This window comes from Barbus barbus (genome assembly GCF_936440315.1).
Source record: "Barbus barbus genome assembly, chromosome: 47".
Classification (NCBI taxonomy): Eukaryota; Metazoa; Chordata; class Actinopteri; order Cypriniformes; family Cyprinidae; genus Barbus; species Barbus barbus.
The window spans coordinates 11,588,647-11,877,004 of record NC_136725.1 but is presented as its reverse complement, the minus strand read 5'-3'; the positions used below and the strand labels follow the sequence as shown (position 1 = coordinate 11,877,004).

At 37.3% G+C, this 288,358-nt stretch overlaps 20 protein-coding genes across 28 annotated transcripts in view; 8 read left to right on the top strand and 12 right to left on the bottom strand.

Annotated features, from left to right (window-relative positions):
• LOC306865663 (large neutral amino acids transporter small subunit 4-like) overlaps nt 1-4,262 on the bottom strand; it is a 10,704-nt gene extending 6,442 nt beyond the window's left edge. Inside the window, exons 1-2 of the mRNA XM_079410405.1 lie at nt 4,146-4,262; nt 3,268-3,505 (exon numbers count right to left, since the gene is read on the bottom strand). Of these exons, the coding sequence (XP_079266531.1) occupies nt 3,268-3,427 (160 nt within the window). The 5' untranslated portion in view covers nt 3,428-3,505; nt 4,146-4,262. The remainder of the gene's footprint in view (nt 1-3,267; nt 3,506-4,145) is intronic.
• Nucleotides 4,263-6,880: 2,618 nt separating this feature from the next.
• On the bottom strand, nt 6,881-15,175 carry LOC306865844 (ferroxidase HEPHL1-like; the record flags this gene model as incomplete). Its single annotated transcript, XM_079410672.1, has 19 exons — nt 6,881-6,957; nt 7,042-7,204; nt 7,327-7,466; nt 7,691-7,910; nt 8,478-8,584; nt 8,770-8,895; nt 8,983-9,122; nt 9,197-9,404; nt 9,490-9,702; nt 10,238-10,382; nt 10,546-10,751; nt 10,843-10,974; nt 11,090-11,229; nt 11,333-11,504; nt 11,843-12,097; nt 12,244-12,432; nt 13,089-13,301; nt 13,378-13,622; nt 15,009-15,175. The coding sequence occupies 19 exons, from the start codon at nt 15,173-15,175 to the stop codon at nt 6,881-6,883; spliced, it is 3,258 nt and encodes a 1,085-aa protein (XP_079266798.1).
• A 1,794-nt stretch (nt 15,176-16,969) lies between these two features.
• On the top strand, nt 16,970-22,108 carry LOC306865588 (tripartite motif-containing protein 16-like). Its single transcript, XM_079410290.1, has 6 exons — nt 16,970-17,650; nt 18,323-18,418; nt 18,529-18,762; nt 18,989-19,142; nt 19,299-19,358; nt 20,715-22,108. The coding sequence occupies exons 1-6, from the start codon at nt 17,072-17,074 to the stop codon at nt 21,242-21,244; spliced, it is 1,653 nt and encodes a 550-aa protein (XP_079266416.1). The 5' UTR covers nt 16,970-17,071; the 3' UTR covers nt 21,245-22,108.
• Nucleotides 22,109-22,442: 334 nt separating this feature from the next.
• On the top strand, nt 22,443-37,265 carry LOC306865542 (PAX3- and PAX7-binding protein 1-like). The gene is made up of 18 exons (XM_079410224.1): nt 22,443-22,846; nt 23,139-23,267; nt 23,805-23,978; nt 24,254-24,472; nt 24,728-24,828; nt 25,193-25,416; nt 26,043-26,232; nt 29,804-29,927; nt 30,701-30,803; nt 32,014-32,129; nt 32,220-32,419; nt 32,513-32,663; nt 32,774-32,895; nt 33,599-33,675; nt 33,821-33,887; nt 34,011-34,157; nt 34,265-34,419; nt 36,076-37,265. The coding sequence occupies exons 1-18, from the start codon at nt 22,567-22,569 to the stop codon at nt 36,191-36,193; spliced, it is 2,697 nt and encodes an 898-aa protein (XP_079266350.1). The 5' UTR covers nt 22,443-22,566; the 3' UTR covers nt 36,194-37,265.
• Nucleotides 37,266-39,736: 2,471 nt separating this feature from the next.
• LOC306865902 (high affinity cationic amino acid transporter 1-like) lies at nt 39,737-59,642 on the top strand. 3 transcript variants are annotated; one of them, XM_079410737.1, is made up of 14 exons: nt 39,844-39,926; nt 44,699-44,735; nt 45,206-45,263; nt 46,854-47,356; nt 47,608-47,766; nt 47,984-48,152; nt 48,811-48,944; nt 50,609-50,831; nt 53,480-53,616; nt 54,909-55,011; nt 55,095-55,300; nt 55,391-55,542; nt 56,575-56,683; nt 56,897-59,642. In XM_079410737.1, exons 4-14 carry the CDS (start codon nt 46,984-46,986, stop codon nt 57,079-57,081), a joined length of 1,950 nt encoding a protein of 649 aa, XP_079266863.1. In that variant the 5' UTR covers nt 39,844-39,926; nt 44,699-44,735; nt 45,206-45,263; nt 46,854-46,983; the 3' UTR covers nt 57,082-59,642. The 3 variants fall into 3 exon arrangements, with proteins under 3 accessions (XP_079266862.1, XP_079266861.1, XP_079266863.1); XM_079410736.1 differs by lacking the exons at nt 44,699-44,735; nt 45,206-45,263 and having other exon boundaries at nt 39,737-39,926; XM_079410735.1 differs by lacking the exons at nt 44,699-44,735; nt 45,206-45,263; nt 53,480-53,616 and adding an exon at nt 53,037-53,176 and having other exon boundaries at nt 39,737-39,926.
• A 28,616-nt stretch (nt 59,643-88,258) lies between these two features.
• mtus2a (microtubule associated tumor suppressor candidate 2a) lies at nt 88,259-130,678 on the top strand (the record flags this gene model as incomplete). Its single annotated transcript, XM_079410005.1, has 14 exons — nt 88,259-90,043; nt 90,296-90,563; nt 94,025-94,231; nt 112,955-113,116; nt 120,053-120,151; nt 123,791-124,065; nt 127,380-127,446; nt 127,544-127,758; nt 127,841-127,946; nt 128,034-128,107; nt 128,189-128,287; nt 128,373-128,492; nt 129,416-129,516; nt 130,330-130,678. The coding sequence occupies 14 exons, from the start codon at nt 88,259-88,261 to the stop codon at nt 130,676-130,678; spliced, it is 3,927 nt and encodes a 1,308-aa protein (XP_079266131.1).
• Nucleotides 130,679-135,328: 4,650 nt separating this feature from the next.
• slc46a3 (solute carrier family 46 member 3) lies at nt 135,329-141,885 on the top strand. The gene is made up of 7 exons (XM_079410472.1): nt 135,329-135,569; nt 135,664-135,859; nt 137,085-137,744; nt 139,133-139,379; nt 139,474-139,557; nt 139,751-139,907; nt 141,064-141,885. The coding sequence occupies exons 2-7, from the start codon at nt 135,677-135,679 to the stop codon at nt 141,161-141,163; spliced, it is 1,431 nt and encodes a 476-aa protein (XP_079266598.1). The 5' UTR covers nt 135,329-135,569; nt 135,664-135,676; the 3' UTR covers nt 141,164-141,885.
• Nucleotides 141,611-147,907, bottom strand: LOC306865843 (stomatin-like; the record flags this gene model as incomplete). Its single annotated transcript, XM_079410671.1, has 7 exons — nt 141,611-141,799; nt 141,921-142,055; nt 142,167-142,370; nt 143,965-144,047; nt 145,666-145,738; nt 146,206-146,309; nt 147,853-147,907. 7 exons carry the CDS (start codon nt 147,905-147,907, stop codon nt 141,611-141,613), a joined length of 843 nt encoding a protein of 280 aa, XP_079266797.1.
• A 1,128-nt stretch (nt 147,908-149,035) lies between these two features.
• On the bottom strand, nt 149,036-155,827 carry LOC306865906 (proline and serine-rich protein 1-like). The gene is made up of 12 exons (XM_079410747.1): nt 155,534-155,827; nt 155,330-155,395; nt 155,183-155,251; nt 154,997-155,091; nt 154,809-154,902; nt 154,589-154,699; nt 154,404-154,487; nt 154,178-154,256; nt 153,900-153,992; nt 151,533-152,973; nt 150,146-150,290; nt 149,036-149,984 (listed from the first exon to the last, which is right to left on the bottom strand). Exons 1-12 carry the CDS (start codon nt 155,576-155,578, stop codon nt 149,859-149,861), a joined length of 2,448 nt encoding a protein of 815 aa, XP_079266873.1. The 5' UTR covers nt 155,579-155,827; the 3' UTR covers nt 149,036-149,858.
• A 223-nt stretch (nt 155,828-156,050) lies between these two features.
• On the top strand, nt 156,051-165,969 carry LOC306865907 (vacuolar protein-sorting-associated protein 36-like). Its single transcript, XM_079410748.1, has 14 exons — nt 156,051-156,624; nt 156,845-156,913; nt 157,060-157,130; nt 157,266-157,380; nt 157,591-157,680; nt 159,388-159,474; nt 159,803-159,835; nt 159,940-160,017; nt 161,370-161,504; nt 162,235-162,300; nt 163,186-163,250; nt 163,535-163,619; nt 164,899-164,975; nt 165,064-165,969. The coding sequence occupies exons 1-14, from the start codon at nt 156,529-156,531 to the stop codon at nt 165,143-165,145; spliced, it is 1,149 nt and encodes a 382-aa protein (XP_079266874.1). The 5' UTR covers nt 156,051-156,528; the 3' UTR covers nt 165,146-165,969.
• A 246-nt stretch (nt 165,970-166,215) lies between these two features.
• LOC306865391 (thrombospondin type-1 domain-containing protein 1-like) lies at nt 166,216-173,784 on the top strand. 3 transcript variants are annotated; one of them, XM_079409961.1, is made up of 5 exons: nt 166,216-166,383; nt 167,123-167,247; nt 168,519-169,478; nt 170,118-170,276; nt 170,358-173,784. In XM_079409961.1, the coding sequence occupies exons 2-5, from the start codon at nt 167,190-167,192 to the stop codon at nt 171,794-171,796; spliced, it is 2,616 nt and encodes an 871-aa protein (XP_079266087.1). In that variant the 5' UTR covers nt 166,216-166,383; nt 167,123-167,189; the 3' UTR covers nt 171,797-173,784. The 3 variants fall into 3 exon arrangements, with proteins under 3 accessions (XP_079266087.1, XP_079266089.1, XP_079266088.1); XM_079409962.1 differs by having other exon boundaries at nt 166,252-166,383; nt 167,128-167,247; XM_079409963.1 differs by lacking the exon at nt 167,123-167,247 and having other exon boundaries at nt 166,247-166,383.
• LOC306865392 (fibrinogen-like protein 1) lies at nt 172,538-174,318 on the bottom strand (the record flags this gene model as incomplete). The annotated part of the gene is made up of 7 exons (XM_079409964.1): nt 172,538-172,721; nt 172,810-173,000; nt 173,074-173,162; nt 173,233-173,330; nt 173,433-173,592; nt 173,926-174,160; nt 174,262-174,318. The coding sequence occupies 7 exons, from the start codon at nt 174,316-174,318 to the stop codon at nt 172,538-172,540; spliced, it is 1,014 nt and encodes a 337-aa protein (XP_079266090.1).
• Nucleotides 174,319-175,657: 1,339 nt separating this feature from the next.
• LOC306866175 (phosphatidylinositol 3,4,5-trisphosphate 3-phosphatase TPTE2-like) lies at nt 175,658-182,338 on the top strand. Of its 2 annotated transcripts, XM_079411250.1 has the most exons (20): nt 175,681-175,917; nt 176,021-176,149; nt 176,367-176,443; nt 176,607-176,684; nt 176,770-176,817; nt 176,942-177,103; nt 177,494-177,613; nt 177,706-177,805; nt 178,704-178,767; nt 178,925-178,989; nt 179,081-179,141; nt 179,255-179,336; nt 179,432-179,520; nt 179,607-179,668; nt 179,751-179,831; nt 179,940-180,045; nt 180,961-181,058; nt 181,218-181,313; nt 181,426-181,496; nt 181,589-182,338. In XM_079411250.1, exons 3-20 carry the CDS (start codon nt 176,394-176,396, stop codon nt 181,689-181,691), a joined length of 1,536 nt encoding a protein of 511 aa, XP_079267376.1. In that variant the 5' UTR covers nt 175,681-175,917; nt 176,021-176,149; nt 176,367-176,393; the 3' UTR covers nt 181,692-182,338. The 2 variants fall into 2 exon arrangements, with proteins under 2 accessions (XP_079267375.1, XP_079267376.1); XM_079411249.1 differs by having other exon boundaries at nt 175,658-176,149.
• LOC306866174 (sphingomyelin phosphodiesterase-like) lies at nt 182,186-187,401 on the bottom strand. The gene is made up of 6 exons (XM_079411248.1): nt 186,931-187,401; nt 185,441-186,216; nt 184,873-185,044; nt 184,398-184,474; nt 183,932-184,077; nt 182,186-183,446 (listed from the first exon to the last, which is right to left on the bottom strand). The coding sequence occupies exons 1-6, from the start codon at nt 187,153-187,155 to the stop codon at nt 183,049-183,051; spliced, it is 1,794 nt and encodes a 597-aa protein (XP_079267374.1). The 5' UTR covers nt 187,156-187,401; the 3' UTR covers nt 182,186-183,048.
• A 1,213-nt stretch (nt 187,402-188,614) lies between these two features.
• Nucleotides 188,615-208,614, bottom strand: LOC306866087 (scaffold protein ILK). The gene is made up of 13 exons (XM_079411095.1): nt 208,438-208,614; nt 205,112-205,392; nt 196,129-196,294; nt 195,773-195,868; nt 194,836-194,932; nt 194,613-194,696; nt 194,359-194,444; nt 194,164-194,273; nt 192,797-192,924; nt 192,483-192,604; nt 191,655-191,754; nt 191,136-191,266; nt 188,615-190,249 (listed from the first exon to the last, which is right to left on the bottom strand). The coding sequence occupies exons 2-13, from the start codon at nt 205,198-205,200 to the stop codon at nt 190,100-190,102; spliced, it is 1,359 nt and encodes a 452-aa protein (XP_079267221.1). The 5' UTR covers nt 205,201-205,392; nt 208,438-208,614; the 3' UTR covers nt 188,615-190,099.
• A 747-nt stretch (nt 208,615-209,361) lies between these two features.
• LOC306865722 (mitochondrial import inner membrane translocase subunit Tim10 B-like) lies at nt 209,362-212,606 on the bottom strand. 2 transcript variants are annotated; one of them, XM_079410483.1, is made up of 4 exons: nt 212,433-212,602; nt 212,235-212,330; nt 211,403-211,427; nt 209,369-210,100 (listed from the first exon to the last, which is right to left on the bottom strand). In XM_079410483.1, exons 2-4 carry the CDS (start codon nt 212,237-212,239, stop codon nt 209,570-209,572), a joined length of 561 nt encoding a protein of 186 aa, XP_079266609.1. In that variant the 5' UTR covers nt 212,240-212,330; nt 212,433-212,602; the 3' UTR covers nt 209,369-209,569. The 2 variants fall into 2 exon arrangements, with proteins under 2 accessions (XP_079266608.1, XP_079266609.1); XM_079410482.1 differs by lacking the exon at nt 211,403-211,427 and having other exon boundaries at nt 209,362-210,100; nt 212,433-212,606.
• Nucleotides 212,607-212,931: 325 nt separating this feature from the next.
• Nucleotides 212,932-217,382, bottom strand: LOC306865721 (uncharacterized protein). Of its 2 annotated transcripts, none has more exons than XM_079410480.1 (6): nt 217,286-217,382; nt 216,451-216,570; nt 216,290-216,353; nt 216,121-216,185; nt 215,953-216,026; nt 212,932-213,805 (listed from the first exon to the last, which is right to left on the bottom strand). In XM_079410480.1, exons 1-6 carry the CDS (start codon nt 217,293-217,295, stop codon nt 213,386-213,388), a joined length of 753 nt encoding a protein of 250 aa, XP_079266606.1. In that variant the 5' UTR covers nt 217,296-217,382; the 3' UTR covers nt 212,932-213,385. The 2 variants fall into 2 exon arrangements, with proteins under 2 accessions (XP_079266606.1, XP_079266607.1); XM_079410481.1 differs by having other exon boundaries at nt 216,451-216,470; nt 217,286-217,379.
• A 1,786-nt stretch (nt 217,383-219,168) lies between these two features.
• LOC306865589 (nectin-4-like) lies at nt 219,169-223,428 on the bottom strand. Of its 2 annotated transcripts, XM_079410291.1 has the most exons (9): nt 223,256-223,428; nt 222,455-222,820; nt 222,253-222,371; nt 222,020-222,173; nt 221,763-221,878; nt 221,510-221,663; nt 221,110-221,187; nt 219,840-219,934; nt 219,169-219,760 (listed from the first exon to the last, which is right to left on the bottom strand). In XM_079410291.1, exons 1-9 carry the CDS (start codon nt 223,353-223,355, stop codon nt 219,710-219,712), a joined length of 1,233 nt encoding a protein of 410 aa, XP_079266417.1. In that variant the 5' UTR covers nt 223,356-223,428; the 3' UTR covers nt 219,169-219,709. The 2 variants fall into 2 exon arrangements, with proteins under 2 accessions (XP_079266417.1, XP_079266418.1); XM_079410292.1 differs by lacking the exon at nt 221,110-221,187 and having other exon boundaries at nt 223,256-223,423.
• Nucleotides 223,429-226,571: 3,143 nt separating this feature from the next.
• Nucleotides 226,572-238,457, bottom strand: LOC306865931 (nectin-4-like). The gene is made up of 9 exons (XM_079410789.1): nt 238,022-238,457; nt 236,620-236,985; nt 236,418-236,536; nt 236,185-236,338; nt 235,928-236,043; nt 235,648-235,801; nt 234,041-234,400; nt 227,171-227,264; nt 226,572-227,070 (listed from the first exon to the last, which is right to left on the bottom strand). The coding sequence occupies exons 1-9, from the start codon at nt 238,080-238,082 to the stop codon at nt 226,974-226,976; spliced, it is 1,521 nt and encodes a 506-aa protein (XP_079266915.1). The 5' UTR covers nt 238,083-238,457; the 3' UTR covers nt 226,572-226,973.
• Nucleotides 238,458-273,388: 34,931 nt separating this feature from the next.
• Nucleotides 273,389-275,565, bottom strand: LOC306865425 (uncharacterized protein). Its single transcript, XM_079410009.1, has 5 exons — nt 275,352-275,565; nt 274,635-274,955; nt 274,386-274,513; nt 274,203-274,309; nt 273,389-274,096 (listed from the first exon to the last, which is right to left on the bottom strand). The coding sequence occupies exons 1-5, from the start codon at nt 275,497-275,499 to the stop codon at nt 273,970-273,972; spliced, it is 831 nt and encodes a 276-aa protein (XP_079266135.1). The 5' UTR covers nt 275,500-275,565; the 3' UTR covers nt 273,389-273,969.
• Between the last annotated feature and the right edge of the window lie 12,793 nt (nt 275,566-288,358).

Genomic DNA, 288,358 nt, shown 5'->3' with positions numbered 1-288,358 from the left:
AAGAATGAGAGTGAGAAAATTCAGATGTTGGTGTAAAAACCTGTCACGTGTGCCCCTGCTTTGAGCCCTATACTGTTACGTAAGCATCAGTTACTTGTAATTCTGGTTGCTGTCCAATCATGCAGATGCAACACGTGTGGACTCCAACACCTCATGATAGTTCTTTGAAGTTCCTGACTGGGGTTTCTCAAAACATGCACTCTACGGCCTTGTCAACACACCATGGGTGGAACGGTCAGTGGATTAAGGTAAGGACATTCCAACATTGCTTCAAGAGTTTGCAATTGTCTGAGCATTTCATAAAAACAAGGAAACTTGAGAAGGTCATCACTCACTCACCTTCATGTCGTTCCAAACCTGTATGACTTTTTTTTCTTCTGTGGAACATAAAAGATGATATTTGCAGAACTTTGGGGTCCAAGCCACATTGACTATTGATGTATGGAAACTGAGACAATTCTTCAAAATATCTTCTTTGTGTTCCACAGAAGAAACAAAGTCGTGAGCTACCCCTTGTAGCGATGGTGTCCATACAGACAAAATGTACACTTGAACTTGCAAATGACTTGATACTTGAACTTCCAAGTGACTAACCAAGTTTCACTTCTGAACAGCATGGTATAAACCAGCCTGGAATGAATTCTGGTTTAAGCTAGTCTTCTCAGCAGTTCTCCAAAGTGTCTGAAATCAACCTTCACCCAGCGGTAAAATGCTTGGAATGAGGAATCATCATTATGTGGTCTCAATAAAACCTGAGATAAGGGCTGGGAATGATAGAAAGAAGAAAGCTGAACATTTGCTCTTCCTTTATCTTGTTCTGCTGTAGGAACAATGTTTATAATCATCCTTTTGGACTATTGTACTGTCCTGTTCCACATTATCTCTCCACGCACATACATACACGCTGCTACCAAACCAGATGACACTCCATTAATAGCTGCTGTCTCACTGGAACGGAGACATATAAACTAGATAATTAGACCTGACCTTAAACTAATCTGGATGTTTTTCCATCTTAAATGCTGATGGGTGACAAAAGTATGATGTTTCTCTGAAAAATGCAAAATATGGTTAAAAATAACCCTTTTCTCAAGAAGTGTGAGTGAATTACACCAATTTTTTTCTTTTCAAACCTCAAGATACCACCCATTATTGGTGTGGAAACAGTGACTTTGCTGTAATTATCCACTGTGCCAGTCTCATCCTGATGATACACGTGTCTTCCTTCCACAACAAAGAGAATGTTTCCAACTCCAAGTGTGTTTTAGAACTGAGTGCAGAATGTTCTGACGTGTTTGGCACCCAGTCGTGAACTTTCTATTGCTACACATGAAGGGTTGGGTTTTACTTTCGACTGTTAGCAAACTAGCAGGGCTTGCTCTGGCTTCTTTCCTAAACCATGCTGATGTGTGAACGGTGTTCCTGCTGTAAACCCTATTAAAGATGCACCAGAGAGGGTGTGCGTAGGCGACACTGATGTGCAAGACACACCCGGAGAGATAGCAGTCACCTGGTCTCAGCAAAAAAAAAAAAAAAAAAAAGGTCGGGAGTGTGTGCGTTTGATAGAAGGGTGATAGAGGAGCATACATGAAACTATTGAACCTCGTTTGAGGGGTTTATTACTTAACCTCACTGTAATAAACTATCTTCACTGTAACAATTAAGTAATTAATATTGCTTTTCATCTAATCTTTCACCTATTTTCTGATGGGCCGACTGCCACGTGATGCCTTTCTGAGTACGAGTGTCACATGGAAATTAAAATTCTTAAAATTATCTTAAAATTTTGAAATGGTGAAGAACTAACAATAAATTCACATTCCTAAAGGAAACTGTAAATATATTAACATATTAATACGAAGATTTGGGAACAGATATTAGGGCAAAAGTGGGAGTGAAAACAAGGAGGGGTTGTTCTTTTCATTCACAGCCATTAGTTTGGTGGCCAGATCTGATAAAATGTAAAGAACAGATAGTGAATGAGACACACACACACACAATACAAAGCGTCCCTAACCTCATTTCTGAGAAAGCTTGAATGTGAAACTCTTATCATGACGACTTCAGTGATTGCATGACGGGAAATCTCAACTAGTGTACTAAACCACAAGAGTCCTCACATGCTTCGCATCATTTAAAATGGTCAAAGACGAAAAATTTGAATGCTGACTAATGTCTCATGACATTGTCCTTTGAGACTTATATGTGGACCTTATTACGTCACAATAATGTGACTGACCGAAAGGACAGTCAAATCAGCTGAGTACTGTAAAAAAAAAGGGAACTATGACAGCAGCAAAAAGGAACGATAAGCACTTTCCAATGCAAAAAATGCCAGACAGACACGTGAGATGCCCACCACTCCACCCAGAAGAAGTGGTATTCCTAGATCTACCCAAACGATAAGCCTCCTACAATTTCCTTCACAAACAACTCTTTTTCTCGTCTTCTACCCCTCCTCTACCCCTTTTTTTTCTTGTCTGCCTGGGAATTTCAATCCAGCTTTTGTGGTTAAATAGGTCTCAATGTCCTCATCTTTTATTAAATGAAGCCCAAAGTGCCCAAGAAAGAACAGGACAGTGATAAAAGGGCATCACCAGCCATAAGACCAAAACATGTTCTTATGTGGTGCTAATCAATACCAAAGACAGTACAATCAATTAAATATGAGATAATCAGCAGGTCTGAGATTCTATCTGAGATGATAAACATCTTAACTTACATCTGACAGGGTGTAAGCCTCTCAATTTAAATATGCACTTGATTAGGTCAGGGTCCCTGTGGAAAGCCCTTTAACATTCTTGTGTTTAACTGTGACTACTAGCTGATTTAATGGAAGTCTGTGGTAGTGTCTATGGTTGTGAGGCTGCTGAGGGAAGACATCATTCCTCCTCCTTAGAGAAGGTAAGCACAAAAGTGTTTTGCTGCAGAGCGCAATCAGTTACACAACATAAAACGCTACTGTCAGTGGTGCATTACTATACAATACACATGTGACTTTAAAAGCAGGGTCTTTCGAGTACTATCAGATGCAGTATTTGTTTCAAGATCAGGTTGGAATGAAGGAATGGATGGAATTTGCCAATATCCGTAGTGACAAATAAAACACAATCATGCGTTAAATAAATTTTTTTTTTCAAGATCACAAGCTTGACTTGCACACCATGTAACCTAAATGTTCCTCAATGCCTCTTCTAATTTGCTAGTTTTCTTGAGTTCTTGGTGTTACATTATATACGAATGTATGTATTTCAGAAGGATTCATACCTGGATCTGTGCAGAGGTATGAATAGAAACCCTCAGACTTCAGCATGATGAGTAAGGAGCCCCAACCCAGCAGAACGGCAGAGAACAGCAGATTTTCAATGATGGCTGTTATTGCCATCCACCAGCGGCGGGCAAATGCGGTGGCTAGAGTGGGTGCCATAGCTTCAAGGAGTAGGATAGCAGACAGAGAAGAGGAAAAGGGTAGTTGACCGTGTCTGGTGGATTCAGACCTCAATATCTGTGGATAAAGAAGAAAGAGGTGTGTTGAAGTCATTTGAATGTAATGACCAAGTTAAACATTTCTGCACGTGATGATATAGAAACATACTGTAGATAGACTAAAACTAAAATAAAGATAGTTCTAAAAATTGAGCATGCACGTTTTTTTCTTGAACTCTTAATTATTAAGATGTGTGAATGAGCCACTAAAGCCACTTCAAAGACTCACACCTTCTATGTTATGCATATCACTTTCAGAGTCGGTTCTTTCAAAGTCATTCAGGCTGTTTTGCAATATAGTGTAACAATAGCGAATGGGAGGGGTCCCAAAACTAAAATTCACATTACAACAGACTTCATACATTGTTTTAGATGCAAAATATCATAAAAATAGCTTTTTTAAGCTATAGAACACAAAAAAGTCGAATTATGACATTATCTTAGGCTTATCTTGGTGTGACTTGTATACCCAACACACATGCCTTATTATTCTTATTTATCACTTGTAATGTAACTTTAATATAAAAACGGTCAGTGTGTGAAAGAATAATATTCTTTGTTTTGTTTTTTTATCAAACCAACTGGTCATATAATGCACAAACATTTGTTTAAAATAGTATATAGTTATAAAAATTTTTAAAAAAAGTAAAGACACATACCTTTGAGCGGCAGGCAAACAAGTTCTGTAGCCTTTTAGTGTAGCGTGGTCTTCCCCTTGATGCCTTTGCTCTCCCTCTTCCCCTCTCTCTGTGCCTCCTGCAGTTACCGTCACTTACTGAGAATTTGTTTCAGGGCAGCTGACGAATTTATTATAGCGGTTTCATGTGGGAAAGTATCGAAACGTTTCTATTGGCTGCATCGGGAGGCTGAGTACACCTGCCAGCCAATCAGCTGCGAGTCTGCCGCTGCACTGAAAAATCACGGGCCGTCAATAGGTGAGCTATTTTATCTGCATTTGAAGGTATTTCTTCAAATATCAAATATATTGATATTCATCTGCATTTGTGAATTGGGCTCGATTTTGCGCAGGGAATAGTTTTACATTTGTCGTCTCATTAAACGGGAGATCCTTTTATCATCAACGCTGAAATCAATATTTTCGACCGAGTTTATTGATTATAGAGTTATTTCCTGAACTGCAGATTAGAACTTGAATTATGAAGGTGGATGAAGGGAAGATAAATCAGTCTCTAAGACATTACAGCTATTCAGGTAACAAATTGACATAAACTCATTGTTTTATGTCACTGTTTCATGAACTTGTTTTTCTGTGAGGAGTCACGGACCAGAGGTAATATGTTGAATTGCAAAATGCAGATAAGACAGCAACAACAAACTAGCAAACTGTGTCATCGACAGAAGTCAACAAAAACAGCTCGAAGTGTCTGAAATAGTGACGTTAAAGGATGTGTTACTTAACACACAATACTGTTTCACTCTCCGACCACATCTACTGAAGAATAAATAACATAGTAACCTGTTTTCTGACAGACCTTGGCTACAAACAAGCTATCATTGCTGAAAAACCAGGTTACTGGTCTTCTTGGCTGAAATTATGGTTACCATGCTGATTTTATCACGTAGGCTAGCTAGCGATAAAAGGGTATATGCTTAGGCTACATTTTACATGCCAGAATGTGGTTTATTGTTTTGTTCGTGTCATAAACTTTTCTGCAGTTTTCAAGCAGTACATACCCGGTCACCCGGGCGGGCCACTGCAGATACCGGGTGTAAATCAGGTTGTTATTCTCGAAACACTCGTGTTATTTACCAGAATAGAGACTCGAAAACCCGCTCTCACAGGCGCAAAGCTACTGGGTATTACTTTCAATCTACTTTCAGTCTACTAAATCTACTATTAAACGTCACATTTTCTACAAAGGAGTTCTCAAGACAGCTGCACGCACAGTAGTCTTGTGTTTTCGATTAAATCATTGCATAACAATGTTGTATTGATCAACCTAATCAGCAAGAACTGGTATATCACTGTCATATCAATATGGCTGATAGCTGACATACACACACACACACACACACACACACACACAACGTGTATATCATGTTAAATATGCCATCTGTAAACTGTTTACAGTAGGATATATTATTTAAAAAAGTTATTAAAATTATCTATTTTCCTAAATAGTGGTAATAATGATACCAATGATTGATTGCAAGGAAACAATGTGTGTCAGTTAGCTTGTTTATTTGAAAGAGTTTTGTATTCTTTCCTATAGTGAGCTGATATGCCTGTTTCAAGTATGTGATCAATAGGCTACTTTATCACTGTGAAGGGTACATGCTTGATCAGGGGGTTCAGACCTATTATCGTTGCAAAACAAAAGCAGAGGTTTGATAAGAAACTAGGAACCATTCACAGGTGTTGACAAGTATTCTAAGAAGTTTCTTGAGGACTTTAAAGTCAAATCTTTACTGGCAAGGTTCACTTCTTTACATCATAATCCTCAACTGGGCATCGGTTACTTAAAGCCTACGTGATGAACTACATTCAGTTGAGAACTCAAAGCTATGAGCTCAAAATGAGCACATCAAACGAACCAAGAGGAACAAAAACAACTGCTCACCAAGTTGCATAATCTCCAATCAGCTCACACTTGTTTTTCACTTTAACGCCTTGCTCTGTGATTTTAGTTCCTTCTCACGTTGGTCAAAAGGAGCCTTGCGAAATTCATGATTTTACCCTTTAACGTCATTAAGAAGGTAGATCTGTATTTATTATCATAAGATTTGTAAGCTAACAGAAATACCTAGATTTTTAACTCTTTATCTTGATGATGAAAATTGTGCCTTTATTGTAACTTCAGAAGTACAAATAATCAGCTTTTTTTCTTTTACTACCATTCAAAAGTTTGTGGTTAATACAATTTTTTAATAATTTTATTCCTGGATAAATGAATGCAGGAAAGGCGCATTAAATTTAAGTACACTGTTACAGAAATGTTCTATTCCAATTAAATACTGTTCTGTTAAACTTTCTATTTATCAAAGAATCCTGAAAAAAAAGTATAATGGTTCCCCCAAAAATCTTTTTTCAACATTGACAATAATAAGAAATGTTTCAGCAAATCAGCATATTTGAATGATTTCTGAAGCACTGTGTGACATTGAATACTGAAGTAATGACTGCTGAAAATTAAGCTTTGCCATCAGAAGAATGAATTACATTTTTAAAAAATGTTAAAATTTAAAATTGTTGTTGTAAGCTGTGATAATATTTCACAATTCTGTTTTACTGTATTTTGATCAAATAAATGCAGCCTTGGTGACTTCTTTTAAAAACATTTGAAAGTCCTACCAGCCTGAAACTTTTGAATGGTACAGTGTTAGAAATAAATCTGTTGAGATTGTGGTCAAGAAGTATATGTCCACAGAAAGATCAGCATTTCAGTATGAGCATGAATGTTGTGAGCAGAAAGCAAAGAATGCTTAAATCTGTCCTCACTCTGCCACCACCTGGGGAAGAAAAAACCACAGACATCATATCTCCAAACCGTGAGTACACATTTGTAAAGTAAAGCCAATAAAATGGTATCTCACCTGATTGGGGTTTGACAATAAAAGTCGTCTCCATTCCAGCACGGATGTGGTTAGCAACATGACAGTGAAGAAGCCACGTTCCATTGACCTCTGCCACCATCTCCAATGTCTGAAATGTTCCTGGGATCAGGTCATACACATCAGTACGGTGAGCCTCATCTGCCTGAGAAAAATAGTCATGATAATGTTTGCATTTAGTGTTTGAAAACTGCTTGCGAAAAACACTGTAGTAATTTCATTGAAAAATTCATTTTATTTTATTGAATCTGATTGCGTATTGTGCACCTGGTAGGTGAAGGTCTCAGCGTGAAAATGGACGGTGTGAATGTCTGCTTCATTGCCCATCCCAAACAGGTGCCAAACCACCATTTCACCCTCCACCATTTCAAGACCATGAAGGTTTGCATAGAGCTTCCCATTGATCCCTGTCAATAGTGGCAGAAAATAAAACTCTGAGACAAAATTACACTAATGTAGTTTCTAGAAATGTCCTTTTTACATTTATACTCTGATGTACAACACAAATAGTAAATCCCATTCACTCCATCATATATCTAATAATGCCTCCTAGTGGTCATAAATTGACTGTTAGCATATCACAGCAAAATACTTAACTAGGGTTAAGTTGCATTTACTCGTGAGTGCTCACCATACATCTTGTTGCTTTTCTGAAACTCAGCATCTCTCAGAAGAGGTTCTGAGCTGTTGTAGTAGGACTGAATGTTTTCCTCCAGGTACCAGGATTTATTCTCATCAAACACCATGAAGAGGAGAGAAAATTCTCTGTCCACATCCATTCTCTGTCTGTCCTGGTCCAGTACACCTCTCCTGCAGATTATTAATGGTCCAATGAGACCACTGGCTGTGTCCTATAAAATATTACAAATGCATAAATAAATATTGTTTGTGATATTACTATTATTATTACTGTCACAATAAAAAGGCAAAGTAAATAAATAAATAAACAACAATAACACTATTATACAGTATAAGAAGAACTATTTTAATATTAGAACTATTATTATAATTCTTATGACATTCAGTAAGGAATTCAAACTCTATTTATGTTATTAAGGGGGGCAATTGTGTCCTAATGGATAGAGAGTCAGACTTTTAACCCGAAGGTCGTGGGTTCGAGTCTCAGGTCCGGCAGGAATTGTTGGTGGGGGAGTGAATAACCAACGCTCTCTCCACCTTCAATACCACGACTGAGGTGAGACCCTTGAGCAAGGCACCGTACCCCCAACTGCTCCCCGGGTGCTGCAGCATTGGCTGCCCACTGTGTGCTCCAGGTGTGTGTTCACGGTGTGTGTGTTCACTGCTGTGTGTGTGCACTTGGATGGGTTAAATGCAGAGCACAAATTCCGAGTATGGAACACCATACTTGGCCACACGTCACTTCACTTTCACTTTTCACTTTCACGTAAGAGCTTTACCTTAACAAAGTCCACAGATGAACGGTAGGCAAATGCAATGCAGTTTGGGTCAGACACTCCTGGGCCGGATTTCACTGGAATGATCCACCGGTACTGAGTCATATATCCTGCAGTAAAGAGTTTAATTTGCATTCACAGCAAGAACATTATGTGTCATCTGTGTAATGAGTAAACATAGCAGAAGTCAGGTAATGCTCCAAACACACAGCTTTATGAATCCCTGAAGGTGTCTTTGTATACATTTTACAGGTGAGATAAGGAGGCAAATGGTGAATGTTTCAAGTTCCTCTACCTGGCATGACAGCCTCTGGTTTAGAAGTAGTCCTGACTCCATGTGCCTGTATTGAGTAAGGATGGCGGGCTTTGTTCATAAATGTGATTAGCAAAACCTGACCTACTTCAGCTCGGATTATAGGTCCTATAAAACACACCCAGATTATCATATTCAAATGAGGAAAACCTGATATATTAAGCAAAACAAACATTTGAATAGTTATTAAGTCACCTAAAATCTCCAAGTGTTCCTCTTGAGGCTGTCTCAGTTTCCTTGTCCTGAAGGTGGCATCAGTGTATTCTCGATAAACTGCTTTCTTATATCTGGAGCCTAGTCTGTTCTTTCCCGTCCCCACAAACAAACTGCCAGGACTGAGACAAGAATCTGGTTACAAATCCCATTCAAATACTGCAACACCAGCAAAAACTACTGTATATTAACCGACCTGTTGTCCTCAGTTGCGTTGAAGTTCTGCAGCTCCCAGGTGCGATCAGGTGAGTAGTCCCACTCTACCTCTTCAGCACAGATGAAATACTCTACTATCTGAGACTCTAACACTGAGAGGTCCTCATCTTCTGAGCCCATTACTCTATACAGCTGTCTCATCCCACCAACATAGTGATCAGAGACTAGACAGCTCACCTCAAATACACCTACAATCACATGAAATATCTAGAATGTGCAAAGCAGACTGTTGCTTATGTTTTTGTGTGTGTGTAGATAGGTAGATATACTGACCACTGACATCTGGTTGCATGGACACTGTGACTGTAGTGTGTGGGAACAGGCTCAGCGTGTCACGGTTTGTTCCCTGTCTCTGGAAGGTGTTGCCTTGGAAGTAAATCCCATGCATGTCCATCTCTGTGCCAAGTCCCATGAGGTGCCATCTGACCTTTGACCCCTTATTCATCTCAAGGCCAGGCAGGTTCCCATACATAAAGCCGTTCACAGCTACAGTACACAAAATCAAGAAAGATCTTGAATGGATTTTAAACTTTCAGCTGATATTTGACCATTACTCTGGGTCATCAAATTTCTTAAATTGGGCTTCGGATTTTTAAGCCAAAAATATGCTTCATTCGTCTGTTTTGTCTGTCTGCTATACTTCATTTCGTAATCTCTCTGTGTATAGTATTGACTTGAAGCTGATGTTTTAAGTAATTTATTAATTTGATATCATTGGATAAAGTATTAAATAGTGAAGATCTTAAAAGGAAAATGAGCGTCCGGTTTAAGACTACTCTAGTAGGTGGATATGTTATTTCAAAACTATACTGTCTGACCAAAAACCAGACAGATTGCCACCTTACTAGTTGGGCCTTTGAGTTTAAGAATTACTTATAGAAGATGGAAAATACTAATTAAAACAACAGAAGATGAAGTATAGAGAAAGTATCACAAATTAGTCATAGCATGCATGTGTCAAGTTTGTGATCAGGGGTGTATAACAGAGACGGAACGTGTGTGTGTGTGTGTGTGTAAATACCATGCATTTTATTGGTCTCCTGAAACTCCATATTCTCTAATTCTGATTCATTGGTGTCATATGTTTCAATGTTCTGATTCAAGTACCAGCTGAGATTTTCATCAAACACAGTAAACAGCAGAAAAAACTCCAGATTGACGTCTTTCTGTAAGAAAAATCATATCATACATGTGTATCTACATATAAAAAGTAATTATTTTAAAATACAATTATGGGTGATGTGCATATGGGTCAAGACGAGATTTAATATGAAAATTATTTTGAATATCTCTTTTCATGGGCTAATCCAGCACCCAATCTTATTTTACCTGAGCACCTTTGGAATCCAGTGCATCTTTCTTACAAACCAGCAGTGGGCCTATGAGACCAGAATTGGTGTCTCTGACTGGATTGCTGGAGGAGAAGTACAGGTAGGAAATACAGGGAGGGTCACTTTCAGATGGTCCCTCCCTCAACTGCCACCTGTAGGTGAACGTTTCACCTGGCTGAACCTGATATCCTTTCCTTTTTATACCTACAGTACATTCAAAGACATTTATCTCTCTAGAGAAGAACAAACCTTTTGATTGGCATAAGTTAGCCATATGGTGTAAAACAAGTCTCACCATCTTGATAAAAGACACCCTCAAAGGGTTTGTCGTAGTGGAGTCCATGAGGCTGGATACTGTAGATTCTGTCAGCCTTGTTCTTAAACATCACCTGAAGGGTGTCTCCAACTTCAGTCCTCAGTACCGGACCTACAGGCATCATGATAACTAAATGTGACTGAAAGGTTTGAATCAAACTCATAAAACACTTTTTAACTAACAGAAGTTTAAAATATTAGTGGCAGTATAATGATTAAGATCTTACCCAAAATGCCTAGATGATTCTCAGCACTGGTTCGTTTTCTCTTTAAGGTGAAACTCTTATCTGTATATTCTCTGTAAACCACTTTCCAATACTTTCCACCAAGTCGGCCACCACTCATCCCGAAGAAGATCTCTGAAACGCTAAGGACAACCAAGAATTATTATTATTGACTTTATATTCAGTTCATAATGGTTTAAAGTGTATGTAAAATGTGTGAATGTGAAATATAATCAGATATTAGACCTCCCAGGATTGGTCAGCGACACATTGGTCAATTTGTCCATCCCTGATGGTGCGTAGTCCCACCGAATCTTCTCAGCGGCAATGAAATACTTCCTAATCTTCCCACTGAGATGAACTGTGGAGTTCATCTCATCCTTGCAGGATGAAACTTTGAACAAGGCCTGCATACCAGCTGTGGAAGACAACATGGAAGAGCATAACTTATGTTCAAAATCTTGGTCATTTTGTTCATTTCTTTTTTGTTCTAAATCAATAAAATCTGACTGATTTTAAAATGAAATGAACTTCTTTAACTCAAATAATCTTAAACATGCCACATAACCATCCTTAAATGAAGGAGCCCATCCTAAAATGTATATTTTCATGTATGAAGACCTATACTATACCAATATAAATATTACATTTAATTTAGATTCTATTATGTACATTTTTTCTACTCAGTATAGTATTTATTTATTCATTCATTATTATTATGTTGTCATGTTATCAACATGCTAGGTCAAAAATTACCTTTCAGATGATCGTTGACTTGGCAGTTCAAGAGCCACGTCCCTATTGTTGCAGGGACCATCTCTGCAGTGGCAAAGGTGGCAGAAAACAGACTCAGGACATCCACACGGTGCCCTCGGTCAAGGAGTGTGTGTCCGTGGAAATAAACAGAGTGAATATCAATCTCGTTTCCCATGCCAAAGAGATGCAAAGCAACCGTGTGGTTTTGGCAAAACTCAATGCCCGGTAGGTTGCCGTACATGTACCCATTGATGGCTAAAAATGGGAGAAAAATTACGTAATGACTCAAACTGTGTAACTTTTTAAACTGTGTTTCCATTGCAAAAAATTCTCACCACACCATTTTCTTTTTGTGTTTAATGGCTGAACTTGTACTTCATAGTAAATAGTCAGGTATGTACCATGCATCATGTTGGATTCTTGGAAGTCTTCTCTGGCAGGGTCCACACCATATGGATCAGAGCAGAAGGCCTGGATGTTCTCCTTCAGGTACCAGCTGATGTTCTCATCCACCACACTGAACATGAGGACAAGTTCCTGGTCCACATCATCACGTTGATTTTGATGGTGGTCTGAAGTATGCAGGGTTCCTGAGAGCGACATTTTTTTTATATACAATTCAGTATATCCAGTCTACTTTCCTAAAGCTACAAGAATACTTTTTTTCCACAAAGAAAACAAAATAACTTTATTCAACAATTTCTTCTCTTCTATGTCAGTCTCAGTCGCACATTCAAGAGAACACCACAATGTATGTGTGCATTCCTCTGATTGAAAACAAGGTGCAGCATATCCAGGTTGTACGTCAGAACGCCGGTGTATCCATGTGTCATAGTACTCTCGTGAACGCATGTTGAAGACAAAAAAAGAAGAAATTGTTGAATAAAGGTGTTTTTTTTTTCATCGCACACAAAAAGTATTCTCTTAGCTTCATAACATTACGGTTGAGCCACTGCCGTTACATGGACTATTATAACGATTTCCTTACTACCTTTCTGGGCCTTGAAGGTGTCAGTTGCGTAGCTGTCCATGCAGAGTCAGAAAGCATTCGGATTTCATCAAAAATATCTTATTTTGTGTTCAGAAGATGAACAAAGCTCTTACAGGTTTGGAACAACGTGAGGGTGAGTAATAATGACAGAATTTTCATTTTTGGGTGAACTAATCCTTTTAAGCAACACTAGTTGACATTTATCTAAAATGTTTTTTTTTCTTCTGACAATCAGAATGTCTGTTTAAGCTTTACCTTTCTTACAGGTGAGAAGGGCTCCAATAAGCCCAGAGGAAATGTCTTGTGAAGCGCTGACGTGGGAGTGGTAGGCCCAGGTCAGGCAGTTGGCATCACCCTTTTGAGGAGCATAATCGGGCTTCACAGTCCAGATGTAGGTGTACTTTCCACCCGGTGGAACCCCATCATCCTTCTTCAGAGTGTCTGAGGTTCCGTCTGGATACAGTGCACCTAGTTGAGACAGGAGGAAGTCAACACAAAATATTTGAAATATATAAGAAGCGAATGAGAGAGAAATAGGTTTTACCTTCTGAGTCCTTCGCATAGAAGACACCGTGAGGATGCATGGAGTAACGTCTGGAGGCAAAGTTCTTCAGGTGCACGATGATGACATCATGGACCTCGGCCCTCAGTATGGGGCCCAGATAGCCCAGCCAGGTGGGTTTGGGGATCTCTTGAGAATAAGAAGCATCCGTGTACTGCTTGTATATCGCCTTTTTGTACACACTGCCAATCCGTCGAGGTCCACGCTGCAGGAATACCGATGCATACCTGGACCATGAGAAAGATAAGACTATTTTCCAATATAAGCCTAATGGAATTATAAGAAATGGAGGAGATTATTGTAACATTTTAAAGTAAAATAAAATTGGAAAATAAATAGGCAATTCAAGAAAACAACTTTGAGAAATCCATTATAATGCATAGAAAATACACCTTTAAAGGTATTTTGACCATTAAACATTACAAATCCATCACTGAAATGTGTCAAATAACATATGTTGTGTTGTGAGCAATGTATATCTAATTACTAAAACTCAAAAAAAAAATGCAGGGAAGTATTTTTAAAAAATCTTATAATATGTCTTTATCTTCAATAGGCCTTTATTTGTGAAAGAGTGAAAGAGTTTAGTGTGTAAAATCCAAGGATGGTAGTGGAAATTGGGCACTGGTACCAGGAAAGCTATATCAAATATCCCCCATATGAATACAGTTACAGGATACCAAACTACCAGACATTGTCTAGAAAAGGTCAGTCCTCAAACCTGTCTGGGTAAACAAGAAAGAGAGAATAGCTAGAGTTTGGTAGCTGAGTGCAGAGTAAAGGTGTAGGTGGGAGGATGCCAAAAAAAAAAAAAAAAAATCTCTCAAAAAGAATCATGTGACGGCATGTCTGGAGTTTCCAAAAAAGGCATAATAGCATCCCTGATTTTGTGGTCTGATAGTCCAAGATTGTCCCAGAAGGGGTCTGATAGTTTTTTTTTTAGTTTTTTTGCCAGTTGATGCCGTGTGTGTGGTGCAAATAAATAAATAAAAAATGTAATAGATAACTAGACAAAAAAAAAAAAATATTATAATAAAATATAAATATCACAGACAGCTGAATTTCATTGTATGAACTGGAAAAGAGTGGATATAGAATACTGGTAACACTTTACAATAAGGTGTCATTTGTTAATGTATTAATTAACATGAACAAACAATGAACACTATATTTATTACACCATTTTTGTTATCTTTGTTAATGTTATTTAATAAAAATACAGTCGTTCATTGTTTGTTTATGTTAGTTCACAGTGCATTAACTAATGTTAACAAACAAAACTTGTGATTTTAATAATGCATTAGTAAATGCTGAAATTAACATTAAGATTAATAAATGCTGTAGAAGTATTGTTCATTCAGGAATTTTATATAAACTCAGTATATATACACACTATACATTTTATGGGCTATTTTAAAGAAACGCTTAAAAGTATATAAACATTTACTACTTTGTCCTGTTTCAATCAGATGTAACTAATAAAAAAGTTTATAGAGTGTGTGTGTGTGTGTAATATTTCTATATGTTAATATAGTATTAATATATGTTCTGTATTAATATATAGAAATGATAATAATAATAATAATATAATAATACATAAATAGTAATCTCACTCATCCACTGCAATAGGTTTCCCAATTATCAGATTATGGCCGCTCGGTGCGTAATTCCAATTTTCCTCTTGAATTCCAATGTAGAAGGTTCTGTTGATTCCAGACACTTGTACTATCACAGCACAAAAAATGCTCAAATTTCCCAGACAGGTCCAGAAAGTAACCATAGTCTCAGAAAAAACACGACTGTACTTGCTAAAGTCCTCAAATGATTCTCAGCAGGAACGTTCTTTGTGGCCCTGCGTTATTATGTGACAGCAAAGACATTAAGATGAGCAGTCATGAGCCATGATGACAGCCTTCTGGGATTCACACACCCATGAAATTCATGGGAAGCCCTTCCCTGCCGGAAGACTTCATCTGAGACGGCTTGCTGTAATATGGTAGCTGGTTTGTAGTTGGTCATTAGCTGATTCAAGCTGGCTATTAGCTGGTGCAAACTGGTAAATCATCTTAGAATAGCAATAAACAAACCAGCTTGTCACACTAGTTTAAAGTGGCCAAGATGATTTTGAACATGGACAACCAGCTATAATGACCAGCTAGGAACCAGCTATCATGTTCCAAAACACAGCAACACATTGGATTTTAACATAAGTTTTAACAGAGTTTTAATATAAAAATCGTATGGCTTGCATAACTGCATTTCTGTTGTATATATGAGAGTCTCTATAAGAATTTGATTCTGTCTGAATGATAAACTGAGATGTCTGCTATTATAGCCTAATTGTGATTCGGGATTTGTGAGACAAAAAAAATATTATTGAGGGCAAGGGTCACATAAAATGTTTTGTCCCAGGCCCCATGAACTTTAGCAATGACCCTGCTATCTCCAGTATTACAAATTGATATAGTTAATATTGAATGTCATCTATAACGCAAACATATCCAATATTTTCTACAACACATGTATTTTTTGTGTTTATTTTAAAGTCACAGAACTATGGGAAGCACATTGCCGACACAAGAAAATAAAATTTTGGTAAATCACAATTATGAAATTAAAAATCATAGGTCACAACTCATAGTTATGAAATTAAAAAGTCAATTATAAAATAGAATGCACAATTATGGCAAAATTTGAAATTATGACATTAAAAGTCACAGCTATGGTATTAAAGTCATGCATTTTTGTCTTTTAATTTTTTTTCTTTCATATTTTGACTTTTTATGTAATAATTAGGACTTTAGTCATTATTATGACTTGTATGCAGGTTTTATGTAGTTGTACTACTGGTATGTTAAAGATAAAATAAAAAACGCATAAATAAAATAATAATAATAAAAACTGAATGTATTTTATGCATGTTAATTGCCAAGGCAAAAATTTTTATTTAGTTTAATTTGATGTACTAAAATATCAAACACAAAAAATATATTATCTATATAAAAGTATATAGAAGTAAAAGCACAATAAAATGATTAGACTGTAACTAAAATTTAAATGAAAATATCTAAAATAACTTTCAAAATATATATATATATTTATATATATCCCACTATATTAGATGGCCTGAACTACTATGCATTTACATTTAAATTAATAATTTGATTCAATTAACTTATTGTGTACGAACATGTTTTACATTGCACTTATATTTAAAAAAAATACCAGCATGTATTTACATCTGTAATTAATTTCAGTAATTACATTTATAATTACACTGTTGACCTATCCCTTAGCCTACACCTTAACTCACCTTTAAACCAACCCATACCACAAACCTGGTTTCCATAGGGAAGCAAACGTCTTTTGCAGCACAATATGAGCACAATAAGTGCACTGTACTTATTTTTTTATGTAAGTTCATAGTAGTTAAAGCCACCTAATATAAAGAGAGGCCTTTTTTTAAGTACTGCTTTTATATCGTGATTTACCAAAGCATGAAAATACTGACACCCTGTGGATGAAATTCTTGCAGCATTATAAGAACAAGCTGAGATACAAACCGCCTCCTACTGGATGACACTGAGTTTCATTTTTTCGGAAACAAAAGTAAGATACGGAAAAGGCGGTTGCCCCACGCTTTTATCCCCACATAGTGATACAACCGCATGGTGAAATGGCAGAAGCCAGTATTTCAGTGGCTCCGGACCAGTTCTGCTGTCCAGTATGCCTGGATCTGCTGAAGGAGCCTGTGGCTCTTCCCTGTGGACACTCTTACTGTATGGACTGTATTACAGACTGCTGGAATCAGGATGAAGAAAAGGGGGTCTACAGCTGTCCCCAATGCAGACAGGCCTTCACTCCAAGACCTGTACTGAGCAAAAACACCATTCTGGCTGAAATGGTGGAGAAACTGGGGAAGACAACACTCCAGCCTGCTGCTTCTGCTGGTCCTGGAGATGTGGAGTGCAACGTCTGTACTGGAAGAAAAGGCAAAGCCGTCAAGTCCTGCTTGATGTGCATGAACTCCTACTGTCAAGTTCACCTTGAACAGCACGAGCATTTCTTCAAAGACAAGAAACACCATTTAATGGAAGCAACTGAACGGCTCCAGCAGATGATCTGTAAGACACATGACAGGCCTCTAGAAGTTTTCTGTCAAACTGACCAGGAGTGTATTTGTATGATGTGTATGCTGGACAAACACAAAAATCATAAGACTAGAACAGCTGCAGCAGAGAGGACAGAAAAACAGGTATGATTTTTCATTTTACATTATAAAAAGTAATATGTTACATTGATTGTAGTTACTAAATAATGTGATTGTTTGTAAGAGGATGTACCTTGTCATTGTAGTAGCTGTAATATTTTCATGCGTTTCACTCGTTTTTTCTTTTTTATTGATTCATTTACTTGTGGAAGTGAAGCCAAGCCATATTTGTTTGTTTTATGTTTTGTATCATATTTGATGCATCTGGCTTTAATGAGATCTTTATAACAGAATAGCAGACTATTACTACTAGCATACTACTAACAAAGAGTTGTCACTCTATATCTTTCAATAATATGTCACAGTAAGATGATATTTAAATACTTAAGCTTTCTGATATTCATTTTAGGGAGAAATAAACATAAATGCAGTGCAATACAATGGGGATTCCTCAAGTTCTTCAAAAGTCTGACGTATCATATTTAACTCACATTTTATGTATTTCGTTAAAAAAAAAATGTTTTATGAATAATCAAGTGAACCTATGTTGTTTATCTTGAAACATAATATTAAAGTTATTTGGCACCAGTGGTCTGTATGATTTAGTTAGGCTAATGATGCTTTTGAGAAATGCAGCCCAGGCTGATTTTTGAAAATCTAATAGGAACTGATATTGAAGGACATTTCACAGTTAACTGTTAATTCTTTGTTCAACAGAGGAAATTAGAGGAAATACGCAGAAGATACAATGAGGAAATCCAGCAGAAAGAGCAAAAACGTCAGGAGCTTAGAAAGGCTGTGGATTCTCACAAGGTGAGTTTTTAGAGGAGAACTGCGTTGAGCTGGAAAAGGTCAACATGGAAGTCCAGTGTTGGGCCACTTTCCATACTGTCTGAGAACCCTCGCTTTGTGTGTCCTAACAGCGCTCCGCTCAGGCAGCAGTGGAGGACAGTGAGAGGATCTTCACTGAACTGATCCACTCCATTGAGAGAAGACGTTCTGAGGTCACACAGCTGATCAGAGCTCAGGAAAATGCTGCAGTAAATCAAGCTGAAGAGCTCTTGAAGAGACTGGAGTCATCAATTGATTCACTGAAGAGGAGAGACACGAAGCTGGAGCAGTTGTCACACACAGACGAACACATCCATTTCCTTCAGGTGACAGGATCCTGATACTAAAGAGGACTTTTACTCATTTTATTCATTGAGAAGTTCTTTAACCGATAATATAAGGATTGAACAATAAAGCTCAACTTGAACTTGACTTGATTATAATCTGTGTAACATTTATGTAGATTAGAATTATCATTGAAATCCTGTATAAAGTTGACTTTATTTATTTAAGCTTGATGTCTTTATTGTAATTCTGTTTTTGTGTCTGTAGAGTTTTAGGCCTCCCATTTTGCTTTATATGGACCTACCCGAAATCACTGTCAGTTCCCAGCTCTCTTTTGACAATATTGGAAAATCTGTCTCTCTGCTGAGAGGGAAACTGGAAGATTTCTGTCAAGAGGTGATGGAACGTATTTCTGCTAGAGGTAAAATACTGGTGACCTGATGCATGCTTTAACTTATAGATGTAATGTATACTATGTATAGATATATTTATAGTACTCATGTTGTATAAATGTTTAAACTGTATATTTGAAATATATTTGAATAAAAACATCACACTTTTCCATTGGTCTCCATAGTGAAATACATCCAAATCACTGCCACCAATAATCCCAAGACTAGGGAGGAGTTTTTACAATGTAAGTGTTCTATCCATCTGTCTGTCTGTCTGTCTGTCTGTCTGTCTGTCTGTCTGTCTATCTATCTATCTATCTATCTATCTATCTATCTATCACGAATCCGGTTCACGGACTTTCCAATTGCCACCACAGGTTGCCCCTCCATCATATTGACCCTCACGCCACGCCTGTTTCACACATAGACTCCGTTTGCGGTGCGTATTTTTCTCCGCACCCATGTAACGGATCAGAGCATTCAAACTGCATACGGTTGCGGTCCGGCAGTGCGTTCCAGGAGCGGTGCGGCTGCAGCAGTGCAGTGATCGTTTCCGCACTGAGTCTATTTTTGCTGTGCTGCAAGCACTGAATTAACAGCGCTTTGTTCACAGTAAATATGAACATGGATTGACATGGAAATGTAGTAATTTCGCAATAAATAGATATAATTAAAGTCTACTGTGTTTTACAGGCTTTTTGGCTAGGTTTAAAACAAAGAAAAGTGCACTTTTAGACAAAAGGCAACATATGTATTGTGGAGGTGGAAAAACAAAGTTCTTTAAGACTTTGTTTTAGAAATCTTTTCTAATAAAGATTTAAATGTAAAAGGCACGAGAGCCGACTGTTTCTGTCAGTGGTTTTAATTTAAAATATTTGTGATAGCCTAACACAATGTAGGCTATATGCTGTGTTTAAATGTGTTTCCACTTGCTTGAGCAACTTAATTTACAAATCTATCTACAAATGCATACAATACGTTGTTTATAATTGAGTTTAAATGTGAATATGTCTATGAAAGATTGTGTAACTGTACCGTGATAAATGAGGATCACAATGCTGAAAAAGCACTTTCGGTATAGGCTAACAACGTTTGGAATTGAATTCAAAATAATGGATAAATGTTGTGTTTGTGGTAAACAGCCGCGGATGAGTAGTGGACTGCAAACGCATCCAGTGTAAAAGCACAATGAGTCCGTGCTGCTTCTGCACTGCATACATAACGCACACGGACTGCATACGCAGATGGAGCATGTGTGAAACAGGCGTTACACATCACTCTGGACTGCATTCCCCATCATCCATTGCACTGATTACACACAGCTGTAACCAATCACACACACACTATATTGCACCAATTCAGATCCTTCCCAAACTGCTGAGTATTGTTTAGCGTTTATCACTGTTTAGTTGATAGCTACTTTACGGAGCCTGCCCTAGCTTTCTCAGTTTATACTCTTGCCTTGCCTGCTTTTTCCGTGTTCTGATTTTTAAGAAATTTAAAAATAATGAAAAATGTATTTTACTGTTTAATTCTTTAAGTTTATTTCTAATCTGTGCATTTCTTTATAATATACATGTATATTTCTTATTTTATTTCAGCTTCCTGTCAACTCAGTCTGGATCCAAACACAGCAAATACCCACCTCCATCTGTCTCAGAGGAACACAGTAGTTACTTACACTGAAAAAGGCCAGCTGTGTATTGCACATCCAGACAGATTTAAAGTCAGCACTCAGGTGTTGTGTAGAGAGAGTGTGTGTGGACGTGCGTACTGGGAGGTTGAGTGGAGTGGGAATTGTTGGGTGGGAATAGCAGTGTCTTATAAGAGCATCGACAGGAAGGGTGTTGAGGGTGAGTTTGGATGTAATGATCAATCCTGGACATTGCGAAACGCTAACTTAGATCTGTTATTCACACATAATTCTGCACACAGTAAAATCGCTGTACCCCTACAGTCCTCCAGAATAGGAGTGTATGTGGATCACACTGCAGGGACTCTGTCCTTCTACAGTGTCTCTGACACAATGACCCTTCTCAAAAGAGTCAAGACCAGATTCACTCAGCCTCTCTATCCTGGCTTTATGGTTTTAAGAGGATCAAGTGTGAAACTATGTGATCTAACAACATGAGAGATCAGTGTTGTTATTGTTAACCAAATCTGTTAAAACTATTGTGTTCATTATTTGACTGAAATAAAGTACAAACAAAATTTTTATAAAAAATACATTAAATGCAACTAACCTAAAAACTAACAAAAATACAAAATTACTAAAACTTAAAGTAAATTTAACATGAAAACTGAACATATAAAAGCAAAAGCTAATTTAAAAGTTAATAATAGTACTGAAAATAAATAATACTAAACAAACAATATTATACGAGTAAAAGCTGTCACTGCAGTCCTTCACCATCATCATGTGTGTTTTAAAATATGTAACTCTGGAATTGAGTTATTCTGGATATTTACTCTTCATACTTCACCTATAGGTATAAATGATGAAGCTGTGTTCAATGCGATGCTATAGAGTGACATTATTCAAGTATTGTATTTCAATCTATTGCACATGAGTAAAATTTTGTTCTGAGATAACCTTTCTACAGGATGTTTCTAATATGACGTATTACGATATTTTGTGATTGGTAATTATGTATCATTGCCGTTATTGGTCATATGTTGTTTTTAAATGAGTATTTTTGTATACCTGATGAAGGTCATAGAACCAAAACATTGTTAATATGTATTGTATAGCTTATATTTGCAATCATTGATAGTGTGCAGTATTGTTGAGGTTTTTTTGTATTTGGCCTCGGTTTTCCTACGCACATATGTATTACCTACAGGTGTGTGAGTGTTAACTCTGTAATTTTTAACATTTTGTTTGCCTTTTTAAACTTTTACATAACTATTTGGCTATTATTTTCATTAATGAATTTGTGTAAATGGTTGATTTCCAATTATAAGAAATAAAGAACAGTTAATGTGTTCTTTCGGTATATTTATTTTCCATTTCTTCACGAATACACACTTTAAATTAGAATATTTTGAAATCATTTTTTTATTTTAATCTGGAAAAAGGCATAGGCCTACGTCTATGCAATGCCAGGGTCACCCATTAAACAAAATACCATAGTAACAATTAACTATTAGTTAATGAAATTAATGTTATTGAAAATAAATTACAGGGTTTTTATAGTGTTTGCAGGTAATATATTAATACATTATGACTGACTACCAATACTATGAAAACAAATTTAAAATTGTTGGAGCACCTCTCATGTAGATGGCAGCAGCGAGTTCCCGAAGCCGCTCAGCAAATCTAAACATCCGCAGAGGAACATAAGCGTTTCCGCCAAGGCAAAATGGTGGGCTTGTTATCATCATTGGCGCCCCGCAAAAATCTAAAAATCAGTCTGTACTTACTCTCCTAGAGGCGTTGCACACTATATCACCATGTTTAAGAAAGCCAAGAGGTGCAATTTCAGACGGAGGAATGACTCTGAAGATGAGGAGAAAGAGGAGAACCAGCAGTTCGGCGGGCCCGGGGCTGAAGACTCGGCGAACCCGAGTGAGTCCACCACCACCACCGGCCCCGCTCCTGCAGCAAACACGCTGAACAATCACGGAAACGGATTTCAGCCCGGTGCTGTCAAGTTCAACAAAGAGAAGAAGAGAAAGAATGAGAACCGAGAGGAACCGAAAGCGAGTCTGCTGAGCTTCCACGAAGATGACGGTGCATATTAACTGCCATAGAACTACTTATTAATACACTTATGAAAACTTAACATTTCACAAATTACTCGTGTTTAGAGATGTGCCGTGTAGTTAACCAACTAATTACAGTCTATTGAAATTATATAACAGTTCGTTTCATTAAAGTGGCAGTCACTAACCGAAAAACACGAATTAATTAAACAATTAATTGATCAAAAAGTATGAATATCCTGAAAAATACTTTGCAATGTAAATCCTAGTGAATTGCACAGATAATTTCATGCATTTCACTATATATCTGTCACTATTAGATGAGACTGAAGTGTTCCGTGTGAAGAAATCCAACCACAGCAAGAAGATTGTCAAGCAGCTGAAGAAGGAATACAAAGAGGATTTGGAAAAGACCGGCAGTGCCATACCAGATCAAAACACACGCATTGGTACAATAATTTTTTAGGTTTTTTTTTTTTTGCCATGTTGTCATGCCTGTTTATAGATCAGCGTCAGGGGACTGCTTTTTATTTTGAGGAAAACATCAAATTAAATATTTTTATAACAATAAAAAAAATGCATACGTGCACCCTCATCAGAAAGAAGCGTTAATGACTTTTTTAGAGAATTGAGTACATTGTAACAAAAAAAGTTCATACTTGTAAATAAAACGAATATTCAGATTATTATAAGATATTACATTCTTACAAGATTTTGCTATTTTGGATTTTCTACTTCAAAGTTTTAATTCAATTCGCTACTTGCTGTTTCTTTGTACGTGTTGGTGCGCCAACTTTTTCTTTCTACACCAACTTTTTTTTACAGTGTGTGACCCCATTTGTTCGAGGGTTATTTTTCATCCATTGTAGTTTAGACCCTAAAAGTATTACAAACCCTCAGAAATCTTTACCTCTTGACCATCTAGCTAGTTAAAGATTACAAGGCAAGTTTGTATTATTTATCGCTCACCAGTTTATTCATTCCAGGTGGACCTGCGCAGATTCTGTCAATTAAAGAGGAGCCCTTGGAGGGCAGCAGTGAACAGGGAGAAGAAGAAATGGAGGTGGAAAGCAATGAGGAACAGGAGGAGGATGGCGAGCAAAGGCCTGCGGGTGGAGCATTTAGCCAAACTCTGTCGGCTCTCAGCTCGCTCAGACCAGGTGAGAGCTCCCATCAATCTAGACCGAACATGTAGAGCAAGTCACAGGACCAGCGTCAGCATGATTAGGCTTTTTTAAACGCTTCAAGAACAGTCATGCTGGGCTGGAACCTGCTTATGGTTATTGTGGTTAAACATTGAATGTTGTTCAAATCAAATCCATGTTTTTAAATGGCAAATGCTTTTAGTCCATTTAGGCTCTTTCTGTTTAAACTAATTCATGTGAAAATAAGTCATTGTGTTTACACCAACAATAAGTGTCATGCATTTCAACAGGCGAGATCCCTGACGCTGCCTTCATTCATGCTGCTCGTAAGCGTAGGCAGATGGCTCGAGAGCTCGGGGGTGAAGCTCCGCTGGTTGAGAATGAGGCTACAAACAAGCGTCTCACTCATGAAGATGAGAACGGTGGCAGTGACGACGAAGATGAGAAGAGAATCGTCTTCAGTGGAGTCAAGATGAAGAGTCAGAGACAGAAAATAGCGGAGGAGATCGGTCAGTGAATGAAGCTCAGAGCTAGCCGTCTAAACCTCTTATTTATGTAGAATTATAGGAATCCCCATTCACCAGATCTCCAAACAGACTGTCATTGTAATAAATGTTGTCATGTTGAATATGTCACACAAAAAAGACTGAATTACCATGAATAGGACTTTTGTGGGAAGTCACATACTGGAAAAGATATGCAGTGAACCAAAGTCTGACCTTAGTGTTTTGAATTTGTGTGTGTGTGTGTGTGTTGTGGTTCAGGTATAGAATGCAGTGATGATGAAGCTCTAGGTGATGGGCAGGATGAGGAAGTGAGTCGCTGGGAGCAGGAGCAGATCAGGAAGGGCATTAGCATCCCACAGGTGAGTTGGAACAATAATTCCCATATTTATATTACAATATTACAACAAATTTGACACATTTCTTTATTTTAAAAGTAAAAACCAACAAATATTTTTAGCAAATTTTGTCAGTATTGAATAATTAATCAGTAACACAATAGACATAGTCCACCAAATTAACATTAGCATGTGACAAATTCAGCTTTGACTTCGCATGAATAAATTGCATTTTGAAATCAATTGAAATTGAAAACACTTATTATAGTTTATACTGTGTGTTTTTAATTAAATAAATGCAGTCTTCCAAAAAAATTCAAACGACTAATTTAAGTGTATGTTGACACTCTGATCCTTTTAATGGCATATACTTTCCTTGATATTTTAGGTCCAAACCACCCAATCTGAGGATCCAACTATGTATTACCAAGGCAGTTATGATGCACAGCCATATGGAGCATCCTACGCCATGCCCTTTAGCTACGCTGCCACAATTGGAGCAGACAACAGCAAGCCTTTGAAGGCAGAGCCCTCAGTTCCCAGTTATCCCGTTCCCTCTTGTGACCTGACCCCTATAACCACAGATCTGGTAAAGAAACGTCTCAAAGACAGGTACGGTCTGAACTGCCTACTCATCGGCGGCCATTGTAACCCCTCAAATTGCAAGTTCAGATCTGCCCAGTTGGATTTTCCATGGATGTTGAATGTACAAACACTAGTTTTGGTTTTCTAAGATAAATTTGATGCACGTCCCATAAATTTTCATGATTCTCATATTGCACTTTGGACTTCCAGCATAGTGCCAAGGCACATTGATCCAGGTTAATTCTGGCTAGCGTGTGCAATATTTCAGCTCCATGTTTGGCTGCAGTGTAATATTTCATCCTAAAGGTGGTGTAATTTGCAGATACTAAAATCTGCAGTTGTTTTACAGACTACATTTACGGTGGCTGAGAAGTGCAAAACAAATCACAAATCTGAAAACAAAATAACATTATAAATGCAAATCTAAAAAACAAAATAACAAGTCAGAAAACACAATGTTATTTTGTTTTTTAGATTTGCGTTTGTAATTTTTAATATTTTGTTTTCAGAATCGTGATTTGTTTTGCACTTTTCGGCCACCGTATCCATTGCATATTTTTGACAAAACCATCTTCATCAGGACATGTGCGGCCATAGTGACGTCCCCATAGATCACTAATAATAAATCTCTTTTTGACTCCCCTGTGTGCCAGGCTGAGCTTCATGCGCCATGGGCACGATTCCAATGCCCGGCGCTTTGAGCAGATCCAGGAGGAGCTGGAGGCCTCCAAAAAGACCATCCAGCTCCTGGAGGGCTCCTCACTGGAGGCCGCAGACAAATATAGATTCTTGCAAGAAATGCGAGGGTATGTTGGAGACTTGCTTGAGTGTTTCAGTGAAAAGGTAAGAATGAATGCATTTGTTTTTAATGTTCCTGCTGTTTTTTTCACTGACTTGCTTTTTTGTTTATTTAAAAAAAAAATCCCAATCTTGGTACTATATTTCTTTGTGATTGATTTTGAAGTTTATTGAATGTTGCCTGTGTCAGTCAGAATTGTGTAATTATTACACCTTAAAAATTAATTTAAACTAAAATGACCTTACTTCGTATTAGGGTTGTAACGGTATGAGATTTTCACGGTATGATAATCGTCTCAGAAAATATCACGGTTTCACCGTATATATTAAACAATTCTTATCAGTAACAATGACTCTTAAAAGAATAAGAACAAGTTATTTGAGTGAACAAATCCTTTATTGCAACATACTTGAAATAATTTTAATGAAAGTGTTTTTTTGTAAAAAATTACAAAATAAAGCCATAAGCCTTATCACACTTTAACATTTTAATTAATGTTTTAAAATGTTATCAAATGAAAATTTAACAACTTTTATTTTTGGCAAAGTACTGCACAACAGAGGTATTTTAAGTGAAAACATGAACAAACATGATATTCCTTAAAAATAATGTTTAAATTAATTATTATAAAGAATATTATTATTGTTGTCATAACTTAAGTACATTGTACAATGCTAATTTATTTCTGTCAGGACTGAGTTAAATTGAACTTTTATTTTGACGGGTTGTAGCAGACCTTTCAGTTTAGTGTATTTGACAATGGTTTTTCTCAAATAAAACTGGTTTTTCTCAGAGCAGCTCTGCTGATGTTCATGTTTATGTAGACGCTGAAAACATCATTAGTGTCATGCATGAATACTTCAATATGTAGTAGATAAAATGGCGCCACTCATATCTACTTTTGATTTATCTATCCTCATTAACGTTATACTATAAATCCCATGTTCACGACTGCACCGGGATTCCCTCTACATCACGGTCTTGTAACTTGTTATAAATGCGACATACCTTTATCTGCACGGAGGGATGATGTCCGCGAATATGAGCGAACATGTTGGATGTATTGCCTGCTTTTGCAGCCACTTTGCGTCCACATTTTTTGCAAATTGGATTCGTCCTCGAGGACAACCCCACGTTCGTGTTTTTTTTTTTTAATATCCAAAGTATTCCCATACTGCAAATTTAAACTTTTTTTTGGCGGGGGATGGAGATTAGATACAATCTCTGTCTCTGTCATTTCAGCAGAGTGAAGCAGCCGAAATAAATTGCATATGCGCGGGTGAGATTTTATATATATATATTTATTATTATTATTATTTTTTTTTTTTAAACAGCAGATATGCAAATGTTTACGGTATGATAACCGTGTACGTTCAAACCGTGATACCTTCGTGATATATCGTTACAACCCTACTTCGTATACTCATAGTTCATGTTTAAGATGCTCATTTACAAAACTATGCATTTTCAGCAGTCCACCAGGTCATATTTTTTTATCAGCTCATGGATTGTGGTGTAATCTTCCAACTTTTTCCCACAGCAAGATGCATCAAGATGGCTTTTCAGTGTTTCCCTCAATTTTTTCAGCTATAAAAAGGCACTATATACACAATTCATGGTGTCTTTGATGGCATGGCATGGAGAACAGTTCATCAAAAGTGTTATTAGTTGGGAAATTTTGTCACTTTATTTAGAAAGTCATAGGTCATGATTTCCTTTTTGTGCGAGACTTCCAATTTGTTAGATGCTAGGTAGCTAACTAACTAGATCGCAGTGTCATTCATTGGACCACTTTTAAAAATACTGAAAGTAGGGGTGTGCGATATGACTATTTTTGATCGTGGACGATAATAGTGTCTCTACGATTTGCTTTTGAAGAAATATCGGAGTATCGTGCTACAGCGCACATTCTTTCAGTTGCAGTTCTGGGGCCACCATCTGTATGTACTGTACAATGCCACATCCATTCAGTGTTAACTCAGCGGTAGAGTTACTCTCACGGGACATTGCACTTATTCGCAATCACAAAAGTACATTATTTGCGTGTGTTTTAAAGCCTTGCCGGTTAAACTTTTCATTCACGCGCTGGTCTGACTTGTGCTTTTTCTGAGTCTGTACACCCGAAGCGTGCGAACAAAAAAGCCTGTCTAACAGAGCCTGATTACTAAGTTATCTTTTGAGCTAATACCGTCAAAACACACAAGGTTTACATATAGACTCAGTTGGTTATGTCTAAAATGAAAGTAAACAGTTGAGAGAAAAACGGATGCATGCCTGTATATTAGATACACGCAGGTCTTAAAGGGACAGAACTAAACATGTAGCCAACTGTCATTAAAGGGATGGTTCACCCTAAAATGTAATTTCTGTCATCATTTACTCGCTCACATGTTGTCCCAAACATGTATTAATTTCTTTCATGTGCTGAACACAAAAGAAGATATTTTGAAGAATGTGGGTAACCAAACAGTTGCTGGTCCACATTGACTTTGCTTATTAACAAAGATAAAATAATGACAAAGATTTTCATCTTCGCCCACTTTGGCCTAAATATCCACCGTTCTTTTTTGTATTTTGTTACCTTGAAAGGATTTGTCTTTATAATAGGGAAATTAGCTTGGCTGTACTGCTCAGACAACATAGTAAAACCAACATGACAAAGAATCGTGATATGATATTTTTGCCATATTGCCCACCCCTAACTGAAAGTAATAAATGGTCAAAAAGGTAAATCTATATCAAGAAGGACTATACTGCACTTACTGTAAAGCTTTCTGCATTTAAAGTCAATAACTATGCTTTTTTTTCATTAAAGGGAAAGTTCACCCAAAAATGAAAATTCATAGTCATTAATTATTCACCCTAATGTCGCTCCAAACCCATAAGGCCTTTGTTCATGTTCGGAACACAAATTAAGATATATTTTATTAAATTAAATAACGCAACTACCATGTTCAAGGCCCAGAAAGGTAGTAAGGACATTATTAAAATAGTCCATGTGACGTTCGTGGTTCAACCTGTGGACTTGCATGAAAGAGAAGAGTTTATAGAAAAGTTTTTTTTTTGAAGGTCTTTCGGGTTTGAAACGACATGAGGGTGAGTAATTAATGACAGAATTTTCCTTTTAGGGTTAACCCTTTAAGCTATCAGTTAAATCCGGGATGTTATCTTAATGATTGCATTAGCTTAAGGTTTCTACATTCATTTTTGGTACGTCTCAGAAAACTGTAGAATGCAACATAAGGTTACAGAAGTAAAAATCCCATTGATTTTCTCCATAGTGGAATATTTGTACTATTACATAAAAAATAAATAAAAAAAATACTGTTTGTCAAAAATAACCAACAATGGCTAACTGGAAGTCTTTCACAGAAGTTTCAAACGTCTCAGCCAATTTCTTTTGGCTCTTAATAAGGTAAATAACATGAAGAATTAACACAGGGGGAAGCCAATTTTGTTTCAGCTCTAATGGGCTTTATGTCCAGAGCTCATTAATTATGGCTTAATTTGGTCTGGTTTTGCTGCTTACTTTCTTCCAACACACTGAACCCCTCGTCTCGGTCTCCAGCCCCTTGTCTTTTGTTCAGCTGTCACAAAAAGCATCATATCTTTCAGGTGCCTGTTATTCTGGAGCTAGAGGTCGCCATGCACCAGTTACTTCGGCAGCGGGCGTCCCGTCTCGTCCAGAGAAGACAGGATGATATTAAAGATGAATCGTCGGAGTTTTCCAGCCTTTCAAGTCAGTCCATCTTGAAGGTTTTTATTTTTTATTTGAATGGCCTTATTGTTTTTTTTTTCTTCACGTTTTTGTTATACAGTTGTGATTAATTGCACATCAGAATAATACACAAAGAGACTGTCCTGTCTGTGTGTGATTGAGACAAGTGAAAGTGTATTTGGCTTTCGGATGGTGAAAGCTCACTGGCTTCTTAGTGGTCAGTGTTTACACTGAAACATTGCTAAGATGAGCAGGTGAGTGATTTGGAGGAGAGTTTTTATCTCACCCCAGTAAAATTGAACAGGTAGATCAAAATCAGCTTTTAGTTGGATATTCATTCTGATGAGGGAAAAAACTTGACTGGTTAAAGTTCAAACTAAAATTTAATTTGTCACTCTTGTGTTATTCCAAACCTGTATGATTTTCTTTCTTCTGTTGAACACAAAAGACAATATATTGAAGAATATTGGTAACCAAAGAGTTGTCAATGGCTACCAGTAAATGTTGAAACATTTTCTTGAAAATGTTGTCTCTTGTGTTCAACAGAATAGTCATACAGTTTTTTTATCTTAAGGTAAATGATGACAAAATGTTCATTTTTGTGTGAAAAAAATCGAGCATTGTGCATGGAGTTCAAATTGTAACTAAATATTTATTTAAATTTCTGGGTTGCATGAACATCTATGATTTATTAATGAGTAGGTAATAATGAGTATCTAGTCTGTCATTATAAGCTGCAACAGGGCTTGTGAGCTCCGCTTTACTGTGAGTTAATATTGGTTTTTCTGTTTCAGGTAAGGCTGTTATGGCCCCTAACTTGGATTCTTTCGGTAGAGATCGCACAGCCTATCAGGAGCTGGCCAAGCAGAGGAGGATAGCTGAAAGAGAAGCCAGACGGTATGCTTTCACATACATGCATACACACAGACACAGGCACACACACATGTGTGTTACTCATCTTGTTCCGAACCCGCAAGACCTTTGTTCATCTTCGGAACACAAATGAAGATATTTTTGATGAAATACAAGAGGTTTCTGACCCTGCTTAGACAATAACGCAACTATAACATTCAAGGCACAGAAAGATAGTAGGGAGATCGTTAAAACAGTGGTTCCACTGTAATGTTATGAAGCTATGAGAATACTTTTTGTGTGCAAACAAAACAAAAATCAGAAAGCTCTCGGATTTCTTCAAAAGTATCTTCATTTGTGTTCCGAAGATGATCGAAGGTCTTACGGGTTTGGAAAGACATGAGGGTGAGTAATTATCGACAGAATTTTCATATTTGGATGAACTATCCCTTTAAAGGGAGTGGTTGGCTTTTTTTAAAAACGCATAATTTTTCACATAATTTACCTAAATTCTACACTGTTCTGTCCCTTCTCCTGTAAACGCGCTGATGATTTCCTGGTTTTATGAAGCCGCTCCCTCAGAAATACGCAGTGGGCTCGCAGTGTGATTCGCTAAACCGCCAATGCACATCTAAACGTCACGCCCCTCACCTCAGTGCATGTGCTCCGGTTGTGTTGTAAACATTGACGTCGTCAATATTGCTTATCAATTTGAGCCCGATTGAGACCCAGAGGGATATTAGCTGATCTGAATGAGAGAGAGAGAGAGAGAGAGAGATGCAGAGCAGGGGGATGCGAGGAACACAATTAAGAACCGCTGCTTTAGAACATGAATTTTGAAACTTGTGAATCCATTATTGTTATAAGACAGAATCGCGATTCATATATGAATAGATTTTTAGGTGCACCCCTACTTTTGACGGCATGGCAACAACTCTTTATCTGGGTTTGTGATGTAACGGACCTGGGAACTAACTCGTTGTAGTCCCTACCAGACGGTTTTGTAGGCATTGAACGCCCTTAATTTTAAAAGACGATATCTTCGTTTGCATTGAACTTTCAGCATTGTAACTTTGTTTATGCTCAAACAGCAACATTACACACTAACATTAAAAAAGTGAAATCTCAATCAACCACTCCTTTAAATAGACTCCAAATTAGACTGAATCAGAAAATCAATACACAGATCTACTCTACTTGAGTTTCTGTGATGTATTTCAGTTATAATGAATTCAGTTTCAACATTTCCTAACAGAACTCGTCGCAGACAAGCTCGAGAGCAGAACGGCAAGAGAGCCGAGCATAAGGAGGGGCTGTCCAGTGATGATGAAGAGACGTCCACTGATATCACCAGCTTCAATCTGGAGAGAGGTGACCAACTTAACTTAAATATGGGAACGACTTTAGCTGGTCAATTTTTACTCTTTTTGTCCATTAACAATTTATCTTTTTGATTTCCAGATCGCATTTTAATAGAGTCAAAGAAGGTTTTTGAGGATGTTATGGAGGATTTCCACTCACTGGACAACATAAAGGTTCACTTTGAGACCTGGAGAAAGCTATATTTTACTTGTTATAGAGACGCCTACATCGGACTGTGTTTGCCCAAACTCTTCAACCCCCTTATTCGACTACAGCTCATCTCATGGTCTCCACTGGAGGTACACAGAACATGTTTTTTCCCCACATTTTTATTATCTGCTTTGCATCGCCTGAACATGTTTGTCTTAAAATGCCAAAATTATGCCATACAGGTGGAGTGTCCTAACTTTGAGTACATGCTGTGGTTTGAGTCTTTGCTCTTCTATGGCTGTGGGGAGCAGAGCGCCCTAAAGAAAGAGGAAGACATAGATAACAGCCTGCTTCCTGCTATTGTGGAAAGAGTGCTGCTTCCTAAACTAGCAGGTTAGTCTATCCCATCATTATGGCTCAATTATTTCTTGTAAACTCAGAACATCTCAAACCCAAATCTCACCTTTAAAACTTAATTTTTGCCTTTCCTGTTGCCCCCTCAGTGCTGACGGATCAGGTGTGGGATCCGCTCTCCAGCAGTCAGACATTCAGACTGGTGACTTTCATGCAAAGGCTGATTAAAGACTATCCCACTGTGATGCATGGCGACAACCGCAACACTCAAGTCAGTGAACAGATGAGGCGAACGCATTAAAGCCACAGGCTCTTATTTTTGTGTTTGATCTTCATTTAGCCCTATCAATCCAAATGTGTATTATATTTGATACTCAAACCGTCTAAGGCCTCTAAATTATTAGCAGAATACTTTGCTGGAAAACCTGTTGTACATGCTGTTCTACATGATCGATTCATACATTTTAGCATGTAACAGGCCTTTTAGTGTCATTTTAAGTGTTTTGATCCAGACTGCTGTATTTCAAGAAGAATATTTACTGGAGTGAAGCAAGTTAGGTTTACTTGATTATCCATAAATTATGTCTGAGTAAAATTTAGGTGATTTGTGTTTTTCCCCCCATCTTCTTTAGTGTGAACTCCATATTCTCCTGACTGTCATTCTTTTTTATCCTTAGAAGCCTGACATTGTTTTTGTCTAGAGCATTGGTCTCAAACTCAATTCCTGGAGGGCCACAGCTCTGCACAGTTTAGCTCGAACCCTAATCAAACACACCTGATCCAGCTAATCAAGGTCTTCAGGATTATTAGAAACTTCCAAGCAGGTGTGATTTGGAGCTAAACTCTGCAGAGCTGTGGTCCTCCAGGAATTGAGTTTGAGACCAATGGTCTAGAGGGTCAATAAATTAACTTTATTTTTTTTACTTATTTTGAAAAGTCAAACTTTACTTGGCTAAATTGTGTTTTGTTTTCAGGAGCTTCTGAGGACCGTAGTCATGCGAATTCGACGAGCTCTTGATGATGATATTTTTCTGCCTCTGTTTCCGAAAAAGTGAGTGTAAAAGCTGAATCACTCCTGTTGTGTCACCGTTTATATATGCTGTTCTTTGTAAACATCATCTAGTTTCCTAATGTGATTAAATATGTTTTATGAACCAGTGTGTGTGATCTATAATTTTTGTTTTCTCCCCTGACAGTGTAATGGAGAACAAGAACTCTGGTCCTTACCTCTTTTCCCAGAGACAGTTTTGGTCTTGTGTAAAGGTATGGCTAGTCATGCTTATATATTCAAGACTTTCTGCTGTCGTTTGAATCAGTTAATCTTATTTTAACTTGAAATATATTCAAATATTAAAGATTTGAACTAAAAATCTTTCTTGTGTTCAGTTACTTGGGAATATCTTAATATGGGATGGGATCCTGTCTCCGTCTGTGCTGAAGGAGCTCGCTGTGGACAGCACACTAAACCGCTACATTCTCTCAGCCCTGCAGACCACAGACGTTAGCGAGGAACATGTGGAGAAATGCCGCAGGGTATGACTTGTCTACACATTTTAGTGTGATTTAAATCAGTTGTGTAGTTGTTTATATAAGAAGTCCTTCAACTCAAAGCACTTCATTGCTCTCACTGCTGCCCTCAGGTGGCGGAGTGTTTTCCTGTGCAGTGGTTCAGCAGTCTGAAAGGACAGCAGACTCTTCCTCAGCTGGAGAACTTCTGCAGATATTTGAAACACCTGGCCAGCAGTCTTTACCGCAGCTGCGTGGCTGGATCCGACTTGGAGAAAAGAAATGTGAGGTAAAGATGGAAATAACTGAAATATTGTCATTTGAGAAATTAATTTTTACATTTCAGGTATTGCACTTTCACCGATAAGCACAAATCAATAGAATTTGAACTCATGTTTTTTTTAACTCCTCATCTAGTAGGGCTGCACAATATATTGCATGCGATTGTCATGCACATCTCATCAGTAAAGCTGGTTACGTGATTGGTAATAAAACTCCATCACGTGCATTCAGATGGAGCATTTAATACACAGAGCTGTAGTTCACTGACAAGCTATGCAATGTCACGTTCATTATCGCAGGCGATTCATCTGCGATTATGAGCGCAAATTGAGAAGCTTTTATTTTGGCAGAAATCCCCTGGAAGCCCTCTGCTGCTTTTTGTTGATAACAGCAGATTTATAAATGATTCTCATTAAGAATTTGGGAACATCCATGCCTTGTAAAACTTCATAAAAATGTTACTAAGCAACTGACGAGTAACACTGTTTGTAATGATTTTTTTCGTCCTTATCGGATGGTTTTAAATGCTTCCACAATGCCGGCATGTTTCCTGCATTAGCACAGCCCTCTATTTGATCATGTCATGTCATTGTTCGGTCCAACATATTCTGTCTTTTCATTTATTCGGCCGAACACTGAAAGAGCTTTTGTTGCCATTTTCTGCCAAACAATTCCGATTGCCGAACATTTGGTGCATCCCTAATTCCCAATAATGGCTGAATGACACTTTCATTTAAGCTGAACATTTCACATGGAGATCGCTAAACTTCAGCTTGCTTGTTCATCGTAATGAAGAGTGAGCGTGTGTGCATGGTTGCTAGTATGCGAAATTAAGCAAAACACCGGGTAAAAAATATATCCTTTTAACAGAGAAGCTCTGATTTGGGGATTTGAACTCTTTGTATCTGGCAACCACACGCATGAAGGTTGTTGTAAGAGAAAGTAGTAGTACAGGCGTGCACAGAGGCTCCTTTTTTCAACAAAAATAAAAAGATATACAAAATATATTTATATATATAGATATACAAAAAACATATTTTTCTTAAATATATACATGCATGTGTTTGTATTTTTATATATATATATATATGCACGCACACAGTATACAAACATTATGTAAACAAAAGCTTTTGGATGCGATTAATTGTTTGACAGCACTAATTAGAATATATTTTATAATGTAATTGATTGCAAAGCTGAATTTTCAGCATCAATACTCCAGTCTTCAGTGTCACATGATCCTTGAGAAATCATTCTAATATGCCGATTTGCTGCTCAAGAAATATTAAACTGACCTTAAACTTTAATCTTAGTATATGTTCACATGCTTTTAGGTTTCTTTGTAAAAATTAAAATGTACATTCAAGCACCTATATCATATATGGGTAGTTGACAAATAAAAATTGGTGTGGCATAGCAAATGTAGAAAAAAAACTTAACATACAAATAACAAGAAAAATGTATCTTCATTCTTAGAGTTACAAATAGCATGAGAGAGGTTTATCTTCAATGTTAGAGGTTTTTTTTTTTTTACATTTTTGCTGTCACCATAGGACACAGTGATACGTCAACTACCCATGTATATGTATGCATTATATTAATGGCTCTGCAATGTAAGCATCGTCCCTTTATTTCTTAATGCAGTTATTGTTTCTCTTTATAGGGAACACATAAAGGAGGTGGTTAGGCTTCTGGGACGACTCAATGCTTTAGACCACGTGATCGTGGTTGCAACAGAACATGGCATTAAAGATATAAAGACTCTCCTGGAGAACAAATGAAAGGCAAAACCATGGGATGTGTTTTTGAATGAACCACACCATGTAAATACTGTGAATATTGTACATTTGTGCGGCTGAAGGGTTTCCTATGGGGACACGTTGGTGGAATCTAGTGATGTTTCTCCTTCAGTACAGTTGAAATCCAATGAAAGTGGGTTTGAAGTGCACTCTGCTGTGTTAAGACTTTTGTAATCCCTTTCCTTAGGAGAGGTCACTTTTTACTTTTTTTTTTTTTTTTTAAATGGATGTATTCTCTTAATGCTTCTTTTAAACTGTCCCGTCACTCTGCAGTATCATTACCTACAAGAAAAGACCACTTTGCAACTCACACGTGTGTTCTGTGCTCTTTCCCTTCCACAAAGACTGCACTAAAGCTGATCTCTGAGAGCAGGTTACATCCTGCATATTGTAATCGTTAAAAAAATATTTATGCACAGCCATGGGTTGAATGATCCAGCATCTGTGCCCATCTTAACAGAGTTTGAATCGCTCATGTGCCAACCTCATCCCTAATCAAATGAACATGACATGCTGGCAAACAAAACCACGTGCTACAGTAACGAATGTAGTTTTTTTTTTTGTTTTTTTTTTGTGTTCCTGTAACTTTAAATGTTTTATTTGCATAAATAAAGTGTTGTTAATATTCAGGATAAATTCCTTCCTTGATGTATAACTGGGTTTAAAAGTATATTGGAAATTTGGGATTTAAAATATAGGCTAGTTTCTGCCTTAGTAAAAAAGAAAAAATACAACTGTATTAATTGTGACTTTACACTTCGCAGCTGCATTTTAAAATATCACAATTTGATTTCTTTAACTGTATAGTTCTCATAATTGCATCTTTTTATCATGTAGTGCGACTTATTTATTGTAATTGCAACTTGTAATTATGACTTAATATCTCACAATGTCAGTTTCTTATTTTTATTTTTTTCACAAGTACATAAATTTTTTAGTGGAAACAAGCTTCTATTGTAATTACAATCAGTGCATATGCATGTAAAGATTTAAGGATGCCGTTGTTTTTACATGCAGTTAAGAGTTTGCATATAAAACACTTCATGGTTATGTCAACAGTTTCCTCTGGTGGCTATTTAGTTGTGCTTTAAGCCTTAGGTGTGAAGCGATATATACATAGATTCTATAGAAACATTTATTAAAACCCAAGGCAGAGAGCACAGCAGCATGTCAGTTTTTATGGATATGCAACTGTTTTCTCCCCTAGCGGTTTTTCATTAGATTTAGAGCCAGTTACCGAAGGTATGGAGGCTCCTGTTGAGTCTATGGCAGCCTATAAAACCTTTAGAGGGAAATTTGGCACATTAAGAAGTGAGTCTAAACTGGACTGGTCTGGTCTTGATTTCAAAAATGTTAGTGCCACCCCCTGCTCTTGAACCATGTGATCTAGAAGCTTTTTTTTCTCTTCTATTGATTTCTTGCTTCATTCTAAATCACATGCATGAATGCCAATTTCTGCCACATAAGATTAAAATCATGAGCTACTAAAGGTACGGTTACATAAATGCGGTTGACAAATATATTAAATGCTGAAAAAATATGAAAAGACTTGTCAGAATTATCATAATCAGAATGAGCTTTATTGGCCAAGTATGTTTACAGATACAAGGAGTTTATTTTAGTGACAGAAGCTCCACAGTGCAACAGAAAGACAGCAACAGGACAGGACACAGATAATAAAAGAATACAAATATCCAAATAGGCAATGTAGAAAACAGCAAAAACACAATATATAATATAGACAATGATGTGTGTACAGGTCTGATATGTGTAAATCGGAAATGAAAAAAAGTGTGGTGAATAAATAATGTATAATAGAGTTGTGTGTTCTGCGTTTATTGTCAAGTGTTCATGAGATGGATTGCCTGAGGGAAGAAACTGTTCCTGTGTCTGGTCGTTCTGGTGCTCAGAGCTCTGTAGCGTCGACCAGACGGTAGTGATTTTACCAGCCCTTTTGCTCACTCTGGATGAGTACAGTTCTTGGAGAGTGGAGAGGGTTGTACCAATGATTCGCTCAGCAGTCCGGACTACCCTCCGTAGTCTTCTGAGGTCAGATTTGGTTGCTGAGCTGAACCAGACAGTTATTGAAGTGCAGAGGATGGATTCAATGATGGCAGAGTAGAACTGTTTCAGCAGCTCCTGTGGCAGGTTGAACTTCCTCAGCTGGCGAAGAAAGTGCAACCTCTGCTGGGCCTTTTTGACAGAGTCAATGTGAATATCCCACTTCAGGTCCTGAGAAATTGTGGTACCCAGGAATCTGAATGACTCCAGTGCAGTCACAGTGCTGTTCATGATGGTGAGTGGGGGGAGAGCAGGGGGGTTTCTCCTGAAGTCCATGATCATCTCCACAGTTTTGAGCTTGTTCAGCTCCAGGTTGTTAAGACTGCACCATACAGCCAGCTCCTTGACGACCTGTCTGTAAGCAGACTCGCCACCATCCTGAATGAGGCCGATCAGTGTGGTGTCGTCTGCAAACTTCAGGAGCTTGACAGAGGGGTCTTTAAATGTGCAGTCGTCGGTGTACAGGGAGAAGAGCAGTGGGGAGAGAACGTAGCCCTGAGGAGCTCCAGTGCTGTTGGTGCGGGTGTTGGATGTGAATTTACCAAGCTTTACTAACTGCTGTCTGTCTGTCAGGAAGCTGTTGATCCACTGACAGATGGAGGTGGGGACGGAGAGCTGTGTCAGTTTATTCTGAAGGGTGTCCGTGATGATGGTGTTAAAAGCAGAGCTGAAATCCACAAACAGGATCCTCACATAAGTCCCTGGTCTGTCCAGGTGTTGCAGTATGTAATGCAGTCCCATATTGACAGCATCATCCACAGACCTGTTTGCTCTGTAGGCAAACTGCAGAGGGTCCAGTGATGTCCTTCAGATAAGCCAAAACGAGTAAATGATTTCATGGCCACAGATGTTAGGGCCACAAGTCTGTAGTCTTTAAAAGTAATTAAAATTATGACCTGTCTCATAATTTTGTCTCGTCATACTGACTTCTCAAAATTGTATCTCATAAATATGACTCCTAATTAGACACTCTCATGTTTTACTTTATCATAATTGATTTACCAAAGCAAGATTATTTTCTTAAATGGAAATACATGCGTACCTTATTTTGCCAGATTGGATTTTCTGAAATGTCTAATTTTGATGAAATTCTGCTCTTTCCAATCCATCCTTGAGTGTTTGTGGAATCTTTAGGCTTACCTAGCCTAGATCATAATTATCATATTGCATGTCTGCCATTTCCCCAACAAATAATAGGCCATTTTTCCACCCAGCTAAATACCACTTGTATGTGGAATTTGCTTTTAATATATTTATCTCAGATCAAGCTTTTATTTTAGGCTACAACTTCCTCTTCCCTCCGTAAATTATTACGTTGATTGTATTTATTATTATGTTGATTGTATTTGATATGCAAACTTTCTTTTATTGCTTTGGAGATGTAACCCTAAATTTGACTCTTTGCATGCCGGTTTCTCAGCAGCAGCGAATAGTAAAAGTCGGGAGGAGCATGTGCAAAACCGCAGTGAAACCTGATCCATGTACCTTAAACATCACAAATGACCCCACACACACTCACACCACCTGTCAGGAGACTCAGCCCACATAACCACACACACGCCTGAGCCGGAGGACACACACAATCTGAGGGAACTTTTCCTGCAACACAAGTATCACTGAATCCGGTCTGTTTTGCACTGAGACCAGCTGCAAGGTAAGACCAACATCTGTTACAGTTAACCCAGTTGCTTTCCTATCTAAAGCGTCCGTCAGTTCTGGAAATGTATTTGATTATTGCTCTCTTACTATAGTTGCAAATCAATCAATGTGGAACTGGCGCGGAAGGGCAGCACAGGTTGCTTTAGTTCACTGCAGCACTCCGTTATCAGGCAGGGCAGGAAAACGGGGTCTCCCGCCTTGTAATGTGCTCTATCCTGCAGGGGAAAAGAGGGGTAGCTGCGGACACTAAAATGTTTTAGGCTAAGGAAAACTGCCGCTGTTTAAGCCTGCAACTTCGTTGTTATTAGTTCAGTCGCGTCGAGCGCGTGCTTTAAATTTTAATCTCTTTAAAAAAATAAGAACGGAATACATTAGGAAACATTTTTGATATACTTAGCATTAGGCTATTTTAAATGGTTTGCAGATCAATATTTTTCTATTTCTAAGTAAGCTGAGTCTCCTCTAGTAAGAGTAAACTGATCTAAAAGAGAAAGCCGCGTCACCTCATGCCATAAGAGTTGCATTAGCTTGTCTAAATTTATTTATTACTATTAGAATGTTGTTTTTTTTTTTTTTAACAGGCAGTCATTAAGTTTCAAATTTTGTTCAATTGAGTGTGAGGGGCGTATCCATTTTTTTTCAGTGCTGATAATTAAATATTATAAAATAATATAATTTTAAATGATTACATACTTTATTATATTATAAATGTTAATAAACTTGTTTTTTATTGTTATCATGGAAAACCTTGTACCATCAACATTCACTAACATATTCCATACCATGAGCTGTATTTATATGTAAACAATTCAAAGGCTCTGCCACTAGAAGTTTTCTGTTGAATGGGGCAAGTAGGGAGTCTTTATTTACTACAGCTGAGTCACTGTATGTGAAATGTTCCTTCCTCAGACCAGATACAACAAAGAGGTCTTTTAATGCTCCACACTGTTTCAATAAATCCTCTGATTGCTGCTTGTAGATCAGCGGAATTATTCATCATGAAATATTTTTGGATAACTGTAGAATGGTTGTAGAATGGTTTTCCATATTACATAGATGATGGTCAAGGGCTTCATACAAGACAACTCTGATCTTTGACCATGTGCACTTTTATTTATTTGTTTTTTGATGCTATAGATATAAATACACTTAAATATTTACATGTGTGTTTGTTAATGAAGCCCAAACTCAGTGTTGTTGACCCTTATAATATAATTACAGTCCTGGAAAGATTTATTTATCTATATTTGTAATAGTGTAATGTCAAGTTCATTACATCTACATTTCTACATTTATTTGTAATTTCAAACCGAAAGCAATTTAATTTTATTTTATGAGATTTACTGGCTCATGATAAAAAAAAAACAAAAAAAAAACCATGAGCTATCTATAGTAGGAGGTTGAAGTATTTTGATTGTGCACCTCTTGTGACCTCACGGAAACATTCTGCAGGTCTTCTGTGTTGTGTAAACCGATTGATTTGCATGTTTCTCATAACTGGGTCACATGCATCTATCTACATACCCAACACATAGCATGTTACCTGACACCCCACATATGAGACATGCTAAAAACAACACATCTCTGAGTGGTGGCCTAGTGGTTTATAACCTGGTCCGCTGTTGCAGGTTGAGTCCCAGACATATAATTAAAAATGAATGTGAGTGATTAACTCACCATCAGCCAATTATAGTGTCTGTCAGCAAGCGTGTGTAACTTTAGATCCATTAGAGGCATTAAAATGCATAAGAAATGGTTATAAACTAATCGTTAGATTGTCAACCTTTATGTCAATGTTGATGTTAGACTGATAAATCTGTGGAAAGGCATTAATCTGAAATGGATTAAAATTGTCAGAGGCACCCCTTTGACGCAACTGCAGTGTCTAAATAGCAAGAAATGATATTGCAGTTTCAAGATGTGAACCACAAATAGCCTACAATAAATTGCAATTACGCAAATCAATGTGTTTTGTATAAAGCATTGCAAAAACCCCAATAAGGTGTTCAGATGTTATTGTTGCTGAGGAGGGACCAGGAACAAACAACATTCCTTATTTCTTAATTTATGTCAGCTTTTGCTGACAGACACTGGCACACATTCAAGCAATGTTCCTCTATATAAGTTTTAGTAAATTGGTTTTGGGTGTTGTGCAATAGCAAAAATTAGTACCATCATTAAATTTTTGATTAATCATCAGTAATGCATGCATTCATTTCCTTAAAAATGACAAGGTGCAATTATTTAGCTATTTAATAAAAATTTTTAGATGATTAACTTTGCTGTTTATTTAATTTTCTAAACAATTTCACTTAAGCATTTATTTATAATTCTATAAACCATTTTGATTTTGTCATTGTTAAATCTAATCATTAACATAGCCAATGCATGGGGTTAAACTGAAAAGTAAACAGCTGAATAAGAGTCACATGGACTGGTTTTTGTGCAATGATTATTAGGGCAAAAGTGCAATTATTTTATTTTTGTGTCTGTCCTCTTCAGCCTATGATTTAGAGTATCTTGCATGTCTCTTTAGTGGGAAGGTTAATGCAGTTTCACTGGTGGAGAACTGGCTTGTCTCCCAATGACAGAAAGCTGACACTCTGTCCACCTTGGCTACCCTTCTGTCTCATGTGTATCGTCTTTTTGAATTATCACACATCTTTATCTGGAGGAAGACACACTGATTTAATTGTTTTACACCGTTGAGTGAAGCTTCTTCATGTTGCCAGTATAAACAACTAAGGCATAAGACGTTAAGATGTACTTCCTGGTCAGGTATAAACTGGGTCCTGCAAGCCTACGTGCATCATTTAAAAAGCATGATTTCTTATAATATTAAGTTACTCAAGTGAAAGCGTCTTAAGGTATCTTGGCACGCTTGTGGATTTGTTCATAACTGAACTTGTTTTCGTTTTCTTAGAGAGGTCAGACAGAGGGAGTTTTGTCAGAACGCTGCAACCACGTCCTAAATGAGTTTTTAGACATTCCTGCCAAAAACCAAAACTGAAGAATGTTTGTCACATACATTCCAACATAAAATCACAGTCACAAGTTTCTAGGCAAAGAGTAATCAGATGGTGCCAGGGGTACATTGTGCCCACTCTAAACATGCTCATATGATTGGATAGATGTTGGCAAAAACACGTCAACAAAACATGAGTCTGTTTTCTTTCTGGATGGACACTGTGCCCTTGACCCTGTTTCCTATCTCGCTGTTTCTAGAAGGGACTTGTGGTTGTTATGATACACTAAACGTTTGTGATGTCGGTACTCAAGCGCATATTGATGCTAGCGTAAGATCTTGTAGATAATACAGTAATAATGTTTTCCGTTGTGGTTAAAAGCAAAGTAAAAATGCACAAGCGTCCCAAGGTCAAAATTTCACAGCACTGCGCTGCACGTTGAACACCATAACAGAAAGTCGCCCACTGATTGGTGCCCAGGCAACACACCCCTGCTCAACCCACCTGCTTAATTTAGTCCGATAAATTGCGTGTGTGTGTCTATGATCACCTCGCCGGCTCTGACTGAGCTGGAATGTCAATCGATGGCACCGTTAACCTTACTCAACCCTGCTGTCAGAAGAAGCTATCAGGATTTATTTAGATGAGAATTTCCATTCTGTTTCCTGCTGACTGACTGTATGTCTGACATGTGGATGATGCAGTTCAAGAAGAAAATGATCACTTAATAATGTTAATGGAGATCTTAATTGTGTTTCATTTAAATATGAATTTTCTCTCAGATGTTTCTCCTGAAATCCAAAAGATTGAGAATTTGTTCAGTAACATGAAGAATTAGTTTCTTTGGTTTATTAAAGGGATAGTTCAACCAAAAATTAAAATTATGTCATTAAGTACTCACTCTTTTTGTCGTTCCAAACCCATAAGACCTTCGTTCATCTTCGGAACACTAATTAAGATCATTTTGATGAAATCTGAGAGCCATTTTGTTACCGTCTTCCGCCATTTTGGAGAATAATGAACGTAATCAGCATTGTTTACATTCAGCATTCACGCGCTTTCTACTGAACGTAAACATCGCTTATTACGTTCTGGGGTACTGTCCAAAACGGCAGAAGACGGTAGGGTGAGTAATTATTCATTAATGACAGAATTTTCATTTTTGGGTGAACTAACCTTTGATTCGCTTCCCTTATTTTAGTTAAATGCAGTTTTCTAGATGTAATGAGGTATTAGAGATCTCATTATGAGATGTTTGTGAGTAAAACACCTCAGTTTCATGATGTAATGGAGTATATGTAATATACATTTTTGTCTTTATGTGAGACATCTTGAAATCATATTAATCTCTTCCAAAGTACCTTCATAGCGTTTGCGGTCTATAAGCATTCCTACAGCATGGCCTAGAGGCAGATCTTTCAACATGTCTGATGTCACACCAGTAGAGCAGTTTAGACCAGCTCACGCAGGTAATGCTGGGATATCTGAATGAGGTCCAACTGGATAGCAGACCCTCAGGAACAGTGTGTGCTTGGGTTACACTGATTCACCTCAGGACAGAAACCCAAATATAGAAAAATAAAAATATCTAATTATTAAATGCATTATATATAGCATAAGCATTATATAAAATACAATATTATTGTTATTTGTCAAGGACTTTAAAGGGAAAGTTTGTAACCAGGCTGTTTTGGGGCACCATTGACTTCCATAGTAGGAAGAAAAATACTATGGAAGTCAATGGTGCCCCAGAACTGCTGTTTCCCACATTCTTAAGACTATCTTCCTTTGTGTTCAGCAGAACAAAAACATTCATACAGGTTTGGAACTACTTGAGGGTGAGTAAATGACAGAATTTTCATTTTTTGTGAACTATCCCTTTAAGTATATATTTTTAAACACTTTCTCTTAAATATTGAATTATCGTATTTATATATTTATCTTTATATAAATGTTTAGTTATATATGTATACAATTAAAACACACACACACATGCATATGTAAATATTTATATGTATATATTTTCATGTTCACACAATTTCATAAGTTCATTTGCAATCGGAGGCTTGTCTTGCAGCACATGCTCATACCAGTTGCTAAAGCCTGATCAGAAAATAATTGTGCATTTGTTTAAGAAGAAAAGAAAAAAAAAACAGACACATTTTACTGATCCTGTCTTGTACACAGCTTTAAACCTGAACTCTGGCTGTCTTTTCTCGGTCACACTGCTTTCGATGTGAGAATTTTGGCTAAAGTTTGAGGTTTAAGGTGCAGTACTGCTCGAGTGACTCTTCTAACCTGCTTCCAGATTTCTGAGATCCAAGACATCTGATAGCCTCTGAAGCACCCTGGGAGAGAAAGAAAAGGTCGCCACCTCTATGTCTGTAGAACTTTCCTTTTCAAGTGTGGCATGACAGGAAGTGACTCCTTAGTGACTCCTTATGCCCCCTTTTCAAACATTAGATGCAAGCTCCAAAGAAAGAAAACTAGGTCATGATTCACAGTAAATTAATTTATAGACTCATACTTTGTGTTAAGGAACATGCTTTAAAACCAGAGCCTCGCAAGATACAACTTACACATAATTACAAGTAGATAAATTACAGTCAAGCTACTATTTAAAGAAAAAGTGATTAGCTACGCGATGTGTTTATAAGAAAATCTAGCTGACTATATTTGGTAACTACAAGCTATGTGTACATACATATGAGTGTGTTTATGTGTATGTTAGTTAATGATTTTTATCTCAGTTAATGTTTTATTATTATTTTTATGTGAGAAAACAATCAAATTTACTGCTTCACATTTGTCGTGTGATGGTTGCTTCACGCACAGAGAGATTCATTTAGATTCACTTGCAAATGAACTTCTCAGAACAGGCTGTTCTCACAGAGAGCTTGCAAACACATATGCTAGTTGTTCTTTTGCAATTGCATGTATTTTTGCCATTAAGTTCCACTCTTGGTTACGTAACACATGTCAGTTTGTGTGGGTATGATAGATTATCCCCCGGTGGGCCTCTCCAGCTCTGCCACAGTCACATTTTATGGATTTCTCTCTGTTACTCAACACTTGGGAAAAGAGTGCAGGACGTAAACTGGAGACAGTGCAGCTGTATGAACTTATTGACTGGAGTGCTGCCCCCCCATTTGTTCGCACAGTACAGTACATTTTGACACTTGGCCTTTGGGAATCGCAATGTGCTTTTCATTCAAGAGGTTTGGTTGCGGTTTAGAATACAGCGTAGAGTTCTCTTGCATTTTCATCAGATATGTACTGGGTTTGTATTTATTGTTTGGCTTGAAGTTTAAGTGAATATGGGTCAGTGCTCTGCACCTTTTTATGTCCGTAAATCACAGGACAGCTGCTATTCTCACCACTAATGTGCTGGTTTGTGTTCTGGAACTTTTAAAAAAGGACATAATGTTTGCAATGTTTAAACACTCATATCTAGTGGAAAATATCTGGAAAATACCCAGTTAGTTTGGTCAGACTCGGAAGGGGTAGCCACATTAACCACCGCATGATTGCTGTACTTAAAGTAAAGTGTGATTCCTTAAGAAAATAAAAAAGTTAAAGTTCACTCACTCTATATCCTTATAACTTTTCTTTTAAGGTACAAAAATACATTTTGAAGAATGTACACACGGCTTTGTTTCATTTTTTTAGGTAAACAATATTTTCAATTAACAACTTTCCCTGGTTCCACCAGGGCTTGGGCCCGTCATTGCTTTTTTTATTTTTTATTTAGTTTGGTTTGGTTTCCAACTACATTTAATCATTATTTGGTTGTTCTTTATTGCTTTACTTTGAATGATATCAGTATATCAGTATCATTCAAATGTGACATTTTACCAATAGAAAATACCGATATGGTTTTCTTCATTTGACATCATACATTTGAGAAACTACCATTGCCACATTCTCAAGTTAATTATTTTGTATTTTCCCTAAAGGTAAACAACACATCTGAACAATATTCCGAGCATTGTGAATCCTCTGCGTTGGTGGGTGAAGCAGAAACATTGTGAGAGGAGAAACTTTAAAAAACGAGGCACAAAAAGAAGCTGTCGTCAAATCTAATCAATGATGGTTTTGAAAAAGCTTCTGCGTTTCGGGAAACAGCTGCTGAGAGTGAAGGTTGTCAACTGCAACTCGGAGGAATCGCGACTCTCCCGATGTCTGAACACCTTTGACCTTGTGGCTCTTGGTGTGGGCAGCACCTTGGGAGCTGGGGTGTATGTCCTCGCTGGAGCGGTGGCCCGGGAAAACGCCGGACCGGCCATCGTGCTGTCGTTCCTCATTGCAGCCCTGGCCTCAGTGCTCGCAGGCCTCTGTTATGCAGAGTTTGGGGCGAGAGTGCCAAAAACGGGCTCAGCGTACCTGTACAGCTATGTGACTGTAGGGGAACTATGGGCCTTTATAACTGGCTGGAACCTTATACTTTCATACGTTATAGGTGAGTCAACACACAAAATCAGTTGGGAAAGTTCACCCAAAAATGAAAATGCTGTCATCATTTACTCACCCTCAAGTCTTTCCAATCCTGTATGACTTACTTTCTACTATTAAACACGAAAGAAGGAATTTTAGGGAAATGGGTAACCAAACACTATAGTAGATGAACCCCATAGTGTAGGTTTTTACATTTCCTTATGTTTTACTTTCCTTGTTATATATAATATTACTCAATCTGTAAAACCTTCTCAGGTACATCAAGTGTTGCCAGAGCTTGGAGTGCCACATTTGATGAGCTGATTGGAAAACAAATTGAGCATTTTTGTCGACAGTACATGTCTATGAATGCTCCAGGCATTCTGGCGGAGTACCCAGATGTGTTTTCCGTATTCATCATCCTCACTCTCACAGGTAAAACACTAATTACATAGGGAGCCATGACTGACCAATTAGAACTGAGAGTTCCAGAGTGTCCTACTGTGTTATGTATATAAACTGAAATATTTATTTCAAAATGGTGATCGTGAAACACTTATTCTGAAAATGCAAGCTGTTGAATGTAAATATTTAGTGTTGTTTGTGTTGACTTTGTTCCGTAGTGTTTTGAACTACGTTTTGTTTGCTATAGGCCTTCTGGCCTTCGGGGTGAAGGAGTCAGCCATGGTCAACAAAGTGTTCACCTGCATCAACATCCTGGTGCTGTTGTTCATGGTTGTATCTGGACTGGTCAAAGGTACACTGAAGAACTGGCACCTGGACCCTGATGAGATTCTTAACAGAACCAATTCCACCATTAAGTGAGTCGTTTTTTTTTATGACATTTGGAAATTTATCTTGGAATATGTTTTTAAGTATGCCACAAAATTATATACCACTGATCAGTTCGGGGTCAGTAGGATTTTTACTTCTTAGTCACATGCTCACCAACAAAACAAAGCTAAATTAACAGCATCATTACTCCAGTCTCCATTGTCACATGATCCTTCAGGAAACATCAATATGCTCATTTGATACTCAAGAAACATTCGTTATTATTATTATCAATGTTGAAAACAGTTGTGCTATTTAATATTTTTGTGGAAACTGCATTTTTTTAGGATCCTTTGATGAATAAATAGTTCCAAAAAACTGCATTTATTTGATATTGAAATATTTTCTGACCTTATAAACATCTTTATTATCACTTTTGACCAATTTAATGGTTCCTTGCTGAATCAAAGTATTCATTTATTTTAAAAAGGAACCTTACTGACTGCAAAGTTTTCAATAGTACTGTATATATTGACTGTTTTTTTTTTCTTCATAAGTTTCCATTAGAACACAAGTTATATATCAGCTTTTTCAGTGTTACCTCAAAAAACTGAGACAGAAAAATAACAATAATGATTGACCTCTGTAGGCATTTTTGCTGTATGTTAGCATGTTTAAAATGTCTGCATTACTCTCTTTGAGCAGTGCCACACAGCCCCTGCCAACAAAAGAGATTCTGGGTGAAGGTGGGTTCATGCCTTTCGGCTTCACAGGGGTCTTATCAGGGGCTGCTACCTGCTTTTACGCCTTCGTTGGGTTCGACTGTATCGCAACTACAGGTAACTAAAGACCCTAAACTCCAGTGCTCTTAAATCTCATTTTTAATTTTTTAGAAAGCACCAGTTTTCTCCTGAAATTCTGTTGAAAAGCTCAAATATCCAATGCATGTCTACAAACATGAGGTTAGTGAGAGCAAACTGCGCAAGAGGCCGGTTTTGTATGTGTGTAAGTGTTAGATTGGTACAACAGTGAAGCTATTATTCTACCTACAAATTTGCCTTGCATTCATGTCGCTTTGGTCAAAGTTATTTCAAGTTTCCTGTGTTTATAATAGTATTGCATGGATATTCTCAGTGGATCTCTGCTTATGGTTTGCCTCTGGCCCCCCTCTTTTATAGCGGCTCACTCCCCCACATTCCCTTGCATTCGATTGGCTAGAGTGCTTCAGGGTTTGTCTAGACTCGTCTCTCCCCTCTCCCTGTAGCTGTGGTTCACATTCAGTAACCCCTCCTCATCCACATGCTGGTCAGGAATGGTAATATAGCCATGTTCCTGTGCTCGCTCTGGCACTGCTGACATGAACACACTACTCCCCTGTTTTATGTAGTGTTCTGCACAAGGTCAACTGAGTCATTTTCTTACTCTGAGTCATTTTAAAATGACGGATTTCACATGCAGTGTGCCTTTAACTGATTTAATGGCAAGATTAAATGTAGTGTATTTGAATGAATGTCAATATAATGTGCACTACTGTTCAAATGTTTGGGGTCTGTAACACTTTCTAAAATCTTTGAAAAAAAAGTCTCGTTCTCACCAAGGCTGCATTTATTTGATCAAAAATACAGTAAAAACTGAAATATTGTGAAATATTATTATAATTTAAAAGAACTGTGTTCTGTTTTAAATAAAAAAAAAAAAAACTGTAATTTATTCCTGTGGTGGCAAAGCTGAATTTCTAGCATCATTGTTCCAGTCTTAAGTGTCTAAAGATTCTTCAGAAATCATTCTAATATGACTGTTAGATGCTCAAGAATCATTTCTTATTATTATCAATGTTGAAAACTGTTGAATATTACTGCTTAATATTTTTGTAGAAACTGTGATACATTTTATTTTCAGGATTCTTTGAGTAGACAGTTCAAAAGAACCACTTTCGTGATTTTCGTAGTTGTGCCTATAGTCCTTGTAATGGCAATTTTATTTCTTTCAATTGCAATTTTTATGTAATTTTTTTTATTATTGCAGATTTATATCTGTATAATGTTCATTTTTCTTAAACTGTCTCGTAATTACCACTTTTTTTATTTTATTTTATTTTACTTTACTTGGAAACATCCATAGTATTTATAGAGCCACTAATTAAAAGACAACCAACAATCGGTTTTCTATTTCACACAATAATGATCAGTCGTGTCATGGGATAGGATGGGACAAAATTAAACACCCACGTATCAATAATGTAAAGAGCTGAAAATAAACTGGTATCTTGTTACATTAATGTTCTCTAGGTAAAAAAAATGTCTACTACTGTCATTTGATAGTCTGGGCATAGGTCTGTTTGTGTCCTCCTTTGGTTCACCCATATTATTTATGCTGTGACACAGGAATTAGCTACTGACATGCTGAGCTTAGTTGCTTAGATGGATGATGCAGGTTTGAGTCCAGCCTGCAACCTTTTACCATTTTTGTTTAATAAAACACAATATCCTGTTAAATTTCACAGGTGAGGAGGTAAAGAACCCACAGAGAGCCATTCCCATTGGCATCGTCTCCTCCCTGCTTATCTGTTTTGTAGCGTACTTTGGTGTATCGGCTGCCCTCACCATGATGATGCCATATTACATGCTGGATAAGAACAGCCCTCTTCCCGCTGCCTTTAAGTATGTCGGTTGGGAAGGAGCCACGTACGCTGTGGCGGTTGGCTCCCTCTGCGCCCTGTCCACCAGGTAAGCACCAGTGATCCTTCCGCTCAGGGATTGTTTTAACACATACTGCAGCCCCTTTCTAGAGTAAACCGACCCTGCATGGTAGAGCGCAAAAATGTACTTGAAATGAATAATTACCAATGTTCCTCGAAATGAATTGATGTAATTACCCGCAAGCCTGGTTGCAGTTTAAAAGACCTCAGTCATTTTGATAGCACAACCTTTAGGAGGTTGACCAACCCAATAGTTAAATTTTACTAAGTGAACTCAGACAACCCTAGGGAGGTTGAGAGAGTGCAATCTGGGACTGGATTGCGTGATTGTGTGTGTGTGTGTATATTTATCTGAGGCAGCTCATATGAGCCCCTTGCTAAAAATATGAGGGGAAATTTTATGAATCCTGTTTCTCAGTTATGCAATGCTCTGTTCAGGCCTTGAGTAGGAGTAAGGCTCTATGCCACATTTTTTCTATCCATAAGTCAGGCAGTAATTAGTCTTATAGTGCATACAGACCAGATGTTGTTGCTCAGAAATGTTCATGTACTATGAAGTATGAATTGTTTGTAATCTATCAAGTGGAAATGTCTTCGGCATGATCTGTCCAAGTCCTAATCCTCTTATCCTTCTAACAACCCGCCTAACTTCTGAGTCACTAATGATACCGTCGGTAGCTGCAGAGTTAAAGTAAATTTATTGGCATTTTTCTTTCTGTTTTCCAGTATTTTCTTTTCTGTTTTGCAGTATTTTCAGTATTAAATGCTGTATTGGAATCCATTCAAAAGTGAAGTGTGTAATTTTATATCTTCAAGTATCTATCTACGTTTGACTATCGGCATGAAGTCTGGTACACTTTGCAGCGTATTGTTGAGAACTGTCGCTGATTTAGACACAAACAAATTTTTGACCAATGTGTAATCAACAATATTTATTTTTTCTTACTGTTAAACGAGAGGATTTATCTGATATAAGTTATGTATTCAAGAAAATATATATAATATAAATTATATATGCATAAGTATTTTTTTAAATATATATATGTGTGTGTATTTATATATACATAATAAATATACACAGTACACACACATATATTATGTAAACACAAACTTTTATTTTGGATGCATTTAATAGTGAATGTTTAACAGCCCTAAAATAAATAAATTAAAAATTACACAAAATACAGTAGAAGTACAGTTCTTCTATTGGATATCTGGTTTACATGCTACTAAACGCTGCAAATAAAAATTGTAGTCATAGTCAGTGTTTTGTCATATTTATTCATTTTGAGCGTTTAATTATAGCTGTAAAAAGTTATATATTTAATTAATTAGATTTTTTATAATCTTTGTACTTCTATGAGAATAGGGAAGGCCATACCACAACTATAGCATTAACGACACAGAAGAATATAGTAGGAATCGCTTTCAAAATGTTTTTTATATATATAAAAATATTATAATATATTAAATAATATATTATATATATATATATATATATGTGTGTATATATATATATATATATATATATAATATATATTAAAATATTTTATATATATATAAATATTAACAGCCAATCAGAATCCACTCAACTTAAAAGCACTCTAGCTTTTAAAGCGACATGCAACAAAACTATAGCGCAATAAAATGGAATGTTATTGTCCTTTGGTTTGTACGCTTGTATAGTTATCGTTACAGTCGTTTTTATATTTGTGGTGTGAACGTGCCTTAACACTAGGCAAACTGATAAAGCCCTGTGCATCTAAATCCCAGACATTGTGTAACACCAGCCTGTTAAACTAGAAGTGTTTTGAAGTATTTGTAGGCTGATTTCCCTGAAGAGCAAACGCTGTGGCTATGTTGTGCTTTCAAAACATTTCTCTGTTTGTTTATGTGGTCATCTGAGGTGGAAGGGGTGGTAGATGCATATGGAAACAATCATTATTTTTGTAATGCCACTAGTTACCACAAGTACTGTACTTTGGAAATTACATGCTTCACCTTTAAAATCATTCTTTGAATAATTAAAAATTCATGCCAAGAGATTGATCCTTACGCTCTTGCAATTAATTAATCTTTTTTCTGGATGGTCTAATATCACTTCTGATTGGTGGGGGTGGCCTGTTTGTGGCATGTTTCTCTCTTATAATAACACCACAGCAGTGTATGAATGCACTATGTCTGTGTCTGTTTTTTGCATGGCATGGTTTGTTTTCCCCATCTCTCGCGGCAGCCTGCTTGGTGCCATGTTCCCCATGCCTCGTGTCATCTGGGCCATGGCTGACGATGGCCTGCTCTTCCAATTCATGACTGGGATCAACGAGAGAACAAAAACTCCCATACACGCCACTATAACAGCAGGCTTTCTCGCAGGTGAGCGAATTTTAATGCTACTAATCTACTGACGTCGCGTTACGTTCGCAGTATCGTACATCCGTCCACCTGGAGCATGTTGCATGGAAAAACAACGTTTTCGTAGCACTGAACTTATTGCTGGAATGGACTGGGCGGCACAGCCTGTCCCCGACAGCTACGAGGGAATTCGTTTAACAGTTTTCTTCGTAAATAAACTGGATTAATCCCATTTCTGCCTTTGACATCACCTCTGGCAGCTCCCCAGTTGGCTTATGTGTTTCTTTTCTGCTCTCTTCCTTTTTTTGATCATCCCATGATCAGTCTCTTGGGGTCCTTGTTCCCCCTCCCACGTATAATCTTTGCCATGGCTCGGGATGGTCTGCTCTTCTCTTTTCTGGCACGAGTGAGCGAGAAGAAGACGCCCGTCATGTCCACTTTTGCCTCCGGGGTCATTGCTGGTAAGAACAAAGGGCGTTGTGGGATTGAAGGGTTCAGCTCCAGTGGGCTGCTTTTGTTGCTGTTAGAAACATCAGCCTGTACATATCTATAGGGAGGAGGTTGGAAACTCACTGTTTATTAAACACACAGGAGTTACATGTAATTGGTAGTGCTAAAGGGCTTTTTTGTTTTCCTTCTTTTCAAAATGATTCCAGTAGGTTCCTGAAATAGAAACTTGTAAAACTGACTTTGCTGTGTTGGAATTATTTGTTTTATTGTGCAAACATGACATGCGATACCATGATGTCAGTTTTACCATATTAAAGAGTCTGTTGACATTGTGAATATTTTTCTGTATTTCCGTTTCATGAGTTTAATTGCTTATGCTTTTAGCACTTTCCTTGAAGAGGGTATGCATAAAGGACACTTTTTTAGGCCAAAAAATATATTTTACTAAACATAATTGTTTATAATGAATACATTTCATATTGCATATTGTTATATAATATCTGATAGTTGCCTCTGGAGAACATGGCGTTTGTGCCTTTTTTGCCCATGATTAACCCATGACTAAAAAACCTACATGCATAAACTCCCCAAATTTGAACTTTTATGACAGAGACTGAATATCTCAGACATCTTTATTATTGGCAAAATCATATCAAGAGCCAACATGTTAAGTAAATCCATAGGAAATAAATACAGGTCATTATGCAGTCTTGGTGTAGTGATATTATTTTCTTTTTTCCTATACTATGAAGTGTAAAAATGACATTGAGGGTTATTAGGAATTCCTGAAACCTTATTATTATTATTTTAAATTTATCAAATATTTCTAAACCCCGTTTATGCCTTCTAAGGTTATTATTTTATTCCCTATTTGTGGAAAGTTCAATTTCCAAATGTGTGGAAAGCACACATTTTTCAGCATGTGTGTCACTGTCACATTTTACAAATGTTAATTTATATTTAATTTTACATATGGGCTTTTAAACATGTTGATAAATATTTTATAACAGCTGATAATCCATGAATATTGACTATTTTGATTGCAATAATATTGTTTTTTTATTTATGCATTTAACAATAGATTTCATAAGAGTATTTTGTGGGAATAATGTTTATGTACTTGTAAGATTTTCTTTACCTAGAACTAGGTTTAAAAGTAATGCTGGCCTAAATAGTATTACAACATTTGCATGTTCTCTACATAAAATATATAGCTTTAAATACTTATTAAACTGCTCACTGTAAATGTCAGTTTATCATCCAAACAGATGACCATAAATCGATCCTTTCCATTCCTGTGCAGCTATCATGGCTTTCCTGTTTGACCTGAAGGACCTGGTTGATCTGATGTCTATAGGAACTCTTTTAGCTTACACGCTGGTTGCTGCCTGTGTTCTAGTACTAAGGTTGGTAGACGCAAATTAAATGAATTAATTGAAATATTTGTGTCATTAGGCTGTTCAATGTAAAATAATATTGTGATTTACAGGTATCAGCCCGAGCAGTTTTCTCAAACATATCACATAGCCAACACACAGGAAGAGATGGAAATGAGTGAGACCATAAGTACGCCCAGCATGGGGATTCTTCCTGGCATAGAAGAGCGTTTCAGCTTCAAAACGATGATCTTCCCCGACATTACTGAACCCTCCAACCTTTCAGGCTTCACTGTTAACATTTGTGCGAGTCTGCTTGGTATGAAACAATACGATACCAGATTAAGACAGATCCTGTTTATTTTTTAGCACTTTATTCAGCAGTTCATCTAAACTGCTTCTTTTCCAGGTCTGCTGATCTTCAGCTTCAGTCTGTTGGCCGTCCGGGGCGGAAGTGCAATGTGGAATATTATCACTCTCAGCATTCTGTTCAGCATGTGTGTCACTATCACATTCATCATCTGGAGACAACCTGAGAGCAAAACCAAGCTCTCTTTTAAGGTTAGTCCTCATCTAACAGAGGTCCTGGATGAAGTCACACCCATTAAAATCAGTTGTTTAAGAGGTACAGTAGATTCACTATTTATAGTATTCGTTTCATATAATTCATATAAAAGTTGATTATTAATTATAACACAAGAAGCCAAATACTGTTTTCTACTATTATGTGGTTAAGTGACACAATGCTTATTTAAATCCTTTCCGCATTTATTAAAAATATATTACCAAAAAATTTAAAAAGATTCATATGCAAAATGACTTGAATGCACCCCTCAAAAATGTTATGGGGATACAACTGTCCTGACATTACAATGAAAACTATATTGTTTTTGAATATATATTTTAACTTGGCCTTTTAACTTCTAAATATTTTAAATTCATTTAAATACATTTTTACTTTAAAAAATAAGATTCGGAATTCTTCTAAATTCCTTCAAAAGGGTTTTTCAAAGCCACATGAAACCAACCGTTGTTATTGTAAACTAAAATAGCTTCGGTAACTGAAATAAAGCTGAAATAAAATAAAATGTAAATATTAGATTAAAAATCTAAAACTTGTATAAAAAATGTTTAGACAACTAATTAAAAATTTCGAAATAAGAAAAAATGATAAAGCACAAAATTACTAAAACTTAAACTAATAGTAAAATGATATTATAATAAATATTAATAAAAACTGTAAATACTAACAATAATACTAAAGTAACACTCAAGCAAACATAAATAAATTAGTACATTCTAAGAACTTGACGTGTTTTTTAATCTAGATTTTTAAAAGATTCTTTATTGTAGACGCTCACTGACTAAACTGTTAAAAAAAAGAATTGTTTCAACTAAAAATAATTTGTTACTTCGCTGACTAAAAACTTTCACTTTAGTCAACTTGAAATTTTACGTTACTTAATATTAAGTTAAGTGACAACTTGGATATTTTAGCTGACTAAACTTAAAATTTTCAGTCAGTGGGGTAACAAATTATTTCAAGTTTAAACTTTTTTTTTTAGTAAGTCATTTGTTGATGTCTTCCAACAGGTTCCTTTACTTCCATTCATCCCGGTGGTCAGCATGTTTGTCAACGTGTACCTGATGATGCAGCTGGACAGGGGTACCTGGGTCCGATTCGCCATCTGGATGTCTATAGGTACAGCACATTCTCCTGCACGAGCCAGTATGCTTGTCAAAAAACCTTTGAAATATGGTCGGGCCGCTCGTAAACAAGTTTTGCTACTTGTAAAGATCAAATAAAGGCTCTCGGTCATTTAATGATTACAAATGTCCTCTGGTGGGGCTTCTGAAAAGCACTTGGCACGTATGCAGTCAATAATTTGTTCCATTATCCCTCTGTTCTCTCCAGGACTCATAATCTACTTTGGCTATGGAATCTGGCACAGTACTGAAGCCACACTGGCCCATTCCAGTATGGACAAGGAACTGAGTGTGTACAAACCTGCCTGCAGCCTAAACAGGGACAGTGTGACCCCGGAAAAGGAGGCTTTCCTCTGTAACGGATCACGGGTCGATGAGGACGGAGATCTCTAATATGGAACAGTGTTACATTATTTACTCAAACTTTACATGAAAGCACACCGCCGGGAGGATGTGAGGAGCACAGGCCGTTGGAATCAAATCAGATGGAGCTCTATGACCCATTTAACAATGTTACTTCCTTGTCAAGAAGTCTAAGAGTTTTAGGTGCACAATACATGGGTGGAAGTATTTGAGTATTCTCGCAACTCAAGGGTTTCATTTCCTACTTCAGAAATCTTGAAGAAACCAAAACAGGCACAGGACCTTTTATTGAGTGGTTGTAGAAAAAAAACAAAAAAAAACAATGTAGGCATCTGTGAGCTGCAGTATTTCATGTTGATGGCTTCTTTTGTTGAACAATCTAATTGAACTTGTGCCTTTTGTTTTACTATTGCAATTGAAACTAAATCAGAGTTGCTTGATCTAAAGCTTGGATGTCAGTGTTTAGGGTTTTATGTATCTGAACATGCCTTTACAAAGGAGGAAATCAAATCATGCTTGGCTTTTCTGATGAATTTGTAGTACTCTCGTGTCTGAGGTCCCATTTAGAAACCTTTTCTGGCTGGTTTGAACTGCCCGGATCCAGAATTTGTAGGTTCTTGCTTGTCCACCTAAATTAGACCTTCTGATATTACTGCCACCTGGTGGTGTGGTAAGGCAGTCACCAGGGTTAGTTGCTTTTATCTGTCACAGTGCGGGCTACTGTGTCGTCTATGCAGATGGAGTCTGCCTCTTATGTTGCATAAGCAGGCTTTTTTTTTTTTTAGGATATTTGGAGAGAAGTTGATAAATAGGGGTATGTTTAGGTCATTTAAGGTGTTTGGATATGAATCATTGTAATACACCATTGTGTTTATGTCAGTCAAAATATGTTACCAGGTAAAAATGAGTCTAAAGAGTTTTGAAATCATTTCTAGGTACTCTATCAAAGATTAGAATAAGATAAATAAACGTACCTTATTCTCACCAAGGCTGCATTTATTTAATAGTCTTCAGTGAGACATGATCTTTCAGAAAGCATTCTAATATTTGGTGTTCAATTATTAATAATGGTTATTATTATTACCAGTGTAGAAAACAGCTGTTTAAGATTTTTGTGGAAACCGTAATTCTTTTTTTCAGGATGATTTGATGAATAGAAAGTTAAATAAAATAGCATTTATTTGAAATATAGTTCTTACTGTAACATTATAAACACTTTGGATCAAATTAATGCATTCATATATTAATAAAAACGATAATAATAATTAAATATTTTTTTAAACACCCAAACTTTTAAATAGTAAGATTTCCACAAAAATCTGAAGCAGCACAACTGTTTTCAACATTGATGATAATAAATGTTTCAGCTAATCAGCATATTGATGATGGTTTCTAAAGGATCATGTGACACTGGAGTAATGACTGCTAAAAATGCATTACATTTTAAAATACATTCTAACCACGTTATTTTAAATTGTAATAATATTTCACAATATTACTGTTTTTACTGTATTTCAGTCAAATAAATACATCCTTGGTTAACAAAGACTTCCTTCAATTTTTATTTTATTTTTTATTCCAAACTTCTCCAGTAGTGTACATTTATTTATGCTAGTAGTATCACTTATGCCACATTAGGTCTCTACTTAAGCTAGTCAATGTTAGTTTTTATTAGTCAAACATTACTCTTTATATTATATCTTTTGACAATGGCCGCCGTCATAAATTGATGATAGTAGAATAGAGGTAAGAAAGCTGATGAGTATAATCTTGGCAATGTTAAAAGCTTAGCATTATTGCACAAGAGGCATCACAAATGTTTAGAATTAAATATAGATGTTTCTTTCATGTATCCCAGACTGTTTTCTCAGGAGCATGATATCCAACTGTGATAACCAATCAGATGTTTTAAACTTTGTTTTAACGCTCCATCATCCAATCCGACCTCAGGAGCATTTAGTCTATGAATTTGTATTAAGAATATATATTTATATATTCTAGTTAAACTGAGAGCAGTAAATTGATGCATCATGCAGAGATGCTTCTCAATCAATCAATATTCTATCTCTCTTTGTTGGTATGAATTAAGTGATTTGTGAATGACAAATAATGGTCTATTTAATGCTGAAAACAGTAATGAGCAGAGGTCTTGTTCACATTTGTTGGTTACAAAGGTTTTAGTAGATTAAAATGTTTTCTTATTTGTGATTGTGGCTGAGTTGGTGTTTGAACGTGAATACATGGTTGTTTTAAACTCTTGAAACTTGGTAGTTACAATTTAGATTGAAATTACATACATACATAATGTATATTTATAAATGTTCAGCTGCTTAAATAGTTGCATAACACATTAATAAATAATTAGAATAATATTTGTAATGAGGCAAGTAGTAAAAATAACAAAGAGCCAGATGATCTAAGATTTACCTAATATTGCATAGAGTGTACAATTACAAAAAAGAACAAAATTAAAAGGTGTTAAAGTATTTAGTTTTTGTCATTTTGTGCATTTTTGGACCAGAATGCATAACATAGTAAATGACTGTCTACCTACTGTTTCAACTTGATGTAAATAAAATAAATTTTGGAATTTATGTTTGTTATTTTTATGTTTTATAATATACATTATTTTAAATACATTTCATTTAGTTTAATTAATCGATGTTAAGCTTTTAAAACACATTACTTTAAAATGTATTTGTGTTCACCGTAGTGTTTATCGTTCTTTGTTGCCATGACAATAGCCGCTTGGTGACGGCGTGTTACGCAAGTGTACTGTGATTGCAGTTCACCGCGGTGGCCGGCAGGGGTCAGAGTTAACAGGTACCACAGCATCCCGGATCAGAGAGAGAGAGAGAGAGGTGAGCATTGAGCAGAAGAGAGAGAGATGCTCCTCTCAAAGCATCGCGCCGAGGCGAGCTCGTTTAGTCAGCGGGTCTGCTGTGGGAGAGAGCGGGCTGAGTGAGGGCAGATTGAACCTGTGATTCTAGAAGGTGAGTGTTTATACACAGAATTACGGGCTTTTGCGACTTGTTATGGATAAACATATAGCCTACATGCACGGGTGTTTTGAAACGAATAGATTGTGTATCTAGTGCTATTTTGCTGTTCAACGACATTAACTTGATAAACATGAAAAAAAGTCATGTGATGGCAGATAACCCTAAAAGGTTGACTTTTTTTTACACTGTTGTGTAAATAAATATGTATTTGCATTTTGAATTATTTATAGACACGTTTATAAATATTTAGAAAATTCTGAAATAACCTACTAGACTAGACAAATGCTTCTGTAATTTTCCACATTAGTTGTGGTTTTAATGTAGCTCTTCTTAGCTGATTATAGATAGATAGATAGATAGATAGATAGATAGATAGATAGATAGATAGATAGATAGATAGATAGATAGATAGATAGATAGATAGATAACATTGCTTGTACAGATACGTTGTTACTGTCAAGTGGTGAGATTAAAAAAATAGGCTATATACATCCCCTCAAAGGGTCGTATATGACCCTGGACCACAAAGCCAGTCAAGGGTAATTTTTTTAAATGTATACATCAAAGCTGAAAGCTGAATAAATAAGCTTTCCATTGATGTATGTTTTTTTAGGATATGACAATATTTGACTGAGAACTATTTGAAATTGGAATCTCAGGGTGCAAAAAAAAAAAAAAAAAAAAAATATATATATATATATATATATATATATATATATATATATATAGTCCCCTCCATAAGTATTGGAACAGTAAAGACAAAATTTTACAAATATGATTAAAAGATATGAGACAAAACTACAGAATGATACAAATCTACAGAATGTCACGTTTTATTATTGGGTGATTCAACACATAGATGTTTTACCAGCTAAGAAGTTCAGCACTTTTAGAGTTTCATCCCCCTATCTGAACAGTTGCCTCACAGGTCTTTCTAAGTGATCAGCTGTGTCCTGTTGCATTAATTCACCAGATATTAAAAGCAGGGAATGTGTTGTATCAGTTATATCCACTACTTCTGTATTCTGAATCTTGCATTCAATGATGACTCACACAAACCAGGGAAGATGAGGGAGCTGACTTTGAGAGAAAAGCAAGCAATTTGGATGCTAAAAGAAAAGAGGAAATCAGTTAAAGCTAAAGCAAAAACAAAGGGCATGGAGAAATCAAGAGTTTGGAAACCACCAGCAACTACCTGATCGACTGAGAAAACAACAGTAGTTGATGACAGACAAATCATAAAAGCTGTGAAAATGAACCATAAAAGACGTGTCTGTCAAATCACCAACAACTTCCAGAAAGCTGGGGTGATGCTCTGACAATCTACTGTCCTCAGGAGACTTTGACACAGAATTACAGATGCTACACAGCAAGATGCAAACCTCTGACCAGCACCAAAAATAGAAAGGCAAGATTAGAGTTTGCAAAAAAGCACAAAGGTGAGCCAGAAGAGTTTTGGAACTGTGTTTATGGACCAATGAGACAAAGGTGAACCTTTATCTAAGTGATGGGAAAGCAAAAATGTGGAGAAAAAAGGGAACTGCAAATGATCCCAAGCATACAGCCTCATCTGTAAAGCATGGTGGAGGTGATGTCATGGCAGGGGCATGCATGGCTGCCTCTGGTCCTCTCAACTTTACTGATGACTTAATGTATGATGACAGTAGCAGAATGAATTTGGAAGGGTGCAAAGCCATCTTGCCTACCAATATTCAAGAAAATGCCACCAGATTCATTGGGAAGTGCTTCATATTGCATCAGGACAATGACCCAAAACACCCTGCCAGTTCAGTCAAGGAATTTATAAGGGCAAAGAAATGGAAAGTGTTAGATTGCCCAAGTCAATCTCCATATTTAAATCAGATTGAACATGAATTTCACCAGCTGTACAAGAGAGTAAAGGCAGAAACTCTCCAAAACAAGCAACAACTGGAATTGGCTGCATTAAAGGCTGGAAAAAGTATTTCAAAGGATGAGACCAAGAGTCTGGTGATGTCTATGGGTCACAGACTCACTGCTGTGATTGTGCGCAAGGGATCTGCAACTAAATAATAGCTCTTAATCTTTTATATCTGCCTTATGTTCAACTGTCCCAATACTTATGCTCACATCAATGAGTGGGATGAACTCTAAAAGTGCTGTTCTTTTTATTTGGTAAAATGTGTGTTGAAACGGCTAATAATAAAATGTGACATTCTGTAGTTTTGTCTCATATTCATCTTTTAATCATATTTGCAAATGTCTTGACTCCACAGCCAACAGAACAATTTTGTCTTTACTGTTCCAATACTCATGGAGGGCACTGTATATGTATATATGTATATATATATATATTGAGAAAATCACCTTGAAATCTGTCCAAATGAAGTCCTTAGCAATGCATATAACTAATCAAAAATTAAGTTTTGATATATTTGCGGTAGAAAATTTACAAAATATCTTCATGAAACATGATCTATATTTAATATCCTAATGATTTTTGGCATAAAAGAAAAATGTATCGTTTTGACCCATACAATGTATTGTTGGCTATTGCTACAAATATACTGGTGCTACATATGACTGGTTTTGTGGGCCAGGGTCACATATTTGCTTTCATATTATGAGATAAAGATGTAAACATCCCTCTAAAATGGTCTAGATCTGGTCTTTGAGAGCTGCTGTCTCTATGGGATGTATCAGAATAAGGCAGAGCCTCCGGCACAGCTTAGAACTGACTTAGTTAGCCTGGAAATGAACTTGATGATCGGTGCATCCCAGCAACCGCTCCTATAGGAATAAATGTTTTTTGCATAATGAACTTTTACTTACTGAAACCCCTTTGATCCATTTTTATGTGAATTGTTTTATTTTATTCTTTTGTACTTGATAGACCGGGGTCATGACAAATATAGGGAAGTAAGGGGGAGGGAGCATGTGAAGAACCCTGTCAAGGTTACAGCATCACCAAATACACATCTGATAAAAGCTGAAGTCTGTCTCAAGAGGTTACTAGACATGTTGATCTGGTGAAGGAGGTTTTATGTAGGGGAAATGGGTGGAGAAGTATAGTTTGTATGAGTTATTCCAATTGCCGATAAGGATTTAAAGGCTTTTGCCCCCAAACAGAATTGTGATCCACTTGTCAGTCAATATAGATGGATGGGAATCAAAGTGAGACTTCTAGTTGTCAGTTGAAATGGGAAACCAGTGATTATTGACATACTAAGCTTAGAGTCTAACCAGCTTGTGACTGTGACCTGTCTGTCATCGCTTTGCCGGGATGTTTTTCCTGCCATCAACTTGATTCCTCCGGTAACACAGTAGTACTTCTATTCCTTGCCCTGCAGATGTGGATCATGGATTTAGAGAAGTCCTAGCCTGCTGAGAACATCGCACTTTCCACACCTTACCTGTCCTAAATCCCCCGTCTCCTGCAAAGAGGTCTTGCAAAGTGCCCTGTTCTCTGTCTCCTTAGCCTGTCTTCATCTGGCAGCTTTCAGCCTGTTTCCCTCAGGCGCCTGTGAGGGCTCTGATCTTTCAACTGGATCAATCTTCCTTTCCCTTGCGCTGCTATTTGGGTTCCTACCATGCTTTTAATTTATTTAGTATGGCCATACATGCACGATTTCAGCTCTGCTTTTGTCACGCAAAGTCAGCCAGGAAGGCTAGAATCAAATATCGCTGTAGTGTTTCCGTTTTGCTTGGGATTGATTTCTTAATGTCACCACATGAGATGATAGATGTCTTTGAGACTGAGAGGAAGTGGTGTCTGAAGCATTAGCACTTTTTTGTGTTTCCATCTGCTATCATTGCTAGTTCTCTAGTTCCCTTTTAACAATCCTCTAGCTACTCATTGTTCTTCATCATCCCATGTTGGTTATTAAAATAGCTGTTTTATTATTTATCAGCTAGTTCAGGCATAGAGCTTAGTGATAACATCATCATAAGGCGTTGACATTTGGGTAAATTTTGGTTGGCGTAGGTTGACCAAATTTCAATGTCATTTCAGCGTCTTATGTCAATGCTAAATTGATGCCCAATACCGATGTCAGTTGACGTTGATATTTGTTGTTTTTAGGTTGTGTAACCAAGTCCAACGTTAAGTCAACATCAAATTGGTGTCAAATATTGACATCAACCCGATTTTCGTTCTCAACCAAAATGCATCGTCTGTCTGACGTCATATCCAGCGTCAACCTGACATTATATTGACATCCTGTGCCTGCTGGGAATATATTTGCCAATATTTAGCTATTTTGGAATGAACTGTTTTGTAGAAACGTTTGCTATTATTTCTATGAGTTCCTTAGAAAGACTACCAACAGCTTTGTCAATTCACAATGCACAATTTTTCTAATCAAATATGTCAAAGATGTACTTTTACTGGCAGCGTGTGAAAATATCTCAACTGCTTGAATTTAATTACATTAGTCTAATTAGCTTTAGTCTATGTCTTCATTAACCCTACATTTTTCTGTAATTTTGGACCAATTTTGTTTTGTTTTTGTTCATTTTCAGATATGCAATCTGAACAAACAAACAAATAAAACATTTGATGACTCTAATAGAAAAAAATCACATTGGCTGTTTTGTGGTCAAAATTAAACGACCATAGAAAATGAATGGGAAAGGCCCTAATACAGAGCAATTTTTTTTTTTAAATATGTGTTGAATAGATAAAAATATCCAGAATTCTTCAAAAATGAAGCTTATAAATTAATTTTTAAATATATACCAAACTTTGACAAATGATAGTGGGATTTTATGTAATGTCCACTGTAATAAAGTTCCAAAAGTTTGTGTATTTATTTGCTTATATACAAATAATGGTAAAATAGAGAAATGTAAACATAAATAAGTAAATAAGATCCAAATGACCTAAAATTCCTGAAGAAGTGCATGCTTTTATTGCTATTACTAGTTTTAAGATTTTCAGTTTTATTATTGGCATTGGTTGGCCACTAATAGAGATAATTCTAAACTAGAATTGAATGTGCAACTCTAGCATCAAAAGTAGTAATAATCCATACGGGTAGTTGGCAAAATCATAGCATATTGTAAGAATTTTACTTCTATTTATATAAATACTCAAATTACAAGGGCTATAATGATACATCAGCCAATCACAATCTCTTTAAGATGTTTTTCCTATGCCTAAAGATTTTTGTGAATCAGGCCTGTCAATTAATTAAAAAGTCACGATTATGTTAGTTATCTCATCAAACAACTGCTTAGATTGTTTATCAGTCATATAGAGAAAAGCATTATCACCCATTCCTTGCCTCAAACGCCTCTAGAGGCTTTATTATCTTAATTTTATGTACAATTTAATGGTGTTGTTTTGTATTTTATGTAACTTAAAACTCTCAGTGTGGTATGTAAACCAATTTGATGCATTGCATTGCCTACAGCGATACTGGCTCGCTTGACTTTTACGTTTTGTTTTTTTTGGGAAATGGTGAAAAATGACTCCTACGGAATGCGCTCCCAGACACCACGCTCTCATTTGCATGTGATGTGTCATTAAGGACTGGAGATGAAATAAAAGAAATGTAAAAAGGGAGTGATTTCAAGAGCTTGGGACCTTCTCTGCTTCTCTCTGCAGAATCTCACCATAGCCTTTCATCTATAAAACCCTGGCAAGAACCGAAGCGGGGGGCCGCTCTGTAATCTCTAAAACTGTCCCGATGAGTGGGCAGGACTGGAGAAATTACTCTTGAAATATGATTTAAACGTTGACCGTTAGAATCACTTAAACATTCTAATGCACAATAGGGGGACTTGTATATTCAACATTGATAATTATATTATATAGCATATATGCTGTGTTTGTTATCAGCTGACTACATTATGTTCGTGGATGAGTATTATGACTGTGTATGTTGTGTTTACACAGGTGCTTTGTGTATAATCTATAAGTCAAGAGTGCTTTGTTTGTTTGAGCCTTTTCATAGAGTCAGATTCATGTAACTGTGCCATCTAGGTGGAGTAAAGCCTGTCATTTCTCACTGAGGTTATTATCCATTGTCTCTTCAAAAGAAAATTGAGACTAGCCGATAAATGCTGACTGAAAGCTTCCGATATTTTCCCAGGGGCGCTTCGGTAATGGCAACCCACGGCTCACATCTCTTCCTCTCTCCACAGTGACCTTGATAGCTCGGTTGCATGTTGCAGTTGCAGAGTTTTGAGTCTAGAACTCATAGATCTTATTTCGCCCACAGAGTCAAACCGCCAACCCAGCCGCTCAATCCATTCGACACGTTCTCCGAGCACGGCGTGGAAAATGAACTTAGTCAGAGCTAGAAAATCTGTTTTATTATATAAAACAGCAGGTCAGTTCAGGGTTATGGAACTTTTTTTTTACCCCCTGAGGAGCAAGTTACCCCTCTTTCACCTCACAGTAGCATCACCCTATGGTTTTTTACTCTCCAAAGCCCCAAAGTATTTATAAGAATCTCACTCTTCCTCCCTCTCTGTCTTTCACACCATCACACTATCACAGATGGCCTTAAAGGGATGGTTCACCCAAATATTATTAGTTTTTTTGGTTATTATGTTCTCACTGTCATGTCATTTTGAATGTCATGAAGTCTTAGAATGGGAGTTTGTAGCTTAATATTAAAGATAAATAAAAAATATTAGGGCTGCAAAACGATTAATCACGATTAATTGCATTGAGTTTGTTTACATGTGTGTGTGTACTGTGTGTATTTATTATGTATATATAAAAACACACATATATATACACATACATATACACACATATTTATTAAGGAAAAATATGTTAATTTATATATAAAATATTTATATTATAAGTATAAATGTATATACAATAAATATATATATTTGTGTGTATTTATATATACAGTACATAATAAATATACACAGTACACACACAAGTGACAGTCAAGAAGACATTTATAATGTTACAAAACGTTTTATTTTAAATAAGTGCTTCAAACTTTTTATTAATCAAAGAATCAAAAAATATATACCACAGTTTCCACAAAATAATTAAGCAGTAAAATGTGTTTCCAACATAAGAAGTTCTATTATTAATAACTGAGCACCAATAATGATAACTGAACACCAAATCAGTGTATTAAAATGATTTCTGAAGGCTCATGTGACACTGAAGACTGGAGTAATGGCTGCTGAAAATTTATTCACAAGAATAAATTACATTTTAAAATAAATTTAAATAGAAAAATTACATTTTAGTAATATTGTATTTTAATATTATTGTTTTTACTGCATTTTTATCAAATAAATGCAGACTTGATGAGCATTCAAGACTTTCTTTCAAAACATTATATATATATATACATACATACATACATACATACAGTATGTACATACATACTGTATATGCATTTGTCTCTTCAAATCTGTCTGTCAATCATCCAATCCTTCATTTTTACACCAATTTAACTGCTAGTGTTTCTTTCTCTCTTTCTCTCTCTTGCTCACTAACAAATGATCTCTCATCTTTATATCTCTCTTTATTGTCACCATCTCTTTTGCTTTCTGTCACTGCCTTGTTCTTTCGTAGCTTCCTCCTCATTAATTACAGCCTCTCTGCCTTTGCATCTGAATAGGAAGCTGCATCTCTCAGTCTAATCACTGTAAAGCTTCGTTGTCATGGTCCAGACGTCCGCTGAGGTCAGTGCAATAATGAAAAGCTCACTGACCACAGACACATTCATCTAAAACCAGTTCTGCTCATATTAAAGCCTGCCTTTGGCAAAGTAATGGGTTTGGAAGGCTTGATTTTAAGGGTATCGGATGCAAAAGTGCTGATTTATGGGAGAGTGTGATTGATTGGTTGTAATGGTCTCTTATGATGGTGAATTAGGGGTTAAAGGTGCAAACTGAGAGGTTAAACAGAGGTGGATTTCTCTTGTCATAGGTGCATTTGATGGCCAGAACATCACATTCCTTTATAGTTTGTTGTCTAAATTTTTTTTTTTTAAATGACACTGAAGAGAAGATGCGAAAGGACGCAGTGTGTTTTTGCATGTGTGTGTATATGTGTGTGTGTGTGTGAGGCGGGGTCTCTGCAGTATCCCTTCACTCCTCCCCTTCACGCTTTGTGTGTGTACTCAACCATGCCTTTCTGTTTACAAGGCTGACGCGTGATGGAGAGAACGAGAAAGAGTCAAAGAAAGACACTAAAGCTTGCTTGCATCTTTAAAAGAGGAGAAAGAAACAAAGAGAAGAGAATAACTAATTGACAGCGTGACAGAAAAAATGAGTCAGTATTTTCTTCATAAAATGTAATGGTTGTGAACTTTGTGGCTGAATATACCTAAAGACCGAATGAAAGCAAGGCGGCATAATGACAATGGAAGAATCCCAATAAATCTGTGCAGATATTGCCTCAGACCTGCGGCCAACCCCCCTTTCCTCCCCCCGTGACTCCCTAGACGCTCTGCAGAATATTTTAACCCTTTCAGGCAATCTGTTTTACATTCCACCTGTGCTGAGGGAGGGATAAGCCTCTTCCTATCCTCCTAGGACAGAGTCAGGGACCTTTGTGTAGTGATTACTGTTTCAAATAGCTATGAAAGAAGATATAGAATATTTTACCTCATTACTGCAAGCATTCTTCTTAATAGAACATGTATGCACTGTCTCTGTGACAACAGATTATGTTTTTGCCTCAATATGAGGTGTGAAATTACAATTTTAGCATCATAAGGATATAGGTTTTACAAGCAGTTTTAATTTTCAGCAATATACTATATTTTGGGTCCCCACAATCTTAAATAATCTGGAGATATCAGGGAATTTAACTGTGAAATTTAGCATTGTGAAATTATCATATTTCTATACAAAAAAATAAAAACTGCAGTTTCTAACTAACATGAATACATGCTGTAAAAGTATGTTGTTCATTATTAATTTGTCTTTACTATTGCATTAACTAATGTTGTAAATGTTTTCCCTATTGTAAACATATTGCATATAATAATATAAATATTTAAATATGTAAAAAAATCAAATAAAATGAAATGCCTGTAATCATGAACTACTTGGAAAAAAGGTTCCCTGCCTTTAACCGTGATATTGCTATATTGTCTGTGAGATCAGATTTCTTTTTACAGAGTTTATATTTTGCACAGGAGTCTTTGTTGCAATGCAGTATGTGATCAGGGGACCTTGACTGACAGATGTGTGTGTGTGTGCTGGGATAGAGGACTCAGCATCAGGACAAAGATACAGCGCACGTGGCAGAGATGCGCATATGCTGTAGCCCTGCACAGGGATAAAAACGCATACTTGTGTGTGTTTATGTGCTGAACTCTCTCTATATGCAGTCTAGACAAAGAGCCGAGCCGACCCTGTCCACCCTGTGACAGAGAGAGTGAGTGAGTGCATCGCTGCAGTCAGTGAGTAATAAAATGTGTCTGCCGGTCCAGGACAAAGCAGCCGAGGTGGTGTGGAGAAGAGAGAGAGAGAGAAGGAGGTAGAGAAAGAGAGGATGTTGGGGGAAGGGTTCCACTCTTTCTTTGTTCCATTTTTCATGAAAACCCCATTGTGTGCAAGGAGCCCTATCCTATCCTGTCCTGTACTGTAGGGAGATTGCAGGAGTAATTACTGTTTCAGCTTTTTTTAGAAGGAGAGTAGAGGGTTGAGAAGGAGAAATAGTGGGGTTCATTTCAAGCCCCAAGAGGATCAGCACAGTCCAAAATTCTTTCCGCCACCTGCATTGACAGACATGCAGTGTATACGTACCACTGCAGATTCATAACTCCGAAATCTCTCTTAGGCATTAAAGGAAGAGTTCTCCCAAAATCTGCTTCAGAATACAAATTAATGATGAAATCTGAGAGCTCTCTGACCCTGCATAGACAGCAACACAATTGACACGTTCACGGCCCAGAAAAGTAGTAAGGACATCGTTAAAATAGTCCACGTGACATCAGTGGTTCAACCGTACAACCGGTGTGGATTACTTGTGCATTATTGTGGTGTTTTTATCAATTGTTTGGACTCTCATTCTGACGGCACCCATTCACCGCAAAGGATCAATTGATGAGCAAGTGATGTAACGCTAAATTTATCCAAATCTGTTCTAATGAAGAAATAAACTCATCTATATCTTGGATGGCCTGAGGGTGAGTACATTTTCAGGAAATTTTCATTTTTGGGTGAACTGTTCCTTTAATAGGATAATAAATATTGATTTCAATGAATTGAATATATAATGTTTACAATATAAATCTTTACTGAGAGGCAAAGACTATGTTTGCCTGAATTTGTTGGCCGTCTCTGTTTGTTTGCGCATGCACTTGTGTGTGTGCATGCATGAAGTCTCAGGTTAAGTGTCGTCTTCTCACAGTGAGGTGTGGATGGGGTTGTAATTGTATGGCTCAGGGTCAGTATGTTTGTTTCTAGTGTAAGTGTGTGTGTGCGCTTGACTTCATACTCTGTCAAATGTCAATCACACCAAGTGTTTGTGTGTGAACCAGCTGCAATGCAATTAAGCACGGAATGCTGGCGTGATAAGCTGCCGTGAGCTTGTGTGTGATGTGTGAGTGACGTCTGAGTGTGTGTGTGTGTGTGTGTTTGTGTTTTATCAAGCATGCAAGCATAATTGCTTCAGGATGGAAACATAAACACACTGTATATTGGTTGACTTTAGAAGAATTTACATGTTATTAAATGTAGTAATACCTCTATATGTCAGTTTCCATCATTTTAAAGGATTTGCATCCAGAAATATCTCTGCTTTATACGTGTAGCCACAGGAAATGTGCAACTGTGACCTTACTTTTGCTATCTTTATGTGTTTTGTTATCAGATGTATGGCGGGGATGTAAGGGGATATAGATAGGGAGGTTTCAGAGATATACAGAATGAAGTCAATGAGTACTCAATAGCAGTCTGTCAGTCATTTGATTGGTTTTTAAGTGGGATTTGTTCTCTGTGTCTCACCATGTGCCCTTCGGTTTATTCTGTTCATTGTGATTGGTGATATTGTGTGTTAATTGTGGCATCACAACTTCAAGGGCTTTTCAAGAGCTTTGCACTGGTTGTGGTTTGTGCTGTAAAAGCCGCTTAAATCTGCCTGTGTTGGTTTTAGCGTGTCTCAAAATCTGGCCGAGCTGGTTCTTCTATACTAACAAGCTAAAACCAGCAAACCAAACTAAATAATACAAATAATTTGATTGTCATAATAATTGTAATGTAAAATGTACAATGGTTTGTATATATTTACTGTATATACTACCATATAAAAAAAATTAAGATCAATAAGATTTGCTTTATTGTTTTTGAAGGAGTCTGAATTTATTTGTTCAAAAATACATCAGCGACAGTAATATTAATTTAAAATAACTGTATTGTACAATAAGTATTCCTGTTACAGCAAAGCGGAATTTTCAGCATCATTACTCCAGTTTTCAGTGTCACATAATATGGTGATTTGCTGCTCAAGAAACATTTCTTATTATTATCAATGGTAAAAACAGCTTAATATTTCTGTGGAAACCATGAACCAGAAGTATGGAGAGATTTAACATTCTGCTAAGAATAAAAGAGTGTAAGAGACTGCATGTCCTTAAGAATTGTGATTGACAGGCATATGAACATTCTTCTCCTCAACTTTATTACAATGCTTTTTATACCTTATTCACATCATTACTGTCAAAATACAATTGCCTAAGATGGCATTTAAGACATTTACACTGCATGTCACACATCTCATCAGCCTTTGGTTCGTCTGAAATGACAAAGGTGGTAGCTAAGCAGATTTCCTCAGACCTGTGTTGTTACGGAGGGTGCGGGGGTGTTCAGAGAGGTGTAATGATTCTCCTGTCTTCTGCATATCTGCTCATTATTCACCTCTCTTCCTCAGTCCGCAGGATCTGTTTATCCCACCAAAATCTTATTTGAGAGCCACAGAGTAATAACTCTGTCTATTCTCCTTCAAATCTCCTGACCTTCTGATAAATGGATCGGAGATTATGCATCTGACAAATGGATTTACATGTGACATAATTAGGATGGATTTGGTGGCAAGGGGTGCAGTAGGCAGATTGCTCGTCGCCCTCGGCAGGAGGGATTCATTTAGAAGCTGAAGATGGAAATCTTGTTAGAGACACCGGGAGGGATTGTTGTTGTTGTCGTTTTTCTATTCTACCACCGCAACATGACTGTTCCCCAAATCTGAGCAGCACAAGAAGCTAATGAGAAGTGTGGGATGTGTTTTGCTCTCTGTTGTGCCAATACCTGTGGAGATTTGAATAGACAACTTGCTTCCAAGCTCTCAAGTTCCACCTGTGTGTTTTGTAATAGTAGAAAAGGGGAGGGGTAGAAAAGTATTAAAGAGAAAAGGAAAGAAGCAGAATAGGATAGAGCCATATTTGAATCAGTATTTCCCACATGAGCACCACATCTCAACGTATGAATAAGCCCAAGTGGCGTACGAACTAAACAGCCCAAGAGTGGTTTAAGGAAACAATAGCGATACAGTCACCTGTTACCTCGGGAGAATTGGGCCAACACTGGGCTGAATGTAGCCCATAGCTTTCTTCTCAGATCGATGAGTCTGCCTAACCGCACTGCAGGTGCTGAATCTGCATTTAGCTCTGTTCCCATGACTCCGTCTCTCTCTGACCCCTCTCTGCATCTCCATACTGCACTGGTTTAGCACAAGAAACACCGATATTATACAACTCACAAACCTGCTGTAAACAAATTCACATTTAAGGTGGGAATCTGGGTCATTTGGTGGAAATTCTGCAGGGGTGTCTGAAGTATTGGGTCACCATTACACGGTTTCAGCCTCAGACGCACACCCACCCAGAGTGTTTCCCTAAAGTATCATCATTAGCCAACTATGGATTTATAGTTACCAACATGTTCATATTTAAGAGTGAGAAACTTGACAACATCATTAATGACAGTTGTAGAATAAAAGAAGTTTCGAACTATGGATGTGCGACAAAGTTGCGATGGTTTTGGGAAACAGTTGTAACTAGCTAGTTATTTTTCTAACAATGCATCGTACTATGGTAGTTAAGAAGGTTTTTAATATTTTGTTTATATTTCAGATAAACCCATCTTAAAATGGCACTTAAAAATAAAACCAACTATGATTGTTCACTTTATGTATCTGTCAGACAGAACAAGCTCCAGAGCTCCTAGATTTTGCACCAATTTCTCGCTTATTATCAGTGCTGCCAATCTGGTTAGATTGAGCAAAAACATTTTATGTGTGGAATCATGAATTTACGGAGATATGTATTTTTGCTTTGTGAGGCATTAAGTGAGGGTCATATGGCCAGTTCTTATCCCAGAATTGCATTTCCTAACAGCCATATGCCACTCCTCATCCACGGCCTGTCAGCACAGCTTGCCAAATTGTGTTACATAAAACAGTATAAGATCATGAGCTGTAACCTAAATTAAACCTAAACATTTATGATTTTAGCTTGATAAGAATAAGATTGTATTGTTTTATATTGTCTTTAAAGGTGAATATAGAAGGACTTTGATTATTTTTAAACCTAAAAGATCCATCTGTTAGCATTATGCTAGCAAAAAGGTGTTTTTATTTAAATCATGGTTACCTTTTTGATGGCTATCAATGGAGAAAGATAGTGTACTGTAGGACCATGGGCTAAACTTCAGCAAGCTAACCATGCTAAGTAGCCATATCTTGAGTCGTTGTGGTGCACTAATGTTTGATAAAGTATGCAGTAATATGTGTACTTCTTAATAATTAGAAGGCTAAGTGGTTCTTTTGTGTGTGGTTCATGAGCTATGCTATTTTTTTGGCAGTCTGTGTGTGTAGTGTGTTTGGAATGTCATTTGGAGAGAGTGGCATTGTGGGTAGACTCAGCAGGGCTTGATACTGCAGGTCAGGATTTGGAAATGATCTGCCAATGTTGGCCCAGCAGCTCTCCACCCAAGCAAGAATAAGCCACCCTGTCCCACTCACTGTTCCTGTGGACAAATGCTTTTTTAGGGCTGAGTAATTTGATTTTGGAATCTCAATTCTTTCCTCTCTCACCCCTAATTCAATCTCCCGCCCCAAACTGTGTTTATCCTCTTTCTATGAGGGCCGCGTGATGAACAGACCTGACTTTCTGCTACGTGGCTTTCTGATTATTTAATCCGTTCTCTTTTTTCTCTCTCTCTATGTGTCCTTCACCCTCTCTCTTTCAATCTCTGTCTCACCCCTCGTTATTTTAAAGTAGTGTATGTTCATATTTCTCGTTGATTCTGAACAAGAATAATGAAAAAGCTTATTAGTCCGCACATTTTTGCTCTGCGGTGCCGTTTATGAGTATTTGTTGTGGGTGAGTTGTCACTGTCATCTGCCATGCTTGTCTGAGACAGATTGAGCGCTCCATGCCGCCGCGTTGGTCTCCTCAGTCCTGCCTACTTCATCTTTGTCTCAGAATATTGCTCTTGGTCTGCCGGTCTGCTTCCATACTCAGCCTTTTGCTCTGGAGACGGCCCTTTACCAAACACTAAACACAGATAAGAGCCCCATGACTGAGTGTTATTTAACACAGTATCAGATTTGGTTTCAAACTGGTCAGATAATCTAATGTCTTTTGTCTTTGTTTGTCAGGGACAGTATAATATGAAATATATTATAAGATATCCTTGAAATATTGACACTATGAAGTCCATATGGTTCTAGCTATACATATGAAAAAGTAATATAAAAATCTTATAAAATGGCTATCATTGCCAAATGTAGATATTATTGTCATGGTAGATATATGTTCTCCAATATATCTACTTATATATGTCTATACATGGCATACTATATAAATTAGACTTAATTGTATATAAATATTATATATTTTTATATAATTTTATTTTTTCAGTTTAAACTTGTAACCCAGAGGTTGCAAGTTCGAGTCTCAGGTCCGGCAGGAATTGTAGGTGGGGGGAGTGAATGTACAGTGCTCTCTTCCACCTTCAATACTACGACTGAGGTGCCCTTGAGCCTAGCACCATACCCCCAACTGCTCCCCGAGCACCGCAGCATAAATGGTTGCCCACTGCTCTGGGTGTGTGTTCACTGCTGTGTGTGAGCACTTAGGATGGGTTAAATGCAGAGCACAAATTCCAAGTATGGGTAGCCATACTTGGCCACATGTCACGTCACTTTCACTTTCATATGTGTGTGTATATGATGTAATATAATACATTACAATTTAATTCTATTGTATTGTTAATTTGTCGTTAAATCCTCATTTTACCTTCGTAACTCCTTTCCATATTGGATGGTATTGTCAGTAAATATGCAGTTTATATTAATATAGTGTCTGGAAATATAATCGTCATATCTGATTTAAAAAGGAATCTGAAAAAAGATTCACAGAACTTTCAGAAATAAGTGGGGATTTCAGCACACTCAACAGAGCAACTAAGATACTCATCTTTTACCTTGATGGGATCATATTGCTTTATATATCCTTGACCGAGTTCCATCAGCAGTGAAGATTAAGGTTTAGCTGTGCTGTACCTCTCCAGGTGACTCCTCCAGGACAGAATAATCATTCCACAGAGATAAATAACCCCAGAATGGGATGTGATGGAGTGGGAATGGATTTGAATCACATAGCTGCTGCAAGCTATTTTCAGTTATAGGAAAAGTACAGCCGAGGACATTTTAGTGAGCATGCTCCACCTCAAGTGTGTGTGTGTGTCTGCAGACTGCAGAGCTGCCCAAACTGGCATTAATCACCTGTTTCAATCCCAGCCACCATATCCAGGGACAGGGTTCTGGCCAATCAGTGAACAGGTAACGTACCTGTTCACTGATTGGCCAGAACTCAGCTTTTGTCTCAGAATAATAATAGAGTGAAAAAATGTCACCTATTTACCTAAAGGCCCTATTTATATGTCCTCTTCACCTGTAAAGGTGAGAAAAGGAAAATAAGTGCTGAGCAGTGATTGGGACAGTTGGGCTTTCCCCTCACCTTTACACACATACACACACTCACACACACACACTGAAGAAAGAGTTCTCCAGCAGTCTGTGAGATAGGGTTGTCATGGCAATGGGACTAGACCTGTAGTTTCCCAATAATTATTTTCATAATGACCGTCTTACTGCATAATCTCATTGTCTGATATTATCCCCAACATCCTCCATGATAATAATATTCAGCTCAAGGAATTCATTGTTTCCTACTCAAGCTTTCTGACAATAACCCTTAATAAATGTTACCAAGGTAACCACCAGAGTTTCCACCAAAATACAATACAGTTATTGTTTTGTACAGTAAAACCATAATTAATACAGGATCTCATTTAAACGCTGGAAGAATTATCTTAAAGGGACAGTTCACCCAAAAATTAAAGTTCTGTCATCATTTGACTCCCCCTTTTGTCATTCCCCGAAGACAAAAGAAGATATTTTGAAAAATGTTGGTAAACAAACAGTTTTGGTTCCCATGAGCTGTTTCCATCCACCTATTTTTGGGATATCACATAAAAAACGTTGGATGGAAATGCCAAGATGTGCATAAATTCTAAAAATGTGCATAAAAAATGTATGCGTTCAACTATGTTGGATTCATTTTCTTATCCGGCAATCGGGAAGTGATGATTTTGTTCTCTTCAACTCACTGGATGGAAACTGTGCTTTTTTCGCAAATGTTTTATGCAATATTCCAATTTTGCAGATAAGTTTAATTCATAAATTTGGATGGTTAATTGACCTTAATTGTGTTTATATTGTATTTTATTTATATTCCATTGTATTCCAGACTATTTGGTTGCCAACATTCTTCAAAATATCTACTTTAGTGTTCAATAGAAGAAAGAAAGTCATAAGCCTTGTTCAGACTGTCAGCCCAAATCCAATTTTGTGCACATCCGGATGGAATCTGATTTGAATAACTGACTGTCCACACAGTGTATCGCAACACTGTTTGCAATACTGATGTTGCCTTACAACATGTTGCCATCATGCTGGATTATACTTCGTTTTATGAGGCAGCAATGCAGGAAGCTGGAATGTGCGACTTTATTCCGTGCTGCCATCTCCGTTGGTCTCAAAACTCAAAGAGGTGCATATACCAGCAGTATATTGTCTTTTTCCTCTTGACTTGCACTTTGCAATAACACAAGTTTGTTTCTGCAAAGACATCTGGCATGTTTTATACGAAAACGTCTGAAGTGTTAACGTTTTACATGGCGTGACAACGTAAAATCTGATGTGTCCGGTCAGACTGAAATGGATATGAATGTAACTCAAAACCGATTTGCAAAAATTGGATTCGGTGTAGTTTGTTGCCGTTCCCACTATTTAAATATCGGATTTGCACAAAAATCTGATTTGGGCTGACAGTCTGAACACGGTAATACAGGTTTGGATTGACAAGAAGGTTCTATTTTGGATGAAGTAGTCTTTAAGAGACTATGAAATTTTGGTGGAAACTATGGTTAGGTTGTTGTATTCTTGTTATTTAGAACATTGTTTGTGTAGTTATTTGATTGTCTTCTAGAATATTATTTGTCCTGGTAACTTTCCATTGTGTCACATGATTTTCCTGCAAATAAACAACCATGTCTCCTTGATGAGTTTGGAGCCCATGGGATTCATGCAAATTAAGAATACACAAAGTGTGCACATTCAAAACACACTCATATTATACACATTTGTAACACCGACAAGTTGTGTCATTTAACATCCAGTCCTATCCTGTGTGTGTGACTAATAGTCTGTTTTAATCACTTTATATTGAGGCTGGATGGCGTCATCCATCACTTGTGTTATTAATGTGCTGATATTATTCCCCATGTTGCTCTTGCCTGCAGCTGTCTCCACCCTGTCCCTGACCTGTGACACAAAGACACCTCTCAGGAAAAAAATAAATAAATACATACATGATAAGAATAGGAAAAGCTGTAGCAGCAAAACATTGCTTAATATGTGTTTTGATTCTCACACAAAGCTGTCATATAACTTGATCTAGATCATATGGAGTGCTTTTATGGTGTTTTTGGAGCATAACAGGCATGGGTCACTATATGGAAAAGAGCAGCATGAACTTTTTTTGTGTTCCTTGGAAGAAAGGAACAATTTAAACCAATATGTGAGAGACTAGATTATGAAAGAATCTTCAGTTTTGGGTGAACTTACCCTTTTGGTTCCTTTCAAAATGAAATGCGTATAAATGTGAGCGTGTATTAGCTTAGCTTTAAGATGAGGGCAGTTTGTTTACTCTGAGCTTCCTTGTCTGCGCCAGCAGCTCCCACATCATCTCTCCATAACAACCTCTCACTCTCATTCTGTGCTGTTTAAGGTCTGAAGTTTAATTGAAGCTTTTATGGGCTTTTCTGAATGGAGCTGAACTGAAGGTGCTTCATGTGCAGGAGGTGTGGCAGCTCTGTGACTCTCACTCCTTTTTTCTCACCCCCTCCATTTAACACTTCCCTCCTGTTTCTCTGTCTATCCATATTTATCTTTTTTTCACATCTTTTCACACTATATCCCACCCTCCAGCACACCTTTTCAGCTCAAGTTAGCTGTCATGTTCTCGCTCTACTCCTCTCTCCCACTGTCTGTCTTCGTCTCTTTCTCTCTCCATAGGTTTCAGCCTTGGCCTTTGTCTGTCTGCATGTCCCTCACTCCGCCTAAACATTCCGGGCATTCTGGAAAAGACAGTGTCGCTGTTTGCCAGATGGCTTTCTTGGCCATCAGTATGGTTCAAATGCATCCTTTTAGTCAGCCAACTGCATGCGAATATTTACTCTGCTTTGTAACAGCGCTCCAATTATCTCTCATGTACCTGTACTTCTTTACCAGCATCTGTAAAGCAGAATACGGATGTGTGTGTCACAGCCGCCACTCTTGAGCCTGTTTTGCACCTGCTGTCGAAGATCCATGAAGATCCATTTCAGAAGATCTAATCAAGAGACAGATTGCTGTGTTTACCTGGCAGAAACATACGTTTTAAGGGAAGGGTCTCTGATTTTTGTGAATGCAGAGTAGACTATTAATATTAACAGAAGAATATTAATTATATAAAAACACATTGTATGTAATGCTTTAAGCCTGTTTATATGGTGCATTAAAAATTATTTGTAATACATAATAAAGCTATATTTGTTTAAAAACATCATAATTTTAGAATTAAATATAAAATATATATATTTAAATGTATAAATGTTATTTTATAAAACAAAATATGTTTTCTAAAATTATATTATATTATATTATATTTTACAAACTATCTAAATTTCTGCACTGATTACTTATAAAATGTGGTCCAGTCTTTAAAAAGGTAATCCACCCAAAAATGAAAATTACCCCATGATTTACTCACCCTCAAGCCATCCTAGGTGTATATGACTTTCTTCTTTCAGACAAATGCAATCGAAGTTATATAAAAAAAATGTCCTGGCTCTTCCAAGCTTTATAATAATGGCAGTGAATTGGGGTCGAGATTTTGAAGCACAAAAAAGTGCATCCATCCATCATAAAAACTGCTCCACGCTGCTCCGGGGGTTAATAAAGGCCTTCTGAAGTGAATTGTTTCATTTGTGTAAGACAATTATCCGTATTTAAAACTTTATAAACTGCAAGTAAAGTGCTAATGTTATTAGTCTGTAAATAATTTTTTAATATGTGCGTGATCTGCTAGCCAAGTCAAGTTTCATAAAGCTATATGTTTTAGCCTTGAAATTGCTGTATTCAGAAAAAAAAGAGGCCCTTCAGTTATTCAAAACCCATCCTTTTACCATAATAATAACCTACATTTTCTCCATATAGAATCATAATCATAAGACCAGTGAATCAGCGTCTGTGCAAATGAGATTGAGTCTGATGACTGCTGAATGAAGTGAAGCAAATTTCCGTCCATTCTGTAAAACGTATCCGGAATGTTTGTGACTACAATCTCACTCACTTGTCACAATGTTTTGAGGCGCTGTCAAATCCTGTCCCAACGGAGGAGTGAGAGGAACTTGACAGACAAACTAGAGCACGCTCGACTGCTGTAAAGTAGCATCTTGCATCCCGTTCAGTGGGAGTGTATCAGCATTTTCTAGTTGGTGAGACATCAAGGACATGAATTTTCCATAAGCGAAGTCTCTTGGTTAATCTGTGAGAAGTGTTTTTCAATATCAGTGCAAATGTGTGAATTGCTCATCAGGTTTTAACTCATAGGGGTCACCTGAGTGAGCACAGCAGGTCTGAAAATGCTGTATATTCCTGGAGCATATTTATTTAGTTGTACGCACTCCAATAATCTTTTGTTTTACATATGACTATAAGACTGGTAAACCCTATGACACATTTTTGTATGGATGTAATGTAGGAGCCTTTGTGTGTCTTTTAACCCCTCAGGATTTTCCCTGAATTATAGCCTGAAGTCTTCAGATTGATCATGTCTCACATTTACAGTGGTATTACAGATCTGTACACCATGTCTGGGTATCTTCAGGCTATGCGTAATGGACAAACAAGGTTAATTAATCAGACCGGTTATAATGTGCGCTTTGGAGAAGTGAGGATTTGGCCAGAGACTAGCTCTACAACCAGGTCAGTGTGTCACAAGCCCTCTGTCGAGCTCTCGTCCTGTTAGGGGTTATAGCAGATCCACAAGCAGCAACACTGTTTTTAAAACTATCTACATAGTCATATGTGATATTGTTCAAATTTATGCTGACTGAAAATCAATCATTCATTCATTCATTCATGTTTCATTTCCCTAAGGTCTATTAATCACATTTTTGTTGGTAATGAAATGTCAGTTTTAGTCATAATTTAGTTTTTAGTTTTTAAGCTATTTTACACATTTTATTTATTCATCTGTGAAACACAAAATTAGATTTTTTTCATAAATCTGTGAACATTAATGATAGCTTATAATGATCACTAATCTATTTATGTATTTGTTTGTGTGTGTGTTTGTATTTCAGCATATATTATTTAAAATATTGATTTAGCTTTATTTTTACATTTTCATTTTTAATTTTAAGTTTAAATGTTTGTAACTTTGTTAGTGCTTTAAACATAAACTTAGCTATTTATTTCAGTTAATTTCTAAAGAAATATTTAGAATTTTCATTTGCTTTTAAGTTTTTCATCAAATATTTATTTGATTTTAGCTATTAATTAAAATAATTGTAATAGTTTTAGTTTTAATTAACATTACCACTTATTTATAGCTGCATTTAATATTTTAGACATTTTAGACTGTGTGTGTATTTTAGTATTTATTTCAGTATTATATATATATATATATATATATATATATATATATATATCAGTTTTCATTTAGGTTAGTGTAACTTTGTTGTGCTTTTTTTTTGCTATTTTTATTGTTTTTTTTATATTATTTATTAGTATATATTCATTATATTAGTATACATTTATTTTTATTTATATTGTGAAACACAAAAGTAGGTATTTTTCAAGGGTTTATAGACATTAATGATATAGTGACCAGGGGCTGTCAAGCCCCCAAAAGCACCATAAAAACACTATAGTCTTTGATTCTTTGCGATATGGCTTCTATAAATAATATCACATTGGTTTTTACGAACTAATACCAAAGATGTTGTTCAGTTTGGCTGTCCTGATGTGCCCTGCACTGCCTGATCCCATTAGAACTACAGTAAGAAACTTTATATTCATTCAAGCCTCTTATGGGACCACATGTGCTGTTGCGCTGAAATATTTAATTCTTCTCTCCAACTTTTACATTATTTACCGTGAAGCAGAATTTGGATACCATCACTTCTCGTCGTCATTGTTAAGGCCTCTTCTTTCACATGCTTCTTGTTTTGTCTCAGTGTCCTTTGATTTTTGCTCTGCACCTTGATTGACACACACATCCTCAATCCATGACAGGAAGAGAAGGGCTTTCAAGTACCATTAGTCTCGCTGAATTAAGCCTGTGTTCTGAGCTGCCGCTCGCTTCCTCTCCTCAGGTCCATCCCTGATCCCCCCGCCATGGCCAAGCGACAGCAGAAATATGGGAATGATTACCACGAACCATCAATAATTCCCAAAGCAGTTGCGTTTTTTATTTAATTAAGCCCGTCTACTTGAGCTCATTGTCTTGACTGAGTAACTAGAGGGTGCTCGCTGTTCATTTTCTGTTATTATTAGGAGTTTAACGCTGGACGGGAGAGCTGGTGCCATGTCCGGTCGCACTCCACCATGCCCCAGTTTCACACTTGATAAACCCTCTTTTCAAGATTGGCTGGCAGGCTCACCCTGACTCAGGCATCTGTTCCTGCCTCGTCTGGCTGCTCTGAGGAGCCTCGTGGTGCTGTTTGGTGCAGATTTTTCTGCTTACAGAGCACATCGAGTCCAACACAGTACTGAGGATGCTTCTCCTCATGGTGCATTGATTTATTTTTCCTCAGAAAATAAATAAATAAATGCATTTGTGCCAACTTGCTGTGAAGGAGTGCTTTGGCTAGTATTAAAAGCATAAATCAATTAAATATTAATTAAATAAAAAATAAATAATTCATGTATAGAAATAAATAGAATTTTCAGTGAGACATAAATTACTATTTATTAGAGCATTTATACATATTTATGAAGTTTTGAATTTATTTTTTCCACATTTTTGTGCATTTATTTCCAAACCTATTTATTTATAAATTGTATAATTGTTTAGGTCAGCATTTATTTATTTTCACCTTTATTTTGTATTTATTTTTTATATTTTATTTGGTGTATAATATTTCCACATTTATATATTTCTGTCCGTTTGTTTGTATGCTTGCTTAAATATTGATTTAATATCCTTTCATTTTTACGTTTACGGTTTTCATTTTAATTTAAATTTTAGTTTGTATTTTATTGTGCATTTGTTATTTATACATATATTTTAAATATTTATTTTTAGCTTTAATTTTGCATTATTTTATTTAAATTTTAGTTTTAGTGATTTTGGTGCTTCAACTTGTTTATTAACTTTTTTATTTCAATGAGTTGCCAAAACAATATTTCTCATTTTTATTTAAGTTTTTTAAAATTTATATTTTTCAACTACTATTTGTACACTATTTAAGCTTTTTTTATATCAATTACTGAAATTATTTAAAAGGGATTTTAAGATATATATTTTTAATATAGGTTAAGAGATTTTAATCAAAAGGAGTTTAATTTTTTTAATACAGTGGATAACAAAAACAATATTTATGCATTTAATATTTTACAGATTTCACAGTCTGTATATTAATAAGGGGGTGGATTTTCTTCTTCAGCCATAGCTCTAAATTGATCTAGATTTAAATGAACTATATTTGAGAGAATAACACACTGCTAAATGAATGTGTTGACTGGAGTGGAAAACAGACTCTTTGGCTCATGCTGAAGTCGTGAAGTCTTCTGTGCTATCTTTAGGCCAAGGTTAATTAGCTCCAAAGGGGGCTTGAGAAACACCCGTTGGCCCAGAACAAGCCTCCAGACCAGGCTGAAGAACAGAGCAAACATGTCCGTCTGTCTGAACCCAGCTGTCACTTCAGTTAACAACAGCAGAGATATAGAAACACAAGAACACCACGTGCTATGCAACTGTCTACAACAAATTTTCCTGCTGTGATGTCCATTTTTTCTTAATTACTTGAACCGGAAGGTGTTAATTACTGTTCTTCAATTATCAATAGGCTACGTTTACACTTCCTATTAGCATCAGATTGTCTCTTTTTGTGACACTGAAAGTGAACAATATAAGAGTAAAATAATAAAATGTAAAATTAAATTGGCTGCTAAACTTGAGCTGATTCTGTATCTTTTTCTCTAACGATATTCATCACAAGACAGCATTGTTGGTTCGTTAGTTTAACAGATATCAACACACATTCTTTTTTTTTACGTTGTGTATCTTTTTGCAAGGTACAAAAATGTGTTCGAGATTAAAACGAAGAGCTGTAGAAAGCTGCACGATGTGAAAACCTGAGGGTAAATATGTCATTAAGGTTGTGCTGGTGTGTTTTTACCCTCTACACAGAAGGCTGATACACACCGCTCTTCAAAGTTTAAGCATAGACCCGGGTTATCATTCACTGTTACTGTGTTCTTTCATTATGGGTGAATGGGGGTGTTCACCTCATACTGGGGTGAATTCAGCTCACCAAACTTAGATGATTTCCTTTTTAGAGACTTGAGAATCTCTTGTTGCGTTACTTTTGAAAGAGCTTTGCTGCTGTCGTACATATCTACATTTATAGAGCTACATGGAAAGACGCATTCTACTTGTGTGCAGTCAGACACATTTTTCACACCATAGTGTTGATTTAGTCATGCACAACCTTATGAATCAAAGACTGTGGCCTAGCATATGTACACAGATAACAGATGCAATAGTAATGCGAGTGTACTTTTATATATGATATGTCACTGTATACATTCCAAAAACTGAGCTTTCAAATGTCGCTCCTGCAATGGTTAAATTTTAAAATGTTATTTTTGCATTGTAGACTGTGAGACATAGTGTAGACTATTCAAAAATGATGCATATTTAGTCATGACGCATATTGTACCCATGTATATCTATGGCATTGTGCCTACTATTTATTTTAATAATGTTGCTAAAGATAAATGTTACTTCATACAGTGTTCACATTACATTCCTGCAAAATGACAGCATGTTTTCTTGCAGTTGCTGCCTGCTGTGGCAAAAGATGATGACAGTTGCGTTTTAGACCATGCATGCGATGGCAAGCGAGTGGTGGGATATTTTGCTATTAAAATGATCATGTCAGATGAATTGCATAAGAATTTTATTATCTCTGCTCTCTCGGTATCATCTGACTGAATATTTATGACATTTTATGCATTCGCAGCACTGTGATTAAAACATTTACAGATGTGTCTGTGACTGTGTGGACAGGAAAACACAAAATGCTATAGTGTGAATGGACAGAAATTTAGTTAAGAAGCTTTTCTAGTGTGCTAACATATTGTATACTTAAGTTGCATTATAGTGAATTTGGGAAAAGAAGTAGATTGATAATGAACATGCAGGACTAGAACATTAGCTACAAACATTTAATAGATTGTTTGTCTTGACTGCTGAGCTTACAGTGTTAGAATTAATTATTTAGTTGTTCAACTCATATCTACACTCTGCACATAGGCTACATATAGATCAAACAAGCTGTAATAGCCTATTAGCATTATCAACGACACTATCAGGCTAGAAAAATATCAGGTGGAGTCGTGTTACTGGTGTTAATAACTTTAATCTAAATCCTAGAATGTAGCTACTTCCAAAAGCAACCAAAGATCTTGATCCAGGAGCAGGTCCTATTTGTGTTCTGTAGAAAAATAGCATTTTAGCTCAGCATGAACTGCTTGAGTGTTTTGTAAGAGCTAGAGAGAGCAGACTTGGGAGTTTGTTATCAGCTTGAAGGCAGAGTGTGTTTATGTAGAACATGGACTCAGGACAGAATTCTCCTTCATGTGTTTCATCTCCCTCTTGACCAGGCCTTGCTTTTTAGAGTCAGTGTGTCAGTGGAAGACAACCTGAGGCGTTCACTCACAACCACAACCTTCTGTTTTTAAAATGGACTATCTATCTAATCACAAAAGAAGATAAGATGTTGGTAACCAAACAGTTGACGGTAGCCATTGACTTATGAAAAAAAATGCAATGGAAGTTAAAGGGATAGTTCACCCAAAAATGAAAGTTCTGTCATTAATTACTCACTCTCATCTGTAAGACCTTCATTCATCTTTGGAACACGAATTAATATTGATGAAATCTGAGAGATTTCTGACCCTGCATATAGACAGCAACGTAACTGACACATTTAAGCCCCAGAAAGGTAGTAAAGACATCAATAAAATACACAGTGACAGCAGTTGTTCGAGAATACGTTTTGTGTGCAAATTAAACAAAAATAACGACTTTATTCAACAATTTATTCTCTTTTTTATAAGTTTTCAATGAAGACCTACCTTTCTTGGCCTTGAGCATTTCACTTGCATTGCTGTATATAGGGTCAGAAAGCTCTCGGATTTCATTCAAAATATCTTAATTTGTGTTTCAAAGATGAACAAAGGTCTTATGGGTTTGGAACAACATGGGGGTGAGTAATTAATGACAGAATTTTCATTTTGTTTGGTTGCCAACATTCTTCAAAATATATTTTTTGAGCTCACCAGAATAAATAAATTTAGAAACATAAGCATAACAATTTTCTTTGATTATTATGCAAGTAAACAATTTTGGGATTATCTAGCGAAAATGTAAATATTACATTATAATCACAGCAATTTAATACTGGTGATTATTTTATGCACTTTTATTATAGAACATATGAAGTTTATTGTACACAATAAATGAGGAAAAAACACTCCTTTGATATGTTGTGTCAATACCGCTTATATTTATGTATGTTTGTGCAATTATGGGATTCGCTGTATGAAGTGTACCTTGATATCAGTCTTAATTTGCTGGTGGGTATGTAGGTGGGTGATTTTAGCACTTCATCAGCCTGCAGGATTGTGGGTGGAACTATGTGACAGTCTGGTGCCGCAACGTCAATATGCTTGTTCTCGGATTGTTGCCCATTTAACTGACTGTGATATGGATTGTATGGGCTGTCTCTTTTCCATGGACCTCCTTTCTGATTTCCTGCACCAGTATGTGCACTTGCATCTTACACTTGAAGTGATTTAGTGGTCACTTCTTTCTGTTATTCCAGCATAAATTACTCAAGTCTGTTGAGCAAAAATCATTATAATTGATGCGGGAAAAAAAGTCAACCTCTCTCTTCTTACAAATCTATGTTGTTATTGATTATAGCCCACCTAAGTCACTGACCACCCACCCACTCTACCTAGTCAGCACATGAAACAATCCCAACCCCCTTTTCCCTATTGGGAAAATGTCAGAATGACCTTGCTTTGTTCCTTTTTCTGGTTTGGACCATATCTACATAACGAAACAGCATTGGCTTTCTGTTTGCATGTCATAATCATACTTATAGGCAAACAGCTGTTGTGTCAATGTTTTATAGAGATGCAAAAAACCCTACCTTTGATTAATGGTGGATTTTCATTATTTCTACCCCCTAACTGACTGTGATTGCTTCTTTTTTTTCCTTTTTTTTTGTCCCATGCGAGCATGCAGTGTTGTTAATTACAAGCCGTTTCACACTCTCCCTAATTGTCTTTTTTGTTTTTTGTTGGGCAAACTTGCACAGCAAGCCAACACATGGGGAAATGTTTCTGTCTCATCTTTTTTTTCAGCAGCACATCAGTCTTCATTTATTCAAATTGGCTTCCTGATTTGGCCATACATAATTCTCAGCAGTGGAGATTTGAAAATTTAATTACTAGAGAAAAGGAGGTACTGCCATCTGCCATTAAAAGACTGAGCCAAACATTTTACTGCTTTGTGTCAATAGACTTCCTATTCATTACACTAACTTGTCAATTTGTGGTTCTTTAAAGAGAAATGAATTAGGTGTAGGAAACATTACAATGCTTTATTTTTGGTTTCCACCCTCAGAATATTGTTCATAGTGGCATGATGGTTGAGGCATATTACCTCTTTAGGGAAATAGTCATAATTAATATAAAATGTAGCCTAGTTGCTTACTGAAACCAATTGAAAAAAAAAAAACAGTCTGAACTGGGCACTAAGTTTTAACAGATGATGCCTTGAAATATGTGAAGATACCTGAGGAAATAGTCTATTGAGACCCTTCATTTTTTTGAGGAGAAATGACTAAATGTAATTCTGTAAATGTAATAATAAAATGTAATTCTGAGCTGTTTCAACTAAAAATAAACTTGCACTGACTGGTCTTAAAACATATCAGTGCCTTTGTTTTGTCTCAAGATGCACACCAGTAATGTTTTTTTGTAAGGCATGTTAATAAAAATGACTTAAATGTCCTAATTGAACTATGGCCTAATCCTGGTTTAGTCTAAGCCCTGTCTGTGAAACTGGGCCATAATGTCTTATTTATTTTCTGTGCAGGTTGGGCACCAGATGAATGAACAAGGCATTTCAAGGTCCTCAAAGCTGATGTGTTGTCATCAAGTGCATTGCCCTGTTAAGAAACAAATAAATACAGCTCAGTTCTTTGGCGGTATCTTGGAACAGAAATGGAAATAATGTGAGATTAGGTTGTGATTCTGCACTCCATCCAAACTGTAAACATTGAAAGCCTAGGTACAGGCAAGTGAGAGAACAATACATTTGATGGATCCAGGATTATTGTGGAGCTTTTGAGAGGGAAGCTCAGACTTATACAACATGAATGTGCAAGGAAAGATACAAGCCGGTGAAGTCAACCAACAAGAAGAAATACAGAACGACGACAAGCAGCCTTTGCTAGAAACAGTGGAAGACGCCAATGCCAATCAAATCACCAAAGAGAACATTTATTTAGATGACAGAGAGCATGGCAGCCCACTACCCCCTCTGGTGTCGCACTCCGAAGCCCAGGAGAGGATCATTATCTGGGGAACACATGCTCGGAGTGAAGACCTTGAGCTTGAAGAGTTTGAACTGCTGGAGTGTCAAGACCTAGAAACATTTGTAGTGGAAGTAGAAGAACAGGTAGACATGCAGAGTGAAAGAAGCAGGAAGGGAGCAAAAAACTTCAGTGACAAAGAGTTTTCATCTACAGCCATCAGCACCACTTTTGGCTCCCCTTGGAAAGACCACAATGAAAACCATAGTGTGGATGGAGATGCAAATGAGAACTCTCAGCCCCTTGACCTCAGGACCTCCAGCTCTCGCTCTGGTGCGAACCGGACCCTGAGAGATGCACGAAGTGGTTCTGAGAGCAATGTCTTTTCATCATCTCTTTCTGCAGTGACCAGCCTCAGTGGAAGTTTAGCCAGTGCCCTGGACAGTGCAGGCCGCACACAGCCTCTCTCTTCCCAGTCCACCAAGTCTACCTCAGACAAAGGCAGGAACCAGCATCCAGCTACTACAGAGTCCTACATCCACTCAGAGAGAAACAGGGAGCTTCCCAGGAATTTGGACCAAAACCATAACTCTACCACACTGCCTCAGGAACCACAACATGACCGAAGTAAGCTAATGCATCCTTCATATGGAGCAGTAAAACTGCAAAAATTCCATATGGAAGCAGAGCAGAATGCTGGGAAAAGGATGTCAACCGAGGTGCCGAAAGGTATGGTGAGGGTGCTACCTTCTTGTAGGCAGCTAGTCCGCCCTCTTTCCACTGAAAAACGACTAACCTCAGGATACCCCAGCGTAGACACCCAGGCAGACCAGCAACAATCCCACTTCTCAGAGACAGGTCAGACCCATCCACAAGTGCTACCGACTACAGAAGTCAACAGCAATCCCATCGCAGACTCAGAGACACCTTCCAACCAGACTTTTACGCAAGAAGCCCAACGCTTGAAGAGGCAAAGCTCAGCAGATCGTGCTGCAAGTCCCTCCAGCCTAGAAAGGAAGACTCACTTCAGCCGACGGGCCTACAGCAGTCCGACTAGACCTTCAACACCTCCATCCCCCAAGACCATAAGATCTCCTCAAAGACAGCCTCCTTCCTCACCCATCAAGACTTTACCTTCTCGAGGTCCTCAGTTGGGTTATGCTGGGTATAGCTCGGGCTTAAGAGCCCCAGTTAAAACCACAATCAACACAAGCATCCATAAAACTCCTCCACAGCAGGCGTCAATGGAGACTTCCCCTCCAAGCAAGTGCCTGCCAAAACCGAAAAGCGTCCGCCCCAAAATCATTACGTACATTCGGAAGACACCCCAGGTGAAACCCCAGTCTCTTGAGGGAACTTATGAGGTGTCGTCCTTACCTACGAGACACTCAACTTACAGCAGCACACAGGCCAAACCAGCGGTCGGAGATCAAGGGGAAGCCACTGTGCTGAGTGCCTCAAATTTACTCTACGATAAGTATCGTCAAGAGATGCAGAAGGTCCGGTTCTTCTCGCCTGGACTCATGGTGTCGGGGATTAAGCCACCCAGCAACACCATGCCCCATAAAATGACAAGCAGAGCAGACAGCTTCTATGGGTCTCTCAACAAGCCTCTGTCTGCAGCGGTAAGGAATGCTCTAGACAATATGCTGTTCTTTGGTTAAATGCTTTTATGTCTATTTCTTTGCAAACCTAATTACATGTAAACTCTATTACATGATTACGTTGGTGAAACCGAGTGCTTTGATAATGTAAAAGTGTGTGTGTGTTATGGAGTATTAACAGACTAGTTTTCACACTTGTTATCTTCAGTAGACAAGTTTATCAACCACTGGAAGAGTTTATTGACTGCAGCTTAATTTTTTTTGTCAATGTAGGTGGGCAGATCTCCATTAGCCCTTGGATCTCCAGTTTCTGGAGCCGACGACCCTTCTGGACCCCCTATGGGAGCACAGGATATGGGGAGTCTTTATCGTCCACCACGGGGCCTAAGACCCCAGCTTGGCGTTGGTGCTGTAAACAGAACTCCCTCTGTAGCTGCCAAGAACAGGATGGTCCTAACAGGCCAGCTGAAGTCACCACTGACCCTCAGTCAACCAATGCAGGCAGTAAACCCGACCACTAAAACCCCTCAGGAACCTCAAGGTAAGATCAATGGTTCACTTTGCATGGCAAAATGAGTCAAATGGTCTTGTTTTATACCTTTTATGTAAAATTTAATGCTTCACATGCCATACTAAGGCAAGTTGAGTGAAAACCCAAGCCAGTCTTAGAAACTGTTTTTGACTAATAGAATCACCAAAGCTTCATCCTAAGGGTGGAAATGACTCTGGAGTATTTTGAGTTGAATAGATATAAATGGAAGGAAGGAAGAGAACGCCATATGAAGTCTTTTCATCCCTGTCAGCTATGCATTTGTAATTGTTACAGATAAACTCATCTCAGCCACTAGTCAGTGTAAAATACACTTTACCTCCTGGCATTCAGTTGAATATAAATAAAATTCATATTCATCTTTTGCCATGAGGGACTTCTGTCTGAGCTTAAAAGTTCCCCTCCATTTCTAAAGCGCACTTGATTTCCGACAACTTTGCCTGCCAAGGTGAAGATATGAATTATTTAATCTTAAATCCACCACCAGCATTGCCATCACCCTCTGTGTTTTTTTTTCTAGAGGACGTCTGTCTATCTGCATACTGTTATCTCACTGAAAACCCATGAAATTCTCCATTAATGCATGTGGATGCCAATTTCTTGTCATTTGGCTCTGTTTGTGATGCTTTGAAGTGCAAAGAAATTAACAGTTAATTCATGCCAATAACTATGCCTGGTCACAATTATTAACTGCAGTTGAGATATGATATGATTTTTATGGTGCAAAGATGCTTATGCTACAAAAGATAAAGAGACAGTCTAGTGCGTAGGCTTGAGTTTTACTCCTACAGCAATATAAAAGAAGTCGAGAGGAAGGTTAACCTCTCCTGGTATGACTAGACTATTGCTTGTCTTGCTAAAGTTGGAAAATAATTTCCCATTGTAGTTATCGTCATCTCATGCTACATTATTTATTCACACTCTCAAACAATGAAAGCATTTGATTCTGGTCACTTGGCTGCTTTGAAATTCTGTCTGTGATAAAAATCTTCTTGGAAATTGTCTAATGCAATGAAGTATAATAAACTGAAGAACAATATCGAAGAATCACTGATTGTTTATTAGGGTTTGTTATGTTTTTAAATAGCAATCATTAAAATCAGAGGTTCACAGACTAGCAGAGTACCATCTTTTTTTATTGTGCAATGCATGTTCGTGTTTTTATCAACATGACATACAGTTTTCATTGATGTGGTTCATCATTGTTTAAATGAGGGCTTGTTGAAAGTGCTCTTGTAATGTATTCATGCATTTTAACACTCAGTAAGAAATCAATGAGTTCTTGAGCTTCAAGCCATAATAATAAATTTGCATACATACAAACACACATACACACACAGACACACTTCTTATTTATTCCCAAAACAGATTGGGAAAATGACACCCCTTTGGTGTTAAAGGGACAGTTCAACCAAAAATGAAAACTGTGTCCATTTCTGATTAGCAGAATGTGCAAGCTTCTCTTGTCCATACAGTAAAAGTGTGTGGGAACAGCTTTGGTCACCATTCACTTTCATTGTAGGAAAAAAATAAAAATAAACAGTGAAATTGCTAAATCAAAGCCATGATGGATGACTATTTTGTGTGATCTGGGCAAGTCTGGAAATATGGGGAAGTAGGAATAGGAAGGAATAAAGACGATTAATGGAGAAAAAAAAATCGGAGGGAGAACAGCAACACATTTATCTTTAATGATCCCCCTCACATGGAGGAGAAGCTGCCTGAAATTTCATTAAAGACCTTGATGGCCTGGGGTTGGGGTGGGGGGTCGCTAGGGGAAGCGATGGAGTCAGGGCAACTTTGATTAGAGATGAATGGATGAGAGGGTGGTGAGAGCTTTGTTGTGTGCATTTGCTTGAGTGTGTATGTGTGCGTTTTCATTTGTGAAGAATGCGTATCTGAAGCATGCTGCTGACATTGCAGTCTAATAAACATTTGAGAATGCGACAGACGAAATGAGAAATCGTAGATTGTCATTTAGTATGCGCTACGCTTTGCTGCAATCGCAGGGACAGAAAGTCAAAGTGCTTTATCTCAGAGAGCAGGAGGGGATCATTCTCTCCACCTGCCCCAAATTACGACCTTGTGTTGGGGGAGTCTGGGAGTTCAAAGCAAGCCTTGAAGTGGGTCGCTAAATTCACCCTGCAGTAGCTCTTTGCATGTGCATATTTATATATATTTTCTTCCCTCTTCTTCCTGTTCTTTATGAAATCATAATTTTTTTGATTCAACAGCAGGACAGTCTCTGTGGTGCCAGCAGTACAGGTATCTGATGTGAAGATCTACAGTGCAAAGAACTGATAGGGAACGCAAAAGACAACAGATATTCATTATAATCCTTCTTAATTGTATGTAAACATCTTTTATCATGTTTATTGGTGTAATAATAAGCACATGGGGTAAGGAAAATCCATTACTTTATTCAGTTGAGGCCTTTATTGAGCAGTGATATCGTAATAATTTGAGCAGAGCTGGTTTTAGAGGAACCAATGGCCTCTTAAACGATTGGCCTCCTGGACTAATTAAAAAAGAAAGAGCTTTTGCTAGAGACCGTAAGCTCATTTTAAGCACCAGACGCTGAAATGGTTCTTTTTAATGGGAAAAAAGGTTTTAAAATGAATTAATTACATTTTTTATGTATGTGTATGTATATATATATACTTGTTGTCTGTATTTTATAAAATAAAATTTTATAAAATAAAATTTAATATAATTAAATTAAATTAAATATTAACAGATAAATAAATAAAAACTTGTTCATTATGCTCAAAAATGGCAAGAACCTGAAACCATCCACATGCTTATATTGCACATAATTAATAAATTAATAGAATTATTACTCTGTTCAGTTATATATTTCAGTTATATATTAACACTTTTCAAGCTCATATAAGGATTTTATGAGCCATCTAAGATGATATGTTTTGGCAAACGTTTTGCATTAAATTAGACTCCCTAAGTGGATGAGAATTGTAACTCATCGCTCTTCTTCATGTGAATACTACAGTGGTGTAGATGTTGATGAATGGCCTTGACATGCTGTGGTCAGAGGAGGCAGACAGCCGCCAACCTCTTTATGATTCTTTCAGGAGCTTTTTAAAGCAATCTTTACCTCGCACCAGAGAGAGGTCGTAAAACACTACAATTTCTCTCTCTTTCAATCCTACTGTGAGTCTCTTTTAGGCTAGTCTGCTTAGAAATAGTTCATTTCAGGACACAACACTCACTTTCTTTGTTCCTTGTGTTCCATCTTTTTCTCAACTGAATCTGTCATGTGATCATGTATGCCTCATTTTGTCACAGCAGTATTGCAAGAACATGTTATGCATAGTTGACCTCCATATTGACATATACTAGAAAAGCAAAATGTGACTTTTATTGCCCAAAGCTCTATTTTACAAATGGTGTTTTTTTTATTAGTTTGAGTACTAATCATAGTTTTTCACCCTCAGATCAGAGAAAGCCAGTGGCTACTGGGTTAGCTGCTAAATCCCTCCTGCCGAAGCCATCTCAGTCTGGCCTGCGTCCTCCTGGTTACTCACGTCTCCCGCCGGCTCGTCTGGCCGCCTTTGGGTTTGTTCGGAGCTCTAGCATCTCCTCTGTGTCCAGTAACCACTCGACCGACAGCACACGGAGTGACCCCTGCCGACCCGCCTACCGTAAGTGACTGAAGCACAAATACTATACATTCAGATTAATAAATGCAGATTTAAATGTACAGTGGGGTCTGAAAGTCTGTCCAAATTGAAAATGTTTTGAAATATTTTTAACACATATTTTTAATGTTTTCTTTTTCTTTTAATATTGTGAATGTTTTTTTCTGTCACTTTTAATCAGTTTAATGGATAAATAAATTGTATTAATTTCTTTTAAAAAATCAAATAAAATCTTACTAACTCCAAACTTTTGAACACTAGAGTATGCAAATTTTTGACACTGACAATGTAAAAGCCTTCGTACAGAAGGTCAGCTGTCATTTAAACAAAAGACATTGATATTCATATTTTTCACTCTAATTGTTGTCCTAAAAAATAGAAGCACTTTTGGACCACTGAACGTCTGTACACACTATTACATTCAAAGTGCTTGTAGCTGAGTGCATTGTTATGCGAGATCCCTGAAGTACAGTTTACATAAAAGGGTAATGCTCCACTTTTTAGAGTTAATTATAATGCAATTTGCATCATTTTATTAACTCCGCCTACAAGCAGCGTGCAGGTCCCCTTTCATTAATATATTCTGCTCATAACTTCTTGCTCAAACATGGATGGAATCATAGGATATTCAGCACAATAGATGAAAAACACGAAAAAGTGCAGTAATTAATTTTTTTTTCCTAAAATCAGACTTTTTTGTTGGCCTTTGCTTTAGGTCATGAAAGAAACTTTGTGTTTGATCCGAGTGGGCTTCTTTCATAACTAGCTCTGTGAGTCAACACGAATAATCCTCAGAATGATCAGAGCTGCTCAGTTCTGCTAAAGTAGATTCTAGTCTACTTCATTTTAAAGTCTGCTCTTAGAGGGGGGCCGTCTTTGAAAATTGCCATCTGTGTGCGCCGCATGTGTTTTTAATGCGACCTACATAAGTGATGTTGGCCGGTCTTCTCCTGGTAACAGTTGACGTGGCTGCAGATTCAGGCAACCGGAGTTACATGCGTCACTGAATGAGTTATGTCATCAAATCTTTTTAACCTGAAATCACTTGGGAAGAGAAATCCCTCACCGTTCACAGTCCTGTCTGTATGGAGCAAACAGATGCAGGAGAAAAATGCAGAGGGAAGGATTCGGTGTGCCATATTCTGTGTTGCAGCGGCCCCAATAGCTATTTTGTATACATTGATTTTGTAAAAATGAATTTTAAAGAAGGACAGCACATTTGTGAAAATGATAAAACATCAAATAAAATGTTGGTAACACTTTTCTACAGTGTCCTTGTTACACATGTATGTACTTACTATAGTAATAACAGTATATTATGCATAATTACAAACAAACCGTAAACCAAGCCTAATCCTAACCCTATAATAAGTATGTTAATTAATATTACTTAGTAATTAATTGTGCAATTACACTGTACAATTATATTTCTATTTTAATATTTAATCTATTTTAAAATAGTTCCATTTTATTTCCATTTCAAATTTTTATTTCGATTTTAGTTTAGGTAATTGTAGTACTTCAACTTATTTATTTCAGCCAAGACAATACATTTTTAAAGTTTAAATTAAATTTGTAATCTAATATTTATATTTTTAGCTTTATTTCTGTTACTAAAAACAATTTTTAATAGATTCAGTTTTAATTTCAGTTAACAATAACAACACTGATGCGTTTACTGTACCACTGAATTTGCAATATTGTTATGTAAAGCATGACATGTCAAAATAAGTTTGGGGCCACTGCAGATATAATTGGGGTCATTCCAAATGTTTTTATCTACAAAATTTCTAACATGATTTATCTCACTATAGTCATGTCCTGACTTACTGTGTGTCTGTTAATATAGAACTCATTACTGAAATTTCCATAGCGAAGCTCATTATTCTTCTTTGAAATTAGGGCTGTGATTCACTCAGTGTGCATAATATTCAGTACAGCCGTGCGACCATCCATACATTCAATGCCTGTATGTATCAAATCTATTTATAGCCATTGTATTTTCACAATCCTTCCACACGATTTAATATGAAAGTCAGAGGTGCAAATGAGTGTTTCTCTCTCTTTCTCTGAAGTGTTGAATATGCTACAGGGCTGATTGCATATCTGATGGTGTTTCGACTGCATATTGACTGTCTAGAGGCCCGGACCCAATACAAAAAGCAGTCAAACACTAGATAAAATGATTAGCCTTTAACTTTAACTGAGAATGTGACTATTATTAGATCTTTGGGTGTGTAAATAGTACTGTGGAATATTATGGCACAAGTGTATGAATTTTATGAAGAGCCTTTTCCCCCTGTGTCGTGACCTCCTGTCCGCTTAGGTAAACAAGGGCATTTGATGGACGTGTGTATTTGTTACCAGTGTAAAGACTGACTGTTGCTTTAGGCTCTGTGTTGAATGAGAGTGACATATTGACCTAGGATTCCTGTAGATACTAGAAATCTCCCTGCGGGACTGGGCGTCACAGACAGATGATCGATTTCTCAGGTCTGACTGATTGAGGCTAGTCCACTTGTAATTGGCTGAATTGGAGAGCGTGAATGATGGCGGCAAATGCTACTGGATTTATTAAGCTGCTGTTAGTGTTTGAGCTGCTGTAGAGCGGCAAGTCAATATTTGGCTCTCGTTTTCATCCTCGTGTAGAGCCAGCACAGTAATTGGTTATTCTTTAGGGAATGAGATCTGTCACAACAGAGTGGAGGACTGAAGATTTGATTAAAAAAACATTCAATTATACATTTTCTCATGTTAAGCTATTGTAAAGCTTTAGAAAACTTGGAATATAGTGCACAAGTCAGAATTTACCATTTTAATGGTCGACAGCATTAGTTCCTATTCACTTGCATTGTATGGAAAAGAGATGCACATCCTATTGCATTCCGCAGAAAAAAGAAAGTCTCAGGATTTGGAAATCTTAGAATTTAAGATGTGTGGGTTAGTAAAAAAAAAAAAAAAATAATTTGGTAAAGTATTCCTTTAAGAACATTTTAACTATTATATCTAACAGTATTAGCTGTTACAAGTTGTAAATGAACTTTGCTATGAAACCAAATAAAACAACAATTAATTGATAATTATACACATTCATCTTTGTGTCTTTGTCTCTGTCTGACTTTGTCCTCTTTGTACCAGTAGGGAGTGAGTGGCTAATAGCAGGCTTATATTAGCCACTGCTCTGAAAGGCAACACTCTGTTTGAAGCTGTTGGCTTCTGACTGTGAGCTTCTGAGAAACCCAGCATCGTCTGACCTTAACAAAGACCCAGACAGAGTTTCTTTATATAGAGAGATCACAGTCCCACCTTCACTTTCAGACAGAGTACAATAAAAGAAGTAGTTTTCTGCAATTTCAAATATCACACTTCTTATCCTTCTCCCCGACTAGAGCAACATATCCTCTTTTTTATCCTTTTTTAATCTGTCTGGGTGTAATTCATCTTTAGAGGTTGCTAACTGTCAGTTTGTTAGTGTGAGCTCCCAGCTTGCATGCAGGATTGATGGATGCGATCTCATGCCGCAGCCTGTCGGGATTAGGCCAAAAACTCTTAATTATTTCTTTTACTTCTTTGTCGGAGTCTCGGTTCATTGTCTGAAGGGGTTTCTTCAGTGACAGTCGCTTCTTGAACATGACTCATCCTCTGGTCTCTGGGATATTTCTGATCTATTTCAAGTAAAATCATCAAGAGTCTGAAAATTCATGTCACAAGTTTAAAGTTGCTCTAGTTGAGATGCTTGTAAAAAATACATTTCATACAGTGTGCAGTAACACTTTTAACTTGAGGCACACTAACAAGCTGGAACATCTCGGATGTGACCTTTCCAGCATCAGCAAAGTAAAGAATAAGCCGAGGAGATTACAAACACTGTCACATTTACAGTATGTATATGCCTACATTCTAAAGCAAAGACAATGACCTTCAGTCAAGGTGATGCTGCTTTTATTGATTTTCATTTCATCCTTCATCCTGTAACAATATTGATCTTGTAGACCACCCTGCTTTCCATTGAAAGCGTTCGAGGTCTGTTCTAATGTGCCATAGATCCCTCTTATACAAGTGCATGTGTACTCAAGGTGAGTTATGAAACATCTAGCTCCCACCTAGACAGGTTTTAATCTGAGAAACAGTCTCTGTGGAGAACATGTGTGAATATTGTCTGAGATCAGCATTGTGTTCTGCACTTTGGAACTTGCACCACTTACACAGCTGTTGACAAAAAATAGATGGGAGAAAATGAGAGGCAGAATATCAGTATTGTAGTGAATATAGCCCTCCTGTCTTTATAGTTGAATGTCTAGTGCTACCTGCAGTAGTGTGCTTGGATTGGTTTGTAATAGACACTACCTAGTCATCCACAGCTGAACTTCTCTGGCTGGTGAGCTACTACCTAGTGCACTAGTTTTGTTATACACACTTCAGTGCATTGTGTATATTAATTGGCAGTAGGTCTACATTACCTATTAATTGATGGGGCACTACCTCATTTTCCAGTTTTGAGGTAGAATATGAATTGTGGTAATTCTGTAGAATGCTACATGTACCTATGCTCATTTTGTAGTGCGTGTTACCATTTGCACACTAAGTAATATTGGCTCCATCTCAATTTGCGTACGTTTACTATGGTTATTACATTTAACCTAAATGAAATAAAGTTTAAATAAAATAAAATAAGAATAATAAAAAATAATAAAAGCTTATTTTATTTCAGGTAGTTGCCAAGGTAACATTTCTCATTTTTATTTAGTTTGACTAAAATGGCTAAAATAACTAAAACTGAAGGGGGAAACTATACAGGCATTTAAAGAAAAAAACACATCAAAATAACTAAAACTTAAACTAAAATGAAAAATATAAAAATGAAAACTCATTCAAGATGTTCTTTAAAACTATAATAGTATCTTAATGATGAAATGCTATTAGCCTACATTTATTTTAGTATTATTTACATTATTTATTTATTATTTTGAATTAGATTATATTTGTATATTTTCCAGTTTCGGTAATTTTGCTGTGTTTTGTAAATTTTATTTGTTTTTTATTAAATGTCTATATAACTTTAAGTAATTTCTTTTCTATGTTATTTATTTTCAGTCATTTTAATACTTAAACTTCAACTTATTTATTTCAGTTAGTTGCAAAAATCATCTCTATTTATATTTTATTTTATTTCAGCTTTATTTGGATTACAGAAAGTGATTTTGTAATCATTTTAGTTTTAGTTCAAAGTAGCAACACTGGTAGTAAGTCAGTATTAGAGATTATAACAAGCAATACTTTAGGAAAACTATAGAAATAAAGTATCCAAGCACTAGCATATCTAATTCTAATTCTAATATCACATATTATTTAGGACAAGCGTAATTCACGTCTCATAATTTAATATACACAGCACGTAGTTAAAACAAAATTAGCTATTGTGCCACATTCACTATCTAGTGCACACTGCACAGTGTAGTCTGAAAGGAAAACACATGGAAGAGAAGTGAGAGTAGGAAGTGAGGAGAGGTGAAGAAGGGGGAGTTGTGAGAGCACAGATGCCATCGCTCCAGCCCATCTCTGACTCATGCACACTGCTGAGAACAGATGGTTCCTCACACAAACACACCACAGCAAACATGCACACTTACACATACAGGAACATTCTCACACACTGAAGTATACACTGCTTAACTACAGGTTTGTAGCGTCTCTCATTGGTATGTTTAGTGAGTGTGCTTCTAAATCCCGCATCTCTCTGACTGTCAGATTTCACATTGGGCAGTCTGTGCTCTGGGTACTGCTGACTCACACGCTCACCAAACCGCTGAGCTCTGGTTGATCCTGCTGCGCAGAGAGATGCTAATGAACTTTTTCTCTATTTTTACCCATATGGGCTGTCTGCATCCTCCTGCCTTCACATTACGCAGCTGTGCCTTGTACAGCTCAGATAGGTCAGATTTTGATGTATGTGGCCTAGAACTAGCTGCTAAGTATTACACTTAAATATGAATATGACACTGTGATGATTTTGAATGGTAGTATGCCTGCCTGCATTAGCATATTAGCATTAGCACTGACCTGCTCGCTCCTCTTTGCTAACCTCATACGAGCCTAATCCCATTCTGTCTATTTCCCTGAAAGCTTTTATGGGATTTTTTCTGTGGATGAGGAGTCAGACCAGGCTTTTCTTCTGCAGAATCCCAAGCCATCTCCAGTTGTCTGTTTCAGCTTTCTTCCGTTTCCGTTATCCCTCTTAAGCCTCCCAGAGAGAGAGCAAGAGAGAGTGTGTTTCTCAGAGTGCTGCCAGGCTGTTTTGTGCTGTATCTTCTGTTATTCCAGTACCTCCATTTTGGCTCTATTTCTTAATTTTATACATTAACCTTCAATAGTGTGTTTCAGAGTATATCAGTGGTTAAAACAAAGAAAAACCCAAACAATTGTGCACATTAATAGTTAAATATTCTTTGTGACCTTTGCTGGATTCATTATTGAAATCAAAATGTCGACCAGTTATGGTTTGATCTACTTTTTTGGCCAAAAATGTTGAATTCTATTGTTCCTGTATTTTTGTGCAAACTTACCCGTGCACTATTTCTACTAGTACTACGTCAACTAGTACTAGTACTAGTACTAGTACTAATCTAGTGCACACTTCCTAGGATATTGTTTTATTGCCACGTTTTGATTTTGTACTGTATTATGCTACATTGTGCAAACTACCTAATGTTGTAGTGCACAATACTTTTTGTACCTCTACTGTACTATATAGAACTCACTGCCTAGAGCACAATACAGTATCCTAATGTTTTAGTGCACACTACCATGTGTAATAGTTTTGTACTATACTTTCTAGTGCACTCTGCATAATGTGGCATATTAGCATATTGGTGCACACCACTTTGTGATTTAGTACTGCACTACCTAGTGCACACTACCTGATGTCCTACTGCATGCTACTATTTGAACTAGTACTCTACTACATAGAGCACACTACTTAATATGCTTGCGTTTTAGTGCACAATATTTGTTATGCCTTGTGAATACTACACTACCTAATGCACACTACATTTTGTGTATTAGACTGTATTACATAGAGCACACTACCTAATATGCTTGTGTTTTAGTGCACAATACTTTCATACTTTCACAATACTTTCGCATTCGCACTGTACTACAATACTTAGTGCACATTATGTAATTTCCTGTGTGCACACCACACAGTGTACTAGTACTTGTAGTACACTATCTAGTGCACACTATATGATAATTGTAAGTTTGTGAACACTACGCAACCTAGTGCACACTATACTACCTAGTGCACACTACATTTTGTATATTAGAGTTTTGTATAGATTTTTGTGTTCAATACTTACTTCAGTGCTTTATTACAAAACTAGTACTTTATTGTACTAGTTTTGTACTACACTATCCAGTGCACATTGCATGTAAGTTTGTGATTATATTACCTAGTGCACACCTCCTAATAGGGCTGTCAAAATGGCTGAAAAACTAAATTCGAATTTTGTACTTAAATACTATCAATATTCAAATTATATTCAAATTTAAAAGGCATACTTTCAGTTAGGGGGAAAAAATATTTTAGCTTCTATCCTGAGGCCACAAGAGGGCGCATCGAGCAAAATAGCCTATTACTAATGAACATTTCTTCAAAACAATAAAATAACACAACTATTATTGAAAAAAATTGTGTAAAATAATGTTTCTAAACCATATACAAGGTATTTCTTCATTTCATTTTCGCATTTTGTGACCATTTTTTCTTCTGGTGCAACTAAATTTTATGAGCCGTCACACTGGCATGACCACCGTGTACACTGCCATTTGAAAAAAAAAGCAAAATCCCACTACTCGTTTGAGCTGCTCAGCGCGGACCGTTTATCAGCTTGGACCGTGCCACAAACTGGTGCGAACTCAGAACAGCTTTACTCGGTAACCAAAGTTCACGACACAGTTACACCACAGCACTGTGAGATCTAGTGATAAGCATTTGAATTCGCCGCAGAATGAATAAAGATTGCCAAGAAATCTAGTGAGATGCATTCAAATTCTGTACAGAAATCTCTGTTATAAACAGAGCAAATGACGCTGACGTAAAAAACCAGAATCAGTAACATTAACTGTAACCAAAGTGTTGTGGCAGAAATAGTCGAACGTTATTACATTATTCATTTCAGGGTTTGTAAAACCTTTTGAGAGAGAAATTTAAGCAATTTTCAATTACTTTCAAGCATTTCAACTTTTTACAGCATCTTCAATGATCTGATTTGAATGTTATTTTTAACGGGATGACCAAAATATACTGTGGTGAACAAACACTTGTGTAAAATTAAAAAATACATCAAATCACCATTATAACCTGTAGATGGCAGCAGATGAGCACTTATTGGCCTATTAGTCATTCATTTCTACTATTTCCTTTATATTTTGAAATGATAAAATCACAATTATAAACTATTATAAAATATCAAATCATCAAGAAATTAGATTTTTTATTTAAATCTGAAAGAGTTCCCACGACCGACGGGCGTCTTTTTAAAGATGGCTTCCCGCTCGTGTGTTTCTGGATGTGGTCGTTTCCTGGCTTCATCTGACGGTCACGATTGCTGTCCCTCGTGCTTGGGCTATCAGCACGCTGAGGCAGCGCTCGTGGATGAGTCATGTTCTCATTGCGGGAGCATGACCATCGCGATGCTGCGCTCCAGATACCTCCTCGTCAAACGGGGGGGTATCCCCCTTGCCATGCCCTGTTCTAGCTCCTCCGGTTCTCGGTGGGCTACTTCGGCTCATGGTCAGGGTGACTTAAGGATCACAGTGAGAGCTTCTCCGTCGAGTGCGTCTCTGTGGGCCTCTCACTCCTCCAGCGCATGACACCATCTGGTGTTTCCAGACGAGTTTTCTGGATCCCCGGACAAGTCGGGGCCCAGCATCTCGTTTGGTGCGCCAGCGGATGACAAGATGTCGATTGCTGCATCGGAAGACAAGCTAGGCTCTGGAAATGACGAATCGGCTGCGTTGCCTCCTTTAGGACGAGTGGCGTTGCCCGAGTCAGAGCCAGAGCTGACTGCTATGCTTTCCCGAGCCGCTAAGAGCGTCGGGCTGCACTGGAGGCCTCCTCCTTCTCCCGAACGCTCAAGGCTGGATGATTGGTTGCTGGGGGTGCAGGCCAATCACCGGCAGCCACCTCAGGTTCCATTTTTCCCAGAAGTGCATGAGGAAGTGACTAGGTCTTGGAGGGCACTTTTTTCTGCCAGATCTAGTGCTTCTTCCATCCTCACTGCCCTCAATGGCAGGGCGGCTAAGGGGTATGTGCGCTATTGCGGTATATCACCTCGTCGCCGAGGGCGCCCTCCTGCTGCCGCCACCTTTGCTCCAGTGCGGCCCCAGCAGCAGCCTTCACTCCGGCCGCAACATGGAGCTGGCAGCAGGAAAGTGGCGCAGCCCGTCTCTGTCCTTGCCAGGCCCATGAAATGCCAGGGCAAGCCGCGTTCCTGGGACGAGCGAACCCGAGACACTGGTTCCTGCTCTTCAGGAGAAGGTGAGTCCGCTCCCACCCCTGGTGAAGGGCTGGGTGGAAAATCCTTTTTTCCCTTTTTGGGTTGTTCCGCTAACTGGTTCAGTGGTACCCAAACTTTCAGAGCAGTTTCCTGTGTCTCCGGTTCCCAAGAGGGCTAGCATGGCGGTGCACGACGCACAGCCTTGTCACCCCCGTCCCCCTCTCCTTACACCAGTGGGCAGCAGGGTCTGGTCCGAGGACGCGATGCCTTCTCCCGCGCCCCCTGCCCAGCCGTGGAGCCTGGTAAATGTTGCACCGTGCACTCAGACCCTACTTCGGGACGCAATGCCTTCCGAGTTGGGTTCTTGCACTCCACTTTGCTGCCCCACCGCGGGTACGTCGGTGTAGTTCCTGGTCCCACTTGTACAGTCTCTGGGGGCCTGGCTAGCGCTCCCCAGGCTGTTTCGCTGGCTCCTAAGAACCATCAGACTCGACTACGCGATTCAGTTCACCTGGTGTCCTCCCAAGTTCAGGGGCATTCGGTCCACTTTGGTGTTGATCAAAGTTGCTCCTGTCTTGCGTGCGGGAATCGCGGTCCTGCTGGTGAAGGACACGATAGAGCCGGTCCCTCCAGCCGAGATGAAGTCAGGGTTTTACAGCCCTTACTTCATCGTACCCAAGAAAGGTGGTGGGTTACGACCAATCTTGGACCTGAGCATCCTGAACCGGGCCCTTCACAAGCTCCCGTTCAGGATGTTGATGCAGAAACAAATCTTTCAATGTGTCCGTCCTTTCGATTGGTTTGTAGCGATCGACCTGAAGGTCCTCCCCTTCGGGCTATCCCTGTAGCCTTTTGTCTTCACCTAGGTCGTGGAGGCAGCCCTTGTTCCATTAAGGGAAGCAGACAACTGGCTCATATTGGCACAGTCTCGAGCACAGTTGTGCGAACACAGGGACAGAGGGCCACCTCAGCCGGTTGGGGCTTCGGGTCAACTGGGAAAAGAGCAAACTCTTCCCTGTGCAGAGGATCTCTTTTCTCGGTATGGATTTGGACTCGGTCATTCTCACAGCACGTCTCTCAGTAGAGCGTGCTCAGTCGATGCTTAACTGCCTGGAGTCTTTCCAGCGCAAGAGGGCAGTCCCACTGAAACAGTTTAAGAGGCTCCTGGGACATATGGCGTCCACAGCCGCTGTCACGCTGCTCAGATTGCTTCATATGAGACCGCTTCAGTGTTGACTTCAAGACCGGGTCCCGAGATGGGCATGGCGACGCGGCACATACCGGGTCTCATTCACCCCGTCCTGCTGTCAGACCTTCAGCCCGTGGTTGACCTTGCTTTTCTTCGGGCAGGAGTCCCTCTATTGCAAGTGTCCAGGCATCTTGTTGTATCAACAGATGCCCCTGCCATGGGCTGGGCAGCCATGTGCAACGGGCATGCAGCTGCAGGGCTTTGTACAGGGCCACGGCTGCAGTGACAGATCCCCTGCCTCGAGTTGCTAGCAGTATGGCTTGCTCTGCGGCGCTTCAAATCGCTGCTACACAACAAGCATCTACTGGTCCGTGCGGACAACACTGTGACCGTTGTGTACATCAACCACCAAGGCGGTCTACGCTTCCATCGCATGTCACAACTCGCACTCCATCTCCTCCTTTGGAGTCAGAAGCATCTGAGGTATAGAAAAAGTTGTGTCTGCTCAATTGTGCTTCTTCTTGCAAAAAAAAATGATCTCTATGAAGAATTTCAGTCAGGTTTCAGGCCTCACCATAGTACAGAAACTGCACTTGTTAAAATTACAAATGACTTGCTTCTTGCTTCAGACCAAGGCTACATCTCATTGCTAGTATTACTTGATCTTAGTGCTGCGTTCGACACTGTAGACCATGACATACTCATAGATCGATTACAAAACTATACTGGTATTCAAGGGCAGGCTTTAAGATGGTTTAGATCCTACCTGTCCGATCGCTACCACTTTATTCATTTAAATGGGGAATCATCTCAATTATCACCGGTAAAGTATAGAGTACCACAAGGATCTGTCCTAGGTCCTCTGCTATTTTCAATATACATGTTGCCCCTTGGTAATATTATTAGAAAATACGGGATTAGTTTTCATTGTTATGCTGATGATACTCAACTATATATCTCAACAAGACCAGATTAAACTTCAAAAATATCTAAGATAATAGATTGTGTAAAAAATGTAAAAGATTGGATTACCAATAATTTCCTCCTATTAAATTCAGATAAGACAGAGATATTACTTATTGGACCAAAAACAGTACACAAAATCTCTTGGATTACAATTTGCAACTAGACGGATGTATTGTTACGTCCTCTAAAGTAAAAAATCTGGGTGTTATATTAGACAGCAACTTGTCCTTTGAAAATCATATTTCCCATGTTACAAAAACAGCATTCTTCCATCTTAGAAACATTGCCAAGCTTCGAAACATGCTACCTGTTTCTGATGCAGAAAAGCTAGTTCATGCATTCTTGACCTCTAGACTGGACTATTGTAATGCACTGCTAGGTGGTTGTCCTGCATCTTCAATAAACAAGCTACAGATAGTCCAAAATGCAGCGGCTAGAGTTCTTACCAGGTCAAGAAAATATGATCATATTACCCCAATTTTACAGTCTCTGCACTGGCTACCTATTAACCCCTTAAGTGTCACCCCCCCTTTTTGGGGGTAGAGCTGAAAAGGGGGTGTCCAGATTCAAATTAATGTAATTCTGGAACGGTTTGGAATATGAACCAAATTTTGGGCTCGTTTTTAAAAACACACTTGGAAGTTTCTTGTACAAGTGAAAGAAGTTGAATAAAAATTTTTAAGTGTTTAAGTTTGTTGTAATATAAAAAGTAATTTAATATTTATTTATATTTCATAAAAAAAAAAAAAATTAAATATGTGGTGAATTTAATTTCATGTCAAATGAAAAGCCTTCAGTCTAAAGAAGTTGTGTTCCAAATTTGACATTGATATCACAAACAATGAGGTTTCTGTGTTATTTTTAGTCGCTATACCAACAATGTCCACTAGGTACTAGTCATGCTCCTTGTATGATTTGTAATGGACGACTGATTTGATTTACAATTTTTGTTTTATTCAAACAGCAATAAAACATGTCTAGATAGGTTGTAAATGATTTTTTTTAAACCATAAATATGACATAAAAAATTGAATATGACCATATACAATAAAACAACTACTACTGAAAACACATTGGCCTTAGAAACAGCTCTGGCTGCTTACTGAGACTTATCTGAATATCTCCCCTGTTCATTACTGCATAAAGTTATGAGGATGGGCTCTTTCTAATCAGAAATCTTAATCAAACATAGCTACTAGACTGTTGTTACAGAAACTTCACAAAAAAAAGGTTATTTCATGTATGATCATACATGAACTTGACATGCATTACATTTTTTACTGAATACTTGCAACATCAATCATATACAAATATACATATTCAATTTATTCTCAAAGTTTTAGATAAAAACTAGAAAATATGTTTTGTCTGAATTGTTGGCAGCCAAAAAAAATTAAAAAATAAAATACTTTCGTGATTGTATGTGTATGTATCAACTTTTTGTAACAAAAGCCAACTTCTTGGTGTTTTTTTTTTTTTTTTGCTAAATTTTCTTGTCACAAATTAATGAATTACTGTCACTACATAATTTTAAATATAAAACAGTGGTCAAATATGAAAAATACAATCTCTAAGGTTTCCAATGATATATAGTTTGTCAAGATTAGTTTAGGTTTAGTATAGAATATTACGGTTTTAAATATGTAATGGCTTTGGGCCCACCGGTGGGCCGGTGACACTTAAGTTCCGTATCATTTACAAAATATTATTACTTGCATATTAGGCCCTAAATGGTTTAGCTCCTGCGTACCTAACTTGTCTTCTACCACGCTACAATCCAACCCGCTCCCTAAGGTCGCAAAACTCTGGACTTTTGGTAGTACCTAGGATGGCAAAGTCCACTAAAGGAGGTAGAGCTTTTTCACATTTGGCTCCCAAACTCTGGAATAGCCTTCCTGATAACGTTCGGTGTTCAGATACACTTTCTCTGTTTAAATCTAGATTAAAGACACATCTCTTTAGCCAAGCATTCACATAATGCATTTTATAATCTTGTACTGCAGTTATATCTGATCAAATGTACATTATTATTATTCTTTAGCTTAGGTTGGACAAATAATTTTTGCTTAGATGGAACAGCAGCTACGCTAATTATGTGTCTATTTGTTTCACTGTTTCTGCCACGGGATTAACATCCCATGGTAACTAAGAATTACAGAAGCTTCAGTCTGGATTCAGCACTTAAATGATCTGAGATGACCGAACACCTGCGAAAAGATGATGCCAACCCCTCAGAGGACCTCAGAGGATGCCAAAGCGCAGACAACATGCAGAATTACCAAATTTTGCCATAAGTTAAATATATTAAGGTTCTGCAATATATAAATATATTGTGGAAACTTAATTTCCTGTAGAGCTGCTTTGCAAAGATTTGTATCGTAAAAAGTGCTATACAAATAAACTTGCACTTGAACATGTCCCATTGCCTGTTTTACTCCCTGTCCAAGGGGACCCTCGGCACGGACGCACTGACATACAGCTGGCCTCGGCGCCTATGCAAATATGCGTTTCCCCCAGTGAGCCTTCTCGCACAGACAAGGTCAGGGAAGACGAGGAGCGTCTCCACGTGGAATCTCTACGTGTGGTCCCTGGACGGGATGCAGTGGTTCTAGGTGGGCTACCTTCAGCGGTAGTAAACACCATCACTTCAGTTAGAGCCCCGTCTACAAGACACGCTTACAGGCTGAAGTGGAACCTGTTTGTCGATCGGTGTTCTTCCCGCCGGGAAGACCCCGGAGATGCCCAATCACGGTCAGGCTCTCTTTCCTGCAAGATGGGTAGGAGTGAAGGCTGTCTCCCTCCACCCTCAAAGTGTATGTTGCCACTATTGCCCCACATCACAATGCAGTAGACGGTAAGTCTGTGGGGAAGCACGACTTGTTCATCAGGTTCCTCAGAGGGGCGAGGAGGTTAAATCCTCTGCGCCCTCATCTGGTACCCTCTTGGGATCTCCCCTCGGTCCTGACAGCCTTGAAGGAGGAGCCCTTCGAGCCTCTGCAGTCAGTAGAGCTTAAGTTTCTGTCATTAAAGGCAGTGCTCCTCACTGCATTGGCCTCGGTCAAGAGGGTAGGGGACCTGCAGGCATTTTTCGGTCAATGATTCGTGCCTGGAATTCAGACCGGGTAACTCTCACGCTGTCCTGAGACCCCGGCCTGGATATGTGCCCAAAGTTCCCACCACACCCTTTAGGGATCAGATGGTGAACTTGCAAGCGCTGCCCCGGGAGGAGGCAGACCAAGCCATTGCTCTGCTCTGTCCCGTCTGCGCCTTGTGCATTTACTTGGACAGAGCTTCAGGACCTCAAACCAGCTCTTTGTCTGCTTCGGAGGACAGCAGAAGGTAAAGGCTGTCTCCAAACACAGACTTGCCCACTGGATAGTGGAGGCTATAGTCTTGGCCTGTTAGGCCCGGCACTTACCATGTCCCCTCGGTGTGAGAGCACACTCTACGAGAGTCAATCCTTCCTCTTGGGCATTGGTGCTGGGCGCCTCGATAGCAGACATTTGTAGAGCTGCCGGCTGGGCGACACCTAACACGTTTGCAAGATTTTATAATCTCCATGTAGAGCCCGTGTCCTCCCGTGTACTTGCCTCAGATGGCCAATAACACTGGAACCTGCTCGGTGTCAATCACGCTTGCTGCGCCATTCCCCTCTATGGACTGAATACGTGCGCTTTTATTGCTTCTCAGTTCAGTTCCCCGCGGCGAACCTTGTTGAAGTTCCTCCCGCACCCTCGGCGATCAGGCGTGGCGGAGCGGCAGAAGCCAGGTCCAGCACTCGTGTGTTTGCCCAAGGTCAGCCCTTGTGCTGGGCTAGGTGCCCGTGTGTAGTGATTCCCCTTCGGGTGATCCCACATGTATATTCTTCCACGGTACAGCTCCCCTCATGGTGAGCCCGTGTCTTCCCTGGCAGAGACCTTCTGCCGTCTTTGCTGTGTAGTTATCGCACCCCAGGCTGGCTGAGTCACTGCATAATTTCTGAATGTTTTAGCGCACACTATTCAAAATATTAGGGTTATTTTGTTGTTATTGTCGTTCATTTTGGCCCATCTGTCCACTTCGGGCAAGCAGTGCTGAGCAGTGAGTCAGTATTTCTCAGGTCCTTATGATATTAGTACTGAAGTGGCAGCCATCCTGACATGTGGCTGTGAGTTGGATTTGCATAATGTTTATTTCCAGACATCCTCAGGAGCACCTCTGATGCTCTGTGCTTAATAATGCATTGCAAGCTCCGTCTCTTAATGGGTCACTGCTGTGTTCACCGGGCCTGCTTTTTCATTCTGATTCTCTCTCTGTGCCATCTAAATGTCGCTAGATGGGAAATAACCTTCTGTGCTGGAATAACATCTGCTCCCATAACATTTCCTCTGTCATTTTATAAGCCATGCCAATCCTTATGCTTAAGGTGAGCTCCTGCCTCCGATATATTGTCATTCTGCTTGCATCCCTTTGCTTTCTATTTTCACTTCTATTTATGTCTCTCTCTCTCCTTTTCTCTCTAGTGGTCTTGTCAGCAGTGATTTAACCAACTAGCCCTCTTTTATCTCCTCCCCAGCCAATCATTTATTTCTCTAATAGTGGCGCCCAACGTGGGGTGCATTCCTATCCTCTCCTCCTTACTGACATAATGTTTTCCTCCAGCTCTTCTAAAATACTTTCTTTGCTTTCTTGTCCTGTCGCATTACATATGTCTCTACTGGCCAGAAGACCAGAGAAGAAGTGCTGATTGTTTGGTTCTGCTTGCCTCACAAGCTAATTTCCACACCAGCACTGCATTAAATTAGTCTTCTGTTATTTTTGTATTCTCTTCTGGTGCATTGTATGATAAATTATTCAGCTCAAACTGAATTGTATATTTTTATTACTCATGTTGGTTGAGAATTTGTCTTCATTATGATCCAAATGTCAGCAGCATTTTAAATTCAGAATGTGTGAATTGCTTCACTGTATTTCCTGGGCCTTAAATTTGTGTGTGTATGTGTGGCTTTTTATTTTATAAAGCTTGTATTTCTTTTTTAAGAAAGACTAATGTGATCTTAGTCCATTTATTCCATGTTTGACAGTGTTTACTTGCCAATTGTGTTTTTGCTAAACTAAACAAACATTTAAATCAAATTCATTTGAGATTTCCCTTAATTAAAAACATATTAGTCAAAACTAGAAGAGAATAATGATATAAACACACCTGCAGATAATAGTTGGGTGCAGTATGCAAAAAGTATTTCACCTGTGTGAATGGAAATGTTCAGTGAACTAGAGAAGCTAAATCCCTTAGCGTCATAAATCAGAATGTAAATCCTGTAATGCTGTGTCACTACAATGCACTGCCAGTTATTTATGTCACAGACAGAATTTTAAACATTCAGAGAATATATTTCTAAATTTAAATAAAACTTTGTTTTACTGTTTACTACATTTATCAAACTCAGACATTTTACCAAAGTTATTGAGAGATTTTATTTAATTTACTTGATTTAATTTTATTTTATTTGAAATTTATAGGACATATAACCTATTCTTTTAGGCTAAATGTTGCAACCTGTTTGTTTTATATTTACTTTTATTAATTTTATTTAAATAAATGTTTATTAATTAATTTAAATATAATATTTAATTCATGTTAATTTCTGAAAAATAACAAAGGTCAAAAAATTCCACATTTTGTAATAGAGTTGCAGACTTTACATACCTGTTTGCTTGTCATTTGCAGAAAGGGAAAATACATGATAAATGAGATAAATATATTTAAAGTTTATATTTGTTTTTTCATATTTATTTGGATTCATTTATTTATTTTTATTACTAAATATAAACCAAATTTTATATCTTGTTCTTGAAAGTGATGCATATAGAATGTGACGCTTTCTACAGACTTTTAACTGTAGATATTTTAGGTGTGCAATGTGATCCAACCCACACAAGTATAATGCTCCCATCATTTGGGTGATTATGTAAATCCGGAGTGCTGATGAAATTGGAAAAAATCTTAAGGATTGAGTCTCTGTGCTACTAACCCAGTTCCACACAATGCAGGCAGTTAACTGGTTCTCACAGAGATTTGGAAAATAATCCACCAATGAGCAGCAAGGTTTATTTCCTAGCAGCCAATCAAATGCCTCTCTCAGCTGCTCTGCACCTTAACATCTCCTGCTGCGAGAACTGGAGGGATGTATAACACTTCCTACTGTTTTCGAAGCTCCATCTCTGCAGCCAAAACTTTGTCCCAGATCTTATCAGATCACCCTCAAACTGCATTTACCGCAGTATAGTCTTACCATAAATGAGAATAACTTATTATTTTAATGTAGCTGTGTTTAATGGTCTTGGAAAGGATATATATATCATGCTAACAACATTTTTTTAAATTAATTGTAGTTGTAGGCCGCTGTCTAAATATCTCCTCAGGTTACATAGGATTTATAAAATATGGTATTTAAAAGCACTTATGACAGTGTACTGTCAGCATTTCTGCATTTATCTGCTCTTTTCGGTTTGTGGAATCCTCTCTCAGCACTTCATAAATCAGAGCGATAACAGTGGCAGAGCAGCGTTCTATACAGAGGAAAGTGTCTTTCAAAGGACCCGTTATATAAAAGTACCTATGTGATTTGTGAAATCGGCTATGGCTCATTGAATAGATGCTATGTCTTGTTTTTTTTTCTTTTACATGGCAAGCAATTCTCATTTTATTGCAGAGTTTGGTCTTATCAAGCCGGGCTGCAATTATCGATCAAGCATAGAGTGGGATGTACGGCTGGTCTGGGTTCAGTTGTGGGGTTAATGAGCAGTTAGATGAATTCTCATCCACCACAGATGATGAATAATGTACTCAGATAGAAACCAAGTGAGATGCGCGCAGTCTGATTAAGCATTGACAGTAAATCAGGGAATCTAGACAATGACCTGCAGTATTCAGTGTCTAGACTACTGTGTAATGCGCAATGAATTAAATGCAATTCAACTGATGAACATAAAAGTCCACTTACAGAGATTTTCAAAGCGAAATAACATTGATTTGTGCAGATGTGCTGTATTTTTGGTGATGAAGTTTGGCTCTTTTTGGGTTATTTTCAGGTCCCAACAGTGTAAACGATGAGCCGCCACCGCTTCACCGTGTCACCACGTCACCTCCTGGAGATGGATCCAGAGCACCATGCCGTAGCACCCCTCAACCCCCCAACACCCCTGCACCCACACGCCGCTCCCTGCTGCCCCCTCCTCGAAGCTCTCCCGTGGGTAAGTGGACCAAACCTTCATATTTCCAACCATTATGCACTTCGACAAGTATGCACTACAAGACATATGCCCTAAGCAAAGCTACCTGCATTAGAATACAATGTGATCTTCAACCAGTATTACTAGAAGCTTGTGTTTCAAGAAGTTTTGCAATACTAGAAGTATTTGTTTCAACTAGTATGCATTACAAAAATATGTACTCCAGCTAGTATACACTATAAGGCTCCAATTAGACAGAACGCGTTTTTTGCAGTGAGAGGCGCCTTTTTAAAATAGTTTTCTATTGGCAGTGAGTGTTTTGTGCGCTGTTTATGCACCCCGGGTGCTTCACATTTTAGCCGCCTTCTGCGCCTCGTGTTTTTACAGGAGCGCACTGAGCACCGGAAGTTGAAAAACCAGCTACTCTGAACAGAAAAGCGCTCGACATCATTTGCGTTTTTTTCCATTGTCCAATTGAATGAATGGAGAGGTGGGCCTTCCGTTGTGGTGACGAAGGTTTACTGTTGTAAAACGTCCGGAGACTGCAATGATGCAGGAGAAACTTTTGGTATCTTTTTCGCGGGTTACCAGGAGCTGTATTTTTTTACATTTTTGCTATGACAGTTCACTTAACAGCAAAAAACAAAGATTTTAGAGCTCTCGTGCTATAATCCTTTGATTAGACTGACAGGACAACTGATTTGGTGGTTGCCTTGCAACATAAAAACCACAGCACACTGCTCTTTTTTTTTTTTTTACTTTTCAGACATTCGGTCTGATCAGGGCCTAAGAATGGACTTCAAATAGTTTTTATTAAAGGTTGTTCTCTGATAAGTATATACTTCTGCTAGTATGCACTACAAAAAGTATGTTTCAATACCTGTACACAAGACATATGAACTTAGTATGCACTTTAATGAGAATGCATTATTATGAGTATGAAATTCAGCTAATATGCATTTCAGTGAATATGAACTGCAAGAAGTATGCTCTATAGAAGTTTGAATTCAACCAGTATGCAGTACAAGTTGTATACACTAAAACTTAAGTGATCTTTAGTACTACAACAAACAAGTATGGGCTAAAGAATACGTTAGGGCAAGACAAGGCAATGCTGACACAGACAGGAAGACTGGGGAGTAACGAGTAGACCAGACGACACGAAACTGAACAGGCAGGAACTTAAATACACAGGCTAATTACACAAACAAAGCTGGACAAGAAAAAACTAATAATCATACTAAACAAGGACAGGAAACAAACCAAGATATCATAACATGAGGTGGGAACACATGACACACGACAGAGGACTGACAGAAGTATGTTTCAGCTAGCATGCATTACACAAATATGTACTTTAGCTACTGTAGTATACACTGTAAGAATGAGCTTCAAATAGTTTCAAATTACATGCTTTCTTTTAAGTATACACACATATGGACTTAGTATGCTGGTATGTGCTTCAAAATTAATGTACTATAATGCGTATGAAATTCTGCTAGGATGCATTTCAGTGCAAGAAGTATGCTCTAAACATGATTAATTCCAACAGAATGCACTACAGTTAGAGTAGTCTCGCATAGCCAGACCTTCAGACTGATGGCTGAAGGTCTGGGAACTTTGGCCACTTTGAATGGACAAGGCCCGACCAAGAGGCCATATGACTGACAAGGTAAAGCAACCAATCACATTTCGTTTTGTGCCACGTCATGTTTTGGGGCACGGAAATGTCGCCACAATAACAGACCGATGTGTAAAACTCTGACATATTTTAAAGATTCTATGCCACAAATTTTTAATTTTTCACATACTTTTGAAAATCCAGTGTTTAGTTGATCCTGATAAGTGCTCTTTCGTCACAGTTGTAAACATGACAGCTTTCTTCTTTCGGGTTTGGTGCCACTGCAGATTTAATTTCATCCAGTACTACAAGAAGCTTGTGTTTCGAAAGGTTTGCAATACTAAAAGTGTTTGTTTCAGCTTGTATACATTACACAAATATGTACTTTAGCTAGTGTACACTATAAGAATGGACTTCAAATAGTTTCAAATAACATGTTGCTTTCTGATAAGTATGCACACGTATGGACTTAGTATGCCAGTATGTAGTTCAATAATCCGCTATAATGTATATGAAATTCTGCTAGCATCTATGTCAGTGAGTATGCACTACAAGAAGTATGCTCTAAACATCGTTCATTCCTTTTTGTTATTGGAATATGGTTCATTCCAACAAAATGCACTACAGTCAGTGATCTTGAACCGGTGCTTCAACAATCATGTTTAAACAGGTATGGACTACAAGAGGTATGCACTACTACTTTGTTTCAACTAGCATGTATTATACAGATATTTACTTCAGCTAGTAAACACTGTATAGACTTCAGAAAATTTACAAGTTACACTCCAATAAGTATACACATTTCAACTAGTATGCACTAGGGCCTATACTTTTGTTTGCTTGTTTCCTCATAATTCAAGATTAATTTAGTTCAGTTGGTGCACCGAAATACAGAGGTTACATGTTTTCTCTAGTGCCAGAAGTGACCTGTCAAATGTCATGATGAATTTTCAGACAGTGGCTCCAGTTTGAAGGCAGACCTCCACTGATGCACCGACACACAGCTGAGAGTGTACTTGCTAGGCATAAGTAAACAGCACTACCTCCCTGTCCATGTCCTCTACAGAGTCATTACTCTCCTCTGCGTGTGTGAATAATAGGACAGTCCTGTTGGGGAGACGTCACAGCCTATGTTTAGTCAAGATTGAAATGTAGACTTTGCCTTGAGAAGAAACACCCTTTCTCAGGAAGTATGCTGTCCAGACTCATTCGTCTTAAGCCCAGCACATTGAAAGAGGCTTGTGTACTTTGTGTGCTGTGCACACTTATTGAAGCACATACTTTTTATAGTGCATACTATTTGAAGTGCATACTTCTAGTAGCGCATACCATTTTATAGTATGTACTTGTTGAAACACGTGCATGCTGTAGTACTGGTTGAAGGTCACAGTAGTTGTAGTGTTTTCTGCTGGACTTGTTTAAAGCATACTTCCTGTAGCACATACTCATAGAAATACATACTGGATTAATTTCATACTTGTTATGTTGCATTCTTACAAAAGTGGACACTTTTTGAAGCAGAAACCTTTTGTAGTGTAGTTTGAAGTGTGTACTTATTGGAGTGCCAGTAACTGTAAACTATTTTAAGTCCATTTCTTATACTAGGTGAAGTGCATATTTGCGTAATGCATATTAGTTCTGGCACTGGAGAAAACATGCAACCTTCTGTATGCCAACTGAACTAAATTCATCCTGAATTATGAAGAAACAAGCAAACCAAATGGTAGTGCATACTATCTGAATTGCATATTTACGTGAAGCATACTATTTCTGCATCAGAGAAAGGATGCAACCTCTCTATTTCCGTATACCAATTGAACTAAATTCAACCAGAATTATAAAGAAACAAAATTGTAGTACATACTATTTGAAGTGCATACTTATTGGAGCGCAACTTGTTGTAATATAAACTTTCTGAGGTAAATACAGTGTTTACTGAAGTATAATGCATGCTAGCATTAGCGCATACCTCTTGTAGCACATACTTGTTTAAACATGATTGTTGTAGTACTGGTTAATGATTACTAGCTGTGGTGGAATTAGTCGTTTTGAAAGCATACTTCTTGTGGTGTGTACTAGTTGAATGTCATACTCATAGTGCATTCTTGTTGAATCACATACTAGCTGAAGTCCAAATGTTTTAAAGTGTATACTTAGAGTGCATACATATTGTAGTGCATATTTACTGAAGAGACATGTAATGTAAACTAGTTCATTCTTATGGTGTATTCTAGCTACATATTTGTGTAATGCATACTGCTTAAAAAATCCTTCTAGTAGTGCAAACTTGTTTAAACATGATTGTTGTAGGTTAAAGATCTCTCTAGTTGTAGTGTATTCTGGTGGAATTAATCTTGTTTAGAGCATACTTCTTGTAGTAAATACTCATTACAGTGCATACTAGCTGAATTTCATACTCTTGCTTACAATCACTTATTTATCTCAGCTCAATTAGGCCGATCATTAAGAAGCAATCATCCGATTAAAGCAAGTGATGAACCATTGTGCATGTTGGTGACATTACAGAAGATTCTGTCCAATCAGAGCTCGTCTGTGCCCATTTAACCAATCATTTTACCCCTGCCTAAAGGATAATGAGGCTATTAAGATGCCCTGTTTATCTTCTTTCCTCCTTATCCTTCTCTTTTTTTTAACCTGTCCCCCTCTCTAGTGTTATCAGTTCTATCTCATTTTCAATGCCACATTTGCTGATCCTTAACCACAGCTCTGAGAGTCTATATCCCTGCCTGCTGCTCCCCTCTTTGTCATCCTGACAAAATCTCCAGCACCCTGGAGGGACAAAACGGCTGCCAGGGGCAGCTGGCTCATCATGGACTACCAATCTAGGGTTAGAACGCTATCTAGGTAGTGAGCGATGGCAAAATTCATGAGACCCTGCTGCTGAAAAACAGTTCAGAGACCCTGTCCAGCTGTCGCATCACTCGCATGGAAGCAGAATTTATAACACAGTGGCTTTAGACCGCCATACTTGTGTCAAACATCTTCACATGCATGCACCCATCCATGATGCACTGGTGTTTTTGATGCCGTAGGTGTTGTCTCAGCATGGGGGGGGAGGGTAACAGTGGGGTCTAAGGGAGGAGGGAGTCCATTGGGATTCTAGAGGGGTGTCTATGGCTGTCTGCTACATGTCGAAATGAGCTGGCAGTAATTAGGTGCCCTGGGACCCCTGTTGCAATGTGATGTTTGTGTGGGCGCTCTGTTGGGTGAAGTAAGCCAAAAGCAGCAACCCCAAAAACATATGCACCCCCTTCTGTTGTGAGATGGGAGATTTGAAACAAGCTCCAATCCCAGCAGCATCTTCAATCATTTCCTCTAATCCCATAGGCAACGTCTGTGTCTTCATATCTGTTCGGCTGATATTACAGAGACAGTAAAATAATAATATGGTAATTAATTTGTTATGAGGATATATCCAATATTTATACTTGTATTGTAAAAGCTCTGTCTGTTAGTGCACTTTCTGTCATAACACAACAAATTACTGTAAAAATAAAATGAATATAGCCAGATCAGGCTACATTAAGTTATCATAAAGTGGAAATACCCATAAGCCCTTGTGCTTGAATAATTGAATAAGATATGCTTTGGGATCTTATAGGGGAGACACTGAGAATTAAATTAAAACCTTTTAATTAAGTTCAAATTAAATTATATATAAAACATTAGTCTCGCGTAGCCAGGCCTTCAGACTGATGACTGAAGGTCTGGAATCCATGGCAGCTTTCATTGGTCAAGACCTGCCCAATCACAACAACCAATCACAGTTCGTTTCATTCATCGTCACATTTCAGGGCGTGGAAATGTCGCCACAATAAGAAAACTCAAAAGATTGACTCAAAAGAATCATCTGTTCACGAATCGAATCATGAGCTCACATAACCGCGCCAAAGATGATCTGTTCTTGAACATTATAGATGAACTTGAAGTCTTTATTCATTCAAAAAGCACACAAAGCTATCGTTTGATTTATAAACGTTTATTTCATGCATGATTCGTATCTGTTGGCTGAATGCAAAGTGTGAATTCTAGGAGAATTTGGTGTCATTTTTCAATTAAGTTCTTAGAAATATTAAACATAATGATAACCATTCAACACTCAAAATATGAGAAAATAGAAAAACGAGTTACAGTTACTGGATAAAATTTTTCAAAGATCAAGAACTTTCCTCAGGATGCTTTTTTCAGATTAGACGTATCCTTCGATGCTGATAGAAGTTTTGTTGCAGGTAGGCATTGCACTGCACTGATATTACATCCTTTTTCAGATTTATAAACTAATATTTGTATTTCCACGAGAGAAATGCATTGCGCTAATGGCTTTCTGTTGTGTCATCCATTTTTGTGTCGTGATGATAAGCGTACTCTCACTACAAGTTACTAAATAAACACGCGGCTGCACACAGTTTTTTTTTTTTAAACGGAGAATCAGTTGTCTTATTGGTTAAAATCCCCAAACTGTTCAGATGTAACTGTAATTTGATTACCACCTATTTAAAATGGAATTATAACGAAATGCAGTTACTCATATTAAATACGTAACACCGTTACATGTATTTCGTTACTCCCCAGCCCTGTATATATATATATAGTATATACATAGTAACAGTACACTGTAAATTTCAATGTTAACATTACTTGAAAAAATCTTGCTAAATTATTCCCTCAGAAAAATCTAGTTAAGGTTGCGCAATATATTCAGGTTTACTAAGACGTCAATTTATGAACAATTAAATATACCAAGTAACATTATCTAGATTTTTATTCTAGGCAAGAATTTTGCAATAATTTTTCAAATGAAGTTAAAAATTTAATTCACAGTGTAAAGATAGTAATATTTCTCCATTTTATATTATTATTTACATCAGGGTTATTTCTAGAGCTATTCTCTTTTCTGTTGTCCTGCTCTGACCACAGATCTGAGATTTGTGAGGTGGAATTTTTATTTTTATTATTTTTTTCTTCATTTAATATATTTATACTGTATGCTCTGGTCCGCGGATGCCTGCAGCCTCTCAGAATATCATTTCGTCCAGCCTGTGTGGCAGGCGGACCCTAGCAGTTGCGTTATTTTGTGGTTGGCTGCCTCTTATTGGAATCGATCCACGGACCACTGAGACCATATTATGACTCCATGGAAGAGGAGAGTGATACGAAAAAAGACGGAAAGGGGGTGGTGGTTACTGTTGTGAATGCATTCATGGCTTTGCACTCATGTGTCCTCTATGTGTTCCCTGAGCGAATATCCTTTAATTCAGGTAACCTCCTGATCACTGCCATTAACTCTTGTACCGATGTCTTTTCTTTATCCATAGCATCCCGTAAGGAATTCCAGAAGAGTTCTGACGGCATCCGTTCATCTCTTTCCTCCCCTAAGAGACTCGCTGTAGTGTCTCCTAAACCGCAGTCTCCAGGTAACCAACCTGAACAAAGATCAACCCAAGATATTTCTTTCCTTTCATAGCTGTCCCCTGCTGCTCTCCATTAGACGATGTCACACTGTTGGATAAATCTCATCTGAAGCTCATATCTCCACTAAAACCCTCTTTATTTTTCTCTCCATACACACACACAAACATAGAATGAGTGAGAACTTCTTATAAGACGTAATCAGTGTGGCCACTAGGGCCAAATGCAGTTTTCATGTTGAATTCATTGAAATAATACTCAGTATTCCGTTGCCCAATCTACTGCCCTAGGGTGCAAATTATGGGTGTTAGGGGGTCAGACACCCTCATTAAAGCTTGAGTTCTCCTGAAGGACATTAAAAGAAAATGTTGGATGTCTTGAAAAATGTAAACAAAGTGCTAGGAGGCTTCAGAGTGCATCTTGCCCTCTTGTTGTCATTATCTTTCCGATAAGCAGGAAATCGACTACCTAACATCAGTTTCGCCCACCTTACTGCCTGAAAAAGCATATTTTCTCTTTGTTGTCATAGAGACTGATTCTTAGGCTAAAGATTAAGCCACTCTAGGAGGCTGGTGGTTGGTTTGTGTATGTGTGTGGTGGACTAGATTGTGTAATGAATAATAATTAGTGCTGTCAATTAAGGGTATAAGGTTACACAAATATGACGGTTTAGTTTGTACCTCGGTTTTGACGTTATGGTTCGGTATGGTTTTGGTACAGCAGGAGGGAAAAAAAAACTAAACATAAATTGCTTCTTTTTTAATTAAACAATGGTTTACTGAACAAATTGCTCTTTCTTTAAATAATATAAAATATTCAATAAAATTTTCTTAGGGATAAAAATCTACCTCAACTTCTGCCCTAGGGAGACCTTTTACATTATTAAAAGGTTACAATTAACAACAGAGCCCAAACTGAAATTCAATTACTATTTATTTTTAACTATAATAATTCAAACCCAAATAAAAAAAATTGAATGCAAACATGTTTTTAAATTAACTTCTAAATTTAACCATTTCTATTTGTTGTTGAAATATAATAATTTACAGAGTGGCTGTCATAACTTGTTTCATAAAATATTTATTTAAACATACATTAAATAATTAAGACATCACTAACAGGTAAAGTAAAATATAATAAAGTGTATAGTCTAATATTTAGCAAAATGCTCTTAACTAGTCTTCATTTCTCTAGCAAATATCAAGCTGTAGACACTGATGACTTGCCTGAGCTAAATGAAATGCTATGTGACGTGACATGAAATGCTGTTTTAATAACGTCTTTCTGCGGTTGAAACGCTAATTGAGCGATTACATGAGGGGTGAGATGTTAATTCTTGTTTATTTCACTAGTAATAAAGAGGAAGGGGTGATCACACTCACTCGTGCTCGTGTTTATACAGCAATCTGTCTCGCCATATCAAAGAGTGCCAAAATGGTTTTATGGTTTATTGTCTGAATTTCCTGAAAAAATTGAATGATTTGTTCAGTAAACATGTACCGAACCGAAAGACCCATACCGAACATTTTCAGTATGAATACGTGTACTGTTACACCCCTACTGTCAATCGATTAAAAAAATTAGCTAATTAACCACACATTTTTTCTGAAATTAATCGCAGTTAATCCCACCTAACACTAAAGTTTTTAAATATACTTTTATATTGCAATAATTTCACATTTAATCTTCAAGTTTATGTAGAAACAACATAAAACGGTATATTTTTAATGTTAAATCTTTTTGTATGACTGAAGGCGAGTATCACTTATACCAATACTACTGATGTCTCTAGGAAATTGTTCAATTTGTCCTAATATTTCCCATTGACTCTAGCCATTCAGCATTACAGTATAACTGAGAGCTATCAATTTTAACATTTATTAGACTAAACAACTACTAATTTAAGTGAACTTAAAACAATCTTCACATAAACCCATTATAATAAATGTCATATTTACCTGTGCCCTTCATCAAGTAGGAAATATACAGAAATTGAAAACAATAAATTCTATATTAATTATAGATGAATCCTTATATAGCAGTTATTGATTTCCTATTTTTCTTTTGTTCTTTGATTAACAGACATCACAGCAGCTGCGTCATTAGGTTATTTGGCTGCTATTACTTTAAGAGCGTCCGCTGCTGAACGTGACACGGAACTGACAAGCATGCTCGTAGTTTCATATGCACTTTAATATGAAATAAGGCAGGCTACAGCGTGTGCCGTGCCGCCATATTTGTGCATGCAATTGAAGAGCACGTGCTACGAGCACAATGTAACGGCTGACAGGACAGGACAATTTGTTTTTACTGACATATAGCCTGACAAAATCTCATCTGACCACAGTTCACTGAGTTCTACTGAAGCTCCTCGTCACCTGTACCGTTTCCGCGCTCGTTTAACCAGTGCCTGTCACGGAGGCAAAGTGGAGTGCGCGTCTGAAAAAGTCTGTTTAAAAAGTTGATGTGAAAAGTTCAATGTGGTCGTAAAGACATTCAACACCTAATTAAATGCAATTCTTGTCAAGAAAAAAAGAGACAAAAGCAGCAATTGTGAGTGGGATTGACAACCGTAGCTCCACATTAATTTTAACAGCACTGATAAAATGTTTATTTAAATTAATGTAGGTTTAGTACAGTAGCATTGTGGTTGCTGTTTTGTTAATCAGTGTAAATCGATGTTAATTCAAACCTTTGAATGCTAGTGTATCTCCACATTCCTTTACAGTATGCTATCTACACTGTACATAAGACGTACAAGATGAGATGTATACAGAGGTTAATTCAATACCTAATACGTCAGTAAAGGCCACTAAAAAAAATTGTTGCTTGCAATTAACAAACAAATTGCTTTCACACTCAACACCGAGGACAATGACTCCATCATAGCAATTAGCAGCTCTGAATCATTTCTTTTGAAGATTAGTTTCTACAGTAATGATAGCTGTAAATCATCCTGTCATTCCATCTGGCTCAATGTGTTTATCAAATTCATCATGGAATGAATGCTAACACACAGCTGCAGTAGGAACAAAACATTAGCAGCTATTAGCATTAGCATGAGTGTTTTGGGTTGCTTGCTCATCTTGAAGCACATTAGGATATACGGCTTGATTTTATATTTCATTAATGTAAAATCCTTGCCTTTTATGCCAGTTTTTTAGCGGTTTGTCAAGTATACATATCTACATAGCATAATAATTGATACTGTCTTTATGTAACTTCAGTGAGGGCTTCAACTGACTTGGTGTAACTAATCTATAAATCCTTTGTAATCCATGCATTGTGAATTGGAAGTATATAGCGCAACAATTCTTCCATTATTTTATTTGAAATATTTGTTGTGGTTTCTTCAGCCACTGTTCCATTAGCTTTGGGTCACATGCCTCATTTTACATTACAATGAAAACAGTATAGTCTTTGAATAGTCCCTTTGCTTTACTTAATAGTGGATTCATGTAATCCAGTTAGGTATAGAAATTATGGTAAAGCTTTATGTAAATTGTTTCATGGTTGTTAAGCATGCAGGACTCCCTGGGGTGTCTTAGCTTTATAGAGGCCATTTTATTCACACAGGGCCGTTCTGAGATGAGTTTAATGAAATTGATTTTTTAGTGCTTTTTCTCTTGTGTTTCCCTCTTTAGTCCTTCAGAGGCAACAGAGAACAACAGTGGCGGTCCGAAGCCCAAGCATGCAGATTTTGCCTCGTGCTGGCTCTCCGGGCCCAGAGAAGAAAAAAGAAGAAGAGCAGAAGAAAGAAAAAGAGCGAGAGGAAGTAGAGAGGCATGAAGAGATGCAGCTCTTGCAGGGTCGCTGTGAAGAACAGGCCAGGCAGCTACAGACTCTTCAGACAGAACTAAAGAAAACCAGCATGAGTCTGGAGGTCTTTGTAATCTGCACTCAGCACTTCTCCCTCAAGGTATTTTTTTTTAAAGATTAAAGATTAAAAATGTTTTTGTCCAAACATACACATTCATTATTATTATTACTTTACCCATTTTAGAATCTTAAAAAAATCATCAAAACTATGAAATAAAACAACTATTGTATTTTAATATTCAAAGTCATAAAAACATTATATTATATTATATTTTTAAACATACTTATTCGTTATTGTTACTTCACACATTTTAGAATGATAAAAAAACAGTTATTTTATTTAATTCTATTTTATTATTTTTATTGTTCATAGTCATAAAAATGTATTATATTATTATTATTATTATATTATATATTGTCATACTTTTTCATTATTATTACTTTATACATTTTATAAAAAAACATCACAACCATAAAATAAAACAACTATTTTATTTTATTATTCAAAGTTATAAACACATATTATAGTATATTATATTATATTTAGTGCTGTCCAACGATTAATCGCATACAAAATAAAAGTTTTTGTTTGCATAATATATGTGTGTGTTCTGTATATATTTATATAAGCATAACATATTTTTCTGAAATATATACATGCATGTGTGTGTATTTACAGTATATGTACATAATAAATATGCACAGCACACAGGATGCCATTAATCGTGATTAATCGTTTGACAGCAATAATTATATTATATTGTATTGTATTATATATTGACACATACTTATTATTGTTACTTTACTCATTTTAGAATTATAAAAAAATCACAACTGAAATAAAACAACAATTTAATTGTATTATTTAAAGTCATAAACATATTATGTTATATTATTATATATTGAAACACATACTTATTCGTTATTGTTACTTCACACATTTTAGAATTATAAAAAAATCATCACAACTGAAATAAAACATTTTATTTTCTATTAAACATTCTATTTTTATTGTTCATAAAGTCATAAAAATGTATTATATTATATTATTATACGTGCATGCTTATTCTTTATTACTACTTTACACATTTTGGAATCATAATAAAGTCATCAAGACTATGAAATAAATATATATTCTATTTTGTTATTTTCAGTATTCATGGTAAAGTCATAAAAATGTCATCAAAACTATGAAATAAAACAGTTATTTTATATTATTTTTGAGAACTGATCATTCCAAAGAAGTTTTTCTCTAAATTTGTAGTTTTTCAACTGATACAGTACGTTCTATTCAACATGATACAAAGTATGATATTATATCATATCGCTGTCTCCTTAGGATGAATCACATATGTTGCTGTCCATGTTTGTAATTCGCTTTGGATAAAAGCATCTGTTAAATGAATAAACAATGTAAATAAAGACATTTTTAGAAGCATGGCGCCCTCTGCTGTCCATTAGTGGCTTTAAGATTCACAGTTGCTTCTGAAATGCCTCTTCATACTAACTTTACTAAATTTGAAGAGGTCAGTGGAGGTCAGAAACACAATGGCTTGAAAATACATCCAAATCTAAAATTCTCTTCAACAGTCCAGCTTAATGCCCATACTACATTAATATTAATTGCATTCCTCTCCTCCACATGCACTCTTGTTCAGCAGTAAAAGCATTTACAGACAGAAGCGGTATGTCAGTAACCTGCCAACTTCTCCCACGCCTGCCGACTCCAACATGAAGCAAGCCACATTTTATTAGTTTCTATTGTGCGTGTGTTATTTATAAGTGCTTTGCATAATCAGGGTGGTAATGTATACTGTACATTTTCTCTACTGTTAAGTGCACACAAGAGGGATAATGTTGCTGCAGCACTGCATCATTATTTCTTTGTTGTTTGCAACAAAAACATTGCAACATGCTACATTTGCATTTGGGGTTTTTATCATTTGATATTATTTAGATTCCACCAAAGAGCAAAAAAACTCAAACTCAATCCTTGAAATTAATTTGCTATGTATCCAAAAAAGGACTACATGCTGACATAACAGCAATCTTCTTTATTCTTACAAAGTGCAAAAAGTGCTCAGTGCATATTAAAATCAACAAGCGTATCCTCATTTTAATATGCACTGAGCACTTTTTTGCACTTTGTAAGAATAAAGAAGATTGCTGTTATGTCAGCATGTAGTCCTTTTTTGGATATATTGCAAATTAATTTCAAGGATTGAGTTTTTTGCTCTTTGGTGGAATCTATAGTTGACTTGAAATTGTGTTATATGTGGAAGGAAGCGAGTGCAAGATTTTTTCTTTTTTTGATGTTATTTAGGTCGTAAAAGGGATACTAAATGCAGTATATTGTACTATGTAGTCAACTGTAGTTAACTACAAAAGCAAGTATGCACTGAAAAACCAAGTACGGTTTTGTGTAAGGGTTCATTGGTACACTGTTTATGGTTGTGATTATTTAGTAAAACTATGTAAACCACAAAGTAATTGGGCATAATATAAATTTCTAAATGTTCAATACTTGATATTGTTGGGACCAAATGTCCCTACAAAAATGGTAAACCTGAAATCAATTTCAATTTTGAAGCCAGAAATAAACAGCATATAAATAAATGTAATTATAATGTTACAGTAAATATACATGTTGATAAGTGTATAAATAATAAAAAGAAAAATGGGGTGCAATTAGGAAACAGATATAGAATTCAGTGGAAAATCCCCACCATTGAAACAGGGTGAACAAGACGTGAGATGTGCGGATCCAAGTGCAAGCTTTTATTTATAAACAGTCAATAAACAGGCAGGGTCAAACAACGGGAAACAGGTATGGCAGGGGCAAGACACGGAGCAATCCTTAGGGCAAGCGTGGGTCTTAGATCGGCGAGCGATATCCAGAGGGCTTGAGAAGAGGGGTAGTCCGATAACCAAAACCTGTTTCATAACAACCGAAAAAAAAAAAATTTATTTGAGTAATATTGTATTTAATTGTTAGTAATGGAGTGATTAGGAAATAAATCTGGAATTCAATAGAAAATCTTCACTGTGATAGAAAGAAATTGAGTTTTACTTAATTGTTAATAGTGGATCTATGGTCTAATAGTGGACCCCACAAAGTTTGCAATATCCAAAATCTTTGTCCTTGTGGGGACATTCTTTGGTGTCACCTTGTGGGGACATTTTTTTTTTACAAACAAGCTTGTAAATCATACAAAATGAAGTTTTTGAAAATCTAAAAATGCACAAAGTTTTCTGTAAAGGGTAGGTTTTGGTGTATGGTTGGTGTAGGGCGATAGAAAATAGAATTTGTACAGTATAAAACCAGTACACCTATGGAATGTCTTTATAAAACATGGAAACCCAACAGGCGTGTGTGTGTGTGTGTGTGTGTGTGTGTGTGTGTGTGTGTTTCAGAGTGAAAGTGCTGAGGAGAAGGAGAGAGAGTTGTCCCTGGAACTCAGTCGGATTCAACATGAAGTGGGTGAGTTCAAAGAGGTTTATGATTGCCCATAAACTACTAAGATAAATGCGAGTCTGCGGTATTTAAATCCATCTTCTCTGTTCCTTATATTGGCCAGCCTTTAAAGCAGCTCGCTGGGAGCGTCTTCAGAAGGAGAAAAGAGAGCTGGAGGAGTGTTTTGAGAGGGAGCTGAGAGAGTTACAGGTGCAGCAGGAGTCTGAACTCGCTACCGTAGAGGAGAACCTGAGATTACGACACGCTTCAGAAAGAGACCATCTCAGAGCAGAGCACCAGTCAGAGGTGGAGGAGCTGCACACACAGCACCAGGAACAGGTCAGATCGTCTGGCTGAGGATGCTGGGAAATAAATTTCAGATAGCATGAATTTGAAGACTCAACTGTGAGTTTGTGTTTAGATTGAAGAGTTGACTGCTAACCATGAGGCCGCCCTTGAAGACCTGAAGACCATGCACAACATCACTATGTCAACACTGCAAGAAGAGCATGCCAGAACCATGAGGGGTTAGTGCCTGATTAGTAATACCACCACTAACCAGCTGACAGAAATGTGGAGAGGAAATTCTAAAATTCTGCATTCATGTCTCTTAGACTTAAGGAAAGCCCATGAGCAGCAAAAGGCCAGTCTAGAAGAGGACTTTGAGAAACTGCGCCTCTCGCTTCAGGTGATTGTTGAGTAAATCAGGGTTTGAGATTTTTGCAAATCATCCAAATAGATTCATCAGTAACAGTACCATTTCCCTTAGGACCAAGTGGACACTCTGACTTTCCAGAACCGCACTCTGAAAGACAAAGCCAAGCGTTTTGAAGAAGCTCTGAGGAAGAGCACTGATGAACAGATTGTGGTATGTTTCTTTAAAACATTTATAAAGGGATACTTGAATATAGGCACACAAACACTGAAAGTAAGTATTGTAAATGTATTTGCAGGATGTGCTGGCACCATATCAGCATATCGAGGAGGACTTGAAGAGTCTGAAGGAGGTTCTGGAGATGAAGAACCAGCAAATTCATGACCAGGAGAAGAAGATCTGTCATCTGGAGAAAGTGGTAAGCTCCAAATGAATAGGTGTGCAGGAGAATTGTACAGTCTAGCATGTCCCTGTATGCGGTTTAAAATAAAGAAGCGGACAGAGTTTTCCCTCCACTCTGTCACAGTGAAAAAGAAAAACCTGCTGCAGTAAAAAAGAAAATAGTTTAGGTAAAAGAAAAACATCTGCATAAAACAGTGCAAATAAATAAAGCACTACTGGCAGAAAGAAGAAAACATTAAACAATAAATATAAAAATTATAATACAAATAATATAAAAACTGTATCTGAAAGAAAGAAAATGTAAAAGAAAAACTGCGGCATAAAAGAAAACAATGCACATAAAAGAACAAAAGAAAATACAATAAAATATTTATACAGCAGAATGTTAAACAATCATTAATTTCTATGATAAAATATTGATTTGATCTTATAGTGACATGCCACATTACATTCCTTATTGAAGCTCGTTTCAAATATCAAAAGATATTGTACAGAAGTACTTTACAAACCCTTAAAACTTCCAAAAAGATCACACCATAATAAATAATAAAGCAAGGACATGAATTCATTTCTGAACAGGCATGACAAACCTCGGGGTCCTTCAAGAGTGTTGTATATGATGTATGTTTTGTATATATTCTATACTGTGTTTAGAAAGTCTATTTTATTGTCATGCTATATTACATTATTTATGATTTGGATATTGAATCAGTTTCCACTTTACACATTTTTTTACTTCTTCCTTTCAGCTCCTTTGGATGTTATATTATTTATGATGTGGAAATAGGGCATGTGTTTTACTCCCTTTTCCTTTCAGCTTTTATAAATTCTCATTGTTTTTTTCTCACATGAATCACGTTTCAAACCCCTGTTGTCCAGGCAAGGAGAAGTTTGTGTAATAATTTAATGTCGAGCTCTGTGTTCACTTGATTCTTCGAGCAGGCCCAAAAGAACCTGTATCTAGAGGAACGGGTCCAGGTGCTTCAGCAGCAAAATGAAGACCTGATGGCCCGCATTGATCGCCATCTCACAGTGTCAAGGTAAATACAATATTTGAATTAAAGTAGTTCAGTTAAAAATTAAAATTAGCTGAAAATGTACTCATCCTCAGGCCATCCAAGATGAGTTTGTTTCTTCATTGGAACAGATTTTGGAGAAATTTTGTATTACATTACTTGCAGTGAATGGGTGCCGTCAGAGTCCAAGCAGCTGATAAAAACATAGCACGACTCCAGTTCATCAGTTATCATCTTGTGAAGTAAAAAGCTAAGTGTTTGTTAGAAACAAATCCATCATTCTAAAATACTACTAAAATATGAGTCCTATATCCATAATATGGCTTTTTCCAGTGAAAAAGTCATCTGGTCTTATTCAGGAGAGAAACATGCACAGATCAAGCACCGTTTACAAGGAAAAACAGTTCAAAACAGTTCTAAACAAATATATCAGTGGATTTTGATGTGAGTGAACAACAGGGCATGCTCTTTTCCTTTTCTTTTTTTTCTTTTTTTTGGAGGAAGTACTATTATGGATTATGGATTATGAAAAAAAAACCTTAATGAAGGATTTGCTTTCTACAAACACTTCACAAGATATTAATTGATGGACTGGAGTTGTGTGAATTACTCCTGGATTATTGGGATGTTTTATCAGCTGTTTGGACTTTTATTCTGACGGCACCCATTCACTGCAGAGGATCCATTAGTGAGCAAGTGATCTAATGCTACATTTCTCCAAATCTGTTCTGATGAAGAAACAAACTCATTTACATCTTGGTGAGTAAATTAAAGCAAATTTTCATTTTTGGGTGAATTAAGTTGACTAACCCTGACTATTTCTTCCTATATTTATAGACAGCTGTCTGAGGAGAACGCAAACCTTCAGGAGTATGTGGAGAAGGAGACCAACGAGAAGAAACGGCTGAGCCGCAACAATGAAGAGCTGCACTGGCTTCTCCAGACGAGTCCCCATCTGTCACCTTCCTCTTCTCCCATCCACAAAGCCTTCTTCCCCAGCCCTGATATCCCTCCTTACCCTTACTCTCCAGGTCCTCGGACCCCCACACACTCCTGTTCTCCTGGCCCCTGTACGCCCTCTCACAAGGTGGCATCTTCGGCACCAGGAACGCCCACTCTCAGAGGCTCACCAGCAGCACGCTCGTCCCCTGCCCGGATCCCAAACGCCAACACTTTACCCAGATGAGCTGTTTTACTGAATCCCAGCCACATCGCCCATTTTCTGTTACTGTCCACTGTAACAGCATTGTATTGTTTTGGCGTGCAGACCGTCCATGTTTTTCTTAGAAAAACAGATTTTATTTAATTAAGATAATGTCAACCCCAATGGCCAGACAGCCTTTGTCACTTCCGTTTGTTGACGCAAAAAAGTTTTTTTTTGTCTCAGAGAATCAGACTTCGTAAATGCGTAGCATCAGAATGAAAGAGCCAATGATGCTAATGCTAATGCTTATGATGTGCTGCCAACAATGCTTGGTCTGCATGGAGGCAGGACCGTTTTTGTGTATAACTTTGCCTCTAAAACATGCTATTGGACTCCAACACAAATGTCTGTAGTTTCTTCTGAATGACATACAAGAACTTTATACAACAAAAAGCACTTTAGGTTCCTGCCCTACCTTCTTCCTACAGATAAATGCACCAGCATTTTTTGTGGTCTGGTTTATTTTTTTATGCGATATGTCTTCTGATTTTACAAATCTCCCAAGTTCTGATTTAGAATGTTTCGAATTAGTCAAGGCATATATACTGCAAAATGTAATTTTCTTAATTTTTTTCTTACAGTAAAATTATCAACATTTATTTATTGTTTTTTTATCCTATCCCCATGGCCATTTTTTTAAAGCATAACTTTAAATATATATACATATATATATATTTAAATATATTTCGTCATCTCATGACGAAAACGTACCTGTGGGATTTTTTTCCGCAAGACGTGAAATAGGCCCTACGTACCGCCATGTACGCTTCGTGACATATTTGATGTGAAATGTCCTCTGAGATGAGAACAGATGAGCATACATATGGTATGTTTTATGTGACATTGGTTTTGTAGGTGTTACCGCAGTTCTGACTTGAAATGTCCGTTGAGTGGCGCTATAAGTCTAAAATTCACCATGACATTTTATAATAACGTACCATTTGCACTACACCTAAACCTACCCGATAGTATGAACAATAGCGAATGTGACGTAAAAATGCAATTGTTCTCTCACATTCTCGATCTCTCATTTCTCTCACATTCTCGATCTCTCATCTTTCAACTCAATGTTTTACCACCTCTAGTGTTCATTTCTGTTGGAAACTGCAGTGATATGTACTTGTTACGTATTTCGCATCTTACGAAAAAGTTCCAACAGGTACGTTTTCGTAATGAGATCAGGTAGACCATTCAAAAGTTTGGGGTCAGTAAGATTTTTTAAATGTTTTTATAAGTCTAACCATGGTTGCATTTATTTGATAAAAATATACAATAAAAATTGTAATATTGTGAAATAGTATTACTATTTAAAATAGCTGTTTTCTATTTTAATATATTTTTTAAAATGTTTAAATAACTGTTGGGTTAAACAAAAATGCTTATTAAGAAAATGATTTTTGCAGTATAAAGGCCTTTTCACATTGTCTTAACAAACTGCAATGGCTACCACTGGCGCATGAGCAGTTAACGTATATGTTTTCCTGGACCCTTCAAAAGACTAATCCAGCTAATATCAAAACCAGCTTTTTTAAGCAAGTGTTTCTTCATACACAAATCAGTTTGCTGACATGACACCTTCGCTGGCACAGATTCATTGTGCCCGTTTTTACCGGTGGCTTGGTTAACAAGACAAAAAACTCTTCAGCATCAAGTCTGTTCTTCCTGTTCTTCCTAACTTATCTGACAAAAGCAAGTGCTCTCATGCATGACATAACACAGGGAGATCAAGCAAATGTATAGGTACCGACTACAGGAAATGTTGTTGTAAATTGTTGTTGTAATTTTTATTAGTACTTTGCAATTTAATGGACATTTTGCTACTTGATGTGCATGTGATGTAAGTCTTCCATTCTTAATGTGAATCCTAGGATAGTTGTCATGTTAGCCTAGATACTCAGACTCCTGAGGATGATAGCTTCCGCCTCTGATGAGTTTTTTTTTTTTTGTTTGAGGACAATATTTTACCCATAACTACTAGGACAGGAGTTTCTTCTTCATGTCACACCTGCCAGAGGTGTATTGCAGGTATGTTATAGATGTGTAAAAGTTTTACAGAGGTACAATATGGCAGTTAAACATATGTTTGTATTTATCTTTATTGTAATGCTGGTTAACTCTTGTATTACCTCTGTAGAGTGTAGCATAACCTAGAGAGAGATTTCTCTGTATGAGTGAAATAGAAAAGAATGTAACTGTGTCTTTAAATGTTGTATGATAAAGTTCAGGGAAATTATTTTGCTGTTTTCAAGGCAGTTCTCAGTTTTTCACTAAAACATGAGTTGTTTTTTTTAATGAAAAATAAGAAGATATTCCTCTTGCAAAGTGGGTTTTGATATTTCAAAACGACGGGGCCATTTCTTAAAAATTTTTACAATTTGGATTTGATTTTTTTTTTTACGATTGATGGTCAACCTTTGACACTTTTGATATGAATGATAATTTTTGTACTCTTCACTGATAATATTTTTTTTATTATCAGTTGGTGCTTGTACAGGGTATCATACACAGAAGTACAATAATCTGCTATTCAAGACCAGCAATCTACAAAAAAATAATCCACACACACAGCAAGTATGTATTTGCAGATGTTTTTCTTCTTTTGAGACACTACTGTTTACAGTTTTTTTTTATTATTATTACTGTGAAATGTATTTTGATTCTATTTCTAATGCATTTTCAAATTATGTAGCTTTGCATTTTGAATTAATTTCATTTGCTTCTGTCACTGTGATAGAAATGATTTGTCGTGGTTCAGTTTTTTGCTACTCTGGCACAGATTCTAAGGAGTTTTCTGGATGTTTCCTGTCAAGCACAATACTGTTATATACCACACCCAAAAAGTTTAATATATAAAAAAACATTTTATTAAACAACAGCTGATTAATTTACATTAGTAACTTGCCTATAATTCAGAATAATTTTGATTCACAACAAGAAGTACATAAATGTTTCAGGAATGTGCCTTCAATGTGCATTATAGCCACCTAACAAACAGGTAATATGCTTCTAATATCTGGTTTAATTCAAGAAAATAAATGCATCTTTTTAATATTGGTTTGCTTATTTTATTTGTTTTTGTTTTTTTACAGAATTATTTTTAAAACTAGATTAATTTCCCTTTTTAATTTTGTTTTACTGTTTTCATATTCTGTATTTATGTTCTAACTGTCTCTACAAAAAACCTCAGCAACCTCAATCTGCACCTGCTATGGTTTATAACAAAGTACAAAATTGTTACTAATCTACATTTACTAAAAGGAGTAAATATGTATTTAAGTGTATACTTAAAATCCTGTTTGGTTTTCTCTATGGCCCTCAAGATGACCTTCACTATGGCGTTAGTCCATAGATTATAATGAATGACATGAAACAACAGAATCCTGTTCTAAGACACTGACTCTTTGTCCTGTGGACATCTAAACTACTACTGAATGTTATCTTACCCCTGAAAATACTGACACAGTCAATGTAAACTGGGAGTGGTGGAGTCACTTATTGGACTGAATAAAATTTGTCCATCTGTCTATTTACTAACATATGACTTCTATTATGTCTTTTCTGAATGGATTTACAGTCGTTTGTAAGCTATTTCTTGTGTTGTAGTGTACAGTAATCGATGCATGTTTGTCTTGGATGGATCATTTGTACGTTTTCAATTTGTGATGGTTCACTCTGTAACTGTAGCATAGAAAATATAATAAGGAATGGAAAGAATTTATATATAACTCATTTGTATTCACTACGGGGGGTGGGGATGAATATTAAAATGTTTCAAAAGAAAATGCTCATGTGCTTTTTTGCTTATTTGTTGTCATTAGCCACAAAAAATATGTTTTTAGAATGTTTTGCTAACATTCCCTTCAAGTTTTTAAAACATTATTTTTGAATGTTCTCTGAACATTTAAAACATCAAAGTTTTTTAATCGTTTAAAAACATGTTTTCATTTAATGAATGAATGTTGCTTTCAGAAATCATCTGAAAGTAGTGATGTTTAAAAAACATTCGATGAATGGTTAAACTAAAATGTTTCAGTTAATGTTCCACAAACAATGTTTAATGGATGTTTTTGTCAACGATTTGAGAATGTTATTAAAGACCTGATAACTTTGAATTAGGGCTGTCAAATTGATTAATCGCATCCAAAATAAAGGTTTGTGTTTACATATATGTATGTGTACTGTGTTTATTTATATGTATATATATATATGATTATGTAATATATATTTATATATATATACACACACACACACAAGTATATGTGTTTTTATATTTACATATAAATATACACAGTACACATATATTATGTAAACACAGACTTTTAATTTGGATACAATTATAATTTGAATGAACCTTCAATTACCATTCCTGGAGGAAAGTTTATTCACCTTGCCAGAATGTAATACAAAGTGCTGAGAATGCTCCCTGTCAAATTATACTAACAAACTTCAAAAGTAGGTGCTTTATTTATTTCAAAGAAATGCCAACTGGTTTGGTATTTTATCAGATACCATGACATTCTAACATTTTTAAATGTGACTGAAAAGTGTCCAAATGCATTTTGTACCTACTGCATTCGAGTTCTCTCCTCTTTACTAGTTTCCACTCCTTCCTTCTTTGTGCTACACAAACACACACACATACGTGTTCTGAGGGTGTGTGTTCCTTTGAGGATTTGTAGTCTTGACAAACATACGTGAGGAGTGGAAGTATCTGTCTTAAAGGCTCTAAAGACCCAAATGAATAATCAGATCGGAACACAACATGCTATTAAGTGATCTTTCTGTTCACAGTGTCCTGTGACATTTCAAGAGGATTTGAAGAAGGAATAAAATGCTTTAAATGTGGAAAGATTTCTCTCATCATAACTTGCAGGTAAGAATCACTAAATCTATCTATTTATAATTAAAAGATTATTTTGTTATTTTGTATAATTGTTTTATGTCCTCTGTATTTTTTGCCGGTGTAGAGCAGGAAGTGGGATGGGTCGTGTGCTTCTGATCGAGCCGGCGGTTGGCCTGTATGCGTTTGCCATGTTTATGATCTACCCGCTTCTGCAGCAGTATGTGTACCGTAGGCTGTGGTTTGAGCTGAGCGGCATGACCTACCCTGCTGAGAGTCTGTCTCACTGCTCAAACAACCACAGCTATGTCACCATACACCAGGTCAGAGCCTTTAGCTGCTTCAATAATGGCCACTTCTGACTTCTTAAAATCATTTTCTGTTTCAATATAAAGGCATTTATCACGTCCTGTAGATCTAATGTGAGATGGTGAGTGACAGTTAAGTAACACAACAAATTAGCTATGATTAACTTTGAATCTATAACTTTAAAATGTATAAAAAAAAGAAAAAAAAGAGGATTGTTTCTGATGAATAATAACCCATTTGGTGATGATGCCAAGCTGCTCTCAAAATAACTGTTTTCTGTTATGACAATGACAGACGGCTAGACCTATATTAGGACAGTAATTCTTTTGTTTTTTGTTTGTTTTTTTGTTTTTTTTTGGGGGGGGGGTTGTTTTGTTTTGTTTTGCAACAAAATTGATTTACTATATACCAATTGAGCTGAAATTATTAATATTATTCTTAAGTTCATAGAAAAGATACTCTAAATTAATTTTCCCTAAATTGATCATATAGGGGGAATAAAACAACTGGACACCATCTATAAAACAAACCATTAAAAACATTTTTTAAATAATATAAAGATATTAGATTTAAAAAAATCCAATTTAACAAAATGATGACATTTACTGGACTAAAACTGGAGAAAAAACATTACTCAACTAAAACTTAAATAAAAAATAAACCCAAATAGTCATATATAAAATACTAAAATTACACATTGAAATGATAATAAAAAATAAAAAGCTAATTTAAAATATTAATAAAAATTCTAACAGTATAAATATTACTAAAATAACATTTAAAAATAAATACCAGCAAATAAAATAGCGAGAAAGTTCCCAGAGAAAGTAGAAATAGCTCAGTTAAAAGTTTAAATAGAATGAGTGTGTTCAGAGACTAAACTGTTTGCTTTGTTAACTAGGTAATGTTTACATTGATGATGATGATGATGTTCATATCTCAATAAAAGAGTTCTGGAGAACCGGTTATATTTGCTGAAGTTGAGCTCGTGTTTTGTACTTGTTTCTGTTTGTAGTCATTGTGTGTGTAAGAAAATTCCTTTCCAAATAACAAGCTCTTCCTGTGGATCTGCTTGTCATTGGTTTTAATTACCAGTGTCCTATTTCACACTCACTTTCACTCCCTACATCTCTCACAGTTAACTACACTTTACAGGTATAACTAGACAGAACTCTTAAAAACACATGCACATTGTTTTATGTTCTGATCTGAAAGTAGTTTTTTTCTCTCCTCTCTCAGGCAGTGCAGAAGGAGACATCAATTTTCCTCCTCAAGAGTGAACTGTGCTTCCTCATTCCCAGTCTCATATCCGCGCTTCTCCTGGTGTCATACAGTGACCACTGCGGACGTAAAGTTGCCATCGTTCCTCCTCTGGTGGGCGACGCTCTGTTCGCACTCTGCTATGTTTTGGTCAGCAGATTCTCCTTCAGCCTCAGTTACCTGTTAGCTGCCTCCTTCCTGTCAGGCCTGATGGGCGGCCCCACCACTCTGATCGGAGGATGCTTCGCTTATGTGGCCGACCTCTGCGGAGAAGATCCGGAAGGACAGAAGACTGTCCGAATGGCTCGGCTGGACATGATTTTAGGGGTTTTGACTGGCTTAGCTTCCCTGTGCACTGGATTCTACATCCAAGCGGCTGGCTTCACCTGGCCCTTCCTCACTGCGGTCTTTCTGCATCTGATAAACCTCTTCTATGTGCTGGTGATCTTGAAGGAGTCCCTGGTTCTTCCAAACCCCAGTCCGTCTTCGTCCGACCCCTCAGCTGTCGAAGCCCCTCGACTGCGCCAGTCTCAAACTCTTACCGCCCGTCTGCAGGGCGTCTACCTGCTCTTTGCGACCTCTAAACGGAGAAGGAATGTAGTGCTGTTGCTTATGCTGGCTGCTTTTGCCTTTTTCAGGGTGATTATGATAATTCTCCATCAACAGTGAAGTATAATGTGTTGTGCCTCTAGTGGCACAAAACGGAATTGCAAATACTAAGAAATAATGGATGCTTCCAAACAAGTTACATTGACAGGTTATATTATACTAGCCTTCTTAAGTTGATTCAGCAGAATTCACTTACAAATATGAATGGAAATTACACATAACTCACAGTGTGGTTGTAATTCTGCCTGTTTCTCATGATTGCATCTTTATATTTCATATTTGGGGAAGTCGTGGCCTAATGGTTAGAGAGTCGGACTCGTAATCGAAAGGTTGCGGGTTCGAGTCTCCGGCCGGCAGGGATTGTAGGTGGGGGGAGGGAATGTCCAGCGCTCTCTCCACCCTCAATACCACGACTGAGGTGCCCTTGAGCAAGGCACCGAACCCAACTGCTCCCCGGGCGCTGCAGCATGGCTGCCCACTGCTCCGGGTGTGTGTTCACGGTGTGTGTGTGTGTGTGTGTGCATTTGTTCACTACTCACTGCTGTGTGTGTGCACTTGGATGGGTTAAACGCAGAGCACCAATTTCGAGTATGGGTCACCATACTTGACAATACGTCACGACTTTTTTTTTTTATATAATGTACATTTATAGTTTAAAAAATATTTAAATAAAGATGAACAGTGAAAAATATGTCAAATTAAAAATAAATAAGAATAACTATATAAGGCTTAAAATAGGCCTGTATGCACTACCATTAAAAAGTTTAGGGTCAGGAATCTTTTTTTCTATTTTTATTTATTTTGATAGAGAGAGCTTTTATTCAGCAAAAATCAATTAAACAGATTTTTTTAATTGACAGTAAAGACATTTATAACTTGTCAAAATATTTATATTTCAAGTGAATGCCACTCTTTTAAACTTTCTATTATTCAAAGAATCCTGAAAAATGTATCATTATTAACAGAACAACAAAAATTACTAACTAGCATATTAAAATGATTCCTGAATGATCACGATCATGTGACTCTGAAAACTGGAGTAATGATGCTGAAAATTCAGCTTTGACAACACAAGAATAGATATTAAAATATTATATAAAACTTACCGATCCCAGACTTTTGAATAGTGGTGTATATAAAAGTAAAAGTAGTATATCTTTGTACTATACTGGCTTCAATCCCTCTTTTTTTATTATTAAAATATGTTATTTTTATTATGAATAATATATATAATTATTATTTATATTTATTGTAAAATATTTTATACATTTAATAATACTATTTTTATTTCTAATAAAATACAAATATTTTAATAATTAAAATTAGGCAGGAATTAGGAGGAATTAGCCCCAGTATAAGAACTATGATTATTATTGTTTCATTTATTATCATTGTTATTATTCTTGTGTCCTTCACAGGTAGCCCTGCAGGGTGGCATGTCCATCTTTATCTTGTATGAGCTGAACACTCCTCTGTGTTGGAGTGAGGTGTTGGTGGGTTATGGTTCAGCTCTCTCCTCTGCCATCTATCTGGTGAGTTTTGCCGGTGTGGCGCTGCTGTCCCGCTGTCTGCCTGACGCCTACATCATCCTGCTGGGGCTGACGTCTGTGGCAGCCGGCCTCATCATGGCAGCGTTTGCAAAGTCTACCCTGCTTATGTTCCTGGGCAAGACTGAGTTTGGGCATTTATGGAGTTTCTAATGGGTGGCTGGATGGTCTATTTTCAGGTGGAACAATGGTTTATGTTTTATTCATTGCAGTGAGGATGCCTTTGCTGCTGTCCATCATGCCAACTCCTGTCCTACGATCCATGATGTCCAAAATAGTGTCTGGATCTGAGCAAGGTATCTCAACAGAATAGAATGTAATAGAATAGAATATAATTATTTTTCATTTCATTTGTTCGTTTTTTGTTCATTCCAAGCAAAAAAAATTCAAGTGCTCCCCAAAAAAAATAGAACATTCCCAATTCACGTGAACTCTGAATTGTTGATGGCTGTGTAAGGTTGTTCCTTGTGGCTGTGTGTTTGTGTACAGGTGCCTTGTTTGCGTGTGTAGCCTTTGTGGAGATGTTGAGTGTTGGTGTTTCATTTACAATGTTCAGCAGCATCTATGCAGCTACTCTCTCCTGGTTCTCCGGGTTTAGTTTCCTGCTGGCTGCAGGCCTAACTCTCATACCAGTCATCCTGATCTGGTGAGTAGCCCACCTCACCTCTATAGACTTCCTAAACTTGTGAAAGCATCTGTTTTTATTAAAGAAATAGTTTAGGCATAATCATCAATTCTATAATTTATGTCAACCCAAATCTGTATGCTGTTGTTTTTGTCTATAGAACATAAATTTAGAAATCTGAAGAATTATTACAGAGCTCCTATATATATGGAGTTCATATAAAATGTACAAAAAGAATCAGCGTCCTTTACCGCCACACCATTTTTCATTTAAGTCGCACCCTTTTGAAAAGCGACTGATTCATTCAAAGACTGACAAGCCAATAGCATTGGAGTAAGGACTGTGAAGGAGCATATCTTTGGTTGAAAGAGACATACCATGGTTTGTCACAGAATGTGTAATACAGTATGTTAATAACACACAAAATGCCATCTACTGGAGTAACGATGTACAGTAACCTGACAAGATTGATTACTATAATTTAATTACTTTTCCCTTTAAAAGTAAATTAAGGGATTAATCTTAATTTTTCTGTAATTTTATTTACTTCTCATGTACTTGCATTAAATGCTAGTCTATAGAACTCAATATAATTCAATACTGGATTTAACACCAAAATTTAACATCTAAGGTTATAATGTAATTTTTTAATGTTGCCTTCTTAAAATACTTAAATCAGTTAAAGAATAATGTATTTAATTTTATATTATTTATTTAAACGAATTAAAGGATCTCTGTATTGTTCAGCTGGTCAAGGTTAAGAAAGTATTTAGTATTAATAAGTAATGCAATGCATTTTTAGAGAGATTAAGACAGTATTCAAATACACTTTTGAGGATTAGTTATTCATTTTTTTAGAGTAATTTAACCAACACTACTCACCGAACTAAGTGAATACTTCTGAATCCTTTTGGTAATTGGGTTCAAAACATTCTAGTCATTGGGATGAATCTATTTGAGCTAACTTGCCACTAAAAAAGTAGTCCATGTGACCTGTGCACTATATATCATACTTTCTGAAGCCACAGTACTAACTGAATCTAATGCAAATCTAATGATCATTTTTAAGTGCAGTAAGTGCTAATAATTTCCAATGTTGCTATTATGTTTCATTATATGTAAAGTTTTATCACAGATGAAATTTTAAATGTAACACATTTACCCATTTTTCCTTTAGTGTTATTCTTTGTCTCGGTCTGGATGTGTATGAGGAATCCATCATACTGACAGAGGAGATGATGGAAAACCACACAGAAATCTTTGAACTACCACCATAACATGGGCGCTGGGAGCTCATTTCCTCTAACTCTTTGGCACAATAGTGTCCTCCAGTTGAAAGTTAGAAAATACTTATGTGAACAGAGGTTAAAAATCTTTTTGGGCTCTAAATGAATGGTTGGGTTGTTTATGGTTAGATGAAGAACAGCTGAAAGACACTGTCATTCACATCGGTGAAAATGACTATAAATGTTTTAAAAATGTAAAATCTACTTTTTCTTAGTTTATTTAATTTCATGCATACTCATTGTATATAAGAATGTAAAATTGCCATTTGAAAGTTGTTACACTATGTTCTAAAATATGATATAGATATTGTATTTTTTGTACTCTTTCTCGTAAAAGATAAATGACAAGAAAAACATGACACATAAGAAAAAAATCATGCAAAAATTTCGAAATAAATGGCTTGCGAGCATCTGTACACTTTTGTGAATATTCAGCGATCATTTCTTCATGAAGTGGCTTATGATGTCCATGGGCAGAGGGAAGATGATGGTGGAGTTCTTCTCGGCTGCAATGGTGCTGAGAGTTTGGAGGTATCTGAGCTGAAGGGCGGATGGAGACTCTGAGATCACCAGAGATGCCTCTTTCAGAGCCCTGGATGCATTCATCTCACCCTCCGCTGCAATAACCTATTAGGGTGTGACATCACAAATTGTACATTAAATGTGCTGTTTATTTATTAAATTTTTTTTTGACCATTAAAATACATTTAGACATACATTAGTAATGTGTGGTGGCAGTAATACTCACCTTCGCTCTGGCCTCACGGGCTGCCTCCGCCTCGGCCGCCATTGCTCTCTGCAGCTGCTTTGGCAGTTTAACATCTTTAATCTCCACCCGCTCCACCTTGATTCCCCATGAATCTGTGGCCTCATCTAGAGTCATCTGCAGCAGGGAGGAGAATTGCGGAGCTAGTATCTGACCTGCAAATATATCCTTGATGCACAAGCAGGAATGCCAAATTTACCTGTCTTTTTCACTTCATCACACACGCACCTGCATGCTTTGGGAGATGCCTTCTCGGTCAGAAAGGACCTCAGACAGGTTCTTGGTGCCTAGGACGTTCCTCAAGGTGGTCTGGGCCAGTAAGCGAGTGGAGTAATCTGCACTGGACACATTTGCCACTGAGGCAACAGGGTCATTTACACGGAAGTACACAACACCATCCACAGAAACGGTCACTGAGTCTTTGGTCAAGATCTGAATGCAAACAAAAACTAAATCAATATTTCAGAAACAAAACAAGTGACTGTCTTGATGAGTAGAGTAAATCAGTCCTTTCTGCTATTTGTTCAAAAACATTGACTCATTCACAAACTACCAAATTCACCAAACCGATTAGCTTATAAACATCAGTAAGGAGACTAGGCCCTTTCAATACGGACCCAGACACGACGCAAGTGTTTTTTGCTAGTTTCAGCCTGACGCAGTTATCATTTTCACGTCCTGCGCCACGTTGTTTAAATAGCAAATGCATTTGCGTTAATTTATTTATTTTTTTTTACAGTCATTGGGTGCTTCTCAAACGGAAGGCTGCATCCTACCGAGGCTGCGTCCTTCCTAGTTCAGTCCTTCAGAGTCTTATATAGTGTCCTCCTCAGCATATAAATGCTAGAATAAGACAGTCTAGTAAGTGCGCGTGGCTACATCACATATGTTCCCGCCCTCACCGTCACGACACAAAAATACTAATAAAAAAATACTTTGCGTTACAAATCTTTATATTATTTGGCTTTCTATTAATGTAATACAGTGAATCAAAGCTGTCTACAGTCTCCCCGTGGCTTAAGTTATTGGCAGTTATAGCGTTTATTGAGTAATTTACACCAAAATAACATCTATGCTTTCATGTCCGAAAACATTATTTGGGTTAACATTTCAAAATAAATGTATTTTCATGAAATGGAATGGGTACAAAAGATTGTGGGTGATTGAAGGTCGCAAAGGATACATTCCCATGCATCCTTCAAATTCAGCTGAATGAAGGACGCGAAACGAAGGCTGCCTTCCAAGGATCCTTCCGATTGAGATGGCCTTCAGCGACGTTTGATGACGTGGCAGCCGAGAAATGTAGCCTTCGTAGGATGCAGCCTTCCGTTCAGTAGCCCCTCACTGCAGAACAAAGATCCAGGGGGCTGGGTTGGATCTACATCTAGGGGGTGGAGATGGGTAGGTTTAGGGGTGGGGATGGGTGGGTTTAGGGATCAGGGGGTGGAGACGGGTAGGTTTAGGTAAATGTAAGGTGGGAGGAGTTGGATCTAGATCCAACCACACCCCCTGGATCTTGTGTTCTGCAGTGAGGACCATCTCCTTCCGTTTGAGAAACACCCTATGATTCGGACACGCCCTAAAAGTGTACCTGCGCCGTGCGCTTTAGACTCATTTACTGAAGCGATTCGTTCAAAACACTGATTCAGGAACGAAAAAGGTACTCAGGTACATTTAGTCACTCAGGCTGACTTCAAAATAGAATATTAGCATTCTAGCATTACTATTTCTCCCATATATTTATTTGGCACAAATAGTAGTACTTTCAATATGTTATTCCGAATTCAGCCTCAAATTTTTCATTCAAAAACACTGACTCATTCAAGAAGGAAACGACTGTCTTCATGATCGAGTCACTGAATCATTCACGGAAATGATTCGTTCGAAAACACAGGAACGAAAGGCTAATTGCTTGGAGAGCAGAAGTTGATTCAGCTTTGACTTCGCTTGCTGGAACTATTCAGGTGTTGAATGTAAGTTCTTAGATATTAACTTCTGGTTTATTGCGTGTTTATTTTTAGTTTACCTCCTGGGGAGGGATGTCAAATGAGATGGTTCGAAGATCCACTTTAACAAACGAGTCCGTGCAGGGGATGATGAAGAAGATTCCTATAGACACAAGTAACATTTTTTAATTATAATAAATTATAATATGATCTCTGTAAAACATTATTGATTCGTTATTTGAACTAAACTGACTCCATTTATTTTTTTAAGAACAAGTTCTGTGAATGTCCTCAGCTGTCCTGTGCATTAGATGAACGTCTACGACAGGGGTCGGCAAGTAAGTTTGGCATCGGGCCAAAAAACTATTTTTCCACTAGATGGCGGGCCAGAACATAGTCAAAGGATAATTTAAGAAATTAATTGATCAAAATGCAACTAGAATTGCTTGTGACATACTGTTACAGTGTCTTTTGTTACTGTGAGCTGTTAAAGGTGAGGTGTTAAATCCTGTGGTAGGACAGTCATTAACAAAATGCCACATTTGTGTGGCGGTAGGCTGTGAGCGGAGTGGAGCGTCAACAATCTCCCCTCCGCGCTCCGGGCATTTAATAACTCCGCTCCGCGCTCACTGAGATCAGAAACACCGCTCTGCCTTCGCTCCGCGGCTGAAGTATTTATCACAGTTCTGTTCATAGGCCAATATTAAAAAATAAAATAAATGGCTTATTGGAACACTAGTGTGCAGACTTTTTTTCCTACCACATGACAAGCTAATTACATAGTTGTCAGCATTAAAAGGCATAGCCTAATTGCTGCTTTTTGCAGTGCAATTATTTACTTATTTTTTATTTGTGTGTGTGTGTGTGTGTGTGTGTGATGAAAATATCAGTACGTTTTCGTCAGTTATTTTACCTATGGATCGATGCATTTCTTACAGATTTCTGTTAAATCGAAATCGGATACAGATGAAAAATTCGCCTACATTTGTTTGAATGCATTATTGAGAGAGCGATTGCATGTGAATAAGTGTTGTAGTAGTTGTTTAAATCATGCTTTCAGCTCAAAATAGTCAGTATCTAGAAGGAACAAACTAATTCCTTGAGAACTAGGCTATTATCCCTGCTGAAGAAAACAATAGAGCCCTGCCCAAAACACAATAGGAAATGTAATGGATTTAATGGTTATTATGGGAATTGTATTGGTTTTAATGGAAATTATAATGGTGTCTACTGGTATGTGATGGATTTTATTGGTGGGATGTTAAATCCTAGTGGAAAAATGCCCAAAACACACTACAAAAAGGAATTTTGTAATGGTTTTACTGGAAAAAGCTAATAGTTTATAATGGTATTTTAATGGAACCCATTGGAATTTCTGTGATGGTTTCTATTGGGCTTCTATTGTATTTTTTTTTAGCAGGGATAACTTCCTGCTCATGTCCATTGCCTTCATTCACATTCTTTCTGATTTGAGTGATCCTTCTCTATCAAGCTAGCTAAATATTTATAAAATAACTTGTGAATTCTTGCTAAATATGCTGTTATATTACGGACGGGTCGTTGGCATGAATTGTTGCCTACTGGTGATGGAGCGAGTGAAAACCACGCCACTCCGACTTTTAAAAAATCCGCTCCTCGCTCCGTTCAAAATCACACCGCTCCGGCGGGCCGCCTGTTGCCGACAACTGGTCTACAGCAAATATTGATTTGCCTTTGACAAAAGATGGTGTTACCTACTGTAAGTATTTGTTTAGCTTTAACCTTCTGAATCGAAGTATTACCTGGTCCTTTGGCTTTTCGGGCTGTTATCCGCCCCAGTCTAAATATGACAGCACGCTCATACTCTTTCACAATCTATAAAACAGTTATCAAACATATTAAGCGGATTATAAAACATTTGAACAACAACTGCAGGTGTAAAACAGTCAGGCATTGATGTAATTTCCTGTTAAAATGCTTAGTATTTAGTTATATTGTTTTGTTTTCAAATTAATTATTATAATTATAGTCAAATTAATAAATGGCCATATTCAAATAATGATTTGTGTTCAAATTTTAATCAGTTTATTTTATTAGCCTATATGGAGGCCTATTTATTTTTTTTAAAGAAAGGCAGCTGTGTGATATGAGAGTCAGGTAAGAAACAGTTGTCTGTATGACAACTATGATAAACTTTAAAATATAAATGGAAATGAAAAATATAAAAATAAAATGAATTTAAAATAGTAATGAAAACTACTAAAATAACACCGGTCCTTGAGAGCCTCATAATTGATATTTTTCAGGATTATTTGTTTTGTTTGTCCTATTGTAGTTCATACCTTAATGCTTATGAAAATGCTGATAGGAAATATCAAGATGGAGAAAAATGCAGAGATAATCACAATGATCCACCCACAGCAGCCCAGACCCCCGTTATTTTCACCTGCAACCACAGAAAATGGTGTCGTTCACAAAAAGAGCACTTGACTAAAAGTTATAGGACTGACCATGCTGTTTCCAGATTCTTTCCACATCCTAGTTTCACTTCATTTTAGGATGACCAATAAAAAAATGTCATAGTGTAACAATTGACTACTAAACTTAAAATTATTATTAAATTCATTTAGAATTTGGTTTGCTAAGAAACTAAATTCTCTTTCTAAATAGCAACTTATCAATAAGACTCATCTTAACCCTTACTAACAATCAAACTGTAAACCACATCTTAACCCTGAATAGAAACACGTAACACCAAAAAAAATCAATATCGGCCCCTCACTCAACAGTATCTCAGATAAACATGTCACCAGGGAGACCCTCTTCATCATAAATCAGCTTTGGGTGGTCATTTATGAGTGAGTGGGTGGGTGGTGAACATTGTCCCACAACCCCTAAGTGTGATGGATAAGGCTACGCAAATTTTTCCACACACACCCAACAATTTCAAACCAAGGCCATATTTTATTCTCATGACCTGTCTATTATGCTCTTCTAACAGAAAGATTACCATGCTTATATGTATTCACATGTGGTGTTTTACTGTACTGGTTATTGTATAATACAGTAAAAAGTCCTAAACTATTGTGTTGTACAGAGCAATCTATTAACCTAAGAGAGGAAATCAAGAAACTATAATAAACTCTTCAGGTTATTTATAATCTGATGTGATTACTCAAATCAGGATAATGCACCAACTCTAAAACCACAAAATGCTGAAGGTTAAAATGAGTAGTTGACGAATACAGAATTTTCAGTTAAAATAAAATACATTTAAAATACATTAAGGCCTGGTTTCACAGACAGGGCTTAGACTAAGCCAGGATTAGGCCATTGTTCAATTAGGAAATTTAAGTAACAATTACAAACATTACTGGTGTGCATCTCGAGACAAAACAAAGACACTGATATTTTTAAGATCAAGTTTATTTCAGTTAAAACAGCTCAGGCTTACACTTTAGTCTGGGAGCCTTGTCTGTGAAACCGGGGGTAAAAATAGTTTATAGTTTAGGTTCTGGCTGTCACTTTCTTTTTCACCATTTTAGCCTTTTTGAGGTTCCTTTAGTCTTGCAGTTACTATCCTGTAAGATATCGCGACACACGTAACACCATTAACTTCAAGCTTAGTTGACCTTTCCTGTCTGTTCAGCTTATAGGCTATCTGAACAATTTCTCACTAGGAATATTAAAAATAACACAAACAGCTATTGGATTTCATACATGTACTGTAAATTTATGTCTTCCTCTTTCCTCATGCAGGTACAATTGTGAACTGGTATGGAAAATTGACTGCTTTGCAAACCAAACACTAATGCAAATGACAAATCTAACTGATCATAGTTGAACAATACAAACTCAATCGACCTCGACACACAAGTCCTGTTGTAGTTGTAGTTAAGACAATTACTATTATACTCTCAGCAAATTACATGTTAAAGTCCAATGTTTAGAGACAAAAGGGTTAGAGTAAAAAAGTGAGATCATCTTACTGATTAGATTCTGCTTGCTCTGGGGTCCTCGCTCTATCTCAGACTCCATTTCCATGTGGGTTTGTTGCTACACGAGATTTAGAAGACAGCACTGGCTTTGTGGGTAACTGAGAGATTTGTACTGCAAAAACACTTCCTATGAAGGGTGTGGCCTTGTCTACAATGCAATTAGAAGATAATTTACAGACTCTAATGGTTTTATGATGCTGTGGGCTTTGTGTCCATTATGCAATATGAAGCTGATGTTTGTTAATGAAGCAGTTATGATGATTGTGATTTCTCTGAAACACATCCGCTGTGTTTGCTTTAGGCCAAGATGCATTATTCTTTAGATAGCCTGTGTGCTTCTCTCTATATAGATTTCCAGATTACTCTTAGTAATACTAATAAACCATAACAGTAAATTATAAAACAGTCTGGTAGCTAGATCAGTATAAGAATTCAGTCATTTCAACCTGCATATCAGTAAAGCATGATTTAAAAAAATATATATATTGCTGTTAAACTATAGGATATTTTTAGGCTAAATTGTTTTTAAATAGAATAGAATTTTGATGCATTATTATTTCTAATCCATTTATAACTATATTTACTATAAAAATATTTTGTATTACCTATATCTAGTGAGGAATTTCATTCATGCTTACATGCAATAAACTCGTAGTATTGCAAAATGTCAAGTAAGTGAACAAAGGGTCAAGTGGAAACTAGTAATTGCAGGACAGGAGTCTCGTGATTCATGACGTGAAAAAGATTAAAGTGGTGATTTCACTCATTCTACGTGACCAAAAGTATGGGCAGGGTAAATCAATGTCAAAAATAATCTGAAATATTTTAGAACAGTTCGAAAAAGTACACCAGCAAAAACCTCAATATTGACTTTGCCCAGTTTTAACAATCAAAAAGGGGAACTCAGTAATAAAACAAACTTCCTTTTAACACATTATGTATAATAAATTAATATCACTTTTCTATTTAAAAATAAACTGGTATCTGGTATCATTGAATGGAATGCAACGTTTTGAATTTGGTTTTGTTTTTCTGTAGTGACTGCCTGTTGCGTCTCATTTTAGAAAGCTGCTGTGGGTTTTGTGGTCATTCTGGAAAGTCCTGAAGAGGTGAAAGGTGAAGTGACGTTCACTGCTAACCAAAAAAATTCAGAATAAAAACAAAAAAACAAGATAATCCAAGAAAAGAACTTTTATTTCATGATGCCGTTAGAACATACTAGACTAAACCTACCATATTCTTTATTATATTTTATAATATATAATGAACATAAACATGATTATTGTAGACTGCGATCTACACATTGTATACATGCAAAATTCATGGTTCTGACCTTAATATCAGCAAAATTGCACAACTGTAAAATTTGTAACACTAAAGTCACTTTGGAGTTGCAAAGCAGCTCCTTTAAAATTTGCAAGGTAACTTAGGAAAATAATAAAAAACAAACAGAACAACTACAGTACAAAGAGCAAACACCTAATTTACCCATTCTCAAAGGGTATTTACATGTACAGTATTTGACAGACATTTGAATAAAAGGTTAGTTAACTCCCTACTTTCATGATACAGGGAAAAACAGTTTAGTAAAATTTAGACACCCACGCTATTCACATTTCCTCTACTGGTGTATATTTAAAATTCATTTTTAAAATTATGATGCTTAAACAGAGTTAAGCCCTACTACAACGCCACCCCCCCCCCCCCCCCCCCCCAACAAACAGTCCAGCCCAGCCCTCAAAAGTCAATAAAAAATTATGTTCTACTAATGCAGAGCTCTAAACCACAAGCTTGTCTTGATTTGAGACGTGAGTGTCTTCTGCAGGAAATTATTGGAGAGTAGAGCTGCCACATAAGCTTTTTAATTTACCCATAATTGCGTTATGACACACCTTTTTCCATCACTAAAATCCACAATGTTCATCATAGTTTACACATACTACACACACTAGGTGGCATAGTTCTCTATATGCCTGCCCTCTGTAACTCACAATGAGTTACTGCCAGCCCAGTGGCGGATGCAGGCCTGGCTGCAGAGGGAAGCTCGAGCCAGCGGCTGCAGGGTAGTTAGTGAATCCATTCGGCTGGGGAGGGTAATTGTCAAGCGCTGATGCAGAGTGAGCCTGCAATCACACACACAAAAAAACTTTAACATTTGCAGAGTAGCAAACTCTTCTAAAAAAAACTTACTCGTAATCTTAATAGCAGGCATAATAATAACAACATCCAGTAGCACTATAATGATCAAACAAAGAGCTGCAGCCTCCGACAAATAAATAGATACCTGCAAAAGAGCAGATTGCATGGCAGAGTTGTGAAGACCAGAGAGGGCAGCAGGAGCTGTCGTGGAGAAGCTGGGCATCCCTGGGGGGAAAGACAGCAACCCTGGGAAAGCTGCACCTCCAGGGGCCTGGAGACTACCAGTTAGCCTGAGTAACACATTAAGCAACATTGCATAGGCCTATTAATAATGCAGTTCTAATGATTATTTTACTAACATAAATAGATTTCACTTGTTTACTTAGTTTCACAATAATCTGTAATATGAAATTCAAAGGCAACCGTGCCATCTGAAAAGCTATATAGGTTGCTGACAGACTTGGTATCTAAACTTCAAGTTAATCAGCCATATGACCATAAAATATTTTTTGTGGCTATGGTTTCCTTATGGCAGTTATGACCGTTTTTCCATATCTTGGAATAGAATAGAAAATATAGACTTTAGACTTTGCAGAGCATTTCAACTGGAAAATGTTTGACATAACCAGTTCAAGACCCAGTGACCTGCCTTGCTGACTACTACCTACATAGCCCTTTTAAGACAGAATCCTGAGACAAAACTTCAAGTTACTTAATACTCATTTGATTCCAATAAGTTTTCCCATACCATATTGCTAAGCTTTCAGTACAATTAAATACGCATAAAATACATAACACACAAGCAGTGGATAACACAGTCCATTAGTGATTCGACTGAACTGCAGTTATTGATACTTTTTTTCAATATTAAATGAAATATACACAATCAATCTTCTTATATTTTAGAGAAGCCCTTGTGTTGTATACCTATAATGCTGGCTAAGTAGGCAGCTCACTAGGTCTTGAAACTGTTATTTCCATGAACAATTAAGATGATCATGATACATAATAGTTTAGCACAGGGGTACTCAGTCCCGTTCCTGGTTATCTACCTTCCAGCAAAGTTCAACTTCAACCATGCTCCAACGCAACAGAACCATCTTATTAAGATCTTCAGGAGCACTTCATGATTACAGACAGATGAATGGAATTATGCAGGTAGGTAGATCTCCAGGAACAGGATTGGGCACCCCTAGTTTAGCACTTTCTGCTTATTTTAAATAATCCTAAATCAGGGGTAGCCAACTCTGCTCCTGAAGGGCTGCCATCCTGCAGAGTTTAGCACCAACCTTTTTTAAATACACATGAATCAGTGAATCAAATCCTAATAAACTGGTCTCAGGATTTCTAGAAAATAACAGGAGGTATGTTGGAGCAAGTGGGTTGGAACTCGAGTCTGCAGGAAGGTACTCCTCCAGGATCTGGGTTCGCTACCCCTGCCCTAAATAAACTCTAGCATAGTATAATCAAACTTCTCTGCTTCTTAATACTTCATGAAGCCATGCAACATAAATAGAAAAAAAAAAATGTACCCAGCCTGGCCAACAAGGGCGGGGTTGAAGTTAGAGCTGAATGCAGAGGCAAATCCAGGAAGCACAGGAGAAGAGGAGGGGACTCCTGCTGCCGCAGCTGCTGCGACTGCTGCTGCCTGGAGAGGTGCAACGGTGGCTACTGAGGAAGAGGCTCCTGGAAGCCCCATTAAGGAGGACAGCACTGGACTACCTGCTGCAGTGGGCCCTGAGCCACCAAAACCTGGGAAAGCAGGGTTTGGGCCAGGAGGAAGACCCGGGAACACGGAGGGAGCTGTGGTCAATCCCAGGCCAAAGGGGGAGGGTGTGGGAGTGCTAGAGTGAGCCAGGCCAGAATATACAGATGAGACTGGAGGAGTAGGAGTAGATGGGGTGGAAATGGAGGACTGGGTTCCAGGGAAAGGAGACATTGCTGAAAAATGAGGAGCAGGGCTGCTTCCAGATTGAGAGCCCAGAGCTGAGGAAAGACTGTGGAGTCCGGCTACACCAACAGTGCTGGGTAAAGAGGATTGTGGCGAGGCAGCACCATGGGCCATGCCCATGGGTCGGGCAAGAACAGCAGAGTTGGGCATTACTAGAGAGCTAAGAGAAGGGGTGCCAGAGCGGGAGGGACCTTTGAAAGCGGAAGGAACAGGACTGTTGCTTCCACTACCTCCGCCGTGCCGGGCCATGGAGCTGGCATGTTGCTCGTTAAACAAAGCTCCACCAGGGCTACTCATGGCTGCCTGAGAGGTCAGTCCAGGAGAGGGCTTAGGACTTGGAGCCGCAGGGGCCACTGGTAATCCACCAACAATTTGCATGTTAGGAGTAGAGCGTCCAGGAGTGAGAGAGGACATCCCTGAGGGTGTGTAACTACGGATAACCGAATGTGACTGGGTAGAGGGAGTGCCAGGGAGTGAAAGTGCTGACTGGGAATCTGAGGAAGTTGGGTAACCCTTCATTGAGTGTAATCCCATAGCTCCATGAGGAGTCAAGGGGTCACTAATTGCCCTGGGAGTAGATGTGAGTCCACCGGAAGGCGTTTCTGAGCGGGGCGCACTGTGGAATGGAGAAGAAGGGACGCTTGTACTTGGCCCGGGTGTTCCACAGGGTGTTCCAGATGGGGTATGACTTTTGATGACGGAAGGGGTGTTTCGACCAGAAGGTGGCATGCCAGGGAACGGAGAAGGAACTGGTGTGGTGTGGCCACTGGAGTTTGAGGCAACTTGGGGAGAACCAACTGGGAGAGGAGGTCCTTTGATGACTGAGGGTGAGGGGGCAGGAGAAGGGGAGGGGGTTAAAGGGTTTTGGGATGGGACCATGCCAGGAAAAACCGGAGTGATTGGTGTGGTAGGATGAGGCTGGGAGGTGACTGGAGTAGATGCTGTGGAGTTATGAGGAGAGATAGCAGGTGTGCCGGAGATGTTGGCGGTAGAATTTTGTTGACTGACAGGTCGGCTGTAACCTGAAAATATGAAACAATACGCACAATGAAATATTAAAAAGAAGAAATCCCTATGAAATGACAAAGACAAGGTACCATATGCATGTAAGTTTATTAGTGTTGGTTTTTAAAGGCGCATTAGAAAAAGCAAGCGAGAGAATTCAGGAAATCTACCAATCCTCTAGTTGCACCATAAGATGCACAATGCAGCAGAGCAAGCATTCACGCTCTAAACATGGACTGACAATATATAACATAGTGCCCCCTTGTGATAAAACTAGTTAGGCAAAGTTGTTGCAAACCTATTTTAAAGAATTTTCTGGGTTCAACAGAAATTTCAACTTGTCCCCTAGGTTTGTAAAAAAAACAAGCAAGCAAACATCTTGGATGCAGTGAGGCACTTACAATAGATTTAAACTATTTAAGGTAATGCCAACAAGGCTTGAATATTATGTGTTACTATGAGACGTTCAAACATTTGTGACAAGATACATAAGAAACTTTCACAATAAGAAAAATTCTAATGTCGATTTTAGGCATTTAAGTCAAGTCTAAAACAGTCTCACCACAAAGATTTAAGAAAAATGACATTTTTGCACCTTTGTGCTCTCAAACTTGAAAGTGAATAGTGTAGTTTACTTCTATTGCAAGTGCCGTAAAGTAAAATCTTTTTTAGAACATTACATTCACACACAGACTCTGGAAAATCCAATATAATACGAATTCTAGAATTTGTGCTCTCTATTATCATTCGTAGCAAATGGAAATGACCATATTAGCTCAGTTAGATCAGTAAAGAAACCCCAGAGTTTTAAGAATGATCAATTTGCATGCTATAGGTGCTGCAGGCAGATTTAGAGCATGCCACGGTGAGGTAGCGTCTACAGACAGCATTGCAGTCACAGTTGTTAAAGGCAGCACACAGCGCTGGCAACTGCACGTTGTACCTGCCGAATTGGGAATGGCTCGGTAGGGTGGGGGTGGCACACTGGCGGTGATGACCCCACCCACAGACACCAGGCCTGCGTTGTTGTACGCACCTGGGCAGCATCCGGAGAAGAGGGCAAGAACATTCTGAATCCAGTCCCCCACATTAACGTTCATGTTGCACACAGACACATTGCTGGCATATGCATGGTCTACTGTTTCTTGTACATTAGTGAGATTATCACCCATAGAATTTATTCTTGATCATTTTATTTTAATCTGAAGGAAAGGGTCTTACTCGGAGCGATGGTTGCATGTGGCCTACATGGCGGGATAGGGTATGGCACAGGCCTGTGTGGATTGTACGTTGATGGTGACTTGTGGGAAAAGAGAGAAATGGATGTAATAAGAAATGTGTTCACTATTCAAGATGACATGATGAGATTCATAGCCATTAATGAACTATCAGAAACATTCAAAGAACAAATATCTTTAGGCAGTAATACCTGTCCAATAAAACATACCGGTTTGCTTGGTCCAAGGATGCGTGCAGCAATGCCCTTTCCATCCAGGGTTGCATCGTCTCCATCCTTTTTGGCAGGCAATCCCTTAAAAGTTCCAATAAAAGCCACAATTAATTTTAAAGAACTAAAGGAAACAATATGCATTTACAAGGTATTTAATATATTTATTAAGTGAAGGAACTTACAGGGAATGTTCCAGTGAGCTGGCTGGGTTTGCCTTTGGGGTAAGGGTTGCCTGGGATCATCCCACAGGATGAAATCATCGCCACTGGAGCTTTACATCCCACCTTACACACCTAAACAAATTACAGAAATGTACTGCATTTAAATCCCCATTCAATCAATATAGCCTACACTTGGCCATAATGTACAGTTTGTAAATTCATATGAACGAGTACGTTTTACCTGCTCTAGGATTCTTCTTGCACGCTTCTTCTCAGCGAGGTGAGTACGGAAGGCATCGTCCACGGGACGGTAATTTTGGGCATCAGAAATATTTCTGTAAAGTATACATTACATATTGCATTGTTGCATTATATTTAAGTTGTTTGGATATTTCCTGATGTGCATAATTTCTGTAGAGTGTAACTTACAGAGCAATGAGTTCTAGTACAATAATTCTGTCCTTTGAGAATGTGAAACAATTAAGGATGTTTGCAGCCTTCGTTGTTGGAATTGCAACCATTTTCTGAAGGAAAAACATGTTATGCAATTAAAGTCATTTAGCTCAACTAACAAGACTGTAGATGAATAAAATCAATACGAAACAGAATTCTTACATGTTGCAAGGCTTTGACTGCCTTTACTTGTGGCTCTGCCCAGGAGAAGTACTTCAAAATGTCAATCACCTGAGGAAGGAAGTTTGACAGGTAAGTAGATACAAGTTACCGCAGAATTAGTTCTCTACTGTTACCAAATCAACATACCTGTTCACTGGAGAAATACCCATGAACCTGCTCTATAGCTTTGATTCGCTGATCGGTCAAAACACACTTCAGAACAAACAAAAATGACAGTATTAATATTATCCTCTGTTGCTTATTCAATAACCATTAATCAGCCAAACTGATCACAACTGCCTCTTAGTAGAACAGACGAGACTTATATTATACTGCAAATATAAATGATACCTTTCTAATTTCGTCCAAGACGATATCAAAAGATTTCTTGTCCATCTTCTCTATCGATGCTCTGATCACTGTATTGATTACCAATTCCTCCTACAGCATCTCAACGGCGACCCTTCATTCACCTGCTGATGGGATACTTCACGCAGTAGTCTTGTTACACTTATTCACAGCATCAATATTTGAATTCATCAACGTTTTGCAAATTATCTATCATTTTGGTGAAGCCAGAATCATTTCGGAGAGGTTCAGCAGGTACAACAGAAGGCTGGCGGTCTCTTTAAGTTCAGGCGGGCATCATGACATGAGGAACAACAATAGTCCAGTGCTAAATTCACACACTTCTCAAATGCACCATTCTTCACATATATGCATGTCTTTTATCATGTTTGCACGATTACAAATGTTGCTGACGTGATTGAAGATCATAGTTCACGCGGTAGTTTTGTTTGTTTTGATAGATTGTCGCTGTTTGTTAGGGTTTAGCAGAGATGCTAAGGGCTGGAGTTCGTGTGCGACTTCCTTTGTCAGGACCCCGACGCGAAAGAGTCTGTGCCTGCGTCCCAATGTGCACCCTATCCATCCTAAATTCTATGTAATAGTAGTAATTTTCAATACTATTTAGGGTGGACAGTATGCACATTGGGACGCAGGGAGTTGACTATATCTCGAAATAAATGTCTTTTTGTAAACTATTTATAATCTATTATCAAAAAAAGTATATTAATGGTAGTTTTTCGATTTGTCATAAATTCTGGCAATTCTTTGGTAACAATTTAGGTAGGTATCACATTCTCATAATGGGGAATTTTAAATGAAATGGACATTATTTAGTTTATTTGTATGACTTTCTATAACACGCATTAAAAGCAATACGGAGAGAGAAGTTCTGAATGGATTGTCGTGTTTTTCAAACAGGCGCATTCCCGGACACCTAGGCGGAAGTAAACAGCTTCATGTAAAATATGCTGTAGTTTTGTTATTCACTTTTGTTAACAATGGACAGGTTTGTTTGGACAAATGGGTTACTTGAGATGAACGAAACGTTAGTAATTCAGCAAAGAGGAGTGAGACTTTACGATGGGGACGATAAGGTATTTTTTTCGTAGATAGTTATGAAATGACAACCATGTCGAAAATACTGACCTGACGATGATGTAAACATTACAGCTAAACACATGTATATTTTAGATGATGTTGTTTATTAATACTGCTAGAAAGTAATTGTAGAATTAGAAATGTGGTCATACAAAATACAATAATGAGTTTTGCGATACTTGGATAGATAATATCATCCTGTTTCCATATTGACAGGCTAAACTTGATGTGGGAGTCATTCTTCTTAGCACCCATCGCTTTCTCTGGAGAGACCAGAAGAGTCATGTATGTCATCTTCAGTATCATTTTACCGCCTTTATATTGTCAAGTCATGTCCAATTTTTTAACTTATATCAAACTTTTCTCTCACTCTTAATTGTCGTTTTGCTTTAAATGAAGAACAATGTCTGAAATATCTCATATCTCTGTAGGAATGCTGTATATGCATACCTTTGTCACAGATCATATTCTTTGAGGAGCAAGCAGCCGGCATTGGAAAAAGGTGACTGCACTTTAACATCAGCATGCAATTAATGCATCTGACATGTGTAGCATGTTATAATAATACTATTGGCAATTACACCCCCTTTATTAATTTGTTTTATAAAAATAAACAGTTACCTTTCCAACCCTGCAGTGCCAAGATTGTCATTCACCTGCATCCAGCCCCGGAAAATAAGGAGCCAGGCCCCTACCAGCACAGCAAGTACTCTTATATAAAGCTGTCCTTCAAGGAACATGGGCAGATTGAGGTCAGTAACTGAAGGAGTGATGTCACAAATATTTCAACTGAGATGATGCTTGGATTAATTCTGCTTGCACGTACATGGACTTTATTACTCCACTAAATCTGGCTTAATACAGTTTGAAAGCATGCACTACAAGCGGTCATGACACTTAGAGAGGAACGGAGCAGAAGTGTTAGAAAGGTGTAAATAACTTGTGCTGTGTTTGGTGTGTAGTTTTACAGACGTCTAACTGAAGAGATGACTCAGAAAAGATGGGAGAATACACCTGTCTCACAGCCCGTCCCCACAGGAATAGGACCTAAGGTTAGCGTAAACTGAATCTTTGATTGATACGTTAACAACTAAGTTTTGTTTTATTATTTCTATTAATTTCATTTTTTTTAATAATAACAAATTTTATTATTTTATATATATTTATGCCTTGAACAGTTATTATAATTATCCAGTGTTATTTGCGTATTTTTATGTATATTTATTAGTTATTTATGTGATTTTATAATATTTATTAATATTTAGAATCTTTTATTATTATACTTTTTAATTTTTGTTTGTTTTAGCAACTGTGTTATGTACTTTTACCATTTTTATTTGTTTTATTTGAATATTTCTAATTGGCTTTAATTTGAAATTAAATCAGCTTTATTATGTCAGCTGTACTTTTAGTAATTTTACTAAAATAATGTGTCAGAATTATTTTAGTCCTTCAACATCAATTTATTTATTTCAGTTAGTTGCCAAAGCAACATTACTAATGTAGATTTTTTTTCATCAAATATTAATATTTGTTTATATTTATATTTTGTTTTATTTCAGCTTTGAGTTGCTGAAAATTGTTTAAATAATTTTAGTTTGAACTAACAATAGCACTGTAGCTGTATTTGTTTAAATAATTATTATTTTGTGAGTAGCTGAATAATGCAAGCATTAGAAATTGATATTGTTTTAAATTAATGACATGATTTATTTAATTGATTTGATTAATTTGAGTTTAAAAAGCTGCTAAAATGTTTAACTTTATGATTTTCTTACCATACATATATATATATACATACATACATACATACACATATATATATGTTTCAAAATTAAGATTTATACATCACCTGAAAGCTGAATAAATAAGCTTTTCATTGATGTATGGTTTGTTAGCATAAGAAAATATTTGGCCGAGATAAAGTTATTTGAAAATCTGGAATCTAAGGGTGCAAAAAAAAATCAAAATATTGAGAAAATCACCTTTAAATTGATCCAAATGAAGTTCTTAGCAATGCATATTACTAATCAAAAATTAAGTTTTGATATATTTACAGTAGGAAATTTATAAAATATCTTCAAGGAACATGATCTTTACAAAGAAAAATCAATAATTTTGACCCATACATTGTATTTTTGGCTATTGCTACAGATATACCCCAGTGACTTAAGACTGGTTTTGTGGTCCAGGGTCACATATAACTAAGTTGCATCAGCACCAGATACAACTGTGTCAGCTGTTCTTAATTGCAAAATAGCATTAACTATTTTAAATAAATATTCATACTGGTGGCGGCTAGTCAGTTATCTGCTCTAGGGATCTGATGACACTTCAGAATCAAATAAATCTTTGTGAATTGCCTGTTAATTTTGTTTTGAATGAATAAAGATGAAGTCCCTATTACAACCTCAAGGTGGCACTGTTATAATGTTGCTTGCCATTTGTAATTTGTGATATCGTGCTATTCAAATATTTACAAAATATTGTTTTACCTTTGATATGTTTTTTTTTTATTATTATTGTTATATATTATAGATATCTTGCAACGTTTGTATAGCCGTTTAAAAAAAAAATGTAAGTTTGTATATTGTAAAGAACAGGCCGTGGCCCTGAAGCAGTAATCCCTGGGCAAACCCTTTCCTTCCTGTTCCTTTGTTATTTGTTTGCATGTTTTTTGAGTTATTGTTTGTACATGTGCATGCTTAACAAAGAGCGAGGCTCATTTTTTTTCTCTCCTGCTCTCTGTGGTTCTGTAGGCAGGAAGAACACGTGCAGTGGGGATTGTGGGTATTGAACGGAAGTTGGAAGAGAAAAGAAAAGAGACAGATAAAAACATTTCAGAGGTAAGAAAGAGAAACAGACTGACAGGTAGTCATATCTAACATACAGCACTGGCATACCAGCCTGAGATAATCAGGAAAGCTGTGGGCGCCATGGCCCCCTTCTAAGGGGCCACTAATGTTGAAAGAAAGCGGGACCCTGTTTTTAATGCTAGATGACCTCATAGCTCTGATTAGCTTCCTGGCACAGCTATAATGGAAGATAAAAAGAGTGCACAGCAGTGGGATATCCTGTTAGGTGTGGGCACACCCAGTGATTTACAGGTGATTTCGGCCCTTGATAAAGAGGTGTTTTGGATATCACTATTCTAACATCTATCTATTCTTTCAGGCCTTTGTGGATCTCAGTAAACTGATGGAAAAGGTCAGTCACTCAGTAGGTCGGTGGGTCGGCCTGTTACCCTTCACAATACAGCCATGGTCAAATTTATCTCTCTTGATTCAGCAAATCACTATCTTTCCTTGCAGGCCAAAGAGATGGTGGAACTTTCCAAATCCATTGCCAACAAAATCAAAGACAAACAGGGTGACATTACAGAAGATGAGGTGAGCTTAAAGACCCTGAGGTGCTTGGTTTCTGAAGCACCAGTGTTTCATCATGTGATTGGCTGAGATATTTGACATTAGCCAGTCATTAATCAAATACTGGATTTTAAACATTACTGCTCAAAATTTGGGGCAGTAAGATTTTTTTTATGCTTCTGAAAGAGGTGTCTTATGTTGAGAAATCCTTCAATGTGATAAAACAGTAATATTGTGAAATATTGTTACAAGAACTGTTTTCAGTTTGAATATATTTTCAAATGTTTTTTTTTTTAATTCATGTGATGGCAAAGCTGAATTTTCTGAATCATTGCTTCAGTCTTTAGTGTCACATGATTCTTTAGAAATCATTCTAATATGCAAATTTGCTCATGAAGCATTTCTTATTATTATTACCAATTTTGATAAAAGTTGTACTGATTCATATTTTTGTGGAAACTGATAAAATTTTTTGTGGTTCTTTGATGGGTAGAAAGTTCCAAAGATCAGCATTTATTTAAAATATAAATCTTTTTAAACAGTGCAAAACTCTTCATCACTTTTGAATAATTTAATGCATCCTTGCTGAAGTATTTATTTATTTATTTTTTAAAGTTACTGCCCCAAATTTTTTAAATAGTAGTGTACACCTATGAACTTGTAAGAAGAGCCTTTTTATAAGGCTGTTTCCTCCTCAAAGTCTATTACTGCTTTGATCCTGCTTAAGTTAATAGGCTTTTTTAGATTACATGTAGATAACAGCTGTTATATTTATTGTTATAGCTAAATGTTTTGTTTTATTCGGCCTCCATATGCACAGATATGCTTCTAAAAGGTTAGATATCAGTCCTTCTCTCTTTAATAAAAAATACATTCGATTATGTACCTTTGTGTCATGTTCTCTGGCTCAGTGGAGTGTCTATAAATCCAAAGCTTGGCAAACATTGGCAGTGTAATCCACACAGAGCTCAGAGATCCCGGTCGCTTGCAACATACACTTTGTACAGGGGCACTGAGGGCAAGGAAATGAGACAGTGACATAAATAGAACCTAGAATTGAGTTGAAATGCAGCCAGGATTGAGGATTGTTTCTTAAGTGCAGCATTGCATCCAAATAGACACAAATATTTATTGCACAGAAAATGACCAGTTATTACAGAAGTCCACAATCAGATGAGGAAAAACTTTGCCACATCTAAAAATGAGTTGATGTGTTTTGTTCCATTTGGAGAAATTTTGAAGTTCACATGCTAAAACTGGAATTTCTCAGCATTGATGGTAGCCTATAACAGCCAGGCTTGCTCATTTTTCTTATATTTAGTTAGTGTAGAGCTGCAATTAAATTTGTCTTGTTTGTTTTGTGTGCCATCTGACAGACTATCCGCTTCAAGTCTTATTTGCTGAGTATGGGTATAGCCAACCCAGTGACCAGAGAGACACACGGCTCAGGAACACAATACCACATCCAACTCGCCAAACAGCTGGGAGACATGCTACTGGCCCCACTAGAGGTAATAAACTGTGTTTTTATATATTTCTAAGGTTTATCAAGCAGCTTTGCATGGCCACCTGCATACCACCACTGTTCAAAAGTTTGGGGTCAGTAAGATTTTTGATTGAAAGAAATTAGGAGTCAATACATTTATAATGTTACAAAAGGTTTCTAATTCTGGTAAATGCTGTTCTTTTGAACATTTTGTCCATCAAAGAATCCTGAAAAAAATGTGTGACGGTTTACACATAAATATAAAGCAGCACAACTGTTTTCAATCCTGATAATAATAAGAAATGAAATAAGACACTGAAGACTTCACTGAAATTCAGCTTCATATATTAAATTATATTATTTTATTCTGAAGTGTCATTAAATATACTAAAATAAAAAAGTTATTTTAAATTGTAATAATATTTCACAATGTTACTATATTTTTGTTAAAAAAAGACTATCATTAAAAAAATTCTGACCAACACCAAACTTATGAACAGTACTGTTTAGGTGGTAATTTCATGTTTTGTTTGTCTTCACATCTGTTTCTTCTCATTGTGCAACGCAAATAAATATTCATATGCTTTTTTTTTTTGAGTGAGTAGCTGTGTACTACTTATGATACTGTAAAGTTAGCTCATCATTATCTGAAAATCATCACCTTTTTAAGGTTTACTTTGCAGTAATAACCAGATGACTATACATTCCGTCTTACTTGGCGATATTATCTTCTTTCTTCTCCTGTCTCTCTATAGGAGCGTGGAGGAATGATGGCCCTCACAGAAGTGTACTGTTTGGTGAACAGAGCCCGTGGTATGGAGGTAAGATGAAGCTGGACTCATCGGTGTGTCTTGTCATTGAGTTAATCAGATCTGATCCTGATCTCCTTCCCAGCATTAAGAGTGAAGCTGATGATGGCACAGCCATCTGGAGAGTAGAGATCAAGCTCTCACTTTAAATGTTTGGTTTGCATCCATCAGAAGCAAGGTTATTTCAGGTTCTAAAATGTGGTATAATCCCCAAAAACCTATTGATAATTATGAATTAATAACCCAAAATATTTGGGGTAAAAAAGTTTTGAAAAGCACAGCATCATTCAAAAGTTTAGGGAAGATAAGATTTTGAAATGTTTTTGAAAGCAGTCTCTTTTGCTCACCAAAGCTGCAGTTGTTTTTATCAAAAAAATACAATGAAAATTTTAAATAATAGTTTTTATTACATTTTTTAAAATTAATTTATAATGTGTATTGTCATGTAATAAATAATGTAATTTGTTCCTGTGATGCAAAGCATCACTAATCCAGACTCCAGTGTCACTTGATCCTTCAGAAATCATTCCAATAAGCTGATTTGCTGCTCAAGAAACATTGTTGAAAACCGTTGTGCTGCTGAATAATTTTTGTGGAAACCATGATTAAAAAAAGTTCTTAAGACATTCTAAATGTCTTTACTGTCACTTTTCAACTAAATGCACTCTAAATAAAAGTATTATTTTAAAGTATTTCTTTAAAAAAAGAATCATAATGACATTTAAAAACCTTTTTAATATGAACACATTAAAAAAGTGTAAGAAAAATATCTCTCAGGTTATTTTTTTTGAAATGTACATAAATATTTATGTAGTTCTATGGTGATTTTTTTTCTTTAAAACATTCTGGATGGATCTTTCGAGGCATATAATCTGTCTCTCGCAAATTTCTTCACAGCTTCTCTCTCCAGAGGACTTAGTCAATGCCTGCAAGATGTTTGAATCACTGAAGCTTCCTCTACGGTAAGGGTGTGAGCATTTTTATTTGTATGTGTGTGTTTGTGTGAGTAAAAGTGAGCAAATGTGGATGTGTCTTTGTAGGCCAAAGCAGGTCAGCATGGGATCGGTCAGTCACTTCATGGCAGACTTCCTGTTTTCAGGACCCGTGTCCGCCCTCTGTCTGTTGGCTGCATTTTCCATCTTTAAAAAGAAAACAACCATTTGACTCCCAAACCACAATTAGGTTGCATACGATTAGATTACTTAAGTTGTCAGCAACATAAACATAATTTCTCTTTCCCTGTCAGGTTGCGAGTATTTGACAGCGGGGTGATGGTGGTTCAGCTCCAGTCCCACAGTGAAGAGGAAATGATTGCCTCAGCTCTAGATAATGTGAGTGCCGTGCTACCATTTTCCCCCATCTGTGAAATCACTTATGTGGCCATTCAAACATCATGCAGCAACTTCCTGTCATGTTTAATTACAGGTTCGTAGAGTGGAAATTGGATCAGATTTATAACCACAAAATTATACAGCCAATTTCTTCCTCTTCTATTAAATGGTTGTGGTTAGGAAAGTGAGAGAAGTTTCCCTTTTCATACTCCTAGAAATTGCATGAAATGAACCACCTTCAAAGGGTTTTTGGACAAGACACAGCTAGCAGATGTGATTGGGGGTGGGGTTTTAGGTCAAAGAGTTGGAATGAGAGGCGTATCAGATTAGAAATTTCCATCCCTGAAGAGTCCAAGACAGATGTGGTAAAGGAGAGGAATGTTCAAAAAAACAAAGCAAGCATATTTGAAGATCATTTGACATGAGTTGGCAATTATTGCTCTCTTCATATTTAATTAGCCATTAAATTTGGTATATACAGTAGCCAGGTGAATCTCACGAAACCAGTCAAGATCACTCCTGGGTCATGTTTTACAATAAAATAAGAATAATAAATTAGAACAATTGAAATATTTTGCAATGTAGAATCATTTGAATAAAAATTAAGCAAGTTTTTCATCAAAATTGTTGTTATTGTAATGCAAAAAAAGATCAAATCTCATTGCAAAATTTAAAAAAGTTAATTAATTTAAAAATATATATCTTTTTTTTTATTGCGTATGATTTGGAAACATTATTATGATTATATAGAGTTTAATATATATTGATATTAGTGCTGTCAAACGATTAATCACGATCAATCACATCCAAAATATGTTGTTGTTTACATAATATATGTGTGTGTACTGTGTGTGTGTGTGTGTGTGTAACAAAAGCTTTTTTGGATGCGATTAATCATTTGACAGCAGTCACAGCAATAACTGATATAAATACAAATCGAATGAATTTCATTTGCATGTAATTTATTTTCTTTAAGAAAAATAAAATAAATGAAGATGCTTAAGTACATTATTATTAGTAGTATTTTGGGCAAGAAATTTGCTTAATTGTCATTTAAAAAAAGAAAATGAAATTCATGATGAAATGAATTTCTTCTACTTTTTTCCTTTTAATTCTAGTGTGAGAAATTTGCTTTATAAACTCACTGTGACACATTTATCTAATCGAAACATAGTATTGTATATTTTTAGCTTTGGCAATGCCCCCAAACACAAAGCGGTGGTTTTGGTGGACATCCATCTGGTTTAATTGAGGTTTCCTTCTCTTTTTCCTCTCCCAGGTGTCTGATAAAGGCTCCCTCACAGCCGAAGAGTTTGCCAAGCTGTTGGGACTGTCAGTTCTCCTTTCTAAAGAGAGGTACAGGAGACATCCTTTTCCTTATTTCATCAATAATTCATCCCTCAAGTGTCTTCTCACTATTTTGATGTATTTCTCTTCTTTATAGGTTGTTACTAGCTGAAAAAATCGGTCACTTGTGCCGAGACGATTCGGTAGAAGGTCTGCGTTTTTATCCCAACCTGTTCTGACGCATGAAGCCGATATGTTATCGAACCCGGCTGGCTCTTAGCTCCCGCTGGCCCCGGATCCTTCTCAGAACTGATAACTGATTAGCTCTCGCTGTGGACCCAAGTGGGTACCTACTTTCCACTGTGTTTGTCAATAGGGTCTTTCATGAATGTTGGTTAAGATACTTGCATACGTTATAGCATCTTTTTTTTCTAACATGTTTAGTGATTTCCACAGCCTCTAATGAAAGGGGGATGACAAAGGATGCAGAGGACAGAGTTTGTTGTTGATATTGTGTAACTCCAGCACATAGGCGCAAATTCAATGCTGTCAGATTGTCCATAAAAATATGTGTGCATTTACATGTGTAGTGTAAACACGTGAGACAGAAGGAAAGGAAAATTTCTATTTATAATTCTAAAAAAGGCCAGAATAACCAGAAAATTCATCAATACATCAAATTAATTCAATGACACTTTTGTTGAAAGCAATCTGCTTTTCCCCTTATGGAAGCATATGAAGTCTTCCATACTTATTTTGGACTGTTGTGTAAAAATAATATTTTGTAAAAAGCATTTTCTGTCTTTGGGTTTTATTTCATGTTCATTTATCTTTCTTGATTATCTCTAGTGTGTTATCACGTTTCGTTGGCTTTATTATATCAGATGCTTCACCAGCCTTGTTTGTCTTTTAGGGCACTAATTGCTAGTACTGAGGAATTATGTTCTGTTTTTCTAAGGTCTTTCCATGGAAGCATGTGAGCCAGTAATGACAACTGCGATTACAATGAGTAGACTGTTCCTAAATATAGCTTAATATATTAAAGAACTTCCATTTTTGCCTGAAATGCCAAGTTCATCTTGAGACAGACCTCCCCATTGTGAGGAGATTTATTGAGGAGAGGTTTTTTATTAAGCAGATGACATTTATGTTCGGTAACATGCTAATTGGCTGTATTAATAGAGCGCCTTGGATTCACATTGAAAATGTATAATATGCAGTTCTTCACAATTTGTTGGCTAGACCCAAATACTAAATAGATTTTTGTGGAGACCAGACCGCATCCTAACTTAATTTCCCTAATAGCGCCGGTAGAGGAAGCGAGGGAGCGCGCGAGCACTGTCTCAGTCTGGAGCGTACCTCAGAGCGAGACGTTCATTCATTTAACGCTTAAAAACAAAACTCGCGGTAACGTGATGCCTTTCAGCCCGTCCAGAATACAAGAATACAACGGTATACATCCGACTCAATGTCATATGTAAGTAAAATACTTTTATCATCTACCTCTATACCTTTATTTACCTTTAATTTTAGCATTTAAGCGAAGGCTATCGACAGGTAAGAACCGTAATGCATGAAGGTTTTTTTTTATTATTTTGTATAAGTTCAAGAGAACAGATATCTGGACAATACGAGTTGTAAGTTTACAACAAAAAGCAATAGGAATTTGAACGTTTTTAGGGTGTTCATATGTATTGTGCCCCAGGAACAGTAGCCTATAGCATTACTAGTCATACATTTATTATACATAATTTTGTTTTATAATAGTATGTAGTATTTTGTAATAATTCTATATTTAGAATAAAATATAATGAATAGAAATTATATTAATATAGAATGTAGCCTATATTTATATTTCCCTCTATATTCTTTATAGAGATTATACATAACTGCCTCAAAAAACCTAACTAAACGTGTCACGTTTAAGTCAGAAATCTTATTTTTTTTCTATAACTATGCCTTGCTCTATGTTTGGATAGATAATACAAATCAAGAAAAGCTATTGTGCATAGCCTATATTTTATTAAGTAAGTGTAGCCTATATATGCATATACTGAATAGTCTATGTACTATGTGTTAAAATGTGAGATTATCAAGAAAGATATTCAAATACATCTTTCCAATTTACCAATCCATAGTCCAGTGAAAGAGTCAGGTGTGGTATGGAGAATGAACATATTCATATCTTGTGTCTTATTGAATTTGATCTGTGTCAGGACAGAGTAAATAAAAGCGGATTGGGGTGATGTGGACAAAGAAAGATAAGAGGCCGCAGAAGTCGGAATGACACAGGGTTTCCCTACAGCGACCCTATTTGTGCTGCTCTTCCTGATTGGATTTGGTGAGAAGATGTCCTTACATTTTAAAGAACAGTTTAACCTGGAACTTAGTCAAGTCAACTTTATTTGTATGCCAAAGCAGCTTTATGGAACATCATGCCTTACAAAAACCATAGGTGACTGTGGCAAGGAAAGGAACTCCAAACCTGCAATGCAACAGGTGTAATAAAAAAATGTAGTTCTCATTACATCCGCAGGAATCATGACAACAGCACAAATGTTCAGTTATATAATCCAACTTTTCTGCTTCTCATGCAAAATAGAGTTTACATGAAGGTTAGTGATTGGCAGTTTCAAGTGCACCGTGGTGAATTGAGTTCAGTTGGAGACGAAAATGGAGGGAGGGGGAAGGGAGGGTCACTGACTTTTCCTGCACTCTCTTCCCCTGGATGTATTTGTTTTTTCTGCAGGAAGTGACCCACACACACAGCGTTTGTAAATCACAATGCCTCCTCAAGTTCTCATACTGCAGGAATAGACAACAGTACTGTGCAGCAGTAGAACTTAAACTTGTTTCAGTGTTGCATTATTATTAAATATAACGTAGTAGTATAGTATTTACATATGGCTCCAAATGCACAACCTTAAATCTACAGTAATATTAGAGATAAACCATAAAATCTAATCTGGGTCTGAAAAAAAATGACCAATTTAGTTGAAGTCATGACCTAGTGGTTGGTGTGCTGCGTCCCAATGGGCTGTGGTGCATATACTGGCAATGGTGAGTTTTCGCTTTCTAAAGAGCACATTCCTCCCTTTTCTCCATATTGTTTTCTGTCCTACAGACAGTCACTGTCAATAAAAGTAGCAGAAAAGCCGAAAAAAAGAGAAGAAATAATGTGAAATTTCTTCCAGGCCTGTAGTTGTCAGTCTTCTAATGTTTTAGCAATCAGACTTGGTTTTATCCTGGCAGAAAATAAGAGAAGCCAGAGAAGGACCACTACCGTAGAGACTACTGTAAGTGTTTGACCTGTAAATACCACCTAGAACCACACAGAACATCAGTGTAACTGCATAAAGGCCTACATGCTAACAACCACTCAGAATCCTTCAGAATCCATAGCTAAGGAAACCACTCACCCAAAATCATGACAATGAGTTTGGCATGGTTAAGTATCACTCACATTTTCTTTAGCTACAGGGAGTAGATTCACTCCTGGCTACTTTATGCTACTTGAGGGAACATAGTAATAGCAATGATTCAAACTGTTCATCAAATCAAAAAAGTTTTAGGTCTATTAATATGATTAATTTTTTTTTCTTTCTTGTGTAGCAATGGCTGGGATCCATCTCTGGCCATCAATGCACATCGCCTTGAGCAATGCCAGTGTGTTTGTGGATTACAGCACTGAAAGCAACTTCACTGACCACAGGCTGACAGTGTCATTGATTGACATGGACAGGGATGTTACAGTACTCTCCAGGTCGCTTCCCTTTAACCAATCAGAAGGGTCACTGGAGTTCAACTGCTCTTGCTTCCTGTATGCAGGTAATTTCAGATTCCGACTAGAGCAGAAGCACAACCTTGGTGTGTCTAACAGGAGTGCCATCTGGTGGTGGAGTCCAGTTCTGCATGTCCACTGGCCCACCTTTCACCTGGTTGTAGATCGTGGCAGCAACAACCGGAGCTCTAATGACTTTAGGATTGGAGTGTACACTAACGACAACTTCCATCCTTGTTCTAGCAGCAAAGCCTCAACTCTCTTCCTTGACGTTAGCTACCTGGAACAAGTCCAGGTAGGGAGGAACACCTTTGAGAAGGTGCAGAACCAGATAAGACACAATATTAAAGTAGTTAGGTCACAACATCTGGAAATGCCATGTGCATCCCCTCTGACAGAGCGTGGCTTCATCCAGATTTCTCTAAAATCCCCTCACATCCAGCAAGACATCAAATCCTCTGGTCCTCTTTACCTGTCCAGCATCTTCTCCTACAAGCTTGTTGTGGATAACATTTATAAAAGTGGCTGCGAGGGAGCCGTTTCTGTTCATCGGATCGCTCCTCCCTGTACAGTTACAAATGGAAAAGTTCTGCTTTATAAGGAACAGAGTGATGACATGGCTGCTCCCTCTCAACTGGCCTTCAATTTCCTCACACAAGGGGAGAATGCGACTGAGTTTAACTGCTCCATTTTTGACCCTGGCAGGAATAAGTACTGCTTCCATTTCACACTCGTCTACAGTAAGGCTCCCAGTTTAGCCCACACCTGTGTGATTGTGCAAAGACATACAAGTGAGTCTGCTTTTATTTGTTGAACGTGCAAAAAATAGCTAATTTAATCTGGAATTAGCAGCACCACTGATTTGTTCTTAATTTTATGTTTATGCCTGACAGAATCACACTAGGTTGAATAAAATAACCTAAATGCAAACATTCCTAATTATTTTTATCTGTTAATTAATTTGCTAATTTCACTAATTAGTATTAGTCATTTATCACTATTGCTGTTGTTTATACTTAGGATAAGTGATTTGAACCCCTAACCCAGGGGTGTCCAATCCTATTCCTGACCAGCCACTTTCCAGCCAAGTTTGCCTCCAGCCCTAATTAAATTTACCTGAACAAGCTAATCAATGTCTTCAGGATCACTAGAAACTTCTTGGCAGGTGTTTGAGCTAAACTCTGCAGGAAAGTGGCCCTCCAGGAGCAGCACTGGACACCTCTGCCCTAACCTCTAACCCAAAGTATTAAACTTAGTATTGCAACCAGCTAACATTTACCCAGAACACTGAAAATGCCTAGGCATCTTATCGAGGATTTTAATAAGCAAGCATAATATACATTTTCTTGAGACACAATTTACATTAATGTATAATACAATAAATATGTTTAATGTATGTCTTCTCTCTGATACGTATCATTGCTCTAAAGGAATGTGGGGACCGTGGCAGCCATGGAGTGGTTGTAGTGTGACATGCGGAGAAGGGGTGCGAGAGCGTGTTCGTGAATGTCTGCTGCCCTCTAGTGGTGGGATGCAATGCACTGGCATGGTTAGAGAGCAGTCACACTGTTCACTAGAAGATTGCACTGGTAAGCATTTTACAGTTTTTATCTACTTTTTTTTTTTTTCAGAACAAATTATTTCAGAAAAAAAGTTTTTTCTTTATGTAGAGGAGCTTCCACCTCTACCCCTCACCCCTCCGCCAGCTGTCAACTCACCCCTAACTGGGAATCTAGTGGTAGTGGCGGGGATCTCCCTGTGCCTGGCTGTGATCCTGGCCACCATCTTTATCACGGTGTGGAGAAAACTCTGCCATGCTCCAAAGTGCAGCTCCATGCGCCGTGGATCTCTGCACTCTCCCAGCGGTCGGAAGAACTCTGATGAGGCTTCTATCTGTGGTCACAGCATGCAGAGACCCAGTTTCTCAGAAAGTCTCCAGGCAGCTCCCCTCCAGAAGGGACTTACCTTGCCTGCAAAGCAAGGACCTTTTGACCGAGGTGTTTTGGCTCATCAACAGAGCGTGTCCCTTCCTCTTCCCATTTCTCAAGATTCGGAGAGGATGTCTCCCTCTGGCCAAAAGATGCTTCCACCTATTTTTGGCTACCGATTGGCTCAACAGCAGCTCAAGGAGATGAAGAAGAAGGGCTTAAAAGAGGCCACTCATGTCTACCATGTGTCCCAGAGTCCAGTCGATGACACTATGCTAGAAGCAATGGCTTCAACCCCAACTGGTCTAACTCCAGTGCCCCAAGAACTTGACAGCCCAGAAGAGTCAAGCAGCAGTCACTTCCGCATAAGGTCTCCCTTTCCAGAACCCATGTGGCCTCCCAAAAACAATGCTTTAACAGACAAACAAAAGGTGGATTTGTTGCTTAGTCCCCCGAAGTCTTCATTCAGTGCCAGTTCCCATCGCCTTGAGCGTACGGCAGACTGGGTGGAGATGGTAGAGCGCAGTAGACTGCCATACTCCAGTAATCCCAACTTCAGGAGAACTTCAAGCTTCCATGAGAACAACCAGAATCAGCTGCCCCCGTCCCGACCCTACCGGGAAAGAAGCATGACCCAGGTGACTCCTCGCCAGCTACCAGAGGGGAGCTGTAGAAGCAGACCTTGGGAGCATACACTTCCTGAACTTGAGGTCTGGTCTTGTTCCAGTCCTAGAATAACTGATAGCTCAGTGGACAACAGGAGAAGACCATGGGTTGGCACTCCCCCATCTCAGTCAAACTCGAAAGATTCAGTTCCAGTGACACCAATGAAAGAGCCCTTGGTGGACAGTCATTGCGTGGCTCGAAGCCCATCTTCTGCACTGGACCGAGCTGAACGGGCAGAACAGAACTGGAGTAGAAGAGGTCCTTCACCCATCCAGAGGAATATACTAGCCAGAAAGCTACGAGAGGCTAATTCATCAACCTGCCAAAGGCAACGCAGTTCCACATTTTCTACCTCAGAGCAGCGCAGGGGACGCTGTCGTAGCCTTCCTCTCTCTGCGGACTACAGCAACTCCCCGTATAGTCTCACAGAGTCAGAGCAGCACATGTTGGACATTTCTGGATACTTGGGTGAGGATGATGGAGTAGAGGTTTTGACTATTCATAAACTCACCTGATCAAACCTGTGTCACTCTGCTGAAGCAAACGCAAACTTATAAAAGTCTTAATAGAATGAAGCACTTGTTTTTAATAGTAGGAGGTTATTTTTGCTCCATGTGGACATGCATATCAGATTTTGTATTATATTAATGTTTTCAAGACTTGAAATTATACCTATGATCAATTTTATTTTTATTTATGGGGTTTTGACTATTAATTTGAAAAGCCATTTTGATCTTATGCAAAGCACTGTCATGGACTTTATACAGTATCCATATCTCAAGAATATTTTGTACACAGTTGGATTTGTTTGTACACTGGAAAATGTAAATTCTCAGGTTTTTGTAGAACAGGTGAAAATATACATACAGCACATTTCTTTAATGAATGTTTGTTTTACTGTCAACCATGTTAAAGATACACTATGTAAGATAAAAATAGTTGATACAAAATCTTAATCAAGACTTTCAGTATGTTTGGATGCTGCTTTATTATGGTATGCACACTGTATGCTATTGCATGCAATGCTGTATTATTATATTTACCTTTTTACAAAAATAATAGTAAGCATAGTATTTTACTTTATATCAGATCGTAATTGTAATATGTAAGACAGTGTGTTTATTGGTATTACCAAGATAAGTTTTTTCTTTTGTTCCTAATATCCTTTCTTACTTTTGGCACATACCTTGTAAATCTTATAGTTAATACACTGTAAAATACACAAATGTGAATGATGAGACTGTTTAGCTGTCGTGCTACTCAATAGGTCCTACTCCACTCCCTAAGTTGTCCATGTAGGAGCTGGGCCGGACCTTCATGGCTGTGCGTCTGAGAGAGTACCACAGTCCTCTCCAGGTGCCCCAGACCACACCATTATCATGCTTGGCTTTGTACTCCCCACCTCTATAAAATCTCCCATTAAGATTGGCAGCATGACACCTGTAAGTAGGCAACAGGTAACATAAAATTTGGTGTTTAGTGTACAAAAAAGCTGTGACCATAAAGTCCAGAAAGCCCTCAGCATCACCTGTTATACCACCAGCCTCCCCTGTTCTCAACAGCACAGTTTCCCTGCTGATAGCGATCGTGATCCTGGTCCCGGCTGCTGAATTGCATGCCGTTATGAGAGGCTGACCACTGCTCCACCATATTGGCCCCTCCGGACAGGGCATCTCCTGCCTGACCACTGTACATCCCGTAGTGCAGCCTGTACTTATCCTGAGGATAGATGAGGAATTATGTGAGCAAAGAGGAATTTGATGGAATAGTAGACATTAAAGTGTTACCATACCTTTTCATCTGACACTCTGAAGTTGTCATACATGGCATAGGATCTCTCTCCTTTCCAGTCCATCAGTTCAATTTTCATCACATTTTCACCTAAAGAGGATTTTAATTGTATTATTGTAGAACAGAAAAGCAGAGTGATCAGCTTGTATAGAAATCTTACCATCATTAAGCAGGATATGAATATGATCATTTCCAAGCCAGAATTCATCTTTGCTTGACTGAAAATGACCAAATCCATTTTTATAATCTTCCCACTTTCTGTGAATAGAAATGGCGATTTGATCATACTTATGTGTGTCTGAATGTAAGAATATAAACTTTACTCAAAAATATTCATTAGTACAAAGACATTAGACTTACCTGTCAAAATCAAGTTTCCCATTGATTCGTTTCTGAATCACAGTCCAACCCCCACCATCTTCCATGTCACAGTATACAAGGAATGGTTCAACTGACGGTTTGGGTTTAATCCTGTAGAATCCGCTCCCTGGTTTTAGTCTGTCATACAACTCGGAACAATCTAACAGACATAAATGATAGAAAAAATAATGCTTGAACTATACTTTCTTTTAGAAGTACTCTGTTTTATCACAAATGCACTTTTCTTTCCCTTTTGTATGTCAGTTTAACCAGCAATAAAACTGTTAAAATTCAAGAAATACAATAAAATATAAAACTTAAAACATAAATAGACTTGAGACTCCCGGCAGATAAAACAAAAAAACAAAAAAAAAACTTCATATACAGATTTTAAACATAATTTTAACAAATTTGTTCCTAATCAATTCTTATAAAATTATGAAAAGGTTTAATTGCAAATTAAAAACGTACACAGGTTTCTTATAGAAGTTACCTTTGTCATGAACTAATAATGAGCCTCCAGTACTTGGTAGGGTGGGTAAAGGTTCAGTGTTGTTTTCAGGGGTCTTCTTGTGTTCCAGTGATAGTTCCAGGTTGGGAACCAGCTTGAACCGTCGGTGATTACGCAGATGCATAACTTTCCATTCCCCAATCAGCAATTTATTATTCAGCATCTGAATCTCTTCCTTCAGCTTCAACACTTCAGATATTTGGCATTCTTCCTCTGCCTCAACAAACCAAAGTCAACATTATTCTTCTGTTTTTGTTTCTTCTTCTATAGGCTGTTTTTCTAATGTGTAGATATTGTAGAAATTCTGGTCAAACTTACTGAGGTTTGAAGAAATGTGAGAGCATGAAACACCAAGATAAACACCAGCTGTGACATGACTATCTAATATTCTTTACGTGAAAGTGGAGAAATGTGTTAATCTTGTCCAAGAATAAAAACACATAATATGTAGCAAACATAAGCTTCCATTTAATCTTCATTCAACACTGTAATGTTTAGAATACAAACATTTGAAATGTTTAAATGCAAGTAAGAAAAAATAAGCAATGTAGTCATATATTTGTAAAAAGATATCCATAAATGTTTATTAAATATAAATCTATACTTACAGAACATGGTGTTCTTACCCTTCTCCAGATTAGGTGTCAATGAAATGCCTTCCAGACTTTCATTTCTAATATTTATAGGCACTGCTGGTTCCGCATGGTCCACATTAGTCTGTCCACTGAGTCAGAAAGATGCTTCATCTTCCCCCATTCCACACATACCAGAAGCAACAACCTACAATTGTTTTCTTTATAATTTATGTGGAATTTCTGTTCCACAGAAAACACACAAAACCTTTAATATTATGATTAGCAATATAGTAAGTAGGCGACACCTTTCTTACTGAATACTTAGGATAGGCAGCTCATTTTAATTTTTCATCTTTACATTTAAAATGTCTATACTTGTGACCCTGGACCACAAAACCAGTCTTAAGTCGCTGGGGTATATTTGTAGCTATAGCCAGCAATACAGTGTATGAAAATTATCGATTTTTCTTTTATGCCAAAACTCCATAAAGCTATTTTGTAAATTTCCTACCGTAAATATATCAAAACGTAATTTCTTTTAAGCATTGCTGAGAACTTAATTTGGACAACTTTAAAGGCGATTTTCTCTATATTTAGATTTTTTTCTTTGGCTTGATTCCAGATTTACAAATGGCATCTCAGCCAAATATTATCCTATCCTAACAAACCATACAATAGCTACATCAAAGGGAAGCTTATTTATTCCACTTTCAGATGATGTCTAAATCTCAGTTTCCAAAAAATTGACTGGTTTTGTGGTCCAGGGTCACTACACAGAAAACAATGTCATTTAGGCCAACGTGTTTGGAAAGGCATGAGGAAATTAAAGAATTTTATTTTGCATGAACTGTTCCTTTAACAGACGATTTTTAGATGTTATTCAAATCATTACTTCGTTCTTTTATGAAGAAGTTTTCACAAAAAAGGTATCCACAAGGATTTACAATTACTGAGGAGATGGAGTATTTGGCCCCTAAGAAAACATAATAGATACTTGTATCGCGCGCGCAAAGGCACTTTAATAACCATATTTTATTAACACTACGAAGTACAATACCGCATTTGTTTTGTTATCACCGTTTCCACTCGCCATACGTATTTTGTGTGCATGTTAATTTAAGCGCACGAGGAAGTTAAAAAGCGCTACGTCTGCATCAGGAGTGAAGAGGGCGGTGTGAATGTGCTTGTGGATGGAGGACATAAGAAAACTACTGCGAACCTTTGAACCTCCTTCCTTTGTTATCACAAAAAATCACGGGACGGTCACCGCTCGTAAAGACAATCATGGAGACCTGACACAGAAAGACGGTTTGAGGGACATGTGATTGTTCAGAGAACAGAAAAGCTGCGAGTCGAGCAAAGGGAAGGAAAACTGTTTCCCGGATGCGCTTTCTGACTGGTTTTGTATCAGTTTTCCCAAAGCTGGCATTCCTTTGATACGATCTCGTTCAGAGTCAGACTGAAACTAACAAATGATTTCTTGTTATATTTCTTTAATTTAGGGCTTCATACTTCGAAACTTTATGGTGCAGACAACTTTCGGGATTAGTCCATGGGATATTAATCAGAAAATCTTTTAATCCACCTCAGAAACCTTGAATTTGGACCCTCTCAGGATTTATTGGTCTAAAGTAAGCACATCTTTTGTCATGTTTTGGTTTGTTAGACCGAATTCTGCTTTATTTTTCAGTGTTGTTTGATTGATAACTCATTAATAGATTAATTTGTGTTTGTAAGCATGCAGCTTCAGTTTGAATTTGATAAACTCACGATAAAATGATTTAATATAAGAGTCTATATGCTATCTTTACGTAAACTGCAGTTTAGTTTTTTTTTTTTTTTTCCCAGAGAGAAACTCGAAACTTTCCTGTAAAAATGACATCTGTGCATTTCAACCCTGGGTTAGATTCAAAAGAAGTTAATGGGTAAGTGAATAATATTCAGTTGAAGTTACTAACACTTCACCAGCAGGATGACCTTTACTCCCCCAACTTTTAATCAGTATATTCAGCACTACTCCCAGAAGAATTGCGTGTTTAACAAATGACTTTGTAATGTTATATCTTTTATCCATGTTTGTTGGAGCAGTAATGGGGTGAAAGAGGAGGCAGAGGTGCGGATCGATGATGGAAAGGAAGAAACTGAGGACCCAGACACCATGTACCAGTAAGTAAGCTTATCATTTGTTGACATAGTGATGTTTTAAGATTTATATTCTTATGTCTCATCCTGCATTTGATTTGTTTTGCAGTCGTGTCCGGAAAACTATAGCTCCTTTTGTGATGTCTTTTGGTTTTCGGTGAGTGGGATCATTTAGTTTCAGAATGTCATAAAAAGAGGCTCCTAGGACCTATAAAATCCAATAAAAGTAGATTTTAGACTGTTTGTGTGATATAATAGGCTGCTTCTCTTCTTATTTGCAGTGTTTTTGGCCTGGTACTGATCATTGTGGATATTATTCTGGTCATTGTGGACTTGTCCCTTTCCAACGGTAGTGACGGAGTTAGAAGTGCAATGGAGGCCGTTTCTCTTGTTATCTCCTTCTTTTTCCTCATTGATGTGCTGCTCCGTGTATACGTGGAAGGGTTAGTAGTTTTTCAAAGTAATTTTGCGAATTTAGTTTTTTGTCTTGCATCACATTTGAACAATTTACCAAACGCTTTAGACTGACTGACAGTAACCAATAGTGCTGTAGTGTTCATGTTTGACATGACGAGTTGCTCGTGATAGGAAATGATCTGCAGGAAACACATTTCCGGTTTGTTTTTCCCTAAAGAGTTTTTTCACTCTGGACCAGTTTCCTAGAGCTCAAAAACAAAAATAAGTTAAACGGTCCACAAGCACTGCAATAATATTGGTTATATATATATATATAGTATGAGCATTATCAAAAGCTGGTGCAAAGATTTTACATTTTCAGGATCTATTCCTTAGCAATTTCTGATAAACCATTATTAAATCATCTTCTTTCTCAGATTCAAAGTGTATTTCAGCTCAAAACTGAATATAATAGATGCTTGTATTGTGCTCATTACCCTGGTGGTCACCATGATCTACGCATTCACCGATCTCTCCGGAGCTAGCCTGATTCCCAGGTACAGCAGATTTAACAGAACACATTCTCAACATGCTCACATTTCACCCAATATTCTAGAAGTGTAACGATATTAAAATGGTGCGGTTGCAGGGTGGTCACTTTCCTGAGATCTCTGAGGATATTGATTCTGGTACGTGTCTTCAGACTGGCCTCTCAGAAGAAAGAGCTTGAGAAGGTCACCAGGAGAATGGTGAGTGACTTAAACAAAGAAAATGTTGTTCGTCACAGTTTGTGGTGTGGTCATTATAATAACTGTGATTGTGTCTATTTAGCCAGTTCGGTAATGAGTGGGATTTCTGGCATCTCTGCAGCCAGAGAATGAATTAGCTTTTTTTTAATAATCAAGTCTGCTGTTTTTGTTCAGACAAAGTGAAAATCGAGCCATATTTTTACTCAGAAAACATGCAGAGTTGACAAGATAATGCATTATAAAAATCTGAACAATTAAAACAGTAAAATATATTTAGATGTTATTTAATTAATATAATAATTGATTGATTGATAATTGTTTAATGTAGTAATTGATACTTCTGTCTCATCTTTTATCTTAAAAATGGTTTAAAGGCTGAAATATGAAGTTTCTAATTTCATAAAACTTATTGTTTTTGTGGAAAACCTGTATCTGAACTGTAAATCATGCTTTTTACCGTCATTTTACAGTTTCAAATGTTACCGTAGACATTGCTTAACCCTTCTCATACAATATTAATTTTATTTGTGCAGATCTTAAAGTCTTAAATTTGAGCCGAAAAATCCTGCAGATACCCTTTTTTAATCTGTTTGTGTTTTAAAGACGCATGTGCTCTCAAAGGCTGCATGTGTTTGATCAAAAATACAGTAAAATGAGTAATACTATGAAAAAAAAAAAAAAAACTTATATCCAAACTTTTGACTGCAGTGTATGTACTTTTCATTCTTCTTTTAAACTTGTATTTCTGTTCCTTATTTAATTTTTAGTCTTCTATTTAGTCTTTTTCTTGTCTTTTGTTTATATATTCTTAAACATATGTTCTTTCACATTTCTCACTCTCATGTAAAGCTTTTTATGTTGTATGAAATGCATAAACTTGATCTAATAATTTTCATAGGTGTCTGAGAACAAAAGACGGTACCAAAAAGATGGATTTGATCTGGACCTCACTTATGTCACAGGTTTGATTGCTATTTGTTGTAGTTCGTCTTCATGTTTTTCTCCTTTAATTTTGCATCAGATGTATAATTTTAAATTAATTTAAAACATTATAAACAACATCAGAATGAATTAATTAGCAAACCAAAGTGATTCATCATTGGTCTTCTGTCTCTTCAGAAAGAGTCATTGCCATGTCTTTTCCATCTTCTGGAAAGCAGGCACTCTATAGGAACCCAATCAGAGTAAGATACGTCGTAGTATAGTTCACATATTTGAATCGTTCAGAAAACATTGCAACAATTGTATGATGAATACATAAATGACACATTTTAGGAGGTCGCTAGATTCCTGGACACCAAACATCTGGATCACTACAAGGTGTTTAACCTCTGTAGTAAGTAGATGATTCTCTTTATGATTTTTATCAGATTATTTTCTTAATTGCCCGTACAGATAATTTCTAAAAGGAATGATAAAGAAGGTGGCTAATCTGACATCTTGTTTCAGGTGAGAAGGGTTACGATCCAAAGTTCTTTCACTATAGAGTGGAGCGTGTTATGATAGATGACCACAACGTGCCGACGCTTGAGTAAGTGTGCTGTCACCTCAACTGAACATCAAATTATGAATTTTTAGCAAGGTTTGAGGCTTGATTGGAGCTGTGTTTGTTATTAATGCTGTCAGAGATATGCCTCGGTACACGGCCTGTGTTAGAGATTGGATGGCGGCAGACTCCAGAAATGTGATCGCCATCCATTGCAAAGGAGGAAAAGGTCTGTCGTTTGGTGGTATTCAGTGTGGTTTGTGAATACAGGAAGTGTCTGAAGTGTGTAATGTTTTTTTGTTTTTTTTTCAATAGGGCGGACTGGGACGATGGTGTGCACGTGGCTCATCGACAGCGACCAGTTTGAGAGTGCGCAGGTATAGTCTGCTCATCCATGTTTACATTTAGAACCCTTCTCATCTAAGAATGAGTTACATTTTGCTTTAAACCATGTTACAGGAGAGTTTGGACTACTTTGGGGAGAGACGGACTGATAAAAGTACGAGTTCGAAGTTCCAGGGTGTTGAAACTCCCTCACAGGTGTGTGTGATACCGGATTGGAAGTCATCAGTAACCAGTGAATGCATTTAGTCTTTTTTTTATTTTTTATTATTATTGGTCAATTTTCTGTTTGTTTTGCGCTTGCAGAGTAGGTACGTCGGTTATTATGAGATCATGAAGAACCAGTACAACCGTCAGCTACCACCTCAGAAGAGCCTGAAAATAAAAAGCATTCGAATCCACTCCATCGCAGGTAAGACCCAGCCTGTAGTCAATTATTATAAATATATTACTTATAAAACTTATTAATATATACATGTGAAAATTTAGATACTGAATATGAAAAAGTACTATATGTGACCCTGGCCCACAAAACCAGTCATAAGTTGCATGGGTGTATTTGTAGCAATAGCCAACAACAATACATTGTATGGGTCAAAATCAAAAATCAATAGGATATTAAGTAAAGATCATGTTCCATGAATATATTTTGTAAATTTCCTACCGTAAATATATCAAAACTTAATTTTTGATTTGTGAATGCATTGCTACGAACTTTATTTGGACAACTTTAAAGGTGGTTTTCTCAATATTTAGATTTTTTTTTTTTGGATTTTCAAATTGGTGTATCTCGGCCAAATATTGTCCTGTCCTAACAAACCATACATCAATGGAAAGTTTATTTATCAATTTCAATCAAATCAAATAAAAAAAACTTATTTTTATTATTAAAAAAAAATTACCTATGTGACTGGTGGTTCAGGGTCACATATAGAACAGCAATATATAGTTCATAGTTCTTATAGTTCATAATACGTAGTTCGTATACAGTACATTTGAAATTTATGTAATATCCTTGCATTTATTTTATATTCATATTGAATAATATGAAAAAAAATGTATGATTAATAAAATATAGTTAATATATATATTTTTAAAATGTATTTATTCACAATATATTTAATATATATTGAACATGAAATTATATGTATTTTAAGTGTAAACATTGTTGCATATATTCATATTGAATTATATATTTAATATTAAAATGTATTTTCATGCAAATTAATATTTAGTAACAAATGTTCACTTTAAGTAAACCAAGGAAAAGCTATGGTAGATTGTACAGGAGCAGTGTAATGTTCCCGTGGCTTTGGTTGTTGTTCAGGTGTAGGGAAGGGTAACGGGAGTGACCTGAAGGTGAAGATCATAGTGAAGCGAGAGCTCGTCTTCCAGTGTGTTTGTGCCAAACAGCAGAACTGTGCGGTACGTGTCTAAATCTAGACGTGATTGTCAACACGTTTCTCTATGTTCTGTATAATAAGGGCAAAGCTAGCTACTTTACTACTGGTGTACCATTAGCACATTACTAGTAGCTACATTCCACATCATTCTGATCATCCTGTCATGTTTTTTTTTTCCCAGGTGTTTCCTGACACCGGTAACAATGCGGTGGTCATCAGTTTACAGGAAGGGCCTGTTGTGACTGGAGATGTGAAGGTCATGTTTGAGTCCAGTGCTGTAAGTCTCCACTATTTTAGTATTTAATTGACCCATGTATTTGATGAAGTGTCGGCAGAACGTTTAAATGAGGTTCGCTGTTGCTTGAACTTCCGTTTTTCTCTCTCTCCAGGGTTTGCCAAAGGGTTACGAGGACTGTCCTTTCTATTTCTGGTTTAACACCTCTTTTGTTGAGAACAACAGGTGGGTTGTTTTTTTTTGTCGCTAGTTTTGGAAGTTTTTTTTTTTTTTCTCTTCTGAGAGCTGAAATCTTTGTGTTGTTGTTTGTTTTGTAGCTTGTATCTCCCAAGGGAGGAGCTGGATAATCCACACAAATCAAAGACCTGGGACATCTATAAGGAGGACTTTGGAGTGACGTTGTGTTTCACAGGCCCTTGAGAAGAAAATTCTCTGACAGTGGATATAGTTTGCTATTTTAGTCCTTTTGTATAAGTAGATATCTCTTGATATGTCCTTATGATAAGCGGCAAACTGAAGCCAATGTAAACACTCCACATAAACCTACCGATATAAAAGATTTGAATCTGTAAAAAATATTTTCATTTCATTGTATTTGCGTGGTTGTTTTTATGTAAAGTATTTGTTTTTGTACTGTGGTTCTGTTTATCTTTGGCAGCCGTTCAAATTATTCTGTGAAATAAATTCAAAAAAGTATTTACATATCAAACATTTACACATCAAAAGGTTTAAATATTTCTTGAGTACTTACTGTCATCAGGCATGATCTACTGACTCCTAGTGGTTCTGTCCTGCACTGCGTCACATTTGATGCTTTATAGGTTTCACACATTCACAGGATACTTATTTTCAGCCAACTTGTTCCTAGAATGTTGCTGTTATCCTCAATATTTAAATGGAAGAGAGTCATTTCTGGTTTAAGTTTTGAATTCTTGAGAATATTTATATTTGATAAAATTTCTCATTTTTATCAGTTGAAAACAGTTGTACTCCTCAGTTTTGTGGAATCTGCAATACACTTTGATTACAGTTCAAAGGAATAGCATTGATTTGGAACAGAAATAATTAACGTTACTTTCGAATGCATAGTTGCTCTATAAAATGGAATTTTTCCAACAACAGTGAAACCAAACTTTTGAACTGTACTGCACAAGGCTTTAAACAACTCGCCTTGCAAAAGAATTAGTTGATCAAGAAGACCGTCAGACATTCCAGTTGAACATTCACAAAATCCTACTAGAATTGCAAAATCATTTTTAGCACACAGAAACAATCACACGATCATCTCTTCATCATTGCATTAGCAATTAAAACAAGTTTAATGACTTGTGGTTGAATCAAACCACTTTCTTTTACAACAGGCTGCAGTGTGGAAACTATAGGTCAATGCAGGAAGTGATAACACAAAACACTTCTAAAGTGAGACCACAATCCGATCAAGTGTGACGCAAATCACACTGAGCCATATGAGTGAGAATGAAGACTGAGATGTTTGAGCAGTTGTGGTTTTTATGAGGCACTAACACGCCACATGATTCAGTGAAGTCACCACCTGTTCCACTTTCAACCAGATATACTTCACTTTGGTTCTCTGCTCTAAAGGCCACATCTTTACAAGAACTGCTGATTTTTAACCTTATCTTGACAATGTCCATAGCAAGTCAGCTTTTGATGATCAAGTACAAACGTAACAAACGCTAAAAAGAGAAGTCCAAATGAAAGTGTCTGTGACGTTGGTGTGGTATTAAACCCTTTAGAACTCTACTTTCATATTTTCTCAACACATTGTCTTCCTAACAGAGTGTTTGTCTCCGTGTATGACGTCACACTGTGTTAGAAGGTCGTATCGTCCGCTTTGCAGAAGGCAGATTAGTGACGTCTTGCAAGTGTCTGTGCAGGGCTTTGAGACGTGGCCTTTATGAAAGAGGTACCAGAAGCGCTGAAAGACACGATCATCATTCTTCATGACTTTGATCAAAGTGTCCATGTCTGATGGGAAGAGTGTGGACAAACCGTAGGCCTCAGACGCACGGTACAGTAAGGTCCAGGATGGGTTGGGGTCAGGTTTTGAGGGCTTGTTGTTGGCTAGAGTTAGGTTAAGAATAAAAGTCTCGTGATCCAAAACCATGCGACTGCTGCCGGGGTAGTTTCCATCCATGTAATATACGCGATATCCTGACCATAAAGAAAAAGCATGTTATAGCAATAAGCAACACTTTTGTGTGAACTAAATGCTAAAATAAAAATAACTATATGATAAAACAAAAAATAAATAAATAAAACTAAACAGAAAATGTAACTACATAAAACAATGCTAAAATTAAAAAATAACTACATGGCAAGTAAAAAAAAGCAATAAAATAAAATGATTTAAAAAAATATATTGTAGAAAGCACTATACGATTAATGATTATTTTATGAATAAAGAACAGCATTTAATTGAAACTTTATAACATTAAAAGTCTTTGCACACAGAGTCTGAAATTCTCATCCAAAATTTGTACACGTTAAAAAATTAATAGCAACTCACGTTGTGTCAATCATATTTACACACTGCCTAACATTTAACTAATTTTAAGATGGGGGGGGGGGGGGGGGGGGGGGACACAATTTGGCAATTTTGAATTAAATAAAAACAACTAGTATCGTACAGCGAGTACCTGGGTTCAGGTTAACATAAGTGGTCACACTTGGGGCGATGAAAGCCACACTTAGTGGACGGTTCAATGTATCTTCATCATAGAACATCTGAAACTCATCGAAATGCGTGTGTCCAAAAAACTGACCAGTTATGGTGCTTTCATATCTGGAAAATAAAAGAGAATTATAGAGGAAGGAACCAGACTGCTTGCTAAAGTGAACCATTAACCACTGCATTACATACACCTCCCAGTACATATGGCAAATGGCAAATACAATTATCTCAAAACCCCGCAGTTACAGTCAACATGACCCAGTTTTACAACAGTATAACACTGATCATAAAAGACACTGTGGAGCTGTTATAAACCTTTAGGCTGCAGTCACGCAGTTGTGTTGATTCAGCCACGGGTTACACTGGATGAAAGTGAACTCTTGTGTAGGGCAGGATGACCCATACAGTGAGTTCACAGAAAAGTGACTGACCTGTTCACTATATGATAGTAATTCCAACTCCAATTGCTCAAGCAGAGTCCCGGGGGGATGTGACCGATGATGTGGACCTGAGAGAGACCAGCGGAAACAGAACTTTGGTTAGATCTGGTTATTAAATAAACAGAACAAAAAAAATAAAAATAAATAAATAAATAAAAGAATTGTGGACCGTCTTACAAAATAATTTGAGAAATATTTAGTAGTAGAAGGATCATTGGCATCTAATATATAACGTGCAAATACAAACAAACGTGCAACAGCAAAATTGCAAGTCAAAAACTGAAAGGGTCACACATCTGCTTCTAGCTGGTCTGACTCGTTATCAGTTGCCTGGAAGTTTAAACACCCTCTAACCCACAAAAACTGCTGCAGCGAGCAAACGGCTTTAAGATCGTCGTTTGTTTTCTTATGTTCTTAATACAAAATAAGAGGCTTTCAGCTTTCTCTGATGTTTGTAAACTAGTACCTTCTCTCCCTTGTTCTCCGACTCTTGTAGTATATTAATGAGCCACTGGAGCTGACCCGCGGGGTCTGTGGAGTTCACCATTAGCCAGTAGTTCTCTCGCGCACAGAAGTTCATGTTCAAGGACACCACCCTCAAACCATGCTCAACTTCAACCGTGTAAAACCCTCCACGCCTAGAAGAAATACATACATACATACAAGTATGTGTTAATAACAATAATGATAGTAATAATGTAATAATAATAAAATACTAAATAAATTATATAGTAGTAAAACCACCACCACAACAAAATGTTAAAGAGGACATCAATATCTAAATAACCACATGATATTATATTACAAAAAAATAATATAAATAAACAAACAATTATCAAACGGTTATAAAAATAATTCAATTAAATAAAAACAATAACATCATGATATTATATTACAAATAAAAATAATACAATTTAACTAACAAGAGGATGAATAATTTGATTGTGAATTTTTCAGTGACAATACTCCAAAATGTGATGTTAATTAATGTGACAGATTTAGCCAAAATAACATCTTTTCCATCAGTACTTTACCGTATCGTCTCCAGGGCTTGCTTTGGCAGCCAGGGTGCCCACTCCTCAGCCATGGTCTCATAAAGCCAGTGAGATGATCGATTCCCATGTACAAACGGAGGAGGGAAACTATTCACCGGAGTGCTCTCATGATTCCCAACCGCTGGGTAAACAGTTACATTAGGTCCCAGGTGTTTGTGTATGAGTCTAGTGATGGTGACGAGCTCGTTCAGCTGTTGTGCCCGGGTCTGAGACCAGATGTTGTGTGCTGGAATGTCTCCTGTCCAGTAAACCCAATCCCACGGACCAGATTTGGCTACGTTTTGGAAAAGGTTCTCCACTGTGCGCAGAGGCAGATCACAATTGCCATACGTGCCCCAGTATCCGGCTCCAGTGTGCTTCCAACTGGCCCTTCCAGAGGCATTTCGACAGCACAGTGGGATCTTACAGTCCACAAGACTGCCTTCGGCGTACTGCGCATCCCAGTGGATATCTGTGAGGAAGAGGATCCGGCTCTGTGGAGAGCCCAGTTTGGGAGGGGTGGGCGGTTTAACTGGGGGTTTGGGGACCTGTGGCAGGGACACATTCCAGGGGGCATTAAGATCATAATGGCCACACGTAGGTCCAACCAGTAGAGCGCAAGCCTCTGGGGGCCAGAGGACGGACTCCTGGAGCACTTGGATTACATCGTCTCGGAAGAGCTCAGTGATTTCTCGGCATACTTGCGCCTCAGCCAGATGCAGTCGAACACAGGCTTCTCCTAAAGCATGCGCCACACGCTCCCTGTTTGAGTCACTCTGTTAATAAAGATTTAGGATAAAGCAATAAGTAAGCAAATAAGCAATATATAAAAAATAATAAGCTAATATAAGAATGATTAAATAAATGTATATCAAAATTATAGAATACATACAGAATTATACATATAAAATTATATTCAAATATTATATTAAAAAATTCAATACATTTAATAGTCAATAATTTGTGCATCTAGAGAACTAATATATTGACATAAAAGGTATATAATAATAACAACAATAAATAATACATTATAATAATATTTAAATAAAATACTTTAAATTAAAAGCATAGCTACTGACATTATATACACATTAATGTTTATTTCAAATAACAGTGTGCGTGTCTAAAAAAATGAATAACATGCACATAAAATTAATAGTACTACTTCTAATAATAATAAACTAATATAAAATGTCTATATATTGCAATAAAAACACACATGAATAAAAAGCATAATTTGGATATTTTAAAATAATAGTTTGTGTAAAAGCTAAATGTCTCGGTCTACTATGACAGCATTTTTGGGCACAGTCAGCTCGCACGCGCATATGATGCCGAAAAATGCTGTCTAGTTAGGCAGCTCAACAAGTTTAGTCACAGGCTCCGTCATGCTGACCAAAAGAAACTATCAAGGTTACTTTTAACTCTACAAACAGGAAAGCCAGGGGAGTTTAAAACAGACGATAAGAAGTAGTAAATGCTCGTCTCACCAGCAGCGCGATGTCAAGCGCGGCGAAGATCGCTTTACACACCACGCAGGACATGTTGTGCCAGCTGAACCCGAGCTTAAACCGATCAAACTCCTCCACGAACCTCAGCTGGGGCGAATCTGTTCCTCCCTCGAGAGGGTATGAGGAACCCCAAGGCACCGAAAACAATGTCCAGACTATGAAAACAGCGCAGACGGTGGAGAAGCAGAACACTGGACGCTTCATGCTGGATGCGCGGCGGTAAACTCTCTCAGTGCCCTGTCATAACATATAAAGTCTCAGCCGACGGCTCAGGAAACCGTGTTTATCCTCGAATAGAAGTAGTGTGACGTGTGGGCTGTATGCATGAGAACAACGTCTCTGTAGGCGGTTGTGAATCCTGAATTGTGTTTTAAAGAGTCCGTCTGTTCTGACGGTAACACAGTACAACGTCCCGGGCGACCTGACCAGTTTATATAGCGTCAGCTGACTGATCACGTGACATACTGACAAAGCAGCTGAGAATTTGTCTGTAACCAACATTTAGACATTATGTTGTGATGTGTGACAATCAAAAACAGGACCCTTGTAGACCCTAAACGACTGTATAACATTTCTATATATACTACCAGTCAAACGTTTTTGAACAGTACGGTTTTTTAAAGAACTCTCTTCTGCTCAGCAAGCCTACATTTATTTGATCCAAAATACAGAAAAAGCAGTAATTTTGTGAAATATTTTTACAATTAAAAAAAGTAACTGCTCTCTATTTGAGTATATATTTAAATTGTAATTTATTTCTGTGATCAAAGCTGAATTTTCAGCATCATTAGGCTACTTACTTCCGTGTCACATGATCCTTCAGTAATTCTTCATTCTAATGTTGATTTGCTTCTCAAGAAACATTTTTTATTATTATTATCAATATTTAAGATTATTTGATGAATAGAACGATTCAAAGATCAGCATTTAACTGAAACAAAAAGTGCATACACTGTACCATTCAAAAGCTTGGGGGGGGGGGGGAGGGGGGTTATAGAAATTAATACTTTTATTTAGCATGGATGCTTTAAATTGACCAAAAGTGATGATAAATACATTTATGCTACAAAATATTTCTAGTTTAGATAGATGCTATTCTTCTTAACTTCATCAAAGAATCCTGTTTTCAACATAATAATAATAATAATAGTTATAATAAATGTTTTTTGAGCAGCAAATTATAATATTAGAATGATTTCTGAAGGATCATGTGACTGGAGTAATGATGCTGAAAATTCAGCTTTGAAATCACAGGAATAAATTACATAAAACATATATAAAAATATATTCAAATAGAAAGCCATTTACTATTGAAATGTTGTTGTATGCATTTGTTAATTTTATTTAATTTCTGTATTTTCTGAAATGGGTGTGTATAGAGTATTTACAGAGTGTTAACTTTGTTTTAGTTACTTTTTCTTATTTGTAAGTCGCTTTGGATAAAAGCGTCTGCTAAATGACAAAGTAAAAGTAAGAAAGCAGTTATTTTAAATGGTAAAAATATTTCACAATATTACTGCTTTTGCTGTATTTTGGATTAAATAAATGCAGGCAGAAGAGAATTCTTTAAAAAACATTAAAATCTTACTATTCAAAAACTATATATAAACATAAAATATATGTTTTTGTGCTATTAATGACTCGGAATAATTATACAAAAATTATACAAATGTTTTAGAAAGTGTTTTATTTAGAAGTAGCTTATAGCATATCATAATCACAACACATTGTTGTCACTGCTTGATATTAATTCATGTCAACAACCCAAAAATGTATTTTCTGATTGATAAATTAACACAGATTGAAGCATTTAGCATGGCCAAAACATTTAATTTGTTCTCATTTTCCTTTAGTAAACTTTAGTTATCATGAATAAAATATAAACCGCTCCAAAATAAAGAATAAAGAAAAGCCATAGTTTCATTAAAAACCTCACAAGGTAAGAACACAGTGAGCATAAGTTAGATAATCAGTCTGTTTTTCCATTATTATCACTGTTTGCTTTTCAAAACATAAAGAAACACTGAAAAAAACCCAAAAACATTTATGCATGTCAAGTATGCTTGTTTTCACCTCTTGGTTTCCTATTGGTTTCCTCTGAAAAGAGGAAAAAAGTGAAAGCATAACAAGGAAGTAAATAGATGTAGTGTTTAGAAAAGCAAAAAAATAAAAGGCACTCATGGGCTGCCCATGAAAAAACACTTATATATGTATACAGTATAAAAATCTCTCAGATATCTCTTAGACATAACATGCTTAACATGTACAATGCAATTTAGTATACAGGAGCATCAGGAGTGTTAGTTACATAACAGAGGACGCAATCATGCAATTGTATGGATCAAGTAAAAATATGTTGATTTCTGATGCAAGGATAAAAGACATAACCCATGATGCATATGGCGAAAGAGTTCTTACATTTGATGTGACGTAAATGGCTCTTCTTTTGAACATATGGTACCTTAACTTAACATGTTTTTTTATAATATGTATCTCCCTGCTATGAGAGGAACAGTACAATCATGATATTATGGGCACTTCATATTTTGGTTACTTGTTACATGATTAAGGCATAAAATTGGCATTAGCTATTGTATTATTGCACTGTTTTTTTGCTTTGTTTTGTTTTTTAACAAATCTCAGGCAAACTTGACCTATCTGACTTTTGTTATCAGGGACAATTCTAAGAAAACACACAATGAAAAACAATGGCACAATGTTTTAAATACTAACAGCGGTTGTTGCATACGCATTTGCAAACTGTTTTGATGAAATGATCTGTGACGTTGTTTTAAAAGCGAGTGAGCAAAAGGATGCATGAAATGTGGGAGTGGTTAGTTGAAAACTGATTTTACTGTACATTCACTGGGTCCAACGACTGTTGCTGCCACCACTTCCTGTTTAATGGCTGTAGAAAAGAGGTCTTAAGAGAAGTGTTGTACTGTAAACACTCGAACACGAAAAGGATTATTCAATGATTGCATATAAGAATATAGGCGATAGCATTTAAAAATGTTCGACAGGGCTTCCACAAAGCGTTTTTTTTTTCTTTAGCAGAGGGCTACAGTGACAGAGCACTTTGGTGAGTGGTGAATTTTAAGGCAATACTGTCAACTCAGTGTTTGCGGCGTCATCCAGCAGGGCTGTTTCATTTGTCTTGCATCTTCTCTAGGATGGGTACGATCATGTCGAATTTGGGCCTCTTGGCAGGATCCTCGTTCATGCAGATTTTCATTAGCTTGCAAATGTGGGGGGAAATGCCCGGCGGGATGGTGGGCCGCAATCCCTCTAGTGCCACCTAATGAAGAGAGAAGGAATAGCCAGGGTCAGAAATGAATTTTTCCAAGAAAGGAACGAGTTTGTTTCTTTATGTGAACAGATTTGGAGAAATTTAGCATTACATCACTTGCTCGCCAATGGATTCTCTGCAGTGAATGGGTGCCGTCAAAATGAGAGTCCAAACAGCTGATAAAAACGTCATAATAATCTACAAGTAATCCACATGACTCCAGTTCATCAATTAATGTCTTACAAACTGAAAAGCTGCATGTTTATAACAGATAAATTCATAATTAAAGCATTTCTTTGTAACAACTTGCCAAAATAGTCCATAATCAATAAAAACACTTCTTCCCGTAAAAACAGTCCATCCCCTGTTGTCATCTCACATCAAAATATATCATAATATATTTGTTGACCTTTGTTTAGAAATGTTTTTGACTGTTTTCGCTTGTAGATAGCGTTTGATCATATTTCTCTCCTGATTCAGACGAGATCACATTTCACTGGAGAAAACAATATTATGAACTCATTTGAAGCGAAAAACGTCTAGATGGTTTTGTTTCTTACAAACATGCAGCTTTCACTTCACAAGACATTTACTGATGGACTGGAGTCATGTGGATTACTTGAGGATTATTGTGATGCTTTTATCAGCTGTTTGGACTCTCATTCTGACGGCATCCATTCACTGCAGAGGATCCACTGGTGAGCAAGTGATCTAATGCAAAATTTCTCCAAGTCTGTTCCAATGAAGAAACAAACTCATCTACATCTTGGGTCGAGGGTTAATATATTTGTGTTTATTTTGGCATTTTTGTTTATTTGGGCTGCATTTTTACTCCAAAATTTTTTGTTTCATTTTGGTTCGGCTCTTGCTTTCCAAAGTCATAGAATCATCTCACCTTCATGCCAATCTCCATGTTTGAGAGGTCAGCGAAGGGCACCTCTCTGGTGACAAGCTCCCAGAGCAACACTGCAAAACTCCACATGTCCGCAGAGCGCCGGTTAATCTCCTCTGGCTTCTTCTGCAGGGCTGAGAAGAAATAAGATATCAGTGAATCAAAATTTCCTGTTTGAGGTGCGGTCACATCTACCACGGTTCTGCAAATTTCTGCCGGTAAAATACAGTCATTTCAAAAGGAATTCATGCGATTGTGAATTTTCCCATGCAGATTTCACAATGGGTTCACGCTGATCATGCAAATTTGCTGCACTGCCCAACAGAAAACTGCTTGGCTTGAATGTGACTTTTGTGTGAGCTATGCTTCATATATTGCTACACTACAGATAATAGACATTGAAACTTTGCCTGAGAAGATTCGTAGAAATTTTGCTAATGTGACCGTATCTTAGACAAATAAAGAGAATAAAATAAAATCTTCTTGAAGTTTGAATCAGTAAGTGAAGGAAAGGAACAGTACCTTCAGGTGCCACCCATGCAGGAGAGTACATCCTGCCAGGACACTGGAAGGAGAACTTCACATCTGCCATGCTTATCCTGGCCGTCATATCTTCATCAATCTGATGTCAATGAATCAATGAGAACAGATTCATTAGGACGCGTGAGCATGAAATAGTCGATTAGGGTAAGCTCAGGTTTTGCTGCCTCAGTCAGTTGATTGTGTGTAATGTGACAGTACAGCTATTAGTAGTTGGAGAAGTTGTTTGGTTGAGGCTTTGTGCTTTAAACTGATACCTACTGACTTTCCATATGGACTTTCCTTAAAGGGATAGTAAAAAATGTCCTTTGTGTTTGGCAGAACAAAGAAATTCATACAGGTTTGGAACTACTTGAGGGTGAGTTAATGATGACAGAATTTAAATTTTTGGGTGAACTATCCCTTTAAGAGGCAGGGAGAAATCCACTACCAAAGAATGCACTTTCACCGCATTACTCCACAATGTGAAACTCTGAACTTGTGGTGGGATGCACAGAAACTTCACACAGAGAACACAGAGAACTGAGACCATTTATAATAGTTCCTGTTCACAGTGGTCTATCTGCTGAGACTACATTTATGGAGTGCAAGTTTCACTGAATCAGTTCCACGTACCATGACAGCAAATAAACAAACAGTGAAAGTGTATTTTGCAATCACCGGTTAACCCTGAGTATGGAAATTAATCTACAGCTAGGTTTGTAATTACACATCTTCATGTTCTCTTGTAGAACAGGAATAGACAATCTAGAAAACCCCAAAGTTGTAGAAACCAAGATTAACAGGAAACATCTGCTTTAAGTTCCTCACCATGACGCTCTTGCTGTTGAGATAATGCCGAGGGATCATGGGCTCCAGTGTGTGCAGGAAAGCCATTCCACAAGCTATATCCAAAGCAAACTTCACCGCTTGCGTCTGATCCACAACAAAGTCTAGATGGACAAGAGAATGATAATGATACAGGAGAAGGATTGAGTGGGTTTAACTTAAATTTAAGAATTAAAGACTGTCCAGAATTTAAAAAGCACTTAATCATATTTCTAACTTTATTAAACATTCATTAACATTCAAATGAAGCTGACAAACACCAAATGGTCTGTGTGAGACAGTAATGTTTTACTTACTGGTTCCCTCGTGAAGCACATTGTAGAGCGAGCCATAGGGCATCCAGTGTGTAATTATGATTGGATGAGGGGCGGGTGGAAACTGACACGCCCCCAACACGGGCAGCACATTTGGATGGGAGAAAATTCTACAACAGGGGAAACACCAAGGTGGAGAGGGACACATGAACAGACAGAAACAACGGACCACTATCACAATGAAGATAGTTTTACAGATTTGGAACAGTGTTATTTTAGTATCAGTGTAATTAAAACTACTATTATAGTTTTTATTACTATTTTGAATTCGTTTTCAACGTTATATTTTCCATTTTTATTTACATTTTAGTTCACTTTAGTCACTTTTATTAGTCTATAGATTTACATTTATTTTAGTTATTTCTGTACATAAAGTTAAAATGAAAATGAGAAATATTTTGTATGCAGATAGCTGAAATACAATAAGTATTGAAGACAATAATAAATTAAATTTTCTTTTATATTTTTGTTTCAGTTCGGTATGGATTTAGGGCACATCACTCTACGGAGACAGCTAATTTTTATTTTGTTGAACAAATTAAATCCAGTTTTGATAGGGGAGGTGTTGTTGATGCTGTCTTGATTTATCTAAATTATCAAAGTTAAATTTTTTTTACTAATATGGTAACTCGGATGGAATCGTACTTAAATTTAAGGAAACAATGTAGAAGAATTATTGATGCATGCTCACCACTTCTTGACTGTAATATTGGAGTACCCCAAGGGTCGATTCTTGGACCAATTTTGTTTAGTCTATATATTAATGATCTGCTCAGTTTGTTCAGAGGTCCAGGTTTAGATGTATGCAAATGATACAGTTGTTTATACTTATGTAAGACAAAAGAACAAGCTGCTATCAAAGTTACTGCTGCATTAAACAAAGTCTCAGATTGGCTATGTCACTCTTTCCTTACTGTTAATGTAAGTAAAACTGTGGGAATGTATTTTTTGATTAAGAGAGTCGATTAGCGTTGTCCAGATATTAGTCAAAAGAGAGGTAGTAAATATTATTGATCATTTAAATATTTGGGTATGATTATGGAAGTGCTAGAGAAAACCTGATAATCTTCAGGAATATTAGGCACCAGTCATACAATAATTCTCCCACATTTATCCTATAGTGCTACAAGTTGGTCCCAAACAAGTATAACCACGTTACAACCATTATATAGTATTTATAAACAAGCTGTGAAAATTTTAGCTGAGAAGCAAAGGAGTTGTCATCACTGCATTATTACTAAATATTAAAAATGCACGGTCCCTGGTAAATAAATATTTGGAACAACATTCTTGAGCAAACTGTCTGTTTAACTGTGTATTCTGGCCAAACTGGACTGGAGGTTCATCACCTTAGTTTAGGGTACTCCTCATTAAAGTCACGGCTCTTTCTAGTAGTCCAATCCCGCATATGAAGCATCTTGACCACAATCTCTGTGCCCTGCCAACGTCCTTGCCACAGCTGCCAGTGATAGAGCAGAGACATCAGTGCTTCTATAAATACTCGGAGACATGGTTAGCTGTTGTGATTTGGTAAATGAGCTCACCTCCCCAGAGTGGTTCTCGTTGATCTTGGCCAGCATGGAGAGCTGCTTATAATCTATGCCAGCATGTTTGTTTAGTGTGCCGTTACCTGAAGGCATCATGTGAAAAATATACAACAATCAAACCTGGGTTATGGATAATTCATATAATTTTATAAGGCAATCTATAGTTATGCTGAATGACAATAAAATGCTTGTTTGCCAAAGCATCTACGTTATGAATGTAAATGAGAATCAGATGTTCTGAGGGTGCTTACGTGGTCGCGTTCGAGTGGTTCCCTTCCAGAAAGTGTCCTTGAAAGGAACTTTGGTTAGGCTTTGTCCCTGTTTCTCCGCCAGCTCTGATTCATAAACACAACAGAATTATTAGGCAGGGGAACATATAACAGAAACAGAGGCTTCACAATGTTAGCAAACAGCCTTTCCAACAAATCTTCTGCTGACGTCACATTTGCTACATTATTAAAGAAGAGAGTTTACCTTTCAGATTTGCAGCAAGCTGTGGTTTGGCCTTGTCCAGTGGAGTTTCTCCATACTTGTTGCAGATGCTCACCTGAGCCCCATTATTTATCAGATCCTGGAAAGAATATGAATGATAACATTTGGTATGATTAAAATGACATTGTTTAAACATTTTCAAAAGTAATTCTGCTCAAATGTTATAGGAAGAAAGACAACATAGTGGTTGCCCTTTTTGATCAGTGTTATTATTTATAGACTAGTTTACTTTTTTTAGTTCATTTTTATTTTTTATTTGTATATTTTCAAGATTCCATTTTAATTTTAGTAATTAAAGTTTTAGTCATTTTGTTTGCATTTGTAATTTCTATTCATTTTTTTATATTTCTATTTAATATTTACACATTTCATTTTCAGTTATAGTAACATTAGTACTTAATTTTTATTTATTTTTTAATCTAATATTTGTATTTTATTTTGATATTTCAGCTTTATTTAAATTAACAAAAGCAATTTTAATAGTTTTATTCTTAGTTAACGATAACAATACAGTTATTTATACAATAAAAATAAATTGGAACTACTGAGCTTCAAAAATGATGTAAATAAAAATGACTGATTAATAAGAAATATATTCCTATATTCCAAATCTTCTGAAAACGTACTAAAGCTTCTTGTGAGGAACAGACCAAAATTCAATCTTCTGTTTATGGTAAAGACATTTGGCAAAATATCTTTGCTGCACAAAAGAAAGAAAATCAATTTATGTATTTTCCTCATACAGCACCATCGTATGGATTCAGAAGACTTAAGAAAAATATACTGCACGAGAACCACTTCTACGATAATGTTTGGTGTTTGAAAGCTCTTGTCCCCATTTATTATAACTGCAAGGAAAACAGCATTCACACAACCCAGAGTTTCTCATTTTTCCCAGCAGAGGGAGCTTCAAACTAACCTCTGCCACCAGGTTGTGAGCCCAGAAGCAGGCGTAATGGAGAGGGGTGTTGCCATGCTCGTTTGCCGCATTGGTATCTGCTTTACACTGGATCAGCTAGACAACACAAACCACAACATAATTTAGTATCCAAAAAAGCAAACACAAAAACATCCATTCAAAATCTGTTATAAAGAATTAAAAGTGATAAAATAGACCCTGTCAGTTTCTTATTCCTTCTTGAGTGTTTGTGATTATTTATAACTGCTGTTTGCAGCTGTGTGTTTGTTTACACCTTTCCGTTGTGGTCACTGTGGTTGTTCAGGTGCAGTTGTGTGTGTGTTTGAGAGCGTTTATCCGCTATGATCTGTTCACACCTTGGCCAGAATGTCACGGTGGCCGTGGCTTGCTGCCAGGTGCAGGGGTGTGTCGTCGCCGCGGTTCATGACATTGATGCGAGCCCCTCTCATAATGAGCATATCCACGACACCTGAACGACCCTCACGGCACGCCCAGTGCAACGGACTGAACCCATGATCATCCCTGCAAGAAACAAACACACGCCAGCATATTTTATATGAGTCAGTCATAATTATCACAAGAATACTTAGTAAAGTATAAACTATTCATATATATATATATATATATATATATATATATATATATATATACACACACATAAATAAATAAACTAATTATTAAAGGCCTAAATTCATTTTATTTTTTTATTTAATTTAATTTAAAATGTAGTTTAATTTAATAACTGGCTTAAAAAAGATGGAAATTTCATATGCAATTCAATTGTATTAATCCTAAATTTAGGCATGTTTGGAAATACTGATAGAAGCTTTTTTTTTTTTTGGTGGAGTGTCCCTTTAAATCAAGGCACATTTTTTTTGACGCAGTGGTTGGCGGTAAACTGTCTCCAGTCAGGCTAGTGATCCTGCTCTCAGCTGTCTGTCTCCAGCCAGTTAAATATAAACAGCCGTTAACTGGCCCTTTCCTCCAGATTATGTATATCCCCCTACCCCCGTCTGTTTGAGTCTGAGATCCGTTCTCAGGCCTTCCTATTTCCTTTTCAAAACCGCAGTAAAACTCGCACTTACAGTACTTCAGGTCAATGGTGACCCTAAAGTTACAATAACAACACTGTGATCAGATCAGAGCCTGTGCATTAGTGCTGCTACTGAGAGCACATGTGAATGAACCACATGGAGGTTTTACTATTAAACCACTGAACGCAACTGCTGAGAATGTGTTATAAATAAACAAAGCTGGTGCTCATCCCCAAAGTAATTACTTGTAAGCTTTTGTTTTCAATAATGAAATGTTTGTTGAATGGCTGGGAGTGTACAGGAAGTCTCTGGGTAAATAATCAGGCCAGTTGTGTGGCTAAACTTAGGGTAGCTGCTGAAACTACTCACAAGGTCCTGCCGGAACAGACCAGACCACACACATACACACTCTATCACACGCACACACACACTCTGAGTCAAATGGTGGGTTGAGCACATCTGAAGGGGTTAATGACAAAAACAATGAATAAAATATTAAGACAAATAAACAGGAAGTCCCCCTTCCTCAAATAAATGAAATCAAATTAGACAGTGAGTCCTGGGCTTCCCAATGGGAATTCCGGAATGTTCTTTATTTCTGGCCAAACTGCACATTTCAAGGAAGGAAGGAGGGGAAAAACAAAAGAGTGCAAGCAAGGCAAGGAAAGCGAAGAAACAAATTAGGAAAGAAAGCGGCAAAGAAAAGAAACTTAAAAGGAAGAAACTGGAAAAGACATGAAGCTAGAAAGGAAGAGGGAAAAAAAATTGGGGGAAAAAAGGATGGAGAACAGGAAAAACCATGAAAGAAAGACAGCTAGCAGGAAAAAATGGAAGTGGGAAAGAAAGGAGGAAAGAAAATGAGGCAAGGAATGAGAAGAAATAAAGAAAGAATTAAAGAAAGAAAAGGACATACATAAAAAGCAAAGAAAGGAAGAGTAACAGGAAGAAACCTGGGAAAGACTAAATAAAGATGGAAAAATAATCTTAAAAAGAAGAGGGATAAAACAGAAAAAGGAAGAAAGTGAAAAGGAAGGAAAAAGTGCAGAAAATGAAGATGGGTGAAAAAGTGTGAAAGAAAGAAAGAAAGGCAGCTGGAACAGAGGGAAAAAGGACGAATGCAGGAAAGGAAGTAAAGAAGGAATAGTATAAAAAAGAAACTGGGAAAGACAAGATGAAAGTTAGAAGGAAAGTAAGCTAAAAAGGATAAGAGATAATATGGGAAAAACAATAAGTGTGAAAGCAAGCAAGCAAGAAAGGAAGATGGGGAAGAAAGTTCCCAAAGAAAAGAAAAGAAAAAAGAAAAAAGGAAGAACATGGGAAACAAGGAAAGAAAGAAGGAACAGCATAAGGAAGAAACCTGGAGAAAAGTTGGAAAGAAAGGAAGCTAAAATGGAAGCAAAAACAGTGCAAGACAATAGGAAATTAACAAGAAAGAAAGCAAGTAGGAAGTGGGGAAAAAATGGAAAAAAAGCAGGACAACGAAGAAAGGAAAGCTATCTGTGGTCTCTTATCACATCACTCAGCTGTGCTCCGACACACAAATGAAGCAGCAGAGGGGCAGACTGTGGAAACACAGGAAATAATATTCCACGCTCTCTCTTCCACCGCTAGCGGCTCCCTCCCTTTGCCTGTGTGAGTGTGAGCGCTCGGGACAATTCATATCCAGTTAGTTTCTTTCTCTTGTCCTTGTAAGGACGTGAAGCACACGCTGTTAATCAGCACACACACACACAGCACACACACACACACAGCACACAGAGAGAGAGAAAGGAACGTTTACGCTAACAGACTTACAAACGTACAAAGACAGATTATGTAAACATTGATACTGGAGTCACAGCTGAAAGATTACGTCTTGAGCCTGCGGTTATACGATCAAAGGGTTGAAAAGCGCAGTTATTAAGAGCTTCCTCTGGCCAAAAAGCGTTCTGGGGTTGCATTCGACGATGATTTAAAAGTACAACTCCACATCGTAGTTCAGGTTTCTACCTTTTAGCAACAGTCTGGTTGAGTGAAAGCTCATACTGAATTAGATCATAAACCGCACATCAGTGAGGCACCACGGTCTAAAAACGTATCTGATCTAACAAGGTAGTGAAGTGGCCCAGAATGACGTATACGTGACAGGAAATGTAGCTGGAAAAGGTAAAATAATATCGTTGGTACCTTCTGATTCAAAATAGACATCAAAAAGGATGTAGGAGTGTTATATTTTTAGATAGTGCAGCTAAAAACAAGAAGTTAAAATACAGGAAGTATTTTAGTAGTAAATAATTCACTCTAAACACTAAATGCTCCTGATTGGCCTGAGCTTCAGACGCTTCAGTGTCTGTTTTAAAGCCACAGAGACAAACACAGCTGTAACCTAGCATTTAGTTTGCTTCAGTTTTCTGTTCTTCTACTATCATTAGCTGCTCTGAGTTCTGTCCAGACATCAAGAATGAAAAAAGCCACAAAGTGTGTCAGTTCCTCTTTGAGTCACAATTTGAGAGCAGACTTACAGTCAACTTAAATGGCATTTGCTATTAGAGAAGCACAAATGCAAAATCTGGGTGCTGATACGGAGATCCAATCTGCAAAACAACTTGATGATATAACACATAGTATTACAAACTGCACACAAGCACCATACAGTAGAAATGATAACTTGCAAGAGTACAGAATTGCACATAGAAAGTCTTTGGAAACACTTTTACTTTTATTGTTAACAATAAAGTTCCTTGTTTCACCATATTCTTTTCTACTCCAAGTAAAATGTATTATTGTATAAAAATATGTCAGACCAAACTTTACAACAATTTGAACATTTTATTGTCATTTAAAAACATCTATGAATTTACTTGTCAAACATAGGTGTATCTATCAAGCTTTAAGTTACTTTCTAAATACATGTTCATTTTAAAGAATGAATATCAAAATATCAATAAATGTAATTTTTCAAATTGTCATTTATCAACTGATGTTTTTTGAGCATTTTGCATATTAAAAGATTTACCAACATAAAAAAAAGAAAAATGCACTGTGTGAAACTGTCATGGTGGAGAGATTTTTATAAACTTTTATAACAGAATTTTAATTTTTGAGTGAACCATCCCTTAAAGAAAATAAATACGGCTTATTTTATTTTCAATGTCAAGGTTTGAACAATTAAAAATTCAATCATTTTCATGTTTAACATATAGAGAAAAGAAGATAAAATATAAGACAGGACAAAGTCCAGTTTGCTGACTGCCATGCTGTAATGCGAAGCATAAACAACGCCCGTGTATGTCTGCTATTTCCTGTCTCCTCCCACAAACACATAAGGGCATGACATCTCAAGCCATACTGAAACTCCTCATGGCCCTTCAGAAGAACCGAATCAAACAGCTACTCTTCTAATCAACCATTTCAAAGCATCAAAATCATTTTATTAGGCAAACCACAATAAGCAAAAGCGATAGGCGAATCCCTTAGCTTGAGTTTTTCTATTTCTGGAAAAGGAAAACACTTTGAGACGGGTGAGTAGGGAGGGAAAGCGAGAGAGAGAAGTGACAGAGAGGACTGGTATATGGCTCAAGTCAGCATGCTTTGGTTGGTGAGCTCATCATATGGAAACTATTCGTCCCAACCATTTCGTTTTCGCCCAGACCGTTCCCTCCTCCCCCTCTTCTGAGTCACAAATTAGACATGGACTCCAACTCACACTGGCCTGAATCCTTTCAGATCTGTAGAGAATCAACTGCTGTTTAGAGTAGGGAATACTAACATAAAATAAAATTGTGTATTGTCTTATTTTTGGGTTGTGTTCTAGTTGAGTTAGAGCGCCCCCCCCCCCCCCCCCCCCCCCCCCCTTACTGGAAGTTTCCTTTATCACATATTTTCAAAGTCACAACTTCAGCCATGTGAAGAGCACAGGAAATGCCTAGATAGCGATCTACATCAGATGCTTCAACGCTTCATCTAAACTAGCCGCTGCTTGTAATCTGCTGATTCTGTGCTGAATCGGCACCGACGAACCATTCATCTCTGATCCGTTCCTTTCAGGTTATAATTCTCGTGCCTGACAGCAAGAGAACGGGTCCAGATCAGATTCCTTACAAGTTCTTGGAGATCTACCTGGACGTTTTCCTCTCTTTTGTGCTTCCCAGCTGTTCTGGGATGTATTAGTGAGGGAAGGCAGGCCAAGGCTGTTTGTGAGAGGGAGCTTGGCAGAGGTGGAGGTATTTGAACAGTGTGCATGGATCTACTCTGTGTATGCTTTACACCATATAGGGCTAGAACTGGAATTCTGGTCTTCAACGTGTGGAATGCTTTCTGTTCAGTTTTTAAGAAACAGATGGGATACTTCAGTTCTTGCTTCTTTAAACCTAGGCTAACAATATTCAATTTCATAGAAGGGCTGCACAATATTAAAAAAGGAAGCCAAAAGGAAAAGTCAATAATAATGATCAATAATAAAATTCTATGCTATTTTGTTTAAATATTACACAAAAAACATTTAAAAATAAAATCTAAACGATTGGATTTTACTAAAATAAATAAATAAACAACATTTTAAATATATTAAAAATTAAAACTAAAAAAAATGAGAATTTAAGACAAAATTTGAAATGCTACAAGTGAATTTAGGCATTTCATTATTATAATGTACAGTATGAAAAATGGATATTCATATGAAAGTTTCTCAAATTTATATGAAATTTAAAAGTATTAGTTTAATAAATTATTAGTGATTTAAAGAAAATGAACTTTAAATGAGAGTAAGATGTGTAAAAATAGGGGAAATTGGCATTCACAAATAAATATCCAATATTGACAATTCTGATAAATAAATAATAATAATAAAAAAACTCTAGTATCAGTTGATGGCTGATATGGTGGCCATATATCTAAATATTTAACATATCTGATGCTACAATAACGCAATCATTGAACTGACCGCATTAGCATCCTATTTTAAGTTGTGGATACTCAATATATATGTACATTTCCTAAACCGTCTGTGAAAGTTCATTTAAATAAACAATTTTAATTAAGAAATATACTTAGCATTACACTTACATCTTACATTTACATTTATGCATTTAGCAGACGCTTTTATCCAAAGCGACTTACATTGCATTCAAGTTACAGTTTTTACATTTTATCAGCTCTTGCTTTCCCTGGGAATCGAACCCATGACCTTGGCGTTGCTAGCGCCATGCTCTATTATTTGAGCTACAGGAAAGCACAGCATCTTAGAGAAAAAAATAAATAAAAAATGGCGCCGCTGTGTTCGGACGGCGTCCAGGCCGCTCCGCTTAGATTTTGCTTTAATTTACTTTTTTACTTACATTTACTTTCTCTCGTTACACATTTCACGTCGGCACTGATCACCTATAACAAAGAAACACTTTTGGACATTGGAAACCGCTACACTAACACTTTAGCCACGAATGCAGCGTGGCCTCTGGAGATTCTTCGAAACGCGGAGATAAACAATAACCCCCCGAGGCGACGGATCAAGAAACACCGCGGGAAAAAGGGCTCACAGTCCTCCTCTTCCGAGCATTCTGCTCGCAAATGTCCAATCCTTGGAGAATAAGATGGACGATTTTAGAGCCAGGATTAGTTTCCAAGGGGACATAAGGGACTGTAATATCCTTTGTTTGTCAGAAACGATGCAGAGAGTAGTGACGCACTGGTCCTCCCACTCAGAGGTTATGTTGCAAGCGGCTCTTGATGACATCGACTGGGACATGTTCCGGGCAAGTTCTTCTGACGTCAGCGAGTTCGCGGATGTAGCATTAAGCTTTGTAAACATGCTCTCCGACGTGCAGTAAGATCCGCCAAACACCGATACAGAGAGAGAATTGAGTCTCATTTCCAGCTCAATGACTCTCGACGGATGTGACAGGGACTGAGGACCATCTGTGCCTTCGGAAACAAATCCTCCGCGGAGGTGAGAGCAGATCCGTTGCTGGCCGACGAGTTAAACATCTTCTACGGCCGCTTCGATTGCAACGGGGGCAGCGCGACTCTGCCATCCAGCACGTCAGGAAGCAGCAGGCAGAGCAGCGATGATCCTGTAATCACCGTGTCAGAGGATGAGGTTCGGAGGGCGCTAAAGAAAGTGAACGTCAGGAAAGCAGCCGGACCTGATGGGATAACCGGCCGTGTTCTGAGGTCCTGCGCTGATCAGCTCGCTGGTTTGTTCACTTCTATCTTTAATGAGTCCCTTGCTACCTCCGTGGTTCCCACCTCATTCAAAAAATCTGTCATTATCCCTGTGCCAAAGAACAATAAACCCTCTTGCCTGAATGACTATCGCCCAGTTGCCCTCACATCTATAGTCATGAAGGTTTTTGAGAGACTTGTAAAGAGCCACATTTGCTCCTCCATACCTGATACTTTGGACCCTCTTCAGTTTGCCTATCGCCCAAATAGATCCACTGACGATGCCATCGCTCACGTCCTCCACTCTTCCCTCACACACTTGGACAGCAACAATGGGAATTATGTAAGGCTGCTATTCATTGACTATAGCTCAGCTTTCAACACTATAGTCCCCATCAAGCTGGCTTCTAAACTCACAGACCTCGGCCTAAACTCCTCACTCTGTGACTAGATTCAAGACTTCCTGACCGGCAGACCTCAAGTGGTGGAAGTTGGCCAGTTCACCTCAAACTCCATCACCCTGAACGTAGGAGCCCTGTGGGTCCTGAGTCCCCTGCTCTACTCTCTCTACACGCATGACTGCGTGTCCTCTCACAGCTCCACATCTATTGTCAAATTCGCTGATGATACTGTGGTTCTGGGCCTCCTCTCCAACAATGATGAGACCGCATACTTGGATGAGGTAGAGAGACTCACATCATGGTGCCAGGACAACTGTCTCTCTCTGAATGTGAGCAAAACTAAAGAGCTGATCATGGACTTTAGGAAGAGACAGCAGCAGCCCTACACTCCTCTTATGATCAGTGGGACCCCTGTGGAGAGGGTAAGTAACTTCAAGTACCTCGGTGTAAATATCTCCGAGAACCTGACTTGGACTACACACATCCAAACACAGGTTAAGAAAGCCAGGCAAAGACCGTACCATCTGCGACAGCTGAGGAAATTCAGGGTCTCACCAACAATCCTGAAAACTTTCTATTCAGGGACCATAGAAAGTGTATTGACTCAGTGCATCTCAGTGTGGTATGGAAACAGCTCCAATCAGGACTGCAAAGCACTACAGAGAGCTGAGAGCTTAGCTGAGCGCATCTCAGGGTCTGCTCTACCCTCTCTGCAGGACATCTACCTCAAACGCTGCAAAAATAGAGCTGTCAAAATCATCAAGGACTCAAATCAGCCTGCTAACCGTCTATTCACTTTGCTTCCATCTGGTAAGCGCTTCCGTAGCCTGATGGCAAAAACTGAGAGATTTAGGAGGAGCTTCTTTCCCCAGGCCATCAGGCTCCTAAACTCTAACTCTGTGTAATAACATCACTTGACTCCATGTAAATATCACTATATCAATAAGCTATTCATAATTTTTCTCTACCTCATGTTGCTGCTATTTAAATACCCTGTACAACTTTTTTGCACATTCCTCTTTATTACTATTAAAGTCAACAACATACTGACCTGCACATTTATATTTTTTATCTTTTATTTTATTTTATTGTTTTATTTTTTCTACTTTTCTTTTTCTTAATATTTGTATTCTATATAATTGCACTGTCCTTGGAGCGGACATGACCTACATTTCACTGCTGGTTATACTCTGTATAATCGTGTATGTGACAAATAAAAAATCTTGAATCTTCTTGAATCTTAGCAATATGGCGGCATGTTTTGTATGGGTAAAAGATCTTGTTTTTTTCTGGTATAAAAACTTAAAACTAGTACTAGTAGAATTATACAATAATAATAATTTAATACTGAATCTCTTTAATACCGCAAAACCATCTGAAAAGCTGTGTATGCCACAACAAGCCAAATAACTGAATGATATCCACAACAGACGAAAAGTGATAAAATCTACCCTCATCGTCTTTCAGAATCACTGCTCCACTGTGCCCAGGGATTAGAAGACTGATAAAAGTGAGGGGTGAACTAAGGGACAAGACCTGACATTATATCCTCACAAACAGGACAGTTTCTGCACAATACATTTTGAATTTCCCAAAGTTTTTGGGGGCGTGGCCCCTACTGACAGCATCCATGTTCATCTTTAAATGAGAAAATAAGCTAACTGCTAAACCAAGACCACAAATAAGTGGTCTCTACAACCACACTGCAATCTACCTAATAACAGCTCTGTCTAAATTCATATTATGACTCATTTAAACACACTCACCCCTGGTTTAGGTCGTTCTCTGTGTTGTCCAACCAGAGGCGGACGGCTACCGCATTGCCTTCACGGCACTGAGTGAAGATGTCATCCATCTCTGCACCCTCTCTCCTCTCAAGCAACCCAAATTGTCTGTCCCCTACCAGGAGTGTCCTGGGAGAGGGGTCTGATGCTGCTGTACCCTAAAGATGACAGGCGAGGGTCTGACAGAACATCCAGCCACGGGAAGGGTGCGATGGGACAGTCTCTTCACAGCTACAGGGCAAGTGTCTGCTGTCTGCGCTGCACTGCAGAGAGACAAGAAGAAGGAAGCTCAGATGAGCTGTTTTGAACACTGCTTGCACAAAACATTCTGTCACAGTTCAAGTCACTAGGGAACAATAACTAAAACTCAAAAATAACAAGCAGCTTCAGGGAACACTTGACCAAAAATGAAAAGTTCAATGACATGATGCTCATTTATTTCGGTCTTGTCTATTCATTTATTCAAATAAATATTATTGCAATTTGTGCATACAACGACTTCAATACACTGCTTCTAACCTGATATTATTATAAAGAGAAAAAAAAACTTTATTAAAAAATTATATTATTGAATAGAAAAATAAATCCAAAAAAATGACATTATGAATTATATTTATGAATTTCTAATTCATTATATAATAGTAATAACTTTTTGCCTTTCTTTTTTGAAAGTACTGATTAAAATGTGTATATTCACATGTATTCTGTTTTAAAGAAAAACCACATGACATTCCTTACTAAAGTCATTAAATTAAATTACGTTTTTTAAAACCACATGAAACCAAATTAAATACCAAAGGACATTCCTAAAAAAAAAAAAAGCTTTTAATTTCTTTATAAAGGACACTCTTATTTGTCATTTTTTTTTGCTCCACAAAAGAACATGCATGTAATATTCAAGCCGCATAGGTTTAGAATAACATGAGAGAGAGTAAATAACAGAGTTGTCATTTTTGGATAAGCTATTCCTTTAATTCACCTCACAGGTTTAAGCAATGGGTTCAAATATTTGTTCATTAAATGCTGATAGGTGATGAATACCTGTGTAATCATACAAGCCTCTGCCTGTTATAACACACTTATCACTCCCTTCCTGAAGTCCAACACAACCCTCTGCCAAAAGAATGTGTTTCTTTAATACTCTGACATCACTCCAACTCTTTAATTAAGAGGTCTTCGCAAAGACCTGTTGTATTACGCTAATAAAACTACTTGTCTATTTTATTAGAGAATTAAAGAAAGGCTGTGTTATTAAAAAAAAAATTTAAAATATATCTAAAAACACTTAAGAAGCTATTTCTTATGTGAACTGTTATGCATTGTATATACTTTGCTGAGTGTGTTGAGAGATTTTGTACAAAAACAGAACAAATACAGTTAGAAAGGGAAACAAATGTGTTTGCTTAGAGAAAACGACAGATAAATTAGACAAGAGAGACAAAAGCAGGATGATATCGATTCTGTTAAATATGCAGTCAATCACAAAGGCACTCAGATGTAAACATGATAGTTAATACTCAGAGAAAGAGGGAAAGAATTAGACACACAGATGCAGTGTTTCCCCTAGGTTTATGGCTTTGGGGGGGCGGTTGTGGGGGCGGGGCGAAGTGTGGGGGGGTGTTCCGTTTTTTTTTTTTGGCATAAAAACATTCATTTAATTTATCTTTTAATTAATGAAAATTAAACAAATCTTATTTTTTGGGGAAAATAAAGGAGATCCAGATCCAACTCCTCCCACCTACCTAAACCTAAACCTACCCATTTCCACCCCCTGATCCCTAAACCCACCCCATCTCCACCCCTGAACTTACCAATCTCCACCCCCTAGATGTGGATCCAACCACGTCCCCTGGATGTTGTGGACTGCAGCGAGCCCTACTTGAACAAAACCGCGTGTCTGCGCCACACTTTAACACAGAGACACGCAGAAGTCATATTTAAATAGTCGTTTTGCGGCTTAATATTTACAAATACTAGTGGGATTGGGCTCACTTGTGTGTGCGCGTGCGTGCGTACGTTTGTATGTGTGTGTGTGTGTGCATCGGGGCGGAACATACAGAGCACGCGTGAATGTCATGTAACGTTAGAGACAGAAATAACATGCCGTCATGTAAATAAGACAAATAACGTAAGGCTATTTAGTTTGGTGGGAGGGCGGGCCACCCTCCTAAGATAATGGCAGGGGAAACACTGCAGACGGTTATTTTTAACAGATAACAGGTAGATGTCAGACAAATTTTGTTTAAACCGACAGACAACCAGATGATAGACAAAATGATAGACAGACAGGTGGACAGATTTAAACAAGCAAACAGTTAGAAAGGTATGTTTTGAAAGAGAGAGAAGTAAGTTCACATAGAATGGGATAGATAGATAGATAGATAGATAGATAGATAGATAGATAGATAGATGTTCAAAGAGAAAGAGATTCACATTTCTTTAAGAAGACCGATAGAAAGCAAGACAGGCAGGTCAAGAAACAGACAGACAGACAGACAAATAGACAGACAGATAGATAGATAGACAGATAGGCAGACCGATAGACCGATGGATGGATGGATGGATAGACGGATGGATAGACCGACAGACCGACAGACAGACAGACAGACGTGTTCAAATATACAAATAGACATGTATGTTCAAACAGAAGGAGACGAGCATTTGTTCAAGAAGACTGACAGAAAGCAAGAAAGGCAGGTCAAGACAGACAGACAGACAGACAGACAGACAGACAGACAGACAGACAGACAGACAGACAGATAGATAGATAGATAGATAGATAGATAGATAGATGTTATAAAACACAGAAAGGTATTTGCAGCAGACAGACAGACAGACAGACAGACAGACAGACAGATAGACAGATAGATAGATAGATAGATAGATAGATAGATAGATAGATAGATAGATAGATAGATAGATAGATAGATAGATGTTATAAAACACAGAAAGGTATTTGCAGCAGACAGACAGATATACAGACAGACAGGCTCTCTCAGTTAGAGTGACATTAGCCGCGCAGCTAACAGACACTTCAATCAAAGAGTGACTAAAGACTCTTAACTATGAGTGAACCAAAAGAAAAAAGCATACGGTTTGAATTATACTTTACCTAAACATGCTCAATAAAATGACTTTTTGACTCCACACTTTATTTATGGCTATACAACAACAGTAGTTTTATAGTGTTGTGAGCTAGTGCGCTAATGCTGCTAGCAGTCATATACGCCCACAGTCACTGAACTTACACGATCAACACTCGATTCATGCTTCCCTCACACTCAACCGATCACAACAACCATCATTACCTGTTTATAAGGCCGCTTTTAGCTGGAGTGGACCAACGGTGATGACTGGGACAGTCCGGACAGAAACTCTTCCAGCGTCCACACCCAACTAGAGCCCGAGTCTGAGACCTCCTCCCCACCGACAGACACACACTCACTCCCCGCTGATCACGCCTCTGCAGCGCCTCCGGCTGGAGAGCGAGGAAAACAAGAGCCTCGGGACACGATTTGCTCTATTTCAAAAATTGTGCCTGGGGTTATGAATATTCCTTAATGTACATGAATTTACCAAAAATCATCCCAAACAATAAATATGCATGGTCCTTTCCTTTCGTTGCTGTTACATCAGTATTAGAGCCAAATACATGTCTGCTGTTCTACCACACATATAAAATGCAAGTTATTACAATTAAAATAGTATTAGTCACTTGCCATAAATTTTTTTATAAAATAAATATATATAAATAAATAACATCTACAGATTCTGAAAAATACTATTTAATTTAATATACTAATTAATTTATAGGAGATTCTGGATAATATTTATCATAAGTTGTGAGGTAGTTTCTCGTAATGTAGTTTCTAAAATGCATAGTGAAATGAATAGTATTCAAATTCACTAATATAATTAATATCACCATAAGCATGATTACTGCAACAAGTAATAATAAATAAAATGTTAATTACAAAGTTATCTATATGTGCAAAATAAAAATGAATATGTAATATTCATACTTATGTAATGTGATACAACTGCTTAAACAGAAATACCTTTAAAGAAAACATTAAAGAACACAAAAAATCATCAGTGTGGATAACAATAATTATCAAATAAAAATGTTATCTAGTAACATTTTTACTCATATACATCTTTAATTACACAAAACACTTATCCTAAAAATACCACATACAGATTTAATAATAAATAAAGAAGTCAAATGAATTATCTTTTCATGATGTACTTTTATTAAAAGACACATGTTAGCCATCAGTACATAGTTATTCAATGTTTTAGTACAGGTATTTAAATATTGATGAAACCCATTCCATGACCAACTGTCTTAAAAAGGCTTTTGTGCCTTTTGGCTGTTAAGACTTAATATGGAGCATAAACAAAATCTCCTAGACATGTCTTCTCTGCCATGTCTCAAGATCAGGATGGATTTTGGGGGCTCTGTCCTGCTCCCCTTTCAGACCGTGTTTCAGGACCTGATGTGGTTGTTACACTGCTGGGCTTCAGATTTTCTGCTGCACTCAAGATGGGACCTCCATCTACTTTAGGTACACTAGAAGATGTTGAGATCACTGGCGATGGTGCTACTTGTCCTTCTAAAGACTCTTTTGTAAAGGTTTGTGTGTTGTTTGGTACTGTGGGCGCATCTGTCAATGACTGTGTTCGTTCAAAAGCTGAGACATTTGTCTTGACATCTGATGGACTATTAGAAACTGAAGGTATCTGTGAGCTCTCAAGCATTGGTGTTGTGGTTGTGATAGCAGTAGACGAATTTTCTAATGATGAAGCACCTCCTTGTGCTGCAGCTTCAGCTTTTTCTAATTCTGCAGCTTTGCTCTCCATCTCCTGCATTCGCTTCTGCACCATCGCAGGCATCAGCTGCACATACGTGCCCATTAAACGGTGATTGGTCCTTATTAACTTGCCAGCACAACTGTCAACACATCGCTCCTGGTAAAACAACACAAACAAAACACAGAAAAGGGAACATTATATAACTGTCATAGTAAATCTATGTGTAATGACCAGGGTTTCTGCAGATTTGATGGGTAACACATTATGTTAATATATTCACTTAATTTGAATGTGAGTTGTATTACACAACGAGTTGAATGAGCAACACTCCAGAGTATATAAGGCTTATAGCTCTGCTTTTAAACACTGGAATATGGAAAACAACTCTTTCATTGTACTTCACACGGCAAAAAAGTGATGTTCTTCCTTAGTGTTTTTATCTTGATTCCCCATGCAAATGTTTAAAGATTCTTAAATCAATATGCATGGTCATACATTGTCATGGTCAAAATGAAAACTAATTTTATTTTGTTCCATTTTTCAAGACTTAATTTTACATTTGCCTCTCAAGTAAGTGTATCTTGATCTATTTTGGATATTTGTATTGGAAAACAAAAATACAGAGGAAGACGTTTTTTGCAATGCATGCAAAATGTAATGCCATGACTTCATAAATTCAAGACTATCTGCTCTGATTTCAAACTTTTTAAGGCCTTAATTAGTTGTGGAGGGAATTAAGACTTTTTAAGTCCTCCAGAATGACAGAAGTCTACCTTCACATTCATAAATGAATAAATAAATACATTTACACATGCAGATGGAAAAAAGTAAACAGTCCTTTAGTTTATTTCCTAATGATTTTGTTAAATTATTTCAACTAATTATGCTCTGCTATGTCAAAAATAGTCAGCTAAAACGGGCCACGTTTTGGTAAATGACTTCTAATACCATAAAATAAGCTATGCATGAGATCTAATGATATTCTTATAAATTAGCATCTTAAATATATTTGTATTTTTTAAATGTGAAGAAGTATAAAAGTTTTAAAATTATGAGAGTTAGAGTATCAGCAGGTATCTTCTTTAGCCACGGCACTACATTCAGGAAAAATGGGCCAATATATAAGGAGAACAACACAGGTAATTTCAGCTTAAATTACATTTTTAACAGTAAATTGACACTATTGTCTTTAGTGTGCCATAGCAACACCATAAATGTATTTCATTAAATAGAAAGCTGAATGAATATTTAATTGAACAATGCAATTAAAAATGAACTGATCATGTTGTATAGGTGTGTGTTTCTGTGCACTGGTGTCTTTTGTGTGCATAATATGTGTATGCTTGTATTTAAAAAAAAAAATTATGTGTAAAAGTGTGTGTGTGTGTGTGTATGCACCCCATTTTATTGACATCTTCCTTTCTTTCCATTTCTTTTCTCGTCTCTCTGTTTACTTACTTTGCTTGTCCTCCAGCCATACTGTCTGTAATGCATTTAAAAAAAAAAGACTGCTAAGATTTTGTATGGATACATATCTAGGCCTATAAACCTATTTTCACCCTCAATTTCTGTCTAAAAGTGTGTGTGTGTATGCAGCCCATTTTAGCTTAATCAGTCATTTCTACCTAAAATGACCTTTTTCTACAATAATCAAAGTTTCTTTTATAAATTAAACTTTTTTTATTTGAAAGAGCATGTCAAAACATTGTTCATAAACCTTTGCTTTGTTGGTAAGCTTACTTATAATTGCTTTAGTACCCTTATTAGTGATTAATTAAATTTTCTGTCAGGCTCAATTACCTTACAATTTCTCAGACAAGCTTCATGTAACACTCTGCCCTGCCTGCCTTAAAAACTCAGACCAATAAAAATTATTGTTTCAAGCGTTGAAGCAACAATGCAAAATCAGTTATTGTGATTGTCTGTAGAAATTTAAAGATATAATGCTACAACCTTATTTGGCCCATTTTACCTGATAGCCCATTTTAGCTGACTTCACCCTATATTTTTGATGTGAATCCTGTTTTACATTATTTCTTAATGATTTTGAGATTATTCTCTGCTATGTCAAAAATATTTATAGTACTATTACAATCTTAGTGTATTTTTATTTGCATTTTTGGTTTATGAGCCTATATTTTATTTCGAATCTTGCTCCTATTTAATATGTTCCCTACACACACACGCACGCACCGAAAAACTATAAATAACATCCCAGGAACACATCAATTAAGGCATTTTTTAAACGTTTTTATAAATTAAAATAATAAGTAAATCATATTTGCCTCACCTCATCCATTGTCAGATTTCTGTAGTTGAAATTGCTTGTGCATCGCTGGAAGCAGATGTCCGTCATGCGATTGTAAACAAGGAGGAAGTCCCGCAACTAAATCACAAAAAACAGTACAATAAAATCATGATTTTATTAAATATTTGTCGCATTCATGTATGCATGAAAAGGACTGCACGCGCTAGCTGTAATACGTACATTTCTTAGCTGTCCGGCTGGGTCCATAACAATATTGTTGGCAGTATATATCAAGACAAACGTTTATATAACTGCAAATAAATTACAATTGAAAGAGATGAAAATAAGAAATTATATCCAAGAGCTATCGCATGACTTTCAACAGCGCGCGGCCATGTTTACTATCACGTGACTACAGGAGAAAACGTCACTATTAGTTAGGGCGGAAATTTGCAAAAAGTCCTCACCTCGCTACTGTAGTGTTGCATTTTTCATGCTTGTCGTCTCTGTACATGAAATGAAGACTTTTTACTTTCTTTCTTTCTTTTCTTTTTATTAACAAAAGTGGTTAAGGAGTGTAAGGAAAGCTTTTGCCCACTATTTTTTCATTTGACAGTTTCTAGCAAAGCTAAGTGAGATTTTTTTATGGTAAATATTTGGTACATTTTATGGCAATTTTTTGCATCTTCAGACATTCTTCAAAGCTTTCAAATAAAGAATTACAGATACAAAAACAGAGTCACACCAATACCTTTAATATCAAGACAAAGCCACAGAAATCCTATTACAACAACTCTGAATGTGTAGCCTATATCAAATGACTTGAGTCATCAGTCAACCTTATTTTCACAAATATACATTTATATGTTATCCTGAAAATCTAAAAAATAAGAAGCAGATAAATATTTGTTAATATATTCTTCTCACTATAAGTACAACAACAAACAGACCAACCTTCAAATGCAAGAAACAAGAAAGCACATTTAAAGTGGTAAACTCCTTTAGATGTGTCTCGATTGGACACAACCTCAGAACAGATAGCCGGTCTCCTCTGCATGCTTTTGAACACACAGAAATTATGATTTGGGCTGTGACATATTAAGCGACAAGCTTTAAATATCACAGCTGTTGACAGCACCACCCCACAGTATCCTGTGTTTCTTTTTTTAAGACGGTAAAGTTTTTTATTTTTTTTAACTCTCAAACTGTAAACTGTCTTGTTCTAGACTTTGTCTTGATCTACCGAGGGAGTGATCAAACTCTTCATGCACATTTCTGTGCCTCTCAAACTCTCTCTCTGCATTATCATCTCTTTCCATTTCCATTTCCATTTCCATTTCTCTTTCTCTCTCCCTCTCCCTCTCTTCTGCCTCCAGGGCTACTTGATGACTGTTGAGGTAGATGCTGTGACGTGAAACCATGAGGCTGCTGCTCTGGGACGGGAGAGTGATATCTGCCTCGTCATCCTGGTCCATACAGTTCTGCTGGGATGCAGGTTGAGGATGTGTCTGGGCCTGATGAGTCTGAGCCTGTTTTTGGTATTTTCTCTTCTTCCTACGCTTTTTATTGGAAGTCAGATCCAAAGAGGCGTAGGACACGTCCCCCTGTTGGACCTGTGAGATAATGACAAACCTAAACTGTATTTTCATGACATCCCCAATGCATGAAAAACAAAACAAAACCCATGATGTTACGTTAACTTAGTGTACCTTGCCTCAGTTTAGCTTTCAGGTTAAATTGCAACACAACAAAGGCCATCAAAACAATTTCGCAATAAGTTGTGCAATACTGGTATAGCTTTCCTAAAGTCTCAGACGGCAAATCTGCGTTGTGATATCTTACACCTCTGATTTTTGTGTTGAAAAGGCATTTTTAGACCTGTAGATTATTTACTGTGTTCCGCAACAGGGACCTAAATTATGAGAATGTTGCATTTTCTTTTTGGTTTAGTTCACTTTCATATGGCAACATTTCAAAGCATAAAAAAATGTGTTTATGCGAGTCGTATATAAGTAAAATTGTTCTCTCACTGGTGCAAATGTTTGTTCCTTCAAGCGTCATCCATCAAGGCTATGTCTGTAGTTGTCGTTACACACATTTTTATTCCCGAATATACACTATTTCTCAGTTAGAACAGGAATCAATGGAAAGAAGAAGAACAATTAAACAACGTTTTAAGATGAATAGGTGCTCTTTGGTTTTCAGCTGCGATAACTGATGTGCTCGCCCAGGAAATCAGATTTTGCTGATTAATACATTTCCCATTATTAATTCTTTTACAGCTTGGTTTGTTGTATTGGATTTCTTTGTCACCAAACCAAACCAGTTTGTTTTCAATTGAACTGAGGCTACCACGTTCAGGTGATCTTGGACTGATCGTTTTGTTCATATATGCCTAAACAAACTGAACTAGGAAAGAAAATGTGCCAGTTTCAAAAACAAATGCTCCAAATGAGCCAGATGGGAAAACAGCATAAAACTCAACACCAAATTTTAAAGTCTGAAATGAATAAATGATTTTGTCCATTGGAAATGGATTGAATTTGTGTTATTACAATGTGAGTGGCAGGTTAGTGAAGAGAAGATGTTATTGTCCCGCCTTCACGTCGATGAACACATCATGAGAGATGCTGATTAAAGATTGACCCTTTTCACATTTCACAAAAAAATATTGTTGGTCAAAAGAGAGAAAGATGTCAAATTTGCCTTCACTCTGTTATCCTTTGAATTAGAAACCCTGACACTGCAGCGTTAACTAGTTTTATGTATGCCAAGGTAAGAAAACACAAAGTCTATGGTTAAAATATATATTAAAGTTAAAAAATTAAAATTTTGCTAGATTTGCGATGTTAATAACTTTGGAAATGCTTTGTCATAGTCTGTGAAAAGGGTCCATAATGTGAGTGGCACGAATTAAAAAATAATAATGATGTGCACGGATGAACACTGCAGCATTTAATAAAAAAAAAATCTCAATTTTGATATGGTGGTGACTTTAGCATAACAAAAAAGGCGCAATATCTTGCAGAAGGATCAATGCACTTGAATGTTTAGCGAGCTATTAATGTGGCATAACAATGTAGCTTTTGACAAACATACTGCTAGGGGTCTGAGAAACCTGACCACGCGTGCCTTTTTTCTGAAAAATGCATAGGCGTGTGTGCCTAAAATAGTTATCCAGTCTGCATTCTCACGCAGCCCTTCTCTGCATTAAAGTGATTATGAAAAATGTCACACAGCACAGATTGATATATGAAGGTACGCTTTCTAATTTTGAGTGCGTTGGAAATACTCCAATGCATGCAACAACCAGCAGATTTTACTTTAAAATAGAGATCATTTAATAGTTGCTGCATAAGAGAAGACAGAGAACCTGAAAATAAAATCCATATATTAAATGTTTCAATTCTGTTCAGAGTTTAATATGCAATTTGTTAATGGTTGGCCATCAAATTACCAACGCTAGCCAGCGAACCAGCCAACCAAACAAACAAATGGATAAATGGATGAATAAATAAATAAATAAATAAATAAAAAGAGCAGGGATATCAGTTTGGATGGATATTTTTCATAAAAACTTTGATTTATCTTGTAAACGTTTGTACGGTTAACGGATAAACTCATTGTTTTACAGTATATTTTATGTCTACTAATGTAGATAAGTAGTGTAAATATTCATGTAAAAATTATTTCATGTTAATAATGTGCATTGCATGGCTCCAGATCTGAGCAATTTCCATGAAATTTGTTGAAACCATACCTTTAATCCCTGCTTTGCTGTGCTTGCATGTGACATTTGTTCATAGCACACCTCCGGAGACATTTCAAAAGGTCCTGTACAGAATGAACAGGTATTAAATATAAAGCAAGGCCATCATAACAGCATAATTATTAGCTCTAGGTAGCAGACATGCACTGGATTACCTACCTCCATCTAAACATATATTTCCATAAATCGGATTTTCCTGTCTTTCCATCTCATCATCCTCAAACCTGCACAAAACAAACCCAAATGTATTGAAATGATTCAAAGGGCTGCTGCTAGGGAAAAGGATTTATACATTTTAAATTCATTCAAACAATATGCTGATAATTACCTGTAAGACTGAAGTGAATCTTGATGTAATGGTTCATCTCCATATTTCAACATGTTTTCATTTGCTGATTAAAAAAAAAAAGTTTATAACTGTGACCTCAGTAGATTTGTCATAATTCATCTTTTTATATGTTCTATAAAAATCAAATGTATTAAGCATACCTGCATATTTGTTTTCCTTTCTTCTTAATAAACAGAGTACAATGTTTAAGCACACAGATATCAGCAGTGCAATCGATGTCAGACTAATAGCAACATATTGACTTGTGCACTGAGATGATCCTAAAGAGAGAATTAACAGCTCATGATTGGATGAATATTGCATTACCTTCCCATTACATCTTATCTAATATTAATAGATATATTTACAAAATTTTATAATCATTTCCACAGTAGCCATTATTTTGCCTGACTAAACTGAAACAACAACAACAACAACTACAGGCAAATTGGTGCAATCGTTATTTTATAATTCTTTTTTTATTCTTCTTTAAAAAAAAAAAAACTTTCAATAAATATATTCGAATTTAACATTTTATTTATTGATATAAAAATGGTTGCAGTCAGACATAACTTCAAATAGTGTATAAACAGAAATCATTAAGAAAAGTTGTTTGAGTTTCCGTAGATGTCATCACACTGAAATAATTTAAAGAATTTCAACCAATATAATTGTTATCATTCATATCATTAATAAACTTCACTTATTGTTTTTGTAGATTATTTACTGTATAATTTACTGTATTATTCAATGAAGATTTAGTATGTCAGGGTTTGATTTCAATCTATCACTATTCTAAGCCTTAAGAACAAAAAATGACTGAGAACCACAAAGAAAACCTGCAAAAAACAATTCTGAAAGAAAAAAAAGTATAAAGTCTCCCATTAACATGATTATTGATTGAGACAACAAAACAGCTTTCATTTAAACACATGTTAGAAATACGGTCAGCAGAGAACAATCCCATACAAAAGGGATAAATCATGTTCTTCTTACCTATCCCCATGATTTTATAGGGTCAAATATCCACTAAAGCCTTCTCTGAGAAGCTTTTCACCTGTACGTGAGCATGTTCAACAAGAAGTACACCAGTGTTGCTGCTATTTTTATCGTCTTTAGACGTTTTCGGTTACAAACAGGAAATGTGGCGGCTACCTTATTCGTTGCAAACGTTCACATCATAAGAAACACATGGAGTCTGCATTGTGTAATGTCATGAACCACACTGTTGTTGAGATGTACATCGAAAGCATTTCATTTTTTACTGTGTCATTGTGTTTATTAAAATGTAAGAGTGAAATGTTTCTGAAAGAATTTGCATTTAAAAGTGTCCTTCTTGTGTTTTGGGAAATATGTCAAATCTGTTGTGTTTGTTATCTTTATTATAAAGTATATTGCCGTTATGTTTTTATCTTGCATTGATTTCTTGTGAGCAAACACAAATATTTAGAAAATTAGGTGAAAAGTAAGAAATCAAACAGGGCCATAACTACCATAGACACTGAGAGTGCTGCAGTATTTAGTTTAGCATTGCACGAATATGTGCTTTTCAATGACCAATTCTTAAAATTTTTGCCTTTTTTGCTCCAATCTTGAATATTTGGTTACATCCATGAGATCAAATACTTTGTTGAACAGCAGTTTTATTGTGAAACAAATCATCATTTGCAACTAAATGTCAAAGACAAGCTTATTATCAACACAATGTTCTTATAATTACAATTTATTATGATATTCATAATATTTTTTTAACAGAACAATTACACAATCCTGTTTTCTACTTTCTGTATTTTGTATAACTGAACTTATTCTGTGATGCAAAGATATAAAATGAAATTTAGCAAAATGTATTCTTTTTGTCATACATTATTGGTAAATTACCTGTATACATCATGAAGTACACTAATACATTGGAGACGTGATTATACAGTGCAGGATACAGAAGATTTGAAACTGAAACAATCAATCCTTTTTTCTGAATTTTCCATTTCCGACCACAATAGCAAGAGCAGGAAACGTCCCTCTGCATAAACGTGTCGCTGTTGTAGCAGAGAACCACAATGCACAAAACTCTGTACAAAAAGCAGCTCTCTCTCTCTTTCTCATATTTTCTCTCTGCCTTAACACACACACTCTCTATCAGGTGTATGCCGTTCTTCGTTAATCAGAAATGGCTTTCCATCCCCATCTTCTGCCCCACTTACTGAAGGCTTGTTCTCAGGAGTAAACTGTTGTATGAAAACCAAACCAAATGTTGTATAAGCAGCCTGAACAAAACCAGAAATTGAGTTGCTTTAAGCACCATATAAACAACCACCAGCTGCGCTGTTATTGAAAGTTATAATAAATGGTGACCAGAGCCTGCGTTTGTATTTGCAGATTAGACCTGTAAGGTTATGGATACACACTGTCTCTGTTGGTCACTGTCTGATGTGGTTTTAGCAGTTGGTTTGTCTCGAGTATCTGAGGTGTAAACTGAGGTTTTATGGGGCCTGAAACAATCAGCTGATAGCCTTTGCTTTGTTAGCAGAGCGTGCAGCCACAAGGTCAGTTTTGCAGGCTATCTGCTACTAATAGCGCTCACTTATTTTCTTTGTAGTTGTATTATAATGGAATTAAAATCCAATATTGCAATAAATGTCTCATCTATTGAACAATTATTATTATTAATGATAACAATAATAATTATTATTATGAAACTCTAAAGTTACCTTATAGGCCTAGTCATATTTCATATTTCTGGAATTTACCCGGTTATTGACCCCACCTCCTCCCACCCTCACACACTTTTGCTTTTTGTAAATTCACATATTTCAGGGAAATTTTTGTTACATAGTTATGATGTAGGAGTAGTTTGTGTGCTAAGTAAAACTCTCAAAGATATTTGATGATATATTTAATGTCTGTAAAGCATAGTTAAGCAAAATGACCAAAAAATGTAATGTACAACCTATTCATTCATGCAGAGACAATAAGTAAAAAGTACTTTCAAAATCACATAAAAACATCAAATATATGGGTGATTTTATATTAACCAAAAAAATATAAAATAAAAATTACAAACATATTTTACAACATTTGATGTCATATGTATTAATCAATGTTTATATGGGAATAAAATTAACATTAAATTAAATTTAATTAAACTGGGTGATTCATATGTGTTTCAATGCCTTCATGAACTTTTTGAAGCATAAACGTATCGGTTGTGTGGACTTTCAATGGAAGGACATTTCATTAAAAATATAATCATTTCTGTTCTGAAGATGAACGAAACTTCATGAGGATAAGTAATTCATGAAACAATTTTCATTTTTGGATGGGCCTTTAGGGAGAAATGTTTGTGGGCAGCATGTTTGTGGCCCACGGTTTGTGCAAGAGCATGATACATTCACACTAGAATATCAGTCATCATGAACATCATGGTTCCTCGCTGAAGTGTATTTCACTGGGGGAGGTGGCATATCCATTCTCAAAAGAAAAAAGAAAATGTAAATAAATGGACCGGAAACATGTAGGATGTGATTACGTAAAAGAATATGTGTCTCACTTTTTTTTGGTTCTGGTGTCTTCTGTATAAAAGCACAATCAGCACGAGCAACAGCAACACAATCGGGACAGCGATATATGCTGAGCTTTTTGAGGCTAAAAAAGAAAAACAAGAGATAAGCTTGGAAAAGTCTACCAACAATAGGTCTGGTTTTATAATGAGCTCAGATCTTCGCCCAAATTCATACCCTTTTTATACGGTCATGTGCATGTCTGTTTGAGAACAACACACTGATATCAATCATTGATCACACACTTTAAATCAAACAGCATGACATCACATGACTTTATCATGTGTATTAAATTTGTTTAAATCAGCATAAAATATGTCCATAAGAGATCCACTTTCCAGCTCCAACCCTTATTAAACACACCTGAACAAGCTAATCAAGGTCTTCAGATTTAAAGTTGCAGGTAGCTGTGTTTAATCCAGGTTTAGCTAATCTCTACAGGAAAGTGGATCTCGTGGTCCAGAGTAGAGGACCCCTATAGAGCATGTAGGGTGAACCTGATCTCCAGCACCCAGATTCTCCATGCATCCTAAAGATATCCAAAGACAATCTCGTTTTTTTTTCTATTACTGCCATACCATTTCAGTTTTTAATACATTTAAGAAAGCAGCAATTACTTGTAACAATAAACATCACCAAAAGTAGTCATCATCATGGGGGAACAAAGCTTTTTAATCACTGTTTCCGAAGCGTTTGAAACACTACGAACTGGCGACACCTGCTGGTCAAATCAGTGTACATCAAACAAAAAGTAATTTTTACAAACCAATTGTTGAAGACAATCGGTTTGTAAAAGACAATTAAAAGACAGACTCATGGGGACCCATGGGGAAACAAGCAAAATACAGATCATACAGAATGATTTTTTTTTTAGAGAATGTAAAAAAACAGAAAGTTTCATGTGAGGGGTAGGTTTAGGTAGGGCAAATAGAATATACCGTTTGTACAAGTATAAATACCAGGTAACACTTTATTTCAATAGTCCACTTTAGACATTCTACTAACAGTAAGTAACTTTGCAATTACATGTCAACATTAGAGTAGTAGACTGTCTGCTTAATACCCTGAGAGTTAGTAGACAATAGACATGTCGTTGCAAATGAATCAGAATTAGTTGATATGTAGTTACAAAGTTACTTATAGTTAGTAGAATGTCTAAAGTGGACTATCAAAATAAAGTGTAACCAAATACCATTACGCCTATGGAAAGTCCCCACAAGGATAACAAACCAGACAAGTGTGTATGTGTGTGTGTTGTACCTTTTGATGTTGTAGCAGTGGTGGTGATGTTTTTCTTTGTTATAACAGAGGTACCTGTTTTTCTTCTGGTAGCTGGATCTGGAATTGTGCACAGTTTAACTGTATAAGAGGTTCTTGCATGTAATGCAAATACAATGCCAACAGGTGGAACAGAAGAGCTGTCACTGAGGAAAGAGGCATAGCCGGTGTGTCTGGGTTGTAGGGTGGTCATAATGGCATTTGGTTAGAATTTTTGGCATTTTTTGTGTTTTTCCATTGTTTGTGCTGTGTGTGCTTTGGTTTGGGCAAACTGGGACTTTATTGTTCATTTTTCAGAGTTAAGAAGCTGTTATTTTTTCATTTTTTTCTAAGGAATTTTAAATTGCCATGTGATCACAATTACAAAAAAGCTGTTCCTTACCTTCGCTTTGCTTTGAGAGAACATGAATAGTAAACTCCATGTCTGTCTGCAGTTGATTGTCCAGAAAGACAGCTGTCAGTCTGTATGTTCCTGACTGGTCAGATGTTACGTAGTTCAGAGACAATGTGTCTGAGAAAGACAGTGTTGTGTCACCCTAAAAATCATCACATGGGAATAATTTTAGACAAGCTGAGAGTTATTACACTGCAAGTGGTTTATTTAAAGCAAGTTTCTTAATATTTCATAATCTTACCCTCATCCACTTATACTGCAAGTGCTGCGATGCTTTTGCGATACAAAAAAGCGCCACATCTTCACCGGCGCTGACGTTTAAAGGGCTGCTTGTGTTACACTCAATGCCATCAAGAACTGTTTGGAAAATCAGGATTCATTATTTCATATGAATTTGTTTATTAGTAAGAGCTTTTATGCAACAGACAATGATAAAATAAATTCATTCAAAAAACTTTTTAGGTGCAACTGATTAATATTCTCAGTACAAACACTCACAATTCACAGTCAGTTCCATGGTGGCATTGAGACCTTGCTGATTTTGGACTAATGAGTTCCATTCTGGTAAACAGATGTACAGATCGCTGTCGTTTCTGGTGACGTTGGGTAAAATGAACTCTCCGTTTGAGCTTTCCAGCAAAAATATCTTGTCCTGATGAGATGAATGAGGTCCACAGAACAGTTGTATAAACTTTGGCATATAGAAATGTGTATTTTTCCGTCTGACTCACCTTTGACCTTCCAAGTCTATAACGGACTGGTGGAGGGCTCGCCGAACAAGTTATTTTCACTTCATCTCCTTCTTTTATGAATTCATATGGATATGGCATCTTCACCGATGCTGGAGGCTCTGAAATTAGCAGACAGATGATGCTTATTCGCTTTTAAATGTGAACTGAATGTGAGAATGTAGGTTAACAGTAAGCAGTTTACCTGTCACTTGCAGCTTTGTGGTTCTTTTAATCGAGCCATTAGGATAAGAAATAATTTCACAAATGTAGTTTCCACCGTCATTCACTGTAACTTTATGCAGAGTCAGGATTGAACCCTGCAGCTCCCTAGTTTTTGAACTGGTCAATGTCTCCAGAAGAGGACCAGATTGAAAATATTTTATTGGAAACCCAGGATGGAACACAACAATCTTCTGATCGTTCTTCTCATTTCCTTTTTGCTGTTTAATCCATTCCAGTTGGATAATTTTGATGTTATGCTCCTCTCCCAAAATGCACTGCAGGCTGATGTTCTGTCCCTCCACAGCACTTGCAGAAGCATTATAATGTATAAGCATTCCATATGTTCCTGATAAATTAATTTTATAAGTGATAGTCAGAGTACTGAAATATCCAATGTCATCTGCAGTGTAATGTGATGCCCTTTTATGTATAAACCTAGTCTAGGTCAAGACAGGTTAAGGAAAGTTTAAATTACATCACTGTGTCAAGTTTCTGAAATTTGTTTGATTTGACACGGATTGACTCTTTTGTCTTCATGAAATCAGGACAGTATCATTCTGTAATTTAACTTAAATTTTAACACAGAAATTAAAAACATGATAATCATACAGTAGGAGTGCATTCAAGTTTATATCTCTGAATTTTGAATGCATTTTTGGTGAAAAATAATAGGACAAAATGGAATATCGCGTCACTAACTACCTAACCAAAGCACAGATCAGTTTAAAAGCTTGTAAACATTTTCTTTGTTGGTAGAAATAAAATATCAAATCCCTCTTACCTTGTTGTATCATGCATAAAAAGATGAAAAGTTTATAAGCTGGCTCTGTCATTAAAAAATCCATATCTGTGAGAACAACCGTCTTAACAGAGACTGACATAAGCAAGACACAAACATAAGCAGCAGCAGAGGCACAGGAAGTGAGCTACACCACCATTTCTCTATTGTAGTCTGTCTGAATCAACGTTTTTTGCTTAAATGTGCAGTATATGTGGTTTTATTTCCCCAAGTAAACAGCAGAGAATATTTAATGGAGAGATGCTCTTATGTCTAGATTGGAGTTGGTCCTGATACTCTTTATAAGCACAATGAACTGATTTAAATCTGTTAAAGCAGGTTATTGTGCTTATAAAGAGTATTATAACCTCATTTTGATTAAGTGTTGGCATTCAGCATGTCTTCCTCGATTTCCTGTCAGAATGTATCTGTGACAAGCTGTGGCCACGTTTTTTTTATTTTTATAAAAAATTAAACATTATACCTAAAACTCTTTTAGATAAAGGTGGTGTAGTTGCCCCCCGTGCTAACTTTTTTGAGACTTGTAGCAGGCATCAAATCTGAAATGAGCTCATTTAGTGGATAAAAGTGTAAGATTTCTCCGTTTAAACATTTGCTATGTTCTACTGTGAATAAAATATAGGTTCATGTGATTTGAAAGTCTTTTAATTTTCATTTTATTCAAATTTTAAAAAACGTCCCAACATTTCTGGAATTCAGGTTGTACAATGTCGCTGTTAACTAAACAAATAAATAAATAACTAATTAAAAAAAACATTGAATACTAGATGTTAGATAATAATGATACATAAATAGGAACATAACGATATTACTATTCTGGTCAATAATAATTTTCATGTTATATTCAATATGATCAATAACTTAAATTAAATATGGGCAGATAACTGGTATTTTATGTATATCATGTACCCATATTTTTAGATAAGAAATGACCAGGATCACACATCATAGATTGCCATCAGAATAGCAAGGAGGCCTCCGATTTTTTAAATCTAAACTCACAGATATCTCACACTTCTGAACTAACCAAAATTATGTCATATAATTATATCATAAAAGTGTACCTTGCCTCAGTTTGGCTCTCAGGTTAAATAGGTTATCACCCGAAGGGGAATCACTGCACATGGGCACCTACCCCAGCACAAGGGCTGACCTTGGGCAAACACACGAGTGCTGATCCCTAAAGGGTGTGGTGGGAACTTTGGGCACATATCCAGGCCGGGGTCTCAGAACAATGTGAGAGTCAGCCAGCCCAAATACCAAGCACGAATCATCGATCGAAAATGCCTGCAGGTCCCTTACCCTCTTGCCCGAGACCAATGCAGTGAGGAGCGCTGTCTTCAGGGGAAGTCGTGGCCTAGAGTCGGACTCGTGATCCAAAGGTTGTGGGTTCGAGTCTCGGGCCGGCAGGGATTGTAGGTGGGGGGAGTGAATGTCCAGCGCTCTCTCCACCCTCAATACCACGACTGAGGTGCCCTTGAGCAAGGCACCGAACCCCCAACTGCTCCCCGGGCGCTGCAGCATAAATGGCTGCCCACTGCTCCGGGTGTGTGTTCACGGTGTGTGTGTGTTCACTGCTGTGTGTGTGCACGTTGGATGGGTTAAATGCAGAGCACGAATTCCGAGTATGGGTCACCATACTTGGCTGTATGTCACTTCACTTTCACTTTCAATGACAGAAACTTAAGCTCTACTGACTGCAGAGGCTCAAAGGGCTCCTCCTTCAAGGCCATCAGGACCGAGGGGAGATCCCAAGAGGGTACCAGATGAGGGCATGGAGGATTTAACCTCCTCGCCCCTCTGAGGAACCTGATGACCAAGTCAGACTTATCTACTGCATCGTGATGTGCGGTAATAGCGGCAACATACACTTTGAGGGTGGAGGGAGACAGCCTTAGCTCCAACTCAGATGCGCTGGAGGAGTGAGAGGCCCGCGGAGACGCACTCGACGGGGAAGCTCTCACTGTGATCCTCAAGTCACCCTGACCATGAACCGAAGTAGTCATCCGAGAACCGGAGGAGCTAGAACGGGGCATGGCAAGGCAAGGGGGATACCCCCTGTTTGAGGAGGAGGTATTTGGAGCGCAGCGTCGCGATGGTCATGTTCCCGCAATGAGAACATGACTCTTCCACGAGTGCTAGCTGCCTCATCGCGCTGATAGCCCAAGCACGAGAGACAGCGATTGTGACCGTCAGATGAAGCCAGGAAACGACCACATCCAGAAACACATGAGTAGGAAGCCATCTTTAAAAAAGATGTCTGTTGCTCGTGGAGCTCTTTTAGAAAAAACACTCTTTTAGAGAAAGCGCTGAAGCGCCCAGGGGAGGTCGCGGTGCGACCATAGTTTGATAGGCTGCAGCACACTGTGAGAGAAGCAGCAGTACTGGATCGGCAACCCCTGCTGACGTGCCGTAACACCAACGCCGAGACTTGCTGTCTGGAAACACTCTCGGAGATTCACTGAAAAGGCTCGGCTCCGAAGCAAAAAGCTAATGTGCGTTTGCACGCGCTCTCCGTTTATACCCGCGCTGCGGGGCGGGGTGCGCATTGCGAAACATGCACACTAACTGTCATTGGCTTGTTTTCTTAACACTCTAAGGTGATTGGGCTCTCAGGCGAGATCCCATTAGTCAGTCACACTGATGTTACGTCGAACATGACTGACTGATAGGGAACTCCACATATGCATTGCAGAAATAAGTTACGAATAATTGACAATGCGTCGTTTAATTATTAGAAAATAATTCACAATGCAAAGCAGTTGGCAGCAGTCTCTACTAGTGTAAACTGTAAATTCATCTGCTTCAAGAACAGCGTCATTATTACCTCGCTAGTGATAAATGTCATGTAGCATTTAAGTTTTTAATCTAAATTATTTACCAATAAAATTGTCAGTGCAGCGCTGATAAAACCTTTCTGTGTGCATGTATGCTTCCCATGTGTGTGTGTGTGTGTGTGTGTCTGGTTTGTGTGTGTGTGCGTTTGTACGGGAGAGGGAGCGAGAGCGGGATAAAGAAAAGTATGTGCTTTTAATACATAATAAAAAGTACTTTCGTGGCAAAACCATGGAAATAATATAACTTATACAACAGAGCTGTTGAATGCTTGAACCTGATTGGTTGAGGAACGTTCAAATGTTTGCAATTATCTTCAGGGAAACACACGGCTTAAGTAGTTCCGTTATTTCAGTTATTTCGAAGTAATATATTTGTAATTAATTTAATGTTTGTAAACCAAAATTCAATCACATTTTTGAAAATTATTTTTAAAACTTACCAAAAAAGAACAAACCCAAATGATTTACAAGATTAAAAGATTTTATGTACAACCTATTCAGAACTACAGAGAAAATCACATAAAAACAAGGCTCTCTCATGTTAACAAAATATATAACAAAATAAATAATTAAAGAGGTAATTCACCCAAATGTGAAAATTCTAAACCCACAAGAATTCCGTTCATCTTAAAATCACATTTTTTAAAACATATTTGATGCGGTCTATGGATGTTAATCAACGTTTTTATATGTTAATAAAGCCTTTAAATTAAATCTATATCTTTAGAAGATGTTTTAAATTAAACAACTAGATTCTAATTGATAACATTTACAAAGTCTTCATAAACTTTTTAAAGCATCAAAGTATTGATGAAATATAATTGATGAAACACAGTTTGTGGGTTCTCAAGTGCTTGATACATTCACACTAGAATATCAGTCATAGGGACATCATGGTTCCTCACTGACGTGTATTTCACTGGTGGTGGGGGAGGTTTGAATGGAGGTGGCATATCCATTCTGAAAAGAAAAAGTAAAATGTAGATAAATGGACTGGAAATGTGTAGGATGCGATTATGTAAAAGCATGAGGATGTGTTGCTGATTTTGGTGTGTCTCACTTTTTTTGTTTCTGGTGTCTTCTGTATAAAAGCACAATCAGCACGAGCAACAGCAACACAATCGGGACAGCGATATATGCTGAGCTTTTTGATGCTGAAAGAAAAACAAGAGATATGCATGGAAAACTGAACCAATAATAAGAGGCCTTGTTTTATAATTAGATCCAGATCTTGGCCCAAATTCATATCCTGTTTATACTGTCATGTGCATGTCTGTTTGAGAACAAACGTACTCGGTTACTATCGTAACCTCGGTTCCCTGAGATACGGAACGAGTACTGCGTCTTGCTAAAGACGCTATGGGAAAAAGCCTTTTTTCTCCTTTACTGAAGCCTTATTCAATCACGCAGTGAAACTGCACGATCATTGGTTTGTGCAGTGTGATAAAACGAACCAATGTGTCGGCAGCGGAGCTGCACGAGCCTATGGCGACGGAGCCCGCCAGATCCCGCCAGAATGGGCGGGGTTATCTGGCTATATAATCAGCCGTCTCGCCATAGGATCCTCAGGTTTACTTCGACTGAAGCGACGACTGAGTCGTGCAGCTACCTGGCACGGCAAAGTACGCAGTACTCGTTCCGTATCTCAGGGAACCGAGGTTACGATAGTAACCGAGTACGTTCCCTATCGATACTCCACTCGTACTGCGTCTTGCTAAAGACGCTATGGGAACACAATTCAATCACGCCGTGCTATGGTAGAGGAACGACTGTGTAAAATATCTCCATAAGCATTACATGCTCAGAGGGAAGTATAATAGTATACTCGGGCTAAAGCGAGCTGAGCTCATAGAGGTCACGCTCGGCCCGGGTCATTCCATGTATTCCTCGCATACTCAGCACTTTCAGGGCTGAGATATGTAAGGAACCCATCAGAGAGCTTGAGTGCCCATGCAGTCAAGAGATCTCCGTTAGGGATGTTCCCACAACATAAGTCATACTCATCTAAGCAGATAGGACCTTGGCCTGTAAGGTCGGTACATCCAACTTATAAAACTTTGCAAATGTGGACGGCGAGGCCCAGCCGGCCGCCACACAAATGTCTGTAATGGACACACCGCTAGACCAGGCCCACGACGAGGCAATGCCTCTAGTCGAATGGGCTCGTACTCCAATGGGGCATTGAAGGCCCAAGGAAGAGTAAGCCAGCGTAACGGCATCCACTATCCACTTAGAGAGTCTCTGCTTCGTGACCGGAAGCCCCTTGGCGCGGTTACCGAAGCTAACAAAGAGCTGTTCCGTGCGCCTGAAGGAGGCGGAACGCTCAAAGTAGATCCGTAGGGCTCTAACAGGGCATAACAGAATGAACTCCCGGTCCTCCTCAGAGGGAGGAAGCGCGGAGAGTGTGATGACCTGAGCTCTGAACGGAGTGGAAAGTACCTTAGGTACGTATCCATGCCTTGGTTTTAGGACGACCTTGGAGTCGTTTGGCCCAAATTCCAGGCAGGCAGGGCTCACAGAGAGCGCCTGCAGGTCTCCTACTCGCTTGACTGACGCTAGTGCTAGTAGCAAAGCAGTCTTCAGCGACAGCGACCGAAGGTTCGTAGACTGGAGCGGCTCAAAAGGAGGGCCCCTCAGGGCCCTCAGCACAGTGGGTAAGTCCCACGTAGGGACAGTAAGGGGCCGAGGCGGATTCAGCCTCTTGGCACCCCTTAGAAAGCGGACGATAACATTGTCCCTGCCCACTGATTGGCCCGCGATAGGGGCGTGGAAGGCCGCTATAGCCGATACGAACACCCTGAGTGTGGAGGGAGAGCGTCCTTTATCCAGCAGTTCCTGCAGGAAGGACAGAATCACCGCCAACTCAGATGTAGGGGGGTCCTCACCGCGGTTTAGACACCATTCGGAGAAAACCGCCCATTTAAGGGCATAGAGGCGTCTCGTAGACGGGGCTCTAGCCTCAGAAATGGTATTTAGCACTCGCTCTGGGAGGCTGGTAGGCTCCCGTTGAGCGGCCAGAGGTGAAGCGCCCACAGTTCGGGACGAGGGTGCCACAATAAACCGTTCGCCTGAGAGAGGAGGTCTCGTCTCAGGGGCACGGGCCAGGGGGCTGCGGTTAGCAGCTGGGTCAGCTCTGACATCCAAGGCTGGTTCTCCCACAGGGGGGCCACCAACAAGACCTTGTGTCGTTGTTCCCTGATTCGCCTGATGACCTGAGGAATCAGAGCGATCGGAGGGAATGCATAGAGGAGGAGGTTGGGCCAGTCGTGGGCCAACGCGTCCTTGACCTTCGAATAATAGGCTGGGCAGTGAGAGTTGTCTTTGGAGGCGAAAAGGTCTACCTCGGCCTTGCCAAAGATTCTCCAGATCATTCGAACCGTCTGCGGGTGGAGCATCCACTCTTCTGAGGGGACGTTGCTCCGTGATAACATATCCGCTCCTTGGTTCAATCTGCCCGGCAAATGTGCTGCTCTCAGCGAGCGCAAGTTGAGCTGAGCCCACTCCAGAAGTCGCTCTACCATAAGGAAGAGGCGCTTCGAGGAGAGACCTCCCTGGTGATTTACGTAGGACACCACTGACATGTTGTCTGAGCGGATCAGCACATGTCGTCCCCTTAGCTCTGGCAGGAAAAACTGGCAGGCTCGACACACTGCTAGCATTTCTAAGCAGTTGATGTGGAGGTTCTGCTCCGCCTTCGACCAAAGGTCGGTTTGCCTTCGCACAGCGCCCCCAACCCATGTTGGAGGCGTCTGTTGTGACAACTTTCCTGCTGCAGACCATCCCTATGGCCACACCCTTTCTGAACCATCGTGGGTTCTTCCAGGGGACCAGGGCTGTTACACAGGCCTGGCTCACCCTGATATGTAGGCGATCATGTCGCCATGCGTGGGGTGGAACCCGTGGTTTCAACCAGCGCTGAAGGGGCCGCATGCGAAGCAGGCCCAACTGTAGCACCGGCGATGCTGTGGCCATGAGGCCCAGCATCCTCTGAAACGCTTTGACGGGGCGAGCGGTGCCGCTCTGGAAGGAGGCTGCGAGCTTTTAAATGGCCAGAGCGCGTTCCGGCACTAGCACAGCTCTCATCTGAGCTGAGTCCAAAACTGTTCCCAGAAACGACACCCGTCGGCTGGGAAACAGCGCGCTCTTGGCAAAATTGACCCTGAGCCCCAGGCATTCTAGGTGGCTGAGGAGGAGGGCTCTGTGTGAGAGTAGTTGTACCTCTGACTGGGCCAGAATGAGCCAGTCGTCGAGGTAATTGAGAATGCGGATTCCCATCTGCCTGAGAGGGGAAAGAGCCGCGTCCATGCACTTCGTAAAAGTGCGTGGGGCCAGGGACAGTCCAAAGGAAAGGACCGTGTACTGATAAGCCACTCCCTCAAAGGCGAATCTCAAGAATCGTCTGTGATGGGGGGGCTATCTGGACGTGAAAGTATGCGTCTTTCAGGTCCAGGGAACAGAACCAGTCCTCTGAGCGAATTTGCGAGAGGATCTGCTTCAGTGTGATCATCCTGAACGACCTCCTCACGAGGGCGCGATTCAGGCGTCTGAGATCGAGGATGGGCCGGAGGCCGCCATCCTTCTTGGGAACGAGGAAGTAATGGCTGTAAAAGCCTGATTCGCTCTGAGCTGGAGGAACCATTTCTATGGCTCCTTTTTTCAACAGCATCATCATTTCTGAACGTAGAACGTGAGCGTTCTAGCCGTCTACAGAAGAGGAGACCACGCCGCTGAAGCGCGGGGGTCTGCGAGCGAATTGGAGTGAGTAACCTCGTTCTATTATCCGTATAACCCATTCTGACACTCCGGGGATGGCCCTCCAGGCCTTGGCCCGCGTGGCAAGGGGCTGGATAAACTCGAGTGGCAGGCCGCCAAGCGGGGACCTGAAGCTCGTGATAAGAGGGAGAGGAATGTGCTCCCTTTTGAAAATGTTTGTGTCTTATTTCCTTGCTATAACAGCGATCAGTTGTGTGGGCGCTTTTTGAAAGGGCCCAGTGTTCACAACAGTATTTACCACAAACTCATTGCCATCGGCACCCGGAGCTAAACGGGGTGTTTGGAGGCATGACAGAGGCCATTTGGGCCGTGGGCACAGCCCAGAAGCGTCAGGAGTCTGAAGCTGTCAGTTATAATCATAGTGACAACTTGCTTTCGATCTGCCTAAAAGGATCAACCACTCTTAGAAGAGGGGTATTAATTACCATTGTGTAAACACACCAGCAGATCAAAAGTGCCGCGCGCATCCTCTCAGATCCGCTCGTAGCGGACGAGGGGAGGGGCCATCTTCACTGAAGAAGGCGAGCCGAGATCAAAGAGTGAAACGCGGGGCTGCCCTGGCGTAAATTCACTCAAGCTTGATCGCGCGAACCCTGGAGCTTGCAGTTTCTTCCCCGAGATAACTGGGAGAGTAGAAACACTAGAGCAGGGGAGGCGTGGCCACCTTCATTGAAGAAAGGGACCGTGAGCGCGGCAGGGACAGACTGAAGCTTTCATAATGAAAGTAGCGCTGGCAGATCAAAGAGCTGCAAGAGGCGCTAATACTTAGTGTAAACACACTGGCAGATCAAAGACTGTATGCAGAGTGAAAAACGCGGGGCTATGCCGGCGCGAAAAATCACTCAAGCCTTTTTTTTTTTTTTTTTTTTTCAGTCTCCTTCTCCGAGGTGACTGGGAGAAGAGAAACGCGAGAGTCGGGGCCGCCCAGTGCAGCATGTTACAATGTGCACAGAAGGATTGAGCCACTCAATGTAATGAGGCGCGCTAATCCACACGCGCTGGCAGATCAAAGCGCTGTATGCAGAGTGAAACACACGGGGCTATGCCGGCGCGAAAAATCACTCAAGCCTGAACGCCCAGCCATGCGATTTTACCGTCTTTTTCTCCGAGGTGACTGGGAGAAAATAAACGTGAGTGGGTGGCCGCCCAGCGCAGCATTTTACAATGCGCGCAGAAGGATTGAGCCACTCAATGTAATGAGGCGCGCTAATCCACACGCGCTGGCAGATCAAAGCGCTGTATGCAGAGTGAAACACACGGGGCTAAGCCGGCGCGAAAAATCACTCAACCTGATTGCTCAGCCTCACTCGCTGTTCCTGTCTGCGAGGTGACTGGGAGAAGAGAAGGGGGGAGGCGGGGCCTGCTACATAGAGGACCGCGAGCAAATCAGAGTAAAGCCCGGCTTTCGGTGAAAGCAGGCTGCCTGTGTGAGCGCAGTCTCAGTGACGCACACACATAACTTTCCACTCCGGTCCGCCAAAGAGAATAGAGCCGCCCAATGAAGGAGGAGCTCTGATTCTCACGTGTGAACACCGGCGGATCAGAGCGCTGCAGGAAGCTCCGTGGCTCTGATGTTTCATTCTCCGAGCTTTGCTGAGAGAGGGGAAACGGGAGAGCGGAGCTGCCTCCACAGAGACGGACAGCGAGCGGGAAGAGCGAGACTCATACTCGAACGAGCTGTCTCAGTAAGCGCGCAGTCAGTGCGTGGGCGAGACCCAGACAGGCGGCACGCGCTCACTGCTCTTTTGCATCGTGCAGGATCCCCTGCACGAGCCACACTCGCTGTTGCGGCATTTGCAACAACGCCGATAAATATGCATTTTTATAGCACTCACCGGATGGCGGCAGCGAACAGACCGGGGCTTCTGCGGGGCTGGAGCGCGGTGAAAGCGGCGTCTCAGCTGGCAGGAGGTCTCTGGCTCAGCTGCGAGGCGTGTCAACGGCGAGGCGGCTTCTTGGGATCAGCGAAGGCGAGATGTCGTCGCTGAAGGAGAAGAAATCTGAGGATCCTATGGCGAGACGGCTGATTATATAGCCAGATAACCCCGCCCATTCTGGCGGGATCTGGCGGGCTCCGTCGCCATAGGCTCGTGCAGCTCCGCTGCCGACACATTGGTTCGTTTTATCACACTGCACAAACCAATGATCGTGCAGTTTCACTGCGTGATTGAATAAGGCTTCAGTAAAGGAGAAAAAAGGCTTTTTCCCATAGCGTCTTTAGCAAGACGCAGTACGAGTGGAGTATCGATAGGGAAACACTGATATCAATCATGGATCACACAGTTTAAATCAAACAATGTGACGTTATTCAAAGATAATATTCCAGTAACAGCTTAATATATGACAGATAAATTGATTTTAATCGAATTGGAACTCTGAATCTTTTGAATCATTGCTTCGCAAAATCATTCACTGTTCTGAAGCCCTCGAAAAACGAATGACTGGCAGCACCTGCAGGTCAAATCCTTGTAAACGAAAATAAAAAAACCTCATCTTTTACAAACCAATTTTTTAATGAAAGTGTAATTATTAAATGTAATCTACTGTAAAAAAAAAAAAATATTTCAAAACGTTGTTTCAACTTAAAATAATTTGTTACTCCGCTGACTTGAAATTTTAAGTTACTGAATGTTAATTTAAGGGACAACTGGAATATTTTAGTTGACTAAACTAACATTTTTTAGGCAGCAGGGTAACAAATTATTTTAAGTTGAAACAACTTTTTTTTTACAGTGCAGATAATTTAATAACATTAAGAAGTTCTGTAAAATTTGCTTTATTTTATTGATAGCTTGTTGTGAATAGGCAGGACTTGGCAAACTAGGTCAATTAGAATCCCTTAAATATTCTTCTTTTTGTATTATACACACACACACAAGTATTAAAATTCAATACGTTAATTAAAAATGAACCTACATTATAAAACTAACCCAGGAACTGCTAAAACCATTATGAAGCAGTCTTTTGAAAGTGCCAATCACTGACCAACAGACCACATGACATGTGTGATGTCAGCATAAAGGAAAGTTGTTTCTGGAGCAGAGAAAATAATATTTTTTCTTTGGAATTATATTCCACGAGAGTGTGTATTAAAAGTGAGTATGATAAGATTTGATTTAATGTTGTCTTTCAGAAGAGTAATTTGTGTGTGGTTTACCTTTTGGTGTTGTAACAGTGATGATTATGTTTTTCTGTGTTATAACAGTCGTGGCTCCTTCTCTTCTTGTAGCAGGATCTGGAGTTGTGCTCAAACTCTCTGTAGATTTGACAGTGCTTGCATGTAACGTAGATGCATTGCCAACAGGTGGAGCAGAAGAGCTGCTAGTGAGAGTGGTGGGATGGCTGGTGTGTTTGGGATGTAAGGTTGACAGAGTGACATTTGGTATCACTGTGCTGGCTAGGAAGTGACCAGATTCTGTTGTAGACACAGTGGTATCAATGCTCCATGAGCTGGTCCCATTGGTGGTAAAGTTGCTCAGATGTTTGGTGGTTCTTACGGGGGAAGGAGTTGTCATTCCTTCAGCAGGAATCATCACGGAAGGGAAAATGAAATAAAGAATGCATATTAAGAAATATTACATTTACATACTGCAATACATATTACAATAATAATACAAACCTACATAGGTCAAGTGGTTTGGAAAAAGGATTATTATTATATTATATTGCATTAGACTACAGTAAAACTATAGACTTTAAAAACTGCATGTGTAAGTGAAACAGTATAGGCTTGTTTGTGGTGTGAGTTTGCACAATCATATTATTCACTGTCTGAAATGGCACAGAAAGTACTCACCAACCTGTGGGCTTATCCAAATGTGTATCAAAAGTACAGTATATGACGCACAAACACACACTCTAAGAAAATCTGTATTGTTTTTTCACAGGTGTTTTACCCATATTTTAAAATATTAAATTATTAGGGTTAAATGTCTGTAAATTTAAGGGTTAGTCTACCAAAAAATCTAAACTCCATCATAATTTACTCACACTTATGTCAATCCACCCTGTAGATTTGGTTCCTATATTGACTTCCATTGTACATAGGAGGTCATTGGGAACAGAGACTGTTTGGTTAGCAACGTTTTTACAATATCATCTTTCATGTTCCACAGAAGAAAGAAAGTCTTATTATAGTCATATAAAGAGTGAATTATGACAGAATTTTTATTTTTTTGGGTGGACTGTCTCTTTAACAGATAATGTCCAGATCATTTACAAGTACATTAATGTTTTTCTACAGATTTTTTTTTTTCTTACAGTGCACACATTTGTGAGCTAATGATAATGTTTATTCCGTACTATTAAATACAATCATTACACAAACCTTCTGCATTTTTACATTTTCATTAAGATTATTTAACCTGTTTATTTAGCCATTTTCTTCATGGGGACCATTGGCTTGTTACAGTGTAGATGATTTCAAGTTTTACTATGCTTATGGGGACATTTAGTTCCACCAATCCAGGCAAAACCTAACCTGCACTCACAGAAACACCCCAACAGCCTTTCACAATAAATCCCTGAAGGCTTTGAAAGAGGGAAATTGATTAATTAACCTCTGTTCCAAACAGTATAATTAATTCCCAAAGGCTTCAGTGTAATTCTTAAATTTTTCCATTGTTTGTGCTGTGTGTGCATTGCTTTGGGCAAACTGGGACTTTATCGTTTATTATTCACAGTTAAGAAGCTGTTATTTTTTGTTTTCTACAAAGGAATTTTAAATTGCCATGTGATCACAATTACAAAAAAGCTGTTCATTACCTTCGCTTTGCTTTGAGAGAACATGAATAGTAAACTCCATGTCTGTCTGCAGTTGATTGTCCAGAAAGACAGCTGTCAGTCTGTATGTTCCTGACTGGTCAGATGTTACGTAGTTCAGAGACAATGTGTCTGAGAAAGACAGTGTTGTGTCACCCTAAAAATCATCACATGTTTTTGCAATTTTAGACAAGCTGAGACAGTTAATACACTACAAATGCACTTTTTTAAGCAATACTGCTTTAATATTTAATTTCAATCTCTTAATATTTCACAATCTTACCCTCATCCACTTATACTGCAAGTGCTGCGATGCTTTTGCGATACAAGAAAGCGCCACATCTTCACCGGCGCTGACGTTTAAAGGGCTGCTTGTGTTACACTCAATGCCATCAAGAACTGTTTGGAAAATCAGGATTCATTATTTCATATGAATTTGTTTATTAGTAAGAGCTTTTATGCAACAGACAATGATAAAATAAATTCATTCAAAAAACTTTTTAGGTGCAACTGATTAATATTCTCAGTACAAACACTCACAATTCACAGTCAGTTCCATGGTGGCATTGAGACCTTGCTGATTTTGGACTAATGAGTTCCATTCTGGTAAACAGATGTACAGATCGCTGTCGTTTCTGGTGACGTTGGGTAAAATGAACTCTCCGTTTGAGCTTTCCAGCAAAAATATCTTGTCCTGATGAGATGAATGAGATCCACAGAACAGTTGTATAAACTTTGGCATATAGAAATGTGTATTTTTCCGTCTGACTCACCTTTGACCTTCCAAGTCTATAACGGAGTGGGGGAGGGCTCGCCGAACAAGTTATTTTCACTTCATCTCCTTCTTTTATGAATTCATATGGATATGGCATCTTCACTGATGCTGGAGGCTCTGAAATTAGCAGACAGATGATGCTTATTCGCTTTTAAATGTGAACTGAATGTGAGAATGTAGGTTAACAGTAAGCAGTTTACCTGTCACTTGCAGCTTAGTGGTTCTTTTAATCGAGCCATTAGGATAAGAAGTAATTTCACAAATGTAGTTTCCACCGTCATTCACTGTAACTTTATGCAGAGTCAGGATTGAACCCTGCAGCTCCCTAGTTTTTGAACTGGTCACTGTCTCCAGAAGAGGACCAGATTGAAAATATTTTATTGGAAACCCAGGATGGAACACAACAATCTTCTGATCGTTCTTCTCATTTCCTTTTTGTTGTTTAATCCATTCCAGTTGGATAATTTTGATGTTATTCTCCTCTCCCAAAATGCACTGCAAGCTGATGGTCTGTCCCTCCACAGCAGTTAAGGATGCGTTATAATATATAAGCTCTCCATGGGTTCCTGATAAATCAATTTCATAAGTGATAGTCAGATTGTGTTACTGATGTGTTACTGGCAAGTTTTGACTGTAGGAAATCTCAGTGTGATCTGGAGTATGCCATTTTATGTACCTTTTTGGATAAGTCAAGAAAAGATAACCATCAAGTAAAAAGTAATATATTTTCCTTACACCTTGAACATAATATGAGTTTGTGCATCTTAATAATTATATAAAATTTAGAAAACAATGTAAGAATGTTTTTCAAGATCAAAAGAATTTATTATAAGGATATATTTATTTATTTTTATTTTTTTACCATCACGTAAATGCTATGTATTTTCATTACACATTAAATGCATGTGAGTTTGCATATCTTAATCCTTATTTAAAATGCTAAAATAGTTAACAAAATATTTTAGATAAAATAGAACTTATTTATTGATTTAATATTATTTATTTATTTCTGTTGCAAATGTCATTTATCATTGACCCATAAATATCATCACATTTAGAAGTGTTGCTCCACTTGACATCTTACAGCTTGAATAACCTGCCTTGTGAGAAAAACATCACATTGTCTGATATTTTTAGAGATTTATTGACAGTTATGAGGTCATTTCAAGATGTTTTCAAAATGTTTCTGCTTGATTGGACTATAAGACGATTTGGCAGACAAAGGTTATACATTATATAAGAATTATATATATTATATACTGTATATGAAACATATTTGTTTTATCCTAATAAATAATAATAAAAGATCATGCTTGATAAGTACTTGATACAATTTTGTCTTAATGTGAAACCAGAACAGTAGCATTGCACTGTTACTTTTGACTTCCATTCATTTGAATAGAAATTAAAAACATGCTCATCATAGGACTATCTGTCAGATCACTGTATGTATAAACTGTATTTTGACTGCATTTTATGAGTAAATTAATAGAACAAAAAGATGCGTGTTGCATTATAGACCCCCTAACTGCAGGACCAATCATTATAAAGCTAGTAAACATTTTCTTTGCAGGTTTAAATACAAATTCAAGCCCCTCTTACCTCGTATCATGCATAAAAAGATAAGAAGTTTATAAGTTGACTCTGTCATCAAAAAATCCATATCTGTGAGAACAATGGTCTTAACAGAGAGAGTCAAACATGAGCAGCAGCAGAAGCACAGGAAGTGAGTTACACCACCAGAGAGACAGGAACTGGTTTATCTTCGTCGTCTTACATCTCTAGTCTAGTCTGACTGAATCAACAGCTTGGTTTCGCTTAAGCTGTGCAGCGTAGTTTTCCCCCCAAGTGAACAGCAGAAGATACCTAACGAAGAGATGCTCTTATGTTTAGAATAGATTGGTGATGGAGTGATGGAGTTTGTCCTGATACTCTTTATAAGCATAATAAACTGCTTCAACAGATATGACCTTATTTTGTTGTATTGACAGTCAGTGTTGACAGTCAGAATGTCTTCCTCGATTTCCTGTCAAAATGCGTCTATGTAACAAGCTGCGGCCGCGTTTACACACAGACACACACACACACACACACACACACATACGTGCACACCCACACACACATGCATATCAAGCTCACATGGAATTTTAAAGCCCCTACAGGCAGTAGGTGTGTTATTATTTGTGCACATTATTGGCCAAAGTCGCTATAAGTGGCCAGTTTAACTTCTTTCTTTGGTATTTCTTATGGTATTATAGAATTTACTGTTATTTTATAACTTAAATGAGACGTGACAGCAAACTACAGTGGGGAGAGTGTGAATCCTCAGTTGAACAAATAAAGACATCTCAACCTACTTCAGGTGCAGGCTTAGGAGTCACAGAATGCTAGTAATGACGTTATGTAATCAGGATACATAATTAAGGACACTCTGATATTCAAATTTGGGTCAAAAATTATTTTCAGGTTATGGCCAATATTAAATTCTAGGCTACTTTGTCTAAATAACATAAAATAAATCTAGTATTGACATTACGTAATTAAAATACTTGCACCAGTGCACCGATATTACAGTTCTAACTGATTATATTCACATTATGGCTGATATTAAAATGCTAAGATGTTTTACATAGGAATAAACAGGAACACGATATTAAAATTCTGAACAATAATTACTGTCCTGTTATGGCCAATATTAAAATGATATACTATTTTGTCTGAATAAATAAAAAAAATAAAACAAACCTGAAAATGAGTCTGGGAAAACCAGTAATGATATTAAAGGGTACTTGAAAGTACGGAATGCATTTATATTCAAATTTGGGAATATAGGCCGATAATGACTTCCATGTAATGGCTGATCTTAAAATTCTATATAATTTTTTCTAAATAAATTAAAAATGAAACACTGAAAACTAAACGTTAAAAGTGCTAAATGCTTGAAATTAATTTAAGCATTAGCACAGTGAATGAATGAACAATTAATTTTGAGAAGTGTTTTTAAAGAATGATGCGAGTGTTAGATGATGGCGAGGGTAAACTAAATGTAAAAGTTGGGGAAAAGAGCACAATTAAAAATCCAATATCAGTAATTTAAAAAAATACAAATATCGGCAGATTATCATGCATCCCTATTTTTAAGTAAGAAAATACTATAATTGCCATCAGAAGAGCAGAGAAACCACAGCTTTGTTTGATTTAAACTCAAAGATTTTACTGAACTCACTACCTGTTACCCAGATATTCACATGCATTTGCATGTGACATTTCCATTCCTCATGGCCTCTGGGGTCTGATGCTCATAATCATGGTCTTGTAGAAAAAGATCAAAATCACATGCTATCAAATAATAAGCAATGAGTGCTGTAAATGGGGAGGGAATTGATGTCTCTAATAGATTCTTTTAGAGGGGATATAAGGGAAGTTAATAGATCCATGAATGTGGCAGCTGATAGCAGCGTGGGGAGATATAAGCAGTAAAATATAAAATCAAAGCAGCATCTTGGTAATTATGAGGAAATATGACAAAGAATACTGGAGACATGTGTACATAGGTATAGAGTATTTAGAGAAACAGGCTGGATGATACCAAGAAACAAATATGAATAGATTTGTATAAAAGATCTGATGTCCTCAAGTCGCATTAATTCAGAAGGTCAAGATCTGCTGTCATCTGTAATATTTGCCTGTCAAAAGAACACACATTTGAGACTTTGTATTCTGTCAAAGGACTAAAAGATCCTCTTTCATTACTCAGTGAGCAAAGTATTTGATTCAGAAATTGAATAAGTGTGTGATGTAATTCATAGACATAACCTATAAAAACTGTGATTGTGTGTGTGTGTGTGTGTGTGTCTGTCTCTGAGGCAAAGACTCCGGGAGAAATTCAGTGAGGCTGAATATCATAAATGCAGCCAGCATTATTTGAATGAATAATTCGATGAATAAAATTGTGCAAATAAGGTAATAAGGCAGTCATGCACAAAATATTCCTGCTTGTCGTTATCAGCAATGACATGAATGTCTTTGAGCTTGTAAACAGACAGAAATTGCACCCAGACAAGAGCAGTGAAACAAATGAAGCTCTGATGTAAGTTTCATCAGATGTTCAAAAAGGAACAATCACTCCGAATACACAAAATCATGTTTGGCATAATGAGGCTTCAAAATGGGTTTCAGTGAGTTCACCAGACCGTATCTTATCTTTAGCTATGCTACAACATGTGCTTGTACCCTAGTGGTTCTCATTTCAAAAACTCCCACAAGATCCTATCCTATCAGAATATCCCCCTTTTCCAGTGCGTGATCATAAACGGGCATTGTGCATATCTTGTTCAAGCTGATCTATTGAGTTTTTATTGACCTGTTTGTGTTTTCCATAGCTAATAGGCCAAGCTTGCTAACTGAAGGCTAACTGAAAACAAACTAAGGGAAATATTTTGACCATATTTAGCCCCTGAAATATGTGACAGCAATATGTGAGCTAAGCTGTTAGCTTGCTAACCAAAGGCTAATCGAAAACAAAAAAGGGAATTGTTTTGACCATTTCAGCTTCTATACTATAATGTCATATGCATGATGTAGGCTAAGCTGTTAGCTAACTAACCAGATGCTAAAAACAAGTTGGCCATTGGGTTCAGAATTTTATGAAAAATAACTGCCCCAACAGACACTGACAAACACTTACTGAACATGTCCACTCGGGTGAAAACAAACTCCAACCAACACCAACAGATGCCGGCAGGGGTAACACTGATCAGACAAAACCCAAGAAACATGTTTGTTTGCGTTTTTGCGGTGTGAATTGGCCTAAAAGTCTGTTAGTGTGATCCTCAGTCAGCATTACAAATTCAGTAAGTGTTTGATGACTCTGTTCAGATTTTAAAACTCGTGTAGTGTATAACAGCCTTTAGAAAAAGCGGTTTTACACACATTCTAAATCATAATAGGAAACGTCTTAGAGACATAGGCTATTGCAGATGAGCAAATACTCAGAAAAAAAAGATCAAATAGACGTCTCTGTGATGTATCTATGCGTGTCCCTTACAAAAATTAACCATTGTTTTATTATAGTAAAAGTGTAGTAACCATGTTGTGGAGGATTGATTACCATTTTTATTACCACAATTTTACTACAAATACCATGGTTAAACTATAGAAACCATAGTTTTTTGGGTTTATTTGTAATATTTTGTAATTATTTAAACTAAGCTGAACAGCTTACTGTTTGGTTTGGTTACTGAATAAAAGTAAGAGTTTAATTTAACCATTTTAGATTCTGTAATATAATGCAATTTATTTTTGGTGTGTTTTTTTTCTGCTTTTATTAGGATAGGACAGTGTAGAAGGAAGCTGTCTGGAATAGCCTTTGTGGCCGGGGTAAAAAATAGCCAATCTACTGAAGTCCAGTTGCAAGTGCGTTTATTGTGCAGACGATAACCAGATTCCCAGCAAGAAAACCATGCTACAAAAGTGCACCAAGATAGTACACAAATTATACAAAATTTAAAAAAAGTCAGTTCACTGCAACTATGAAGCAGGACATGAGTGCGACCACGCTACACACTGTTGGGGCAAGAGCACACCAAACAATCTCCTGTGGCCATTTTACATCTTAAGCCCCTCCTTCTGGAATCTACCACTCTATCGGTAAGTTCAGGCCCAATTACAATATACAACCTTTAGACATACAAACACACAGTACATATTAACCCCAAATACAAATACAGTTTTAAACACACAAGACATAGGCCAGTAACACATTTGTTTCACTGCTACTGTATATCTGTTAAACTGTATAAACTTCTACCAAATAAATGTTTTAACTGTATAAATGATGCTGCCAAGTTATATTAAACATCCACAATCACACAAACACCTTGACATTTACAGACTTCCTAATGAACATAATACACACATTAACCCAACATACCTCGACCACATAACACACAGCATTTGTATGGATCAAACATTACAAAAGTCTGTGTATGCAGATGTCAGTGCCGGCAACCAGACCGTGTAACGCCTGTGTGTGTGTGTATGTGTATGTTATGCAGGTACGTGCCAAATTGCCAATAGTTCATCATGGATAGTCATGGGTTAGCTCCGTGACAGAATCGAAGTGGGAAAGAGAGAGGGGGCAGGATCGGGAAAAATCTGTGAGCCAGGACTTGAACTCAGGACACCTAAAGCACAGCGGCACTATATATATACACATGCTGCCTACAAGGCTACTGCCACCGACATAATGTGATTTGTGATTTGTCATTTAGACATTTTTTTGATTATGAATAAATACACTGTAAAGCAATTTTCTATCATTAAGTACCAAATAGAGTATATCAGACACAAAGCTGTTCAACTGACCCTAATGGTGATGAATGACCCAGATGTGACATTTTAGGCTATCTAGCATATCTCTGTTGTATGGAATTATGTATTCACTTGTATTTTGTTAGCACAGGGTGAACAGGGCTGTTTTGAAAAGAGCTCACACCCTCGGTTTTCACATCCATTATTTATTTTTGAATATGGCACACAATCCCACACCCCCAGTAATTATAATCTAGTCCCTCTAATAGGATGTGTTATGTGAAATGAGTGTAAGTGACCGTTTCTCTAATCTTTTTCGTAGTGAAGATGTCGCACATAAGCAGCACATGTGTTCCTTTGATCACTGTCTCATTAGGCCACACATTATCGTGAACACATGGATGAAATTAGGGCAGCTAAATTCAGGTTGGTAAATAACTGTGTGATATAAGCAGGGTACAAACTAGTAAATAAATAAATATTTCTTACTGTGCATCAGATGTTTTTTACACAATTTGTTTTAAAGATGTATTTTTATTTATTTATTAAAAACATTTAGTAGTGATGTTATGTTGCTGTTTCTGTTTGCTTTACATTTTTTTAATAAATATGTATTTATTTATAAATAAAAATAATGTAGTATGTATTTATTTATAAAAATCTTATGTTGCAGTTTTTGTCTCATTTACATTATATAAATAATTATTGATTATTTATGTATTTATGAAAAAACATTTATTATGTTGGACTTTGTAAGAAAGTTACAGGCCAGCTAGTTTTATTTCCTATGCAAAGCCCATTTTTAATTCCATTCGGAATCATGAGCATTCTATTGGAATAATGTTTAAATGCTTGACAAACAAGTGGATTCTAAAAATTCATATCTCGGACAAAGATGCAGTACATCACAAGCTTATGTTTATTTGTTTTCTTTAGACAGGATGTTGTGGTGTCTTGGGTGAAAGATGCTGAGTCTCTATCCAACAGAGAGGTCAGGCTGCAGAATAAGGCTTGTCTCCTGGAGCAGAAATGGTTGAAGTGGTTTGCTTAAGGGCACGCTAGCGGCACACAGTGGCCATCTCAATAAGATGCCACAGAACTAGCATGCTGGCAGAGATGCTCAGACTCCTGACCTTCTGGTTGGCAGTCCACTACTTCCTGTTCTTCTATAGTACAGTGACATTATCAAGCCAGTACTTTTAAGAGTATGACTGAGAGCTGAGAAGGTTGACACTGCTTCAGATCTGCACTGACCAATGTGATCTCAGACAAGTCAATGACGGAGAGGGACGGAATGTTCTAAACGGCTCTTTGTTCTCTGGTCTCCACCATCCGTCATCATCCATTTCTCGAGCCCACATTCTGTTATGTCACTTGCTCTGACTGTGACTTTCGTCAACTTTTTTTTTTTATCTTAATGGGATAGTTAACCAAAGAATTTATTACTTAGTCATCTTTGCCATATAATAAGTCCACTATATATGTATTATAAGTCCATATAATACATGTATTATGCATAAAATGTGTGTATATTATGCATAATATAAACATAATTTAAATGTTAATAAACGTGCTTATATAGTAGTAGTAGTAGTATCAATAATAATAATAATAATAAGAATAATAAATATACATAATTAATTGTAAATAAATAACTAATATATAAAAATCATACATAAATAATAGCAAATAATAATAATAATAATAATTTACTATTATTAAAATGAGTTAATATGCATTTTTGTATTTAATAGCAATTTATTTATTATTAGTAGTATTTAATTGTTTTTCCAATGCATTTATTATTATTATTATAAGTATATTTAGAGCTCATGAAAAGTTAGTGTTTTAGTGAATTATTTACCTTCACTCACATGCTGTTATTTTTTATTTCTTGGAGACTATGTGGTACAGCTAATTGGACCATGAGGTTTACTTTGAAAACCTGTCAACAGTGTTAGTATGAGGAAGAAGTTAAACTGACATTGACCTGTGTCAACAATGCAATCACACTCAGCCCACTGAGCTGCTGTATTGTTTGAGTAAATAAACCTTGATGGATAACCTGGTCACGTCTGTTAAGCAATGACTCATTGTCTGAATCAAATACTCCCACACGCGTGGTCGCTATGGCCCTTTTCATCGGTTTGTATATGTGGTGCTCAATTCACAGCAGGATCACAGTTTCTCCAGCATTCCAGAGCACTCAGTTTGACCCACAGAGAGGGGCCAGTAAAACTGTCTTTCTCTCAGACAGGTCAGTCTCTAGGAGGCTCCAGCACCTCTCCTGCAGTGATGCTGTCAGAAACGGAGTGGCCCACAGCCTATCAGCCTCTCTGCGCACTGAAACCCATCAAACCTACAGCAGTATGTGCCGATATCAGAGGACTGTTTATTGCAGTCAATTTATGGTGTTATAATAATAATAATAATAATAATAATAATAATTTTCTTATTAAGTATTAATAAAAAAAGTTTCTTAATTAATTAATTTGTTATTTATTAATTATTGATATACAGTATATATTAATATTATTATTAAAACTAATATTAATTATTTATATATTTTTAATGATTCATATTAATCGATTAATTTATTAAATAATTAAAATGTAGGTAATAAAATCAATTTAACACATTCATTAATATGTAATTATGTATGTATTTATTAATATTTAATAACAATAATAATAATAATAATATGATGATGATAATTATGATGATGATGACAGTTATTATTTGTTGATTACAATTATTAATTATTAACAAAAAAAATCTAATTTAATAATAATAATAATAACAATTTTTAAGCCAAATTATTATTTTTAAATAATACAAACAAATGCATTAAATTCATTATTAACAATAATAATTACAATAACATTTATTTATTTGTTTGTTTGTTTTATGTATATACTGTATGTATGTATGTATGTTAAGTTATTGAGTGGAGATTTATTTGGGAAAATATCTGCACAAGTTTAACGCATTGGCTATATGAGATCCATAGACACACAGAAACCAATGATGTTTAATGTGATTGACGTCATATAGGTTTTATGCAGAAATTTCTGGGAATTCGGGAAGTGTTGTCCTCCAGTATATACATAAATCTTGTCCAGGTTAATGCTGTCCTTACACAGATCCTCACGCAGCTCAGCTAAAGCTAGGCTTGGCCTTCAGCCAGATATGGTTGGCAGGCGTTGGGTGTAGCGAGCTGAAGCTAGCTGGACAGGTTGCTCTCTGGTGTGCCATGTGGCTCTGAAGTCCTTTTAACCGGCGTGTAAAGAGAGGATTCATTTAGAGCCTCTGTCTCTTTAGCAGCTGACAGTGGAGCTCAGGGGAGGATCAGAGAGCAGCGCTCTCTCTGCTGAACCTCTTAATCACATCCATAACTATAGAAGACTATAGGCACACACTCATGCACACTTTTTTCTGGAGCCAAGAACACTTAGACACTCTTGAACGCAACCACACAGAAAAGCACATTCCACAACGTATGGGGGACCGGGGCTAGTCGTCACACAATTTGTCACAATTGCTACAGTCGATTAATGGAAATTTTGATAGTCATCTTGAAGTCAAAATGTATCTACTGTATACCTCAGTAACTCTAAGTAACAGTTTTGAGTCAAAAGCTATTGCAGCTGTTATTTTCTATTGCAGTGGTTTGTATTATTTTTAAACACCTACTGTCTTAAAGGGATACAAACAATTCGGATACAAAACAGATACAAAATTCAGTAGCAGTGTGTGGAGACAACCCCCCTACAATTATAAAAATCCATTCGCACCTTTTTTTAAATCCCCCAAAACCTAACCAATCTCAATAATCAAGCTGTTTCGATTTTCTAAGCAGTATGACATCATACTGCACAGGCCTCACCCACAACCGCTGACAGACTGTCCCATATTAGCATATTTCCACCCTCAGCCAGTTTAATTAAAGTATTTTGCAGATATTTCTTGAAGACCCTAAAGACTCATACCAACTTGTGAAACCGATGTCCCCTTACAAATGTAAATCTATACTGTCTTAATGTTTTTTTTTTTGTGAATGTTTTGTTCACTTAATTTAAAGTATCATATTTTTGAAACATTATATATTTTATTAATGTTGGGTCCTGCAATTGTTTTAACTGCAATTTTTCCATATAATTTATAATTGAATTATTAAGTAATAATTTTATGTTGTATTGTATTGTATTATATTATATAGACTATTTAATGGCAGGATCCCACTGTATTTCAACATGCCCCACTATACCGGTATATATGTTCAATAAACTGCATGGTTTTTCCTCTTAAACTGTAAGTATAAAAATATTCTATAGATTTGTTTTTAGCTAAGAGATTAATGTATGTAAAGATTATACATAAAGTGCATTCTTTCAATTGCTATCTATTGCAATCATGTCACATGTAGACTGAAAAAGAGTGCAGGATACTCAGGTTTTCTTTTCTCAAGATTACACATGAAGTCTAGTTTAATAATTAATGAAAGCTAATAAATATTTATTGGAAGAAAATGTGTGACAATTAGCGCCAACCTTTCCCCATGTTCTCCATTTTGCACACATCTCATCCATAGACCACCTGCAAAACTCTGATAGCTAAATTCAATCTTGTGTTTTTCCCTCTCTTTCTGCTAACATGCCTTTTTCTGCATTTCATTCTCTCATTCTTCCTTCCTCCAGGCACTGTGGTGCTGTGGCATGAATATGTTTTAATGAATACTTCATTAAACATCCTGACTTCTCTCGGTCTTGTGCCATCCCCAAACCCATGCACGTTTAACGTCATCGACACCTCTAACCATTGTTTCATCTTCTGTCCGACAGACGAATGTTCATTCCATTTTAAGTGTATGAAATTGAAGTTGCATTAAAACACGATTTCATAGGCTATTATGTTTTTCACACCTCACTCTCTGTGTAATTGGCTTGTTTATTTGCAGCCTTTAATAATGAGTTGGTCTTCGTTCATTCAAGAGAAGTTTGGAAATGTAATTTCATTCTTAATTAAACCCCTGATGCTGCTTCCAGCTTGCTTTGGAGATTAAATTGAAGCTCCCTCCAGATGTGTAATGCTACCTTTGAAGGTCTAAGCATTGTTTCCCTCGTACTATCTGCAATTGAAAGTTAACGTCAGACTCTGACGTCCACTAGTCTGAACATGTCTGCGGTGCGCAAGTAAAATGCTCTTGACTTTTGATTACATTGAATAGAGAGTTGGTGTCTTATCCACAGGAGATTGTTTTAATCTCAGACTATATTGATTTTCTTCCAAAACTGTAATTTATGCTGGTGTTTTAACCCTCCATCTCACGCTGTGCGGTCAAGGTGACTCGGATTAATAATTGACTTTCAAGCTGTTTACTTTTGAGAAAAAAGATCTCCAACTTTCTTGCGTCAGTAGTATACATTGGTCATTCCAGGGCATAACGTAACCGAAAATAGATGATTTGTTCATTATGGAGGCGCAAATGTTCATAAGGAGCTCTTGCACCATGTCACTGCTCGGGGATGAACAGATCTCGTCATGAAGAACAGCCTGTTGTGACATCTTTGTTTTGCATGAAGGATCTCCAGGGATGGACTCATTAATCTAATGACTGATATGGGCCTGTAGATGTTCCAGGCTACGCTGGCTTACATAAACAGGCTCCAAGGCTTGGAGAAACATGCCCTTCTAAGGATTGTGTCATCCATGACTTAGCTCTGTAAAGGCACGTGGGTTAAAAGTCGAGGGGCACGTACACGTTCCAGAATTGTGCTTCTGAGATTTAGTGTATATCATGTAATTAATCAGGCTTTAAATTGGTTCCCAGCTGCAGTAGGACATGCCTAATCTACTGAGTGCTTTAAAGCAGACCAGTTTGTGATTAATTTAAAAGAGCAGTGACACAATGTCCTTAAATATTGCGAGATCTTGAGATAGTTTGTATTTGTTGTTGCAAAGTTGGAGGAATTTGTGGGTCCATTCTGCCTTATTTTTTGCTTAAAACGTTTTTCCAAAAAATAAAAAAAAACTTTTTATTACCATTCTTGGTTTAATTATAAGAATAAGATGACGAAGAAGAGAAGTTATCATTTTTGCTACTACTACTACTACTACCAATAATAATACAAACAAGTGTTATTTTATTCTATATTATCGTCATCATCATTTGTTTATTCATTTGTAAACTATTAAATTATTATAATATATATATATATATATATATATATATTATGGTATTACACTAATAATTATTAAGATGATATTACACAAACAATAATACTAGCCATTGTTTTAAACAATATATTTATAGTATCACTAATCACTTATCACTACTAAAATAATAAAAATTGTTGTTATTATTATTATTGTTATTATTTTGGTTTTGTTTAAGAATATAATTGTATATTTTTTAATAAACAAAGAATAATGTAATTTGAATTTGACAGCAACATTGGGGTGGGTGGATGAATTTAGATGCGTGAATGTGTGATTTGGGAAACAGTATTATGGACATTTTTACTTACTATAATCATGCAGTGTAGTCAATATTGTAAAAATAGTCAAAGACACAAATATTGTTTTGCAGAAGTTTTCATTTTTAAACAAACGTATTGTTGGTCTCACACCCAGTCAAAACTTGCCATACAGGATTTGAACGACATGCATGTAAATAAAACAAGACAAAATTTTAATTTCAAAGCTGGAGAAAGTGGTGTTAGCTATGATTTTGGAATATTCTGACATGTTATCCTGGGTATTTCACAGCACCGTTCACTGACTAATATACCAACACCCCCTGCAAGCTTCAAGTAATTGTTTACCGATCCTCCACAGGATGCCGTCCCCTCAGAATCCTTCTTTTCCAGGGATTTATTTCTTCCCTCAGAGCAGCCGTTCTACAGGGACACCCAGGAGGTAAAGCAAGGCTCTGAGGCTGCTTCATCCTGATCAAATCTCATGACCACTTACTGTAGCAGAGTGCCAGAAGCTATTAGCTGTATTCTGACAGAGACGCGCGCAGACAGGGGCTCCTGCCATCACAAAGATGTCAATTAGCATCAAGAACGACAGGTGCCTGTAGCCTTGTATGCTGTGTGTGGCTCTGAGTGAGTGAGGGACAGAGAAAACAAGCCAGAAATCCGCAAAGATGTGTGCTTTTACTTCTGTTTTAAACCTAGGAAGCTGCATGCTGCCTACTAACATACTAAAAGAAATCAAAAACACAAGTGACGGTTTTGAAACGCTCTAGTGCGTCATACAAACAGTGCTCTGCATGCAAAACACAGGGGAGACTTGACTCACAATTGATTTCTGCATTTTAACTTCAGCTACAGCCTCTGTACTGCTGTTGTTATAAAACTTGACATTGCAGTGCTTCTATTATTGTTGCCTCATATATGATAAATTGCTTGCCGTGTTCCTCATACTTTTGATCAAAAAAAAGCCCTAAAAACTACTATTAAACTACTAATTATAAATTAAAATTGTAATATAGCAATGCAGAGGAATATAATATTTTAATAAGCTAAATAAAACAGAACAAACTTTTGGGTAAAAGTAGGCTGTTTTCTAAATTATTATTATTTTTTAAATAAAACAATTTAGTACTGAATAAACATTTCACTTGTCTGTCATCTGGATTTATTTGCAATGCATTATGGGATTGTTCTCTGTAAAGGATGATGCTGCCTAAGAAGTATTTTTGATAAAGATAAATATACAGATGGGAGGTTTTAAGAAGATTTCTATATCAAATAAATGCTGTTCTGTTGAATAAAGATGATAAAAAATATTTACTGACCATCAAATCAGCATATTAGAATTATTTCTGAAGGATCACGTGACACTGAAGACTGGAATAATGATGCTGAAAATCTGCTTATAGCCATTTTAAAATCTATTAAAATAGAAAATGATAATGAATAATGAATAAATACATAGAAATATTTTCAAAATATATACTGTGTGTGTGTGTATTTATATTTGCATAATAAATATACACAGTACACATACATATAGCACTAAAAAATATTTTACAAATTGACCGTATTTTGATAAATAACTGCATCCTTGGTGAACATAAAATAGACTTATTTCACAAAGAATAAAAAATCTCATTGACCCCAACATTTGCAAACGTATACTCTTTCTTGCTTTTAACCTGAAAACCGTGAATATCAAATTAACCTAAAATATGAATTTATATGAGTCTAAAATAACCCAAACCCATCACAAGCCCCTGGTGTGTTTGCAATAGTCACGTGCAAATATACCAGCATATGATAATAAGGTTCTGTATCTCAGTCCCGAGTGGGAATAATACTCTTCTTCTGGATAAGTGTTTGGCATGGCTGTCTCGGTAAACATCCAACATCCCAAAGAGCAACGCAAACAAGCTCCATATTCAACTGCAAACAGCCTCTTTCAGCGGCGTGTGTTGTGGGAGCCAATCCGTGACTAATGAGTAATGACTAATTTCCTTTCTGAGAGACAGCTGGAGTTCTCTAGAGAAGCCCAAAACAATAAAAGTGTTTGTCTATGGGCTTCAGACCCATAAATTTAACAAATGTACCGCACGTAAATCTGCCGTCATACAAATCCCTCGCTGGAGATGAGTGTGTAAGCCTGGTGACTTCACCAACCCCCTTTGAGACAGCAACATGGCTAATACCCAAATGAACTGATCTGTGACTCAACTCGTCTCGATGGGCCGTACCTGAGCGCAGGACTGTGGGGGTGTGAACCAATGTCAAGCCTTTCCAACAGATCTGTCGCTGGAGAATACGAGGCGTCCCCGCTGTCATAATAGAGAGAGAGGAAGTGGGACCTCCACTGAGAGTCTCCTTTGATGGGCCATTCGTCTTGGCACACTCAGCTGATGTCAGATCAGTATTAACCCAAGTGTGAGTGGTAATGACTCACTGAATCGCTGGTACAGATACATTCACACCTGGAGAGATGGATTAAACAAAGAGGGCATGAGACGGGTTTATCAGGTGTCTGTAATGCAATGGCAACTGGCAATGTGCTGTAATTAATCTCTGTTAGTGCAAGCCAAATTCCACATGATTATTTGCTCTGTACTGTCTGCTATTAGAATCAAGTGCAGTTGAGTTCTCTTTGTATTTCTTCTCTTACTTTGTACATCCTTTTTTTGATGGGTGCAAAAATCACAAATTTACATGAATATTCTTATTGAGGTTCAAGGGCTGGCTGTATTCACCAGGCCTCATTTGCACTGAAAGAGATTTGTTGTCATATTTAATGCTTTATCAGCTACCCTTCAACGGTAGAACTCATCCTAGATAATAGTAGCACTGTTTACAAACTGAAATACATTTACAAATAACTAATATTAGCTGTTATGTATGTATGAATAAATGGCAAAACTGTTGCTAGTTGTCCATGTGTTCTGATTAGCTTTTATATTGCTATACATTTGCTAGGGTGTTCTAATTAGCTATTAGCATGTTGCTATATGTTTGCTAGGGTGTTTTGAGGGGCTTTTAGCATGTTGCTATACGTTTGCTATACATTCTATACAATTTTAATTATTGGTCTGATTCTATGAGAACAGGGAAGTCTGCTGTCAGCAGTGAGATTTTTATTTATTTTTTCACAGCTAATGAGCAATAAACACATTCACAGCCAATCAGAATCCACCTGACTGAAGAGCTCAAATAATTTAAGCAGAAGACGAAAAAATGTAACGGCCACTTAGAATAAACACAATGTTCTCTGGATGCTAATGCTAATGTTAAATGCAAACCCTTCCAAAACATTGCTTTGTTTTATTTTTTTTATTTTTTTTCATCATCCCTTACCAGCCCACGGCAACAGTGGTTCAACCAATGGCAGGAGTTTGGAGGCAGGGCTAACCTTTTGTTCAACCAGTGGCAGGTTTGGGAGGTCTGTTTGGGAAACCTGATTTGAAAATTTTTTAGTTTGGTTATGCAATATTGACTCATAAATGACACACTTCTGCTTCACTCCAAAGCTCATATCCAAAGTTTTTTTAAAACCGAGAGCATTTGTTTTAAATTAAAAATGTCAAGTCAAATATAACAGCAAATGTTTTAGTTGACAAACACTGAAATTAAAGAGGCTTGATATTTCATGTGCAAATGATTCCTAATGTCTTGGCCATGAAACGAGCCTGGAGTGCCAGTACACTCTCAATCTTGTTTTCCGCTTGTAAAATAGTTCTTACTTGAATATCTGAATCACAGTTGCTAATTACTTGAGAGTGAGCCATGGAGGTGAGTTGTTAAGTGCTTTCTGGCTGTTTCAGGCCAAAGGCCACAAAGCCGGACATGACTTATGCAAATGCCTGAGTGCTAAAATTCAAACTGGAAAACATGAAAGCCTTTAAACTGTGTGGCACGTGCATATCCTAGTGAACCCATTTTTGATTTACATACAATGTGGCATGTGCCCGCATGTGAGTACTATGTGTTTGTAAGTGTGTTAGCATGTGTGTGCGTGCACGTGTGTGTTTCTGATGACAGTTCTGTGTCTGGTGACGGTGAGGGTCTGCGCTCTGTTGGACTGAGGTCACATTGTGTATCAGATTGGGGATGAATCAGGGTGCTTCAAATTTGCTTCAAGTTAATTTCATTTGACCCTGTCCTCAATTACTCATCTCTTCCTCTCCTCACGGCTGCTTATAACTTACACTTTTAAAATAAAACAACAAGAGAGAGGAAAAGGTGGATATATCGGGCCTAACATAACAGGACTTTAACAGTTTCAGAGGGGAACTGTGCCTTCAGGTCTTTAAAACTGTGACACATATAGAACATTTATATTTATGCAGTTGTCAGATGCTTTCAAAGAAATGTACATTGCATTATACATGTACATTACATTTTATAAGTTCATGCATTCCCTGAAAATCAAACCTTGGGATCGGACCTTAGTGTTTTGTTATCCTCTATTGTTTTTGTTCATCCTAATAATTGGGATTAGCTTGATTTTAAATATTGTATCATTTATTGTTAAATGTAAGTGTTTCTAGCTTTACTCACCAGTCTATATGCAGTATAATTCATTATTTTTTCAGTATTTACTTGGTTTCTATTTCTGTGTATCAGAAACAGGCAGTTCTCTTCACTCTGGTAACTAATAGCCAGTGGATTCTCTTTGAATTGTGATCCTTCAATACAGGACTTGAAGAAGGCGTAAATCTTGACATTTGAGCCAGCAGGAGTTGGACTAACCATCTTCATCTTTCCCATGTTGATCTTCCTCTTCATGTTAGGCATGAGTTATCTTCACAACACTCTTTAGAAGCGAAGTGCACGATCTGCAAAGGATGTAGTAGGTTGAGGAGAGATGGAAGAGAGTTTCTATGCAAACATCCACTGAATCCATTTTTTCTTACAAAAGAAGCAAATCAAAAGAAGCAATTTTATCCTCAGGGAACGAGATGGACATTTTTTTTATTTTACTGAAAGCAGCCCTCAAGCAATTTTTTTGAGACCCAAATGAGATTCTGCTATAACGTTTATACTGCTTTATGTATAACTATAACTATAATCTATTCTGTAAGTTGTAACAGATGAAGCACTTCAAGTGTAGGAAGGTTCGCTGATCATGGGGGCAATTTAGTTTTGACGTGTTGCAACATTTTGCAACTATTAGTTGTTTATGGTTGCTAAGTTTGATTATATTATTATTGCTAAGTTTAAACATTGCAAGTTATAATGTGAAGCTTTATTTTCAATGTGTTGTTTTTTTTTTAACCTTTTTTAATATTTAAAATAGTGCTGGGAAATGATTAATCATGATTAATTGAAATTAAGTTTTGTGTATATAATATATGTGAGTTTACTGTGTATATTTATTATGTATATATAAATACACACATATATGTTTAAGTAACCCTGGACCACAAAACCAGTCATAAGGGTAAATTTTTTTTCACACACACATGTTGGTTTTTGTGGTTTATGGGGACTCTCCATAGGCGTAATGGTTTTTATACTGAACAAACTGTGTGTGCTATTGCCCTACACCAACCCTACACCTAAACTTAGCCCTCACAGGAGACTTTGTGCATTTTTAGATTTTCAAAAAAACACCATTTAGTATGTTTTTAACCCTTTTGAATTACGGGGACATAGGCAGTGTCCTCATAAACCACCTTCATATTGTAATACCTCTATCATACCCATGTCATTATACAAATTTGTGTCCCCATAAACCACATAAACATGCACACACACACACACACACACACACACACGTATATATTTAATAAAAATGTTATATTTATATATTAAATATACAGGTATTTATATATAATATAAATTATATATAAATATAAAATATAAATATTTTCAAAATATATACTGTATGTGTGTGTCTTCATATACATAATAAATATACACAGTACACACATATATTATGTAAACAAAAACTTTTATTTTTAGTCGTTGGCCAGCACTAATTTTTTAATATTTCTAATTTCAATTTTAGGAAATAGGGAAGGCCTTCCTTTGTGGTCCCTGAGCTTTTTGAAGCCAAGAAGCCCCAAAACACAGAAAATAAAGAGACATATGCCCACTCATACACACTCAAGCACACAAGTCTGCATTTTGAAATTGAAGTGCCTTTTGCTCTAAAAGCGAGCCAGTTCTACTTTGAAGCTCTTCAGAAGCCATTCTCTCCTTCAAAGATTTTGTATTGAAGAAAAGAAGGTGTAAAAATGAATGAAAAATTACTCTACGCTGACAAGTGATTGCAACAACTAGAGAGAACAACGGAGGAAGAAACAAGCAATAATGACTGTAATGACCACTAGCTTCTTTTGAATTTTTGGGAAATTAGCTTTTTCTCTAGGTAAAGATGTTTTTCAAAAACATCCAAATTGCATACTACATGATCAAGAATTCCTGCCAGGCTAAAGTCTTTAAACTGAAATACTTTGTTATCAAGATGTAATCGTGACATTAGAGTCAGCAGGGGTTGCATGAGTCATACTCTTTGATGAAGATGCACATCAAAAGGCAAATCTGGACTATGTATGATCAGAACAATGATAGATGAGAATGTGATGAAATTGTTGGTAAGAGATAATCGTAATTACATTCATTCAGCATTTGATATGTAAATAACCAGATCTAATTAAGCAAAAAAAAAAAAAAAAAAAGGCTGGCAGACAATTTGCAAGTTATTGAATAGACAATATGTGCAATAAGTGCAATATGATCCAGGTTGGAATTGCTTGCTAAATTCAGGTCAGGTTCATGTTGTAATACCATGCCTCTCAATTTCAGATAACATTAGATTCACAGTTGTACAATAACAGCCCTTTTTCGTTTCCAACAAATCCCTGTGAGGCTATGTTTTATCTGTGACAGGCTTTATCATTTAATTACATTCAAAATACAGACTATTATGTGTGACGCACATTGTGAGACAACTGACACACCATTGCTTGGGTGAATCAGAAATGTAAACCAGGGAGTTTGTGGGAGTTCTGGTAGCTGTAACTATCAATAAAGATTTATCACAACATCCTTAAGTCACTGAAACGAAACTAAGACCTCAGTAGATATTTGGTTGTAAAACCACAATAAGAAGTACGTGTAGATTGGACTTTTCTCAGGGGTTTTTTTTTTTTTTTTGCATAAGCCAGTGTGGTTTTGGCTTTACTGGCACATGGGGCTGTCTTTTCCCCTCTTCTTCTAGTTATAAATGTAATGTTCTGAGCATTATCACATCCTCTTGAGCAATGAGTGAAGTAATTTAGTATCAAAGTAATTATCTTCCTTTGCTGAGATCAGACAAACTTTTAACAGTGGTAAAAAAATAAAAACATTATTTGAGACATTCAAAAATGAGACTTCCACACCTCATTTTCAAAACTTTCCTAGGGAGATGCTTCATGTGCTTAGTTCAGACAGAGAGCTGTTTCGGCCATAAACCAGTTCATTCACTTTTCATCAGAGTCATTATGGTGAGATGTGCTTTTGTAGCATTCTCCTGCACTACAGAGAAAAGGTGCAGTGGGAAGGCAGCTGACACGCATCTCCACACATAAACTCCCCCGGAGCAAGGCAAGTAAAAAACATTCACGCTCTCTTCTTCCACCTTTCTTGCCCATCATTTCTCTCTTTATCTCTCTGTCTGCACAGTTCATCCTCTCTCCATGTCTCTCTGATGAACAACCATTTCTGAGATTATCATCTCTTCTAAATTATTAAACAGAATTAATGTGAAATATAATCGTTGTTATGATTACGCAATCTTGAAAAATGTCACCTTACATCATTCCATTTAGGTCAACTCACAGTACTGTGACTATATAGGAAATAGCTGTTTAAATTAATCAGTGGCAACTGGTCCTAATGAGATGCATGTTATATTTCACAGGTTTCAGCTTGTTTTGAATGTGACAAGGTGAGTGAAGACAGACAGAATGATATTGAAGAGACCTGGTCTAACAAAAAGACTAATTTAAGTGCAGTGTTGTCCAAACCAGCTCCTGGAGGGCCAACGTCCTGAAGAGCTTAGCTCTAAATTGCTTCAACACACCTGACTGAAAGTTGCTAGTAGAGATCCTGAAGACATTGATTAGCTGTTTCAGGTTTAATTAGGTGTGGGGCTAAACTCTTGTGGTGTATTGAGATACATGCATGAACAGTGGGTGTCGCTAATATGCCAGTAGTAGAGAGGGCACAAATATGAAAAGAAGAAGTGAATGCGAAATGTTAATAAAAAGAGTTGTAAGCCTGCTACTTGAGGTCCTGAAGTTCATTACTGTGAAACATACAACAATTCTCCAAGACAATGGTCCTCCAGGAGCAGGATTGAACACTCCTGGCCAGGAGGGGACACCGAATTATTATCAGAAGTTCGGCTATCCTACAACATCCTGTCCTGACAACTGTGATAAGTGCTTTCAATCTGAGACATTCAGGTGTCATAAAGCTACCCTTTCTGTCACATGCAGGCTATCACACAAAATAAGTGTTTTGATGTCAGTTCTATTCATCAAAAGTAATAAATGCAGTATCGAGGAACATAATCCACAATTATGACTGCTTTCATAACTGTGCAGCCAAGATCAGACATAATTATGCTAATCTCTTTTATTCCCCTTTTCTCTTTCTACCCCACTCGTCTCCTCACTTTCCGTCTGTAAGTAGGCACTTTAGCAAGCGGAGTTGAGAGGAAACGGTACTGAAGGACAAGGGTAGGGAAGAAACATGTCCTTTGGGTTCAGAGCACTGCATGGCTGGTTTGTTGTTGGCTAAAGGGCCTTGAGATTGGCACTTACAGGTCATTGTATGACAGCGTTATGATGACAAATTCAGGCATTTAGCAAACCTATAAGCATCTCATCTAAACTTTCTACTTGTTTATTTATGCTCTGTACAGATGTGGTCTACTAAAGTGAATTGCTATAGAATGCACAAATCATGTGAGTGACAATTACCAAGGCTGACAATGCAGGATAAATACTAAACTGGGCCTCTAAAGTCAAGTAGGAACCCATCGTTATTTAAAATGCATTAAACTTCTGATCATCTTCTGCTTGTGAATCTACAGTAGTTAACTTGCTAGTGAAGTGCCTCAAACAAAACTCAGACTCTTTTATGTTAATAACCTGGCAATCTTTGATTCTTCCTCAAATACAGCTATTGTATCAGCTTGACTTTGCTTCAAGGTAGACTCAAAAACACCTTTGTGCCCTTACTTCTGGAAGTTAAATAAAGCCAATTGACTGGATCTGCTGATATTCAGATGCTACTTGCCAGTTTGCTCAGGAAAATTTCAGAAGTTAGGCAGCCAGACATGGTATATGATTTTGTAAAGAGTAAGCCAGGAACAGTGTCTTGAACTAAGTTCTTGCACATCAAGGAAGTAGTAAGAGTAAGATTAGAGAATATCCAGATGTTAAAAGCAAGTCCCGGATCACCTTTTCAGATGCACTCAATTGGCTAGTAGAGAGTTGCAGTAGTTCAGTTGTCATTTTGAGATCCATTAAGTAGAGCTGGATCAATGAAGATGGAGAGCGAATTCTTGGGGAAGTGGAGCTCAGTCATTAAGATCACCCTTTACGTAATTGGTTGACATCTAGTTCTATCAAAGAGGCATGCAGAGAATCTTTCTGAGATTGCAGGTGTGGGGACAGAAGAGTGGAATGTGGGGGAAGCCGTAGTGAATGAACATTCAAATTGACCTGGTGAAAACTGAGAACAGAAAAAAGGACCAAACACTGAACCCAGCAAATTCCAGTGGTGAGGAATTGGAGTCTTTTCAAAGGTTGGTAAGAGTTGTTAATCAGGTAATATATACACCACAAAGTAAATAAATCCAGAAATATTAGTAAAGAGTCATAGGGTTTTGGAAACAATGTCCAACACTGCTTCTGAAGCACCAGTATTTTGCAGATTTCAGCTCCAATCCTTATTAAACAAACCTGAACCATTTAATCAAGGTCTTCAGAAATGCTAGAAACTAGGCAGAAGCAGAATTAAATACCACCGCAACATGTTATGGTAAGGAGAGTGGTTTTATTTGATTTGTGAAATGTTTGTAACTTGATTTTGATAGGCCAACTAGGTTTCATTTCTTTGATTGCAGCTTGTTGCAAAGCTTTAGATTTGAAAGGGACTAAGTGAGACTTCCAGGTAGTTTCTAACATCAGAGAGCTCCAATTTGTCTTCTTAAAGTCTGAAAAGGCAGCTCTAATAGATAAGGGAGTCTGAGAGCAAAAGAGCAGTAAGGCAGAAGATCAGAAAAGATCTCATGGAGGAAAGGGATGGGTATCAAGGAGCTGTTTAGTGCTGTGAAGATAATCTCATCTGGGATGGTCTCAAATTGGGGTCACCGCTGCTATGATGGGACCAGGTTCTTACCTGTCTGAAGCAGTAAGTATCGCCAAGTTTTAAAACATGCAGGAAATTCAGATCTCTTTTTCTTTCCCGTTTTCTTTATTTATCGGTTTTCCAAGTCACAGCATGTCATTGCTAATGTTTCCTCAGTATGGGATGGGAGTAATTTGAGAGGCTCTATCATTTGCCAGCCTACACTTTGACTTCCAGAGTTTCTAGTACATCAGCAGGGTTTCTGGCCAGCTCGATTGGCACTGTTTACAAGGCAAAACTCCTTGATGTCCCTGCAGTCTAAAGAGAGACATCAAAACAAATTCCCAAGTGCTTTGCATTACAGGACTACACTGCTAAACTATCATAAGCCAACATACTCTTGCCAGACCTTTTTTCCCCCCTACTATTTGCAGCTTTGGAGTTGTCTTTTGATTTTGGGTTAGCATAGCTAAGCAGAATTTTGTTTCCACTATCTCCATCCACCCCCTGCTGAAAATATGGCTACTTTTAAAGCAAACTCTGCATCCAGAGTGTTTTGAGTTTATCAAGATGAACTTGAAACAGTGTTTTTGCAGCTTACCATTAAACGCTCTATGTGTGTTGATGCTGTGGCTGAATAAACGGTTTGTGTAGAGTTAGTAACTCCTGCATGCAGAGATGGATGATTTTGTGACTGAAATATCTTTGAGCCAAGCTTAACTGCTTCAGGCTTAGTCAATTTATTGTAAAATTCTGGTTCAATGAGAGGTAGGTTTTTGTGTGAATATGTCATTGTTATGTCAGTACAGCCAATCCTCTCTCCAGGCCGTTATAATACTTTGCTCACTATGGAGGCATTTTTGGATTACTACTGTCAGAGTGTCAGTGAGAATGGTACAGACTTTCATCACCTCAGTTTGCCTCATACTTTGAATCCTATGTTCTGTTGTTATCTGTAACTGCAACAAGACTGGTTGTTTTTGAAGGTGGCCGATTTTGTTGGTTGTAGCAGCTTGTTTGGATAAGACATCCCTAAAATACTTAAGGTTTAGTAGCTAAATTTTCAGTAAATCTAGATCAGGTTTTAATTAGAGCTAATATAAATAATTTTTTTATCCCTGTAATGTATTGGTATTCAGTTGTGAATGCAAATTCGACTTTTAAAGCATTAGATTATAATGAAGTAATACACAAGAATATGATGAATAAGATGTAATCCATAAATATTGAATTAATATAATTAATAGAATGGTTAGTTTAACTTTAATGATAATCAACATTGAATCTGTTGTTTAACTGTTACATAAAATCTTTGCAGTGCTAGTTTTAAGGATACTGCAAAGTAGTCATTGCTGCATATTAAATATGAACACTATTAAAGAGCAGATGCATGCTGTGATATTGAATTATAAAAGCCTTGATTTGATTTAAGTGACATCTTGTGCTGTCACATGACTTTGAAGTGGCCTTAATGCATATGCAAACAAAGAAAACAAAGCTGGTAATGTCTTTGTAGTGCCATTCATGCATGTTAAATATTAAGAATAAATGTTTTCGAAGTGATATCTGGTCTGATTATAGACTATTGTTTTCTTGCATCAGCTGAACTCTGGAACAGTATCATGGTTTGTGGTGTCTTTTCAATTACGTTTTGAGGGAAAAAGTTTTTTTGCAGATCCATCACAAAGCAGAGTGGATTTGTGTCTATACTCTGCAAAAAACAAAAAAAACAAAATTTGAAATAAGATATTTTGCTATTGTTCTACACTAATGTGGTGTAATGGAGAGACACAGGAACCAAACAAATGTCAAATTTGAGTAGAGCTGTTCAATTCATAATCCTAAAACCTGGAAGAAAATTAACATTTGGGCCACAGTTTCCTTAGGATTTTCCTATTGGTTCTGCAAAATGCTGGTTGTTGATTGTGTAGTTATATAAGTTGGTTAACATTAGAAGACACTGCATACTACAACATAAATGACACAAACAGTCATTTCTCGAATATAAAACTTGAAACTGCACAAAAAAAAAAAAAAAACCACATACTATTTTACAATTTCTGCCAAATTTCAGGGTAAGCTGACCCCCTGTTTGAGCTGGCTGTAATGGCTGTTGTCTTTAACTTATACTGACACCTAGTGGTGTGGATGCCACATTGCGTAAACGTTTTCAGATACCAATACAACTGTAGAAGTGCATGATTCAACAATTAGCTATAATTAATTTGTTTCATGAGGAGGAAATGATTGAGTCGCTGTCATGTGCTTTTCAACAGAGTTGGCTGAAAAGAGGTCAACTTAGGCTAAATTTGGGCATAAATCCTATAACTGGACATATGCCTACTCAGAGATGACGCAGAAAACAGATTAGCAGAATGAACCCACTGGATGAATGTCTGTGTGGTAAATTCATTCGACTTATATCACTGTTTTTGATGATGCGTGTGACAGTTTAATAATGGAAATGGAAATGACAAGACTGTTTTGGCGCCACTGGGCATGTCAGACGCTATTTTGGCTTTTATCTGACAAAGTGCAAGGTGGGCAAAGGCAGATCTGATGGTGGAGTGATGTGACGTTAAAAACTCCACTAATTACTAATTTTGATAGATTTTCTGTCAGTCTTTCTGTCGGAACACATTATTCGAGTCCAAATGGTTGCAGAGAGCAGAAAAAATTGTTTCCAGAGATCACAGACAACAGAATAGCTTCCTTCAGACAATCATCTGCAAAAGTAGCATACTATCTCATCCGTATGTTGTTAGTCCCGCCACCTCTGGCATTTGTTCCAATACAGTTCAGCTGTAATAGCACTGGATTATATGCTGTCTGCGAACATATATGCTTTTTATAAATGCCAACTCAATTGAGGTCTGTACTGAAAGACAGGGCGGGGGAAGAAAATTGTAAGTGTCATGAGAGGTAAAGTCACAAATCTGCTGATTTTGTGCATTCAAAAGAGGATTTGCGAATAATCCAACAAAACACATAAAGGAAAGAACTATTATAGCGAACAGGGCCGTGTCTGTCAAAACAGTTTTGAAATTGTGGTTGTTACTGTGTAGAATTATAGAAAAGAGGGAGGTGGATGGTAGGAGACATCTGAGGGAGAAAGTGAAAAAGGCTAAAGACAGAGCGAGTGGGAGAAGATTATGTTTCTGGGCATGTGACTCCTCGGACCGTCCCGTGCACTGTCCTATTCTCTCTCTTTCCTGTTTTCAGCTGTCTGTTTTTATAGGCCTCAGAGACAAACGTTTGGACGTATCAGGCTATTTTGGGGGGAAGCTGGTTTTGTGATTCCAATGACATTGAGAACACTGCCCTCCTAGTTTAGGCCGATCCCATCTGATGAGCCTCCAGCACTCTCTCTGGGTCCACACTGAACTCTCTGGCCCTGCTCCATTCGTGGACAATTCCCTACTGCTCTGAAATACAGCATAGATATTGCAGAGTCTGCTGTTATGCATGACTGAGTCTGTATTTGTGTGCGGATGTGCGTGAGGGGAGAGAGGGCGATGGAGAGAAAAAAGGAAAAACTTGAGGAACGTACTTATATGGCCAAAAGTACCTAGATATTCAAACAGAACAGCCATGTTGTAATGATGGAACACAAAAATGCTTCAAGCTTTTGTCTCAAAAAGTTGGAAGCACATAGTTTTCTCAAACAGAGACATAAAATAAAGAAAATTATACATTTTCATGTATAAAACCCATTTAAAGTGATTTATTAAGATGATAATTGTTTTTATATATAAATAATCTGTATTTCACATATCTATCTATCTATCTATCTATCTATCTATCTATCTATCTGTATAAATATATCTCAGCATGTTATAATGATTTCTGCATTTCAAAATATATTAAAATAGAAAAAAGTTCATTTAAATTGTAAAACTATTTCACAATATTAAAGGGGTCATATGATGTTGCTAAGAAGAACATTATTTTGTGTATTTGGTGTAATGCAATCTGTTTATGCGGTTTAAGGTTCAAATACTATACATTATTGTTGCTCCTCTATGCCCCGCCTTTCTGAAATGCGCCAATTTTTACAAAGCTCATCGTTCTGAGAAGCAAGGCATGCTCTGATTGGCCAGCTATCCAGTGCGTTGTGATTGGCCGAATACCTCAAGCGTGAGACGGAAATGTTACGCCCCTCACCATATTGTGATTCCATGTCCCGGCGTGATGACACAAAAATAATAAAACCCATTATAAACGATGCATTTGTTGCATCCAGTGGGGACATAATTACTGATTATAATGACTTATACTGTCTATTTACGCGTTGCATTGCATCGCGCTGCGTAAATATTACCATGTCTGCATTTGTGATCGGAGAAACTACAAACAACAAGCACTACTCTACACTGCTCAAAACTCGTGTTTGAATCGTCAGTGGCAAATTGTTTAAATAAGAAAATGTACTTGTGAGTCAGAAGCGCCAGACTGTCCTTGCAAAGTTGGAATTGCCCCACTTTATAGAAACAGCCTTTGTGCAATCGACCAGCATTGTAGGCTACTCTTCCAGCTTCAGGAAATAGTCCTCTGTAAAATGCGCTGCACACACTCTAATATTTGGGTTGAACTGTTCTGGAACAGTATTGTAAATACAACTTAACCACTTATTTCTAGTTGTGTCCTCTTTTGGAAGCCCAAACAAAGTACTTTTGCATTCACAACGAAACACAGCATCTCCAGGACATGGTGCCGGTGGCAGCAACAATACTACAGCGAGAATAATAGTTCCACCTTCTTTCATTGTGTATACATTTGGGCAGTGTTTTGCAAATCTTCCCACACCATGACGTAGACATGTGGAGGCGTGTTTGAATGAGCCGTTTTAGGGGGGCGGGGGTCGAGTCTTAACTTTTACAAAGAATTCTCTTTGGTTTCGAGACCAGTCTTTGCAACTTAAAGGATCTTATCTATGCACAAACAGCTTGTAACACTCCAAAGAGAACGGAAAACTTGAAATCGCATCATATGACCCCTTTAATGTTTTACTGTATTTTGCATCAAATAACCTGATAAGCAAAAGAGACTTCTTTCAAAAAACATAAAATCTTGTAGATCTAAAAGTTTTAAATTTATATATTTATTATTATTTATTATGAATATTTCAAAATTATGTAAATGTTTTAATGGTTTGAACATATTTAAATTATGTAAAAAAAATATATCACAAGAATAGTAAATTATACATAATTTGAATCTGATATAACATTTCCCTCACTCAGTGCAACACATCTCCTTCGCATAGAGTTGATCAGGTTGTCCACTCCTCTTCAATGGCTGTGTGAAGTTGCTGGATATCGGCAGGAACTGGAACACGCTGTCGTATATGCCGATCCAGAGCATCCCAAACATGCTCAATGGGTGACATGTCCAGTGAGTATGCTGGCCATGCAAGAACTGGAATGTTTTCAGCTTCCAGGAATTGTGTACAGATCCTTGCAACATGGGGCTGTGCATTATCATGCTGCCACATGAGGTGATGGTCGTGGATGAATGGCACAACAATGGGCCTCAGGTATCTCTGTGCATTCAAGATGCCATCAATAAAATGCACCTGTGTTCATTGTCCATAACATAACATACGCCTGCCCATACCTTAACCCCACCACCACCATGGGCCACTTGATCCACAACGCTGACATCAGCAAACCGCTCACCCACACGACGCCATACACGCTGTCTGCCATCTGCCCTGTACAGTGAAAATCTTTGGTTATGCAAACCGATTGTTGCAGCAGCTGTCCAAGTGACTGGTCTCAGACAATCTTGGAGGTGAAGATGCTGGATGTGGAGGTCCTGGGCTGGTGTGGTTACATGTGGTCTGCGGTTGTGAGGCTGGTTGGATGCACTGCCAAATTCTCTGAAACGCCTTTGGAGACGGCTTATGGTAAAGAAATGAACATTCAATTCACGGGCAACAGCTCTGGTGGACATTCCTGCAGTCAGCATGCCAATTGCACGCTCCCTCAAAACTTGCGACGTCTGTGGCATTGTGCTGTGTGATAAAACTGTACATTTTAGAGTGGCCTTTTATTGTGGCCAGCCTAAGGCACACCAGTGCAATAATCATGCTGTCTAATCAGAATCTTGATATGCCACACCTGTGAGGTGGATGGATTATCTCAGCAAAGGAGAAGTGCTCACTAACACAGATTTAGACAGATTTGTGAACAATATTTGAGAGAAATAGGTCTTTTGTGTACATAGAAAAAGTCTTGGATCTTTGAGTTCAGCTCATGAAAAATGGGGGCAAAAAAAAAGTGTTGCGTTAATAATTTTTTTCAGTGTATATCTCAAAAACATTTTGTAAAACAAAAACCCAACAAAAAACATTATTGCAGACCTATTAGCACCCCCCTTTGGCCCTCAGAGGTCAAGGAACCCCAATTTAAATAGCTCTGCTCTGCAATGCCATTGCATGCTGTAGCATTAAGTCTTTTTCTTTAAAATATGTCTATAAACGTGACGGACTGTGAGTTTGCGCGATGCACGTGTGCATCATTACATGCTCATGAGTTGTGCGTGTGCTTGTCATCACTATCTGTTCCTGCTGTAATATGTAGCAGCTCATCTCAGTGTTAGTGCTCCAAAGCAGACTGGATTGCATAAGCCCTTCACAGTTCGCACTTTATCCTCAGGATATAAGGATGACGGGTTGGCTCACGGCTGCATGGAAAAAAACGAATCAAATCTCTCTCCTGACAGACGAAAAATACCTTTTTTGGATCTTTGACAAACACTTTTTGACAAATTAAATCCTTGCCGAAATGGGTTTTGGTGATGAACAAATGCACATTGAATCTAATAATCTCGCCTGGGATTAAATTAAATTTAAAAGCAAGATGGCAAAATCATTTCATCACTCATTTGCTCATTGATTTTTTTATTCGGATGATCTGTTTTCTTCATATCTCTTTTTTCAGCTATGCTGAGGCACACACATTATTTAAAACCTAGTATAGATATAAAGAGCTAAGAATGCATATTTAATCATGCCTTTTTGTTTGCGTGAAAATCTACTGCCATTGTGTTTGTTGACATTTCAAGGTCGAACTTTTAGGCTTGACAACTACTAAACTTGATAATCAGCTTGTCAACTCCTGACCTGCACACTCATATTTATATTTATATTTTTTATCTTTTATTTTATTTTATTTTATTCTCTTATTTTGTCTACTTTTCTTTTTCGTAATATTTGCATTCTATATAATTGCACTGTCCTTGGAGCGGACCTGACTTACATTTCACTGCTGGTTATACTCTGTATAATTGTGTATGTGACAAATAAAAAATCTTGAATCTTGAATCTTGAATCAGTGCAAAGCAATGTGGAATGTTACTCTCTGACCTGAGCAATCCAACTTCCTGGTCCCGAGGCTGTATACTTCCTCAATGTACACATTCTGTCCTTAACAACAGCTGCCACTGGAACTACTTATTGGTTAGCACAGATGCATGGTTCCTGTTGTATACCACCCAGGAGTTAATCTTTGACATTTTGCTAGCATAAACGATTCACCGTATCCCTAAATGCTTTTCACTATCTGTGTGAAGTGATGCCCACACATTTTCAGCTGGGTTGCAGTGTGTATAAATGGCTTACTTAGCAGCTTACTATATAGACACAACTAGATTTGATAAGTTCTTGCTTATATTCTGGAGCACACTCTGCATCAGACCATTAAATAATCAAAGGTCTTCTCACCAGGAGAGAGAACCACAGTATGAAATGTTCCGAGACTTCCCAAGAAATATTCCATGCTCCACAGTTACCATGGGAACCTTCTAGCATTCCAGTTTGCTACATCCTGCCTGAGGTTTTCGTCTGTTGATGTGACACTGAAGTCTATTCAGCTAATGGGACTCTCTCCAAACCCCATCAGAAAAAAACAGTATCTCTCTGAACAGCTTGACGGGTGTGTTTATCCACCTTATTGCTATATTTAAAAAAAATCTAAGTATAATTTTACAGAAAATACTGTAAAGTTTTATTACAATATAATAATAAAAATAGTATTCTTATTAGTAGTAGTTAGCACTGCTGTTTTTCCGGGATTATGAAACCTTGCTCCAGAGAAGCAGAGCTTTATGGTGCCAAACGCATGTGAAAGGGATAAATGCTTTGGCTAGATGCTTATGCCACTTTCTTTGGATTACAGAAACACTGCTTGCTGTATAAACAGTTGCTTCAGCTTTTCAGGAGTAAATGGCAACAAAAAACGTGTCAACTCAAGTGATAAAGAGACTGTCTCATTCTAACCTTTAAAGTCTAAAAAGCCAATTCAGGAAAAACAGCCAACACGTAAAACAGATCATGTACAGCTTTCGTCCAGTCACCAACACTGTCACTGACATTGCGCAGTTATTCAAATAAGAATGTTCAGGGCTTAGGAATATACAGTCTGAAACATTATGTGTGAATACAATTTTTTTTAACCCCAGGTAAATGAGTAGTGTGAAACGTGAGGCAAAATAATGGTTTACAATGACCCTGGGTTAATTAGCTCAAGTGTGAAAAAACCTGGATCTGTGATTGTCTCACATTTTTCAAAACAAAAACATGTTCTGTGTGAAAGGCTCCTTAGCACTTTATGCTGTATTACCACTGAAAAGGGTCCTGTCTTGGCTGGAATGTGTAAACAAGAAATACATATTGAATAGAGTCCATTTTACTCTGAACAACAACAAAAACAACAACAACAACAACAACAACAACAAAATCATGCTTTCTGAACTTAAAGGGATAGTTCAACCAAAAATAAAAATTACCCCATGTTTTACTCACCTTCAAGCCAACCTAGGTCTATATGACTTACTGCAGTATATGATTTGTATCCTCGTTTTGTACTTCTAATTGGTGTCCGGTGTTTTGTTTTGCTTCCTACATCATCTGCTGGACGGCACTCTTTCATGAACGTGCGTACAACAGTTAGTGGAAGATTATGATTTATTAAGATGTAAATATGAATATTTTTCTTACACAAATGCATCAATTCTCTTCAGAAGACCTTTATTAACCCCCAGAGCTGTGCGGAGCTGTGTTGCCAAGTCCACTGTTTTCCCACTGAATTGGGCTACTTTTAACACCATGGCAGTGGGTTGAAGCGACCTCAATAACGTGATATTTAGGCCCTAAAATACCACCTCGGGATCCCTGCCAAAAACATGTATATTACCCTCTGGTTGTGAAAACCTGGTAACCCTGGTGTGGAGCACTTTTTATGATGGATGGATGCACTTTATTTTGCTTCAAAATCTGGACCACTACTCACTGCTAGTACAAAGCAGCAGACATTAAAAAAAATAATAATTCTGATTGTATTCATCTGAAAGAAGAAAGTCATATACCTAGGATGACTAAAGGGTGAGTAAATCATGGGGTAATTTTCATTTTTGGGTGAACTATCCCTTTAAACAAAAAAATCCCAGGAGGACTTGAATGCAGCATGTCATCACACCCTGAGTGGTTAAAAATTAAAAGATGGACACCATGGGTCTGTATACAACACAAGAGCAAGACCATTTTTTACTTTGATGAACAAACCGTGGCGTCTCACAGAGTGGTAAATGCAGTCAGACATAGAGAAAGAATATAGGAGCTCAGGATAAGCAGTTTCAGGGAAAAACGTGTAAATGTGTGTGTTGTGTTGATCCCTGTTAAATACTTATCATTCAAGTCTCAGCTAGCCTGAACGCTTGGCGCTGCTGGAAAACAGTGTGAGGTGAATTATTGAATATCTTCAGCTTTTCACCATCAAGGACGAAAATCGTGGCCTTGAAAATAAAGAGAAAGTTACTGACATTAAGACCCGTGCAGATACTTCACTTCTCTGTAGTGCTGTTTGACGAGTCACTTTTTATCCTTCTTCATGGTTTAGCTCACATACTAATTTTTTCCACGTTTCCTCTAACCTCCACCTCTGTGAAGTTTAGTTGATAATGACGTCCACGTTGAAACTCTAGTGTAATGTGGGTTGAATAAAAGTTCTGCAGCAAAGATGTTGATTAGTTAGTAGAGGACTTTGTTGTTGTAAAGATCTTTCTGAAAACCATGTCTGTAAAATAGCTGGGTCTATTTGTGTTGGTGATGATCTTGATTTGAAATTGTACGGTCTTTAATAAACACAAATCAAAGCACAGAACAGCAACTAAGAGAAAGCATACTAACACCAGCTTGAAAGTAACATTTGAACTTTATTATCATATATAGCCATAAAAACATTGGCATATAGGACAAATTATAAACTGAGCATTTATCATATGCTTTCAGGACACAATATTTAATTTTAGCAATCATTTATAATACGTAATAATAATATTATGATCAAGCACAAGCAATTAAAAAGAATTTTAATTTTGAACTGTCCCTATAAGAAAGAAAAAACTTGATACATGTTCATAAATAACTACATTAACCAATATGTGGTTTACATTTTTTTTTCTCACAGATCCATTGATAACCACGTGAATTATCAACCCACCCTGAAAAATTAGTGAAAACACAGTTCTCTTTTTTATATCCATTAGGCTCTCCACGATTCAAGAACCTGCAGCAACAGATCACTATTAGATGTTTAGTGCTGCTTTCTGTGTGATATGATACTGACTGAGAATCATTATTACATAATAACCAATCCATTCAATCTAATGATTTCTCACCTAGAGGTCATGTTGGTGCGATCAACCCATTTCCATGAGTCCTCCACATCAATGCCAGTCAGACCAATCCGGACTCCAGTGCCAGAAATCTTCCTAACAAAAGGCTTACAAGATGAAATGCATTATTAAACACAATTACATTCAATAAATTCAGTTGACTTAATACACAAATATACATTTATATTTGTCAGGATGCCCAATGTCCTTAGTTTAATCTTTAATTCAGTTGGTTGAATCTTTAATTATAATAACAACACCATACCCATTACAGACACCTTTACCACTTTAGGCTTTCTTCCATGCAAGGAATTGAACACAGTAAGTGACTTTTTTGTCAATTTTGAGTTTTCAGGTTTGGCTCATCTCCAAGAACACAGGCTACCTTGAAAGAGCAAAATTGAAAAGCCGAGACATGTGCTGTGATCTTGTTGCTCAAATGACTCAGCACATTTTAAATAGTATGAAAGCTCTACTAAATGCACAATAAATATAACATCGCAAAGGTCAAAAGGTCAAAAAATTGTCTGCCTGCTACGATTTCTTACAGTTCAGTTTTTCAAGTCTGTATTCAATGCTTTCCTCAGTATCAAGAACGCCTCCTGGTAATCTTGTGCACGCTCTGTACTTGCATTCTTGAGAATTGAAATTGAACTTTGGCAGTTGATGATGACACAGAATGTGTACACAGGGAAACAAGATCTCATCAGAATGCATATTGAGAAATGGACAAAATTCATTAACACTATTCTTTACTATAGTTCTAGTATTGGTTTATTGTCTGTCTTTTTCCTTTGCAGGCTAGTTAATCAAGGCATTTTATTTGCATTTATATGCATTTTTCCACTAGTGACAAGCATCTTGAATTGTTTTTAAGATGTTTGTGAGAATAAGAACAATATATAGCAAGTATATGCATATGCATATATGTACAAACATATACAATCTTTCTCTTTTCGCTTTCACTCGCTTGTTCCTTTGTTGTTTATGATGATCAGATCCGATCCTCTCTTCAAACAGTCTTGTCTGCTCTCATGAAGACATTTCCACAATTCAACTGTGCAGTTTGTGAGGTCGGTAATGTTGGTTAGTAGCTGGTGTGTCTCTTGTGTGTAGTTTGTGTTGTTTGTATGGATGTGGACACACAGCACTATGACTGCAGTCAGCAGAAGAACACAGCAGCACCAAACACACTACAGCTGCTCTGGAGTTTCTGTTCCTCACACAATCACTCCTTGAACACCACAGACATGATGTGAAACAACAGAACATGTGCAAACTATTGTTTTTACCTATTTATACGTTTGATCATAGAAGTGAAAGTGATTACCTGTAATTTGAAGCAGCTGGTGTGTGTGTTTGACTCTTTCCTGAAGTCATGATCTCTTATGTCACAGATATCCAGCATCATCTCCACTGTCCCTCTGTTCATGTCCTGAAGCTCAGTCCTGCTCACACTCTCATAAATAACCTCAGATATTTCTAGTCTATCTCTCAAATGGACCATTGACACTCCTAATTGAGGTTGTAGAAAGAGTGCCAATGGTCCATTTGAGAGATCGGTGGTGGTAATGCACTGCGATCCGCCATAAAGCAAGAAGAAGAAGACCGAAGGCAGATCAGAGGTAAAAAATTATATAAATACTGTTCAGTTTCTTGCACAGACGGATCGTTTCGTGTCTTTAGACCTCAATGTATCGTCACGAGCCGCAGGGTTTAATTTGGTTTTGTCTGTGTATGTTTGTTTTTTTTCTCTCAAAGCCGTGAGTATCATCGACTGATATTATATGACTGACAGACTGCAATGGTTTGAGTTAAAAATCTTTGTTCGTGTTCTACTGAAGAAACAAAGTCACCTACATCTTGGATGCCCTTGGGGTAAGCAGATAAACATCAAATTTTCATTTTTAGGTGAACTATCCCTTTAATACTGTTCCTCGCATCTCCCCATCTCCTCTCATTCAGATCATCAGCTCAGTGAATACACTTATTTTCACATAGCAATGACAAGCATTATACATGGACACATGCGTGGTTGCTTTACTGTATTAAAGCTTTAATCAGAATAAAACTGTATATTAAAAGCTAACGTAGTAGCATTTACAAATAACAGCGTATCTAAAAGTATGAGGCAACAACAAACAAAAAACTTAGGCCTACCATTAAAAGCCATCCTTGCACAGGTTCTGCACAATCCTCTTCACTAATATCCTCTGCGTCTCAATCGGGCTCAAATTGATAAGCAATATAGATGACGCCATTGTTTACAGTGCAACTGGACCACATGCCGCTGAGGTGAGGGGTGGGACATTTAGATGCGCACTAGAGGCGGTTTAGCGAATCACAACGCACTGCTAACCAATCTGACCAATCTGAGCCCATCGTTTATTTCTGAGGGAGGAGCTTCATAAAAGCAGGAAATGATCAGTACGTTTATCAGAGAAGGGACAGAGCGGTGTGAAATAAAGGTAAATTATGTGAAAAATTATGCGTTGTTTTTTTTTTTTTTTAAATGAAGCATTAACACATTAGACTGCACCCCATAAACATGAACAAGCCTAGAAAAAAACAGTCAACCACCCCTATAAATAATTTTACTCACAGTTTCTCAATAAATATTTTAGAGCTTGGCATAAATAAAAATCTATATTCATTATACAAACATTCATGGTATTTTAGTAATGTATTAATTTATATAACTTTTCCAGATCTAGAAATATCCTTATTACACACTATAAAATCAGACTTATAATATCCAGGTTTTTTAAGATGTAATGCGGGTTGAGTTAAGGTTTCACAAAATATGATGACTAGTTAATACAAGATTATTGTGTTATGGTTAGAATTGCTTTGAAGCATTTGTATTACACAAGCTGGACATTTTTCATGTTGGTGACCTTGACAAACAAGACAAACAAAACAAACTGTGGTTGCAGCTAATAGACCACCAAAGCAGCTCAAAACTCACTGGATTGACATTTGAACTCCCTTTTATATGTATCTTTCAAATAGTCATATAAACACTGCCATGCAGAGCAAATCATCATTTGTTGGATTTACATATTCGCTAATCACCTTTAAAATGTCTAAATAATAATAAAAAATAATAGTAATAAATAATCTAAATAAAAAAAAAAAAAACATTGATAACAAAAATCATGTTCATTTCACAATTTAATAGTACTTAACATATAAAATAAGAAAACGAAAGTAGTCCAATAAAAGTCAAATAAAATAAAACATTCTTTAAAACAGGCTTGCTTAAGTATGTGTGTACATTTTAGAAACATTTAATTTAGTTTACTTTCAGCCTTCTTGCTAATATACCTTGGTTAGGTTAGATGCCATATGGGATATAATAGGCTACATGTGACATTGTTAAACTATATTTCACATGTTGGTGGCTGCCTTCATAATTATTTTTAAAACATGAGATGACACACAATGGGCTTAGCACCTAACAGTCAGAGTAGCATCATATTTAATCTTTCATAGGAATAAAAAAACAAGGGATGTAATGTTGTTTAACAACATACAACATACAGAAACTTTCAGTAAGCAAAACCTCCATAAAGCAGTTTTAAAAGTTATGTTGCAAACATTACATGATCTAGGACCTTGTAAAGACTGTAAGTGTATCCCTTATTGCATTAAAGCAAAATTACCACTGAGATCCTGAAACCCTCTTTGGGTGAATTAAACTGGATGTAAGAATGCACATGCATTTCATTCAGTGACTTACACTGTGCTCCTCTCACACATCCAATTAAATTCCTCTGTACATGGATGATCAGCCCATTCTCCTACAACAGTTAGAGCACAGTTCTCTCCTCTATATCCACTGGGCTCAGCATACATCCAGAACCTGCATCAGTAGATCAGCATTAGATGTTCAGTGCTGTTTTGCATGTGATATGATACTGACTGTGGGAATTATATATTACACAATAATCAGTTCATTGATTTCTCACCCAGAGGTCATTATGCTGCCATCAACCCATTTCCATCTGTCCTCCACATCAATGTCAGTCAGACCAATCCAGACTCTGTTTTTATCAGACCATTTCCTAACAAATTCCTGAAAAGATGAAATTCTTATAAGGACAAAATTCAGCAGACTTTACATTCAAGCAAACACAATATCCTTTACTCACTTGTTCCTCTCTGTTGTTTATGATGATCAGATCTGCTCCTCTCTCTGTACAGTATCTTCTGCTCTCAGCCCAGCTCTTCCTCTCAGAAGATAAATAGTAAAGACTGGATTGATAGCACTTCCATTTCGCTGTGAATGCAGACAATTCAACTATTAGCACTTCATTCTCATCCACACTACACAACGTCTTTATAACAGTTTGTACCCAATGATTGTGGAATAATATTTGTATAGTTGTGGTCATTATTACCCATTTCACCAAGACGTTTCCGCAGGTTCTCTTGATTTAACTGTTCACTTTGTTTCATTAGATTGTCATTTTTGGATAATAATTCTTTCTTTTCAGCTGTAAAGTTTTCATTCTTGATTGCTAGCTGGTCTTTAAGAGCTTTGATTGTGGATAGAAGCTGTTCTCTTTCTTCTGTGAGGTTGGTATTCCTGGTTAGTAGCTCATTTCTCTCTTGTGTGTAGTTTGTGTTGTTTGTATGGATGTGGACACACAGCACTATGACTGCAGTCAGCAGAAGAACACACAGCAGCACCAAACACACTACAGCTGCTCTGGGGCTTTCTGAAGATGACCGATATGAAGAAAAATGTTTCTTAAACATTAAAATGACTCATGTGTGTGTGTGTGTGTGTACCTATTTAACTATATTTTGGGGACAAATTTGTACTCAAAAGTGAGGTAAACCTGACAAAATCTCCCAAAACCTCCCTTTGGGGATGTACTCATTTGTAAAACGTGTTTAAAAATAAACTAAACAAAGTTATTAAAAATGCAGAAAGTCTCCTGTGAGGGCTAAGTTTAGGTGTAGGGTAGGTGTAGGGCAATAGCACATACAGTTTGTACAGTATAAAAACCATTACGCCTATGGAATGTCCCCATTTAGATAGCTAAGTAAACGTGTGTGTGTGTGTGTGTGTGTGTGTGTGTCAGTTGTTATAATGAAATGAGTCTCAGTACCTGTGTGTTGAAGTGTTTGGTGTCTCTTGGTGTTCTCCGTTTCTGTCCTGACATCATGAGCATCTGCATTAGCATAGATATCCATCTCCTCTTTATCTCCAGCCATCCTACGTGTCCCAGGAATGTTAATATTGCCATAATAAGACATATTCAGTCTGCTGGAGTTAAATGTGAAATTATTAGAAGTTACAGAATCAAGTGGTTTGCATAGCTCTGAACTTCTGCTTTTAGGCTTTTTCTTTTTTAAGGCATCTCTGTGTGGTTTAGAACATGTGATATGAGTACATGAGTACTGCTGACAAAAAATTATCTTGTGCAGTTATTTTTAATATAACTGTACTCCTTTACCAAAATTACACTCTTTGTGTAACAAACACATTGGTTGAGAACAATAACAGTTGCTTTCGGTAATGTGAACAAGCACTTCTCAGACCCTCTGTTTGAATACTTGTTTTTGTGGTCTATTTTGCATTTGTTTAGGTTTGGAGAATGACATGCCAGTCCAACTCCACCTCTCTTAGTCATGTAAAAAAATAATACTAATGTTACTAGCTGTGTTTCAGAACCTAGTGAGCTGCCCTGCTGTATACCGTATCCAGCTGAAATGGAACCTCATATGTGACGACAGTTTTCACAAAATACCTGTAGATATATATATTAGCTAAAATGTTATATTATTGATTTTTTTATTTAGCCACAGACCAATTATATCTTCTTCTAATGCGCAAATTGTGAACAAACAGTGTGACATTCAGCGTTGTTGTTTTTTCCACATGTCCTATAAGTTTATTAGGAATAAAGGAATAATCATTTTCACACTGTATTATCACAATGAAAACCATTCACACTTTTTCTGTGTGGAATTCAACATGGAGGCGAAGGTAGAATCCAAATGCAGAAAGTTTAATAAATACAGCAAACAAATCCAAGGCACAAAGTAAAAAACATATTCAACAAGGCAGACACAATGGTCAAAACAGGAAGGCAATGAAACAGAGAAGAAAAAAATAATAAATAAAGACTGCTCAGTAAGAAAGTGAAAATTACTGGCAATACTTTGCAAATATCTAGGGAAGGGCATGACTATTTATACAGGTCAAAAACAGTAAGAAACAGTTCATTGTTATTATTTGGAAGAGGGCTCCTGCTGGTGGTCGGCTGAATGCATATGAGCTTCATTCGTTACATTATCGCTCTATAGCAGAGTTCCTCAAATCCGGTCCTGGAAGGCCACTGAGTTGAGCTCAAACCCTGATCAAACTAACCTGTGATTTTCTAGGGATCCTGAAGACTGTAATGAATATTAGGTTGTGATACTGATAAGTATGGCTTGCCTAGTTGGCTATTCATCTTTTCATACCCAGTTAAAAATTAATAACAGTTAGAACAAAGTAAAAACAAAAAATAACTTCTGTCATTATCTTGAAAGTTTCAGTGGAGTCACCAGGAAACAAAGTCGTGTTTTTCCTGTCCCAGGCTGATACAATGAGCATTTACATGTTTTTTAGATTTTTCTGTCTAAGGAAGCTACAAATTACTTGATTAAGGTAATGATATTACTGTGCCTTTAAGAGTGTGCCTTCAAGGAAAACACTTAAAACATTTAGAGGCAATGAAACTAATACGTGATAACTGTCACTAAAAACATTTCCTCAAATAAGACATCTAGCACAGCATATTTGTGCATGCATATGTCAGGATGCCCTCAGTTAACATCAGTGCAATGTTAGCATCAGCAGATGTCGTCAACAGGTATCAGGTCATGTCTATAGTATTGAACATTCACTAAAGTTCTGCTGTGTCCTCAAGAGAGCCATAAGAAAAGTCTAGGAAGTGAACATTTATTTGCTATTCTAGAAATAACTTTAGTACGCTCTTTCTAGTTTGAGGCTGCAGACGTGTACTGAAACTGTAGGGTCGTCTTGGTGAAATGTTACAAGACTTGGAGCAAAAGCTGCAGAATGCAATGCGGTAAAGGGCTTAAAGTGAATGAAGTGCACACTGAAGCACCTCAGATGTGATGGCCCACTCAGCACTGGCCGAAGTAAGTGTTAAATATCGGTTTCTACTCAAAGAGAGATGAGTGGACGGAGATTCTTAAGCAGCTACAGGAGGAAGTGACTGAAATAAGAAAGACGTATAAAAGGCAGCACCGTCTTCCTGTCACTTCCCGATGACTACAGACATGAAGTTCAGAAAGTGTCTCTATATTCTCATCAGTAACACAGACGCAGCCAAACACACGTGAACTATTCCAACACTTGCTCTTTTACATTTATTGGTAGGGTCTGCAACAAAAATATACAAGTGTGTCCCCCAGGCCTAATGATTGGACTTGTGCTTTCCCATATCACCCTGCAGCCCAAGACTGGTTGCCCACTGAAGCTAAGCAGGGTTGAGCCTGGTCAGTACCTGGATGGGAGACCTCTGGTGAAAATTAGGTTGCTGTTGGAAGAGGTGTTAGTGAGGCTAGCAGGGTGCTCACCCTGTGGTCTGTGTGGGTCCTAACGCCCCGGTATAGTGACGGGGACACTATGCTGTCAAAAAGCACCGTCTTTCGGGTGAGACGTTAAACCGAGGTCCTGACTCTCTGTGGTCATTAAAAATCCCATGGCACTTCTCGTAAAGAGTAGGGGTGTAACCCCGGTGTCCTGGCCAAATTCTCTCTACTGGCCCTTGTCCATCATGGCCTCCTAATAATCCCCATACACTTGATTGGCTCTATGACTCTCTCTCCTCTCCACCTGTAGCTGGTGTGTGGTGAGCGCACTGGCGCCGTTGTAGTGTGGCTGCCATCGCATCATCCAAGTGGATGCTGCACACTGGTGGTGGTTGAGGAGAGACCCCCCCCACATGATTGTAAAGCACTTTGGGTGTACAGCAATACACAAAGTGCTATATAAATGCATCATTCATTCAAAAGCATCTGCTAAAGGGTTAAATGTAAAATGATCACATCATCCTACTTCCTCTTAAGTTACAATGGTGGACAAAATCAGATACTGACACAGAACAAAATAACAATAATTAAATATACACAAAAAAAGTATGAATAGAGCAGTTCTAGACATGATCTAGATCTAGAATTACCGTGAACAAATCCAAACCCTTTTTGTCTGTTCATAATTTACAGCATAAAAATGTGATTTATAAGTGATTTAATCATTTTAAAGTGCTCCTCTCACAGATCCACTGATGTGTATAATAATAACATGGATAATCAGTCCATCCTGATGAACAAGACAAAACACAGTTCTCTATTTTATATCCATTGGGCTCTCCAGACCTCCAGAACCTATGGCAACAGATCAGCATAGGATGTTCAGTGCTGCTTTAGGGATGTGTGAACCCTTTTCACTTTTTGTGAAAAGTGGGGACTAGTGTTGTTTTTGGCGGCCTGTTTTAATTTTAGTTTTATTCTAGTCTTTGTGTGAAGCTGTCATTTTAGTTTTTATTAGTTTTAGTCACTTTCATACTCTTTTTAGTCTAGTCAAGTTTCAGTCAACTAAAAGTCTGAGCATTTTAAGTCTTATTTTAGTCAGAATTATTTGACTATAGACTATTTTAGTCTAGTTTTAGTCGACGACAACTGATGACATTTAGTCTAGTTTTAGTCAATGAAAATTGCATTTTAGTCTCTTTTTAGTAATGCAATTCTATTTAACCCAGTCAGTATAGTATAAGTACCTAGTAGCAGTGGCATACCGTGGGGTTTTAGTCAGGGCCTTCAGTAAGCAACTGTAAACTTACACATCTCTGTTACAGCTAACGCAGATATATGCATATAATGCACATATTATGCCACACACAGGCTCTCAACAACAATGATGGCTGATCAACAATTTCAACAGTAGGCTAGATTGGGGTGGGTTAAATGCAGAGTAAATATCCCTACATGGTCAGTAAAAGTAATCCGCCAATACACAGGTCACATTCATGTCACTCTAAAATGACGACGCACCCAAAGCAGCTAAACTGTACAAATGCTGGACATCCATACACCGCACCACAGTATTATCAACACACCACCTACACCTCCATAACAATGAGCATGATACAATACTCATCAAATAATAAAGCACTCACCTGTCACTTGTAAATAAAGTCCATGGGTCTGTCATTCCATGCCCCTTTACTCGGATTTAAAAGTAAACACAGACAACAAAATAACTTGTGCTCGATGCTAGCTGTTAGCCACTGATAGCACTCATAGTTGCAATCTTTGAAATGGCGCATAAAAACTTTGCTGGCCTTTGTTAGCGAATTCAGTTTGCGTGTAGGTCTTCCTTTCTCAGTTATTCTCTTTCGTCTGCAAAAGAGAGCCTTGAAAAAGCCATTGAACTGTCATTGAACGTCAAAATTTGATCGGCTGATGATTCTGTCACTAATGCTTGTTACACTTTATTTCGATAGTCCACTTTAGACATTCTACTAACTATAAGTAACTTTTTAACTACATGTCAAATAATTATCATTAATTTGCAGCTACATGTCTACTAACTCTCAGTAGGGTAGGTTTAGGGTTAGTAGAATAAGTTGACTTATACTTGCAAAGTTTCTAACACTCAGTATGTTGTATGTTGTGGACCCATCAAAATAAAGTGTTAGAAGTTATTAAGCAGACAGTCTACTAATACTCTAATGACTGCTAGTTGACATGTAATTGCAAAGTTACTTACTGTTAGTAGAATGTCTAAAGTGGACTATTGAAATGAAGTGTTACCCAATTGAGTTTTTTATAGGGCCAGCAGAGAAGGCCCTTCTTCCCCTGACGGCCCACCACTGCGCTAGTAGTATAGACGGAACCAAAATTTTATTTTAGCCAAACCCATTGCAAGCAAGGTTATCTTATTATCTTATTGTTACCTTATAGACTTAAGAATGCATCCATGCCAGACAAGGAAGATGCTCTGATTTGAATTTACAGCATTTATTTTACCAACCAAACATGTTAACATGTTTGTTGTCGTCTTCTAAATAATGCCGCGAGTTGGGGCTTGAGGAAGTGACGTCGTCTGCATCTGCGCAGTGCTACCTGATGCAGCTCCTGAAGTGAGACAGGAAACAGAAATACTGCAAAATAATAATAATAACGCGACTAAACGAGACGAAATAATGTTATAACATTTAGTTTCGTCTCGTTTTGGTCAACGAAAATAAAGAGTCATTTTAGCATAATTTTTTTTTTGTAAACCACATTTAGTCTAGTTTTTATTCGTCAACAATATTGCATTATATATTTAATTATAGTCATCGTCAGGTGACCAGCATTTACGTTGCATCTCTTCTCGTTTTCATCACGTGATAAAGGTTCGTTGACGACGATATTTAGTCATAATTTTCGTTGACGAAAGCAACCCTAGTGGGGACATCCCATAGGCGTAATGGTTTTTATATTGTACAAACTGTATGTGCTATTGCCCTACACCTAAACTTAGCCCTCTCAGGAAACTGTGCATTTCCCATAAAAAAAATCACTCTGAAAAGTGGGGACATGGGTCAGTGTCCTCATAAGTCACCTTCACCTTGTAATACCTATGTCATAAAAAAATGCACACACACACACACACACACACACACACACACACAGAGTATATTTCACTCACTTGTCCTCTCTGTTTCAATAGATCATCATTCTTGGATAATAATTCTTTCTTTTCAATTGTCATGTTGTTCTGGATCTCTAACTGATCATTCACTGTTTTGAAATCTTTGATCGTGATCAATAGCTGGTCTCTCTCTTTTGTGAGGTCGGTAATGTTGGTTAGTAGCTGGTGTGTCTCTTGTGTGTAGTTTGTGTTGTTTGTATGGATGTGGACACACAGCACTATGACTGCAGTCAGCAGAAGAACACACAGCAGCACCAAACACACTACAGCTGCTCTGGAGTTTCTGATCTTCACACAATCACTTCCTGAACAACACAGGCAAGATGTTAAATGACTGAACGTGCAAACTGTGACATTTAATCAAAGAAATTAAAGTGATTACCTGTGTGCTGAAGTGGTACGTGTGTGTTTGTCTCTGTCCTGAAGTCATGATCTCTCACACAATCTGCACTCTCATAGATAGCCATCATCATCTCCACTCTCTCTCTGTTGATTCCCTCTGTCTCAGTCCCAATGACATTGTCATAAATAGTTTCAGACATCTCTGCTCTTTTAAAGTCCAACACTAATATTCTGTGATGATGTTGAGTGTTCTTTCTGTGTCATTCAACATTCAGCTCACAGACTAACTAAAATAACTAAATGCAATGGAACTGCGGTAAATGTGTGAAGTCTAAGATCATGTGACATTAAACTGTTAAGTATGCTTAAAGTGATTTGTAAAAGATCTGCAGCAACAGACCGGCATTAGATGTTCATTGTTGCTTTCTGTGTGATATGATACTGACTGAGAATCATTGATTCAATTATAATTGGTTCAATTTGGTGATTTCTGATCAGAAGACACAGGACTCATTCCTGAACACCACATCAAGGTGCTGTAGCTTAGCTTAGATCTGATAATTAAGAACATTAAAGTTGTTTTATTGTGACACTTTATTTGACCTCTTATTTCAAAGTGAAAAATCTTAACATAGCTGTGAAAGTGCAAAGGGTAAGAGCAAGTTTTTTTAGACAAAAGTGTCAAAACTTCCAGAAATTTCAAGTCTTCAGGAAATATCATTCTTGTCATCTTTTTTGTTCTGTGTCAGTTCATCTATAAATCAGCAGGCCCTATGCTATGCATAGAGGAAAATATAGTCTCATTAAAGGTGAGGTAAGTGATTTTTGATATAATGTTGACATTTTAAATCACCAAAACAAACACGCCCCTACCCCAAAAGGCTCTAACACATGCTAATATTGAATTGTTTATAAGTACAGTCAACCCAATGTTGATAAATCCTCAAACAGTGATGAGTAAAATATGCAAGCACTAGCCTTAATTAAAAGTTCTGTTTGCGATTGGATGTTTTACATGCAGCAGCAAAACGATGACTGTACAGATTAATTATCCTTGTGTGCTGTGACTAAGATGAAATGTTTTGTTTTGAAATGGGAAAGATTGAGTTTGTATTGCCTCTGATAATAGGTGTCATTTAAGATGCAGTCCACAGCCCTAACAAGGTCTTGAAAGTGTTTCGGAGCCTTGAGGAATTCTAATGTTTTGAATCTCTTAAGAAGTGACCTATTTACACTGCGTTAGAGAATTTAATTTCCACTAGATTCACACACACACACACACACACACACATTTTAGACTGCCTACTCCAAACTGAGATGTGAGTTACTTGTATGAATTATTATGCAGTACTTGAAACAAACAGAATAAATCTGTGTCTCTAAGGAAGAACTTTTCACTATTTTGGCCAACTGTGTGTCAGTGGTAGAGGTGAGCAACAGAGGTGAGATAACAGTTGAGTGGTAAGTGCAAGGGCGAAAGATTTCCCCACAGTTTTCATAACATGTTTAAGTTGGTCATGTCCCTTGTGAAAAAGAAGTGTGCTTAATTGCAGTAAAAGTGTACTTTTTGGGTACTTCAATTATTAAAAGTATACTTTTTAAAAAGTGCACTTGCAGATAATATAATCTAATCTAAATTAAAGACCACTTAAGTGTACTTAAAGAGAGTACACTTTAATGACAATAGGTCTTAACATACTTAAGTGCACTTTTTAAAAAATGCACTTTAAAATAATGTCTAATTAAGTATTACTTAAACATGCATTTTACATAATTATGATTTTATTGTGTTTTAAATAAGTACACTCATTTTGATATATTTATCAATATACTAAAGCACATGTAAAATAATTGATTTTAATTTCAACTTAAGTGTGTTCTTCAAAATTACATTGTTAATGTATTTTAAATGTATTTAGTCTATGTGGATTAATGCACCTGAAATATATTTTATATTTAGTATTTTTCTTCTAAACTTAAATACACATTATTATACAGTATACTCCACTAAAACTTATTGTTGAAATTTTCATCAACAGCTCTTACGCTATGAACTCTATGAAGTTGAATTTTTAACATAATATTTGAGAAACAGTGTCATTTATGAGAGTACTGCATTTGTATGAAATAGTACTGTACTTTACATCTGTGTACAGAATACTTTCAATGTCATTATGTTTTTTTCACTTAAACACATTTAATTGCATAAATTGCAAGCAAAATTTTAACAGATCTAAATAAAATAAATTTGCATTCAAATACATTTGTTTTTAATTAGACTAGGCTACACTGCACTGTAAAAAAAAATTACTGACTTTTAGTTAGGTGAATGAGTCATGAATGAGTCTAGCAATAGTCTTTGGTCTAACTACACAATGAATTAGGACAAATTGAGCTTGAACAGAAATGAAAAGCCAGAAATAACATGTAACCACGCATACCAATAAGTATCTCTTTTGTTTTATGCGCCAAAAATACTACGTCATGATTTCTGGAGTCGCAACGCGCGAGCTGATCTAACGAGAACAGAGGAGTGGCACGTTTGGATGTTTACAGATGAGACTTTTTGTACTGCAGAAAATGAATCAAGTATATCTTGATATAAGCTTTATTTACTCTTAAATTAGTCTTGCCATTCCTGCGGCTTTCACACCCAGCAGTTCTTGATATATGGACTCGGGAGGGGAATCGTGTCCTATAATTTATCTATGAATGCATTCTGATATCGGGAGGGGAATCGCGTGCGTGGACCAAGAAATTTGACTGCTGAAAATACAATATTGTATTTTTAACTTAACGATTTAAAATTCAATTTAACGCTACTAAACAAAATTCAAAGATCCGATCTATAATCGATATTATAACCACCAGTAATATTCAATATATCAGCCACCTCTAGAAATATTGTTGTTGTGTTTTTGTTTTGTTTTTGCATTTGAAGAGCGAGATGTTCCATTACTGGTTGTGTTTGTAATATGCAATATTTTTGTACTTACCTGGAGCTATTCATTTTGCAGGATCAGTGCAGATTTGTTACTGGAGATACAGTGTGGAAACACATGATGTTAGAAGTAAGTCAGTTCACCCTGATCACACATGACAAAATAAAAGTGCTATATTAAGTCACTATCCCTACGGATTTTAAATGCTTTGAATCTTTTCCATTTGCAAGTAATATATTCCCACCTGTGCATTTACAGTTCCCCTCTAATCATCTTATATTTTACAGGTAACAAACCAAAGGAAGAGGACAGCAGCTTGAGGCAAGATGAGGGGGAAAAAATTAAGTTACCTTTCTCCTTTTTCATAGATTTTGGGATATTTATCTATATTTGGGTAATTGATAAAGTTGTAATAAAAGGAATAATGGAATAAAAATGTTTGTAAAAATGTTAGCTATTTTTTAAAGCCCAGTGTCAGTGAAGATGGTGCGGTCTGGAAATCTGGTGTTTGTAGGAAATCTGAAGGAACATCTCCCAGCGTTCTACTACGATGTTGCCCTGATGACTGAGGTAATTCACCTCTTAGGTGATGTAGATGTGGTCAAATGTTTACATATACCTTGCAGAATAAACTGCTTCATCAGAGAAGAAATTGCAATTTTTTTAATGATTCCACCACTCTACCCTCTTACTGCTTAAATTATTAACATTTTGCAGATACTGCAAGGTGTATATAAACTTTGGACTGCAACTATGTCTCTTGCTTTCACTCAACTGAACCATTTTTAATGACTGGATATGTTTTCTAACAATTGTTCTTCTTTCTTTCTTCAAGGAATTTTTTTCTGACTTTCCTGCCTCTTTGGAACATTTCTGTTCACAGAGACTGTGGAGAGATGGTGTGCAGCTTCATGGCATTTGAAGTTTACTGCCAATGAAAAGCTTCTGGGACACTGACAAACACCATTTCCCAGCAAGTTCATTTGGAACTTTATTTAGTCAAACTTGCATTCACTAATGCTGGAGTAAGATTTTAGTAGAAAACGGTCCTGATTAATGTTGGTGCTAGTAAAGGTTTGAGAATTTATGGCCTGGTTTCACAGACAGGGCTTAGACTAAGCCAAGATTAGGCCATAGTTCAATTAGGACATTTAAGTCATTTTCATTAACATGCCTTAGAAATAACATTACTGGTGTGCATCTTGAGACAAAACAAAGGCACTGATATTTTTAAAGATCAGTCAGTGAAAGTTTCTTGAAACAGCTCAGAATTACACTTTAGTCTGTGGCTGGTCTTAAGCCTTGTCTGTGAAACTGAGGGTACCATTAACACAGTTTGGCAATGTTTTACAATAAGATCTCATTTGTTGTACGAATTATAATTTTCTTGAATGTCTTTATTTATTTATTTATTGTTATTAAGTGTTTGTGTGTTATTAATCCTATACGTTATGGAGACCAAATGACTCCACAAGGATAGTAATACCAGTAAATTTTGACCTGGTGGACATTTTTAGGTCCCCAATGAGGAAATGGGCTTATACATAATACAGAATGATGTTTTCAATGATGGCGAGATTTGGTACTTTTGTATGTAAATGATTTTGCATTGTTCTCTAGACTCTTTCTAATAAGTGAGTTAAAGTGTTGCAGCTGTGTATAGTGTTGGGTTTTTCTTGTGCATAAGCAAAAAGCATTTTTGTGTATTTGTTTTAGAGACTTTTGTCAGTAAATGTAGTATTTTTTATATAATATTTTAAATAGCCTATACTAAATTTCAACTTCATTGCCAGAGATGTATAACATTGAAGTACATTGAAATGACATTTAAGTATATTTTAGTTCACATTAATTGCTTATTGAGAAGTACATATTTACCATATTTCAAAGTACATATAAAATATACTAAAGTCCCACTTAACTGGTTCAAAAATATCACTCAAAAGTTCAACTAATTGCATTTAATGTAATTTTACCAGTATGCGAGATAAACCTTTATGATAGTGAAATAAGAAGAGAGTCTTGGCATCCCATTTCACCCTTTGTGCCCTCTATCTTTTACTCACTGTATCTCTGTGTTTGAGAGTATGTTTGCCACTCATTATTTCCTCTCTCTTTCAACTCTAAGACTTCTCCAGGTGTTGGTCTGCCTTTTAGCAGGTCGAACAGCCACCTGTGGGTCACAACAGCTCCCTCTGGTCCATCCCCACCATCTGCCCAACACACGAACACACACACCTGCGCTTACATACCGACATGCCATCTTATGAATACAGAATATGTGAGACCATTGTTTTAGATATGTTCAGTGAATGTAAAATATAGTTTGAAATGTTGTTGTATCTCAACTGGTGCTAACAACAGCAAAGCTGTCCGTTCAGTTCTCATACATAGTCCAGGTGATATGTACAAAAATTTGAGGTGATATGTTCACTCTTTCATAAAAGCATGAAATTTGGTACACTTGCATAGTTTGCGTCCCTAAACATTTTCAGAAATGGAGCCATCGCAAAAACACCTCGTGGTTGCCATGGCGACCATTTTACTTTCCGCCATAACCAAATTATGTATTTTGTGTCATATCTCCTGAACCAAACGATTTGATAACACAGAAAAAGTGATATCATATACAGTGATACCATATACAGCAACATAAATTGTTCAGGTGAAGATTTAATGGTGAAATCAGTAATGTAGAAGGAAATAACAGTATCTGAGCATCACAGTATCACAGCATTTACAATAGTCCACATTATGGCAAATTTTTTTTTTATTCTAATATTTTATTCAGTAGTACAATAAAAGGATGTTTTAATTAATTAATTATTAATTCATACATTTAGCGCTTTTCTAGGTACTCAAAGCGCTTTACATGGAAGGGGGAATCTCAATCTCAACTGTGCAGCATCCACCTGGATGATGCGACAGCAGCCATATTGCGCCAGAACGCCCACCACACACCAGCTAAATAATATTTTATTCAATAGTACAATAAAAGATTGTTTTCAAGAATTCAATAATTTATTTCAGAGATATAAAAAAATATCATCTAAAGTAAGTGTATTTGTCCTTACCTCTCAGGTGGAGTCAGGTAGGCAGTAGTATGTTTCCAATACATTCTTGTTCTCTCTCAACAATGCTCTAACATCACACGCAAATGGCAACGCAATCTTGCTAAACTGTGTCCTATCTGCACCTCTTCTGCTGCACCTCTGTCATTTTCTCTGGGTCTCTGGAATTGTCAGTGTTGCAGGCCCCGGTTCAGGAGACCCAGCTGACAGATTACTGTGATATCTGTAAAACAGGATTCAAAGAAAGAGACAAGAGAGTCGCGTCTGCTCTTATACAGCTCCTCTGCAGATATATTTATTTTATACACAATAAGTCAATTTTAGCACAACAGTTGCTTTTAAAGCATTAATTCACATTCTTTTGTCTGTCTCATCACATCACTTTTGTCACCAACATCAAAATAAATCACTTTCAGAATCAGAAGTCTCATTTCTTCACTTTACCATCTTTAGTTAACATTTAACTTATATAAGTATTATATTTTATAAACAGTAATAGAAATATTCATTAACACAATGATATTTAATATGAATGTACTTCATATATACTGGGAAAGACTGTTTTCCAAAAGGCACTCGCTTTTTAAAACAGTTGTGAAACACAATTCACTCTTTTACCTCCACAGGAATGGATATTAATGAATACAGAAAGATTCAGTAACTTTCTATGCTTCCCTCAGTGCCTGGTCACGTGACTGGCAAGCGCGGCAAATGTGATCACAGAGTGAGCTTCAAAGATACACTTAACTCTACCTATTCACTCATTAACACGAGCAAACAAACTTTTTATGATCAAACAACTATTAATACAATACTAGTTCGATTATAATGACCACTGGAGCATAACTTAACATTTTCTTCACGTTATAGACAGCATACATCAAGACGAACGAAACGCTATCATATAAACACATTTAACATTTTACATTCTCCATACGTTTACCAAACGTGGTAATAGTGCAATTGCTGTGGTATATTTCAAGGGTTTCTCTTTTGTATATCCATATTTTTACCTGTAAAACAGGATTCAAAGAAAGAGACAA

Bases quoted from the DNA above. Each gene is read 5' to 3' on its own strand.
- LOC306865588 (XM_079410290.1), top strand. From the start codon at position 17,072: ATGGCAGAAGCCAGTATTTCAGTGGCTCCGGACCAGTTCTGCTGTCCA. The intron at 18,419-18,528 runs GTGAGTTTTTAG...GTGTCCTAACAG, and splicing joins AGGCTGTGGATTCTCACAAG to CGCTCCGCTCAGGCAGCAGT. The intron at 19,359-20,714 runs GTAAGTGTTCTA...ATTTTATTTCAG, and splicing joins TAGGGAGGAGTTTTTACAAT to CTTCCTGTCAACTCAGTCTG.
- LOC306865542 (XM_079410224.1), top strand. From the start codon at position 22,567: ATGTTTAAGAAAGCCAAGAGGTGCAATTTCAGACGGAGGAATGACTCT. The intron at 23,268-23,804 runs GTACAATAATTT...TATTCATTCCAG, and splicing joins AGATCAAAACACACGCATTG to GTGGACCTGCGCAGATTCTG. The intron at 32,896-33,598 runs GTCAGTGAACAG...TTTTGTTTTCAG, and splicing joins GCGACAACCGCAACACTCAA to GAGCTTCTGAGGACCGTAGT.
- LOC306865902 (XM_079410735.1), top strand. From the start codon at position 46,984: ATGATGGTTTTGAAAAAGCTTCTGCGTTTCGGGAAACAGCTGCTGAGA. The intron at 47,767-47,983 runs GTAAAACACTAA...TGTTTGCTATAG, and splicing joins CATCATCCTCACTCTCACAG to GCCTTCTGGCCTTCGGGGTG. The intron at 53,177-54,908 runs GTGAGCGAATTT...ATTCCTGTGCAG, and splicing joins AACAGCAGGCTTTCTCGCAG to CTATCATGGCTTTCCTGTTT.
- slc46a3 (XM_079410472.1), top strand. From the start codon at position 135,677: ATGGGTCGTGTGCTTCTGATCGAGCCGGCGGTTGGCCTGTATGCGTTT. The intron at 135,860-137,084 runs GTCAGAGCCTTT...CTCCTCTCTCAG, and splicing joins GCTATGTCACCATACACCAG to GCAGTGCAGAAGGAGACATC. The intron at 139,380-139,473 runs GCAAGACTGAGT...TATTCATTGCAG, and splicing joins TACCCTGCTTATGTTCCTGG to TGAGGATGCCTTTGCTGCTG.
- LOC306865906 (XM_079410747.1), bottom strand. From the start codon at position 155,578: ATGGACAAGAAATCTTTTGATATCGTCTTGGACGAAATTAGAAAG. The intron at 155,092-155,182 runs GTAAGAATTCTG...TTTTTCCTTCAG, and splicing joins CAGTCAAAGCCTTGCAACAT to AAAATGGTTGCAATTCCAAC. The intron at 153,993-154,177 runs GTAAGACCCTTT...GATGCTGCCCAG, and splicing joins ACATGCAACCATCGCTCCGA to GTGCGTACAACAACGCAGGC.
- LOC306865907 (XM_079410748.1), top strand. From the start codon at position 156,529: ATGGACAGGTTTGTTTGGACAAATGGGTTACTTGAGATGAACGAAACG. The intron at 157,131-157,265 runs GTGACTGCACTT...CCAACCCTGCAG, and splicing joins GCAGCCGGCATTGGAAAAAG to TGCCAAGATTGTCATTCACC. The intron at 163,620-164,898 runs GTGAGTGCCGTG...TTCCTCTCCCAG, and splicing joins TTGCCTCAGCTCTAGATAAT to GTGTCTGATAAAGGCTCCCT.
- LOC306865391 (XM_079409961.1), top strand. From the start codon at position 167,190: ATGACACAGGGTTTCCCTACAGCGACCCTATTTGTGCTGCTCTTCCTG. The intron at 167,248-168,518 runs GTGAGAAGATGT...TTTCTTGTGTAG, and splicing joins GCTCTTCCTGATTGGATTTG to CAATGGCTGGGATCCATCTC. The intron at 170,277-170,357 runs GTAAGCATTTTA...TTCTTTATGTAG, and splicing joins TTCACTAGAAGATTGCACTG to AGGAGCTTCCACCTCTACCC.
- LOC306866175 (XM_079411249.1), top strand. From the start codon at position 176,394: ATGACATCTGTGCATTTCAACCCTGGGTTAGATTCAAAAGAAGTTAAT. The intron at 177,614-177,705 runs GTACAGCAGATT...GTGCGGTTGCAG, and splicing joins GGAGCTAGCCTGATTCCCAG to GGTGGTCACTTTCCTGAGAT. The intron at 179,142-179,254 runs GTAAGTAGATGA...ATCTTGTTTCAG, and splicing joins CAAGGTGTTTAACCTCTGTA to GTGAGAAGGGTTACGATCCA.
- LOC306866174 (XM_079411248.1), bottom strand. From the start codon at position 187,155: ATGAAGCGTCCAGTGTTCTGCTTCTCCACCGTCTGCGCTGTTTTCATA. The intron at 185,045-185,440 runs GTAAAGTACTGA...TATTTCTTCTAG, and splicing joins CAAGCCCTGGAGACGATACG to GCGTGGAGGGTTTTACACGG. The intron at 183,447-183,931 runs GTACTCGCTGTA...CTTTATGGTCAG, and splicing joins TTATGTTAACCTGAACCCAG to GATATCGCGTATATTACATG.
- LOC306866087 (XM_079411095.1), bottom strand. From the start codon at position 205,200: ATGGATGACATCTTCACTCAGTGCCGTGAAGGCAATGCGGTAGCCGTC. The intron at 194,933-195,772 runs GTTAGTTTGAAG...TATTCTTTCCAG, and splicing joins CTCACAACCTGGTGGCAGAG to GATCTGATAAATAATGGGGC. The intron at 190,250-191,135 runs GTGAGATGATTC...TCTCTTCATTAG, and splicing joins ACATGGAGATTGGCATGAAG to GTGGCACTAGAGGGATTGCG.
- LOC306865722 (XM_079410482.1), bottom strand. From the start codon at position 212,459: ATGGACCCAGCCGGACAGCTAAGAAAT. The intron at 212,331-212,432 runs GTACGTATTACA...TTTGTGATTTAG, and splicing joins CAGCCGGACAGCTAAGAAAT to TTGCGGGACTTCCTCCTTGT. The intron at 210,101-212,234 runs GTGAGGCAAATA...TTGTTTTACCAG, and splicing joins GAAATCTGACAATGGATGAG to GAGCGATGTGTTGACAGTTG.
- LOC306865721 (XM_079410480.1), bottom strand. The intron at 216,027-216,120 runs GTAGGTAATCCA...CATTCTGTACAG, and splicing joins AAATATATGTTTAGATGGAG to GACCTTTTGAAATGTCTCCG. The intron at 213,806-215,952 runs GTATGGTTTCAA...ATTATCTCACAG, and splicing joins CAGCAAAGCAGGGATTAAAG to GTCCAACAGGGGGACGTGTC.
- LOC306865589 (XM_079410291.1), bottom strand. From the start codon at position 223,355: ATGTCAGTCTCTGTTAAGACGGTTGTTCTCACAGATATGGATTTTTTA. The intron at 222,372-222,454 runs GTAAACTGCTTA...TGCTAATTTCAG, and splicing joins CACAAAGCTGCAAGTGACAG to AGCCTCCAGCATCGGTGAAG. The intron at 219,761-219,839 runs GTGAGACACATA...TTTTCTTTTGAG, and splicing joins GACACCAGAACCAAAAAAAA to AATGGATATGCCACCTCCCC.
- LOC306865931 (XM_079410789.1), bottom strand. From the start codon at position 238,082: ATGGATTTTTTGATGACAGAGTCAACTTATAAACTTCTTATCTTTTTA. The intron at 234,401-235,647 runs GTAATGAACAGC...TTCCTGCTGAAG, and splicing joins TCTCTCAAAGCAAAGCGAAG to GAATGACAACTCCTTCCCCC. The intron at 227,071-227,170 runs GTGAGACACACC...TTTTCTTTTCAG, and splicing joins AGACACCAGAAACAAAAAAA to AATGGATATGCCACCTCCAT.
- LOC306865425 (XM_079410009.1), bottom strand. From the start codon at position 275,499: ATGTCTTATTATGGCAATATTAACATTCCTGGGACACGTAGGATGGCT. The intron at 274,310-274,385 runs GTGAGTAAAGGA...TCATCTTTTCAG, and splicing joins TAAACAACAGAGAGGAACAA to GAATTTGTTAGGAAATGGTC. The intron at 274,097-274,202 runs GTGAGAAATCAA...CTACTGATGCAG, and splicing joins GGCAGCATAATGACCTCTGG to GTTCTGGATGTATGCTGAGC.